This window comes from Sciurus carolinensis, chromosome 4 (genome assembly GCF_902686445.1).
Source record: "Sciurus carolinensis chromosome 4, mSciCar1.2, whole genome shotgun sequence".
NCBI lineage: Eukaryota > Metazoa > Chordata > Mammalia > Rodentia > Sciuridae > Sciurus > Sciurus carolinensis.
This window is the reverse complement of record NC_062216.1, coordinates 36901198-37189555: the sequence shown is the minus strand read 5'-3', so window position 1 is coordinate 37189555 and position 288358 is coordinate 36901198. Positions and strand designations below refer to the sequence as shown.

The window sequence follows — 288358 nt, the reverse complement described above, 5'->3', positions numbered from 1 at the left end:
ATGTGCTTACTTAATTTGACTCTCCATTACTGCTTTGTTCTGTAAAATGGAAATAAGAGTATTATGGTCTTTGTAGGATCATTGTAAGATTGAATAAGACCAAGTATGTAGAGTATTTAGCACAATACCTGGCAATATTAGGTACTATAATAAGTGAGGTCATTATTTTAGTAAAACCAGGAAAGGAATGTGCAGTGAACTTTTATTTGCTGTAATCTTCAACACCAAAAATACTCTGTCTTTCCTTACGGTCTTCAAAGACATACACACAAATGTTTCACGGAAGAATATGTTCCTATGTGGTGGATTCTTGGCTGTAGAAACTTTCTGAAAATCTTCTGTGGTTTGGCAAAAGATTTGAGTGACAAGCTGGTCACTCTCTGAATCAATATTGCTTTTATAACATCTCTGGAGAAATAAAAGGGATACCGTGTTGGTTTACTGACTATGAAGGAGCAGGTATGTGAGATGAAGATAAGTGAATCCTGCACGGATAATGACGTGAACACTTACAAGAATCCAAAACATCAGTCATGTCTCTGCGCTCATTCTACACACGGCTGAAGAGCAGTGGCTATGACCACAGATTATATGTTGTTGATATGCAGTTATATATGATGAACACTCACTCTTTGGCAAAGGCATTTTCTTCACATTTCCGGCACATGGGGGTTACTCTATCTAGGTGAATGTTCCATGCGAGCACTGAGTATTCTGAGAAGCCTTACTTGGGTAGGTTTTACCAGGGAGGGATTGATGGTCTAGATTTTGCCTTTTGTGAGCTGAGACTTTACTCCAGGAACTGGTGACCTGGAGGAAGGAGAATATATTTGAGAGTTACATTGACCTGGACTCAGATTCACCTTGAATGAGCTTACCAACCTTGCTGAGGCACCTCATTTAAACATGAAAATAATAATGTCTACCTTGCAGAGCTGATGTTATTATTATAAATTTTTAAAAATTATACTGTACTTGACACTGTGCCTAGCATAATAGGATAACAATAAATGGCGGTTTATATTGCCATTACTTAAAAACTAATCTAGATTTGCATAAAAGGAGAATGATGGGTCCATAGAGCAGGCCAATTCATTGTGTAAATGAACATTCTCTAAACGCACTTGCTTGTCCTCTGCATTGAATACAGACTTTATATCATAAGTAGCCATTCACAAGGGGAAAAGGACATGTTGAATTTATTACTAAGTGAAATTATAGCTAGGGCCTAGACCATAGCAAATTTTCCTGATGCCTGGTGCCAGCATCCCAAAGCTGCCCGAGGGGTGCTACTCATGTTAATGGGTCCATCTATCATTGAGAACTGAGGAACACAATTCTCTTACTTACATAAAGTCCTCTGGTGTTTGGTAGACCTCCTTGGGTAAATGAGCACTAGGGACACAAAGGGTCATAATGCTCCTGTACGGAGTGTGAGCCAGGCAGGCATAGCCTCATTCACCTTTTCCATATGCCCATGGAAGCACCATCTCCCAACTCCATAGAACTTCCCCAAACTAAATGCAATACAGACCAAGATAGCTATGTAGGGTCCTATGGATCTGGTGAGATTGGGTTTGATATGATAATTTATGGCACTATCCCAAAGCTGGGGTGGGCAAAGTTCAGCGTAAATGGTAAATGTGGCCACATGGGTTTATTATTCACCAAAGAATTCTGCTCCCCTTCTGTGTTGCTGGAAAGTGGTTGTTCAGCCAGGATGGCAGTGTCCAAAAACACTTGCATCTAATTTGGGCCATGTGGTTTAATTCTAGCTATTGGAAGGTGGGCAGAAGCCATGTACAACTCTTTTGGGCCTGTCCTATAAAACTTTGCCCATTTTGACCCGTGATCCTTTGCTTTCACCATCCTGTCCTTTTGCAGGGTGTCAGTGCCTTTGGTGGCTTTGGGAGTCATGCCTTTAGGGTGGCATCGCCTCTCTTAGCTGGGTCTTCACAAGATTGTGTGGAGTGGAACTTTTCCTCATCTTGTGCTGTTTGGACACCGCATGAATGGAAAATGTATTTCAATAGTGCTTTGTCTCTGAGGTTTGAGAGTTCATGTGCAAGAGCAGTTAATACTACCTTCATACAAGATTATTTGTAATTGATTTTTCCTAGTGTGTCAGCCAAGGTATGATGGAGATCCGGCTATATAGTGACCAGATAATTGAGGATGTCTGGTAGGTGACTACCCAAGTAAGACCTTCAACCAAGATCCATTATATGTTTACACGTTTCAGGATATGAAAAAGGGAGCGTGGTATTTTAAATGTAAGTAGATTTGAATGCTGAGTAGATTTTTTAATGCAGAATAAACTCTGTCCCTCAGAATGAAAATCTTTTTATTACATATTTTGAAAGTTTTTTCTTGGTGTTTCTTTATCCCAATGAACATTTTTGGTGTTAACTGCTCAGTAATTATTTATTGATGAATTAATTTAATTAGATAAGAAACACCAAGGACTCTATTTTCTCATAATAGTTTGTATAAAATTCTTGGGATATTTTAAGCAAAAGGAAAAAAAATTAGTCCAAAAAACAATAATCAAGTGGGTTCCTAAATGTCTTGTACAATGATCTAGAGACCCTCTTCACTGACGGATAATGCAACAAAATTGACCGAACTTTCTTTATCATTTTAACCCCTCCCCATACAAGGAAAGGCCCTTGATTGAGGACTTCTCTTCCACTTCCACTTCAGCAGCTTCGGTGGGGATTATTCTCCTTTCCTTTATCAGTCTGTCTCATAGATTTGGGAAGTTTGCCAAGTTCCTCACTTTTTTAACCACATAAAGCAGAACTCACCGGAAGCATGAACTTCCCTTTTTTTCCCAACAAGAATTACTTTACTCAGTCACCAGGAAGTCCTGTCCATGGTCAGCTGTGCAGATTCACAAGACTGACTGGAAGCCTCTCATCTCCCTGGTCAGTGTCCTACAGAGGCCACTCTTGCCAGAACTGGTGGTGGTCTTCCCTCAACTGGGGGCAGTTCACTCTGGGAGATGTGGCAAGCGGGTGTACACCTTTTCTCAGTGATCTCTAGGCACCAAAATACTGCTTGCTTTTCTCTTGTAGAAAAGTGATTTGCTCCCAGAGAATATTTTTTCTTGCTTATAGTGAAATAATGCTCTGAGAATTGGTTTTGTCATATTTCCTCTCATCCATCAGTGTATCTGAGACTCTGGAGAAGCCACTAATGGTCCTCTAGTCATCCCAGATGCTCATTTATCTGTTAACATAATGACTGTAGTCATAACTCTGATTAAAAAAAAAAAAACACGAAACTTCCCAGACAATAAATTCAGTGAAAATATGTATGCTGCTTATAAATAGAAGTTATAGGAGGCCTTTATTTGCGGACTAAGCTCTAGTACTAGATCCCAACAGACCAGACTAAAAATCAAAATGGAGTCACACACACTAAGTTCCATATCACCAACTGAAACTAACCTGTTTATTTGACCTTTCAAGGAATCAGGATTACAGAGATAACAGACAAACTTCCCAAACAGTACAGTTTCAATTGGCATGATAATAAACTTCCCTCTGCCCTAATCCTCACACACAAGAAAGATAACCTGAAGTAACCTGATATTAACAAACCAGTTATTTAATTTATTTTTATTGTTTCATCTTCCATTCTCCACCTTACAAGGGAGTAACTTGGAGTGACAAATCCTAGTTCATAAATGTGTACAATTGTTATATGTCAATTTAAAAAACAAAAAAGAAAGAAATGATCCATCCACATTTTTTTGTTTGTTTGATTTTTGTTTTCTTCAGTCCTTTTCTCACTATAAAACCAATCCCCTCTGTTCTGTGTGGTGGAACATTTACTGTAAAGAATCCCACGGAAACCACGCTGAACACGGGAAATCACATAAGGGAGTTTATTAAGCAAACAAAGTGTCTCCCTGCAGGGTAAGAGAGAAAATGAGAGGAAAAGAAAGGAAACGAGAAAGGGCATGCGCTAGAGAGAGTGGAAAAGTGAGGAGGATAGAGAAAGTGAGGAGGAGAGAGAGAAGCTTGAGAAAAGATGGTGGGGTAGCTACAGTGAAGCAGTTGAATTCTGCCGGGCTAACAGGGGACCAATAACGGAGAAGAATACTTGCAAGCTGACTGATGAACCAATAGCTAGCTAGGATGTTCACAGATTGACAAGTGGTTGCGAGGCGGGAAAAATGGCTGCACCGGAAAGGGCGGGGCTGCAGAGCTTTGTACATTACACTTACTCTATTTTATGAATGACATTTTGCCAGATTCTACAATTAAAAAAAAAACCAATTAAGATGATTAAACTAAACTGTTGTTGTTTTGTTCTTTGGTACTGCTCATACCTGGTGCCTCAGTTACTATTGCTGCATAAGAAGTCACTGCTAAATTTAGAGGCTTAAAGCAACAATCTCATTTATGCTTACGGAATTTGTGGATTTAAAATTTGGACTTTAGGAATGACTTGCTTTGTTCCATACCTGTGCCCTTGTTTTATTTATTTGTTTTTATGTGGTGCTGAGGCTCGAACCCAGTGCCTCACAAGCGCTAGGCAAGCACTCTACCACTGAGCTACAACCTCAACCCCATACCTGTGACCTTGATAGCTGGAAGTAACAGCATTTGGGATATATTATCATTTAAAGACTCCTTCACTCGTGTATCTGGTGCCTGACTGGTCCATTGGATGATGAGGGCTGATGACAGGAGCACCTATCCAGAGCCTCTCCATGTGGTGTGATTTCCTCACAGCATGGTGGCTTCAGGGCACCTGGACTTTTAACATGGAAGCTTAGGGCTCCAAGTTCAAGTGCTCCAGCAAACAGAAAAGTGTGATGGCCTTTTATAAACTAGAAGTTCTATAATGTCCTCTCTAGAATCTTCAAATTATGTTACTTTATATCACAAAAGGAATATTGTCGATGTGATTAAGCTAAAATTGGAAATGAGGAGATGATTCTAGAGGATCTGGGTGGTTCTGATGTAACCCAAGGATCTATATAAGTGAAAAAGTTAGGCAGGAGAGTCCAAATGATGTAATGCAAAAAGACCTGACCAACTGTTGTTGAATCTGAAAGATGGAAGGGAACCAAGGAACTAAAACAGTCACTAGAAGTTGGAAAAGGTAAGAAGGAACAAAACCTATCTACACCTTGGTTTTAGTCCAGAAGGAATGATTGTGGGTTTCTGCTGTTCAGTCTAAGAAAACAAATTTGTGTTGTTTTAAGCCACTAAGTTTGTGGCAATTTGTTACAGCAACATTAGAAAACTAATACAAAAAATAAATGCTACAAGAGCCCAGAAAAAAGTGTCAGAGGTCAATAAGGCAGAAATTGCCAAATACTGGAGTTTCTACTGTCATTCCATATATTTATCCGCTCCATCACCCACACCCCATGTTTCACTTCTGCAAAATCAACTATGAAAAATAATTGAAATGATGTGAAAATTAGGGCTGAGGAATAGCAGTCAAAACTTAAGGAATTTATAACCAGAGCACTAACAAAAACAACAATGCTGGTAAGAATATCAGTATAGTTAACTCTACATTGGCATTCCATCTCCATCAGTTGATCCATTCTTTGAAGTTTTATACTCTCGTCTCATCCTGTCTCCTTGATAATGGAGTGTTGTTGGGGATAATAGTTTTTTATAGTGACCTGCTTCATTAAAATTAAAAATGCAATCCCTAAGGTAGTCTGCTTGGTCTATCATTTCTTTTTATATACCAGGAGCTGCATCTTTGCATATCCTTCACTTTCACTTGCAACTTCTGCACATACAGTGGAAAGTCCATCTTCCTGAAGTCATGAAATCAGCTTCTACTTACATTAATGGAAGATACTTTGACCAGCTGGCCAGAATGTTTTTTTTTTTTTTTTTTTTTTTTTTAATTAAAAAATGGTCATACAATGCCAAAGCTTTCTATTTAACTTTGAAGTCTAATTTTTCATTATTTCAAAATATTAGTCTGCTTGGAAAAATTGAGTAAGAGCAAAATATAATTGGTAGAAGCAATGAGAACTGTGAGTTCAAACAAGGGTGAATGTGTTGAATTCAAGAACAAAAAAGAAAAAGAAAAAAAGAATGGATAAAGCTGTGGAGGAATACCTTCAAGATGGAGAGAAGAAAACATGGAAACTCATCTAATATGGTGGGCTGTGGTCTTTGGTGGGCAGGTGATTTGTGTTTGGCACTGGCTGGTGCAATCATGAGGACCCAAGAACATACATGGCTGCCATTCTCATGGTTTTGGACTCTGGGTATTTAAAATCTTCTCCCATATGTAATACAAAGCTGCTCCCCTGCTTTTCCGTTGCATCACAACCTAGCTTGTCAGTCTGAAAGCTGCTCTCCCCGCCCTTTCCAGTGTAGTCATTTTCCCCACCTCCCAACTATTTGTCAGTCTGTGAACATCTTAGCTAGCTATTGGTTCATCAGTCAGCTTGCAAGTATCCTTCTCCGTTATTGGTCCCCTGTTAGCCCAGCAGAATCCAACTGCTTAACGGTAGCTACCCCACCATCTTTTCTCTTGCTTTTCTCTCCTACACACTTGCTACTTTCTCCTCCTGGCTTTTCACACTCTTTCTTGAGCGGCCCTTTCTCGTTCCCTTTCTTTTCCTCTCATTTTCTCTCTCACCCTGCAGGGAGACACTCTGTTTGCTTAATAAACCCTCTTATGTGATTTCCCGTGTCTGGCATGGTTTTCGTGGGACCCCTTACACCATACCTGCACATACTGCTGCTTCCTCACTTAGCCTTCCAGCTGCCTCATTCCTGTAATTTCCCCCTTTAAAGCATCCTCCTGCACTTTTGTGGCATTGGCACTCCTGGATGAAATAAAAGCAGAAAAGATAGTTCCAGAGATGCATCCCTAAACAATTTTAATGTTCAGCCTATCACAGGACACTGAGCGAAAAAAGGCCTCATTAACATAGCACCGATAAGTAGATCTTCCCATACATACCCTGGCCCTATAAATATGGAGCCTTCTCTACATTAATGTGGGCAATGAATTTATACCTGTTTCTCAATCTCAGATTTACTCTTTTTGGGGATGGGGGGTACTAGGGATTGAACTCAGGGGCACTCAACCACTGAGCCACATCCCCAGCCCTCTTTTGTATTTTATTTAGAGACAGGGTCTCATTGAGTTGCTTAGCATCTCGCTTTTGCTGAGGCTGGCTTTGAACTCTTGAGCCTCCTGCCTGCATCTCCTGAGCCACTGGGATTTCAGGCAACCATCTCTTTTCCTCATCACCAACAGCCAAGTTGTCTCCAGTGCAGTGCATTTTATTTTTCTCCCACCTCTTTTCCTCCCTTTCTCTTCCCCCTAACCTTCCCCTGTCTCTTTCTTTCCTCTCCCTTTAAATGCACCCTCTACATATGACGCTGACACTCCTGGAGAGGAGGAACTTGTGTGTACACTGGCTGCAGTGGCAAAGCCCTGCCTGGTCCCCCAGCTCCTCCCGGCTGTGCATGCTGTGTGCTGTGCTTCTGTCCTTGCCATTTGCTACACCTCTCCTCACACTCTTACTCCTGGACTCAAGGATGACCTTGGACCCTTGTTCCAGAAGCACCACACATAAATCACTGTATTTTCAGGTTTTCTCATGCTACTTGCTGTTCACTTCGGAATAAACCCTGTGATCAGTTGTGCCCAGGCTAGACCATCTCCAGCACAGCAGGCCATGTTGTTGTAAAAACAAATCTTCATGAGGGTGAAAGGACAGCCACAAAGACAATCAAGACAACTGAGGCCCCACAACCTAAAAAAAGAGGGCCAGGGCCTGGAAGACCTGTAAGTGTTGTCTTTACACAGACAACAGGGAGCCCTTTCACTTCTGCTTAACAAGAAAGATACTGACAGTGTGTTGGTGTTCACTGAAATTTGCCTAAGAAGAAAGAGCTAGGTGGGACTAAACGGAAATAAAAGCTTTGGCGTACTCTATCGCCATTACAAAAAGATTCAGGAAGAGATTTGGGAATCAGACACGCCTGTGCAAGCTTTTTCACTCCCTCATTTAAGAAATAATAATGAAAAATGAGTTACATGCTATGGATTAGTAAGTGCTGATCAAATTCAATATATAAGTGAATTGGATTTAAATTACTCATTAAGGAGCTCTACCAAGGGCAATTATGAGTTCTTTGAAAGGCTTTACAAAGAGGAGCAATTAAACTTGCTTTTAATGGGGAGTTTGTTCAAGGCAAGAGGAACGAGGAATTGAGAAGGTAACTTCTCTTTCTCCTTCAGCTCCAGCTTTATGAAGCAGCACCGGCAGGTGCAAATATTTACCTGCTAGTTGGTTCAGCAAATCATTGTGCTGCCCCACCCAACCTGCTTCCAAGGTATCAGATTTTATGCTGGTGTGGTAAGAAGGATATTGGCCTTTGTGTTTTAAAGGAGTGGCATGAATTACAGTGGACCTTGACCTTCAATTAACACCATGATCTCCATAATCCACTGAACTCCAATCATCCCGCAGGATTAGCAACCCTATCGGGCTGTGTTTTTCTATGTGCCATATATTTAAGGACAATCCTTTAGAGAAAAACCTGGGAAGCTGACATAATACAATATAATATGGTAGGTGGGCAGTGGAGAGAAAGGAAAAGGACATACATACATTTTTTAATTGCTGCCAAAAGATAAGGTTGTTTATGCAACTTTGCAACTTCTAACATGAAGAGAGGGAAGAATTACAGTCAGCAAACAAATACATAATTCATTGTGGCCAGGGGGTGGGGAGATCAGCTAGGAAGGGATTGAGGACATGAGTGTGCATAAAGTAAAAATGGGGGGCATTACTTATCTAGGACTAGATGTCTGATTTTATTTTTTTGTATGGAGTGATTATTTATAGTCTATATTCAGAAAAACAGTTTATCCAGTGAAGCACAGGACTACCAATAGAAGTCGTTTAATAGACTTCCCACCTCCTGGGTGCCAGATGGCTCCAATCTTGGCCCCACATTGATGTCTGGGTCACAGGACCTTGTCTCTGGGTAAAAGGCTTTGGGAAGCAGTGAGGTCAGTTGGAGAATTAGGAAAAAAGTCAGTCAGGCTACTACCAGGAAATGATCTAAAAAATACAAATCAATATGCATATCAGAAGTTGAAACAAACCTCCTTCTGAAGGGTAGTCTGGAGAAGTTCATTCACTGGTGTTCAAATGCATTTTCTCTCTGTGAAGTAACAGTAATACCTTTTCCAGGCTGCTCTGAGTTCTAAGTGATACCAGATCACACTCTGGGACTTCCGTCAGGTGAGGCAGGCTCCAGAAAAGGAAGCTATTGCTTTGATAATTTTGTGGAAACAGACTTTGATGAGAGGTTCTTTGACCCAGAGATCAGCCCTTTTACCTACAATTAATGTGCAGGAGGCAAGCAGCACTGGAGGAGATTCAAGGACACTAGCAACACTGTTGGGGTTTTCCTGAGGATTTTATCATAGGTAAATGAACATAGCAGCAACATAAAGGACTGGAGGTGTGGGACTCAAACCCAGCCAGGGGCAGCATATTTCCCAGCAGAAGACACCACTGACTTTGCTGGGTTAGCTGTCCTAGGAAGATTCTAGCTCTGATGGTCTGAGGTATCTGAATATTCATGTAATTGTTAATGACATTGGGTATAGTGCAACAGGAGACACTCTGGGATTTCAGATTATTAAGATTTAGATGTTGGTCAAATGTTTGTCTGTGAATTGAACATTTAAGTTATGAATTCCTTTTGCATAGTGCAGAAGATGCACAAGATAGAGGAGAAGAGTTGGTATTGCTCTCTAGGAGATGTTTCCCAGGTTTCTAGGTGGATTCTTGAGTAACAGAAATATGGAACCACAGAGAAATAAAGAGGGTTCTCAGACCCAGAGAGAGAAGATCATACTCTTCTTGCCACCCATCACAACCCATTTGGAGTTGAAGACTCCAAAACTGTGGGAAAATCTATTTCTGCAGCAGCATTTGCTGTTCTACAGCTGAGAGAGGAGCTAACCTTGAAGGCAGGAAAGCAGTATTTTTAAAATGTCTATGGAGTTCATTCAGAGTTACAATCAATCCATTTCTAAAGTTTCCTCAGAAATTGTCACCGAAATCTATTATTTCAAGCTTTTTTTTTTTTTTTGGTGCTGGGGATTGAACCCAGAGCCTTCCGGCATGCAAGGCAAGCACTCTACCAACTGAACTATATCCCCAGTCCTATTTCAAGATTCTTGAATGATCTCTAGACATCTGTTGTAAAATGGATGGATTGCAGAGCATCATTGTTACTGTTTTTCTTTTCACTTGCTAAAAAAGTAAATTAATTTTGAAATACTTAAAACTAGCACTAAATTCCTCACCAAGAGGAAATTCCTTGGTTTTACCTGCTTCCTGTAATGGTTTTTCACAAAATGGTATTTAAAAACAGTTTTCTATAGGTGATATGCACCTGGAATAGCTTTTCTATGACCTTAGATCTTTTCTCCCTTTCTCTCTCTATATACTGCCCCCTTTTCTGAGTTCTTTTGATTTAAATGTGTAAAGTTTTGACCATCGAGCTCTTTCACAGAAGTAGTTTAGGAGGACAAAATGTTGAGATAGGAGGAATTTTTAGCTAGCAATTTCCCAATAATACAAGATTTCCCTTCTTTTCTACCCCCTTCTCCTCCTCCTCTTCTTTTTCCTCCTTCCTTTACAGAGGAGGAGGAGGCAGGCAGGGCTTGGAGCATAAGGATATAACTACAAGATGAAGGCAGAAAATACTGTCTGATGGCACCAAATTTAAAAAATCTAAGATTTTAGAAAATGGCAATATTTATTGTTTACTTTTATTTTGTTCCATGTCCCTGACTTCTCAATGTTTTGTAGTTGCTCAAAACGTAGCTCACATATCCTAATGTGAACCCATGAAATTGTCCTCAGTGCTCAGACTTTTCCGAAAACACTGGAAATTTGTTTTTAAAAAGGTTAATATGTTTTTTCAGTTGGCTAGGGGCTATTTATAGAACATTCCCTGCGTACACAGTGATGTAGTTGGTCTCTAGGAATACTAGCTAAAGAGCAGGCTTGGGTTCTGCTTAACTATACTTATAACCTCTTAGAAAGGAAAGTCTTGTGTATGATGAAAGGATCTTTTTCAGTGGAGTTAATCTTACAAATTACGGTGCATGCAGGGAAAAATGGCAGCAAGAGGGTCCACATGGGGGAATCAGTAGGAAATTAGGCTGGGACCAAATATTCAAACTTATGTTGCCTTCTGGGAAAAAAATGGAAGTAACTCAGTCCTCTCTCTTATTTCTGAGATATGGCAGTGAAGAGGCCACAAAGTGTAAAACAACTGGGACAAGTGCATTGTCTTCCCAGTTCCCAGAGCTCTCCTCTCTGCTTCTACACACTGTGTCCAAATTAATTGCCTAACTTGCCCTATTTTAACCGGCACTCCTCCTGATCTTAGATACTTAACATCCTAATTCCAAGAATGGATGAGGAGACTTTCACAGAAAGAAAGTGACCGTGGAGTAAATCAAACCTGGGTTCAAATTCTCTCTGTCCCTATGAATTTATAGCATTAGATTTTATGTTTCTACACTGCAAAATGGGAATTACTATTCGGGGTGCTCAGGAAGAAGAAAATAGGTAATTGGTGTCAAACACACAGCACAATGCCTGACACACAACAGTCGATCAATGAAGTCTAACCTGTCTCCACTGCTTACCCCAGGAGGAGCCAGTCACAGTGAATCACCCATACTGGCATCCATGAGTAGTAGACAAGGCACTGGATCCTGCTATGTTGCTTCCTGGGTATAAGATACCATGTCTCCCTGTTCTTAAAAAGGAGTTAATGTCATAAAATTGTTGTCAAGATTAAAATGAGGAAGTGATAGAGCATGCCTGTCACTCTCCTGGATCATGTGCCATACATGCCTCTGCTTACATGTCCCCTTTGTGTGAGATGGCCAGATATGGAGACAAACTTGAGACTCCATGGCAAATTTGCAGATTGTCACTTCTAAAACAAGCCTCCCTTTACTTTCCCTCTTTCCAACCACCATTGCTGTTCAGGATAATCTGCTTTTACCTGGTAAACCAATTTTAAGATAGAGATAGAACTTTCCCCAGATCTCTGTCCATGCCTCATTTGTCAGAGTGACTCTGAGCTATTATAGCCTCCATTTCCCCTCTTCCTACGGCTTACCTTTCAGATGACAGCATGATTTGAACCTATAAAGGAAAATTCATTCAATAAATCTAGAGAAAATCTAAGAATAATCTAATGATCTCAGTGCTCAGTTCTTAAGAGGAAATGACCTTGTTTCATAAGGGACAGTCATTGCTAGTTTAGTAGAATAATGTTTTTTATTATCAGGGGTCTAGCTGACCTCATGTGTAATCATTGATCAAGAATGATGGACAATTTTGAAGAGATACTGGGAGCATCTTTTGAGACCATTTAAGGGACGACAAGGAATTTATATATATATATAAATTTATATTTATATATATTTAATATATTATATATTTATTATATATATTATATATGTATATATAAACTTATATTTATACATATATAAATTTATATATGTATGTGTATATATATATTTAATATATTATATTTAATGAAGCACTTTCAAGTAGACAGGCAGGAGACAAGAAAGAGGCAGAAGACTAGAAAGATCCCACTAATATTTTGTGAGGTAGAGTGTGAAATACAAGTTTTTTGCCAGAATTTATATATCACATGCCAAAACCAATGAGGAAAAGAGTAAATGGCCAGAAGGAAAAGGGGTTTGATCATCGGATGGTTAAATGTGGTGTGATAGTGTTCTATTAGAAGTTTTGAAACATTCAACACATGTTCACTTCACTTCAAACACACCCAAATGGAAAACATCTGGAGACATACACACACAGCGGTACTATGGGAAACATCTGTATAGAAGTCACACAGTATGCTGATTTTGTCTGCTGGCTTGCAGGGTCTACTCCCACTCTCCATGCCCTTCTCGAGAAGGGTTAGAAGTCTGCAAACTACATTTCCCAGAATTCCCAGCTGGTTGGCTTCCAACTAGGCTCTACCAATGGGAGACACTGGTGAGAGATAAAAAGAAGATGGAGGGGTGAAGCCTATTTTTAATTCTTCATCTATTGAAGTCTTGGGCAGTGGCTGCAGGAGCAGCAACAGCAGCAGCAGTGAGTGAACGTGAGTTTCTGCTCAGGTAGGAGAATTTTCATAGCCATGGAGGCAGGGGTGCTACTGCAGCCTCCACCACACAGCATTCCCTGGCTCTAGCTCTGGCTGCATCAGCATCTGTAACAGCCAACTGTTGATAGAGGTTTAGCTTCCAGGATTCCTGAAAGTTTCCAACACAGCAGTGGGTCAGTGGGTATCCCAGCAACCTCAGCAATCATGGATTCTGGATAACAGCATTTCTTCTTTTGTTCTGTCAGCCTTAGGCTGGTAGTAGCTTCCTGCAGTTACTAATCTCTCAGGGATCTCAGCTTCCCCCTTTATTCTCCTTCAGCCCTTTAACACATTTGTAGCCAATTTCCTATGTTAACTTTCCTCTACTGAAATTTCTAGAGAATTTCTGTTTTTCTGACTGGACACTGGCCAATGCATACACATAAACCAGACAAAAAGAAGTGAAGGAAATTCAAATGAAATATTTTGGTGTGTTTAGTCTCTTACCCTATTTGTATTTAGGGGTTTATAGAAAGGAGGGGATAAGCAACTCTTTACCCCACAAGTTCTACAAAAAACTCAGTTCCTTGTCACATACTCTGTAGCCTCCTCAGAGGAAAAGAGGTCAACACTGCAAGAATTCTAGACAAGAGACTATCCTTTGAGATATCCCTGTTCATAACCATAGTCTATAATGACATTTTTAAAAAGGACTTTTCACCAAGTATCTTTTATATGTTAGGCACCTAAAATATTATTTTATTTAATCCATAATAATCCTTGAAATAGTATATTATCACTCCCATTTCATATATGAGGGAAATATTTTGATAGTATTGTATTTCATTTGGTGGTGTCAAAGAACAAAATTTCAACATCCAATTTTAATTGAATTGTAAGGAACTCATTGACTTTTATTAACGATTCATGAACCTGGCATCATCTGGTCTATAAAATAGATAGGAGCTCTGTGATGGTGGCATAAGAGTCAGATTTTGTGAGGTAGTTTGAGCAGGAACAAGGAAACAGCATTATACAAAAGTAGATTCGTTAACATCAGGGTACTCCAGGTTAATTCCCTTGTATGGGTTCAAGCAGAGGGACCCTCTTTATCATGTCAGCTCAGTTGGACTGAGTTCCTTTTGATTGGTTGGTTGCTGTGAATTTCCTTTTTTTAAAAAACTGGCCTCTTTGGGGATTTTTTTTTTCTGTTTTAAAGTTTCAGTTTGATTATGTGACACTTAACACAAGTGACTCCAGTTTGGTTTGGTTCATTGGGGCCTAGCATAGGAGCGCAAAGTAATGGCTACATATCCCTCTCTGAGCATGCATCCCTTTGCAGCGTGACTTGGCCATTCCTCCTAGGCAGTGGTATAGTCTATACTCTCTAGAATTTAAGATGAATTTACTCTGGTCTATAAAATGTGCTGGAAGAGACATGTGAATTCTACTGGTCAAACTCAAAAGGTCTGGTAGGTTTTGCCTACCTCACGTGGAACATTGCTGCAATGTCCCTGAATGTAGCATGTCTAGCCTGTTGGAGGATAAGAGGCCATGTGGAAAAGACACAGGATGCCTCAGCCAGCTGCCAATACCAACCTCTAGGGGTTAGAGTGTGGCTATCTTTAACCTTCTAGTCCAACAGCCTTTCACTGAAAGCAACTGCATTAGCAGGCCAGGCAAAACTGGAAGAGGAACCACCCAGCTAATCCACAGAATTATGCAAGATAGTAAGTCATTGTCTTAAGCCACTAAGTCTGTTGTGCAGCGGTATATAGTTGATAAAGTGGTCATTCGTTGGGGATTTTTTTTTTTTTGCATTAATATTCATTCCACTTTTGGTTGTCAATAGCTTCCCAAATTCCTTTTATTGTATTTGCTAATAACATGCTCATCTTCCCTAGTCAAGAAGCAGGCACAGGACTCAAACTAGTCCAACTCAGTGCTCTGTCTCTGGAATTTGATTTATGATCAGAGGAGGGAGAATTCTAGGTGAGAGTATAGGTTGACCATCCCTTAGCTGAAATACTTGGGCTTTGGGAAGTGTTCCAGATGTTAGATTATTTTCAGATCCTGGAATATTTGTATACATATAATGAGATATCTTGGGAATAGGACCCAAATCTAAAAGTTAAATTCACTTATGTTTCATATGTACCATATACACATAGCCTGAAGATAATTTAATATAGTATTTTAAATGAGTTTGCACATGAAAACAAAGTTCATGGTGTGGAATTTTCCACTTGTGATGTCATGTCAGTGGTGAAAAATATTTCAGATTTTTTAGCATTTTGGATTTTCAGATTAGGATTGCTCAATCTGCATCAAGACCTGGTGTCTGCTATTGAGATTCATTGGAGAGACTGGTTCTCATTATGTTACAAATCTCATCCTGTGGCCCTCCTTTTGGTCCTGTTAGCTGACTTTTTCTATTTTTCTTTTCTTTTTTGGTTCAAGTTAGCTTGTATCAGTTTCTGGTGCTTTTGATCAAATACCCTTATGTAACGTATTATGAGAGGTTATGAAGCTTGCTCAGTCATAGCTGTAAGTAGCAGCACTACATCTTGAACCCATCTGTCCCACCCACATTCTATCCATCCCTGTTCCTTCCCTAATTCTGTTTAATCTAGTTTCTGTACTCATTTTAGCATCTCAAAGATGTCTGACCTTTCTTAATAGGCACTCAGAAAAGCCTGTAATGAAGCTGTGAGCTGCAACTTGGTATCAATACTGGGTGAGTTAATTAGGTTTTTGTGCTGTGACCAAAAATGCCTGGCAAGAACAGCTTAGAGGTGGAAAAGTTTATTTTGGGCTCAAGGTTTCAGTAGTTCAATCCATGGTGGATGACTCCATTGCTCTGGGCCCCAGATGAGGCAAAATATTATGGACAAAACTTGAGGCAGAGGAAAGCTACTCAGCTCATGGCCACAGTGAAGCAGAGAGAGGGAGGAGGTGGAGGCTCCAGGGAGATGAACTAACTCAGGGCACAGTGACCCACCTCCTTTAACCACACCTCATATACCTGCAGCTCCCACCCAGTCAAAATAGGCTGGACTAATTAGGTATAGCTCTCGTAATCTAATCACTTCACCTCTGAATATTTTTGCATTAACACAAGAGTTTTTGGAGGATATCTCTTATCCAAACCATATCGCTGGTTCTCTCATTCAATAGTCAGGTTGGCATAACCAGGCAAGGAAGGTTTCAAACTGGAGAAAAGATATATTGAGCACAAAGTGGTGAATTTTTTGAGGTTTATTGACAATCAAATGTACAATATTTAAGTGAACATATTTCAAAAGTACAATTTGACAAGTTTTCTCACGAACACCCATGAAAACACTACCACAAATAAGATACAGAGCACCTCTATGACACCCAGAGTTTTCCTTATGAACTGTTAGGGTTTGGTTCTTAAATAAACTCCAAAGGCTCATGTGCAGAAGGCTTGTTTTCCAGCCTATGTCACTACTGGAAGGTTGTGGAACTGGTAAGGGGTGGGGCCTAGTGGAAGAAAGTGAGGCCACTGGGTGTATCATTGAGGGGGATATTGGGACCCTGGCCCATTTCTTTCTCTTTGCTTCATAGCCACCGTGAATTGAGCAATTTTGCTTTTCTGTGCACTTCTTGTCATGATTCACACTGTGTTTCCACAGGCCAAAATCAATGTGATCAAGCAACCCTGGACTAAACTCTGAAACCATGAGTTAAAATAAATCTTTTACCTCCTTTAACATTTACCTCAGATATCTGTGACAGAGACAGTAATCTGAATAAAGTTTACCTCAGATATCTGTGACAGAGACAGTAATCTGACTAAAACATGACCCTTTGTAATTTCTCCCTCTCTCTTGCTATACTTCTCTTTTTCCCAGGCAGCCTACCTCCTTTCTACCACAACAGATTAGTTTATATTTTCTAGAATTTTATATAAATGAAAAACTTCATTAAAAACTCTAACCTATTTCACTTAGCATAATTATTTTGAGACTCATCCATGTGGTTGTGTATATCAATATTTCACTCCTTTCTATTCCCGAGTAGTAGTCCTTTGTACATGTACACTACAGTTTATTTATTCAGTCACCCACTAAAGGACATTTGGGTTGTTCTTTGTTCTGGGATATTACGAATAAAGTTATAAGCATTCATGCAGAAGCCTTTACATGACTATGTTTCCATTTCTCTTGGCTTATTATCTAGGAGAATGACTAGATCATAAAATAAATCTAATGTATCTAAATGCTTAAGAAATGCCCAAACTGTTTTACAAGACAGTTATACTATTACATTCTTTTTTCCACCTTTTTTTATTGGTACATTATAGTTTTACATAATGGTGGGATTCATTGTTACATATTTGTGCATGCACACAATAAAACAGTATAATTTGGCCAATATCATTCCCTGGTATTTCCCTGTACGCTCTCCTCCTCCCTCTCTCTGGTTTCTTTCCTCTACTCTGTAGAACTCCCTTTGATTTTCATGAGACCCCGCACATTTCTTTTCCTTTTTCCTTTCTAGCTTCCACATATGAGAGAAAACATACAGTTCTTGATTTTATAAGTTTGGCTTATTTCACTTAACACAAGTTTCTCAAGTTCCATCCATTTTCCTACCACTGACGTAATTTCATTTTTATTTATGACTTAATAAAACTCCATTGTTTATGTATACCACATTTGCTTTATTTATTCTTCTGTCAATGGAAACCTAGGCTGGCTTCATAGTTTGGCTATTGTGAATTTATATTTGTATTATACATGTATCTATCTATATATAGAAAGATAAATAGATACAAATAAAGATATATATTCTTTAATCCTATAAGGAATATTTATATTCCTTAATTCTTTAGGATAAATATTGAGGAGTGGTATAGCTGGGTCATTCCTAATTTTTTGAGAAAACTCCATACTGATTTCCATAGTGGTTGTTCTAATTACAATCCCACCAGCATTGTAAAAGCGTTTCTTTTTTTTTCATATGCTCACCAGCACTTATTATGTTTTGTATTTTTGATGGCTGCAATTCTAAATGGAGTGAGATGAAATCTCAAGTGTAGTTTTGGTTTGCCTTTCCCCAACTGCCAACAATGTTAAACATTTTTCATATATTTGTTAACCATTTGTATTTCTTCTTTTGAGAAGTGTCTGCTTAGTTTTTGCCATTTATTACCTGGGTTATTTGTTTCATTTTTGAGTTCTTGATTTATTCTGGATATTAGTCTTCTGTCAGAAGAGTAGATAGCAAAGTTTTCTCCCATTCTGTGGGTTCTCTTTACATTCTTATTTCCTTTACTTTGCAGAAGTTTTTAAATTTGATGCTATCCCATTTTAACTCCTGGCATTATTTCCTGAGCTTTAGAGGTCCTATTGAGAAAGCTGTTGCCTGAGTCTGTATATTAGAGTGTTGACTCTATGTTTTGTTCTGGGAGTTGCATAGTTTCTGGTCTATTTCCTAGGTTTTCATCCATTTTGAGTTGACTTTTGTGTGGGAGCTAAGGATCTCATCATGTTCTTCCATATATGTATAACCAGTTTTCCCAGCACCATTTGTTAAAAAGGCTATCTTTTCTCCAATGTGTGTTTTTAGCACCTTTGTCAAGGATCAGAAGACTGTATCTGTGTGGGTTTGTCTCTGTGTCTTCTATTCTATACCACTGCTCTATGTGTCTGTATGCCAGTACCATGCAGTTTTTGTTTCTATAGCTCTGCAGTATAATTTGACGTCAGGTATTATGATAACTCCAGCTTTGCTTTTTTGACTAAAAATTGCTTTGACTATTCTGGGTCTTTTATTTTTCCAAATGCATTTTAGGACCATTTTTCCTAGAAAATCATTGGTATTTTGATAGGTGTCACATTGAATCTGTATATTGCTATTGGTAGTATGACCATTTTAATGATATTATGTTCTGCCTTTCCATGAACATCAGAGGCCTTTCCATTTTCTTATGTCTCCTTCAAGATCTTTCTTCAGTCTTCTGTAGTTTTCATTGTAGAGATCTTTCACCTCCTTTGTTAGATTTATTCTTAGGATTTTTTTTCTTTCCTTTATTTTACTTTTTTTTTTTTTTTTTTTTTTTGAGGCTATTGTGAAAGGATTTCCTGTATTCTTCTTAGCAGATTCTTTATTGGTATATAGGAAAGGTACTGATTTCTGTATGTTGGTTTTATAACCTGCTATTTTGCTGAATTTTGTTTATTTGCTCTAAGAGTCTTCTGGTTTAGCTTTTGGATCTTTTAAGTATAGGATCACATCATCTGCAAACAGTGATGATTTGTCTTCTTTCTTTCCCATTTTTGTCCCTTTTAAATTTTCTTCTGTCGCCTAATTGATCTGGTTAGAATTTCTAGCACTACATTGAGTAGGATAATGAAAGTGGACACCCTTGTTTCGTTACAGATTTTAAAGGAAATGCTTTCAGTTTTTCCCCATTCACTATGATGTCGGCTTTGGGTTTGTTGTATATAGTCTTTATGATGTTGAGGTTCCTTCTATCCCTGGTTTCTTCAGGGTTTTATCATGAATGGTTTCTGTATTTTGTCTAAGGTTTTCTCTGTGTCTATTGAAATAACTATGAGATTTTTCTCCTTAATCCTATTAATGTGGTAGATTACACTTATGATTTGTGTATGACAAACCATCCTAGCATCCCTGAGCTAAAACAACTTGGTCATGATGGACAACCTTAATATATTGTTGAATATGGTTTGCTAATTTTTTTATTAAGGATTTTTGCATCTAATCTCATCAGGGATGTTGGTCTCTAGTTTTCTTCCTGTGTTTTATCTGGATTTGGTATGAGAGTGATACTGGCTTCATAGGGTACTGGGTCTATCTGAGTCTTTATTTCAAGTAGTGTCAGTCTCATGTAGTTAGCTGAACCAAACTTTGGGGCATAAATATTTGCTATTGTTATATCTTCTTGTTGGATTTTACCCTTTGTCTTCTTGATGTGACTATCTTTGTTTCTTCTAATTAATTTTAGCTTGAAGTTTGCTTTTTTGGATATGAGAGTAGTGACTTCTGCTTGTCTTCAAGCTCTACTTGCATTGGTGTATTGATTTTCTCTTTCGGTCTGTGGCTATCTGCCTTTAAGGTGAGTCTCTTGCCAGTGACATGTATTTGGGTCTTGTTTTTTAATCCATTTTGTCAGCCTGTATGTTTTACTTGGAGAGTTGAAACCATTTAATTCAATGTTATTGTAGAGAAATGTTTACTCATTCCTGTCATTTCGATTTATTTGTAATGTTTAATTTCTCATTTTCTAAGGTACTCTTCAAATGCGATTTGTCCATTTGTGAGCCCTGGGATTTGTTTTGATTTCTTCTGTGGGAGGTATTTCTTGAAGTATTTTCTGCAGTGCTGGCATAGTAGTCCCAAATTCTTGGTTTCTTCTTATCTTGATTTCTTTTTCAATTCTGAAGGATAGTTTTGCTGGATTTAGCAATCTTGGTTGATAGTTATTTTCTTTTAGGGCTTGGAACACATTGTTCCAAAGCCTCCTGGATTTTAGAATTCATGCTGAGAAATCGTAAGTAATTCTGATTGGCTTGCCTCTAAATGTGACCTGATGTTTTTCTCTTGAGGCTTTAAAAATTCTATACTTATTCTGCATGTGCCCTAATGTTCCTCTTTCCTTTTCTCTCTTGGCTAGGCAGAGAGAGAGGGGGGTGGGGGGAGAAAGAGAGAAACAGAGAGTGTGTTGGGGGTTGTTAATCTTTTACTCTTTTTAGGTTGCTCACCAAATTGTCACCTGGAGAGATGGCACATTCTTTCCCCACACATGAATATCCTGCAGTGAGTCCTTCAGGTGTGTTGGGTAATGTCCTTGGTCTCTAAACACTCTGTCCCCACTCAGGCCTCCCAAAAAATGGTGGTTCCATTAATTACCTTATCCCTCTACTGTGCTCATGGAGGGCCTGCTCTGACTGGAGCTTCTGGTCCAGCTGTGGCAGTGGTGGTGCCATTGGGGATTTTTTTCCTTATTTTATTATATCCAACCTCCTGTGTCCCCAGTCTGCTCTGAATGTTCAGTTTTAGTTTCCACTAAACCCACCCCTACCTTTTGTTTGTTCGGCCACCTTGTGGAGAAGCTGCCTATCTGCTTTCTTAGTTTCATGCCACGGAGCAACCAGGAACATGAACTCCTCTATTCTGCCATTTTGCATGAGTCTTAATTAAAAAAAAAAAAAAAAGTCCATTTAAAAAATAAGTTGCAGTGGCAGAGCAGCAAGGGTCATATTCAAAGCATAAAGTGGACCACTGTGACAGAAGCAAATTCCTGACTTGCCTGTAGGCCTGGGAACTCTGTAAGTCAGGTATGAGACTGCTTTTCCCTAGGGGGCTTTAATAACATTGCTCCATAGAATTAACCTTACTTCCTTAGTGCTGTCTGTTTATATCTGATTTTATACATCATTCTCAGATATGACATTCCGGTCAAAGCCTTAGTTACAAAACCAATTTTTCCAATTATGTCCTGTTTCAAAGAAGACAGATTCTTATTGAACTCCTGTAACTAATTATGTTGCCATGAAAATAAGAATATCCAAGAATGGTTTTTGAATTCTGGAAGTGTTAGTGAGGAAAAGATAAGGGTTTCACTTTTGCCTCTAAAAGTATAATCTATTAAATTGTTACATATTATAGATAAGAGGCATGGGAAAGGTGTTCCTTATATCCATAACACAGAACATTAAAGAACCAGCAATGTTCTAAACAAAAAGTCATAAAAGTTATAAATATTTGATTCCTTTAGTTGTATATGAGGGATTCTTTTGGGTTAGCAGTTTCTTGAACCTCTAGTTTCTCAACTAGAGTTCTGAAAATCTGTACTTAGTCCAGCAGTACAGGACTGAGTTACTAATGTTGTTTGTTCCAAGAACCCTCTGGAAATTCCCAACATCAGCTCAAGATCCAAAAGATTTCATTTAGGATTTGACTTTGGGAAAGCAAAAAAAATTTTTTTTTTTCATTTTAATTGCTGTTTTAATTGTTTAGCTTCTCTCTGAACTGGGAGTTCAGTGAGAATTCTAACCAGTGACTGGCACAAGGTGCTCTATTCATACATGTTGACTAAATGAATAAGAACTCTCCAGTGGTGTTTTCAAGCTTTACAGATGGGAAAACTAAAACCCAGGGTAGGAATGGGACTGCATCAACCTCACTGTTGCTGAGTCTAAGCAACAACCAGCTCTATACCTCTCCTATCCCAGGATGGGACAACAAACCTAAGGGGCCTGCGCTTTAGGCAAAAGTGTGGCTGCTCTCAGGTTATGCAGCTTCTGCCAAAGACCAACCATGGGTGTGTGGGCAAAGACAGGAAGAGCAGAGGCCAGTGCAGGGGGTGGAAGCAGGGTCAGGTGAGTTCTCGGACTTGATGCACAAGGTCTGAAACCTAGCATGTATGTGTCTGTATGTATGTAATGAAGATGGGATAGGAACAATTGATACCTTCCAGGTATGTCCTGCCCCTCCACTGTTACCTCCCAGCCCCGGGGAGTAGAGCACAAAAGTATTGAACAAACACATGACCAGTGAAAGAGGCAAAATGCTGGAAAGCAAAACCCAGCCCAGCTGGGTCTGTACTACCAGAACCCCTGCCCTTTGAGCCTGTATGAAAGCCAGGAACTCATGCTCAGGCAATCACCCCAGGAGAAGGGATCCCAACCTCTACCAGGACCCAGTAAGAGGTAGACAGCAGGAATGCTGAAGGAACACCAAGGGGGCAAGATGGGGGAAGGGACAGACTGGAGTACTGAACACCCAAGCATCTCATGCTTGGGTTTCTCCTCTCAAACCACCCCACGTCCCCATTAACACTCAGTTCCCTTCCTGTCCTCAGGCCTCACCTCCCTCAACAATTTGTCTGACATGCTGCTGCTGGTCCACAGGAACCAGGAAGACTAGCAAGGGACAAAAACCCCTGATGCTACTGTCTGTCCTTCCAGAATGCTCCTGGCATCCCAAGGCCCCCTGAAAACACCCTGGTTGTGGAAGTACAGAGCAATCAGCTTCATTTTCTGGGGGTTGATCTGGAGTATTCTGTCTAGGACTTCTGCTAACAGCCCTCAATCGACACCAGTCAGGCAATAGGTGGCCCAGTTCTGCTTCATCCAGGCGGTTGGTTGCCATGATATGCTCCAGCTGCTGCTGGTAGCGGTCCAAGTCCTGCATGAAGTGGGGCACTCGGTTATTATCCAGCACCCCATAGGACCGCAGGTGGTCCACTTCCTCACAGGAGACCCTGCCCAGCGAGGTCAGCAGTGGGAAACTGATGGTTTGGCGGTGCTGCAGAATACCCATGATGTGGTCCCGATACACCTGTCGTTACTGAAGCAGCCAAGCTCGGAGGTGTCGGTCTGGCCACGCTTGGCGCGCACGCAGTACTCCCACCCAACATTGGCGTCCTGCACCGAGTGCGCCAGGTCCTGGAAGAGCTGGCGGAAGGACATGCATGCGGAGCGATGGGTGGTGTAGTAGAGCAGGGCCACGTGCCACAAGAATGGCTACTTTCGAAGCAGCAAGCTGTACAGGCTGGCCGGGCCCTCCTCCAGGGGGTTGGCTGGCCGAAGCCCATACTGCAACCGGCCCTCAGCGCTGTGCTATGGTTGCTGTGCATTGTTCACGCCCCGCAGGTAGAGAGTGCCCAGCTCATGGCTCAGCATGCCCTCCAACCAGTATTGGCGAGCCCCAGTCAGGTCGATGGCCAGTGTAGGTCGGCTGTTCTCCACCATCATCACTGCCTGAGACAGCAGGTCCTCACTCAGCTGCACCACAACCTCTCCCACGCAGCCCTCTTTCTGCATGTATTTGCCCACAATGGACCAAATCCAGCACTTAGTCAGAAACTGGCCCCTGGTGGCAGCCTCAAAGTGTTCATAGGTGCCAAACTTCTCCAGGACAGCCTCAATGATGCCAATTGCCTGATGGATGAACTGTCCAGTGGTCTCACAGTACTTCTCCAGCACAGTTGTGGGCATGGGCTCCTCGAACTGTGGGTTGTAGGTGTGATGGGACTGGAAGGACTTATCCCTCTCACGGTCCATGTTGGTTGGCCGCAGTGCCACCAACGTACAGGGGATCTTGTTGGTACCACTACCTGCATCCCTTGAGTCTTAGCAATGTGAGGCAGGGAGGCCGCAGACCGCAGGGTGCCCCTACCTGCACCCCGCCCCTGTCCAAGTGGGGCCTGTCCCCGAGTGCCACGCCCTCGCCAGCCAGCACTGTTTACTGTGTAGGTGCTCTCACTCTGACGCACGTGGCCGCGGTGGCCCAAATGCAGTTTTGAGAAGGGCTGTCAGTCAGACTGGGACTGTAGCCCTGAGGGGACTTCCAGAGCCAGGGGCACGGGCGGGATACAGGGGTGGCCCATCTCTGTCTGGGTGATTTAGACTATGGTGCAGGGACTGGGGACTGTCAGGTAGGCTGCGGGGTGCCTGCTCATACACCAGAGCCCCCGAGTCCAGCACCATCGTGTCCTGGAGGTCACATCCAGCTGTGTCTCTCCAACTTCCCACAGTGTTGACCGCTCCTTCGGGAAGCCTTCCCGGCGTCTACAGGGTCCCTCCCAAGTGCTGGATGACTTCTTTACCGCCCTAGGCCGTCACTGTTGGAGCCTACGTCCCTGCCCCGCTACCATCCCTTGAACTCCCAGGAGGTAGGGACCGGTCCAATTCACCCTCACGTCTCAAGCACCCAACACCAGAAGCAGCATGGGAAAGTGACATTTTTAAAAATGTCAAAAGGCTTGAACACTTGAATAAATAAGATCCTAGATCACTATGAAATGTTACTTAACTGAATATTTGACCAAAGTGACAATAAATCATTTCAAAAGTAATTATATGAGGTAATATCATTATAAAACACATCTCAGTACTTTAAAAAGTGAGAAAACTATCAATCAAGTTAAGTACAAGAAATTACTAATAAAACAGAAACTTTATTTCTTTGGTGGATGACTTAAAATGTAAATAAAGTCCTTCTGTAATCTCTTATTAAGAGCAGACTAATAATCCAACAAAAATTGTCATTTTAACAGGACATTAAACTAGTTTTTTACCAGTGTACCTTTTTAATTCCAAATTGAGGAGGGGAGTACCAGGGATTGAACCTCGGAGTGCTTAACCACTGAGCCACATCCGCAGCCCTTTTAAATGTATTATTTAAAGTCAGGGTCTTGGGCTGGGGAGATAGCTCAGCTGGTAGAGTGCTTGCCTCGCAAGCACAAGGCCCTGAGTTCAATCCCCAATACCACACACACACAAAAAAATAAAGTCAGGGTCTTGCTGAGTTGCTTAGGGCCTCACTAAGTTCCTGAGGTTGGTCTGGAAATTTGGTGATCTTCGTGCCTCAGCCTTCCAAGCCACTGGGATTACAGGCATGGGCTGAGGTGCCCAATTCAAATTTGTAAAACCTTGAAGGTGAATTCAATCAGCATTGGCCATACAAGAGAAAATTCCTTTTCCAAGATTCCTTTTTGTAGGCCTTCTGCAATTTCTTGTGTCCTTTCAGCATTTGTCCTAAGCTTTTCTTCTTTATCTCTGTGGAACAATCGGTCCTCTTACTTTAGAGCGAAATTATTCCCTTTTCCCTTAACAAGAACACATTTACATTCCTTGAATTCTTTTCCTGTGAAATTGTTTCCCTTCACCGTGATTATGTCTTCTGCATTTCTTTTCCTTTTCCTTTCTTTCTTTTTTTTTTTTTTTGTTACTGGGGATTGAACCCAGGGGCACTTAACCACTGAGCTATATCACCCACCCTTTTTTATTTTATTTTTTTATATTTTTTGAGACAGGGTCTTGATAAATTGCTTAGGGTCTTGCTAACTTGGTAAAGCTGGCTTTGAGCTTGAGATCCTCCTGCCTCAGCCTTCCAAGTTGTTGGGATTACAGGCCTGCGTCACCACACCGGGTTCTCCCGAATTTCTTTTTGTTTAATTATTATAATTTTTACCATAGTGATCCTCCACAGAAGGATTTTGCTGTCACAAGAATTATAGTATGCCCATTTAGCAAGAATCTCCAACCTGTGACAACTGATCACTCTGTTATAAGTTTTCAACACATGTAAGTAGGAGGCAAATAATTGTGAATTGTCTGTCACAGGCTAGCATTCTGTAACTGATTAGCAACTTCTATGAATATACCAACTCATAGTTTTATAGGTATATGCTTCCTCCTAGTACAGTTTTTCAACATGACAAAAAGGAAAACATTTATTAACAGACTCAAATGTATTTAACCTTTCTGTACTGTATACAATTAGGAAGCCAAAGGTTTATAAACTTAAGCTTATGCTCAATTTTAAAAGCATGAAATAAACTATGCTTAATGACATAGCCATTTCTCTTACCTATAAATCATTAATGAATAGCTATTATTTAACATATCTGTATAACCTGAAGTTTTTAAGTTACCAAAGAGAGTTTGGAAACTAGTTTTTGTACAATTATTCTTAGATTGAATTTCTAATTTTTATAATCTTAAGCATCTAGTAGATATAATATTACCTATACATTAATTTTGCATTCTACTTTATATTTTTTTTATTTATTTGAATTTTGTTTCTGGCAGATGAAATAATTTCAGGTTTACCTGCTCAATATTACGGCTAATGTTTTTCACCAATATTTGTGGTGAGATTTTCTTTTGCCCTGCTATGTAGTTGCTTTGGAGGCTTCTTGAGTCCCTTGAGAACCCCCATTGGAGGACAGAGAGCCTAAAAATTCAACTCACAGTAGAAGCAAGGGACTGCGGTAGGAAGAGAAAAGCCTAGAGGGGTGGACAGAGGAATGGAGCAAAAGGGACATAGCAAGGATGACAGGCACTGAAAGAAGAAAAAGGTGATTAAAGGAAGAGGAACAGAAGTGTTGAGAAAGGAGAAGATTAGAGGATCTGGTTCATCACTGAAATCCCAAATTGTCCTTGATAAGATCAAGTCAACAGGAAGGGAAGCAGACAGGTTTAGCATCACAGTGGTGGAACATCTAGCAATAGAGATTAGGGTTGGTGGTGTTTCCCAGCCAGTTAGTGTTCTCATGGGAGAAACAAGATCAAGGAGGGAGAAAAAAGAGCTCATAAAAATCCAGGAAAAAATTGCTAGCTCATGAGTCATGGAACTTGAAACAAGGACCCAGGAAGGACACCCAAGAGTTACCTTTCGAACAAGGAAACCTGAAGTTTCGTACTCCGAATCTGGAGATGTCAACCTGGGGAGTTTTCAAGATGGCGGACTAGAGGGCGGCTGCATTTCATGTTGCTCCAGGACACAGGATTCAAAAAAGGAGATAGTGAGAGACTTGGGACCAACTCAAAGCCGCCGGGTGAGTCTCTCCCGTTGGGGAGGCGTCCTGGATGGGGCGGTACCCTGGAACGCAGGGAACTTTGTGAAGTAGAGTTGCCCCGCGAGACGCCCCTCCCCCCACTGGAGCGGTAAACACGGACAACTGGGAGCATCGTAGAGGAGGTGGCTCAGCACAGCGCTTGGACTCGGAGCAACCACTGGGGCTCCAGGCGGCTGCCTGAGGAGGAGCTGCGTGGTGAGCTGTTTGAACTCAGAACGACCGCTTCTGAACACCGGGGGGTTGCCCGGAGGAAGAGGAGAAGCGTGACGGGTCGCTTGGTCTAGGAGTGACTGCATCAGAGCCACAGGCGGTTGCCAGAGGAGGAGGCGAGTGGTGAGTTGTTTGGACTCAAAGCGACCGCTCCTAAACACCGGTGGCCTGCCTGGAGGAGGAGTGCGGTGGGTTGCTTGGTCTCAGAGCCACCGCTCCTGAACACCCGGGGGGCTACCCTGAGGAGGAGGAGGAGGAACAGGGCGGTTCACTTGGACTCGGAGTGACTGCCTAGGGCTACGGGTGATTGGCGGGAGGAGGAGAGGCGAAATGAGTTGCTTGGACTCCTAGTGACTGCGTCGGAACACCGGGTGCTGTCCGGAGGAGGAGGTGTGTGGCGGGTCTCTGGGTATCGGAGCTATTGTACGGGGCTCCAGGTGGGGGCTCAGAGGAGGGGCCGCATAGCCAGGCGATTAGGTGCAGAGCAGGGTCCCAGGACCTAGGCGGCTTCTTGCTCGAAGAGCCACACAGAGACATGCCTAGGGGCGGAGCGAAGTTTCCAGGACTGTGGGCAGATTCTCTGAGGAGAGGCAGGCTAAGGAGACTTGTCTGCGAAGGGTGAGGCTCCCAGGCCCAGGAGGTAGGTCCAGGCCCCTGGGAACGTTGCAGAGGAAGACAGCCCAGCCCAGGTGGTAGTTGTAGATTGAGGGGAACCTCTAGGAGGGGAACTGACCAGCGAGACCTCCCCACCGGGTGACTCTTCCCTGCCGGGTGAGGTTTTCCCACAAGGACGGTAAAACCAGAGACACGGGCTCCAACAGGCCTTGCCTCAGCCCGCAGCCTAGTTCCCCTTTGGATGACCATTGGTCAACAAGTGGAGACACCTCTGCCCACTAGCAGGGAATATACCCCACCTGAGGGTCACCACCCCTAGAGAGGCAGCTTCCTTGTGGAGCACCTCATTATCAACTTCCTCCAAGACTGCAGGCTACTGAAGGATAAGAGGGGATATACTAGCAATCTTCAGGGACATTATAAGTCAATAGAGGAAATCTGCAATATCTTCATGACCCACTGATTCCTGAACAATATGAGAAAACAAGGGAAGAAAATGCCTCAAACAGATCTAGATGTTACATCAATAAAATCCAACAACAGCATGGCAGAAGAAATGACAGAAAGGGAGTTCAGAATGTACATAATTAAAATGATCAGAGAAGCAAACGATGAGATGAAAGAGCAAATGCAGGCATTGAATGATGAGATGAAAGAGCAAATGCAGGCATTGAATGATCGCACCAATCAACAGTTAAAAGAGCAAATACCGGAAGCAAAAGATCATTTCAATAAAGAGTTAGAGATATTGAAAAAAAAAAAACAAACAGAAATCCTTGAAATGAAGGAAACAATAAACCAAATTAAGAACTCCATAGAAAGCATAATAGGATAGAACACCTGGAAGACAGAACCTCAGATATTGAAGACAAAATATTTAACATTGAAAATGAAGTTGAACAAACAGAGAAGATGGTAAGAAATCATGAACAGAATCTCCAAGAACTATGGGATATCATGAAAAGGCCTAATTTGAGAATTATTGGGATTGAGGAAGGCCTAGAGAAACAAACCAAAGGAATGAACAATCTATTCAATGAAATAATATCAGAAAATTTCCCAAATCTGAAGAATGAAATGGAAGATCAAGTTCAAGAGGCTTATAGGACTCCAAATACACAAAATTACAACAGACCCACACCAAGGCACATTATAATGAAAATACCTAACATACAAAATAAAGACAGAATTTTAAAGGCTGTGAGAGAAAAGAACCAAATTATATTCAGGGGGAAACCAATACAGATATCAGCAGATTTTTCAATCCAGACCCTAAAAGCTAGAAGGGCCTGGAACAACATTTTTCAAGCTCTGAAAGAAAATGGATGCCAACCAAGAATCTTTTACCCAGCAAAACTTACCTTCAAATTTGACGATGAAATAAAATCATTCCATGATAAACAAAAGCTAAAAGAATTTACAAAAAGAAAGCCAGCATTATAGAACATTCTCAGAAAAATATTCCATGAGGAAGAGATAAAAAACAAAGAAGCAAATCAGTAAAGGGAGGAATTATCCTAAAGGAACTGTCAAATAAAGGAGGAACCAAGTCGTGTCAAAAAATAAATAAATAAATAAAATTTTAAAAATGAACCAAATGACCAGGAATACAAATCATATCTCAATAATAACCCTGAATATTAATGGCCTGAATTCATCAATCAAAAGACATAGACTGGCAGATGGGATTAAAAAGAAAGCTCCAACAATATGTTGCCTGCAAGAGACTCACCTCATAGAAAGAGATACCTATAGACTAAAGGTGAAAGGATGGGGAAAAACATACCATGCACATGGACTCAGCAAAAAAGCTGGAGTATCCATCTTCATTTCAGATAATGTGGACTTCAAGCCAAAGTTAGTCAGAAGGGATAAAGAAGAACATTTCATACTGCTTAAGGGAAGCATAAATCAGCAAGATAAAACAATCATAAACATCTATGCCCCAAACAGTGGCTCATCCATGTATGTCAAACAAATTCTTCTCAATTTTAGAAACCAAATAGACCATAACACAATAATACTAGGTGATCTTAACACGCCTCTCTCACCACTGGACAGATCTTCCAAACAAAAATTGAACAAAGAAACCATAGATCTCAATAACACAATCAATAATTTAGACTTAACAGACATTTATAGAATATACCATCCAACCAAGAGCGAATACACTTTCTTCTCAGCAGCACATGGATCCTTCTCTAAAATAGACCATATATTATGCCACAATGCTAATGTTAGCAAATACAAGAAGATAGAGACACTACCTTGTATTCTATCAGATCATAATGGATTGAAGTTAGAAATAAATGAAAGAGTAAAAAACAGAAACTACTCCAACACCTGGAGATTAAACATATGCTATTATATGATGAATGGATAACAGAAGATATTAGGAAGGAAATTAAAAAATTCTTAGAGGTAAATGAGAACAAAGAAACATCATATCAAAATCTCTGGGACACTATGAAAACAGTACTTAGAGGAAAATTTATCTCATGGAGCGCATTTAATAAAAGAAATAAAACTCAACAAATAAACGACCTAACACTACAGCTCAAAGCCCTAGAAAAAGAAGAACAGATCAACACCAAAACTAGTAGAAGACAGGAAATAGTTAAACTGAGAGCTGAAATCAACGAAATTGAAACAAAAGAAACATTACAAAAAATTGACAAAATAAATAGTTGGTTCTTCGAAAAAATAAACAAAATTGATAAACCTTTAGCCACACTAACAAAGATGAGAGAAAACGCAAATCACTAAAATTCAGAATGAACAAGGAAATATCACAACAGACACGATTGAAATACAAAACATAATTAGAAGCTATTTTGAAAATCTATACTCCAACAAAATAGAAAATTTCTAAGACATCAACAGGTTTCTAGAGACATATGAATTGCCTAAACTGAACAAGGAGGACATACACAATTTAAATAGACCAATTTCAAGTAATGAAATAGAAGAAGTCATCAAAAGCCTACCAACAAAGAAAAGTCCAGGACCAGATGGGTTCTCAGCCGAGTTCTACAAAACCTTTAAAGAAAAGCTCATTCCAATACTTCTCAAAGTATTCCAGAAAATAGAAGAGGAGGGAACCCTCCCAAACTCATTCTATGAAGCCAATATTACCCTGATACCTAAACCAGACAGAGACACATTGAGGAAAGAAAATTTCAGACCAGTATCCTTAATGAACATCGACACAAAAATTCTCAACAAAATTTTAGCAAATCGCATCCAAAAACATATTAAAAAGATAGTGCACCATGATCAAGTGGGTTTCATCCCAGGGATGCAAGGTTGGTTCAACATCAGGAAATCAATAAATGTAATTCACCATATCAATAGACTTAAAGTCAAGAATCATATGATTATTTCAATAGATGCAGAAAAAGCATTTGATAAAATACAGCACCCCTTCATGCTCAAAGCACTAGAAAAAATAGGGATAGTGGGAACATTCCTTAACATTGTAAAGGCCATCTACGCTAAGCCCATGGCTAATATCATTCTAAATGGTGAAAAACTGAAAGCATTCCCCCTACAAACTGGAACAAGGCAGGGATGCCCTCTTTCACCACTTCTTTTCAATATCGTTCTTGAAACTCTAGCCAGAGCAATTAGACAGACCAAAGAAATTAAAGGGATACGAATAGGAAAAGAAGAACTCAAACTATCCCTATTTGCTGATGATATGATTATATACTTAGAGGAACCAGGAATTTCCACCAGAAAACTTTTAGATCTCATAAGTGAATTCAGTAAAGTAGCGGGATATAAGATCAATGCACATAAATCTAAGGCATTTTTATACATAAGTGATGAATCTTCAGAAAGAGAAATTAGGGAAAACTACCCCATTCACAATAGCATCGAAAAAAAATAAAATACTTGGGAATCAATCTCACAAAAGAGGTGAAAGACCTCTACAATGAGAACTACAGAACACTAAAGAAAGAAATTAAAGAAACCTCAGAAGATGGAAAGATCTCCCATGTTCTTGGATAGGAAGAATTAATATTGTCAAAATGGCCATACTACCAAAAGTGCTATACAGATTCAATGCAATTCCAATTAAAATCCCAATGATGTACCTTACAGAAATAGAGCAAGCAATTATGAAATTCATCTGGAAGAATAAAAAACCCAGAATAGCTAAAGCAATCCTTGGCAGAAGGAGTGAAGCAGAGGGTATCGCAATACCAGATCTTCAACTCTACTACAAAGCAATAGTAACAAAAACGGCATGGTATTGGTACCAAAATAGAAAGGTGGATCAATGGTACAGAATAGAGGACACGGACACAAACCCAAAAAAATACAATTTTCTCATACTAGACAAAGGGGCCAAAAATATGCAATGGAAAAAAGATAGCCTCTTCAACAAATGGTGCTGGGAGAATTGGAAATCCATATGCAACAGAATGAAACTAAACCCATATCTCTCACCATGCAAAAACTAAACTCAAAATGGATTAAGGACCTCAGAATCAGACCAGAGACCTTGCATCTTATAGAAGAAAAAGTAGGTCCAGAGCTTCAACATGTCGGCTTAGGACCAGACTTCCTCAACAGGACTCCCATAGCACAAGAAATAAAAGCAAGAATCAATAACTGGGATAGATTCAAACTAAAAAGCTTTCTCTCAGCAAAGGAAACTATCAGCAATGCGAAGAAAGAGCCTACAGAGTGGGAGAAAGTCTTTGCCAATCATACTTCAGATAGAGCACTAATCTCCAGAATCTATAAAGAACTCAAAAAACTTTACACCAAGAATGCAAATAATCCATTCGACAAATGGGCTAAAGAAATGAATAGACACTTCACAGAAGAAGATCTACAAGCAATCAACAAACATGGAGAAATGTTCAACATCTCTAGTAATAAGAGAAATGCAAATCAAAACCACCCTAAGATTCCATCTCACCCCAATTAGAATGGCGATTATCAAGAATACAAGCAACAACAGGTGTTGGGAGGATGTGGGGAGAAAGGTACACTCATACATTGCTGGTGGAGCTGCAAATTAGTGCAGCCACTCTGGAAAGCAGTGTGGAGACTCCTTAGAAAACTCGGAATGGAACCACCATTTGACCCAGCTATCCCATTCCTTGGCCTGTATCCAAAGGACTTAAAATCAGCATATTACAGAGATACAGCCACATCAATGTTCATAGCTGCTCAGTTCACAATAGCCAGATTGTGGAACCAACCTAGATGTCCTTCCATTGATGAATGGATAAAGAAACTGTGGTATATATATACAATGGAATATTACTCAGCCATAAAGAATGTTAAAATTATGGCATTTGCAGGCAAATAGATGAAATTGGAGAATATCATGCTAAGTGAGATAAGCCAATCTCAAAAAACCAAAGGACAAATGATATCGCTAATAAGTGGATGATGATACATAATGGGGGGGTGTGAGGGGTTAGTGTTAGGGTTAGAGTTAGGGTTAGGGAGGGGGGCAAGAATGGAGGAAGGAAGGACTGTATAGAGGGAAAAGAGGGGTGGGAGGGGTGGGGGGGGAAGGGAAAACATAACAGAATGAATCAATCAGCATTATCCTATGTAAATTTATGATTACACAAATGGTATGCCTTTACGCCATGTACGAACAGAGAAATACATGTATCCCATTTGTTTATTAAAAAAAAAATAAGAGTTGTCAACCTGTCCTTGGTGTGCTTTGTGGTCTGTTCTCAGAGCAGTGGCTCTTTTTTTGGGCTCACCAATGGACCCCCAGTTAATCAGGCATGAGGGTTCCTTTGAGAGGCTTGTGGTTCAAGTTGGTGAGTTGAATGAATAATTGAACCTATCCAAGTTGTGGTACCATATTGTTAAAGAAGAAATTATTCTGATGGTTGTTAAAAGAATAAGGAAGATTTAATTCAGGACTATTTTGAAAGGTGTCAAAACTATTGCATTGGAGGAATGAGATGGACTCAACTCCAAATACAATAGCAAAGACACTGGGAATTTATGACTAGGGAACACCAGGGGGATTTGGTGACATCTGTGGGGGGAAATTTTTAAGAAGAGTCATTACTAAAAAAATAATCCAGTGGAAGGTGATTCATATTAAACTGACATAGGATTTATGCTGAAGGCAGACTGTAGTGATCAGATGTCACAGGTGGGGAGATTCTTGTTAAATGGACATAGCAAAATTCTCTGACAACAGATTAGATAGGCTGAGCCCCAAGGATAAGGCCTGGTTGAAAAGAGGACTCAGAGGGGCCAGTCTAAAGTTCAGTCAATGAGACAGACTTTGACAAAGCCCCCTGTCCCCCTATATGATGTTTATGATGGTATTTTGGCTGATAGTTATAAAGATAATATTGTATTCCTTTCATAGCACACTAAAAAGCTTAGCATTTAAAAGTCATGGAGAGAAAATTTTGGAATTAGAATTGCTGCTTGAGATAAAAAATATATATATGCTATGGTCTGAAAGTGCCAGACCACAAAAGTTGATGTATTGAAAACTTAATCCTCAAATTCACATGTTGATGGTACTTAGAGGTAAGGCCTTTGGGAAATAATTAGCATTGGATGAGGTCATAAGGGTGGGTCGCCCAATAGCCTTGGTGGCTTCATAAGAAGAGGAAGAGAGCTGAGCTACCATGCTTGCTTAGACCTGCTATGCAATGCTCTCCACCATGTTATGATGCAGCAAGTAGGCCCTCACAAGATGCCCCAGATGCCAGCACCACGTTCTTGGACTTTCCTTCCTCCAGATCTAGAAGCTAATAAATTCTGTATAAATTACCCAGGCTGTGGTATTTAGGTATGGCAACAGAAGATAAACAAAAACACTTTCCTAACTTCCTTTTATGAGCCTGTGAAGTAACTCTAGTTATTATCATCTGATTAATAGAGTTGATCCAATGCATAGGCATAGTGGTCTGACAGTGGGTAGATTCTGACCAAGACTCTAGATGTGGGAAAGGAAAGAAAGAGGACTTTCTTAGGTCTGAAACCCAATTGTAGACTTGATTCCCAGTCTGAACTCTGGGTAGAAACAATAAAAAGTCATAACAAAAATATTATAATGTCTGCTATTAACTTTAAAAAACTTCTTTGGCATTGAGTGTGTGATATCTATCTCAGGATTTTTAACTGACACCTGGGGGCATTTAATTAATATTGTAAAACAAGATGTTGCTTAGGAGTGAGTCCTTTTTCCCTGTCTTTATCCCCAATAAACACCAACAGCTTTATTATTTAGCATACAGGATTCTAGAAGTAATTTTCATTGGTGAAATAAGACACATTCAAAAATATGCAAATTCATAGGAAGTACTGCCTTTGCATAAACAAGATATTATGATCTAGGAAGCTAATTGATAATGTAGGCCCTTTCAACTGTCCCTGGTTTAGGATTTGCAACAGGACCTGTATCTGCAACTTGCTGGAGGGTTCTTGCACCTGACTCTGACTGGGCATTCTGCTAATTCTTGCTGTTAGAATATATTCACATCTGCCTTAAGCAACTCTGTTATGCAAGGCATTTGTCAGAGTGCCAACAGAAAAGGGAACCATTCCTTCACTGAGTTTACAGAACTGGTTGAACAACTTTGTTGTGCCTACTGGCTTCTAAATGTTTTTTTTATGATCAGTTCAGTCTGAGAATTGCTTTCATTGTAACATACCATCTGGTAATGAAGGAGAGGAATGCTGGCTCACAAAGGCCACCTATGAGTGTTTGTGTCTCTCTATTTAGTAGGATTTTCATGATCCCTGAGCCTTGATAAAGCATGAGGCCAATGTTAAGGACATTGTAATAGCAGAAGTATTCTTTACTATCTTTATATGATAGTAAAGATGATTTACTATCTTTTATATGAAGTACATTGGTACTTCACCATTAATACCAACCAAGTTACCTCGTTCTTTCCTGAGAAGGACTTACAGCACTAGCTATATGGTATTGAGGTAGGGATCAATTAAAAGAAAGTGTTCTGACACTCTAGGAGCCATTTTTAAAAAATGTGTGTTCTTGTTTTGGGGTTAATATGTGTGGGTTTCATTTCAAAAGACACAGAACACTTTCTCCACTTCAACTTCATTTTGTCCTGAGATTGTTATTTTATTTCTTTATTCTTTTAATATCTTTATATGCCACCACACTGTGCGATATACAGCTGCTCTCTGCTCCCAATCTCATTTCTGTGCACCATGCACACAACCCAGATCCACTCTGAACTCCTGTGTTGGTCAACATTTATTTTGCCAAGTAAGAAAATGCTTAGTTCTTACTGTTTGCACTATGACATTCTGTTTGGGAATCCCACAAATAAAAAAAAAAAAATACATTTAGAAGTTATTTGATTCAGTTAAATTCCAGATCTCTCAAAACAGTATTTCCTAATTTTATTGTAACACAATGAACATCTGAGAGTCAACACATTATTATGGGATCAGTGGTTTTGGACATTTCTCTAGCACTCTAAATTCCTCCCTTCAGTCCTGTCCTTATAACCTCACTACTGAGGGGGCTTCCTTAATTGAGTCATCAGGGTAACCTCTAGGCTATTTCCAGAGGCAGAAGGAAGTTAGGGAGTATCACCATTATATATTTCAAGTGTACATTAAAAAAGCAGTGGCATTCACTGGGCAAAAATTTAATACATGCCAATTCCTAGAATTATTACTGTTGACTTTTTAAAAATGTAAGATAACACAAAGTCACGCTCTCAAGAATTTTACAACCTTTTCGGGAATTCAAATGTAAAAGTTAAATAAGAGTTGTGCATGGAGCACACTTATATTATTTATTTTAAAATAAGATTGAGAGCACTAATGTGTATCTACTATGTTCTGCCATTTACTTCCCTGATTAAACAGTCATGTGACATGATAATTCCTACCTACATTTAACAAAGGAAGACTCTCGTCTTGGAAGGATTCAATAATGATAAAGTTTGAGGACATGCTTCCTCAAAATGTGGCCAATTGGCATATCCAATACTTTAAGTTTGATGTTTAGTTTCAAGTCTCTATGTAAACTGGTCAATGTGAAACTTCTGCTTTTCTCATACATACTCCTAAACACCATATAAACGTGAGGTATGAGTAATGGGTAAGTGCACACCCTAAAATGGTAGAAAATACTGGAGGTGCCTTGCAGCTATAATGAAACGTTGTTTTGAAAAATAAAAAATAAAAAACTAATATCAGTTTAACTTTTTTCCACTTTTGACCTTGAACTTAGCTTTGTGACCACTTTGTGGAAACAAAATCAACATAAAAATACCATCACAAAATTTTCCCACGTCAAATGATTCCACAGAGGTGTTACTTGGCCATGCCGTTTTTAGACAGGGCCTTTGCTCTTTGTTACTGACAAAATAAAAGTTTCCAAGCAGGGCGGCTACCTCTTCTTGAAAGCTGGAGGATGGCTTGGGGCGTGGGAGTGACTGTCATTGTGTCTGAAGCCAGTGGATCATCGATGAGTTGAACATAAAAGTCTTTATACTTGCCCAGCTCAGAGTGGTGCTGTTCAGGAAAGCCAAGGAGATTTGGGGGATGCATCCAACTAGAGTGATGATTTTTTCATACAAACTTGTCAATAATTATTTTTAGGTTTGCTGTGGTCAAAAGATTCCTGGATTTTGAGTCAAACTGGGTGAGAAGCCCCTTATCTAGTTACTAGAGGAGAGGGAAAATATGTTTTCCTAACCCATTCTAGGTTCATGACTGAAGCTACTGTAATAAAAGACAGATTAACAAGAGGAGGACATACAAATTTATTGAACACAAGTTTTATAAGATCTGAGGTTTTCATAAGGAAATAAAAATCCAAAGAAACAGTTACATCTGTTTTTTTTTTAATCATAGATTTCGATGAAGAGTGGACAGTTATGGAAGAATATCATAAACACAGATGTAGGATCTAATGGTAATAAACTGGGCAGAGAAGTAGCAAGCCTGCGGGCTCAGATTCTGCTCTGTGATTCTTTATCTTCAGAGATAAAGATGTTCCCTTCTTCTGGATATGAGGAGGTCATTTCTTAAATGAGGGTTTTATGAGTTGCTTCAGGAGAAGGTCAGAGGATTTGTTATGGGTTTTATGACTTGCTTCATGGTGGAAAGGCAGGAAAAGGCCAGAGAGAACTTCCTGAACATGCTGTCTCTCAAATTGCTTCAGCTTAAGATATTGAATATGCCAAGTGGCCACACATCAAGCTTAAAGTATTGGATATGCCAATTGGCCACATTTTGAGGAAGCATGTCCTCAAACTTTATCATTATTGAACCCTTCCAAGACTAGAGTTTTCCTATTTTGAGGAGGCATGTCCTGAACTTTATTATTTTTGAGTCATTCCTAGACTAGAGCTTTCCTTTGTTAAATGTAGGTAGGAGTCTTCATGTCACATGACAGTTTAATCAGGGAAGTAAATGGAAGTGCCTATGCTAGTTCTTGGAACATAGTAGATGCTCAATACATGTTAATGCTCTCAATTTCATTTAAAAATAACTAATATCGATGTGCTCCATGTACAGCTGTTATTTAACTTTTACATTTGAATTCCCAAAAAGGTTGTAAAATTTTTGAGAGTAGAGACCTCATGTTATCTTAATGTTTTTAAAAAGTCAACAGTAATAATTCTAGGAATTGGTATGTATTAAATTTTTGTCCAGTGAATGTCACTGCTTTCTTAAAAGTACATTAGTACATTAGAAATATCACAATGGTGATATTTGCTAACTTCCTTCTGCCTCTGGAGATAGCCTGGAGGTTACCCTGATGACTCACTTACGGAAGCCCCCTCAGTCGTGAGGGTGTGAGGCCTGGGCTGACTTGAGGAAGTTGGAGAGCAACAGAGAAATGTTTAGAGGCTTTGTAGAATCCCCTCTCTGTACTCTAAGACCCAAGTCAGAACACACATATTGCTTTTGTTTATCACCTAATCAGGACTCAGGCTGTGACTTCATTCTCTGTCTGAACACCCTGGCAGGTGATCAGGAAGAGAAGAATATGAACACACATTCTTCAGGCTTTTGTGATCCCTTCGGTGATTATAACAGTGGGAACCCAGAGTCTGGAAAATCCCCGTGGCCATGCGTGCAGAGGCTTGCACACAGAGGACTTCTTCTTGGCAATGGCTGGAACAACAAGCAACGGTTATACGTTCTGAGGTCCACAGGACTGCACTTGATCCTGACAGAACGTCCTGTCCCTGGAACCATCTTAAGGTTAAGACAGCAAGGTTCTGTCTTCAAGGGCATCCTTTCTGCTTTGCTTGGATCAACTGGTCACCTGGAGTGTTGTGCAATCTGGTTTATTCCGGATGAGAGAGAGAAGTGTTGTTTTTGTCTCTTAATCTTTTCAGTATAGCTTCCTTCCTTCACTAAACACGAGGTTGGGACAATATGGAGGCTTAAATACTTCAACAAGGTCAAGCTCTCACAGTCAGAAAGCTCTTAATATTTCTGAAGCTTTTTCCACTCTTCTCCATTTATCCCGTCATTCTTTAAAACATAGTTCTCTGTCAGTTTCATTGTTTTTGTTTTTGTTTTGGATCTGCTAAGCCTGGGTCTGGACAACAATTTTCAATTCTACGACTGTCAACCATTCATTTATCCACTTATTCAATGACACCAGCATCTGCTGTGTTCCTGTTATGTGCCAGTAACTGGATTTTATAGACGAGCACACTGAAGCTCCAAGAATAAATAACGTCTCCAATGCCAATAGCTTCTAAGAAGTGGAACTGGTATTTGAAAGAAGCTCCTCGGAATGTGAGCCTCTTTCTTTTTATTAATACATCTAACTTCCACATGTAGTAAAAACATAAAAGTGGTGATAATCCATCTATAATTATAACTCATTTCACTTTTCACTAGACTTTTCTAGCTCTTCCAGTGACTGCTAGTGTTGCTATATTCAATATCTCTGTCTTTTCAAGGTCAATATATCATAAGTTCAGGAGGAACTGGGGATTGAACCCAGGGGTACTACACCACTGAGCTACATCTATAGCCCTTTTGATAATCTTTATTTTGAGAAAGGGTCTCAACGAATTTGCTGAAGGTCTCAATAGTTGCCAAGGCTGACATCAAACTTATGATCCTTCTGTCTCAGCCTCCTGAGCCACTGGGATTACAGGAGTACGCCACCACGCCTAGCTCAGGAATATTGGTTTAGAATGGGCCATGCCTTAATTCTAACATCTCCATTTATTTATTTTTTTAAAAATGTTACCTGTACTGAGGCTCAGAAAAAATACCCGCAAGACTGGCACTTTGACTTGCTGAGAGACCTTATATACTGTCTTAAAATTAAAAGTTCCCTTTAAACTTGTCTTGTTTTCTTCCATAAGCACAAGAAGGGCTTCCTTGGAATTACCTTTATCTGCCTTAAGACTGGACCTGCTAAGGACAGCACAGTTGCCTTCTGTCCTATCCCTGAAATCTCATCTCTATCACAGAAGAAAAGACTACAGAATATAATACACCTGCCTTGTCACAAGATAATATCTGTCTCTCTGTTTCATTCAAATTCCAAAGAGAATAATTTGCAAGTTAATTTGGTCTCCAAGGTCCATTCATTCTCCCTAATAATCATTTATTATCCTTCTAAAATTGTCCATGCCCCTTCCCCAGGAAGAAGGTATACAAGTCTCATCTGGTTATTCCTGGAGACCCGTACTTGTATATGACTCTGGTGTTCATGCGCTTTAATGAAAGCATCTGTCTTTTTCTCTTATTAATTTGTCTATTGTTCATTTCAGCAAACCTTCACAGGGTGGTGGTGGGGAATTTCCTTTTTCCCCTACTCTTGTAAAGGAGGAAGAACTGTTTACCTCCACCCTCTCCTAGTTCAGTGGTTGGGCACCCTGCTAACCAAACTGACCAAAACAATTGACAAGAGGGCAACAAAATGAAACAAACAGATGTAATTATGTACATAAGTACTGAAATTCACAAAGAAATGTGAGTCAAAGTGGTGTTAGAAACCAGGGTTTATCAACCATGGTAGGTCATACAAAGGAAAGGGGGTTTTGAACTTCTGGAGGGGAGGTGAGAAGAATAAATAAGGGCTGTTGACTCAGGCTCCATATACAGATAAGTATCATCTCAGGTGTTGAAAGTAGTCTCTGGAATATTTCTCCTCCAGTACAGCAGAGGGAAATACCCTCACAAAGGGAAATTTATCTCCTATTTTTAGACACATACAGGGAGGACCAAGAGCTAACTTCCTTCAGCTCAAAACAGCCCTGATGCTGGAGTGGCATATTTGAGGTAGCAAGTTCCAGTATCCTTCTTATCCAAGAAGCTTGAGCTATAGAGTTGTTTTTTGGATAGTAATGTACATCACCTCCTTTGCTTTTTTTTTTTTTTTTTTTTTTTTTTTAATGAATGTAAGCTATTTAAGGGGAGAAGTAGACTTTGAGTTTTCCTTAGCACCTATGCTATCCCATGTACTTTACATGCATTCGCCCCAGAATACATCAAGGTAATATTAAAATCTTGGTTTCATAGATGAAGAATTGAGGCTCAGAGATGTTAATCAATTTACCAGAATCATTCTGGAAATATGTCGCAAAGGACCCAGCATCTGTCCCTAGGTCTCCCTAGATCTGTGGGCTCTCCATTCAAGGTTCTTCAGACAAACAGGACCAATAGGGTGTGTGTGTGTGTGTGTGTGTGTGTGTGTGTGTGTGTGTGTGTGTGTTTTGTGTGTGTATGTGTGTGTGTGTGTGAGAGAGAGGGAGAGAGATATTAATTTAAAGAGATTGGTCCTCATGATTATGGCGGATGGCAGTGTCACTGTACCTGGGTCCAAGGAGGCTTCCAGGAGCGGAGGGGATCTCTACTCAGACTTTCCAGGTTTTTGAACACATTGCGGAAAAGAATTTAAGGATGCATTGGGTATAAGCAGCAGAGCAAGAGATTTATTAAGAAGGGAAAGTACATGCTTCAGAATGGGAATGCATGTGATCTGAGAGAGAAAGAGAGCCAGAGTCACCTCATCTTTGGGGTTTTAATATATAGAGAGAGGGTCAGTTGCTAGGGAGGTAGGGGGCTGAACGGAGGCAGAGTCAGGGCAGGTGTTACGCAGTTTCATGCCCGTTTTCCTCGTGCTTCCACATCACCCTTGCAAGGTCTAATCAAGCTACTGTGTGTATCACATGTCTCAGTAACATCTTACATATCCACCCAGGAGTATGAATCTTTCTATGATAATGAGTCTAGTGTCATTTCTCAGTCACCAAAATCTAATGTGCAGGATCCCTAAAGGACCAGTTCCTCCAGCTGCCTTGTGGTTTTCTTGCAATTTTGTTGCTTTTTCACCAGCCAATCAGCAAGCTGCAGCTGAGGAGTTGGGCCTAATGACATGGGCATGGACTGGATTGCTCACAGGTTGTTCTTCATTCCAACAGTGTATGGACATTTCTCTTTTGAGACCCGGTGTTCTCTCTGTATCTCTAAACATATCTATTTCAGCAGGTCCAAAATCTGTAGGGTGAACCAGCAGGCTGGAGACCCTGAGAAGGAGGCAATGCAGCAGTTCAAGTCTGAAGACGATCTTCTGTGGAATTCCCTCTTTCTCAGGGGAAGTCAGTCCTTTTTTTTTTTTTTTTTTCCCCTTTCTTTCTATTCAGGCTTCCTTTGAACGGGTAGGGGCCACCCACACGCTGGAGGGCAATCTGCTTTCCCTAAAGTCCACCAATTTAAATGTTAATCTCATCCAAAATCACTCCTAAGGACACATCCAGAATGATCTTTGACTATATATCTGGGCACCATAGCCCAGTCAAGTTGACATCTATTAACCATCACCATGAGTGAGTAGCAGAATTTACCTTCCCTTCCTTTTCATCACATCAAGGTTCTTCTTAACATAGGTTAATTGGTGAACTTGAGTCCATTTCAAACTATGCACAAGAATCTAGGAAAAAGCCTCCTCATCTTACTTGAAATGTATAATCAATGCTGCTTAAAGATCTTTGCCTACAAAGAAAATCTTTCAGGATTTTCCATCTCCTAAGATTTAAAATGCAAAGCTGATATGAATAGATATAAAGAACACAGACATTCTCTAAGCATCCTAACTTCAGATGGCTTTAGGAACTTTTTGGTCAGTTTTGGAAGACAATTTAATACAAGGAAGTAGGTGAGATGAGAAAAGAGGTTGAGTTTTTACATTTAAGCAAAGTCACTTTATCCTTACTTTATGAAGTGAGAGAAAATGAATATAAAATTAGATTGATGATGGAGTAGGAATGGAGACCATGTGTAATGAGTAAATTTGCAGTTCTGTTTTGACTCAATAAGATTTAATGTTTTTGATTAAAGCCAAAAGTGAGGGGATGGAGGCATAGCTCAGTGGAAGAGCACTTGCCTAACATGCAAAAGGCCATGAGTTTGACCCCTTACACCACAAATGCAAAAACAACAAAAACAATCATCCTCCAAACAAAAACTTATTTTCTCATAATTTATTTCCCTGACTTGGGGACCTCTTCTTGGCTTGGATGGGATCAAAAGCAAAGTGTAAGGTTGAGAAAATGATCAAGGACAGTGATCCAACCCAAGGAGAAGAATCTGCAAGTGATCTGTGATGGAAAAGTCTTGAGACTATGACCCAGTCTATTCTTTCAGCAAAAGATGCACAGGTGAGCTCAGTGTGCTGGCACCTGAGTATAACCCCAGCAACTCAGGAGGCTGAGGCAGGAGGGTTGCAAGTTGAAAGCCAGTCTGGGCAACTTAGTGGGCTTCTGTCTCAAAATAAAATAAAAAAGGTTGAGGGTGGTGTATAGAGCTGTGGTAGAGCACTTGTCTCGTATGCTTGAGACCCTGGGTTTGATCCCTAGAACAAAAGAAAAGAAAAGATACCATCTAAGTGGGCTTTATGCCCCAAGGCATCCCAAGTTTTTATTTATATTTATTTTTATACTTTTTATCGTGGTAAATTAGGCAAAACCCATAAAATTACCACTTAAATCTTTTCAGATGTATAATTGAGTAGTAGCATTGATTATATTCACAATGCTGTATAAACATCACTATGATGTATTTCCAGAACATGTTCATCATCCCAAACAGAAACTCTGCATCTGTTAGGGATGACTTTGTGTCCCCTCACTCTTGTTAACCTTCATGCTACTTTCTGTCTCTACAAATTTGCCAATTCTAGACAATGCCTGTAAGTAGAATCAGATAGCACTTGTCCTTTGCGTCTGGTCTCTTTCACTCATCAGGGTTCATCCATATTGTAGCATGTGTTACAATTCCATTCCTTTTTATGAATGAGTAATGTTCCATTGCATGGGTACACCATGCTGTTTTTGTGCACTTGTCTTTCTTTCTTTTTTTTTTTTGGTGGTGCTGGTGATTGAACTCAGGGCCCTGTGCATACAAGGCAAGCACTCTACTAACTGAGCTATATCTCCAGCCCTTGTGCACTCTTTATCTGATTTTTGGGGGTGGGTAGTGGGAATTGAACTCAGGGGTACTTGACCACTGAGCCATATCCCTAACTCTATTTCATATTTTATTTAGAGACCGGTTCTCACTGAGTTGCTTAGTGTCTCGCTGTTGCTAAAGCTGATTTTGAACTTGTGATCCTCCTGTCCCAGCCTCCTGAGTCACTGGGATTATAGGAGTCAGTCATCACACCCAACTGATTTGACTTTTTATTTGAGAAAATTGTCACTGAATGCAAAAAGAGGTTTCTCCCACTGGATGATAAAATAGATATTCCTTTCTATTGAATAAGATGCGGTTGGTAGGTATTAGTGTGAGATTGTTAACTAAGAACACATGGGTGCATTCCTTTGGCACGGAAACTAATAAAAATCATTCTGTACCCTGGATTTCCAGATTAAGTTAATTTCCCTTGTGTCTCAATCTGGGGAAAGCATACTCTCTATGTCCTAAATTTTGTGAGGTGAGAAATTTTTCATATGGTGAAATGTTTGCAACTGATTTCATTTTGGGGTATTGGACTTTTTTTTTAATAAAAAATCTACACAAAATGCTTTCTTTAAAAATCAGGTAGTGAGTTGGAATTTTAATACAACTGTGAGACAACATGATGTGGAAGAGATTGTATACTATTTTCTAATTCTGGAACATGTATTATAGTTTTGACAGAAGCAGAGATCTGTCCTTGTCAGCTTTTCTGGTTTTGTTACATATTTTGCTATAGTATCCATTAAACCTCTTCATCATTTATGCATTAATCAATATGGCAAATAATAATAATAATTATCATTAATAAGTTAACAAGTATATTGCAAATTATTTATAATAAAATAAATATCAATATTTCGTAGTTTATTATAGGTAATTATTTAATGACTAATAATGAAAGAAGTTGATTCATTTTAGTCATAACTATTCGTGATTATCTAAAAGGCCTCCCACCAGATATTATTGATTCACCCACTGGCCTTGTTCTCTTGGCAGCCTAAGAAACCAGCCTCTTAATCCTGGAAACATTGATTAGTGTTCTAGCCATGCTACAAAGGTACAGGATGAATGTTCCAGAAGGATGTTTATGTTCAACTACTGTTGTGAGTAATCACTGTTAGTCATCTCACAGAAACTTTCTGCATTCTCAGCACCAGTTAATAACTAACTTTGTGTGAGAATTAGGATCGGGTGTTTTCACCACTGTTAGGTCATTTTATCTTCCCATGGACTAGGTAGCTCAGACAAGGGAGGAAAGTGAGCCACAGAGAATTTAAGCTGCAGACAGGGAGCTTTGAACCCAAATCTTCACTCCATAAATCCTGCCTCTTTCCTTCTGCTCTAAGTAGTCCACTGAAGTCGGAAGTATTATTTTGCAAAGGAGCAGGGGATGGGGCTTTGCAAAATGTCACTGAATTAGGTGATGAAAGTTCTTCAGAAGGCAGTAGTCAATTCAGACCTTCGATTCAAGTGAAAGCACAGACACACTCCTTTACGTGGGCAGAATGGACACCTCTAACTACATGGTGCTTTGGCTTCACACATCTGCATCCCCAGTACAAATTGCTGCATTCTGTTCCTAGAAATGATTATCTTGTTGTAGGCTGGATATTAAGGTCATGGCCCATATGTGCCGGCTGAGACGTCTTTGTCACGCATGGACTTTCCGGAATTATACCAAGTGGCAAGTCCTCAGTCAGGACACCAGAAGTCAGAAGGTGTACCACAGGCAGACTGAAGAAGGGACCCTGGGGTTTCTTCTGAGCTTTATTTCCTGAGTGTCAAGTTTGAGAAGCCGAACAATGCTTAAAAGGATTCTAGGTGGTAAGAGTTAAGTAATACCCCAGGGTCTTGGAGGAAGTCTAAGAATCCTACACTCTCCATACATAAAGGTTCTGTGTTGGGAACAACACAAATAACAGTTACAATCTGGGGCAAGGGAACACACATAGTGAGGTGTGGCCTTTGGTATGTCTAAGGAACAGAGGGGAGGTTGGGGTTCTAGTGGGGGAGAGAGAAAAAACTCCCTAAGGTTGTTTTTTTTTTTTTGTTTTTTTTTTGTTTTTTTTTTTTTCAGTGCTGGGGATTTAACCCAAGGCCTTGTGTTAAAGCAAGGCCACAGGTCTGTGGGTAAGGGATGGGGACTTCCCCAAAAGGAGTGGATATTCCCAACGTGAATACTGCTGAGATGTGGCCAGTCCTGAAATAGGCAATTAGGAACCAAGAGGCAGGGTTTCCAGCCTCTGAAGGGAAACGCTTTCTTTCTTTGAGTCTCTGGCAGGTGGCCTGGACTGTGGGGTGTCTTCTGCCCAGAACTCCCCATGAGGTAGGCCTGGGATGCCCCTTCCTTAGGAAGTTTTGAAAGAAAGCTGGTGTGGTGTAATGCAAACCCAGGGAGCTGACTGGTCAGTGGGCACAGCTATTAGGTAAAAGTAGTCTTAAAGTCATAGTCAGGCTGTTTTGTTGAACTGGGCTTGTGAGATAGTGTGTCAGGCAAAAATTCTTAAGTGGTTATCTGCCCGGGCGCTGTTTGCTGTTCTCTTAATAGTTCCGTTATCAGCCAAATCATGTATGAGAGCCCTCCTTTCTCTGGCTCCATTGGTTGGGTTTTGATACAAGTGACTCTAGTTTGAATCTGAAAACTTTCACATCTAAGACAGAAAATTCAGAGTTCCCTGTGTGCTCATGTCACTGTCCCATAACATTAGGAATGTTTCTGTTAAATGGTTCAGTGCTGTGTCAGCTGTGGGAACGTGGGCTGGATGGGGCAACAGGGAGAGGAGAATATGAGAAAATGGGTCATATGTTCACCATCAGGCCAAAATGTTTTAAATGAGATAGGGGTGTCTCTCCCTACTACCCAAGCAAGTCCCACTAGACCTCAGGGGTCAGGAATCTATGATAGAATCCACGTGCCCCTCTTAACATTGGAGGGAACATGGAACTTCCTTCCCAAAGTGGGAGCCTGTTTGTGGTTCTTTGAATATTTCAAGGTCAATTGTGTACCTATGCAAAAAGAACTTGAATATCTGCTGCCTTATTTGAGTCCAGAATGTGACAGAGGTTCTAGTCTTATGGAAATTCCCTACCCCTCCCACTACCACTTAGTCTAGGATTATGTGGATCTGAAGTTTTACTCTTTATCTGTTCTCATGTTCCAACTTGAAGTCAATCCAAACACCAGAACAGGTGACATGATGTCATCAGGTGCCCAAATCTTAAATTGTGTTTAAAAAAAAATTTATTGGACAATTTCTAGAAAATTGACTACTAAAAACTTCAAGCAGAAGTTTTCTAAAAGAGATTAGACTTAGATTTTTCTTTGGGGCAGACTGTTCCCACTTGCCTGGGTCTTTACCATTAACCAGATGTTAATTATGTGCGCTCGTGATGGGTCTTGTTTTTGCCACTTTTGATGGCACTGATAGTAGGTGGCACAGAAGGGAATAGATGATTCCTAGCTCCATAGGGATTCAGAGTGAGTAGTACTACATCCTACTGTACAGTCTGGACCTCTCCTGCTGGTTACTCTTGCGATGGTATTTTGTTCCTTGAGCATTGTCTAGAAGAGCTGGCATTCTGTAGGAAGGCCAAATGGGATTGTCACCTCATGCTGGAGGAGGGAATGTCACCAGAACAGGCTTAGACTCAGTTCTCTCTATGAATTACCCTTCTAGGGTCCACTGAATAAGTATGATTCCACCAATTCCTATAGCTGCAGGGGCCATGCAAGTAATATAGGTGATTAAAAGAGACTGGGTAGGATTCTGGCAAACATCAGAACATGGGTTCCATTTAGAGGAAAGACCACCTGCTTCTAAGCTTGAACTGATGACTGACATAGAGTCATAGGCTGAATGTTGTTGTGCTGTCCTACTTTTCAGGGGAAAATGGAGATCTTGCATTTTTATGTGAAATATATCAAGTGGAATATAGGTAACAATTCATGTTTTTTAAAACCACATGACCCAAATGGAACGTGTCTGTGTGCATGGTATGCAACCTTTGGACAACTGTGTTCAGACAGAATTACATACCTGAGGCTAGGAAGCAAGGCCACAGGTCTGTGGGTAAGGGATGGGGACTTCCCCAAAAGGAGTGGATATTCCCAACGTGAATACTGCTGAGATGTGGCCAGTCCTAAAATAGGCAATTAGGAACCAAGAGGCAGCTTTTCCAGCCTGTGAAGGGAAACGCTTTCTTTCTTTGAGTCTCTGGCAGGTGGCCTGGACAGTGGGGTGTCTTATGCCCAGAACTCCCCATGAGGTAGGCCTGGGATGCCCCTGCTCCAGGAGCAGACCAGGAGCCTGGCTTTAGCAACTCCACACGGTCTCTGCCACCCTCTCTTTGAGCTGCCTTTCTCAAACTTCAGCCTTGCCTTGTTAAAAGTCATAGCCTAGTGTCAGCAGTAGCCCAGAAGGGGAATGAAGTGGGGCAAAGTGGAAGGAGCAGAGCATATGGCCTTATCTCAGGGCCCAAGTGGAGCATGGTGTAATGGAGCCAGAACAACGGCCACCTCAGGAGTGCCAGCAGCTGGGTCACAGTCGTGCAGCTGAGGGGAAAGGATGAAGAATCCAATACTCCAGATTCACGAGAAAACTATTCCTGAACACATGTGAGACCCCCAGAGATACCTGAAAAGTACTTTGAGAGGTTTAATTTCCTGTGTGAGCAGATGGGCAATGTTTATGCTTGCAGTTTGAGCACTGATGGGAACTTGACCCTTTGCTGGAGCCACAGATGGTGGAAGCTGGGTCCTTTGGTGAAAGAGACAACAACGGATATTTGTCTGGAGCTTTAGAGTTTACAGAGTGATCCACTAATGTCAATTCATGGAATCTTCGTAATAACCTTGAGGTGAAGGTGTTGTAGGTATTACAATCCTCATAGACAGAAATGGACTCTATGGCTCAGAGTTTAGGCAACTTGGCCAAGATCACACAGCTCATAAGACAACCAGGATACAAACCCAGGTCTAAGGAAGGTCAATCCAAGGCCTTTCTCTCTAGCACCCAGGGATGAGGCAGGAGATGGGCCACCCTAGCCCCTGGTTAATAAGTTCAGTTGTGTCCCTTCCAAAAGATATGTTGGAGTACCTATGATTGTGACCTTGTTTGGAAATAGGATCTTTGGAGATGTAATCAAGTTAAAATGAGGTCACTAAAGGGGGCCTTTAATCCAATAAGTCCTGTAAGAACAGAGAAATTTGGATTCAGACACATGCAGAGAGAAGAACACTATGGAGACACAGATAAGATAGAGATGTGAAGATAGACTGGAGGGTGCAGCTGTAGGCCAAGGAATGCCTGGGGCTACCGGAAGCTGGAATTGGTGAGGACAGATCCTCCGCTCAAGGCTTTGGAGGGAGAATAACACTGCCAACACTTTGATTTTAGACTTCTGGTTTCCAGAACTTTGACAGAATACATTTTTGTTGCTTAAAACCCTCTAAGTAGTGGTACTTTGTATGGCAGCACTGAGAGACACATTCCTACAAATGTAGGCAGAAATAGAGATGCCAGGGGGTAGCAGGTTCAGGAACTTGCTGTGAGCATGCTCAGTCTTCAGCCTTGGGCTTCTCCTTTGATGTCTTGCTTTGGAGTGATTGACACAGGGAGGGACTACACAGCATACTATGTGACGGTAACTAGTCTTATTAATGCTTAACCCTAATTCTCACTCCACCTGGTTCATGACTTCCATTCTGCAGGCTGTGCCAGGTCAAGGTCACTGGGAAGTGTGTCAAATCTCCCTCTCCTAGTTCTGCCAAGTACTGCTATGGAGTTGTGATTTCACTGGGCTTTGAATCCTAGCATTTCCCCTTTCTACTGAAGCTTAAACATCAATTCAGTTAAACCACATCTACATTGATTTTGTACTTTCCTCTATTTTTTTTTATAATTTTTTTATTTGTTCTGATTAGTTACACATGACAGTAGAATGCATTTATGCACTTTGTATCATACATAAATGGGGTTAGTGGTTATTAAGTTTATGAAATGGATTATGTGTATTATTTCCCCTTCTTCGAATGCCTTTTTTGTTTTTTAAAGAACAGTTTTAGGTTTGCCACAAAATTGAGGAGAAAGTACAGGGAATTCCCATACAGCTCCTGCTCCTATACACATGGCCTCCCCCACTATCAACATCTGGCACCACAGGAATCCTTTTGTTATAAGAGATGAACCTACATTGGCACATCATTGTCATCCAAAGTTCCTGGTCCTCTCTAGGGTTCACTCGATGTTGTACCAGACTCCTTTTTTTGGGTGTGCGGGGAGTGCAGGGGATTGAACCAGGGCCCTCATGCACCATAGGTGAGGGCTCTACCATGGAGCTCGATCCCCAATTCCCATGTTCCTTTGTACAGCATGATTTTGCACACCTGTTTTTCTCTTAAACCTCCTGAAGCCCTGTGATCTTGGCAAGATGTATGGTCCCTCTTCAGCCCATGAAGAAACTCAAGGAAATAGCTAATAAGAAGTAAGACGAGGACTGAAACCCAGTTCTTTTGTTTTTTAATTTGTTTTAGTTGTAGAGAGACACAATACCTTTATTTAATTTTTAAAAAAATTTTTTGTGGTGCTGGGGATCGAACCCAGTGCCTCACATGTGCTAGGCAAGTGCTCTACCACTGAGCTACAACCCCAGCTCCTGAAACCTGGTTCTTATAATTCTAAATCCAGTGGTGGTGCTTTGTTTTGTTTTTATTTTCCAATGAAGATTCTGCCTTTAAACTTGTGTTCTGTACCTGCCACCAACACACACACACACACACACACACACACACACACACACACATCCCTGGGGTGGCTGCAGGCAACTGTTGTTAGATATCCTGTAAAACTCTGACCCATAGTGAGGGCTTACTAGCTATTTATTCCATTGAAGGCAAATGTTCTGGCCAACACCCTGTACTCCTGTCTGTCTCAAAAATTTATCTCAGGTAATATTCACCAAATTTTCCCATAAAGCCCCAACTCACCCTCTCTCCAGTCCTTCCTGTGCCCTTGAATAGATGGCTTGCTTAATTCCCTCAAATGTCGTAGTAGATGGGCAGAAATGAAACTTCAACAGTTTCTGCAGCAAAGCAGACAGCCAGGGCCTGCTGGGTTGGCTGGGTGGGCCACTGCCCACACTTGTCCTGCCTTTGTTCCTGAGAAGTGCCCCTCGACGTATGGGGCAAGCCCCTCCCATTGCTGACATGCAGCCTCTACTGGAGTGAAATAGAATTCTGGGTGCCTATCGCATTAGCAGTAACACTGCCCAAAGGTCTAAGAGAGGAAGTAAAAGACCAGCCCATCAAAGGCCACCCAGAACAGCAGGGAAATTCCATGCTCTCAGTTTCTAGTTCTTCTCAAATTGGTGGGTAGCCTGCTCTGTAGTGAGCCAGCAGCTCTGCAGCTGTCCTGCTGTGCCCCTGAAGGATGACCCATAGAGACCTGTGCTGGTGCCGATGCAAATGTCAACACCAGCCCCTATCATCAGCTAAAGGTCAACAAATGAGTCCTCTGACATTTGGGGTCTGCAGGGGCAAATGAGTCCTGTAAGCACCTGTGGTGCCATGACACACCCATCTAATTGGCTTCCGCAGGGCCAAGTGGAGATTCCAGAACAGTGTTTCAGGATGCAGAAGCTCCCCTGATGGATGCAGAGGCAGCTGGGCATTTTGCTGGCCTGGCATGGACGCTCTCATTCTCTCTCCTGCAGACTGAGTTATGGTCGCCTGTCCTGCAGGATGAATTATGTTTGCCTGCTTTTCCTTCCTTTATAGAGTACAGCATCCAGGGCAACCGCACATCCTCTGAAAGGCAATTAAAAAAAAATGAGACCAAGAGGTCTGGGCCAAAACATATCGTTACTTTGAGCAGACTCAAAAATGTGTTTCACGCAGAGGTGGGAACACCTGGGATGGAGGAGCCCCTCCTCAGTCTCCCGTCCCCTCTGGGATAGCATCTGACTCCTGGGATCCTGTCTGCCCTCAGATTCTCCCTAGATCTTATAGCTTTGGACTATTTTGCTTTAACAGAGCAGAGAAATATGAATGGGGACAGAAACAGATGTCCTTGGCATTTCCCCCAGTGTCGCAGAACTACATGCTTCAAGCTGGTGGTTTTGAGGAATGATGACAAACATGTGGTTTTCCCCAACTTCCAAGAATTAGAGGCAGATTCTAGGAGGGTGGGAATGGCCTGGACTTAAAAATAGCAGGGCTGCACATCTGCTGAAGAGATATCACTGCCCATCAAAAGGACAAAACAGGGGCTGGTCTGTGGGCACTTCCTCTATTCTATGAAAAGGCTTTACCCAGCAAGAGCCAACTCTGGGGCTACTTGCCATCCTTGAGGTCACGGGCTGGTAAGGAAAGATTTCTCTCAACTTCTAAAGTCCACAGAGATCCTGGCAATGACTCATACCCCTCATGCCAACCTAGCCTCACTTTGCCAGGTAGAAATTTCTAGAACTCAAGCCTACCATCCATGTCACCACCCTCCCCATAAATTCATTCGCTGGTTCCCAGACTCAACAGGTCGTATGAGACCCCTCTTGCCTGGGGTCCAGCTTATCTCTACACCAAATTACTCACCACTCCATAAACAATCCTTCGGGCTTTGTTACTCTATTTGTTCCAGTTCTCTTTTCTGCTTGACTAACTTGTACTTCAAGATTCAAGCTTTGGGAGATTTCTGGATAGCTGCCCAGACTCCCCACTGCATCTGAGTTAGGGACTTGGAACTACAGTGGCCTGATCTTCCAGCTCTGTGACCTGGCATTAATTTTCTTCTTTATGTTCTCATTATACTATGAGCACCCAAGTGCAGGAACCAGGTCTCCTGGAGTATGAATTTTTCTTTTAGGGAATATCCATTGAACTTGTATTATATCCCAGTTACTATGCTAAGCCTTGTGGATGTGGTAGCAAAGAATAAAGAAATAAAGATAATCATTGCCTTTCTTCCTTCCTTTCTCCCTCTCTCCTCCCTCCTTCCCTCCATTCTCTCTCTCTTTCTCTCTTTCTTCCTTTCCTGCCTGTATTAGCTTAAATGACAGGCCTACTATTTGGGAGACTGGGAGTCCCAGATCGACATGATATCAGGGTTGGTTCCTCGTGAAGGCTGGGAGGAAGAATATGCTCCATCCCTCCCCTTTAGCTTCTGGTGGTTGTGGCAATCTCTGACATTCCTTGTCCTATAGAAGCATTGCCTCATCACTGGGTGTCTGTGTCTATACCCCTTTGTAGAAGGGCACCTGTTAGGTTGGACAAGAGCCCACCCCAATGATCTCATTTTAACTCAATTAGCTCTGTAAAACCTCTTATCTCCAAATAAGGTTACATTCTGGGGGACAGGATTTCAACTCACGAGTTTAGGGGGACATGGTTGAATTTATGACCTCACCAGGAGGAAGCTTGTGATTTCATTGGGGTTGGAACTCCTGCGGAACGGAGGCAGCCGGGCACACTGTGGCTCACCTCGGAGGAATGCTTCTCCTAGATGTGGTGGTCAGCAAACTGACTTCTGACACGGGAGGGACAAGTCAGAATTCCTCACGGGATGGAGAGGGAAGGGGAGGGAAAGTATGTTTGCAGCCCAGGGAACAGCCTGAGAGGAAGTCCTGGGGCAGGAGAAGCTTAAAGAACTGGAAAATGGTCAGAGCACAGAGCAAGAGTGGGGGGCTTCTCAGGAGACGTGAGGCTGAAAGGACAGGAAGACAGTTTTCAAGGGGGCTCCTTTTGTGCCACCATGAGGAAAATTGGACTTGTCCTGGAGGCAGAATCACTGAAGGGTTTTAAGCAGTGGAGTAACATAATAAGTATCAGCCTTCAAGAAACTCACAGTCTTGCAAGAAAAACAGGTCTGGGAACAATTAAACAGTACTGAACAGCGACAGCCATGATTGACATGCATGGGGTACAGAGGAGACACAAAGCTCCGAGTGACTCATGTCCTTAGCAAAATGGAAGCAAGCCTGCTGAGGGCAGCCAGTCAGGAAACGCTGGTGAGTGGTCTTGGTTTAAGTTCTTCTGCAGAGGGGGACAGCAGGCTGCTCCTGAGACTCCCTCTCAGAAGGGCTGGAGGCCTTGTGTAAACATGGAGGTGATGTTTTTGTTTGTTGTTATTGTTGTTGCCATTGCTGACAGGATATGGAAGTGAACTGGGCCACAGTGCTTGGTCTTATTGTCACCCAGGATAGCCATGATGTTGTCTTGCAGAGTTTCCCTACAAATGGAAAATGGGAAAGGGCATTTGTTTCCCAAAAACCAGGTTATAAAGTCATCATGCGAGGAGAAATAATGGTCAGCAGGGTAGGAGGAAGGAGAGGATGCTGGGCCAATAGCCAGAGGAAGCCAGTGCTGGGGTTCAGTGGTGGATGACCCCTCTCTGGAGCCCCCAGGACTGGAGGGAGTGTGGCTAGCTGAGGCAGGAGGCGTGTCTGGGGTGAGACATTGAATTGATTACACAACCCTAAGAATGAGTGCCTCCTTGTGGCCTGGGGACAGGCAGGCTGGATTTGCCAGTCACCAGGCCAGACCCAGGTGCCTCCTGGAGAAGGCAATAGTGCAGGCTGGCTTGCCCATGCCCAGCCATGAAGACCGTTCAAAGCCCTGTGGGATAGGTTTTCACAGCTATTGGGTCAGCTCAGCCTCTTATCAGCCTAGGAGAGAGGTGCGGCAAGGATTAGTGAGAAAACAGATGGGCGAGGCTGGGTGAGGCTCCAATGGTGGCAGAGCTGCCTGACACAGTGCTGAACTCTCCATGACCTCCACCTTTCTTCTGGGGGGAATCATCGTCATGCCCCATTCCTGTCAAAAGGAAGGGGATGAGGGGCTTCATCTTTTTTCAAATCATGAAAATGAGATTGATGAAACTGATGAATTACTATCAGTCGTACTTGAAAAACATAAAGTGGGCAGAGTAGATGGATAAAATAGGAGGAGATCCCTGATGGAGTACTTAGGAACAATGGACAGATGTGCACATAGCACATTTTCAAAATGTAGTATGAAGCCAGGTGCTGTGGGGCATGCCTGTAATCCCAGCTACTAGGGAGGCTGAAGAAGGAGGATCACTTATTGGAGACCAGCCTCGGCAACACAGACCCTGTCTCAAAATTTAAAAAAATAAATAAAAGGGATGGGGCTGTAGCTCAGTGGTAGAGCACCCCTGGGTTCAGGCCCTAAGGCCACACACACACACACACACACACACACACACAAAATGAAGTGTGAAGATAAGAAACAGGGGATCTATGACACAATATTCTTTAGGTAAATTAGAAATACGTGCATTAAACCACAATATTTTCAAAGAATTGACACAACTAAGAATGCACAATTAAACCCATACCGGTGGTTACCAATGGGGAGGTGAGAAGGATAAGTGCTAATAAATAAATAAGCCAGCAAATGCCCATGTGGCCAGTAATAATAATATGACTCCTGTCTTCAACCCTGGCAGCCAGAGGTACAAAAACCCTAAACAAATCAACAAACAAAAACCAAGACCACCCTCCTCAAAAATACCACGGCAGTGTATGAACTGTGCACTGTGTGTCTTTAGCTTGGTTGACAAAGAGCAGAGGCTAACCTGGTACTTTTTCTTTTGTCTATTCCCTTCAGAGTCATTGTCCCTGCTGTTTCTTTCATTAAGATTTACAACATGCATCCATTCATGCATCCATGCATCCATCCATCAATCCATCCATCTATCCATCCATGCATCTATCTATTCATGCTTCCATTCATGCATCCATCCATCCATTTATCTACCCATGCATTCATGCATCTATCCATCCTTGCATCCATTCATGCATTCATCCATCCATCCATTCATCCATCCATGCATGCAACCATTCATCCACAAACTTTCCTCAAGTGTTCTCAAATGCAAGGCCCTCTCCTAGGTCAGGAGGGGACACAGAAGACACTACCTCCTCCACCTCCTCCCTGACATTCCTAATTCATTTAAGGATGAGGTGTCAAGAGCTTCATCAGCTTGTCTTTTAGAGCTTTACTATATATATGGTGTACCAAGCAACATTAAGAATGCCATTCTTAACATCTTTTTTAGCCACAATGGGGAAGAGGGCAAGAGAAGTAATAATTGGAATTAGATAAGCCACAAAATTTTATTTGATGAGTTAAACCTCAAAATAACCAAGAAATGTCCACAACTAAATAATAATAGCAAAACCCCACCTTTTTTAGTATTTTATATATTGGTCATTTGTATCATCATTTTTTTCCCCCACTCCTGGTGAATTTCATTGATGTTTTCTAAAGAACCAGATTTTGATCTTGATTGATTTTATTTTTCTTTTCCCTAGTTTATTGGTTTTTCACTCTAATTTTTATTATGTTTTTTCTTCTGCATTAGGTTTCATTTGCTTTTTGTTCTGTTCATTTCATTCCTTTATTTAGGTGGATTTGATACCTTTCTTCTATTGTATAATAAGACTTAAGTGCTAAAATTTTCCTCTAAATATTGCCTTTGTACATCCCACACACCTAAATATGTTGTATTTTCATTCCATTTGGTTCAAAATACTGTTTAAAATTATTCTAATTTCCCTTTGATTTCTTCCTTGAATCCTAGGTTATTTAGAAATATATTATGTAGTTTCTAACAATTTGGAGATATTCTTAATATCTTTCTAATGTTGACCTCTAATTAAGTTACATTTTGTTTAGTTCAGTGAGCATAGCATATAATTTTAATACTTTGAGTATTTGTATTGAGATTTTTATTATGTGCAGAACATGATCTATCATGGTTTAAGTTCAGCATTTTCATAAAAGAATGTGTATTTTGTTGCTGGATAAAGTGATCAAAATTGTCATTTAGATTCAGTTGGTTGATATTGTTCAAGTCTTTTCTATTCTTACTTGTTTTCATGCTTCTTATCCTATCAATTGTTGATGGAGAGTTGTAGGTATCTCTGACAATAGTTGTGGTTTTGTTTATCTTTGCTGTTCTCTCCATTTTGTTTTATGTATCTTAAAGCTCTGATGGTAGGTGCATAAAAGTTTAGTATTCTTATGGCCTCTTGATTAATTGATCTCTTAATCATTGTAAAATGACCTTATTTATGTCTCAAAGTAATCCTTGTTCTGAAATTTGCTCTGTGATATTAAATTATTTACTTTCTTTTAATTAGTGTTATCATTGTATATTATTTTTCACATTTTAAACTTAATTATTTCTTTATGTTTAAATGTTCTTATGGATATATATATATATAGTTGGCTCTTACTTTTTATGCAATCTGATAATCTCTGACTTTTATTATGGTATTTAAACCATTTACATTTAATTTTATTTTTTATATCATCGGTTTTAAATCTACTACATTCTTATTTACTATCTGTTTTAGATATTACTTTTTTGCCCTTTTTAATTAGTGTTTTCTCTACATAATTTATATATCTAACAAATAACTACCTATCTTAGACTACTGTTCTGTGACTTCATAAATATTATAACGTCAGCTTGGGGTGTATTGATCTTCTTGGATCTGTAGTTTCATAGTTTTCTTCAAATTTCAAAAATTCTGGGCCATTATTTTAAAAAATATTTTTCCTGTTTTACTACATCCTTTAGAGACTCTGCTAAAACACATATTAGGCTGTTAAAAGCAGTCCCACAACTCACAGCTGCTCTGTTCATTTCTGTTAGTTCTTCCTGTGTCTTATTTTGTATAGTTTACATGACTATGTTTTAAAATTCATAAACATTTCCCCCTTCAATGCCCAAGCTTCTATTAATCTAATTCACTCTATTTTCCATTTCAAACATTGTAAAGTTCACTCTCAAATTCATTCATTTCTTATTTTTACTTTTCCTCCATTACTGGGATCTTGCACTTACTGGACAACTTCATGCCAATGAGTTACATCTCCATCCTTTTAAAAATATATATTCATTTTGAGACAGGGTCTCACTAAGTTTCCCAGGCTGGTCTGTTTGGATCCTCCTGCCTCAGCCTCCCAAGGAACTAGAATTACAGTGTACACCACCATGGCTGGCTCAAATTCAGTCCTTTTAATTTCTTCCATGTCTCTCTTTAATACGTTCATTCTTTCCTCTGCCTTCTTATATGTAATGTAATTAGAGTAACTGCTAATATTCTTCACTATTAACTGTATTATTCATATTATTTCCATGTGTTTTTGATAACTCTTCTCCTTATTATGCAGTATATCCTCTTGCTTCTTTAACAACTGGTAATCTTTTTGAGATACCAGGCATTTTGGATTTGACTTAGGTGCTGAATATATTTACATTTTTCTAAATATTCTTGAGCTTTGTTCTGGGATGCAATTAAGTTACTTGGAAACAGTTTGATTTTTTTTGGCTTAATTTTAAGTTTTTTTTCACGGAGAACAGAATAGCCTTTAATACAGGACTAATTCTTCCTTTCAGTCCAGGACTAATTCTGAGAACTCTATGAATTATAAGGTTTCCCACCCCTGGCTGGATACAATACCAACTCTGACCCCGTTGAACCCCAGGGTTCCTAATGTTCCTTTTGGGCAGTTTTACCAGCCTTGGGTATTACTTGGGAGCATGCTCTGTCAGCAGTCAGTCCGTCTCAGGGGTGACCCTCTGTGTACCTGTGTCCTCTCTAGCATCCTGTCCTGCAAGCTTTAACTCCTTCCATTGCTCAATTCCCAGAGCCTGTTGGGCTCAGCTGGGGTTCCTCCTCCCTGTGCCATGCCTTGGACATACGCTCCTGGCAGTAAGTTGGCTCAGTCTTGAGATTCGTCTCAGTCTGGGAGCACTAGTCTAATATGCTTGATAGTCAATGTCTGGGAAAGCCACCCTTGTATATATTTTGTGCAGTGTTTTAGTGGTTATAGGCAGAGGGGTATATCTGGGTCCTGTTCGTAAGTGGGCATAAGTCATTTCCCAATATGATCCTGGATGCCATCTCTAGGTGCTCTAACCTCTCAGTCCTTGCATATATGAAAATATCTTTTCTTGTAACAGAAATGATATCTTGGCTGCATTACAATTCTTGGGTTGCAGTCCTTTTAGCATTCTATAACGCTTCCTAGTTTTCCTTGTGATAGTGTGATGGAAAGGAAGTCAAATGTCAGCTACTTTTTCTCTTAGTGTATCAATATGTTCTAAATGTCAAGATGTTCTTAATACATATAAATAGGTATATGTTGCCCTTGAAATTCAGAATTTTTAAAAATTAGGATATGATTGCTCCTGACTGAAATGTATTAAATTTTTTCAAACTACAGATTCAGGTCTTCTTCAGGCAAGGTTTAATTTCCTTCTTCTTCTTTAATCATTACCTCTCTTACATGTACACCCTTTCCTTCTAGAAATCCTAATACAGGCTCACAGTCGCTTATTTGAAGTTTCTCTTTGTGTGTGTGTATGTTTGTTTTCTGTGTTTTTTAAAAAATAAATTTCCAACAAATACATTCAGTGGAAAAGCATAAGCTGAGCTGATATGAAGCTATTTTTAGTCATTAAAAATGTTAGTGTGAATATTCATGTTTTGCTGCTGAAAAACTAGAATGTTGATTTCAAGATATTTCCTAATATACTCCCAGGGATATTATATAGCATGTAATATGTACAATAATTATACGATTGTATGTATAATTTATAAAAGCTGAAAAATCCAGATTCCAAAACTCTTCTTACTCTACTGGTTTCAGATAAGAGATTCAAAACTTGTAATCTGATATTTATTTCCCTGGATCTATCCTCAGAGTTTAACTTTTCCCTCAGTACAGTTCAACCTTTGAATTTTTCCTCTAAACTTTCATATTTATCTCTACTTGATCTTCCTAACTGCACAAGGTCTCAATTTTTATCATCATTGAATTTCCAAAATGGTTTCCACAGCCTGCATATTATTGTGCTTGGTAGTAAAAACAACCACAATTCGTTGAAAGTTGTACTTTTTTCCTATTGCAACTATAGAAAATTACCACAAACTTTGTGGCATAAAGCAACACAAATGAATCATCTTATAGTTCTGGAGATTGGAGGATTGGAAATGAGTCTTATGGGGCTAAAGTTAAGGTATTGGCAGGGTAGATTTCTTCTGGTGGTTCCAAGGGACATTCCTTGCTTCTCCAGATTCTAGAGCTATGAGCATTCCTTGGCTTGTGGCTGCTTCACACCAGTTTCTGCTATGGGGTCCTTATTCCTCATTCTGGTCTCCTGCCTCCCTCTAAAAATTCTCTTGATTACAGCAGTCTCACCTGGATATACTACCTCCCTCGTCTGAAGATTCATGATTTCCTCACACCTGCAAAGTCCCTTTTGTCATACAAGGTAACATTCACAGGTTCCAGAGATTATGATATATGTTGTAAAGTGTAGGTGTCGTAGACTCTGTCCTCCCACGTTCCACACTGAAGTCCTAACCCACAGGAATCCCCAGTGGTAAAGTGCTTGCCTGGCAGGCAAGAGGCCTCAGCACTGGGGGTGACAGTGGCAGGGCATTCCTAACCCCCAATGTGAGGGTATTTGGAGATGGAACCTTAGAGAGGTCAGAACCCTCATGAATGGGATTAGTGTCCTCTTTACTTTAGTCATGTGAGGACACAGAGAGATGTTTCTCCATGAGCCAGAAAGAGGGCTCTCACTAGACACTAAATCTACCATCCCTTGAATTTGGACTCTGAAACCTCCAGTACTGTGAGAAATAAGAGTTGTTTAAGCTACCCACTCTATGGTATTTTGTTACAGCTGTCAAAATGGACTAAGGTGGTAGATTTTATTATTATTCAGGTTTGGCAGGATGTGATTGCTATCCAAAATATTATTTGTCACAGTTCCCAAGAGGAGGGTTCCCACCATACTGTGCAGGGCCACATTGAGGAAGTACCAGGATTGGTCAGGAGGCAGAGGGAGTGAGAAGAAAACACAGAAAGAGGTTTCATCTCTGTGGGAATGGTAAGGCAGGGTAAACAATTTCAGTGGGGTGCCGGACATGGCGATGCATGTCTGTAATCCCAGGCAACAGGAGGCTGAAAAGGAGAATTGTAATTCAGAGACCAGCCTGGGCAACTTAGAAAGACCCTGACTCAAAATAGAAAAAAGAGCTGGGGATTTACCTCAGTGGCAGAAGAACTACCTAGCCTGTGAGAGGCCCTTGGATCAATCCCCAGTAGAATCTAAGGAAAAAAACAACAAAAACAAAAAGATTTCAATGGGCTCTGGGGCATTAGGGCCATCTATATTGTTCTGTATCTGGCTCTGGGGGACTTAGGGTAGGGGATGACCGATCTCCATGTCAGAGCTAGACAAAGGTGGTGGTTGGGAGATAGCCTTTAAATTGAATATTTTGCATATAAAAAGCACACTTGTAGGGGAGTACTTTCTCTAGGAATTAGCAGTCCTGGGAAGGGTAGTCCTTTCAGAATTAGTAAAGGTTTCAAAATGTCAAGACACTAGAAAATAAAAAAAGGTGTAATTAGAATAACACGGACATCTTTGCGAGGGTTTTATTCAGGCTGCCACAAAACCAGCTGGATTCTGTACACCATGCTCACTATTTTATAAATGCTATCTCATACCCTCACAACAATCCTATGTGGATGGTATCCAATATGTATTATATTCAGTTTACAGAAGAGAAGTTTGAGGTTCGGAGATATTAAATAGGTGTCATACAATATCTATAATGTAGAGATAGAATATAAAGTCAAGTTTGCCCAATGAAGGCTCATTCTCCTTAAATAAGTATTGATATTGCCATTTTATAGATTGTAACCATCTATCAATCAATGAAGACATCCCTATTCAGGTTAAGGAGGCATCAGTGACTTAATGAATTCTTCCCCCATCTCCACCAGTCTTGCAGTTAATTTGGAAATCTGGGCCCATGTGAATTATCACTTTCACTTTGTGAAAAAAATTAAAAAGGCCATCTCTACAGTGCTGAGAATATAAACATAAGCTTAGAATATGGTAAAACTTGTGGCAGGACATCACCTACTATATTGAAGAAAGGAGACCTTTGCTATATTTCTTCATGGGGAAAATACTGAGATCATTATGGCTTCTCTCTGGGTGCCGAGGTACCTCTTTGATTTCTTTGGAAAGGGGATGGTTGTGTTTTTCTACTCATTTTGCAATCATTTCTGTCATAGTCTGAAATTACCCAAGAAAAGTCACTAGTTAGCTGCAGAAACTATTGACACATTATCTTAAACAAACACTCCTGGGAGACTTGTCTTCTACCTCCTCCTTGAAGCCATGGTAACTGTTGTTGGGGAATCCATGGTTGCCAGACTTTTCAACTGGAGGGAGATTTTTCTTTTTAAAAAAACCTGATATCATATCCAGAAAAAACAAGAAAACTTTTGTGAACTTTACTGGACTCCTTTATAACTATAGTGTTTCAGAAAAAATTTATATGACCTAATGTGACCTTCCCTTTTCTTTGGAAAGTCTAACACACACACAGATCTATCTCTATTCTGAGAAATAGGTGGAGAAATACAGATCAGAGATATTATGGATAAAATGCTTGTTCCAGGATTCATAGTTGGGCGAATTCAGTTAATTTTCATAACTACCTTATAAGTAGGTGTAAAGATGATATTTTACAAATGAGAGAGTTGAAATTTAGTAAATTGAGTCTGATGTTAAAGTTGCATAGCAATAAGGGTGGAGCTGGGTTTGGGCCTCTGTGATTCCAGGTTACAGGTATTGTTGCAAATGTCCCTTACTAGCTCACCTGGAGTTTAATACACACATTCCCCACTGTGTGTGCTTATTTCTTACCAACCACCTGTCTAGTTTTAGAGGTCAAACCCCAAAACATAGGTTCTTTTCCTTCTTAGTGAGTGAGCTTTTACTTAGAAAATACAGATTCTCAAGAAACTAAGAGAACTAAGGCAGATTTTCTCTAAAGGGAAGAAAGGGAAGATTCCTGGCCAAAACAAGAAGTAAAAGTCTGTGGTTACCCCTCCAGAGGAATGTGTACAGCCCTAATTCCTGCAAGCCAGATAGCAGAGACAGTGGTGGGCCTTTCGTGCCAGGTTCTGGTATTTTCTCTGAGCTGGGTGTAATCCTGAACTCTATGGAGGATGGCCAGACATTCAGAACCCAATGACCTGAAATGTTTTACCTACTGATCCTTAACAACAAACAGCTGGATACTCATACTCAGACGTTTAAAATCTGCTACTTTATCATGCTGCTTTATCAGGCACCTTTATAAATTAGAAGTCAATAGCTATGGTTTGGATCTTAAATGTCCTCTGAAGGGCACGTGTTTTAAAGGTTTGGTCCTCAGATTGGTAGGTGGTGAAACCTTTAGGAGGGGGGACCTAGTGGAAGGAGTTAGGTCATTGGGGACACGCCCTTTAATGGGACATTGAGACCTCAGCCCTTTCCTCTTTTTCTTTTTTTTCTTCATGGTGGCCATGAGATGAACAGAGTTTCTCTACCACAAGCTCTTCACCATGATGTTTGCCTTGCCACAGACCCAGAAGCAATGGAGCCGACCAACCATGGACTGAAACTTCTGAGTCCATGAGCCAAAATAAAACTTTCCTCCTTTAGATTGATTTCCCCAGGTATTTTGTCACAGCAACAGAAAGTTGACTAACACCGAGACCACAGCAGGACAGACATCTTATAAAGTCATATTTGTTTGAAAGGCTGCAATCCCGAAAGTGGATTTTCCCAGAGGCTCCTTCATGGCAGTACATAGTGAGTAATTATTCAATGAACTATTTTGACCTTACTGAACTCTCCAATGTAGGAAATGCAAACAAACACAAGATACCGTCTTTAATCAGAGTGTAAAGTTTAAAAGCGTGGTCATATAAAGTGTGGGAGAGGTTGTGGTGATAAATGTATTCTTGCTTGCTCTCTGGTGAGAGTATTGTTGTGGTCATGTTGGTAGGCAATTTGGCAATATACAATTCTGTTTCTCTGAGTCTCCCCAGACAAACGGTACCTGTATATGAAGAGAAGATCTAAGGCATCACAGTTTGTGTTAGCAAAACACTAAAAACATCTCAAGTACCCAGCAACAGGAAACAGCTCAACAAACTGAGCTTTTTCCTTATTGTGAAATCCTGTGTAGTAATTACTGCGAAGGATGCAGATCTTCATGTGCTAGCTTGGAAACTCCTCCCAGATTGGAAACACCTCCTGCCAAGTGCAGTATATCATCTTAACATCTGTGAAGTGCTTCTAGCCTTGTAGATAAAAACTATTCAGCATGTATATTTTATTTAGATACTGAAAATATATGCACACACATTTAAAAAGGATATACATTCAACAATAATGGTAGCTTGCTCTCTGGTAGTGACAGCAACTAGATTGCAGATGGTTACTGAGAAATTTAGTCTCATCTGTTACATCTGAATTAAGTATTTTCATGAACCACACATGATCATTTATAACACATGTAATTGAAAAATATTTAAAAGAATGATTGCAAGGGTTTTGCTACACTAATACTTATCAAGGCATTATTTGATTTAGTGAGATTTGGAAATAACCCAATTTTCCAAAAATAAGAATAAGCAAATCAATTATAAGAGATCTCCTGATGGATTACAATACAATTATTTAAATAATACATAGAAGTCTACTAAATTACAAAGAGGAAATGTTCACAACAATTCTCAATGGAGACAAGCAGATTATTGGACAATGTGTACATTATTAAATACACATCAACCTATGGGATGGCAAGTCCCCAAATCCAAGCTTTCTAGCTAAAAGTCTCTTTAAAGGTTCAGAATCGAAGTCAACAATATTGATGATAATGATCCCACTGAGACGATGGGATAGCTGAGGGCCAGAAGAACTGTGGAAGAGGGAAGTCTCATCTGGTAGCTGGGTCAAAAACAGGTGCTGTGGCTCACAAAATGATACCCTACCACCTACTGCTTTGGACTCCAAGTAAAAGCCCTGGCAAGCAGCAGATGTGGTGGGGGGTCTCTCTCTGAAGTTCCCCTACCTGCCTAAAGATGGGCTACACCAAAGAACACCTTTGCCTTCAATCTTACTGAAAGTTCATTAACTAAGGAAAGGAAGATTGAATATATCAGAGCTGAAGAGACTGAAAGTCAAGGAGTCTAGAGGAACTTTGTCCCATACCTCGAGTCTAGAGGAACTCCGTTCCAGGCCATTATTCTGCAGGTTCATTCTTTCTCCCGGCAAAATAATGATAATAAAAAAATTATCTCCTATCCCTCTAAAATTGCCCATAGCTTTCCCCTAGTTCCCTTTCCCTTATGAAGAGGATATTATAATTAACCATTGGGCTTCTCCTTTGAGTTTTATTATATAGATTAATAAATTTGTTATGCTGCTCTCTTGTTAACCTTCCCTTTATGATGGGCAGGAAAGGAACTACTCCATTTTTCTACCCTGTTAGGATTTGAATCTTAAGTAGACACTTAAGAGGGTCATGTGCAAAATGTTGGTCCCCAGTCTGTGGCACTATTGGGAGGTGGTAGAAGCTTTAGGAGGAGGGGCCTGGTAGAAGGATGCTAGGTCATTGGAGGAACGACATTACCGGGGAAGTTGGGACCCTAGTCCCTTCATCTCTCTCTCTCTGTCTCTATGTTTCTTGACCACCTTATGATGAAGGGACTCTTCTGCCATATGCTTCTACAATGATGTACTGCCTTCCATAGACCAAAGCAACAATGGACTGAAACCTCTAAAACCATGAACCAAAATAAACTTTTCCTTCTTTAAATTGATTTATCTCAAGTATTTTATTACAGCAATGGAAAGCTGACTAACACATACCTCTGTAGTAGCCAAGTATAAATGATGCTGCTGACAGTGAATCCTGTCTTTACCTCTCCTTGTTCTGGATCCTTCTGGAGTTATAAGCACAGGTTCAAACCAGAGTTGGCTCAGTTCTCCCCAGGGAGTCTGATCCACTTCACTAACTGTTGTTAGTCTAGAGGAAGTCTGGTCCCCTCCCTCTAATGGCTTGAGCAGAGACCTGAACAGGAAAAGAACAGTGGCTTCCTATCTCTTTCCAGACTAGAGAGTGGAACCCGCACTTGTACAGGACACCTTTACTTTGTGGGGTAGTCACATGCATCTTAGTCTCAACTCTTCGTTTCCTCTGTGGAAGCAAAACCCCATACCACCTTTTGAGAACAAGCCTAGCAGTTGTTAATACCCTTCCCTTGGACTTTTTGAAACTGGTTCATAGTCATTGAATTGTAAATAATGTCATACTACATGGCAGTGTCCCCTTGAAAGTCAAGAGTGAATGTTAGAAAATTAAGTGGTAGAATTAGTCAAAAAGAAAACTTTTAATGGAGTATATTTAATATTATGGAAAAGAAACAGAGAAAGTAGAGAGAGCAGAAAAAGGGAGTGGGTGGGAAAAAAGGGGTGGAGAGCTTTCCAGAGAGATTTCTGTGTTTACAAATGACAATGTTTTTTTCTTTCAAACTGCAGTCAATGTTATTTTCCACCTCCAATAGCACTGGAACTTGAGTGAATTTATGCCCTTCCATGTGGTAGAGTTTAGGAATGGGCAGGGAAAGAGTGCAATTTGAAAGCCCAGGTGAAAAATGATTGGAGTCCTGAGCATTAGGCTGTTATGGTTTTAAAAATTAAAATAATAAGCTGGGTGTAGAGGCTCATGTTTGTAATTCTAGTGACTCGAAGAGAGGCTGAGGCAGGAGGATCTCAAGTTCAAAGCCAGCCTCAGCAACTTAGTGAGAACCTAAGCAACTTAGCAAGATGCTGTCTCCAAAAAAAAAAAAAAAAAAAAAAAAGGGAGGGGGCAACTGGGGATGTGGCTCAGTAGTAAAGTGTCACGGGTTCAAATCTCTGGTACCAAAAAAAAAAGAAGTAAGCAAGCAACCAACAAATCCAAATGAGTTTGAGGTTAGAAAATAGAGAAGAAGAATTTAAAAAGGGAGGAGAGACTTCTGATGCTGGAGGCCAAAATCAAGTGCCTGGAGCAATTCTAGAACCCAGGTGTCTATGAATTTAACTCTCTTCCTCTGTCATTAATATTCCCTAAATTATGTTTCAATATCTTTCCCCCACCTGCTTTTATAACTGCATGAAATCTTACTCGTCAGAGCAGGGGACCCCCATTGCAAAGTCCCTTGTTTGTTTCACCACACAGAGGCCCTTGTGTGGCTGAAGAGGAAGCTGGGACTGGGCAGGTGATGCTGCCAGGCAGCTCCTTTCCCAGTGTGCCTGCTAGATCTACAGGCACACCCAGCTCAGGGGGGAAACCTGGGCAAACCTGTACACCAGCTTCAGAGAACTGACTAACATTTCGCTTTGCTTATGTGGTCAGGCCTGCAGACATGTTTGAAAGCTTTTCTGGGTGATTTGTCAATGGATTTACTTAATTGACAGCCTGATCCTCAGACCGTGTCTGTGTTTTTGAGCAATGCTGACCTCAAGTGTTTGACTCCATAGGACTGAAAATAAGATCACAGAGGGAGGAGGAAGAGGAGAGCCCACATGGAACAGCTGTCCTGGTTGAGGACCTGTTGGTCTATGTTACCGAAGACATACTCTACAGGCTAAGTATCCGCAAGTTTACATGATGATGAGGTAGGCTCTCCTCTCTTGGTGTACTCGAAATTGAGTGTGTATTTTGGGCAGGTTTGTTCATGTAGATAAGAATATTCAGGAACTATTCAATTTTACAAATTAACATTCAACTAATTGAAGTCTTAAAATTAAAAAAAAAACTAATTCTTCAAGTTTTTAAGTCTAACTTGTAAATTCTATGATTTAATTTATTAGAAAATACATTCTCAGCAGGCAAATGGATGAAATTGGAGAATATCATGCTAAGTGAGATAAACCAATTTCAAAAAACCAAAGGACGAATGATCTTGCTGATAAGTGGATGATGACACATAGTGGGGGGTGGGAGGGGGCAAGAATGGAGGAAGGAGGGACTGTATAGAGGGACAAGAGGGGTGAGAGGGGTGGGCAGGAAGGAAAAAATAACAGAATGAATCAAACACTATTATCCTATGTAAATGTATGACTATGCAAATGGTATGCCTTTACTTCATGTACAAACAGAAAAACAGTATGTATCCCATTTGTGTACAATAAAAATAAATTTAAAAAAAGAAAATACATTCTCAGCAATCATTTAAAAACAAAGAAACAAACAAAAAACCTGTATATTATAAAATGGACTAGCCAGGGGTGGTGGTGCAGATCTGTAATCCCATCGACTTGGGAAGCTGAGGAGGAGAATATTCAAAGCCAGCCTGGGCAACTTAGTGAGACCCTGTCTCAAAATAAAAAATTTGAAAAGGGGTTAGGGATGAAGGCCCATGGTAAAGCACTCTTAGGTTCAATTCCCAGTACTGCAAGAAGGAAACACGTCAGATATTTCAGTGAGCTAATCGTTTATTATAGTATCCCTTCAAATACTGAATTCTATTTATAAATTTATTATATTCAGGTTTCCTATTAAGCATATATGATTAAAAAACCTGCCAAAACACTGAGATAACTTTTAACATTATATAAAATAAACATATAAATGAAGCAGTTTAAATTGCTGAAATAATCTGATTTTTTTCAAAGTGAAAAAAGAAAAAAGCACCCATTACTTCAGATTTAATATTCTAAGTGGAAATAACTCCTTGGAACAAGTTATTTTCAACAATATAAATATATTACATTCTAGATAAGCACAGATTATTCTGAAATTATACACACTAACAATAATAATGTGAGCTTAATTTACATATTAACCCAAATATTTCTGGTATTAAAAGATGCTTATTGTATTAAAAAACTCTTAGGTCAACCCAACCCAAGTTGGCTCTATTTCCTATCTTGATCTTTGAAGGTTACTCAGTTCATCGGGAGCATGGACTGATCTTTGCCTGTGCCCCTTGCCTGTGATACTTATGAGACTCATTTGTAGTCACCGTCACAGCAATTCCATGTTTTCCAAATGGTCTTGTTTAGTAGTCCACATCTCTGAGTTTAAAATATTTGATTATTTTAAAATTTCTCAACCTAGACCAAGATTATCATTAACTTACTCTTTGTTTTTCCTGGTTTTGCATTTCTTTGATTTGCTTGTATATTACTCCCAAATAAATTATAATACAATGATTTCCAATCACTTTGAATTTTTATTTTAAACTTGCCGAACCTTCTCTATTGGATTTAATTATAATTTAAATTATATAATAATTTTTTGTGCAAACCTAAAGAAAAAATAAATGTAAAATAAATTGACTAAGGCATTTCTAAAACTTCTTCATATTCAGAGTCTAACTCTTTTGAACTGCTTTTCCACTTAGATTTTGAGGTATATGCTTTTCAAAAAGTTAGAATATAAGGCAAAGCCAGGAGGAACATGTGCCAAAGTTTAATGAGAGAACCAACACAAGTGTAAAGCTGGTATGGGCAATGAAAAAATATGTTGGAATGGGAAATGAAAAAATATGTTGAAATAAGAGACATGGGCAATGAAAAAATATGTTGAATAGGATTAGGTTAGAAACAAAACTGGTTAATGTCCTGCAGGGCAAGAAAACATAGCTTTGGGGTTATCTTTTCTGTTACACAAAAATCATTAGCATTTACCAGACAAAAATCTCTAAGTTAACATGTAACTTCACAAAATGTGAACCTTCACCCAGAAGCAGATAGCTAATCAAACAAACATACATTCCATTAGACGATTCAGTGGTTTTTATGACATTAAAAGGATATGCTGCCCTCCCTTTGCCTTATTTCCAAATTTTAGACCTTTTCTTAACATTGTTATCAAAAACATCAGGGATGTAGCTCTTCCAAAATAGTCCACCGGAGAACCCAAATCATTGGTTCTAGCCTCTCAAGTTGGCTTTGTCCCTCATATAAAAAATCAGCTGTCTTTGGTCTCCTTCTTCAGGAATGCTATGGAACACGTCTGCCACACCACCTCTCTCACCTCCCCTCACAACCTCCTCTGGCTTAAAGGTGTCTTATACTATTACTTCTAGAAATTTCTTCCAAGTCATTGTAAAGGCTGCCAGCAGTTTTATTTAGCATTTTTGGGCAATGACAACTGTGTCATAACTACTTCTTGGAATCATGTGTATCATGATTAAATAATGATTGTAACAGGCTGCTGATTTTAAGGTGCCCTCAATTTGAGTGATGTCAGATTGTGGGGGGAAAATATGTGTCCTGAAATTGATAAAACATGGCACCTCACAGAATGGATGCAAGATCAATTGCAATATATATTTTTGTTCTCCATAAAGTTTAATTCCCCTTCCTTTATCTCTATACTAAAATTTAAGTGACTTATCACAAGCACATCTACCTCCTGCAAAGAGAAATGTGGAGCCCTGGAAAAGAATCAGTTATTGCAAGGGCTCCCCAATTGCCAACTTCTTCCACCATTATTATTATTATTATTATTATTATTATTTTATTATTATGTGAGCCATTGTCTGACAGGACCAAAGAGATTCTAAGGGCTCCCTGCTGCCATAACAATGTGAATCAGAATGCTCTTGGATTTGGGTACAATTGTGTGTCCATTAACACCCTAAGGTTCAAGGTTACCTTCAACTGACCTCTTTAGCTGCAAAATGCTTCCCTACCTTTTTCATGTCTTGGCACACATAGAAAATGACAAATTTATCTGATCACTGGGTCGATGGAGAAGTTCCTCAAGATTGCCCAGATTTTCCTTCCTAGGCTGCAAAGAGGTTACCTCTTGGAATGCACATTCCCTCTCTCTCAGGGCAGACAAGAAACTGGTGGTGGTTTTTGGAGCCACGGGAATGACTAGATCAAGTGAAGTCCGTTTTCTAGAAGAAGGACTGGGTAAACTTTGGTACAGGGTGGGTGAGGGAAAGCTGCAGGTTGATATGGCCAGGCACCTGGGCCTTCCCTGTGTGGCTTACAGGGACCTGGAGAACCTTGAGAAACTAACGAGGGGAGACTTGCCCTGGACCAATTTGATGGCAAAGAGGAGATGAAGAATTATTACCAGGACATTGCTATTTGCATGACCAGTATGAGGCTGCTCTGTTATTTTGAGACCTCCTCTCCTACTTCCTGCCTCAGAAAATCCCAACTACTTGCTGAGCATGGGTGACATCCCCATAAATGGCATGGATGTGACAGATTGGGGGCTCCTGGTGTTCAGCCTGCTTGAGATGCAGAAGAATGTGCTGTCCCAAACACGGGACTCAGAACCTGGAGGAACACTGCAGAAGAGTGTGCTGCCCTTGGGTCGACACACACGGCAAGGCCAGGCAAGATGCTGAGACGACTTCAGAAGCCTACAAAAAGCTTCACTCCCCTGTGCCCTAAGACCTAGAAGACACATTCTGTGGTGTGCCCTGAAACCTGACAGCAACATTAAGTTGACCCCAATACTCAATCCCAAGGCCAGGACACCGGGCCGGTGGCTATAGCAGCACAGCTGAGACTTGCCCAACTGTGATCGTGCCTGTCTTGCAACTCTCTGGGAAGATGGGAGGCACAGCGTGGTCACCCCGATCCTGTCTTGTCACATATATAATTTTTTGAAAGCAAAAGGCATTGTTTTTACAAAACGATTTTAAAGATCTCACGGCCCAGGAGGCCGCAGCCATACAAACCTACCTGACCTGTCAAACCAGAAGGGACAGGATCCCTCCCCCAGAACCCTCTGCAATATCGTGCTGCTGAGCTGTTTTCTCATTGGTTGGACACCTCTGTCATTGGTTATAGGCCTGAGTGTGGAGCAAAAGTGAAACATTAAAATGAGAAACAAAGCAGATCATGCTCTGGCAAAAGAACAGTTTAAATTCTATCTATTGGAAGAAATGAGTAACCAATCTTTCGAAATCAGTAGTCAGAATTCAACTGCAGCATGGTCACAAAACAACCCATACTCTACCCAAATGGGCGCGGAGAGTGTTTACTTTGCTTCTCTCTCACTGTTCTGATTTCCCTCATGAGTATCCACCCACTGGGTAATAGGAAAAACAAACTAAACTATGTTTAGTAATGAGCTGGTAAAATTGGTCTGTTTGCAATAATATAAACTGTTCCAGGTTAGGATGAGTACTCAGTCCCGCAGCAGTAATACACAAGCTCTCAAATTTCATTGTCTGCCTGCTCTTCCTCAAGACTGCCTGTATTCTGGATAAAGTGGCCATTGTAATTCATCCTCCCAAACAGAGACTTCGATTTTTCAATTTTAAAAACACGTGCCTGAAATAACAAGTAATACATATAAAAATAATACACACAATCCCTCCCTATCCCCCATCCACACCTAGGTACTACTCCTGCTAGCAATATCCTTCCAACATGTTCTCTGAAGATGTACCAACATAAAGGAACTTTAAACACAGGTGCCTTCTTTCTAATTGTTGCAGGGAACCACAATATGCATTTTATTCTATAATTTTTTAAATTTTATTTTACTATTTTATTTTTGAGACAGTCTCACTCTGTTGCCCAGGTTGGCCTCAAACTCCTAGGCTTAAGCAACTCTGCTTCAGTCTCTGGAGTACCTGAGATCACAGGCACACACCACCATACCTGGATTCTGTCATATTTGTTTTTTAACTACTCCAGGACGTGTGTGAGAGAGAAAGGGAGTGCTACTAATAATTGTGCTAGGAAAACAGGCATGAATTGGTGGTGGTGTTCACCCCAGCTATGGAGAAGAGGTGTGGCTTAGGCAACCTCACATGGCAGAAGCGATGATTAGGTCCGTTTTGTGTCTTCTATTTACACTCCAGTCTGTGCAATAAAGTGGCTGAGCTGGGCTGCTTCCTGTCCTCTGAGGCACTTCTGGCTTCACTGGACCTTTAGGGGTGATGTGCTGCAGCCCCTGCTGGAGACTGGGGAGACATCTTTTTCCTTTTGGTTTAAATCTTGATGTCTAGATTCACCATGGCATTCTTTGAAGCCTTGTGAACTCTCTGCTGGCTGATGGCATGCTCGGCATGGCTGTGTTCTCTTTTTGTGGCAAAAGAGCACTGTGGGGATTCTAGCATGCCACACATAGGCCCTGGGCATCCAATAGCATTGCTTCATTCATCAGCCACCCATTTGCCCTTAGCACCTCTGAGTCATTACTTTGCGCCATCTTGAATATGGTGCTGAGCTGATGGTTGGTGTTCCCAGGAGACCTGGAATTTCCCCTTCCTCAGACAGCCGACTCTGAGGTTCCCACGTTTCCTTCATTGATCTGGGTGTTTCCAAAGCTCTTACTTTCTGCTCAGAAGCTGGGGTGGGGGGCGTGTGAGAAAGGGGGAGAGAGAGAGAGAGAGAGAGAGAGAGAGAGAGAGAGAGAGAGAGAGAGAAAGAGAAAAAGAGAGAGAGAGGGAAGGAGGAGGAGGAGGAGGAATAAAATCCCTGGTTTTTGTCTCTATAGTCTGACTTTCCTTTCCTCCTGCCACCTCTCTGTTCCTGAAGGGACTGGCTACAGGCTTCCTATTTTCTCCATGTCCCAGCATCCTTCTCCTTAAAGATTACAGTCTACTGACTCAGTTGTCATTGAGAGACCCAGGGATTTGCTCTCTATGTGATTTGGGTCCGTTTGATGTGGGTCCCTGACTTGGGTCATCTAATTGGTTTTTTATCCTACAAATTTTTTTGTGTGTGTGTGTGAAAAAACTCTCCAAAGAAACCCACTTTCAAGCTCACCCATTACTGCTGACTCATACAAATATCCAGCTCAATGGTCCATGTTACGCAAAGACAACACGGTGGTGGCAGATGCCTGCTTTTCTTCTGAGGCACTCAAACACATGTTATAAAATGGCAGGAGGCTTCGGTAGCTACTACACATAGCAGCACAAGCCCAGGTGTTTACTCTGGCTGATTTTTTTTTTTTTTTTTTTTTTTTTTTGCCCTTGAGCTCAGGACAAGGTCAGAGGAAAAGAAAAGTGAGAAAGGGGGCTCCCGCCACCCACATCACTGCTACTGTTTCAGCTCATCAAAACAAGAGTTTAAAACAGTTGCTGGAAAGTACCTTCATAGAAACAGCAGCAGAGAGAAAAACCTGCAGTGAGTGTTGACACCAGGCAGAGTCTCTCCTTACTGGTCTTGCCCTTGTCTTCTCTCTCTCTTGCTACTCCCACTAGCTGGGGGTCGAATCCCATTTCCCCTGAATTCTCCTTCTTTCCCCAGTGTTTTAGGGAACCAAGTCCTGTCCCAGACCCTCTGGTTAGTGCTCCTGGGATCCTCAATAGGAAACAACAGGGTGGTAGGCCAGGGAGTGGGGTGAGGAGCACAGCATTTCAGAGAAAACAGGCCTGGGTCTGAATTGCAGTTCAGTCAATGTTGTGACCTGTGGCAATTTAATTATTCTGAGGCTTCGTTTCCCCATCTGTCAATTTCTCATCATCTTAATGGACTGTTCATGACTCATGCCCTCTGCCCTTGGAGTTGGTTTGATGTTTCTTTTGGATACAAAATTACATATAGATGGGTCATAAAGGGGAAGAAAAAGCCCCAGACATCCCCAGGACTCAGTTCACTTCTTAGGCAACCTCTGTTTGCCTGGCATAGTGCTAGGAAAATATAAAAATATGAAATGATGAAATATTATTTTAGAGCATAAGAATATGTTGGATGTCATAACTCCAATAATCACACATTACAAAGCAACCTCCTTTAGTTTAATGACTAAAGAGCACTCTAGAAAACATCCTTGTCCAAATTCACAAGGAAGAACTCGGCTCAGATGCTAAGCTCATGTCCTCAACAGTTTCCACCAACTCAAATAACAACATAACAAAACCTAAGATACTTGACTTTTGTTGTGACACCTTTAAAGCATTCGACATAGCAGGTATTGTACACAGCTTGGGAAGAAACTCTAAGCGCTCTGGAAATTTCCCATCTCTCATGGAAACTCCCAGTTGACGCTTTGTACACTACAGATACATGAAGTGATTCTGAAGAGCAGGCAGCAAAGACTGGAGCAAAGAAGCAAGTCCTGAAAAATTCCTCCTGTGGTCCTGCGTGGTGGTGCCTGCCTATAATACCAGGGACTCAGGAGACTGAAGCAGGAGGATCTCAAGTTTAAGGCCAGCCTCAGCAACTTAGCAAGACCCTGTCTCAAAATCAGAAATAAAAAGGGCAGGGGATGCAGCTCAGTGGTAGAGTGCTACTGGGTTCATTCCCCAGTACCATAAAACAAAATAAGATAAAATAAAATCAAACAAAATCCCTCCTCCATAAGGAAGACCAAGAGCCAAGAGTTCAGCAACTCTGCTTCCTTCATGACTGGAGGCCTCTTCTCCAGTGGTGAGCGCTGACCTCTACAGCAACTGTGTCCAAGTGCTGTGATTTGGAGCATAGGGCACAGGACACAGTGGCCAGAGTTCCCAGGATCATTGCCTTTTTTCTGTGGTCTCCTGTTTTCAGGCTCTGAAAAGTGTGTTTCTTTTTCCAATCCCTTAATAAACTCTTCTGTGAGATCGGAAGCATGGGCTATTACAGTGACCCGAACATCCATCTGCTCCAAATGCTTTTGTAGTTCCTGCCTCAGCCCAACTCAGGCCACTCTTTTACTCTTGGAAACAGGAAATGGGAAAAATCAGGTTATAGAAGAAGTAGAGGCCAGGAGGGTGGGGGTAAGCGGAGGCAAGATACAGTGGTTGCTGGAACAAGTGTTGGTTGGGTCAGTGAGGGTACCAGAAAAGTGGGGGTGGGCAGTGGAGTAGAGTGACAGTCACTGAGGGGCAGCTCTGCCTACCCAAGTGACTAGTGTCAAAAAAAAAAAAAAAAAAGGCAAACAAAAACCCAAAACCAAAGCCAGTGGAGGGAGGAAAACTCAAACATCAAAGTGCTAAGAAGAGATTTTAATCAATAACATACTGATGCAATAGGGAATAGAGTCTGCCCACGTGAACTCAACTCAACTTTGATTTGCACAGGGGTGACTGAGTATTCTAAAGGGAGGAGGAGGGAGTATGGAGGAGGGTGAGCAAGGGCAAAGCAGAGTCAAAAAATGACACGTTACAAAAAGCAAGAAAAGGGGTGTTGGTGCAAGAAACCCATCTGGGTTTGTTAACTGATAGTTATTGAAGCTAGGCTCCTGCCTTCCCGCAGAGGCTGGGTGACAGGTGTTAGTTGGTACAAACAGAAAATGATTTTGGCAGACCTGCGTTTTCTTAGGCAGGTATTTTAAGAGGGATAGGATTGTCTTAGGAATGTGGCCTTGAATTGTTAGAAACCATGTTAGGGTTTGTTCACGTCTTTATAGGCCAAGATTGAGACCTAGTTGAGAAGAGGGCTCAGAGAAGCCTGACTAGAGTTGGGTCAAGAAGAGAGTCTTTGTCACAGGCCTGAGGTGGCCTGTCCCCACCAAGTATCATCAGCAGTGACCTTTCATGTGAAACTCCCTTTGATTCTGGGACCAGATTCACTAAGCATGCACTCTGCTGTTGCACAGGTTGCACTGTGCTGGGCCACCTACCCACATGATTAGCTCTCCTTGCCAGGGAAGAACTTGGGAGGAGAGTGGTGGGATAATTTGAACCCTACCCTGGGTGCTCAGGGAGGGGAGGTGCCAGCCAATGCAGCTGTGGAAACAGCCAGGCTTGGAGTGGAATTTGGTCCACATCATGGTTCTGTCCCTCGCTGTGGACAGGTGATTCTCTCCTCCATTTCCTCATCTATAAAACCAGGGAAGGGCCTTTCTCCTTGGACTGGTGAATGAGAGAAGTGAACAGCACTTAATAAGTGTCTCATAAATGTTTCTTTCCTTCTTCTTTGGAGCAAAGTTCAGGAAGTGCCTGATTTCATAAACTGGTCAAAGACCAAAATTCCCCTTGTACCGTTAGTTGTTTGTAACTTAGAAATATATTTAGATTCCCTAGACCACTCACACTCATTTCTGTTAAAGGTAGAGGGTTCACTATGTGCAAAAAGCAGAGAAGCAAAACATATATTTGCCTGCTCATTTCAACATTCAAGATTTCTGCCAGCGAGAGAGGTCTGTTTCTCTGAAGGGGCCCATGGGGACAACTCTTCTGAGACTGCAAAACCCAAGCTCCTGTGCTCTGCCCTTGTCCCCCACACCTGCAGTGGTCTCTGAATATGAAGGCAACAAATTCATGTCAGGCAGACTTAAGTTCCTGTATAAACAGACATCCTCCACTTAGGAATTTTGTGGTGTGGGGCAAGGTGCTTAATCTACCTAGGCCTCAGTTCCCTGGACTGTGAAATGGACCAATAGCAGTACATTACCCAGAGAGTTATTGCAGGGAGTAAATGAGAAATGCCTGGAAAGTGCTTGATGGAGCTTCTGGTTGGATTCTAGACCAGGGTGTCCATCTCCACAGCCCGTGTTCAGGAACCATTTGGAAAACTGATGGTCTCACATGTAACGGTGATGGTTCAGCTGCCTCTTGTCCACTTGGCCCCTGGCCCTTCCACAAGGTACCCAGTTCAGAAACAAGAGGTGGGGGGGGCCGTCACACCCCAACCGCCCCACAGTTACAGACTAGGGCTGAATGGTGGTGTTTCTGCAGTTTATACAGACAGAACAGTTGTGGAACCAGAAGAAACTGAACTCCAGAAATCCTGACCTTCCTGGCCATATGCAAATTCTCTTTGGAAATTTTCCAAGAAACTGCATTGGGCCCCAAGTTCTCTTTGGATCTGGAAGGCGACTACCCCTGACTGAGAAGTGAAGAGTACCCAAAACATGGATTCACAAAACAAACTCATTTCATCACAGTGAAGCTTATTGTTGGAGGAGAGTGAGATTCTAGAAAATGATTACTTATTGTTGCTATCCCTGTGAGATCAGGAGATCCTTTAGATTTTGACCTGTAACCCTAGGTAGGCATTAGAAATGCTTTGATAGCGCCCTTGATGGCGCTGGGGATGGTGACACATGCCTGTAATCCCAGCCACTCTGGTCTCTGGCTAGGATGATCACAAGTTCTAGGCCAATCTCAGCAACTTAGTGAGATCCTGCCTAAAAATAAAAAGGACATGGATGAAGTTCAGTGAAAAGCACCCCAAGGGGGCCAAAAAAAAAGAAAAAAGAAAAAAGAAATGTGACTATGTACCCAGCAGTTAGCCTCCTTGTTCATTCATTGATTCACCAAACACCCTCCCATCCTACTTGGCACAGCAGGGAACAAAACAGAAAGACCCTTGCTTGCCTCATATGACTGACCTTCAGGGGACATAGACATGCACCTATCTTTCAGAAGTAATTCCAGAGTATGGGATTATTTCTGAGTCAAGAAAAAGTGAAAGTAGGTAAGGAAAATAAAAGAAGTAGGAGAGCAGAAAGAGAAGAGTAAGTAGAGGTGGTAATGCTCACATCAGAGCCCAGAGGAATATGCCATGTCTTCAGGATGCTGCTGGTTGTTACCATGGTTACTGGCCCTTGATAGTCAGCCACCCCTGAAGTTGAAAGCCTATCTTGTTATTTTTGTGTCATTCATTTGTGACAGTCCCAAGCCTCTGTGTGTGTTGACTAAAATTCACTAGTGCACATCAAATACTGAGGAAATGACCCAGAAATCCTCACATTTGATTCTCATGCCAAGACCAGGCATAGTTACACAAAATTCACATATTTAACCCAAAAGATTGTAGGGACTTCATTGGATACTGAGGTGTACTTATCAGAATATGGTTGCAAATCTAGAAAGCAAGCCATGTTCGTGGAAAATGAGGAAATCAGAGGTAGGGTGAGGGTTGAGGGACATGAAAAGTCTGAAACATGAACACTGCTAGGAGAAAACTAAGTGAGATGCCCCAGTAAGAAGTCCAGGTTGACAAGAAGCCTTGAACGTGTGGGTATTGGGTATCCAATAGTTCCAAGCAAAGCATGGGTGTTTGTGATAAAAATTAACTTACCCCCTTTTCCATCTTCCTAAGGGTCATCTGTAGCTACCTGACCTCCAAAACAACTCTCTGTGATATGCACAGAACACCAAGTAGACACCTTCATCTCTCCCAACATGTGCATTGTTTCCTGGACTTCTGGTGGATGATGGCAAGGACTTCCTCCTTCCATTGTAGGAAAGCCAAGCTGGATGGGAAGGAGCTCAACTCCAGTGGCTCCCCTTGCAGGTGTCCTTCCGAGCCTCTTTGCCTGCCCACCCCTGTATTTCACACTTCCCACCTGGCTGTGCCCCATGTTCTCCCCAATCCAGCAGCCACCATGTTTGGTTTCGCTGAGTGCTGGCATCATCTAAGCTATCTCAGCACAAATATGGAAAAAAGAAAAGTATCTTTTCCTGCTGATTTCAGCCACAATTGGGACTTTTTAGTAAAGATTGTTTAATAAACAAGAAGGAAAAATAAAACAAAATTCAAACGCATCCATGTGAACATCTCTCTGATAAGCATCTAAATCTTTACGGACTGACTTGGGCATAAGGCATGAGCCCCAGGCTATAGAAACTGGACTCAGCTCTTCACCTCTTACAGTAAATTTAGCTGGCACTGTTTATTCTTCCTGTCAGAACCTGATTGGAAATGGAAGGGATGGGGATGGTGGTTTCCAGGTCATCCTTACTACTTTCATCTTGCACCATAGTTTGGATCCCTCTGCTCTGGTTCTGCGCACTGGTTGGAAGACAAACCCATCTCACCTAACCTGCTATCTTCCCCAACCCTACACAGAATGATAGGTAGGTAGGGAGGTAGATAATGAATGGACGGATGGATGGATGGTGGATGGATGGATGGATGAATAGATATATGGACATCTGTCATGGTTTGGATATAAGGTGTCCCCCAAGAGCTCCTATGTTAAGGAAGGAATATTCAGAAGTGAAATTGTTTGATTATAAGAGTTGTAACCTAATCAGTCCAGCTGGGTGGTAATTGTATGGTAGGGGGAAGGCTGGAGGAGGTGTGTCACTGGCAGTATACCCTGGAAGTTTTTCCCCCGCAGTCCCTTTCCCTTTCTCTCTGCTTCCTGGATACTATAATCAGAATAGTGCTCCTCTACCACGTCTTTCCACCATGTTTTTCTACCTCACCTTGGGCTTAGATCAATGGAGACAACACACCATGGACTGAACCTCTGAAACTAAGAATCAAAATAAACTTTTCCACTTCTAAGTTGTTCTCCTTGGGTCTTTTGATCACAGCAACAGAAAGATGACTAATACAATAGATGGGAAAAGGATAGCTGTTTGAATGTTCATAATAATACTTCAGTAGAGACTATGGAGAGAGAATGAGGAATTCTGGTGTGACATCCTTAAGCAGGTAAGAGGCCATGGGGTTTAGTGCACAAGTGAAGCAGTAGCTTAGGTAGGAGAATGTACAGAAGAGAGGGATAAGGATAGGCTGATTGACATATTGGTGGAAGATTTATTCCCATAATTTCCAATTTTATGGTGAAGTAATAAACCACATAAGGGGCTAGGATCCATGGTGGAGGAGGTACTGCTGGTTTGGGAAGAAAGAAAGTATGAAAAGGGTGTGCAATTGACTCACTTTAGAAAATGGTACAAAATTTCCTACTTGAGATTTAAGGTCATGAATTAAAGTGAGGCCACCAGTGTTCCTTGGGATTTTCCCTAAGTTCACTGCATTGCAGAATGGGCAGTTGGAATGAGCCAGAGCTAGAGTTTTGCCTGGGGAGTGGCAAAGCAAGAGGCACAAGGGAGTTGAAGCTTTATGCAAAGAGGGGATTATAATGACCTCCTGGGAGATGAAGGGCAGTGGAGGAATGGAAGGACATCATAGAGATGGTATGATCAATGGATGGAAGGACTTGACTGGGTCAAAGAATTGAGTCAGGGTTTTAGAGGAAGAGAATGGGAAAGAAAAAGAGTGGTGGTCCAAGAGTGGGGCAGATGTCATGAGGTTACAAAGTGAGGGCAGTTATTGGTCATGGTGTGATCATGGCTCAGCCTGTGATCATGATCATGAAATGGCTAAGGCAGGGGACAGAGTGTGATTATTAGATAAACAAGTGCCACACACTGAGAAGATAGACTGGGAGAATTGTTAAAATCAGAGATCAGCAAACTCTAGTCCACTGGCCAAACCCAGCCTTCCACCTGCTACCAAAAAAGTTTTATTGGAACAGATGTGCCCATACATTTATGTTTTCTGTGCTTGTTTTCATGCTATAATGGCCATGTTGAAAGCAGAACATACCTAACATCTGGCCCTTGACAGAAAAAGTTTTCTCTCCTCTGACATAAGTGGATCTTGCATATTGTTTATAGTTTTAAGTGAACAAACCATGTTCTATGTCAACAACAACAAAATGAAAAGTGAAATAATTTCTATAACACATATTCATGGTGCAACAGCTATACACCCTTAAAACAACAAAAACAAATTTTTAGTACAGAACAGTCTGTTCAGCTTTATGGTGACAAGATATAGAATAAACATCAATTTAATTTGAATTATATGCTAACAGTTTCATAAATATTCACAAAGTGTCATTCTATTTTTATCATAAGATATGAGTGCTGCTTGCTCTCTCTTCTGAAACTACCAATGTATCGGCAAAGGCTGAATTAGAAATAACATGTTTTTAAATTCCCACTTCTGTATTGGTGAAGTCCCAGTTGTGTGATGTCATTCCAATTCAGTCAACTCTGGACATAATTAAATTTTCTATGATCAACCTACAGATGTTTTATCCTTTCAGAGATTCCACTCACAAAGACAGGAAACTAATTTTTTAAGAGACATTCCCAAGTTTCTTTGTCTAAATTGGGTCTTTCTATTCCCTAACCCTTCAACCTGCTCAATTATACAATTGAGAAAAATAAGTCAGACTATTTTCACATACTAACAAAATTTTCACTCATATTTACAATTTTTGTAGATTTCAGAATTTATATATAATTTTTATTAGTAGTATTCTTTCAGTGTATAACTTTTCTTTCAAGTACTGTGGACATTCATTTGTTTCTTTTTTTTTTTTTTTTTCAAAATGTGGGTATTGTTTACTTTAAGCAACAGTCGAGGATTGGGAGTACAACACACATTTTAAAGATGAGACTTTCGTTTCATGGTCAAGCACCGGCATCATGCACACAGCATCAAGCTATTCAGTAAGAACAGTGCCCCCGTGGGACCCGCTCCTGGATGGGGACCACCTTGGTGGCTCGCCTCCCTGGCTTCTTCACCGCTTTGAATCCCAGCGGCTTGACTGCATCGGAAGCCTTCCTCCTACTCCTCGGCCAGCCGGTCGTGTTAGTACCTGGCTCACTTCTTAAGGTTAAAAGAAAAGGCAGCTTCTTTGCTTTCAGGCAGCGAGTTGCGAGGCACAGGCCTCCTCCATGTGGCATAGGAAGATGCTTTAGCTAAGGGCACTGATACGCAGGGCATCGCCAGGGAGCTCTGCATACAGACCACCCGGCGTGGTGGGGCTGCGGGGGTGGTGCCTGTGGACTGCGGAAGGTCTGTCCCATCATGGTAAACCCAAGAACAGTGCGTCAAAACCCTCAGTTCAAAAGAGCCTCTAACACATCAGGAACCAAATGACTTGTTCTTAAAAAACGGTACTGTGTCACAAAGCTTTCCCTTCAATCTATTACTAGAAAACACTCATGCCATGACCCACAGACCCAGGAGTCAGAGAAAGAGAAACCTGTTCTTCAAAAGGAAAAAGGAGGAAGAAGAAAACGAACAAACAAAAAAAGACAGCAGTACATAAAGTGCTTCTTTTTAATGAAACAAATTCAAAAGATATAGAGTCAGGCTCGAGTTGTGCAGTTCACAAGCATGAAGAAAACAAACGAACAGAGTTCCAGATAGTCAGTTAACCCAAGACCAGGCTGGACTTGCCGCCGGGAGGGTTTCTTCTGGATGGTGCAGGTGCTGCGGCCATGGGGCTGGGCACAGGTGCAGCAGGCACAGGCTTCTCCTCACTCTGGCCCAGGCTGCCTTGCAGGTCTGTGTCCACGTTTTCACGAATATCACCTTCTCCCTTCAGATCAAAGAAGTCTCCAGAGCTTGCTTCAGAAGAGTTCCTTCTCTGTGGTCCAGATGACTCCAACTCTTCTCTGCCTCCACTAGATTTGGCACCTGCCGACTTGGCCCAAGAAGGGGGATTTTCTTCAGGTGTTCCAAAGATGCTAGAGGCCATTTTATTCTTCCTTACGGGTTGTTCTGTTGGTTCATCGAAGCCTAATGAGAAATTGGATCCACCACCTGGAGGCCGCAAAACCCGGGAGCTATTCCTGCTGTTGGGGTCGACACCCTTGAAGGTGGTGGTGGTGGTCATGGTGCCGAGAAGCGAGGTAGGCTGGCTCGGAAGCAGAACGCCGCAAGTGTCGGTCGCGAGTGGCGCAGAGGTGCTCCAGACCCACAACCGGTCACCGCTGCAGGAGCCTCCACCACCCATTCATTTGTTTCTTATTTTGAAATTATGTTAAAGCAACTTTTAAATTGACATCTATAATTAAATTCTTACTGACTCCTTTTGATCCTGACTTGTCCATTCTTGACTCATTTCTTGTAAGATAGGAGTCCAGTAATATTTTTGTGGGTAAGGATATGTGAATAGTACATTTTCTTAGGTCTTGCAAATGCTATACCTTTTCATTGTTTTCTCTTATGAATAATATTGGCCTACAGAAGAATTTTTGAGTTATACTTTTTATGCTTCAAAACTCTAGAGTTCCAGTGTCTTTTTATAATTATTGAATTACTGATGAGCAAAATTCTAAGGTCACACTGATTATGCGTTTTTCTCTAAGCAGTTTCAAATTTTTTTGATTGTTCAAAGGGACATCAGCAAAGTAGAGAAAAGGGACCAGTGGGTGGGAGGAAGAGTGGGAGGGGAGAAGGGTTGGGAATGGATATTGGGAAAAATCAAATTATATTGTTGTATCATGTGCATGTATAAATAGGTAACAACAGATCCCACCATTATATTCATCTTTAATGCACCAACAAAAAATGTGAAATGTGGAAGAAAGAAAAAGAAATCAGTGTTTCTGGAGAAGTGACTCATGGTTCATTCTAGGTCTGAAGTTGGAATAAATCACATGGTAAACTTAAGACCTGTGGAGCCAGTTGTGTTGGCATACACCTGTAATCCCAGCTACTCAGGAGGTTGAGGCAGGAGGATTCCAAATTCAAGAGCAGCCATGAATAACTTAGTGAGACCCAGTCTCAAAAAATAAAAAGGGACTGGGGATATAACTCAGTGGCAGAGGGCCTCTGGGTTCAATACCCAGTACCAGAAAACCACTTCATGGAAAACCACTTCATGGAGTTTAGAAACTTGGAGGCAATCACAAAGGCCCAATATCTGCATACAAGATAATACCTACATACCCATAGACATCTACAGATTTAGATATAATGACATTTATCATATTTAGAACCTTTTTAATAAGGGAAATTTTATCACGTTCAAAATTTTTTTCTTATTTACTATGAAAATTTAAGCATTTTTAAAAATTAACAGTCATATTTTGAACTCTAATTAATTTCCCTTGATAGAGTGTATTTGAACCCTTAGACTTTGGTATTTTCCATATCAGGAAATAGTTCTCATATCTCTGACTATTGTTTTTATTCAGTTGCTCTGCTTTCTTCTTCAGAAACGACAATCTTATAAACAAGGTAGTTCTGTTTTCTCTGTCATCTTCTTTCTCCTCACTTGCATCTTTGTTCCCATTCCTTCATGTTCTGTGAGAGTCTCTCAACTTGCTGTGGACATCACACATTCTATTTTTGCTTCCTCAGTTCTGTCCTTCACTACCTCCAACAGGGTCTTGGTTTTGCTATTGTATTTTCAGATTTTCATACTATACTTTCATAGCAATCTGCTGTTATTCAAACCAGAAACCCCAATTTATCTGGTTCCTTACATGCTTCTCTAGTTCATCAATAGAGTTGTTTCAAACTCCAAAATATTTCTCCAAAGTATCCATTTGTCCCTATCACTTCAAGGTGCCACCATTTTCTCCTTCTGTTCCTTCCTCTACTGTTTCTTCTAGTATGTTCTCTATATGGTCATTGGAGTAATTAATATGCGTATATACTAAAATATATGTACATGTTTGTAATAAGTGTGTATAAGTATAGATGCATACACACATGTGCACACACTCCCACACATATGGGTACTTGATTTCTTTTTTTTTTTTTTGGCGGTACTGGGGATCGAACTCAGGGCCTTAGTGCTTTTGAAGCAAGCGCTCTACCAGCTGAGCTATCTCCCCAGCCCCATACTTGATTTCTTTTGTATTTAAAACCCAAAGTCCTGCCAGGTGCCATGGTGCATGCCTGTAATGCCAGCAATTTGGGAGGCTGAGGCAGGAGGATTGCAAGTTTAAGGGCAGGCTCAGCAATTTAGTGAGGCCCTAAGTAACTAGGTGAGAGCTTGTCTCAAAATATGAATTAAAAAGGACTTGGGATGTAACTCAGTGGTAAAGCACCCCTGGGTTCAATTCACACTACAAAAAAAAAAAAAAAAAAAAAAAAAAAAAAGTCCAAAGTACTTTGCCTGACTGTAAAGTTCTACATGAACTGACCATTGCCATTTACCAGGTATGGTGACTCTTTTCCAGTTCTCCTAATATGCAGACCTCTTCTCACCTTAAAGACATGCTACTTTCTCTGCCAGTGATATTCTTTACTTGTTCTTTCCATAGCTGGTTTAAAGTAGTAAGATCTCTTACAGAAGCCTTCTCTTACTACATTTTCTAATACACTTGGTCCACATTATCTGTGGGATACTCATCCAGATTTGGCCAACTATGGATAAAAATATTGGAAAAAAATTGTATCTGTACTCAACACGTGCAAACTTTTTTCTTGTCATTATTCCCTAAACAATACAGTATAATAAGTGTTTACATAGCACTTTCATTTCATATCATAAGCAATCTAGAGACGATTTAAAGAATTCAGAAGGATATGTAGAGGTTATGTATAAATACCATACCAGTTTATAAAGGACTTGGGCATTTGCAGATTTGGGTGACTTTTTTTGTTTGTTTAGCTTTGTTTGTTTTCTAAGTTTCTCTCTCTCAGAATAAATGCAGATTAAAAGGGGAATGGAAGATGGGTGGACAGCACAGAAAGGAACCATAAACTCAAAGTATTTCCGTGTGACTTTCTGGTTGATTCAGAGTTCAGATCCTGTGTCCTGCAATGAGAGAGAAAATTAGAGGTTGCAAGAATTTTCTCCAATCTTTTTTTAGGTGATCTCAGTTTCCTGAAATGAAACCTGTACAAACTAGGCATGGTGCCACATACCTGTAATGCCAGCTACTCTGGATGCTGAGACAGGTGAATCACAAATTGAAGGCCAGCCTGGGCAACATAGCAAGAAATAAAAAATGAAAAGATCTGGAGATCTAGCTCAGTGGTAAAGTTTCTCTGGGTTCAAGAAAAAGAAAAGAAAAAAAAAAAAAAAAAGAAACTTGAATAAGACCGTTGGCCTTTTTCTGTGTTTTTCATTTAGTTATTCATCAATCTAGTTTTGGTGATGATGAGAATTTTGATTTCTGTTTTCTTTTTTTTCTGGTGGCTGAGAAAAGAAAGTTGCATTTAGGGGTTGCTATTCAGATCTCATTAAAAAAACAAAACAAAAAAAACCAAAGTTTATTTTTGACATTAGACACAGAGATGATTTTCCTGAAACAGCATAAATAATAATCATTAAATATATGCATTTTCCTTCATCAACTGTAAATTAGAAGTTAGCACTCAAAGAAATTAGAAGAGCATTTCTACTTAAAGTATTTCTTCCTCTTAGCTATAATAGATTCTTATTTTACTCTATATTTTTAATCCTATTAAAGTAGGAAAAAGCCAGGTGCAGTGGCACATGCCTGTAATCCTGGCAGCTTGGGAGGCTGAAGCAGGAGGATCATAAGTTCAAACCCAGCCTAAGGTGCTAAGCAACTCAGTGAGACCCTATCTTTAAATAAGACATAAAATAGGGCTGGGGATGTGGCTCAGTGGTCAAGTGCCCCTGAGTTCAATCCTGGTTACCCGCCCCCCCCGCCCCGGCAAAAAAAAAGTAGGAAAAATAGCTACTGCCTATTTCTCTTTAAATTTAATCCCTCTCCTTTCTTTTCTATTATCAACTATGTATGAATAGGAATGGGTTAGAGAAACAGAAAAGGAGTCCCTGGAATGCCCCAAAAGAGGATATTCATTCTTATACAGGGTTTTCGAGCATTATTATGGGTAAAATAAGAACCAAAGAAGTTACACAGATGTATATATCACTCAGTAACACAGAGAACTTTAAATATAAATTTAAGAAATATTTTAATATATAAATTACATATTTATGTATAAACATATAATATGTACGGTTATATAATACAAAAATGTAACATTTCAATATTAACCTGTATTTATGTATACAATTACATATAAACATATTAAATGTACTTTCCTATTGACTATATTTTAATTATATAAAGAACATTTAAATATATTTAAACTTCACCCTGTTGATGAAATATATGTTTTGAGACTCTTGTGGTTTTATTTTAAATCCCCCCCACACACACACACACATACACCGCGACGCCATCCTATTTACTTTTAAGACAATAATCTAGGGATCAAAACTGAAAGCTTTAGCTCATCGTGGCACTACAAGCTGTCGACTGTAGATTGACACAAAATCTGGACGGGAGCCAGTGCAGTTGGTGAGCAAATCCTTGAATAAACCCTTTGATATTTTAAAGCTAAAGCCATTTCAGCTGAAAGCAGGTTCAGGGAGAAGGATGAAGACTCTATTTTGGAAGCAGAGTCCCACCTAGTGGCCATTCATTCACTTGCTGGCTTGCAAAATTGAGTTCTAAGAACCCTTCAGTTTCAGGGGGAACATCTCTCCTTTTTTTATATTTTCCCCCTGCTTTTATTTTGTAGACAGGTGCCTGGATTATATTTCAGCCTCCACCATGCCCTCGGTCAGGAACACTTGCATATGGTTATCAAGTATCCACGTGTGATCAGATAGAAGGGTCAGGACTCACCCTTGCTATTTGATGGTTATAATAGGCAGCTGGAGATTCTGTAGAACTAGAGTGTGAGGGAAGAGGGAGACTGGCTAGTTTGCACCCATCATTTTCCAAGGGTCCTTATTCCACAAGCCTGGCTTGCTGGGAGGTCAAATCACGTGATGGGCCTGGGACAAAGTAAGAAGAAAATCCAAGCACAAATCTGCTTGGACAGCTTCAACATCAATTTAGTGATGGGGTGCTACGTCCTCTCCACAGGGCTGAGAGGGTGGCAGATGTTACTGGTGGAAGGGTCCCTGGAAGAAATTCCCAAGCGGGAGGAAACTCGATCTATAAAATGCACTTGTTAGGGCTGGGGATATGGCTCAGTGGGTAGAGTGTTTGCCTTGCAAGCACAAGGCCCTGGGTTCAAATCCCCAGCACCGCAAAAAAAAAAAAAAAAAAAAAAAACAGAGTAAATCACACATGAGCACTTGACAGGAACAACAGAGGAACCCAAGATAAATGTAGACAAAATGCACTTGTTGTGCAAGAACCATGAAGGACTACTTTTAGAATCCATCAAATGAACAAAGATTCTCTGAGACTCATGCTCCACACCTGCACAGGTATTTGTGAGATGGGCATGCTGATAGGGGGCAAACAGGTTGATTTTTATGTGGGTAATGTGGCAACATCAAGAACTTTGAAAATGATCATTACTCTTAGAATTTCATTAGAAAGACAGAAATGTGAACAAAGATAACTATACAAGGATACTCACTCAAGGTTCCATTCTGTTAGATAAAAACTGAACATAACCTAAATGTTTAGCTTTAGGAAAGGGGTTTAATACTGTGGTATGCTATAGTTTGAATATGTGTCTCCCAAAGGCCTGGGTGCTAAAGGCTTGATACCAGCCTATGGTACTATGGGTAGTGGTGGAATCTTTAAGAGGCAGGGCCTAGTAAAAGGAAGTTGGTATATTGGGGACATGCCCTTGAAGCCGATATTGGGACCCTACATTTTCCTCTTTCTGTTTGTTTTCTGGCAGCCACGGGGTAAGCAGTTTGCTTTTCCACACACTCTCTGCCATGATGATCTGCCTTGTCACAGGCCCAAAAGCAATAAGCTGAAAGATCTGGACTGAAACCTCTAAACTGTGAGCCAAAATAAACCTTTCCTCCCTATGAAGTTGATTATCTCAGGTATGTTGTCACAGTGGTGGAAAGCTGAGTAACATAGTCTTAGTCTGCTTTCTGTTTGTTGTTATATCTGAATACCACAGACTGAGAATAGAGGTTTACTTAGCTCATGGTTATAGAGACTGGGAAGTCCAATGTCAAGATGCTGGCATCTGGTGAGAGCTGTCTTGCTTTATCATAATATGGCAGAGAGTATCAATGGCAAGACAAAGCAAAAACTTTAGCTTAGGTCTCTCTTCTTCTTCTAAAACCACTATTGACATCATTGGGAGCACCACCATCATGCCCTTATTCAACCCTAATTTCTTCCCCAAAGGTTCCAATGCCACATATTATTAATATACAAGGTTAGATATTAATTACCAACACATGAACTTTTGGGGGATATATTCATTCCACAGCAGTGACTATGTTTGGAGCCTGGATCTGAGCTCCTAGGAATCCATGTAAATGACAGATTGAATATGCTTCTTTGCTTTGAAAGAGACGCATAGTGTCTACTGTGGGGAACACGCCCTGCCCTCAAGTTCATGGCAGGCATTGGCAGTCCATCAATGTGGGACTTGAGCACATCCTCAGAATCCTTCTCATCACAGGTCTATCAGCATTCCCTCTTCTGGCACACTTGGTCCTTCTTGGAGAATTCACCAGTTGTCTTTAAGTTGAGTGGGTCTCCATGTCTAGAGTCCAGATCCTTAACAATGCCTGTTTTGGATTAGGCTCTGTGTGAGTTTTCTGCATGTGGGTAGTCTGCATTCAACAAAGCTATTCAGCTCCTGCCAGTCAAAGGTTAATACCCTGGAAGGTGAAAATCTACTTTAAAATTGCTAGTGAAAGGTGGGCTGGGTAGTAGGAATATAGAATTGGCTTATGTAGCAGCCTGGGTTTCCATGGAAACAAGATGCAGTTGAATCAAACCCATGAGTAAAGTTTTCCACACTGGTTTCAAGACTGGAATGAGGCTGGAAAGGGGTATTTAACAACCAAGCAGACAGAGTGAGAATTTCAACAGCAAAACCCTCCAAGACAGCCAAAGCAAATGGAAGTTATTCTCCCCTCCCCCCCAAAAAAGTGTGGGAGCCCCAGCTCCTGATGCATGTGTCCCACCAAGGTGGTATATCTGCAAAATAGTCCAGTGTGTGGAATAAAAGTTATCGTAAGTCATTCTGGAAACACCGCCCTTAAGAAATCCTTAATGAGCTTGGTGGTTGTAATTTGGGGGTCTTTGGGGTTTAATGAAATACAGTATCACACTTTGCAGGCCCAACGCCTCCCATTTACTGGTGACCCAGTTAAGAATGCCAGAGGTGTGAAGTTGTCCCAGTGGGAAGGAAGGCTTGGTGTAGCCTTCTGTGAGCAGTACCGTGGAGCTGCAGGCCCTGAATTAGCGCCTTTGTTCTCCAAAGCCCATCTGGGGTGTGGGGGCCCTTCTATTCTCCCATCCCTTCAGCAGCACACTATAAATGTGGGAGCCTGGGATGGCTGCCCTCCTTGTGAAGCAGGAGAAGCTGAAAGGAAGCTTGGCCTGAAGGGTGGGCTGGAGGTAGTTGGGGACCACACTTCCCATCCCCCCACACTCCCTACTCCTCATAGTGGTGAGGACTGGGCTCTCTCCTGCCGAGTGACTGGATTGGCTTCCTGCCTGGAGCAGCAGATCTTGGCTAGTTTCTTGTTTTAAATGTATTGGTTATTTAGCTGGACTCTTTGCAAGAAATTTAGAACCACAATTTCTGAGGATAAACTCTGTTTTAGTCAGCTTTTTTGCTGCTGTGACTATAGGATCTGACCAGCACAATTATAAAGGAGGAAAGGTTTATTTGAGGGCTCACAGTTTTAGAGGTCTTAGTCCATAGAAGGCCAGCTCCATTCCTCAGGGTTCCAGGTGAGGCAGAACATCATGGTGGAAAAGCATGGCAGAGGGAAGCAGCTCACATCATCAGGAAGGAGAGCGAGAAAGAGAAAGAAAGAGAGAAAGAGAAAGAAAGAGAGAGAAAGAGAGAAAGAGAGAGAGAGAGAGAGAGAGAGAGAGAGAGAGTCCACTTTCCAGATATGAAATATATACCCCATAGCCATGCCTCCGACGAACCACTCCCTCCAGCCACACGCTACCTGTCTCCAGCTACCACTCAGTTAATCCCTCTCAGGGGATTAATTCACTGATTGGGTTAAGACTCCCACAACCCAATCATTTCTCCCCTGAACCTTCATTGTCTCACATGTGAGCTTTTGGGGGACACCTCACATCCAAACCATAACAAACTCTATTTGTGAAAGAGGACACAGCTGGCAGGTAGCCCTAGAGTGGAGAATCAGCTTTGATTTGGGGCAAATCGTAGTTCACAGCTTTCTGATGGCTATGGTTGGAATGTCTGTCCCCTCCAAAACTCATGTGGAGGTTTAACTGCCGTTGCAATAGTATTAGAGGTGGCACCTTAAAGAGGTGGTCAGGCCTCCAGGGCTCCGCGTTCATGGGTGGGATAGGTGTCATCATAAAAAAGTGAACTCAGTGTCCTCTACCTTCTACCATGTGATGACACAGCAAGAAGGACTTTGCCAGATGCCAGGACCTTGACATTGGACTTCCCAGGCTCCAGATCCAAGAACCAACACATTTTTGTTCCTTCTATAGTCCAGTTTCAGGTATCCGTGACAGTAGCACAAAAGGGACTGGACACTGGTCAATCTGCATGGCTCCACCAACTCCTATTTCTTTCTCTGGGTTGACGGCTTCACCTTCCTAGTATCCAGACTTATGCAGTTTCTTGAATTTGGAATTGGTGAGATGTTAGAGGATTTTTACACCCTGGATATCAATTTTGGTGGAGGCAATGATGACAGATTTCTGGTGCTGCGATGGGCTGACAGATCTGACTCCATGAGAATGTTATAGACCAGACTCTAAGGGAAATGACTAAACAGACTCCATTTTGCTCTGCGGTCCCACGTTTTGTAGGAAATAAGTTTCTCCCACGGGAATACCCCGCCTCTGTACCCATCATCAGTTACTTAGCATGACATGTTTAGCAATACAAAATGACAATTATTATGTAATGAAAAAATGCTCTCTTTTGAATCCTATTGCTCCTAACCAATGTACCATGTAAACGGTAATTGTGTGGTTGTTAGTAACCATTCTCTAGGTAAGGGTCATTTTGACCCACTTCTCCCTCTGTTGATGATCTCATGATGTTAGTTTGTAATTTCAAATCATAGCAACAGACACTTATAATTGATGTGATTTTTTGGTATAAGAACACAACCCTATGGTCGGGGCTGTTCTCCCAATAGCCATTTTTTGGGGCATTGTGTGGGACAGTCAGCCAACCAACTTAATAAAGACTCTCAAATTTGGACTTCTCGGTGGTGATCGGTCTGTTCTTAAGTCATGCCCCATAACACTGCGTTCTCTACTTACAATTCAACAGAGGACGAGGGGATCAGTCACTGCTCAGCTGCTTCAGGAAAACTAGCCTCTCACCTTGGTGGTACCCAGTGAGTATCATCAGAAATGGTTCCTGGAGGGATGCTAGCTCACAGTTTTGTCATGCACTGACCAAAGGTACCCCCATCCCCATGGTTCAACACCTTTCAAGATGCATCCTCAGTAGGCCAAAAAATAGGTAGGCATTTTGTGTAGCTTCTCTTGTGCTCATACGCAGGGTAAGGGCATGGAATCAAGACCCAGACTCCGGGAGTTGGGTGAAAGTTGGGTGGCAGTAGCACAAAAGGGACTGGACACTGGTCAATCTGCATGGCTCCATCAACTCCTATTTCTTTCTCTGGGTTAACAACTTCACCTTCCTAGTAACCAGACTTATGCAGCTTCTTGAATTTGGCATTGGTGAGATGTTAGAGGATTTTTACACCCTGGATATCACCACCAAGGTGAGAGGCTAGTTTTCCTGAAGCAGCTGAGCAGTGACTGACCCACTCGTCTTCTTGTCACCACCTACTGATTTCATGACAGATAAGCAAGAACCTTCTCCTTGCCTTTCAGTCTGGTTTGGCTTCTGGGCACTTGCCCTGGTACAAGGCCTTTCTGGACTACAAGTAAGTCAGGAATGTCCACAGTTCCTCTGGCAGGGCTGGATTTTAGCTATAGAGGAAGGTCCCCTTCTTGGCCTTTTGGCTTTAAGGTGACCTTTTTAACCCTCACTACCAGTATCAGCTTTCTTGGCTCCAGTTTTCTTCTCAATGTCAGCTTCTCAGCTTACCAGCCTGTGTTGTAAGATGGAGAAGAGTTGGGTCTTGTGTTGATGAAGCCCATTGTGGAATAGGTGTGGATGCAGATGCAAAAGTACCACCATTGCTTTGTCAGTTGCTTGAAAGGTTAAGAATACACAGACTCATAGAAGGTGAAGTTGGAAGGGATCAATGAAATTTTTAAAACCAACCCCCTTATTCCATCAGAGAAGAAAGGCCTTGCAGAGAGCAGCAGGATCTGCCCTCATAGCATGGAAAGCAGTACTGAGGAAATGCACATGGTAGGGGTCCATGTATTAAATCTGAATCGTGGTCAGATCTGAATCTTCTGAGTTCATGAAATGAGCAAGGGCTTGCTGGTAGGTCATTTGCGATGAGCAAGAAGAAATTCAAGTCCTGTTGAAATTCACATTTTTTTCCAGGTTATCAATTAAGACATACAATAGTTTCCTATTGCTGTTCTAACAAATTACTATCAAGGGAGTGACTTACAGCAACACAAATTTTTTATTTCACACATGAAGATGTCAGAAGTCTGAAATGGGTGCCCAGCAGAGAGGATGATGGTCCAAGTCCTTCACTGAGGTTGGCGCTGGATGTGTTGGCAGGACTGCATACATTTCTGGGGTTCCAGAGGAGAATCCGTTTCCTCAAGCCTGCCTGCCTCACAGTCCTCTTCCTCCTGCTGCAAACCAGCAACTGCAGTTCAAGTTCTTCCACTTTGTATGATGCATTACCATGTGTGGGGAGGAATCCTAGTTCTTGACTGGCAGCAGTGAACGTCTCAAGTGTGTAAACCTGCGGGGAGGAGCTTTCCTCTTCGACCACCTAGAAAAGTATACAACTGCTCCAGATTGACTCAGTGTTACCAAGGGAACCCGTATAGGAACCTGGTGGTCTGATCCCCATGGCACATTGTGATTGGACAAGAAACCTATAAAATGTATGGCTGTTCCCGCAATAAACGAGTTTGCAGGCTGCTGGCCACAAGCCTGCTTCCACCCAACTCCCAGATTCTGGGTCTTGACTCCACGCTCTTACCCTGCGTATGAGCTAGCCCAGCACAAGAGAAGCTACAACTCTGATCTCCTCTTCTGCTTCCATCTTCCACATCTTAGGACTCTTGTGATTTCAACTGGGCACCATCAATCCAGAATAATCTCCCTGGTAAATTTAATTCTACCTGCTTCTTTAATTGTGCTTGGGCATGTAATCTACCTCAAACACAGGTTCCAGGGATTAGGATAAGGACCTTTTTTGCTACCACAGAGCATCTTGCTTGTCAGGAGTAGTCTGTACGTGTCTGACATTTTTATCCTTAACTTTTTTTTGTTTTGTTTTAAAAAGCTTTTACTGCTATATGTTGCTCTTATTATTCTATTTTATCAGTTATTGTTTTTATCCTTCATCTTTGAAGATTCAAAGACTCTTGTTTTCTTTGTAGTGGTGTTTTTTTGTGGTAGTGTATACCAGCAACTTGGGAAGCTGAGACAGGAGGATCACAAGTTCGAGGCCAGCCTCAGCAACTTAGCAACACCCTGTCTCAAAATAAAATAAAAAGGGCTGGGAATGCAGATCAGTGGTAGAGGCCCTCTGGGTTTAATCCCCAGTATTATACAAATTGTTATGGTGCACAACTAAGAACAGACCGATCACCAACTGAGATATTCAAATTTGAGAGTCTTTATTAAGCCAGCCAGTTGACTATCTCACACAATGCCCCAAAAAATGGCTATTGGGAGAACAGCCCCGACCACAGGGTTGTAGGAATTCTTATACCAAAAATTACATTAGTCATAAGTGTCTGTTGCTATGATTCAAAATTCAAACTAACATCATGAGATCATCAACAGAAGGGGAAGTAGGTCAAAATGACCCTTACCTAGGTACAAACTAAAGAATGGTTACTAATATCCACACAATCACTGTTCACATGGTACATTGTTTAGGAGCAACAGGAATTAGAAGAGAGCAATTTTTCTTTACATAGGAATTGTCATTCTGTATTGTTAAACATGTCACACTAAGTAACTGATGATGGGCACAGAGGCGGGGTGTTCCTATGGAAGAAGTTTATTTCCTACATAACATGGAGACTAAGAGCAAAATGGAGTCTGTTTAGTCATTTCCCTTAGAGTCTGGCCTATAACTTTCTCATGGAGTCAGATCTGTCAGCCCATCACACAAATGAAAGAAAAGATTCTTGGTTTCACTATTTGGTAGTGATAAAGAGGGTCCATGACCTACTATCGTTTGCCATTTTACTTCAATATGATGGTGCCAAACCCAGTAACTTCCTAGCGTGTGAGCCTATCTGGCCTCAGAGGTGAGACTTGTCAACACTCCTTGGTTGGTCTTATTTAATGATACTCAGATTCGTTCTCGTTGTAACCCCTTGATAAATAACTCTCAGATTTATATTTAGGAAACATAAAATTGGATTCTGGAATTACATTCCCATGTTCAAGGATTATTTATATATTCCCCCCACACAAAAAGTAAAGATTTAAGTCCTTAGTGATCCAGGTTCCCTTGCATGCCTCTGTCCTTTGGCCACTAGAGGGAGACAACTCTGAAGAATGGAGGCCAGTTGAATGTTTGCTTTTGGATGTAGATGGTCAGAGTACTGCTTATGTTTAAAAACCATACCCAGGGCTGACCTTATAGGCTAACAGGGAAGGGGAAAACTCTGTCCTCATGTCCAATGCCAACCTCAGTGAACGACTCTGCCCATCATTCCCTCTGCTCACTACTCCATAGTAACTCTTGCCATTCAAAGTCAGTTTTTTTGAAAACAGCCATCAGCTGGCACCATAATATTTTAAAAACTTCTCTGACTTTTCTCCTTGAAGGTTAACTTTGTGGAAATAAAACCAGAAAATTAAGGCATGGGGGTGGTGCCTGCCTATAATCTCAGTGATTTGGGAGGCTGAGGCAGGAGGATTGCAAAGTTTGAGGTCATCCTTAGCAACTTACTGAGACCCGGTCTCAAAACAAAAAATAAAAAATTCTAACCAAATGGTCAGAGCTGATACTATATGAAAACATGGAATCCCAAAGATTTTACAAGTGCTCTCAGGGACGCTCTAAATCAAAGGCAGCGACTTAGCCAGATCAAACCTGTATATCATCCATACATTATCCAACCATACCTCATCCAACCAACACAGCTCTGAAATGGGAACAAGGAGCATTCTCTCTATTAGAGGTTTCTGGGTTCCCTGACACAAGATTTCCTCCCAACATCTTATAATTTAAAATGTGCAACTTCTGCTGGGTGTGGTGGCACATGTCTGTAATCCCAGCAACTCGGGAGGCTGAGGCAGGAGGATGGCAAGTTTAAAGCCAGCTTCAGCAAAAGCGAGACACTAAGCAACTCAGAGTGACCCTGTCTCTAAATAAAATACAAAATAGGGTTGGGGATGTGACTCAGTGTTTGAGTGCCCCTGAGTTCAATCCCTGGTATCTCCCCAAAATAAAACAAAATAAAATGTGCAACTTCTGTAGTAAGGAGGTTACTTTCCACACATTAAAAGGTTTAATATGACAATCACGTTAGCTCAACTGAGGCGCTATGGAGAGAAGTCAGTCACAGACACCTAAGAGCCAACTTAGGAACACAGTGATTATGGACAGGGTTTGGTAAGAATTAAGTGAAGAGACTTCAGTGGAATGATTCATATGACATATTTTCAGCACAAAGGGGTTTAGAGGATAAAACACATGCCCTCATTTGCCTCCCTCTTTAACATTTATGTGAAGAGTCTGATTCATCCGTGGAATCACTGCCACAAAACCAGTTGCTAATGTGGATGTGCCATATTGTTTATGTGTGTTGAGGAGGTCAAAGGATCTCAAAGTATGATAGAAATTTCATAAGACATCTTAGACAAACTAGTCCTGTTATTAATATTTGGGGATACTAGGGATTGATCTCAGGGGCACTCCACCACTGAGCCACATCCCCAGCCCTATTTCGTATTTTATTTAGAGACAGGGTCTCACTGAGTTGCTTAGCACCTTGTCATTGCTGAGGCTGGCTTTGAACTTGAGATCCTCTTGCTTTAGCCTCCTGAGCCACTGGGATTACAGGCATGCACCACCACAACTGGCAGGCTTGTTATTTTTAATCATGCATTTGGAAGTAGAAAACAGGATAGATAAATGTAAAAATGAGTGGAGATCGGGGTTGGAGTTGTGGCTCAGTGGTAGAGTGCTTGCATGGCATGTGTGAGGTCCTGGGTTTGATACTCAGCACTGCATATTAATAAATAAAATTAAACAAAAGATTCATTGGCAACTAATATATATATATATATATATATTTATAAAATGAGTGGGGATCAAAGTATCATCTCAAATTTTAAAATGTGCATCCTGTGGGTAGATATATGGAAATAAAACCTTTGTGCTAGGCATACTTCTCTGTCATTCTAAAGAGAGGTCAATGTAAAGTGGCTTTGTCTTAGTTCACCTTCTGCTGCTATAACTGAATACCACAGACTGGGTAGTTTATAAGGAAAAAAGGTTTATTTGGCTGAGGTTCTGAAGGCTAGGGAGTTAAAAATCAAGTAGCCTTCTGGGGAGGTCCTTATACCTCACTCAAGGCAGTATAGGGCATCGACAGCAGGAAAGTGCATGCAAGAGACAAAGCATAACAGGCTTTCTATAAACAGAACCACCCTGAGAAAACCCGCTAACCCATGAACCTATTAATCCACAATTGGATTAAGTCATTTGCCAAGCCAGAGCCCTTACAACCTAATCACCTTTTAAAGCTCTCACTTGGTTTCACCTGTGAATACTTCAGACTAGTGATTGAATTTCACAGGTTTTGGTCAGCATATTCAAACCATAGCAGGCTTAAATAAACTCTATTATTTTTCTTTCTCTTATGCAAACTTTCAAAAGTAAGGACTGGTTTGGGAATGGCCAGATTGACCTTGCTTCCCAAAACACATTCAGGCATCCAGGCTGGTAGATTCCTGCCACATGGCTTCCATCTCTGGATCCTGATCTTGTTCCCATTTCCCATCCTACAGAAAGGAGGGAAAAGGAATCACAAAGAAAAGAGTTCTGCCTCCTCTCCCAAATACAGTCACACAGCCTCTCTTGCCTGCAAGGAAGGTTGAGACATAAGGTCTCAAGCTTAGAAGCAATATGTTCAGCTAAAACTCAGGAGTAGAGGGACAGTTGAAAATCCCTGCTATAGTCAATCTGGCCACAAATTTATGCACACTCTTCTTCACATGGAGAATAAATAATTCTCTCTCCAAGGGAAAGAGTCACAATCCCAACTAGAGTTTGTGTGATCATTTCAACAGGTCCAGTTGGGATTCCTTGTGGCCCCACAACCTATCAATCAAAAGATGAATGTGTCCCTCCCTGCCCACCTCCTTCCACCATACCATGATCCAGTAGGAATAAGATCACTAGAGGGAAAACTTCCATTCAGGAAATGGGAGAAGGAGAAACATCCAGCAGCTACTTACCACAGCAATTATCAGGTGTAATCTTGTCCTGGATGCAGCAGGTTTTGTGAGCATTTCCAGCTATCCTCTGGCAGAAGTTTCTGGCAGTTGTGTTCATTCTCTGACCCTTGATTCTTCCCTCTGGAATGTCCTTTCTTGCCCATTCTCCTCTTTGTGAAGCCCCTGTGATAAGCGTGCCCTTTGTACAGGGCTCTGTCCACTTCCTGTTGGTGCAGGTTCAAGGGCCTGGGGATGCCTTATGGGTTGGAATGGTCATAGGATTTTGCAGACCAGTCTTAGGATTTCCGTGTCAAATTAATTCTCTTAAAAACAAAAATATTTCCATCTCTTTCATTCTTTCAATTTTCTGAGCAAAGTCAAGGATCTTAACCTACGTATAGTCATTTTACCTTCAGATTCCAATCTTTTAATGATTGTCCTCAGAGTTCCCAAATGGCATATACCTTGAGGCCCTCACAAGCAATGAGCTTCAGCTGGGAGAAAAACGCCTTGTTTTATTTTTTCCCAGCAAGCTTATTGCTACTGAGGTGACATTGCCTTTATTCCATAAGGATTTTGATTGACATTTCCTAGCTAATTTTTATAAACATGGATTTTTACTTAACATCGTTTGTTTGATTATAGTAACTCTGTTTAGTCTGGCCTCTAATTCTTAATTTCTAGCACTATTAGACCCTAGTATTTCTTTTCTTTCTTTCTTTTTTTTTTTGCTACTGGGGATTCAATCCAGGGGCACCCTACCACTGAGCCACACTCCCAGCCTTTTTCCAAATTTTGAGACAGGATCTTACCAGGTTGCCCAGGCTGGCCTTGAACTTTTGATCCTCCTGCCTCAGCCTCCAGAGTCTCTGGGATTACAGGTGTATGCCACTGTACCTGGCTAGGACCTAGTATTCTTGAGTTAACCTTTGCAGGGCATGTTTTCTACAAATTTGGCAGTTTCTTTTCCTTTTTTTTTTTTTTTTTTTTAACTTTTTTTTAGTTGTAGATGGACAGACTGCTTTTATTTTATTTGTTTATTTTCATGTGGTGCTAAGGATCAAACCCAGTACCTAATACATGCTAGGCAAGTACTCCACCACTGAGCTATATAGCTCCAGCCCTGGAAGCTTCTTGTTTTCAATTTTTTTGTCATTAAGTTTTTTTGATCAGATAGGATCTTCATTCTATCATCATTTATTTGTGAATATGCTTTTTCTCTCATTTTCATTGAACTTGCCAACTTTTGACTTTGTCAATATTCTGTTTCATATTCACTTTCTACTTCTAAAATTTTACCTTTCATTTCAATTTATCTGGTGTTACTTTTACTGGGTTTATGGTGTTGCTCTAGTTTTAATTTCTCAAGTTGACTACTTAGCTGTATTTCAGTTTTCTTACTTTATAATATAAATATGTACTTGAAGCTATAAATGTCCCTCTAAATGCAACTTTGTCTGTACCTCAAGGTTTTATCATGTGTTATTAATAGTACCATTCTACTATAAATGTTTTCTAATTCTTATTATGATTTCCTTTTTATCTATGAATTAACTAATGCTTTTGTAATTGTCAAACATATGTGATAAACACACACACACACACACACACACGTTTTGCTCTTACAATTGTTTAACTTTTTCTATTTTTTCTTTTACATTATTTTAGATTACTTTTTTCTCACTCAGCCTTCTCCCCTACCACTTTTAAAGTTATACACATAAAATACATACTTATAAAATTTAATTTAAAGTTTTCAGTTTGAAAACTTCTTTATTTTATTTGAAATTGTTGCAGTATATTTATTTATTTTATTTTATTTTAGTATTTCGTGGTACTGGAGATTAAACCCTGGTGTATGCTCTCCCTCTGAGCTATACCCCCAATCTCTTTTATTTTATGTTTGACACTGGATCTCGCTAAGGCTGACCTCTGTTTTAGTCAGATTTTTCTCTGCTGCAACTAAATGATCTGACCAGAACAATTTTAAAGAAGGTTTCAGAGGTCTCAATCCATAAATAGCAAGCTCCATTCCTTGGGGCTTGAGGTGAAGCAGGGCATCATGGCAGAAGAGTGTGGCAGAGGGAAGCAGCTCACATCATGATCAGAAAGGAGAGAGAGAGTCTCCACCTCAATTCTAATCTCCTCCAGCCTCACCCTACTACTTCAGTTACCGCTCAGTTAATCCCCAGGGATTAATTCACTGATTGGGTTAAGACTCTTGCAACCCAATCATTTCTCCTCTGAACCTTCTTGCATTGTCTCACATGTGAGCTTTTGGGGGACACCTCACATCCAAACCATAACTGTAAGGAATCCAGCCTCCCAACCACCTGTCAATCTGCATTACGCCCGCCTCTCCCTTTACAGGAATTTCCAGCTTACGTTGCCGTAATCTTCCTGCCTCCCACATTACGTTCTAATATGTCATTGGTCCATCAGTCAGTCTGTAATAATTCTCCTCTGCGATTGGTTCCGCCCAGCCCGTGAAATTCCGATATCTGAGGAGAAACCAGGCGCCATGTTCTTCTTTTCTTCTTCCCTTTTCCCCCCGAGCGGATGTGAATCGTCTGCATAAAATAAAAGTTCCTTGTGTGAGACCTGTGTCTGTGGAGCATTTTTCTGGGAGTTATCGACGAACCGTAACTGCCCCTAACAATAACAACCTCCCAGTTGCCATTCTCCTGTCTGGGGATCCCAAGTTGCTGGGATTTGAGGCATACAACACCAAGTTCAGTTTTATTTCCATTTTTAATCCCCTGAAATCTTATTATCTATATTGTTTCAGGTGATATTTCTTTTGCTTTAGTCACATATTCACTATTTTCTGTTTCTCTTTCTGTCAGGGGAGGGCTCTGAGGGCCCCAGAGCCGCACCGTGGCCTGATCTCTAAGATGGCGCCTGGCAGCTTGCCAGACATAGCTGCACTCATATACAAGTTTTAGGAAGTAACTCTGATTGGCTGTTGTACATGAGGCAATCCTGGTATCTGCCTGGAGACTGTTCCTTGATAGGCTGACTTTCCTGGTAGTCTACTCTCTGATAGGTTGATGTTCTCGATATAAGTCTGAGACTTACGGAATAAACAGCTTTTGGTTCCTGTGATCAAGAAGAGCGTACGTGTTGTGATTGTCCCCGCGGGCGGTGGGCGATCATATCTTTCCTTCTCATATCTCAGAACTTCTAACTGGGCTAATCTGTCTATGCCCAAAACATGTCCGTTAGAATTTCCATTGATGAGAGTTGTGAGAGAAACTCCCTGTATTCACTTGTCTGAAATACTTTTGTCTTTTTTTTGGTACTGGGGATTGAACTCAGGGGCACTAAACCACTGAGTCACATCCCCAGCCCTATTTTGTATTTTACTTAGAGACAGGATCTCGCTGAGTTGCTTAGTGCCTCACTAAATTGCAGAGGCTGGCTTTGAACTTGTGATCCTCCTGCCTCAGCCTCCTAAGCTGCTGGGATTGCAGGTGCGCACTCCTGCACCCAGCCTGACTTTATTCTTGAATGTTATTTTCCCTGAACACACAGCTCTAGGTTGATCATTACTTTTGGTCTAGTACATTGGAGGTATTGCTTCTGCCTTCTTTGGTTGCTGTTGAGAAATAATTTGTTCTTCAGAGTTTTTGTTCCTGTTGAGTAATCTCTTATTTCACTTGATCTGCATTTTAACATTTTTTTTCTTTTTGTCTTTGTTGTTCTGCAGTTTCACTATGATCTGCCTGGATGAGTATTACCTTTTATTTATCCAGTTTGGAATTTACTGGGCTTCCTAAATAAGAGGGTTCTTCTTCATCTCTTCTGGAAAATTCTCAACTACTATGTCTTCACTTTGTCCCATTTTCTCCTCTACCTTACGAATCATGCTTAAACGTTTGTTAGATGTTATCACTAGTCCCCCAAGTTTCCTGAATTTCTTTCATGTTTTCTTTCTCTTTGTCTTTTTGTACTGTATTCAGCATATTTTTTTCAGATATATACACTAGTTCATTATGCTTCGTTCACATTGTCTGGGTTAAACCCAGAGGTGCTTTAACCACTAGGCTACATCCCTAGCCTTTTTATTTTTAATTTTTTAAACATTTTTATTCTGAGTCAGGGTCTCACTAAGTTGCTTGGGGCCTTGCTAAGTCGCTGAGACTGGCCTTGAACTTGTAATCCTTCTGCCTAGCCTCCTGAGTCATTGGGATTACAGGCATGCACCACTGTTTCCAGCTTATCTAATCTTTTATTAAAAATCACTCTAAGATTCAGATTGTGCTCATTTTGCTTTTCAATTCTAGAATTTCTATTTGGTTCTTTTTCATACGTGCTTCTGTTTTACAGAATATCCCACTCCCTACCCATATTTCTAATCCCCTCTTTTTTTTCTGTAAGCAGGTCAAACATATTTGTTTCATGGTGTGTAATTGGTAGTTCCAGCATCTGAACCTCCTGTCTGTTATCTCTGCAGTTCTTCCCCTTCAGCAGCAACCATGACATGGTAACTTTTTTGCCAAGCCATGTGTAGTTTACAGGCTACTACATTTCCTTTCTATTTCACATTTTAAATGTTAACTTGAACATATTCCTCTGACAAATTATTTTCCCCAGTGTTCTGAAAAAAAATAACAGTGAGCAGTTTCTTTTGGTTTCAAAAGAATTTTCACATTTTAACTGTTTTATAATTATTAAATAATCAACATGTATATGATGGTTTCTATTCATGCAGCAAAGACATGAAGAACATTCGGTCATTTGTACAAGAGAACGGGAGTCACGCTTCAGAACTGCTTATTCTTGACAGTCGTGCTGAAATTGCTTCCTTAGTTGTATTTTGAAGATAACATTCCTTTGTTACCTTGGATCATGGTTTGAATTAGGTTAACTTCCCTTCTTTCTCTGATTTATATGATGAGATGATTGCTTAAAGATGGCAGTTCTCCTACTGTCCCCATCTTGACAAAAGGCACCCTTCTGTCATTCCTGGCAGAATCCCGGGAGTCTCCCAGACCCTTCCCTCTCCCATACCACGCACAAGTTCCATGAATCACCATAGCCTGCTAACTTTTTAGAAAGTCATAACATGTTTCTGTTCTACAGAAAATCAGAAAGCATAATGCAAATAACATCCATAAACTAACCCTAGGGTTGTGGAACTGTAACATTTTGTCTCATATAGCCACTTTGGGTATTTTATGTTGTTTAAACAAGTAGAACATTATCTACAAGGTTGAAGCCCCCTGTCTTGATTTTGGTATTTATAATTTCCATGGTGTTGTAAGTATTATTATAGGGAGTCTTAAGCTACATGTTTATATGTTCATTTTTTGTACTGTATATATTCATCTGTAATTTGCTTATCTCATTCAGCATTTTTTAAATTATTTTTTTTTATTTTTACAGATTGCATTTTGATTCATTGTTCACAAATGGGGTACATCTTTTCGTTTCTATGGTTGTGCATGATGTAGATTCATACCATTTGTGTTGAGATCTGTTCAAAACCGGTTATTTCTATCTAATTCCTTATTTTAAATAGTTATATTCCATTTTATGACTATTAATGACATTTATTGACTGTTGATACTCTTGCTAATTGACATTTAGGTTGTTTCTAATGTTTTGCTATTATCAACAGCTGCTGCCATAAGTATCCATGTACCTGTGTCTTTGTACAAGCAAACATACAAGAGCTTCTCTAGGGCACAGTGGACCATGGTATACTGGAGTCCTGCAAATAGGTACAGGTGTGCACGGTTTTTATCTCCTCTACTGTTGGGTGGGACTTGAGACATCAGGAACATCTAGGCTCCAGGCTGGAGCAGCCTTCTCCACTTAGCTAGTGAGTAGGGGTGACCATTTATATAGTCTCTCCTATGGTGTCAGAAACCATATGTAAAGGTGCTTGCTTTCTAGAAATTAACCTGTTCCATAATCAGGTAACCCCAGGGGCAAGGTACTATTATTATCCCTATTTTACAGACAAGGAAGCTGAAGCGTAGAAAGCAGTCAAGTAACTTGATCAGGGTGAACCAGGAGCAAGTGGCAAAAGCAGTGATGGATTCCTCTGCTGCCCAGGGAAGACTTCAGTACTTCCTAGGTAAGGCCTGGGAGTGGAAGTACCCGGTTCAGGGGCAGGCGTACCTTTAGGTTTACTAGATAACGCTGCATTGTTCTTCAGAAGGTCTACCTTCATTTACACTCCCACCAGACGGGTGAGAAAATGCCACGTCTTTGTTATATTTCATTTTCCTTCATTTACTGTGAGATTGGACATTTTTCATAAGTTTTCAAGCTATTCACGTCTTCGTCCTTTGTTCCTTGACTGTTCATATCACTCACCTTTTCTCTTCTTATTTTTTTCTTCCTTTCTGATTTCTGGGATTCCATTATGTACTCTGGATATCAATTCTCTGTTTTGTTATTTGTATGTATCTCCTCTTGGTTGTCAAGAAGAACTGAACTATATGGCTCAAACAAAATGGCAGGGCATTTTAATTTTAAATTTACCTTTTTTAGTAAGAAGAAATGCCTGTAAACCATATTCTATTTCTAAGAAGATTGATGCAGATCAATTGATTGATCGATTGATTGGGGGTACCAGGATTGAACCTAGGGACACTACCACTGAGCTACATCCCCAATCTTTTTTATTTTTTATTTTTTAAATTTTGTGATAGGGTCTCACTAAAATGTCTAGGTTGGCTTCAAACATGTGATCCCCCTGCCTCAATCTCTGGGTTGCTGGATTTATAGCCATGCACCACCACACCCAACTCTGCAGCTTTATTATACTGAGTACATCAGAAAATCAGTGCCAGACATCAAGGTTAACAATTCATCTTCCCAAGGTGGGTGAATGTAGCTACAACCAAACTCCCAGGAAAATCTTGGATATCTTCAAGTGAGTAGCTTTCTACACAGCCTCCACAGTGTCCTTTAACAAACTTGGGTGGGTTGGTTGGTTTTTGGTTAAAGATTGTAAGGTATTTGTCATTGGAACAACAAAGACAAACATTTTCATTTTACCAGAAGTCTCTGCCTGTTTAAGTAAGGACACTTAGAAACTTTACCATGACAAGATGCAAAGTAAGTGTAGATTTAATTCTTTAGGTAGTGGGATACATATATTTGAAATAACCTTCTCTCCTACCTTTCAAACAAGGGGTAGTTGTTACTCCATTGTTTTGTGTTCTCAAAAAGGCTTCTATCTTCTCAAGCTTCTTGTTACTGAAGACCAGACTTGTGGTTTTGTTTTGTTTTGTTTTTAACTTTTGATTTTGAAAACATTTTAGACTGACTCAAAAGATGCAAAACTCATGCAGAATGCTTCCATAACCCTCAACTCAGCTTTCCCTAATGTTAACATGGTACGTAACTACAGTCTGGTTATCAAAACTAAGAAATCGGTGCAGTTCCAGTAACGGAGCTACAGACTTTATTTGATTTGCAAATTTTTCCTTAATGCCTGGTTTTGTTCCAGGGTCTCTTCCAGGATCTTGCATTACATTTCATTGTCTTGTCACCAGAGTTGTCTTGGTTTGTGGTCGTTTCTTGCTTTCCCTTGTTTTCTGTGACATTGACAGTTTTAAGGAATACATGCCACGTATATTCTGTCTCTGGGTTTGTCTGATGTTTTTCCATGAGTAGACTAGGGATGGTTGGAGGACCCTGGAGTCGTGTACCCTTCTCCTCTCATTATGTCCATGTGACATCCCAGTCCCTATAAACCTTCATCCCTTGGTGAATGTCATATTTTCCAGGTTTCTCCACTGCAAAGTAGCTGTTGTTTACTTTTGTACTCCAGTCTTTTTTTGTGGAGAGGGGTGGTACCAGGGATTGAACTCAGGGGCACTTAACCACTGAGCCACATCCCCAGCCTATTTTGTATTTTATTAGAGACAGGGACTCACTGAGTTGCTTAGTGTCTCACCATTGCTGAGGCTGGTTTTGAACTTGTGATCCTCCTGCCTCAGTCTCTTGAGTTGCTGGAATTACATGTGTGCACCACGGCGCCTGACTTCTACTCCATTCTTTAGCAGCAAGTCCCTCCTGGATGTGAAGGATTTAAGTTCCTGCTTCTAGGGGAGACATACCTACTTAACTTGTTTGGAATTTTGGGGGGAAGATTTGTTATTTGTCTCCTATTTGCAAACGCATTCGTTCATTCTGCTATTTATTTATTTATACCAGCATGGACTTGCTCATTTATTTGACATGTTAGGTTCTATTCCAATATCACAGTATTTATTTTGTGTTCCTAATTGCTCCACTCTTAGTCATTGAGAACTCTTTCTGGTTGGTTCCCCTGTCCCTTTGGCGTGTCTTTTTTTTTTTTTTTTTTTTTTTTAACATATCCTTTCTTTCTGGTTGTCCCAAGGATTTTAGCACCTATTATAAAAGATACTGAAACAGTTTTTTCTGTAGAGTTCTAATGGCGATGTTTCTACTTCTCCCCCTCAATTCAGTCAAGATAAATGAAAGATACTTAGGGTGTGTTATTTTTTCTTTGGCACAGGATGTGATTCTTCTTCCAAAGTTTAAAAATTGAGTGGACAGCCTCAAACATAAAGTTGTCAAAGAGGCCTGGGTTTGTATTTCAGCTCTAGTACTTCAAAACCTTATTTGTTTTTAGGATTTTCTGAACCTTCATGTCCTTTGTGTCCAAGATGTATAAAAACCTACCTAAAAATGCAAACTTAAAACTGTTTCCATACTCACAACACTCGACACAAGATGTGTGTTTTTTTCCCTTTCTCCATACCAAGCAATCCCCCAGTTCACTGTGGACAGCAATTCAGTGTCCTACAGTTTATCACTTTGACACTGACTACCCAGAGTCAGCACAGATCCCATAGGTTAAGGCTTAGTCCCACAGGCCTGGCCACACTTGAAAGTCCCAGGTTCCCTTGCATTGTTATGACCGACTGGCTATCAAGGATTCCTTCTGAGATAGATGGGCTCCTGGAGGGAGAGAAAAAGAGGTACTCAGCTCATGGCAGGTTAACATCAAGGTTAACAATTCATCTTCCCAAGGTGGGTGAATGTAGCTACAACCAACCTCCCAGGAAAATCTTGGATATCTTCAAGTGAGTAGCTTTCTACCACCAACAATGTACGAGTGTGCCTCTTCCCTACATCCTCGACAACACCTATTATTCCTTGTGTTCTTGATAATAGCCATTCTAATTGGAATGAGATGAAATTTGGGTGATTTTGATTTGCATTTCTCTAATTACTAGAAATGAACACTTTTTCATATATTTGTTGATTGCCTGTATATCTTCTTCTGTGAAGTGTCTGCCCAGTTCCTTAGCTACGGTGGGTCCGTTCCAAGTTTTCTGAGGAATCTCCATACTGTTACCTACCTCCTCCACCCATGCCCCACCTGCCTGCAGTCACCACCCCGTCAGTCCATTCAAATTAAGGTGGACTGATTTGGTTACAGCTCTCATAATCGAAACATCTCACCTCTGAGTAATCCTGCATATGGGGGGACATCTCATACCCAAACCAAAAGCGTTTCCATCCGGGGTCACCTCACTATACCAACTTAGGTTTGGTTGAAAGGAGTTTATTATGAATGACAAAAGAAACTTCTCATACCACGGTCACTTTGGAAATTCCAAAGGTTTTAGAAGCCCTGTGCCAGGGACTGGGGACGAAGATCAAATGTGGATTTCTTATTAGATCACAATATTGTACTACCCTACAAAATCATGAAAAGCTCTAGCTGAACTATGGCATGTGCAGTTCTTTGTATTAAAGGTAGATGTTGTTTTTCTTGCTTCTACCAGCACTGTTATTGCCTCTACATCTCTTCCAGAGCCTATTTTCTAAAATGCAATTCTGAAGGGTTGTGTGTGTGTGTGTGTGTGTGTGTGTGTGTATTTATCTCTATCCAATATTACTCGAGGACTATTGTCTCAAATTTTGGTGGGATAGGTCTCAGATCTTGTCTGTACAGATGATCTGGTGATCTCTGACTTACAATGGTTCAATCTTCGACTTTCTGAGGCGCAAAAGTGATATGCATCATTGGAAGCTGAACTTTGAATTTTGGTCTTTTCCCAGGTTAGTGATATGCTGCATAATACTCAGAGCTGGCAGCAGCCATGAGCTAACGCTCCCACTCAGCCATACACTCATAAGAGCAAATAACAATACTCTATAGTCGACTGGCTGGTTACTAAGGTATGATTTATCTCATGAAGTTAGGTGTATTAAATGTGGGGTTTTTGTTTTGTTTTGTTTTTCTTATACTAGGGATTGAACCCAGGGGCACTTAACCACTGAGCCACATCCCCAGATCTTTTTTGTATTTTACCAGAGACAGGGTCTCTCTGAGTTGCTTAGGGCCTTGCTAAGTTGCTGAGGCTGGCTTTGAACTTGCAATCTTCCTGCCTCAGTTGTTGAGCCTCTGAGATTACAGGTGTGTGCTACAACACCTGGCCTCTTAAATGCATTTATGCTTATTTTTACAGACTGCATTTTGATTCATTGTACATAAATGGGATACAACTTTTCATTTCTATATTTGTATGTGATGTAGATTCACGTACATTCATTATGTTTGTCTCATTCCACTATCTTTCCTTCTCTCATCCCCACCCCTCCTTTCATTTTCCTCTACACAACCCAAAGTTCCTCCATTCTTCCCTTACCCCCTACCCCGATGTTATATATCAGCATCCATTTATCAGAGAAAACATTTGGCCTTTGATTTTTTTGAGATTGACTTATTTCACTTAACATGATATTCTCCAACTCCATCCATTTACCAGCAAATGCCAGAATTTTATTCTTCTTTATGACTGAGTAATATTCTATTGTGTATATATACCACAGTTTCTTTATCCATTCATTTATTGAAGGGCATCTACGTTGGTTCCATAGATTAGCTATTGTGAATTGAGCTGCTATAAACATTGATGTGGCTGTACAGTGTGGATGTCACTGTAGTATGCTGATTTTAAGTCCTTTGAGTATAAACCAAGGAGTGAGTGGGATAACTGGGTCAATTGGTGGGTCCGTTCCAAGTTTTCTGAGGAATCTCCATACTGCTTTTCAGGGTGGCTGCACCAATTTGCAATCCCACCAGCAATGTACGAGTGTGCCTCTTCCCCACATCCTCGACAACACCTATTATTTCTTGTGTTCTTGATAATCGCCATTCTAATTGGAATGAGATGAAACTTAGGGTGATTTTGATTTGCATTTCTCTAATTACTAGAAATGAACACTTTTTCATATATTTGTTGATTGCCTGTATATCTTCTTCTGTGAAGTGTCTGCCCAGTTCCTTAGCTCATTTATTGATTGGGTTCTTTGTGTTTTTGGTGTAAAGTTTTTTAAGTTCTTTATAAATTTTGGAGATTAGTGCTTTATCTGAAGTGTGTGTGGAATAGATTTTCTCCCACTCTGTAGACTCTTTTCACATTATTGACTGTTTCCTTTGCTGAGAAAAAGTTTTTTTAGTTTGAATCCACCCCATTTATTGATTCTTGCTTTCGTTTCTTGCACTGTTAGTCTTGTTAAGAAAGTCTGGTCCTAAGCCAACATGATGAAGATTTGGGTTTTGCCAAGTTGCTTAGGGCCTCGCTAAGTTGCTGAGGATGGCTTTGAACTTGCGATCCTCCTGCCTCAGCTGTCAAGCCACTGAGATTACAGGTGTGTGCTACCACACCTGGCCTCTTAAATGCATTTTTTTTTGAAAAAATTTTTTCTTTTAGTTGCTGATGGACCTTTGATTTTTGTTTATTTATTTATATGTGATGCTAAGGATTAAACCCAGTTCCTCACACATTCTAGGCAAGTGCTTTACCACTAAGCCTCTAGCCCCTTTAAATTCATTAATTTTTTTTTAAATTTAATTGTTCTCATTAGTTGTACATGGCAGTAGAATGCATTTATACATTTTGATAGATCATACATAAATAGACTGTAATCTCTCATTTTTCTGATTATACATATTGCAGGATCATATTGGTCATGCAGTCATACATGTACATGAGGTAATAATGTCTGTTTCACTCTTCTATCATTTCTTCTCCCATACCCCTTCCACTCCCTTCACTGTCCTCTACCTAATATAAAGTAACTCTGTTCTTCCCTCTCCATCCCGCTTATTGTGGATTAGCTTATGCATATCAGGGAAAACATTCGGAACTTCGTTTTTTGTTTTGGGTTTGGCTTATGTTTTAGTCAGCTTTTTCTCTGCTGTGACTAAATGATCTGACCAGCACAATTATAGAGGAGGAAAGGTTTATTTGAGGACTCACAGTCTCTGAAGTCTTAGTCCACAGAAGGCTGGCTCCATTCTTCAGGGCTCGAGGTGAGGCAGAACATCATGGCAGAAAAGTATGGCAGAGGGAAGCAGCTCACAACATCAGGAAGGGGAGAGAGAGAGAGAGAGAGAGAGAGAGAGAGAGAGAGAAATTACACTCTCTAGATACAAAATATATACCCCAAAGTCACACCCCAATTTTAGTCTCCTCCAGCTACACCCTACCACTTCAATTAATCCCATCAGGAATAATTCACTGATTGGGTTAATACCCTTACAACCCAATCATTTCTACTCTGAACCTTTCTGAATCATCTCACAGGTGAGCTTTTCGGGGACACCTCACATCCAAACCAGTTTATTTCACTTAGCATGATATTCTCCAACTCCATTCATTTACCAGTAAATGCCAGAATATCATTCTTTTTTAAAAATTGAATAATATTTAAATGCATTTTTGACTGAATGATATTTTAGATTTTTTGTGAACTAGGATGTTTGATTAGAATATTTTAGTTTAGTTTTGTATTGTTTCATTTTCATTTTAATTTTTACTTTATGTATTTTTTTCTTCTACTTGATTCCCTTGATTCTCTTATCTTCTAACAATCAATCTCTATTGTTCTCTCTCACTCTTCCTTCAACTTTTTACTTCTTATCCCTCCTCTCTCTTAATAATCACATCCTATATGACTTTCGTTCTCTCCTGTCCACCATTTGAAATTATAAATACTTTTGCAAACTTGCTGTTTTTATTATAGGCAATAACTGACCATATCATTTCTGTTTACTGTGATAATTAACACTGTAGACATCATAGTAGGAACGATTTGTTTTAGTGCTGTATATTGTTTGCATTAGTTGTTATTATTTGTCTCCCCCTAAACAGTTAAGTATTGGAAAACTTCAGGGACACTCTAAGTCCACAGGGTAGAAACTTTACTGCCTCAGATCCATACTGTTAGTTGGGTGGACACACAAACAACATGAAAAAGTAAGGGAACAAATCACCCCAAATAAACCAAGGTACTCCACTAACAGAATCCATCCACACCACAGTGGAAGAAATGTCAGACAAGGAGTTTACAATGTACATAGTTGAACTGATCTGTGAAGTAAATGATGATGTAACAGAACAAATATAGGTAGCAAAAGATCACTTCAATAAAGAGAGATTCTGAAAAAAACAAACAGAAATCCTTGAAATGAAAGAAACAATAAACCAAATTAAAAATTTAATAGAAAGCATCACGAAGACTAGACCTCTTGGAAGACAGAACCTCAGGCAATGAAGATAAAATATACAATATCTTTTTTATTGTAAACAAATGGGTTACATGTTGTTTCTCTGTTTGTATGTGGCATAAAGGCATACCATTTGTGTAATCATAAATTTACATAGGGTAATGTTGTTTGATTCATTCTGTTATTTTTTCCCTTCCCTCCCACCCCTCCCACCCTTCTTTTCCCTCTGTACAGTCCTTCCTTCCTCCATTCTTGCCCCCCTTCCTAACCCTAACCCTAACTCTAACCCTAACACTAACCCCTCCCACCCCCATTTTGTGTCATCATCCAATTATTAGCGATATCATTCTTCCTTTGGTTTTTTGAGATCGGCTTATCTCACTTAGCATGATATTCTCCAGTTTCATCCATTTGCCTGCAAATGCCATAATTTTATCATTCTTTATGGCTGAGTAATATTCCATTGTATATATATATGCCACAGTTTCTTTATCCATTCATCAATTGAAGGACATCTAGTTTGGTTCCACAATCTGGCTATTGTGAACTGAGCAGCTATGAACATTGATGTGGCTATATCTCTGTAATATGCTGATTTTAAGTCCTTTGGGTATAGGACATGGAGTGGGATAGCTGGGTCAAATGGTGGTTCCATTCCAAGTTTTCTAAGGAATCTCCACACTACTTTCCAGAGGGGCTGCACTAGTTTGCAGCCCCACCAGCAATGTATGAGTGTACCTTTCTCCCCACATCCTCTCCAACACCTGTTGTTGCTTGTATTCTTGATAATTGCCATTCTAATTGGGGTGAGATGGAATCTTAGGGTGGTTTTGATTTGCATTTCTCTTATTACTAGAGATGTTGAACATTTTTCCATATGTTTGTTGATTGCTTGTAGATCTTCTTCTGTGAAGTGTCTATTCATTTCTTTAGCCCATTTGTCGATTGGATTATTTGCAATCTTGGTGTAGAGTTTTTTGAGTTCTTTATAGATTCTGGAGATTAGTGCTCTATCTGAAGTATGATTGGCAAAGATTTTCTCCCACTCTGTAGGCTCTTTCTTCGCATTGCTGATAGTTTCCTTTGCTGAGAGAAAGCTTTTTAGTTTGAATCTATCCCAGTTATTGATTCTTGCTTTTATTTCTTGTGCTATGGGAGTCCTGTTGAGAAAGAATGGTCCTAAGCCGACATGTTGAAACTCTTGACCTACTTTTTTTTCTATAAGATGCAAGGTCTCTGGTCTGATTCCGAGGTCCTTAATCCATTTTGAGTTTAGTTTCGTGCATGGTGAGAGATATGGGTTTAGTTTCATTCTGTTGCATATGGATTTCCAATTCTCCCAGCACCATTTGTTGAAGAGGCTATCTTTTCTCCATTGCATATTTTTGGCCCCTTTGTCTAGTATGAGAATATTGTATTTATTTGGGTTTGTGTCCGTGTCCTTTATTCTGTACTATTGATCCACCTTTCTATTTTGGTACCAATACCATGCCGTTTTTGTTGCTATTGCTTTGTAGTAGAGTTGAAGATCTGGTATTGCGATACCCTCTGCTTCACTCTTTCTGCCAAGGATTGCTTTAGCTATTCTGGGTTTTTTATTCTTCCAGATGAATTTCATGATTGCTTGCTCTATTTCTGTAAGGTACATCAATGGGATTTTAATTGGAATTGCATTGAATCTGTATAGCACTTTTGGTAGTATGATCATTTTGACAATATTAATTCTTCCTATCCAAGAACATGGGAGATCTTTCCATCTTCTAAGGTTTTCTTTAATTTCTTTCTTTAGTGTTCTGTAGTTCTCATTGTAGAGGTCTTTCACCTCTTTTGTGAGATTGATTCCAAAGTATTTTATTTTTTTCGATGCTATTGTGAATGGGGTAGTTTTCCTAATTTCTCTTTCTGAAGATTCATCACTTACGTATAAAAATGCCTTAGATTTATGTGCATTGATCTTGTATCCTGCTACTTTACTGAATTCACTTATGAGATCTAAAAGTTTTCTGGTGGAATTTCCTGGTTCCTCTAAGTATACCATCATATCATCAGCAAATAGGGATAGTTTGAGTTCTTCTTTTCCTATTCGTATCCCTTTAATTTCTTTGGTCTGTCTAATTGCTCTGGCTAGAGTTTCAAGGACAATATTGAAAAGAAGTAGTGAAAGAGGGCATCCCTGCCTTGTTCCAGTTTGTAGGGGGAATGCTTTCAGTTTTTCACCATTTAGAATGATATTAGCCATGGGCTTAGCATAGATGGCCTTTATAATGTTAAGGAATGTTCCCACTATACCTACTTTTTCTAGTGTTTTGAGCATGAAGGGGTGCTGTATTTTATCAAATGCTTTTTCTGCATCTATTGAAATAATCATGTGATTCTTGACTTTAAGTCTATTGATATGGTGAATTACATTTATTGATTTCCTGATGTTGAACCAACCTTGCATCCCTGGGATGAAACCCACTTGATCATGGTGCACTATCTTTTTAATATGTTTTTGGATGCGATTTGCTAAAATTTTGTTGAGAATTTTTGCGTCGATGTTCATTAAGGATATTGGTCTGAAATTTTCTTTCCTCTATGTGTCTCTGTCTGGTTTAGGTATCAGGGTAATATTGGCTTCATAGAATGAGTTTGGGAGGGTTCCCTCCTCTTCTATTTTATGGAATACTTTGAGAAGTATTGGAATGAGCTCTTATTTAAAGGTTTTGTAGAACTTGGCTGAGAATCCATCAGGTCCTGGACTTTTCTTTGTTGGTAGGCTTTTGATGACTTCTTCTATTTCATTACTTGAAATTGGTCTATTTAAATTGTGTATGTCCTCCTGGTTCAGTTTAGGCAATTCATATGTCTCTAGAAACCTGTTGATGTCTTCGAAATTTTCTATTTTGTTGGAGTATAGATTTTCAAAATAGCTTCTAATTATGTTTTGTATTTCAGTCATGTATGTTGTGATATTTCCTTGTTCATTCCGAATTTTAGTGATTTGGGTTTTCTCTTGTCTTCTCTTTGTTAGTGTGGCTAAAGTTTTATCAATTTTGTTTATTTTTTCAAAGAACCAACTATTTATTTTGTCAATTTTTTGTATTGTTTCTTTTGTTTCAATTTCGTTGATTTCAGCTCTGAGTTTAACCATTTCCTGTCTTCTACTACTTTTGGTGTTGGTCTGTTCTTCTTTTTCTAGGGCTTTGAGCTGTAGTGTTAGGTCGTTTATTTGTTGAGTTTTACTTCTTTTATGAAATGCGCTCCATGAAATAAATTTTCCTCTAAATACTGCTTTCATAGTGTCCCAGAGATTTTGATATGATGTTTCTTTGTTCTCATTTACCTCTAAGAATTTTTTAATTTCCTTCCTAATATCTTCTCTTATCCATTCATCATATAATAGCATATTGTTTAATCTCCAGGTGTTGGAGTAGTTTCTGTTTTTTACTCTTTCATTTATTTCTAACTTCAATCCATTATGATCTGATAGAACACAAGGTAGTGTCTCTATCTTCTTGTATTTGCTAACATTAGCTTTGTGGCATAATGTATGGTCTATTTTAGAGAAGGATCCATGTGCTGCTGAGAAGAAAGTGTATTTGCTCTTGGTTGGATGGTATATTCTATAAATGTCTGTTAAGTCTAAATTATTGATTGTGTTATTGAGATCTATGGTTTCTTTGTTCAATTTTTGTTTGGAAGATCTGTCCAGTGGTGAGAGAGGCATGTTAAAACCACCTAGTATTATTGTGTTAAGGTCTATTTGGTTTCTAAAATTGAGAAGGATTTGTTTGACATACATGGATGAGCCACTGTTTGGGGCATAGATGTTTATGATTGTTATATCTTGCTGATTTATGCTTCCCTTAAGCAGTATGAAATGTCCTTCTTTATCCCTTCTGACTAACTTTGGCTTGAAGTCCACATTATCTGAAATGAGGATGGATACCCCAGCTTTTTTGCTGAGTCCATGTGCATGGTATGTTTTCCCCCATCCTTTCACCTTTAGTCTATGGGTATCTCTTTCTATGAGGTGAGTGTCTTGCAGGCAACATATTGTTGGATCTTTCTTTTTAATCCAATCTGCCAGTCTATGTCTTTTTTTAATTTTTTTATTTATTTATTTTTTTTATTGTATAGAAATGGGATACACGTTGTTTCTCTATTTGTACATAGAGTGAAGGCATACCATTTGTGTAATCATACATTTACATAGGGCAATGATGTTTATTTTTTTTTCCTTCCCCCCCACCCCCAGTCTATGTCTTTTGATTGATAAATTCAGGCCATTAATATTCAGGGTTATTATTGAGATATGATTTGTATTCCCGTTCATTTGACTCATTTTATTCATTTATTTGTTTATTTTTGACACGACTTGGTTCCTCTTTATTTGAGACTTCCTTTAGGATAGCTCCTCCCTTTGCTGATTTGCTTCTTTGTTTTTCATCTCTTCCTCATGGAATATTTTGCTGAGAATGTTCTGTAATGCTGGCTTTCTTTTTGTATATTCTTTAAGCTTTTGTTTATCATGGAAGGATTTTATTTCATCGTCAAATCTGAAGGTAAGTTTTGCTGGGTATAAGATTCTTGGCTGGCATCCATTTTCTTTCAGGGCTTGAAAAATGTTATTCCAGGCCCTTCTAGCTTTTAAGGTCTGGATTGAAAAATCTGCTGATATCCGTATTAGTTTCCCCCTGAATGTAATTTGGTTCTTTTCTCTCACAGCCTTTAAAATTCTGTCTTTATTTTGTATGTTAGGTATTTTCATTATAATGTGCCTTGGTGTGGGTCTGTTGTAATTTTGTGTATTTGGAGTCCTATAAGCCTCTTGAACTTGATCTTTCATTTCATTCTTCAGATTTGGGAAATTTTCTGATATTATTTCATTGAATAGATTGTTCATTCCTTTGGTTTGTTTCTCTAAGCCTTCCTGAATCCCAATAATTCTCAAATTTGGCCTTTTCATGATATCCCATAATTCTTGTAGATTCTGTTCATGATTTCTTACCATCTTCTCTGTTTGTTCAACTTTATTTTCAATGTTAAATATTTTGTCTTCAATATCTGAGGTTCTGTCTTCCAGGTGTTCTATCCTATTGGTTATGCTTTCTATGGAGTTCTTAATTTGGTTTATTGTTTCCTTCATTTCAAGGATTTCTGTTTGGTTTTTTTTCAATATCTCTAACTCTTTATTGAAATGATCTTTTGCTTCCTGTATTTGCTCTTTTAACTGTCGATTGGTGCGATCATTCAATGCCTGCATTTGCTCTTTCATCTCATTGTTTGCTTTCCTGATCATTTTAATTATATACATTCTGAACTCCCTTTCTGTCATTTCTTCTGCCATGCTGTTGTTGGATTTTATTGATGTAACATCTAGATTTGTTTGGGGCATTTTCTTCCCTTGTTTTCTCATATTTTTCAGGTATCAGTGGACCGCTGAGATGTTGCAGATTTCTTCTATTGACTTATAATGTCCCTGAAGATTGCTAGTATATCCCCTCTTATCCTTCAGTAGCCTTCAGTCTTGGAGGAAGTTGATAATGCGGTGCTCCACAAGGAAGATGCCTCTCTAGGGTTGGTGACCCTCAGGTGGGATATATTCCCTGATAGTGGGCAGAGGTGCCTCCAGTTGTTGACCAATGGTCATCCAAAGGGGAACTAGGCTGCGGGCTGAGGCAAGGCCTGTTGGAGCCTGTGTCTCTGGTTTTACTGTCCTTGTGGGAAAACCTCGCCCGGCAGGGAAGACTCACCCGGTGGGGAGGTCTCGCTGGTCAGTTCCCCTCCTAGAGGTTTCCCTCAATCTACAACTACTGCCTGGGCTGGGCTGTCTTCCTCTGCAACGTTCCCAGGGGCCCGGACCTACCTCCTGGGCCTGGGAGCCTCACCCTTTGCAGACAAGTCTCCTTAGGCTGCCTCTCCTCAGAGAATCTGCCCACAGTCCTGGAAACTTCGCTCCGCCCCTAGGCGTGTCTCTGTGTGGCTCTTCGAGCAAGAAGCCGCCTAGGTCCTGGGACCCTCCTCTGCACCTAATCGCCTGGCTATGCGGCCCCTCCTCTGAACCCCCACCTGGAGCCCCATACAATAGCTCCGATACCCAGAGACCCGCCACACACCTCCTCCTCCGGACAGCACCCGGTGTTCCGACGCAGTCACTAGGCGTCCAAGCAACTCACTTCGCGTCTCTCCTCCCGCCAACCGCCCGTAGCCCTAGGCAGTCACTCCAAGTCCAAGTGACCCGCCCTGTTCCTCCTCCTCCTTGGGCGGTACCCCCCGGGTGTTCAGGAGCGATGGCTCGGAGACCAAGCGACCCACCGCGTTCCTCCTCCAGGCAGGCCACCGGTGTTCAGGAGCGGTTGCTTTGAGTCCAAACAACTCACCACTCACCTCCTCCTCTGGCAACCACCTGTGGCTCTGATGCAGTCACTCCTAGATCAAGCGACCCGCCGCGCTCCTCCTTTTCCTCCGGGCAACCCCCTGGTGTTCAGAAGCGGTTGTTCTGAGTCCAAACAGCTCACCACGCAGCTCCTCCTCAGGCAGCCGCCCAGAGCCCCAGTGGTTGCTCTGAGTCCAAGCGCTGTGCTGAGCCGCCTCCTCTACGATGATCCCAGTTGTCCGTGTTTACCGCTCCAGCGGTGGGAGGGGCGTCTTGCCGAGCGACTCTACTTCACAAAGTTCCCTGCGTTCCGGGGCTACCACCCCATCCGGGATGCCTCCCCAACGGGAGGGACTCACCCGGCGGCTTTGAGTTGGTCCCAAGTCTCTCACTATCTTCTCTTTTGAATCCTGCGTCCTGGAGCAACCTATATAATCTTGAAAATAGAGTTGAACATGGAGAGAAGACATTAAGAAACCATGTACAGAACTTCCAAGAATTATGGTATAACATGAAAAGACCAAATTTATCAGGATAGATGAAGATGTGGAGATATAAACCAAAGGAATGTACAATCTTTTCAATGAAATAATATCAGAAAGTTCCCCAAACCTAAAGAGTGAAATGGAAAATCAAATACAAGAGGTTTATAGGACCCTAAATGTACAAAATTACAACAGACCCACACCAAGGCACATTATAATGAAAATGCCTAACAGACTAAGGATAGAATTTTAAAGACTGTGAGAGAAAAATATCAGATTACGTATGGCGGGGAGGGAACAAATTCAGATCTCAGCTGATTTCTCAACCCAGACCCCCAAAGCTAGGAGTTCCTGAAATAACATATACCAAACTCTGAAAGAAAATGGATGCTAACCAAGAATCCTATAACCAGGGCTGGGGTTGTGGCTCAGTGGAAGAGCACTTGCCTGTCATGTGTGAGGCAATGGTTTGGATTCTCAGCACCACATTTAAAAATATATATATATTGTGTCCTTCTACAGCTAAAAAAAAAAAAAAAAAAAAGAAAGAAAGAAAAGAGAAAAAGAAAAAAGAATACTATATCCAGGAAAATTAAGCTTCAGATTTGAAAATGAAATAAACCTTTCATGATAAACAAAAGTTAAAAGAATTTGCAACTAGGAAGCCAACATTACAGAACACTCTCAACAAAATATTCCATGAAGATGAAATGAAAAAAAAAAAAGTGAAAACCAGAAAAGGGAGGAATTACACTAAGGGAATAGTCAATCAAAGGAGAAACTAATTCAAATTAAAGACTAGAAAACCAAAATGATTGGGAACACAAATCATATCTCAAGAATAACCTGGAACATTAATGGTCTAAACTCATCAATCAAAAGACACAGACTGGCAAACTGAATTAAAAAACAAGACCTAACAATATGCTGTTTCCAAGAGACTCACCTTATAGGCAAAGACATCCACAGACTGAAGGTGAAAGGATGGGAAAAAACATATTCTTCACATGGATCATGTAAACAGGCAGGGGTTTCTATCTTCAGATAAAGAGGACTTTAAACCAAAGTTAATCAGAAGGGACAAAGAATGCCATTTCATACTGCTTAAAGGAATTATATATCAACAAGACATAACAATTGTAAATATTTATGCCTCAAACAATGGAGCATCTGTATATATCCAACACACCCTTCCCAATTTCAAGAATCAAATAGACCACAACACAATAATACTGGGTAAATTTAACATGCCTCTGTTACCACTGGACAGATCCTCCAAACAAAAACTAAATAAAGAAGGTATAGAAGTAAAAAATACAACGGACAATTTAGACTTAAGAGATATATATATATATCTATATATTATACATATATAATACATATACAGATATATATATATCTATCTATACATATATTATACATATATAATACATATATATATAAAATATGTATTATATATGTATTATATATTATACATATATAATATTTCATTCAGCAATGACTGAATACACTTTCTGTTCAGCAGCACTGGGATCCTTCTCTAATATAGTCCATGTTGTGTAAGCTATCACATATGTTGACATACAATTGTAATATTACCTTGATATATTTTTAGCATATTTAGGGTTATTTTGATAATTCCCTTTCCATTAATAGCAATTTTTGTGTTTTCTTTTATCTTCATTAGACTTGTTTGATTTTTATCAAATTTCAGCTGTATTAGTTCTTCTCTATTTCATATATTTCTGCTCCTACTCTTATTTTTTCCTTCCTACTACATAATTTGAAAACAATTTGATTGTTATTGTAGCTTATTTCTGACACAAGTACTTTAAGTTATAAATGTTCATTTGAGTAGTTTCATTCCAGAGATCCTGATATGTTAAGTTTTTATTAACACTTAGTTCAAAGTACTTTTTATTTACTTTTCTTGTGCTTTCTTCCTTGACCTCTGAGATATTTATAAGTGTGCCATTTAATTTTGAAAGAGTTGACATGTGGGGGTGGGGTTCTATATATCTTAAGGTGATTGATTTCTCATGTAATAAATCATGCACGAAAGAGTCTGCATGATTTTAAATACAAAAAGTAATGAAAATACTTTTTATATTGATTGTATTGGTTACATACATGTCAAAACTGATCAAAATGAATATTTTAAATATGTGCATTTTATTGTACTTCAATTTTACCTCAATAAAGTTATGGCAAAAAAAATAAAAGGAGTTCTCAATGAGTTGGAAACTCTAAAGTAAGACCATATTTTAGAAGTTAATTCTTTATTACCATTTACGTGACCCTGATGTTGTTCTATCTTAAATTATTTTGTAATTAAGTATTAAAAATTTGTATTTAATATTTCCTTTAAGGAAAGATACATCTGCCAAAGTTATTGCTTTTGACTTCTTTTTTATTTTTATTTTTTATTTATCTTTTAATTTTTTTACAGACTGCATTTTGATTTATTGTACACAAGTGGGGTACATCATTTTGTTTCTGTTTGTACACAATGTAGATTCACACCATTCATGTAATCATACATGTACACAGGGTAATGATGTCTGTCTCATTCCACCATTTTTCATACCCCCTCCCTCTCATTTCCTTCTACATAATCTAAAGTTCCCCCATTCTTCTCTCACTCCCCACCCTGCCACCCCCATTATATATCATTCTCCACTTATCAGGGAAAACATTTGACCTTTGGTTTTTGGGGCTGTGCTTATTTCACTTAGCATGATATTCTCCAATTCCATCCATTTATTTGCAAATGCCATTTTGACTTCTAAAAATGAAATTTAAATTTGCAAAAATCAGGTAGTATTACTCTGTGGTCAAATTCAGTGTAGCAAAATCATATGCAAAGCCTTTATTTATTGTTATTTTTAACTAAATTTTATTTTAACATTCACTTATCTGTCAAAAATGTGAAGAATCAATAAAGATGTGATTGTCAGTTGTACCTGAAAAAATAAAAAGAAATTGAATGACTATTTCACTTATGCAGAGATGGCCTTATGGTGACATCAAACAGAGCTCATTCAAGCAGACATCTTGATTTATATTAATTTCTCCATCTAAGCACCTGGAAACTTTTTTTGGGTGGGAACAGCATTGGGATTGAACCCAAGGAGTGCTTTACCACTGAACTACATCCAGCCATTTTTATTTTATTATTATTTTATTTTAATTTTGAGATGGGGGCCTCACTAAGTTGTTGAGGCTGTTCTTGAACTTTTGATCTTCCTGTCTCAGTGTACCACGTCGCTGGGATTATAGGTGTGCACCACTGCACCCAGCAGCACCTTGAAACTTGATAGGCAAGTAGAACATGCTGAACACCTGTTGAAAATTTACACCACCCTTAACCAGAAATGAAAATTTGCTGAAGAATTCTTTTTCTTTTACTTTTGATAAAATGGAATTAAAGCAGTTTTACAAATAAGGTTATAACTTCACTATTCTACTTCCATCTTTCAAAGTTGTTGCCTCGTCTTTTTTTTTTTTTTTTCAAATTGTTCCTTTCATTTGTACAACCATTGCCCTGCCCCAGGCCCTTGTTATTTTTATTGAAACCACATCCTAAGGTTGTGCCTGTTTTGTGCCTTTAAATCACACACTTATGGAAGTGATTTACTTAGAACAAAACACTTGGATAGAACCAGAGCCTGGGTTTGGGCTCTGTATGTGAAGGAAGTTTATAAACCTCAAAACTGACATATTCTTTACAATGTGGAGATTGGATTTTGTGGGAGAGTTGGATAGAGCTTTAGGTATCCAGGTATCTTGTATGGGAGGAATACCTTTTGTTTCCTTCTTTTACCTTTTTTTAAATGCCAATGTTTATACCTGTTTCAAAAGAAAATTAATATATGGTAAAATTCATTGACTTGAAATATATAATTTTTATTGGCACAATCATTTTGTCTATAAATAGTTTTCTTTTCTTTTTTCTGTTGCTTATACTTTGTATTTCTTTTTCTTGCCTTTTTTGCGTTGGCTGGGACATCTAGTACAGTGTTGAATAAAATGGCTGAAGTGAACATCATTGCTTCATCTTTTTGAACATCTTTTGCTTATGGAAAAATTCAATGTTTCACAATTTCCTATGATGCTACCTGACTTAGTCTCGTTGTGGATCTTGAAACAGCCCTGTACATTTGACTTTAGACCTTCTCAACTTCTTTCCAAGAGCACTCCTTCTCATCCAGGAAACCACTGGAAAGCAGAGCAGCCCGTGACCCTAGAAAGAGACCTGAAGGTCTCAGTTTTATCTGGAGATCCTGAAGTAATCTCAAATCTCAGTTCCCCATTCCCCATGATCCATTCCCCATATGAGCAAAAGGCACTGGGATCTAATTCATATATATAAATACATATATATCCTTATATAATATGCATATATATCCTCATATAATCATACATATATACATATTCTTATATAATCATTCATTTGTATATTCATATATTCATATTCATGTACATATTCATGTATATTTATATTCGTATACATATTAATGTGCATGTGCATGTATATATTGATATTCACATTAATATATATTCACATTCATGTACATAGTCATTCACACACATATTTATATTTACATACATATACATTTATATTCATATTCATATACACACTTATAAACATATTCATATTCATGTACATGTACACACATTCATATTCCTATTCATATACATGTACATATTCATACATATGTTCATATTCATATTTGTGCACATATATTTATTTTCATGTACCTATGCATACACACATTCATATTCATATTCATATAATATTCATATATACACATTCATATATTCAAATTTGTATTCACATACATATTCAAATTCATATTCATACTTATGACACATCACTGTGCATATTCATATAATATTCATGCAGAATTTATATTCATATTAATGTACATATTCATTTTCATACAAATATTCATAAACATTCATATACATATTAAAGTCTTCTGCAATTCACATACGAAGGGTAGAACTGATAGAATCTGAAATGGGAAATCATCAGAAGGACTGTTCAGAGATTGACTCCCCTCATCAGGTGGATTATACATGGATCTGCCCCCCTCACTATGTGGAGGGCATGGGGTCTGCACCCCCAAGGTGTGAAGGACATGGATACCTATTCCCCTCAAAGTGGTACTACTCTGCTCATGTGTTGGAGAGTGTGGATCTACTCCCAGTCAAGGGGAGGGCATGATGTTACATTCCCCATCCTGAGCTGGAGGCACTTAGATATATTTCATCATCTAGAGAATCATCTAGAGATTCATCTAGAGATTCATCTATAGTTGTGAATATGCTGTTGAATATGCAGATGAATATGCTTTAAAAATGTATGTGAATTTTAATATGAATATTCAAGTAAATCCATGAATATGTGAATATATTCATATGAATATATGCATTTATATGAATATATGTATATATTAGAAACCAGTGCTTTCAACTCAGTATGGGGAATGGACCACCATGACCTCTGTTGGAATAGGGGAGTTGATCTCCTTGCCCTCCACCCCATGAGGGAAGTTCCCAAATAGGGTGGTATATCCTGTGTCCTTCACCTGGTGATGGGAGTGATCCACATGCCCTTTACCTGGTGATGGGAGTAGAAACATATATGCCCTAATTGATCAGGAGAGTTGATTCCTGTAACCTCTATCTGATAATCACCCATTACAGTTCAGTCACTGAAGTACAAAACCAGAGAAGATATTATGACTTTATATATGAGTATATATGAATATACATACGAATATGCATGTGATATGAATATGTATATGTGTGTACATGAATATGTGTATTAATATACTTAGGAATGTGTGAATATGACATGAATATGTATATGAATATCAATGAGTATGGATAAGAATTTTACTATATATGTGAACATATCATAAATATAAATGTGTATATTTACATGAATACGAATATGTACATGAAAAGTATTTAAACATACATATGAATTATTTCCCAGTGCCTTCCTTTTAGTATGAGGAATGGATCACCATGCCGTCTGATGGATTAGAGCAGAAGACCTCCATACCCTCCACTCATAATGAAATCAGGTTCCTGTGAGGGCACATGTCCCCTTGGCCTTCATGATATGAGGAGAGTAGATTTCCACGTCCTCCACCTGGTAAGTGTAGTGGAACCATGTTTCCTCTAAATGATCAGGGGACTTTACCCCAGTACCCTCCATCTGATGAGTTCTCATTCCAGGATATTCCAGTTCAGCCACCATAGTACAAAACTGGAGAAGACATTATATACATGAATATATTTATGAATATATGTATGGATATATATAAATATAAGAGTATACCTATGAATTTATGAGTTTATATATGAATATATAAATGAATATATATGAATATGTGTGTGAAATTATATGTGAAAATATATTGGAATATATGCTTGAAATAAATAAAATATATATGTGAATATATGAGTGTATATCAATATATAAATATCCATGAAAATACATGAATAAATATATGAATGTATAAATGAACATAGATAGATAGGTATATGAGTAGACATATGAAATAAATCCCAGTGCCTTCCATTCAGTATAAGGAATGGATCACCATGCCCTTTGTTAGATGAAGGAGTAGATTTCCACGACCTCTGCCCTGTGAGAGGAGTAATTCCCCTTGTGGGGAGTAGGTCTCCGTGTCCCTCACCCCTTGAGGAGGGTAGATCCCCATGCCCTCCACCTTTTGAGTGTAGTTGAACCATGTATCCTCCAGCTGTTTGGGGGAGTTAATCCCTGTACCCTTCATCTGATGAGTTTTCATTCCAGAACATTCTAGTTAAATCCCTGAAGTATAAAACTGGAGAAGACACACACACACACACACACACACACACACACACACACATATATGTGAAAGTATATATGAATACTTAAATACATATATGAATGTATGGATATATAAATATATGGATATAAATAAACATGAATTTGTGTATGAATATATGTATATGAATATGTATGTTGTATGATATGACTATACATGCCTATGTATATTAATATGAATATATACAGGAATATGAATATATATACAAATATGAATGTGGGTATGAACACATATATTATACATATATGAATATATAAATGAATCAAATTCCAGTGCCTTCTGCTCACTATGGGGAATGGATCACTATGCCCTCTGCTAGATAAGGGGATTAGATCGCCCTACCTTCTGTCCCCTTTGTGGGGAGTAGGTCCTTTGTGTCCTTCACCATGTGAGGGGAGCAGATTCCCATGTCCTCCACCTGGTGAGTATAATAGAACAATGTATCCTTCATTTGATAAGGGAAGTTTATCTCTATACCCTCCATCTGATGTGGAATATTCATTCCAGAATATTCCAGTTCAAACTCCAAAGTATGAAACTAGAGAAGACATATATGCACATACACACATATATGAATAGGAAGATGAATATGAATATATAAATATATTCACATATCTGAATGAATATATGAATATATTTAATACATATGTAAATACACATACAATATATATGAATGATTATAGTAATATATATGAATATGTACAAAAACATGAATACAAATATGAATATAAATATCTATATATGTGAACATTAATGAATATATATATGAATGCATGTACATATAAGTGAATATATATGAATACATATACAAATATATATGTTAAATATATCCCAATGCCTTTGGCTCATAATGGGGAATAGATCATGGGGCTCTCCACTGGATGTGGGAATAGATTTCCATTCCCTCTGTACCTTGAGGGAAGTAGAATCATGTGGGGGGGAGAAGGATCCCATGTCTTTCACCACATATGGGTAGTAGAGCCATGTATCCTCCACCCGATCGGGAGTGTTAATCCCTGTAACCTCCATCTGATGACTACTCTTCCAGAATATTCCAGTTGAACCCCATTTACAATACTGGAGAAGACAAATATATATATATGAATATATAGGATTATATATATGAATATATAGGCTTATATATAAACATGCATGTATTTACATATGAATATGAATATGTATATGACTATTAATATATACAAATATGAACATGAATATGTACATAAATATAAACAGGAAGATGAATATATGTATAAATATGAATGTATATGAATATACATGAATATGAATGTGTATGATATGAATATATAAAAACTAATATGAATATGAATATCAATATATTAATACACATATAAATAAATATATGGATATGTATGTATATATATTTTTTTCCAATTCCCTCTGCTCAGTATGGGGAATGGATCATCTGGCTCTCCTCTAGATGGGGATGTAGATCTCTATGACCTCTGCCCCTTTGTGGGAGTAGGTCCCCATTGTGGTAGTAGGTACCTATGTCCTTCACTCTCTGAGGGGAGTAGGTCCCAGCCCTCCACCTGGTGAGATGTCTAGAACGATGCGTCCTATACCCACTCAGGGAAGTTAATCCCTGTACCCTCCATCTGATGAGTTCCCATTCCAGCAATTCAAGTTCAACACCTGAAGTATGAAACTGGAGAAGACATACGTATGTGGATATATATGAATACATAGACCCCAGTGCCTTCTGCTCAGTATGGGGATTGGATGACCTTGCCCTCTGCTAGATTTGAGTAGTAGATCTCCACACCTTCTGCCCCATGATGGTGTGCCCTGTGCCCTCCAGCTGGCATGGGGAGTAGAACAATATGTTCTCCACCTGATCAAGGGGTTAATCCCTATACCTTCCATTTCACCATTCCCATTCCAGAATATTCCTGTTCAACTCCCAAAGTACAAAAAACTAGAAGATCTATCTATCTATCTATCTATATATGTTCATATATATATGACTATATATATATGAACATACAGGCCTCCGACTTGCAGTGTGGAACTTCTAAGCTTCTGTAATCCGATGAGCCAATTTCTCTAGTAAGTCTCTTCATGTACATGTATCTATCTATTTCTATCATATTGGTTCTGTCTCAGGAGAAGCTTAAATTAAACACACACTCCCATATCAGGATTTGCATCAGCACATTCCTGAGAGATTATGCATGTCCCCAACAAGACCTGGAATAGTTTTCAGGACAAAGGTGATTCTAATTATAAGAGGATATTGTTTCATTTGCACTGAGTGAAACCCCTGTGGTCATTGACTTTAACAGTATTATCTACTCTTGAAAATTATTGAGCAATAAGCACTCAAAATAATAGATGTTAATAAACGGTTTCAAGTGAGGACCTCAAAATTATTGACATGAAGATTTTAGACCATAAGACCTTGGGCAATTAATATTAAAGAGTTCGTCTGATCAATTGCTTTAACCTATTGCTTTTTAAATTTCAGTTCTAACCTCTTCTAAATCGGAAGGTACAAATCAGGTGTCTGATTATAAGCAATACTGGAATTTACATGGTTTGAATTCCATTCCACATTTGTCCTGCTATATGTATGTACATTAAAGATGCTTATTTAGCATAATTTGTTGATCTAAAACTTTAGAGAAATGGTCTGACTATGATTATAAAACAAATCGATCATAAATATCAACATAAAACAATATAGCTCACATAAGCAATGCTCTTACCTCAATACATTGCAGCAATATCAATGGGGCCTTGGGAACCTCTTGGATGGGGGTGGTCTGTGGCCATTCTAAATTGAAACATGTTTGTTCAGTCTTCATCTTCAATACTGGATGGAGCATTCTGGAAGTCATATTTTGTATGTACTCCTGCTAGTGTCAGAGCAAAGAGAACAGTCCCTTTGTTACTGGAGTTCTAAGCCAGAGACCTGACTTTGAAGATTCAAAATCAGATCCAGCTACTCATCTCAAAAAACAAACAGAAAGGATAATGGTGAAAAGCATGAAAGGAACTTTAATCAGTGTAACCACGCTGGGAAGACAAGGGGAACCACTTCCTTAGCTCTGTCTTTGAGGTGCTGACCCTGATTTTGAATTTTCATAGGAAGGAGGATGAAGGCGAGGGTTGGGGGTTGGAATGGCTGAAGACTTTTCACAGCTACCAGAGCAGGTGATCTTGATTGGGTGTGGTCTGCCCATCATTATCTCAGGATTGGCCAGACTGGGCCTTGTGGGCAATAAAAAAGTTGCTGTTGCTGGTGTGGAGGAGGAGGAGGGGTAGCTTCCACTCTGTGTAAGATGTTTATCCATCAGACTTACTAGTGGAATCCAAGGAGATTCTGAGGAAAGGAGACAAATGTGAAATGGAGGCAGAGATACCATGTCTTTCATTCTGCTTTTAGTCACCCCTAGACATTTACAGGTAAAGGTGAGGAGTCTAAGCCCTCGTTAAACTTTTAGGTTCATCTTTAAAATTTGGAGCACATATCCTCTCCTGAAGTGAGCCTAAGAGTTGGTCCTAGAGCAAACCATCTGAACTTGCAATGTGATTATAGCTCTTGGTTCAGGTTCCAGAAAATTCCTGAACTGCTCAGAACTGGTGGAGTATGTGTAGCTGGGTCTGTGCCTCCTTGGGCCTCACTCACCATGGGAAGAAATTATTCTTTTAATTCTTTTTCTTTTTCTTTTTAATTTTTCTGTATTGGGGGTTGAACCCAGGGACCCTCTACCACTAAACAATATCCCCAGCCCTTTTAATTAATTAATTAATTAGTTAATTAGTTTTATTTTGAGACAGAGTCTCACAAAGTTGCTCAGGTTGATCTCAAACTTGTGATCCTTCTGCCTCACCTCCTGATTATAGGCATGCACAAACGCTCCCAGCTGAAATGCTCCTTTTAATGTATGTGAGGCTTGGTGCCTAGACAGCTTATCAGTTCGTTAGTACATCTTTCCTTTCCTTCTTTTTCTTGATAGAACAACAATAATATCCTCAAGTTCAAGTAAATAGCATATTTTCAAACTAATAAACTCTTTTTTTTTTTCTTTTTTGTTGATACTTGGAATGAACCCAGAGGTGCTTTACCACTGAGCTAACTCCCCAGCCATTTTTATGTTTATTTTGGGACAGGGTCTCTCTCAGTTGCCCAGGCTGGCCTTGAACTTGTGAGCCTTCTGTCTCAGCCTCCCCAGTTGCTAGGATTACAGGCATGTACCACCATCTCTGATTTTATTTTTTTAATAAGGAAAATTTTTAAAAAAATTTTAAATTATAAAAGCATTAACTTTTATTGGAAAAATGAAGTCTGCTTTTATCCAAGTCCCCTGAGATGGAAATGGTAATTTGGCTCCTGTGTTTGCTTTTTGCAGCATGACTTAGAAAGTGACATGGTGCCACATAAGACTCAACTTTAAACGCAACAAAACAAGAGGAGGAGGAAAGGCACAGGCGGAGGGCAGAGGTGGAAGAGGCACTTCAGAACTGGTCAGAATGAAAGTGGCAGGTGTCTGATTGTCTTGAGTCCTTGTAAAACTTTGCCTGGACCCTGACACATTTCACTAGGGTCCAAGCAACATTTTAACACTAATAATGTTTCTAACATATATGGAGTCCTTATTATGGCCATACCTGTTTTATCGGTCTATACAGGAATTTTTGCATTTAATTTTACACCAGGCAAAGGAACACTCTAGGAACCCCCAAAATCTGGGTTCTAGCACTAACTCTGTGCTCTTGTCCACTTGGGCCTGACTTCCTTGGCTGGGACCCATTTCCTCCTCTGCCTTGTATTCCTATCCTGAAGCCTGCTGGGTTATTTCTGAGTTTTCCATTTCAAACTCATGTCCTTCAGCTTGTTATATCATTTTTAACCTCTTAGGACAATGCTGCCTAGACTATCCTGCCAGGAATGAACTCCTATTGTCCAGCTCTATAACCTTCTCTTGCTCTACTGCTCTTGTGTGAAACAGCTCCTTCTACAAATGGGTTCAGGCCCCAGCAGTTTATTTGTATTTGAAAAAAAAAATAATAATGACGCTGCCTATAGATGTATATGAAGAGAAAATAAGTGGTTGAGACCTTAACAAATAATTTGGTTTTTAATGCTACAGCTGTGGTAACAATGCTGGAAAGTTCACAAATAGGTCCACCTAAATTTATTGTCTCTTGTTTACATACTACGTTAAGGGGTTTGGGTTCCTAAATTGTAAGTGAAGCAGACAGAACGTTTAAATCAGGCAAAGATGTGGGAGGACAGCAAATTAAAAGATTGTCCTTTCCCTGGCTCCTCCCTTTGGTTAGCATAACTGAAAACTTAGGGTTTACTTTGTCATCTTCTAAAATTCCTCCTCTCTGTGCCTGTTTGTATTTCTGGAACATTCACCCAAAACAATAAGCTTGCATTCCTTCTTCTGGTGCTAATTTTGGGTTGTTTGGGAACCCAGCTTATCTGATGGGAGTTGGTCTCCAGACTTTGTTGGGTGAGCAGAGATGTTTTTAAAAGGGGTTGCTGTCCCTTTAAATTCTGAAAGTGAACTTGGCTCAGGAAGGCCAGCAGCTCAAGGTCCAGCCCCTACAAGAGAGAATAGCTACAGATTCTCCATCCTTAGTCTTTGCAAGGGGACGGCTGTGCCGGGCTCTGGCAGGCTCCTGGCAGCATGGCAGGGAAGCTGGGATCCTTCCTGCTGGTCCTTGTGCTCAGCCTGGCTCAGCCAGTCTCCACCCGCCGGAAGCTTCTGGTGTTTCTACTGGATGGTTTTCGCTGGGACTACATCAGTGATGAGGCTCTGGAATCATTGCCTGGTTTCAAAGAGATTGTGAGCAGGGGAGTCAAAGTGGATTACCTGACTCCTGACTTTCCCACCCTCTCGTATCCCAATTACTACACCCTAATGACTGGTGAGTAGTGTGTGGCCCTCTTGGAGGGAGGGGAGGTCTAGAATCAAGCCGGACACCAAAGATAGTCAAGAATCTGTTCTCCGTTAAGATTTTTTCCCCCATGGTTGTGTTTTCCCCCAAAACTTCTCCCAAGGACCTGTTTTGGATCCTCAGTGTGGAAAAGAGAGAACTAAAGCAATAGATGATATTAAGTGATTTAAAAAGTGATTATTTGTTATACAAATTAAAGTTCTAGCTAGCCCTGTGTTTCTAAGTTCAAGTGTAAAAAACGGGCAGGTCTCTATGTGCCAGTGCCAAATCCTTCTGTTCCTTGTTCTGTGTCTGTCATCCTTGGGTTATGTTGGCTGCTTTACCAATGGGCTAGACTGTGAAAATGACCCAGGGGACGCTTCAGAGGAGAGTCCTAGAGTTCCCGGACTACTTGGAGGGGTTTTTAGGTCACACCCTTCAGTGTGTGAATGCCGCTTCTTCCTCTTTTGCCTTTTTGGGTCAGGTGAAATGCCATGGAGATGAGAAGAATTATGTAGTTGAGATTCCTCACTTTTAACCTCCAGCATCTATAAAAAGCAAGCAAGCAAGCAAACACAACCTTGAGAAAACAAACAAAACTCCAGCTAACCCAGACTGCCTGGGCTGGGGAAGGTGGATTTTCCTTGGGTCATGTTTAGGTGGCCTCCGTCTGGAATTGCCAGAGTTTCAAATGTGTCCATGAACTGATCATCTATCTGTGCAAAAGTATGTGTCGCCCTCTTTCTGCTCCTGAAGTGGGGACCCAGCTTCTGGTTTGTTTTTCAGCTAACCTTTTTAAGGGCCAGCAAGAGGTTCTCAGAAGAAATTTAGCAAACTATCTAGGGAGGTTCTTAAGAATGCACTGTTATTACTGGTTATGCAGGACTTAACTATGTGCTTGGAACCCAGGGAGAACTTTGTAAATTATATTAACAGAAAGGGCATGAGAAGGCTGAAATCTCATTATAGCTTTCAACAGAACACCACAGCCAAAGGAGTCTGAAAATACGGATTGATATCCTGAGCTAGGTACTCTGAACATAAGGAAAGCCTAAGAAATGATGTTAGCAGAAGAGGGAAAGGCAATTCTGGAATCTCTGACTTTGCATGTGGGTATTACATGCACGTATACATAAAAAAATGTTATACACTGATGCTCAAAATTAAAGGGAAGCAATACGAAGGAGAATTGGAAATGAAGACATGGAGAAAGACAAAAAAATCAGACTGCACACAAGGAAAGAATTTATTTATTTATTTATTTATTTTTTTTAAATTTCCCCCAATAGACAAACAACGAGTCTCTAAGATAAACAGAATTAACAAAAGCCTCTCTGGTCCTCACTTGGCATGCTTCTCCCCTTGTGGGGAAGCAGTTTGCAGGCTGCTGGGTCACACATAGATGGTATTGTGTGTCCCAACCCGACTTCAGTTCTGTGCAGGGAGTTTCACACACCCAGACTGTACACTCCAGTCGTCTTTCAGAGACTTGCTGGGAGGCGGGATTCATAAACTGCCACGTGCAGCTTTCTCAACTGCAGTGGAAAATGAACAGAATGCATTTTAGAAAGTCAGACCCCAGTAAGAAAGAAAGGACCATTACAAGCTCCTCAGAGAAACCAAGCCCGTGACACGACCTTTTGTGCTTAGATCCACATTCCTGATATTGGCCCAAGGAATAATTTGCACGAAGTCTCTGTCACACTGAGACACCTTCTTCTCAGGCTTTGGATGTTTGCCCTGGTCTATTCAGGAGAGAAGAGCCCTTTTCGTTGATGGGACAGTTTCCATGAGTGTCTGACAAAGATCTCATCCTCGTTTTCAAACCGAGTCTGGCCTGAGGAGGCCCCCAGCTCTCCAGACATGTTATGTCTACATATTTGCAAATGGAAAATATATATTATCTGATTTGAAAGTCTGCTTGGTATATAAATGGACTTTTCCACTTTTTGTAGAAGCACTACTATACACAGATTTGTCTAGCAGGCTTGTGTTTATTATGTACAAATGTCTTGGGGTGCGATTTGTCTTGGACCTGCTGAGCAAATCACAGTCTGGGTGCAGAATCTGCAAGTGAGAAGATGGCAGGCCCTAAAACTAAAATCATTTCTACTGTCCTGGAACAGACTTGGGGATACATTTAAACTCTTTTCCTCAAAAACCATACTTATTTTTCTACCTGATGTTGAAAAACTCCTTTCACACACACACACACACACACACACACACACACACACACACACATATATCCCCTTTGGGAATTGTGCTTAAACATATGGTTTGAGCATTTGAGCATTTTATGAACCAACAAAATTGTTATACTACATCTTTTTGGTACCAAAAGATATGCTGTTTTAGGGTTCTTCAGAATTCACAGGAGAGGTTATGATCACACTTCATTACATGAATCACTGTGCAAAAGACAGAAAACCCTCTCTTTGCTGCATGATGAGGAGCGATGGGTTACTGGAGGGAAAAATGCTGGCCTTGGAGCTAGGAGAGCTTGCTTGGAGTCTTTGCGGGGAAAGACTTTGGTAGGACATTAGACTGCCCTGGGCCTCTGTTCCCCAGCTGTAAAATAAAATGAGATGAACAACCAGGTTCTAATCAGGCCAGGAGTCCAGATGCTACTGGATGCAGACACTAAAGTAAGCAATGCATAGGGAATTTTCAAAAGTTAGGGCTGAGCCCTTTCTACAGTTTGGATGTGGTTTATTTTCCAAGGGTTCATGTGTTGGAGGCTTAGTCCTTTGTGTGGTGATGCTGGGAAATTGTGTGGAACCTTTAAGAAGGAGGGCCCTGTGGGAGGTCTCTAGGATATTGGGAGACCTGCCCTCAGAAGGAAGGAAGGAAGTTCTGTTAGGATCTGTGAGTTCTGTTGAGAGCAAGTTAATACAAAAACCTGAACCTGACTCCTGACTTTTCTCTGGCTTCCTGTTTGGAGATGTGATTTCCTCCTCCCACATGGTGCCACGATGCCATTGCCATTAGGCCCTCACTAGAGACCAAACCAATAGAGCCACCCAATCTGGGACTTGTAGCCTCTAGAACTGTGAGGTAAATAAACTTCTTTTCCTTATAAAATTATCCAGCCTCGGGTGTTTTGCTATAGTAACAACAGTGACAACAAACACACTAATACACCTCTTTTGGGAGGACTTTATGTAGAAATTTAGCAAATGACTGAAACTTCCTAGAGAGGAAGAATTTTATAGGGAAGTCATGTGGATGGCGAAGGAAAATCAGCAATCATACTTCTAAGGAAACTTGGAAATCATCTTCCTCAGTCACTGACATGAAACCATTAATGTTTTCCTCAAATCATGTTCACTAATGTGAACTAAATTCCAATGGTGATCAAGAAAATCAACCAAACAATTGATTACTGGGGACACTGAATCTTCAAACAAGGCCTTCCACCCAGGGAGCTGACATTCAAATTGAGGAAGGAAAAGAAATGGATATCTACCAAGATTCTAAATAGAATGACAAGGTGAAAAAATCAATTTCTGTTGTTAAAACCACTCAGTCTATGGAACTTTGCTATGGCAACCTGAGCAAACTTGAGCATAAAGGATCAAGCAGTAGTTTCCAAAAATGCTGTAGAGCACAGAGAAGAGGAGAACGTCTTCAATGTTGAAGTAGCATGAGGAAGCATTTTGGGCGTGGGATCTGAGCTGGGATAAACAGGCACAGTATGATGTAAATCATTAGGTCTTAATTTTATGCGTAAGGTCTCTTTCTCAAGAGCTGTGTGTGAACCAACTTAGTTTTAGTAAAAATAAAACCACAGTTTAACCGGGTGCAGTGGTGCATACCTGTATCCCAGCAGCTCGGGAGGCTGAGGCAGGAGGATTGTGAGTTGAAAGCCAGCCTCAGCACTCAGCAACTGAGCAAGGCCCTAAGCAACTCAGTGAGACAGTCTCTAAAAAAAAAAAAAAAAAAAAAAAAAAAGATCTGGGAGTGTTGCTCAGTGGTTAAGCACCCTGGGTTCAATCTTTGGTAGGAAAAAAAAGAAACCAGAGTTTATAGGTCATTGGAATGTTTTCTGTTTTAACTGCAGATTTTTTGGTAAAGTTATTCTCTCTTTGGGGGTAAATTCACATTTGATTTAGTGAAGTTTAACATAAAATCAGTGGAGGATACAGTCATGGGGAAGAGAAAAGGCTGCATATATTTAGAGGCAGTACGACTTAGCATTGTTTTGCTGATGCAGCATTTGTTTGTAATTCTGGAACACTTGTGGTGAAGATGTAGGAGAAAGTGGTCCACAAGTGTCCCGAGTAGCAGGACAAGACTAGAAATTTATCTTTACTGCAAACAATCCACAGAGACATGAACATAGGCTGAAATCAATTTGGTAAAAAATATATTTTCATTTAAACATTTAAAAACTAGTAAATAAAGGGCAGGGAGGTTGGATGTCTTGAGACACCACAGAATGTCAGTTCAAAACTGAGATCAGAGGGTAGGGATCAGAGGCCTGGTTCTCCTGCAGGCTTTGAGCAGTGACCCACGCCTGAGTCCTGGAGTGGCCAGAACATTGTGCCTGTGACCTGAGACCCAGGACCAGTCCAAGAGGTAGCAAGAACCTGAATAATGATGCTTTCTGTTTTTCTTTCTTCCTTTTTTGACCGTGCTGGGAATCACACCCAGGGCCTAGTGCATCCTAGGTGAGCGCCTTACACTGAGCCACACCACCAGCCAGAATAATGGGCATCAAAGCAAAAACCAGGATGTTAACGACTTGGAATTAATATTTGTGCGAGTGCAATTCCTATCTCGCTCCTAGAAATTACTTGTGATGCAAAATCTTAGCAGATACCACAGACCCAACATTCTGGAGTAAGAGATTCCAAGGGACAGTGTGCTTTTCCCCACCACTTTTAAGAAAATATCTGATTTAAATGAAAACCAGTCATCACTTGGACCAAAGGAAATTCATGCAGAAAGTACTGGAACAATCACGTTTTGAAAGAAGCCTACATCCCCAGCTTTCTGCAGAATTCAGGCTGGGGGAGAGGGGCCCGTAAACCCATCCACAGCACCAAGGGGTGTGGAAATGGCTTCCCTGACCTTCTTTCCTCTCCAAACCCAAGGTCAACTTTGATACAGGGACCTTCACCATTGCATGTTAGCTTCTTTAGATTTAGATACCTCCTCAGATAAACGATCTATATTTGATGTGTCCATAAAGTTGTGCCCTCTTCCTTTCTTCCCCTCTCTTTTGTACCAAAGCCAGCCAGGCTTCTGTTTTTCCTGGTGACCTCCTAGTAGGACAGGGTCCATCTTGGATTTGATTTTCTTACCAGGACCAGCATTTGGCACAGCACATGCTCCTCTTTCCTGAGAGCCCAGCTGGGTTTCAGTACCATCTCCTCTCTCTTCATTTCTTCTTAATTCATTGATTCCTCCTTGGTCGGATCTGTGGGTTCCACCGCATCTTCCTGACCTTTCTTTCTCTTACAGCCTTAGTCAAGGTCAATCCCAAAGCCTCGACTTCTCCCACCTTCACTGCTAGCACCTGTTTAAAACCTCCCCAGGAGCATGGAGCTTCTTGGCTCTTCTACCTTCTGTATTCTATAGTCTGTTCCCCATGGAAGTACCAGAGCAATCTTATAAAACCTGTGTCTATTCATGTCCTTCCTCTGTTCAAATCCTCCAGGAGATTCTGTCCTCACTCCATGAAAAACCTAATCTTTACAGAACTCTCCCCATGCACTCAACCAGCTCCTTTCTGACCTCATTCTTGACCACTCTTCCCATGGCTGCCTCACTTTAGACAATTTGGTGTCCTGCTGGGCCAAGCAGTGTCCCCACCTCAGGACATTTGAACTCTCTGCTTCCTCTGGCTGCAATGCTTTTCCCCCAGAAATATCCAAGATGTGCTTTTCTGACCACACTAACTAAAATATCCTCTCATCACTCCATTATTCTTTATTTATCTTACTTTCCTTATTTTTCATTATAATACCAATTTGTTTGCTTATTTCTATCTTTTCCAAATAAAACTTATTGTAGTAAGCCAAGCATAAGGGGGCATGTTTCTCATCTCTGCTACTTGGGGAACTGAGGCAGGAAGATCACAAGCTCGAGGTCAGTCTGGACAATCTAGCAAGACCCTGTCTCGAAATAAAAAATAAAAAGGGCTGGGGATGTGGCTCAGTGGTAGAGCAAACCCTGCGTTCAATCCCCAGGACTGCAAAAAACAAAAAAAAAACCCAAATCTTATTGTTGTAAAGAAGCATTATAATAATGACTCAAGTATTCAGAATTCCAGAGAAGTGGTTATCACTTTGATTTTAGATACTTCTAAACTAATAAAAAGGAGAAAAAAAGTTAAAATTATGCTTTGCTCATGTGAGAGCATTAGGTAAAGCAATTGCCTTTGATGTTGAATAATCTTATATATCTCAAAATGTCTTTCAGTTTTGTTTTGTTCAGATTATAAGATTGGGGGCAGCAAGAGGTCTCGCTCACGTCCTGCATGGGCACGTTCCTGTCGGAGGGATGGGCTGGCTGTGAAATAAAAGCTATGGAATTTATATATCAGAAAATAAGACAAAAGGCAAGAATATCTTTAAGAGCAGGGGTGAGACCGGTTGAGCCGTCCAGAAGGGTTTGGCTCTAACAAAGGAAGGAGCCCACACTTGCTTTATTTATATAGGTACAGATCAAAATTGACCAGTAGAAACTTCTTCGAGAAAAACAGGATAGGTGTGGGGGTAAGCAGGCCATTTGGCCCTAGCGGGTCACTCCCATCTCTGGTGCTCGTACTCAAACCTGAGGGGTGAGCTAATGCAGCATACCACATGACTCAGGTGTTCTCGAACAGTGGGTTCCTGAGGCCAGGCATTCCTGGTTAGTGGCCTGAACTTTACCACCCAGTTCTCATACCAGTCATGGATGGTTTCCCACAAGGAGGGTTGGAGGAAACTTCCCGTGAAGAGGGCAGTGTCCAAGAGGATTGGATGTAGGGAGAACATTTAACCAGAACACTGGTCGTCAGCGTGGCCCAAGGGAGAACCTAACTGTAGGCCAGATTGCCTCAGCCAAGAGAGCAGACAACAGCAGAGCAAGGAACATGGCAAATAATTCAGAACCAATGCAGAGAACTTTGAGAGGGGAGCAAAGGCCTAGTTTTCTGTGGTCCCGGCTGTCAGATGGAGGCATGGGACTGACTACCTACAGGGCCTGTAGAGCCATCCTGTGCTCTCAGCCTCCATCCCGGGTTGCCTACGTGGCAGTCTGTGCATGCAGGCATGGTGAGAAGCTCCCCAGACCTTTGAAAACATGAGGTGCTGTTATGGCTTGACTTGCACGTCTGAAATTCCTGTCAGCATGCTAACCCTAATATTTCAGAATGTGACTGTATTGGGAGACAGGGTCTTTAATGAAGGTAAAATGAGGTCATTTGGGTGGACTGTAACGTAATATCATTGGCATCTTTATAAGAAGAGGAGATTGGACACAGATCATGTGACACTAGGCTGCCCGTGGAAGAATGAGGGGTTTTAGATGGTCATTTACATCCCCAAGCAGACTTACCTCGAGTTCCTGGTGATTTCTGCCCTGAAATCCAGGCAGTCATGGTATTTTAGTTTCCCAAGGCTGCCATGACGAATGACTACAGATTGGGTGGCTTATGACAACAGAAATTTATGCTGCTTGTTTAGGCTGTAAGTCTGAAATCAGGGTGTCAGAGCACCACACTCTCTTGGAAGGCTCTAGGGCGAATGTGGTTCATGCCTTTCTCTTAGCTTCTAGATTGCTGCCGATCTTTGAATTTCCTTGGCTTGTAGAAGTATCACTCCAATCTCTGCTAAGATTGTCACCTGGCTTTCTTCCTGTGTGCCTCTATCTGCATGTCTTCTCCTCTTCATTGAGGACTCCAGCCTGATTGACTAGGCTCCACTCTAATGACTCATCTTAATTAAGTTTGCAAAGACCCTGTTTCTGAATGGGGTCACATTGGTAGCACTGAGGACTAGAACTTGAACATACCTTTTGAAACAATACAGTTCAATCCAGAACACATGGCATAGTGGAGTTATGAATTCGTGTGAGGCACTGGGTTCAATCCTCAGAACCACATAAAAATAAATAAATAAAATAAAGATATTGTGTCCATCGGCAACTAAAAAATATTATTTTAAAAAAGTTCATTAAAATTATCATTCATAGAACTATGCATATTACATGTTATCAGGAAGATTAGATAAAGCAACTCTAAACTATATCTGAGACTTAGAATAATTTAGTTCTCCCTCACATACACGATCTTTGGTGATTAACTCTGTACCATTTCCTCTTTGTTCTGGGACCTAGGCTGACAACAAGTAACTTCAAATGAGACACAGCTCACCTGGAAGAAGCACAAGGGGAAATGGCAGAATCTTATAATAGGTTTAAAAACTTCTGCTCACAGCTGGTTCAAATCACACCTGCTCACATTTCATTGGCCAAAGCAAATCGCTTTGCCAAGCTTGATGCCAAAAATTCAGGGATGTATAATTGTTCCAGAAGGAGGGGCAGGGTTTATTTTTTTAAACTATATTGATACTAAATTGATATGAGTTGCATTTTTTAAGAGACTTGTAGGTCTTATTGTCCTCAAAAAACTTGGGTGGGAAAAAGATTTTCAAAACCCTTGAAATATCAAATAACCATTTAAGCATGAAGTGATCATACGTCATATTAAGAGAAAAGATGTTTCAAAGCTGGATATTATATACCTTAAATGGATAACACAGAGAGAATCTGCAGTTGAGAGAGGAGGTATGTATGGGCGTTATAAGGGTATTGACCATTTCAATGGAGAAAGTGGATCTAGAATTAAATCTCGTAAATGAGTGAAAAGGTTTTTAGTAGATGCATTTTGACTCAGATGTTAAAAGAAAAAAAACATCAGTACAGACTGATGATATTGGGGACAGACAAAATAAGAGAAGTGTATATCAGCAAGACTGAAGAGATGTTAACCCTGTTCACCATTTGGTTGTGGGTTGGAGGGCTACAGAGAGATGAGTTAATAAAACAGCAACCACAATCAGCAACCACAATAACAATAGCAATGAAATGAATTTGAAAAAACACAAAAATACATGATGGAAGACTTTGAATGCTAAACCGAGGACCTTTCTAGTTCCTCCTTTCCTCCTCTTCCACTTGGAACATTCCAGCATGTTTTTAGGGGGAAGGGGAAGAGTTGAATTTGAAAAGCACCCTTGACGTAGGACTTGCCAATTGACTGAGGAGTGACTATGAAAGAATTAAAAGGAAGGGAGCTTGAAACCTTTCCAAGACTGTAAGATACCCAGAAGCTTGAAGAAAGGGGCTCCTATTAGCAGAAATGGGAAAGTTTGAAGGGTTATTTGTTTCAGTGAGATTTATTTGGGAAAATAAATTCTCATCAGAATATATTTCAAGGTGAGTAAGATAGTCATCAGGAGTTAGCCCTTTTGGGGAATAGAGACAACCTCTAAAAGGAGAATTCCAAAACATGTAGAATAACCATGGCAGAAAAGGAAAGAAATTGATCCTCAGGTCCCAATGGACCACAGTCAATGTACTTCCTACCTCTCTGCTCATCACACAACTGGTAGAGAATATTTCTCACAGATACACAATTAAAATGTGTCTTCTCATCTGCATGAACTTTTGTCTAAATTTTTACACTTACTTCCCAGAGACACCTAGACAGCCTTCCATTTTCCCACTGAAAACCACAGTCTCTATAATGAGCCCTGAATTAGCTGCCTGAAAAAGGCTGAGGAAGGAAGGTGTCCAGGAACAGAAGCCATAAAGAGCTCTAACCAGCTCATGCCCTGAGAAAAAGATGTGTCGTAAGTATTTACAAAAATAATGTCTCCTGGCACGTCATTATTTCAGCTTCCATCAACAGACCTCTCTACACTGAAGTGTCACTTTTCAAAAAGTGTGTTTCTCTTGGACTCCAGGGTGATGAGAGGAAGTTCTTATTATATGGCATTCAGCTTCTAGAAGCTCACTCCCTGAAGTGAGGAGTGGCTAGGGTAGTGGGTAAGGCTTTAACATGTGGTGAAAATTTTTGATTATAATAGCAGCAAACCCTTTTTCAGAAGCTCCATCCACCGGGGGTCTTTGTGGCTTACAAACCATGGCCAATATCTCCCAACCCAACTGCTGATGGATCGGACCACAGGCCTCCTTCCAAAGCCTCTGGGAGTTGGGTTGAACCATGTTGTCTCAGGACTGCTTCATCATGTATGCTGAATCCGAATGGATTAAAGCCATTTAAAATTAATTCGGAGGGAGCCTGACTCAGCATGTTAACGTTTCTTTCAGAGACTTTTTAAGCAACACCTACTCGGGTTTCAGAGTCTCCTTCAGTGAATGGGGCCATTGTGTTCACAGCCTCACCAGAGGAGGACCTGGTGCAGGTCTGGGGCTCCTGCAGGTCCTGCGTGTAGCATTTGGCTCTTGGTGGACACTTGGCTTGCTCTCCAGTCCTTTTGCTAACAAGGAGTAAAGATGCAACAGACAGGTCTTGAAGTGATTTGTGGGCAGACTTATTGAGACAAAGAGCTGAAATCATAAATGCACCTTTGTTTTGGAATGTTGCAGATACTTCTGAGGAAAGTAACTTCCCCCTGGTAGCTTCGAGAGTCAGTGCTTCATGGCTGCTCCTCGGAGGCAGGATCAGTGGGGTCATTGTGAGAGTGTATATCAATGTCTGCAGCAGAGTGCCCCAGCCTGTGTGCTGGCCATGAGTGGGTTGGGCCAGTCACCTTCCGTCGTGAGCAAATTTGTCCATTCATCCCATGGTGCTCAACCAAAGCGTCTGGTGAAGCCACTTGGGAAGCAATGGTAAAGCAGAAAGGATCTGGAAATGGGAGTCAAAGGACTAGGTTGCTTCTCCCAACTCTGCTGCAGTCAGCGGGGCCTGTGGATAAGTCACACCATCTTCCCAGTCTGGAGATCTTGTTGCTTTATAATGAGACTAATGGGCAGGTGAAGCCCTGGAGATAACTGTGCATTCGTGAGTGCCAGATGTGTGCTGGGAATGTTCTAGGTGTTGAGAATATAGTAGAGAGGTTCCAAGGAGATTCTTGGGGGCCACAGTGGGAGCAGAGGGAAGGGATGTCTGGAAGGGGCTCTCTGTGAGACCCTCAAGTCTTTGCCACTTGTGTGATCACGGCAACTCCACTTTGACCTGTTTTATACATAAGAGGACTGTTGTCTGCAGCTAACCCCACTGGATTTGATGGTCTATGACAAGGTCTCTAGCCTGAGGAAGGTTGGGGGGCAGCAACTGGAAGTCCTCATGTCTGTAGGTACAGTGAACTTGACACCCACAGAGTTTGCCTAAGGAACCTCTGTGCCTTAGTCTCTTCTTCCAGATTCGGCACACAAATCAAACAAATTAGCCTGCTGGCTCTGCAGCCTGTCTGACTTTCCCTGAAAAATTATCTGATGTATAAAGATTTGGTTTTCACAGGTGAACTTGAGAAAACATTCTGCTTTAATGGTTGAGGAGGGGAAAAAAAACTTAAACAAACATAGGTTTTGAGGAGAAAACCTCAAATACTATACTCTTCAGTCACTCACTAGCAGACCACAGGCCTACTCCGGAACATTCTCCCCAGGCCCCTTCCACCTCCACCTTGTAACCCAGACTAATGAAAACATCAGGTTCACCCTGCCCTGACTTTGTGACCTTGAGCACCATCCTTCCCTCTCCAGGCACCATTTTCTCTTTTGTAAAGTCAATGGCCTATAAGACATTCTATCACTGGGCCTGCCAGAGAGGGGCAGCCTCTTGGTGGAGGTTGCCAATCCCTGACATTGGGGCTGGAGCATGCAAAGTCATGAGAGCCTCAGTGAATAAACCAAGGTCTACGCCCTTGACCCCTGGAAAAGGCTGCCACATCACTTGGCCTGAGATGGCCCAAGCAGTGTGTTCTATGAGTACATGCTCAGTCATTATAAAAACTTTTCACACGTATCCTTTGGTCTCTGGTCACAAATGCTCCATGGTGGGGAGGCAGCCTCTCTCCCTCCCTCTGTCCAGCCAGTCTCCTCCAGGAGGCAGGAGGCAGTGAGCAGTTCCTGACACCACTGCTCAGGAGCATCAGGGCCTCCAAAAGATTTTTGCCAGTTGGAGGGAAACACATATCTTGAAAGAAGCAGCAGTTATGGTTACCTATTGAGGTGGCAATTGCACAGGTGAGAGACAAAGGTGGGACAGAGATGTCAGGTTATCTTTTTGAACCCTATGAATTATTTATTTGAAATAGTACATTGAAAATGTATCTGTCTCCAGTGGAACTTGCTCATCTCTAGTGAAGCAGGTATTTTTATTCAACATTGATTTAGCACCCCCACTTGTGGCTTAGGGGAAATGTATTCCCATGGGAAGTCTTCCAAGAGATGCTTCCCAGCTTAGTGGACATAAGGCAGAGGTTTGTGGTTTGGTTTGTTTTTTTTTTTTTTCTCAGTCTGTAGTGCAGGCTTAAGAGACCATGGCGAAGGCTGCCATCATTATCCTTCTTTGAACATCACCACCACACCTCTGCCCCTCTGAAGAGCAGGACCAAAGACAACCAAAGAGACCCCACCTTGTGTGCAGCCTCTGAAGGGCTTCCATCTCCCAGGTGGGTCCCTTGAGCCAGACTGGCTGGTCCACACAGCAATCTCCCTTGCTGTTGGTCTGCGCTCCCTCAAGGGCATCAGTAGAGGGCAGGCAATCTCCACATCTGAACCCAGCGCTTGCTCAGAAGAGACTCTTGATTCACGTTTGTTGGACTTTCCTGGCTTAGATCCAGTAATTGGACATCTGTCCAGCCCCAAGGTGGAAGGTTAGGCTGGCTTGTGGAGTTTTGTTGCTGAGCCCCATCGGTTGACTGAAGTTCCACTCTTTTCCAGAATACTACCTAGTGCATCCATAGACCTAATTTGGTCTCTGGATCCTAATCCTCAGGCCTCTAGGCTTCCTCTCCTCTTCTTCACACTGGGCATCCTTCTTTCGCCTGGGGCCAAAAGTAACACCATTGCCAAGTTCAACCTGTTATCCTGGACTTCTCAGCACCTGGACTAGCCCTGACTTTTGCGGACTCTGTGGGTAGATCTAATTTGAGCTTCTAGTTACTCCCAGACTGGACCATTCCCCTGCAGTGGAGCCAGCTGGTCTTTCCCCAAACCACGAAACCATTCTCTGCACATTTCTGAGTAGGACTTTCATAGTCCATTTTAGCATGCCTTCGTGTATGTAAAATATAACATGAAAACTATGTGAATGAGCTTGGGAATATGTAACGAAATCCACTCTATCCCAGTCCAAAGTTTCCCAAAAGGCACTGAGAATTAACAAAATGTAAAAAGCAGAAGATGCCTGAGAAATACCACCAGTGCCTGTGTTTTATTGTGTAGAACAAGACATCGGAGCCTAAGATTCCAGTCCAAGAGCTAGCTAAGAGTAGGACCACACCAGTGCAGTTCTGTAGGTTGGGGCCAGCGTTTGGCTGGCTGCCCTCCGTGATTGGGGTTGAAAGCCCAGGCACCCTTCCCAGTGCCTACAACCTGCTTTCCCAGACTGACCTCTTTGCTTAAGCTTTCAACTTTGTTCTGAGCACTCTGCTTTTTTGTGACTGGGCTTCTCTGGGTTGCTCTTGTCTCTTTTCTTATCCCCATTAATGCAGACCAAAATGCACAAGCCAAAATGGAAGTGTGATTCCAAGCACTCTCTGTGTGTGTGTGTGCAGATTTCATTAAAAAATCTGATCAAGGAGCCGTATGGGGTTTGGACTCAGCCATCCTCCCTACTTCCTTGTGCCATGGATGGCAACGGAAGGCTGGCTGCAGTTCCTTCAGCTCCTTACATAATAGCACCACGTTCTGATGCAATAGATAAGACAATCACATTCCAGAGAATTCACTCTCGGTCTGGGTTGAGATGTGTTATAACAGCTAGCTGAAAGCTAAAAGAGTCAAACGAAAACAAGAGAGATCGAAGTTACCTGATTCTCAACCACCTGTTTGTTCTTTCGAACTCATTAACTAGTTGTGTAGGCATCTTGGAAATTCACTCCAGATTCCCTCAGTGGACGTTAGATTAATGCCTAACCTTCCAACAAGGGGATCACCAGGGTTCTGATAGTCAGTTGTGAATTCCCCCGGGGGATTGGGACCTTGAAGCATGACCTCTCCCCTCTCCATTGGACTCCCCTGATTCTGTTGGAAGCCTCGCTGGAACTCTGAGTCCTTTCCTTGGCTGACACTACCTCTCCCCTCTATAAGGATCTCCTACCATCCTCTCCCAAACCCAAGCCCCAGATTTCCTCCACCTAACTTTCTCTTTTAAGCCTAAGTAAGATCCTTCCTCCACAAGGCTTTTGACATTTCAGAGTTGGATGGGGTCTTGAAATATTATTTTCATCCATTGACTAACTCCTTTTCTACTTTCTGACTGAACCACAGATTTTGGTAACTGTATCACCATATAGTGTTCACGTATGTTCATATGGTACCTTCATGTAGGAATATTACCCATTTAAGAATATATTGACCATTTACTATGTAAGAAGTGCTGTTCTCAAAATGGCCTCTGTTCTTGGACAAGTTTGTAATTAAGTTGGAGCAATTAATATGTGTTTTAATAAAACATAATCATAAGAGACTAGAACAGACGTAAGGGAAATAGATGCTGTTAATGAGCGTGTGGTGAAGAGGGAAGGTATCTGAGGCTATAGTTATTTGAGTAAAGCTGAAGGATTTAGGTAGGTTGAGACCTAGAGGAAAGTCAAAGGGTAAAACCCAAGTCAAAGGGTAGAGATGGGAAGGATTGGGAGTACTTGGGGACCAGAGGTGGACTGTGAGATGACTACTCAGACATTTCTGAGCAGTGTGGGTTTGAGGCTCAAGGAAGGCCACTCCAGTCTAGCATGAGACTGATAGTCTGGGAGTCCAGTTTTCAGGGTCAGAATTCAATGTGAGGTCAAGAACTTAACAGGCCCTATAGAGAGGGATCTAGAAGGGCAGATTGGATTGGGACAATTAGAAAATCATCTCAGAATCAGATAAGAATTCAAGATAGCCTTAGGGTAAGATGATGAATCTGTACGTGAAGTGATCCAAGTTCACAAACTTGGGTCTATAAGAAATATTGCATTTCTCTATCTTTTAAAATTAAACCTAAATCTCTGAATGGTTCTTGAAAGCTTTTAAAACTTCAACAACAAATACTGTGTGACTCTACTTACAGGAAATTACTGAGAATAGTCAAATTCACCAAAAACAAAAGAAAAGGGGTGGTTACTAGGGACTGGGTGGGGGCAGAGATGGAGAGTTAGCATTCACTGGGTCCAAAGTTTTTAGTTTGGGATGAAAAAAAGTTCTGGATGTAGACAGTGGTGATGGTCATACAAAAATGTGCATATGCAGATGCCACTGAAGTGTACATTTAAAGTAGTACAATGGTGTATTTTATGTTTATATATATTTGCCACAATAAAAAATAAATAAACCTAACGCTGCCTGACCCCCATCCCAATGGGTTTAGTGGAAATTTAGTTTTAGTTTCTTTTGGGTTATGTAGAGGGGCTTCTCTTCTTCCCTGAGGGTTATGCAAAGGTCCTTGGGACACATGTTGTTCCAAATACTGAGGAGAATAGCTCTGGTCATTGGTTCACCTTAGTGGTCATGTGGTCCCTCAAAAGGGCTCTATTGCTTTGAGCTAGAAAACCCTGTGTCTCCCAATTTTCTCTCTTTATGTGAGCCTCATTGTAAAGGCCACAGCAAGGGAAGAGAAAGAGGTCAATATGGAACCATAGGGAACTTGCTGACATTTAGGAGCACTTTGTGGAAGAGGAGACAAGGAAGAAGTAAAGACCTATCAAAGACCATTCTAAAATGAAAATTAGCATTCAAGCAGTGTCAAAGTGGTCAAGAAAAATAAAGTTTCCAATAGATGGTCACTATGATCCAAAAGAAAAATCAAAGAAAATAAGAAATGAAAAAAGAGTCATTGGGTTAGGGACTTTGTACTTAGCAGCAGAGCTTGTGAGATCACTAGGGAGCTAGAAAGGAGAGACAGTGCTTTGGTGGTAACGTCTGCATTAGTCCTCCTCATGGAGTCCTTCCACCAAGCAATACAGCATTTCCCACTCTCCCTGTACTGACTAGCTCTTTCTTTTCTTTCACTGATCTGGGAAGGAAACTTTCCACCAGGGTCAGCATTCATGGGTGTGTGACCCATGCAGGGACACAGGGTCCTGTGCTTACAAGGAAACTGTGCTTGGTTTAATGCTCCACTGCAACCACTTTTAAAAATTCGTTCTAATTAGTTATACACGACAGTAGAATGCATTTTGACACATCATACCTAAATGGAGTATAACTTCTCATTCATCTGGTTGCACATGATGTACAGTTACACCGATTATGTAATCATAAACGCACATAGGGTAATAATGTCAGATTCATTCTACTCTCACTCCCACCTCCATGCCTCTTCCCCTCCTTTAACTTCCCTCTGTCTAGTCCAAATTACTTCTATTCTCCCCCTACTAATTACAAATTAGCATCCCCATATCAGAGAAAACATTTGACCTTTGGTTCTTTGGGATTGGCTTATTTCATTTAGCATAATATTCTCCAGTTCCATCCATTTACTGGCTAATGCCATAATTTCATTTTTCTCTAAGGCTGAGTAACTCCATTGTGTATATATGCCACATTTTCTTTATTCATTCATCTGTTGAAGGGCACCTAGTTTAGCTATTGTGAGTTGAGCTGCTATAAACATTGATGTGACTGCATCACTATAGCATGCTGATTTTAAGTTCTTTGGGTATAAACCTAGGAGTGGAATAGCTGGGTTAAATGGTGGTTCTGAACATTCCAAGTTTTCTGAGGAATCTCTGTACTGCTTTCACTAGTGGTTGCACCAATTTGCAGTCCCACCAGCAATGTAGGAGTGTACCTTTTCCCCCATGTCCTCGCCAATGTTTATTGTTGCTTGTATTCTTGATAATTGTCATTCTGACTGGAGTGAGATGGAATCTCAGTGTAGTTTTGATTTGCATTTCTCTAATTGCTAGAGGTGTTGAGCATTTTTCATACATTTGTTGATCAATTGTATTTCTTCACACTTTGAAGTTTTTAATAGACAATAATCCCACATTTTCATTTTGTACCAAGTCCTGAAAATTATGTAGCCTGTCTTTCCTTCCTCCTTTCCTGGTTTCTCTCAAAGGCATATACCTTTCTCCCCTCTCCTTAAGAAAAACCACCCCAATGTGCTCAAATGAGCTCAGAAGGAAGACGTCCAACAAACATCAGTTAATGTTTGAGAAATGATAACTTCTCCAAAGACCAAAGAACTGGATACCTGTCTGACCCATGACCAAGGGGAATATACAGGAAGAAAACATGCTTTCTAATATTTCAATAAAATAATTCAACATAGCACCTAAATCAGTAGTTCATATTCTTGTACCTTGCATGCATTCAGATGGTGATTTCTTTATCAGTCATAAAGTATTAAAGATCAATTTAGGAGTCATCCTCTAGAGGTGGGAAGTTAAGTGAGCCTCATTGTAAAGACTACAGCAAGAGAAGAGAAAGAGGTCAATATGGAACCATAGGGATCTTGCTGACATTTAGGAGCACTGTGGAAGAGGAAACAAGGAAGAAATAAAGACCTATCAAAGACCTTCTACCAAAGACCTAAAATGAAAATTAGCATTCAAGCAGTGTCAAAGTGGTCAGGAAAAATAAAGTTTCTAATAGATGGTCACTATGATCCAAAAGAAAAATCAAAGAAAATAAGAAATGAAGAAAGAGTCATTGGGTTAGGGACTTTGTGCTTTAGCAGCAGGGTTTGTGAGATCACTAGGGAGCTACAAAGGAGAGACAGTGCTTTGGTGGTAAATTCTGCATTAGGAGGATTTGGGGGTTGCTATTTGCCTGTATACCTGAGAATCTGGTGGATCTTAGTTATCAATATGCAAATTAGATCCTATATATGGATCTATATACTTGTGAACTCAATTGAACCTTAAAAATTGAGTAATAGCTTTATTGAGGTGCAGTGTACATAAGATTCATCCATTTAAGTGCATAATTCAATGCTTTTAGTATATTCACAGAGCTGTGCAACCATCCTCAGAATATAAGCTTAAAATATTTCCATCTTCCAAAAAGGAAACCTTATATCCGACAGTTGCTTGCCGTTCCCGCTTCCAGCCGTGGGCAGCAACTAATTCTACTGTTGTAGATTTGCCTTTGCTGGATATTTCCTAAAAGTGGAATCCTTTCTTTTTCTTTCTTTCTCTCTTTCTCTCTTTCTCTCTTTCTCTCTCTCTCTCTTTCTTTCTTTCTTTCTTTCTTTCTATCTACCTAGCTATCTATCTATCATCTATTGTTTTGTGTCTGGTTTCTTTTCACTAAGCACAATACTTTTGCGATTCATCCAAGTCGTATCAGTATGTCATTCTGTTTTATTGCCAAGAAGTACCCCGTTGTGGGAGTAGACCACATTTTATCCACACACCAGTTGTTAAACATTTGAGTCACTTCTACTTTTTGGCTATTGATAATAATGCTGGGTGGTGCATATTTGCATACAGGTCTTTGTGTGGACATATATTGTCATTTCACCTGGGTAGAAACATAAAGGTGAACTACCAGGGTCATATGGTAACTCTCTGTTTAGCATTTTGAGAAATTGCCAAACTGTATCAAAATGGCCACCATTTTACATTCTTGCCAGCCATGTGTGAGGGTTCTGATTTTTTTCCACATTCACACCAACACTTACTTTATTTTTTATTATAACTACTCTGGTGGGGTATCAAGTGTGGGTTTCATTGTGGTTTTAATTTTAATTTCCCTAATGACTAATAATGTTGAGCATGTTTTCCTGTGATATTTGATAACTTCTTTGGAGAAATGTGTCTTCAAATCTTTTTAATCATGTGTAAAAGTGGGTTGTTCTTATTTTTAGCAGTAAGAGTTCTTTATATATTCTGGATATAAATTCTTTATGAGATATATGATTTGCAACCCAGGCTGTGGGCTTCCTTTTCACTTTCTTGATGGAGTGCCTGAAGGACAAAAGCATTTAATGTTAATGAAGTCTTATTTATCAATTTTTCTATTACAACTTACAGTTTTTCTGTCATATCTAAGAAATAATTGCCTAAGCCACCACCACAAAGATTTATACCTATGCTTTCTTCTAAGAGTTTTATAATTTTATACTTTTAGCTATGTTTAGGTTTATGACTCATTTTGAGTTATATTTTGTGTATATTGTGAGGTATTTGCCCCAGTACCATTTATTGAAAAGACTATTCTTACCTCACTGAATTTTTTCAAATCTTTGGGGTTTTCAGTGTTATTTCATTGAGATATGTGTATATATATGTACACACATATAAGTATATGTACATATATATATACACATATGCATATATATATAATCCATCCTTATGTAGGGATCACATTGCCATGCATACTATAGGTTTGCAGTAAGTTTTGAAATTGGGAGGTATAAATCTCCTAAATTCGTTCTTTTTGAAGATTGTTCTGGCTATTTTGAGTCATTTGTCCCTTCTTATGAAATTTAGGACAAGTTTGCCAATTTATGCAGGAAAGTCAGCTGGGATTTTGATAGGGATTGTATTGAACCTATAAATCAATTGGGAGAGTATTAGCATTTTAATAATATTGTCTTTTGATTCATGAACATAGGCTATCTTTCCATTTATTTTTATTCCAATTTATATCAACAATGCTTTCTAGTTTCCATGTCTTGCACATTTTTGTTAAATATTTCTAAGTATTTTTTCTTTTCGAAGTTGTGAATGGAATTATTGTCTTAATATTTATTTATTTATTTATTATTTTCTTAGTGGGTATTGAATACAGGCTGGTATACCACTGAGCTAAATCCCTCATCCTTTGAAAAATATTTTTAAAAAATTTTAGACAGGGTCTTGCTAAGTTGCTGAGGCTGGCCTTAAACTTGAGATCCTTCTGCCTCAGCCACCAGTCCCTGGGATTATAGATACGCACCACTGTCACTGGCCCTGATTTCATTTTTATAGCATATAAAATACAAGTCTTAAAAATTATGTGTTTTCTATCCTGCTACCTTGCTGAATTTTTTAATTTAATTAAAATCTAATAGCTAATTCTAATAGTTTAATTCTAATCATTTTTGTGGGTTTCTTAGGATTTTCCGCATACAAGAATATACAAGATCATATTTTCTGCAGATGAATGCAGTTACTTTTCCATTCTGATCCTAAAGGCTCCAACTGATCTTTATACTCATCTTGGGAGTTAGGTAAGGACATGATACAGATTAGAGAATTTAACTCTAGAGAGGTTAACTTCCTTGTCTGAAATCACTTAGCCAAGAAACGAGTACTCAGGACCAGAGCAGAGGACTCTGCCTCCCCCTCTCCCACTCTGCCTGTTTACCATGCTGTCTCCACGTGGGAGAGGCAGAATCTAGAAGACAATGGAAGGCCTATATCCCTGCAGTACTCCTATTGTCTTCCTTGGTTACAGGAAGCCAGACTCCGTCAAGCGGAGAGCGGAATGTACATTTCCCAAACATCTGCTGTGTTTTCATGCCCTGCTCAGTGCTACACACCTTCAAATGTCATCCTCATCAAACCTGTAAAGTACTCACAAATATCCTCACTTTACAGATGAGAAATTAAATTGCTTGTTCACGATCCCAGGACCCATAAAGGGAAGAACTGAGTATAAAATCCTGTGCTCCTTCATGACATCGTGCTGCCTTTTCCTGCTTCCAAGGAAGCAATACTCAGGGCAGCGCTGTCCTGGGTAGCCATCCGAGCCTCCGACGGTGGGGATCCTGCAGCTGGATCACGCACAGTGCGTGAGTCCCGGCCTCTCCAGGCTTCCTCCAGATGGAGCCATCTCATGGCTATTTTTTAAACCCTCCTTTGTGTGTCTCAATGGACAATGTGAACAATAAGCGCTACTGGAGTTGAATATAAAAGAGAGGATTCAACCTCAGACACTTAGCTACTTATCTCTCATCGCCAAGGCTGCACAGTTGTGAGAGATGGTTTGAACAGGCCTCTTTTGAGAAGCAACATCTGGGTTACCGACCCAGACCACCGAGAGGCAACTCTGTAGCTGCTGCTGATTGCACTTGGTTATGGGGACCAGGATGTGATGGTGGTCACTACATCCCTCCCAACTTGCCTCTTGTTCCCCAACTGTTGTAGGAATTCAGTGTCTCTTTGCTTTTGCTTTAAAGTTACTTGTAAATGCTTTATCCTAAATGGTTAAACTTGTCCTTCCCCATCCCCTTCCCACCTCCTAAGAGAAAGAAAATTCCTGCTGCCAATCCGTCAAGGGTGATGATTTTAGTCTTAACAGCAGATGAAAAATCCAAATGAAAGTGACAAAGTTACCTCAGACGTGTCTGTACGGTTCCTTTCACCCTCTTCTCCCCAGTGCCAGTCCCAGGATAGGTTCTAAGGTTCCAAATCAGGAATGGATGTCATTAAATATTTTACAAATGCTATCAAATATTGTAAGAGGCAAGTAGACACCGAACAAATTCTTGCAGTTCGCCTTTCCAGGAAACTCCAGATTGGTGGGTAGTCCAGCACTCTGAAGGCTTAAAACAACTCCTTCTGTATTACCCAAGAGATTTTAGGTTTGGGAGTTTAAGCCAATTATAACTGAGAGTCTGGAAAAGTCCTCAGAAAGAGCAGTTCCCTCAGGCGACTTGGTGTGAGGCAGAAGGAATCCTATTTTAGCTGAGCGACTTCCAGGTGGTTTCGTGGTCAGCAGGAGAATATGAATTTTTTAATAACATGAAATAAAAAGGCAAGACTTCGGCCAAAACAAGATTACCTTGTATTTTACTTAGCCATGTTTTATACTCTCTGAGTTCATTGCCAAATCCAACCATTCATCCCTCATGAGCTGCCTTCCTGTCGACATTCACGTGCCGATAGATCCTGGGCTGGTCACCTCTTCTGTCTCTTGAAGATCTTCCTGTGAGGAAAGCCATGACAGACAGATGCAGGAGGCTCTGGAACTGGGCTGGGTTAAACAGATAGCTGAATTTTGTCTCCTCAGGAAAAAGTCATTTTGAACTCAAGCTTCTTTTCTAAAATAATGTGGGAACTGAGAACTCCAAGGAGTGAATTCCAGTGTTACCGCAGAGTTCTCATTTTTAGTTCTACTCTTTGGATCACTCCTGCCTGTTTCCACCTGCCTCCTTCTGTCTGACCTTTGCTCCTGTCGACAGAAAGGCAGGACTTCTGTGTGACCCTGTGCCCTTCTCCAGCCATTGAACTGAACCAGAACTCAACTCAGGGTAGGAAAAACAACAACAACAACAACAAAACCCCCCTGTGTTTGTACATTTACTTTTTAAAGCATGAACACAGTTCTCCTAGTTAAGACTCAAAGTTATGATTTAAAAAAGAGGGAAAATGACGTGGCTTGAGGTAGGATTTGCGGGGGAGGGGTGTTAGAAACCTAGTCCAGAAATTTCTGTTTAGAATCACATCCTTCACTATCAGTTTCCCTGAGGAATAAAGTTTAATTCTTTTTGGGAAATATTTAATGGACTCCATCCCCCTCCGGTTCACAAAAAAAGTAACCCCCACCTAGAGTCATGGCAGCCAAGGAGAGCTGTTGAGAGAAGAAATCCCCTGGTGTAAACATGAGGAACTATTTATTATATCCACTCCAATCTACTTCTCCAGCCCTGGCCCGCTCTCTGCTCTCTCGGCACACAGAGCTGCTCAGTTCTACGGCTCAACCCTGACACAGACTGACAGACCAGGTTCAGGGGCCACCCTGGTGGGTCATGAATGGGAAGTTCAGGAAATTAAATTTTAAAAGAATGGCAAATGCATTTGCTTGCTTAATGACCTTTCCTGTCATTTTGCCTCCTAACCATCTTTTTAGATCCATGTAGGCTCAAGTCTAAGTGCTAATGAGGCCAGAGTTTGACTTCTACCTGGAAACTGGTACTTCTTCTGTCACATAACAACAAGTGAAATGCAAAAAGAGCTGTATCTATGGACCCAGGGAATTGACAATGAATCTCATGTTTGTGGGTTTATGAGGTCTCAATTTGAAATAATCTTCCCCTGTTTTAATGGTGATACATGGATCTGATTTTCTTCTCATAGGAACTTCTCCTTCAAACTAAATAGATCCTAAGAACTCGGGGGCAATTTGGCATTAGCTTTCACGTGTGGCTTCTTCTAAACTCGCTTTACCTCTTCCATGAGACATTCGTCTGCGGACCCATGGGGCTTTTCCTAGCAACCACTGGCTAACAGAGTTGTAACATGGAACCTTCCAGTCAGGTGCCCACCCATCACAGGGCTCCCAGAACTTTAGATAATATGGGGGAGGTGTTGTGAAATGGCAGTTGGTGAAGAAATTACCTTCTTTGCTTGAAACACAAACCTAGGACAATGTTTGGTTTTGATAAATAGAGTTGGTTTGGTATTTTAAGAAAATGTTTGCTTTCTAAGTCTTGGAATTTACCCCACAGAAGCAAATCTCAGGTAATATTTTCATAAGGAGACACCACTAGAAAAGACTTTAGACACAATGTAAACCAAGGCTTGACTTCTACAATTGAAACAGAAACATAAGGATAAGAGCAAAAGACCCCTGGGTTTGTTCAACTGATGGTCACGTCACATTCTTTCCTGGGTTAGTCTTCTAGAAAAGTATGTTCCTTTAAAGTTAGCATAAAGGGACTTGTAACAATATACTTTTACCTCCATAAATGATCTATTATGACTCTAGAATCCAATAATCAATCTTATTTTCATTAAAGGACAAATGCTCAATGAGAGGAGGGACTTTGTATTGTTCCAAGCTGTATCCCAGCTCCTGGATGAGTCCTGGCTTGTGCATTTGTTCATTAAACAATATTTTCAGAGCGTTTTTCTGTGTGGACATAATAGGCATATAGGTGTTCATTCATTGACTAAAAAAAAAAAATCTATTGTCTTCTAAACTCTGGAGGTTCAAATGAACAAAGCAGAGGAAAGTTTTTACTCTCATGAAACTTAATTCTTATGCAATGCTATAGACAAATAAGTACAGATAATTAATATCAGGTGGGTAATACATCCTCCTACCTTCTTTTCTGTTTTGCTGTACTTGGGAGTTGAACCCAGGGACCCAGTTATGCTAGGCAACACTCTACCACTGAGCTACCTTCCCATTCTTTATTTTTTTTATTTTAAAAGGTCTTGCTAGGTTGTTCAGGTTGGCCTTGAACTTACAATCCTCCTGCCTCAGCCTCCCAAGTAGCTAGATAATAGCATGAGCCACCAGGCTCAGCTTAGGTGAAAATATATTCTATAGAAAAATTTAGAGAAAGTAAAGAGCATAAAGAGTGATCAGAAGGTGCCCTTTTATTGTAAGATGGTCTGGAGTGTCGTTCTGATAAGATGCACTTTGAACAGAGACCTAAGGAGAGTAAATATCTGAGAACAAAGCATGCCACACAGAGGGAACAAAAAGGGTCAAGTCACATGCTTGGGATGCTGGAAGAACAGCCACGAGCCAGCTAGCTACAGCAGAAAGGAGTGCTGGGGACAGGGGCAGAGTGGTGGCCATGACAAAGAGCTGCCCAGATCTCTTGCTGCAGGGAAGAGAGTTAAGGGACAGTCCCATCTGCTGCCCGGCCGAGTCCATCACGTTGGTGCTAGGGTGTCACTTCTCCCAGGCTTAAATGACCAGTGACTGAAGAACGTAGGGGTTCAAGTGCAGACCTGCTCCTCCAACGAGTGACTTTGGCTTGAGGATCTCCATCAGTCAGACTGAAATTTCCTTAGAATTGCAGAGGCCCTTTCTAGCCGTTCTCTTCCTTCCCCAACTCCTTTAGCAAATGTCAGATCTTCACAAATGAGCTTTTCCTGCCTACTCCTGCTTCCTCCCCTTTATCTGCAGCAGGTGCAATAAATGCCCTGCATGTATCTCACCTTGGTGTCTGGTTTGCAAAGGTCTTGAGCTAAGGACAGGCCACACCGTAGGTTCCTGTAGGTTATGGTGCAGCCTTTGAATCTTGTTCTGAATGCAGGGAACAGTTTGGAGGGTCTGGAGTGGAGCAGCAGTCTGCTTTAACTTTCATTTTAGAAAGGTGTCAATCAAAATGGTCTTGGGCAAACTCCACCCATGATCCAGTAATTCTACTCCCACAATGTTGTCACAATGGCTTGGTATGAATTCAGTACAATTTAACCTGCTTTTAAATTTTTTAATTCTAATTTTTAAAAAAGTTTTGAGATAAGGTCTAAGTTGCCAAGGCTGGCCACATGCTTGCCATCCTCCTGCCTCAGCCTCCTGAGTTGCTAGGATTACAGGTATGGGCCACCTGCTTTCTTTAATCACTATATTAATTATCTAATGTGTCAAGTTCAGATGCTCCTGGACTTACAGTGCAGTTATGCCCTGATAAAACCGTGATAAGTTGAAAATATTACAAGTTGAAATGCATTTGGCACGCTTCACCTGTCAAACAACATAGCTTAGCAACAGCTCACTGAAGAATATCGGTTGTTTAGCCTCGTGATCTTGTGTCCCTCCCACTCCCAGCATCTCAAGAGAGTATGGACCTGCATGTTGCTAACCTGAGAAAAGATCAAAATTCAAAATTTAAAGAACAGTTTCTAGGGGCTGAGGTTGTGGTTCAGTGGTGGAGCGCTTGCCTAGCATGTGAGAGGCCCTGGGATCGATTCTCAGCACCATATATAAAACAAGTGAATAAAGGTCCATCAACAGCTAAAAAAAATTTTTTTTTTAAAAAAGAATGATTTCTCATGAATGCTCCTTTGCAAAGTTGAAAAATCATAAACCAATCCATTATAAACTGGGAACTGTCTACATTTTAATCAGTTTGGAAAACTCTCAGCCATCATCTCTTAAAGGATTGTCCTTCCTCCGTTCCCTCTATTTTTCTTTCTGGTCTGTCATTAGATGTAACACAGATCTCCTAATGCTATTTTTAGTTTCTTTTTTCTTTTTTCTTAATTCTACCTGACTATTTTTGATAAGCTCTTGTTCCTAGCTAATTTGGATTCTTTTATTTTTTAAAACATAGCATAAAACATATTTTGTGTTCTAAGTAGAATCATTCCAAACTGCAAAGCCCTTGGATAGTATCTATACTTATAATATTCAAGTTTAATGTATTCCATTGGTCAAAGTTGACAATTTAAAATTAAAAGCTAATTGCCAACTATGTTGAGTATTCTACAAACTCAGCATTGGCCTAATACAATCAGCTATTCTATTTATTTTTCATTAGTCTGGCAACCTGGTTTAGAACTAGTAAGAAGCAAAAGTCCCTCAGTATAGCAGTGTAATCAATATGGTGTACACATAGTACCTTTGAACATTGCACTAGAGTGCTGTAGCACATTTTTCCTCAAAGAACTCTCAAATATCTTCAAGTTTATTAACTCATTCATCCTTTGGATTTCATAATCTGTTGCGAAGAAGTAAAAGTCCCATTTTAGAGATGAGAAATTGAGCCTCAGAAGGTTGTAGCTGAATACAGCATCTCATCGGGCGAGAGCCTGGATCCTTCCTCTTACACTCTTGCTTCTCCTGTGGTGACGACTTTTAGGACTTGGGCAGAAAAGAGGATGTGTTGATGTTTTCATAGGCCAGTGCTAATTCTCATGACTAAAAATTCTCATTAAGTCACTTTGAAAAAGTTTCAGTGAACTCTAGCAGTTTTTTTCTACAGACCCCACCAACCTGAAAATGAGTACCCAGGGTAATGACACTCATTACACCTAGCTCAGTGGCCCTGTCCTGTAGGTACTTAGAGCCCTGACACTTGGCAAAGTCCTTTGCCTTCTGCAGCTCAGTGCAGAGGGAGGTGTGATCTCTGTGGCTCCATGGACAGGCTGCATGCCACATGGCTTAAGAGGCCTACCCCACATCAGTCCTGCTCCCCTGAGGACCTCGAGCAGATTCTTTAACTTCTCTGGGCTTCCATTTGCTTACCCATAAAAAATAAGGGTAAATGATGTACTTATCATATACTATGAGAGAATTCAACAAATGATGCTGAGAACACACTTTACATTCTACTTGGTATAGACTTAGTGTTTGAAACCTGTTCACTGTGCTGATGAAGATGATGCTCAGGATGGCCTTGGTCTGTTGGCCAAGGTTGCTACTTTAGAGTCAGATTCCTAGCCCCACCACTTACTAACTGCGTGACCTTGGGATAGATTCTAGCTTTGCATTCTCTGTTCAGTGGAGATGATAACGGTATGTGACTTCATAAGACTATTTTGTACGGACTGGTTTTGCCCAATACCTTTCTCCTCCTTCATCTCTTCCCCCGCTCCTGCATATACACCTGTCTCTTTTGGGGACATCTGATTCTGTGTCACTGTGGAAAAAGATGACAAGATGTTAGCATGGTGTAATGGGGACAGCAGATTTGGCTCAGGTCTTCCAATCCCAGACTCTTTTATCATTTGCTACACTGCTTCCTTCCACCTTTTAGGGTGGGAATGAAGACCATCCTTGTTATAAGAGGGATTGGTACTTCCCAACACTCCAGCACAAGAGCTCATCTCCAGTGGTTAGTGGGGTTCCCATTTAGAGAGAATGTCTGATTTTTGACCCCCATATTGACAAATTACAGATTCCCATCCTAGTGATGACTTTGCTTTTTCTCAGTGATGTGATAAATTGCCCTTCTCTGCAATGGTGGCCCCCAAAGAAGGTTTTTCTGCCATTTGACAGAACAACTGACATCAACTCAATAGAGCTTTAGAAGAGAAACTCTTCTAAAAGAAGGGAAGCAGGGAAGGTGTGAGTTCTCCATTAATGGAAATGATAGCTTCCAGTTTCCTTCAGTTCACTAATTATTATGCAATTCATTTACATGGATCATCTCTCTGATCATCCCTGTCAAAGGGAAAAATTGCATGTGATGTGTTTTCCTCACTGATTTTCTACAAATTTATTTTTATTGTAAACAAATGAGATACATGTTGTTTCTCTATTTGTACATGAAGTACAGGCATACAATTTGTGTAATCATATATTTACATAGGGTAATGGTGTTTGATTCATTCTGTTGTTTTCCTTCCCCGCACCCCTTCCACCCCTCTTTTCCTTCTATACAGTCCCTCCTTCCTCCATTCTTGCCCCCCTCCCACTGCCCATTATGTGTCATTATCTGCTTATCAGCGAGATCATTCATCCTTTGGTTTTTTTGAGATTGGCTTATCTCACTTAGCATGATATTCTCCAATTTCATCCATTTGCCTGTAAATGCCATAATTTTATTATTCTTTATGGTTGAGTAATATTACATTGTATATATGTACCACAGTTTCTTTATCCATTCATCAATTGAAGGGCATCTAGTTTGGTTCCACAATCTGGCTATTGTGAACTGAGCAGCTATGAACATTGATGTGGCTGTATCTCTGTAATATGCTGATTTTAAGTCCTTTGGGTATAGGCCAAGGAGTGGGATAGCTGGGTCAAATGGTGGTTCCATTCCAAGTTTTCTAAGGAATCTCCACACTGCTTTCCAGAGTGGCTGCACTAATTTGCAACCCCACCAGCAATGTATAAGTGTACCTTTTTCCCCGCATCCTCGCCAACACCTATTGTTGCTTGTATTCTTGATAATCACCATTCTAATTGGGGTGAGATGGAATCTTAGGGTAGTTTTGATTTGCATTTCTCTTATTACTAAAGATGTTGAACATTTTTTTCATATATCTGTTGATTGCTTGTAGATCTTCTGTGAAGTGTCTGTTCATTTCCTCAGACCATTTGTTAATTGGGTTATTTGTATTTTTGGTGTAGAGTTTTTTGAGTTCTTTATAGATTCTGGAAATGAGTGCTCTATCTGAAGTGTGAGTGGCAAAGATTTTTCTCCCACTCTGTAGGGTCTCTCTTCACATTGCTGATAGTTTCCTTTGCTGACAGAAAGCTTTTTAGTTTGAATCTATCCCAGTTAATTGATTCTTGCTTTTATTTCTTGTGCTATGGAAGTCCTGCTAAGGAAGTCTGATCCTAAGCCGACATGTTAAAGATTTGGACCTACTTTTTCTTCTATAATCTGCAGGGTCTCTGGTCTGATTCCAAGGTCCTTGATCCATTTTGAGTTGATTTTTGTGTAGGGTGAGAGATAGGGGTTTAGTTTCATTCTGCTGCATATGGATTTCCAGTTTTCCCAGCATCATTGGTTGAAGAGGCTATCTTTTCTCCATTGCATATTTTTGGCACCTTTTTCTAGTATGAGAAAATTGTATTTTTTTGGGTTTGTGTCCAGGTCCTCTATTCTGTACCATCGATCTATCTGTCTATTTTGGTACCAATACTATGCCGTTGTCATTACTATTGCTTTGTAATATAGTTGAAGTACTGGTATTGCAATACCCCCTGCTTCACTCTTCCTGCTAAGGATTGCTTTAGCTATTCTGGGTTTCTTATTCTTCCAGATGAATTTCATGATTGCTTGCTCTATTTCTATAAGGTACATCATTGGGATTTTAATTGGAATTGCATTGAATCTGTATAACACTTTTGGTAGTATGATCATTTTGACAATATTAATTCTTCCTATCCAAGAACATGGGAGATCTTTCCATCTTCTAAGGTTTTCTTGAATTTCTTTCTTTAGTGTTCTGTAGTTCTCATTGTAGAGGTCTTTCACCTCTTTCGTTAGATTGATTCCCAAGTATTTTATTTTTTTCAAGGTTATTGTGAATGGGGTAGTTTTACTAACTTCTCTTTCTGAAGATTCATCACTTATGTATAAAAATGCATTAGATTTATGAGCATTGATCTTATAACCTGCTACTTTACCAAAGTCACTTATGAGTTCTAACAGTTTTTTGGTGGAATTTCCTGGTTCCTCTAAGTATATAATCATCTCATCAGCAAATAGGGATAGTTTGAGTTCTTCTTTTCCTATTCATATCCCTTTAATTTCATTGGTCTGTCTAATTGCTCTGGCTAGAGTTTCAAGGACAATGTTGAATAGAAGTGGTGAAAGAGGACATCCCTGCCTTGTTCCAGTTTCTAGGAGGAATGCTTTCAGTTTTTCACCATTTAGAATGATATTGGCCATGGGCTTAGCATAGATGGCCTTTACAATATTAAGGATGGTCCCACTATCCCTATTTTTTCTAGTGTTTTGAGCAAGAAGGGATGCTGTATTTTATCAAATGTTTTTTCTGCATCTATTGAAATAATCATGTGATTCTTGACTTAAAGTCTGTTGATATGGTGAATTACATTTATTGATTTTTGGATATTGAACCAACCTTGCCTTCCTGGGATAAAACCCACTTGATCGTGGTGCACTATCTTTTTAATATGTTTTTGTATGCAATTTGCTAAAATTTTGTTGAGAATTTTTGCGTCGATGTTCATTAAGGATATTGGTCTGAAATTTTCTTTCCTCGATGTGTCTCTGTCTGGTTTAGGTATCAGGGTAATATTGTCTTCATAGAATGAGTTTGGGAGAGTTCCCTCCTCTTCTATTTAATGGAATACTTTGAGAAGTATTGGAATGAGCTCTTGTTTAAAGGTTTTTTAGAACTCGGCTGAGAACCCATCAGGTCCTGGACTTTTCTTTGTTGGTAGGCTTTTGATGACTTCTTCTATTTCATTACTTGAAATTGGTCTATTTAAATTGTGTATGTCCTCCTCGTTTAGTTTAGGCAATTCATATGTCTCTAGAAACTTGTTGATATCTTCAAAATTTTCTATTTTGTTGGAGTATAGATTTTCAAAATAGCTTCTAATTATGTTTTGTATTTCAATCGTGTCTGTTGTGATATTTCCTTGTTCATTACAAATTTTGGTGATTTGGGTTTTCTCTTGTCTTCTCTTTGTTAGTGTGGCCAAGGGTTTATCGATTTTGTTTATTTTTTCGAAGAACCAACTATTTATTTGGTCAATTTTTTGTATTGTTTCAATTTCGTTGATTTCAGCTCTGAGTTTAACTATTTCCTGTCTTCTACTACTTTTGGTGTTGGTCTGTTCTTCTTTTTCTAGGACTTTGAACTGTAGTGTTAGGTCGTTTATTTGTTGAGTTTTACTTCTGTTATTGAATGCGCTCCATGAAATAAATTTTCCTCTAAGTACTGCTTTCATAGTGTCCCAGAGATTTTGATATGATGTTTCTTTGTTCTCATTTACCTCTAAGAATTTTTTAATTTCCTTCCTAATATCTTCTCTTATCCATTCATCATATAATAGCATATTGTTTAATCTCCAGGTGTTGGAGTAATTTCTGTTTTTTACTCTTTCATTTATTTCTAATTTCAACCCATTATGATTTGATAGAATACAAGGTAGTGTCTCTATCTTCTTGTATTTGCTAACATTAACTTTGTGGCATAATGTATGGTCTATTTTAGAGAAGGATCCATGTGCTACTGAGAAGAAAGTGTCTTCGCTCTTGGTTGGATGGTATATTCTATAAATGTCTGTTAAGTCTAAATTATTGATTGTGTTATTGAGATCTATGGTTTCTTTGTTCAATTTTGGTTTGGAAGATCTGTCCAGTGGTGAGAGAGGCGTGTTAAAATCCCCTAGTATTATTGTATTATGGTCTATTTGGTTTCTGAGATTGAGAAGGATTTGTTTGACATACATGGATGAGCCACTGTTTGGGGCATAGATATTTATGATTGTTATGTCTTGCTGATTTATGGTTCCCTTAAGCAGTATGAAATGTCCTTCTTTATCCCTTCTGACTAACTTTGGCTTGAAGTCCACATTATCTGAAATGAGGATGGATACCCCAGCTTTATTGCTGAGTCCATGTGCATGGTATGTTTTTCCCCATCCTTTCACCTTTAGTCTATGGGTATCTCTTTCTATGAGGTGAGTCTCTTGCAGGCAACATATTGTTGGATCTTTCTTTTTAATCCAATCTGCCAGTCTATGTCTTTTGATTGATGAATTCAGGCCATTAACATTCAGGGTTATTATTGAGATATGATTTGTATTCCCGGTCATTTGACTCATTTTATTTATTTATTTGTTTATTTTTGACACAACTTGGTTCCTCTTTATTTGAGAGTTCCTTTAGGATAGCTCCTCCCTTTGCTGATTTGCTTCTTTGTTTTTCATCTCTTCCTCATGGAATATTTTGCTGAGAATGTTCTGTAATGCTGGCTTTCTTTTTGTATATTCTTTTAGCTTTTGTTTATCATGGAAGGATTTTATTTCATCGTCAAATCTGAAGGTAAGTTTTGCTGGGTATAAGATTCTTGGTTGGCATCCATTTTCTTTCAGGGCTTGAAAAATGTTGTTCCAGGCCCTTCTAGCTTTTAAGGTCTGGATTGAAAAATCTGCTGATATCCGTATTGGTTTCCCCCCTGAATGTAATTTGGTTCTTTTCTCTCACAGCCTTTAAAATTCTGTCTTTATTTTGTATGTTAGGTGTTTTCATTATAATGTGTCTTGGTGTGGGTCTGTTATAATTTTGTATATTTGGAGTTCTATAAACCTCTTGAACTTGATTTTCCATTTCATTCTTAAGATTTGGGAAATTTTCTGAAATTATTTCATTGAATGGATTGTTCATTCCTTTGGTTTGTTTCTCTAAGCCTTCCTGAATCCCAATAATTCTCAAATTTGGCCTTTTCATGATATCCCATAGTTCTTGGAGATTCTGTTCATGATTTCTTACCATCTTCTCTGTTTGTTCAACTTTGTTTTCGAGGTTAAATATTTTGTCTTCAATATCTGAGGTTCTGTCTTCCAGGTGTTCTATCCTATTTGTTGTGCTTTCTATGGAGTTCTTAATTTGGTTTATTGTTTCCTTCATTTCAAGGATTTCTGTTTGGTTTTTTTTCAATATCTCTAACTCTTTATTGAAATGATCTTTTGCTTCCTGAATTTGCTCTGTTAACTGTCGATTGGTGCGATCATTCAATGCCTGCATTTGCTCTTTCATTTCATCGTTTGCTTCCCTTATCATGTTAATTATGTGCATTCTGAACTCCCTTTCTGACATTTCTTCTTCCATGCTGTCATTGGATTTTATTGATGTAACATCTAGATTTGTTTGAGGCATTTTCTTCCCTTGTTTTCTCATATCATTCAGGTATCAGTGGACCGCTGAGATGTTGCAGATTTCCTCTATTGACTTATAATGTCCTTGAAGATTGCTAGTATATCCCCTCTTAGCCTTCAGTAGCCTAAAGTATTGGAGGAAGTTGATAATGCGGTGCTCCCCAAGGAAGCTGCCTCTCTAGGGGTGGTGGTCTTCAGGTGGGGTATATTCCCTGCTAGTGGGCAGAGGTGCCTCCACTTGTTGACCAATTGTCAACCAAAGGGGAACTAGGCTGCAGGCTAAGGCAAGGCCTGTTTGTGCCTGTGTCTCTGGTTTTACCGTCCTTGTGGGAAAACCTCACCCGGCGGGGAAGACTCACCCGGTGGGGAGGTCTCACTCTTCAGTTCCCCTCCTAGAGGTTCCCCTCAGTCCACAACTACCGCCTGGGCAAGGCAACCTTCCCAGGCAACGTTCCCAGGGGCCCAGACCTACCTCCTGGGCCTGGGAGCCTTGCCTTTCGCAGACGAGTCTCCTTAGGCTGCCTCTCCTCAGACAATCTGCCCGCAGTCCTGGAACCTTCACTCCGCCCCTCAGCTTGTCTCTGCAGCTCTTCCAGCGAGAAGCCACCTACGTCCTGGGACCCTGCTCTGCACCTAATCGCCTGCCTATGTGGCCCCTCCTCTGGGCAGCTGCCGAAGCCCGGCGGGTTACTCTGAAACCAAGCGCTTTGCTGAGCAGCTTCCTCTGCAAAGTTCCCAGTGGTCCGTGTTTACTGCTCCAGCGGGGGGAGGGGCGTAACGCCGGGCAACTCTACTTCACAAAGTTCCCTGCGTTCCGGGGCTACCGCCCCATCCGGGACGCCTCCCCAATGGGAGAGACTCGCCTGGCGGCTTTGAGTTGGTCCCAAGTCTCTCACTATCTCCTCTTTTGAATCCTGCGTCCTGGAGCAACATGAAATGCAGCCACCCTCTAGTCCGCCATCTTGAAACCCCTCACCTTTGTTTTTAAGATTAAATATTTTGTCTTCAATGTCTGAGGTTCTGTCTTCCAGGTGTTCTATCCTATTGGTTATGCTTTCTATGGAGTTTTTAATTTGGTTTATTGTTTCCTTCATTTCAAGGATCTCGGTTTGTTGTGTTTTTTTTTTTCAGTATCTCTAACTCTTTATTGAAATGATCTTTTGCTTCCCGCATTTGCTCTTTTAACTGTTGAGTGGTGCGATCATTCAAAGCTTGCATTTGCTCTTTCATCTCATCATTTGCTTCTCTGATCATTTTAATTATGTACATTGTGAACTCCCTTTCTGACATTTCTTCTGCCATGTTGTCATTGGATTTTACTGATGTAGCATCTAGATTTGTTTGGGACATTTTCTTCCCTTGTTTTCTCATATTGCTCAGGTATCTTCCCCTCTAGTAGTGAAACTCTGAGATATTACAGATTTCCCCTGTTGACTTATAGTGTCCTTGTAGATTTTCAATAACTCACCTCTGAACCTTCAGTAGCCTGAAGTCTTGGAGGAACTTGATAATGCAGTGATCCACAAGGAAGCTGCCCCTCTAGGGGTGGTGGCCTTCAGGTGAGGTATATTGCCTGCTAGTGGGCAGAGGTGCCTCCACTTGTTGACTGAGGGTCAGTCAAAGGGGGACTAGACTGCGGACTGGGGCACAACTGGTCTGGGCCTAGGTGTCTGGTTCTACCACCCCGGTGGGAAAGCCTCACCCAGCGGGAAAACTCACCCAGTGGGGAAGTCTCACTGGTCAGCTCTCCTCCTAGAAGTTCCCTTCAGTCCAGAACTACCACCTGGTCCAGGGAGCCTCACCTTATGAGTGAGTCTCTCGCTTGACAGCCCTCCTCTGAGACGTTCCCCGTGGTCCAGAACTACCTCCTGGGCTGGGAGCCTGGCCCTGCTCCAAGAAGCTGCCTGCGGTCCGGGCCTACTGCCCAGTCCGGGGTAGCCTCGCCCAGTGGGAGAGATTCACCTGGCAGCTCTGAGTTGGTCCCATGTCTCTTAATACCTCCTCTTCTTGAATCCTGAGTTCTAGAATGACATGAGATGAAGTCACTCTCTAGTCCACCATCATGGGTCTCCCCTCCTCACTGATTTTTAAGCGGGTGTGGATTCTAGTTTGCTAAGGCAGGGAGATGGGTGTGGGTTTGCAGTTTTGGAAAGGGGGACTGGGACTTTGCACTGAAGTCCTCTGCTAATGAAAAGAGAAGCTGAGAGACCTTGGGGCATGGGGGACTTGGGCATGAATCTAGAGAGGAGGGAGACAGCAACCACAGATGAACATTGTGGGGCAGGGCGCCCTGGGAACCACAAGGCCAAGAGAAGATACTGGGAAACTATGTGTAATGGGGGGATTTAGAGTAAGTGCTGCTCCCAGTGAGTTCTTAGGAAACCTTCAGTATAGTGGATGTTGCTCACTGATGTTTTTGTGTGAGTCAGTCATTTCCAGTCAGTGTACAGAAGTGATGCTTTGTGCTTCAAAGTCATCATGGGGAGGGGGGGACAAGATACAGCAAGCAGAGTGAGCAAATGCATGGATTATGATGAAGAAACTGGGAGTCCCTCAAGGCGATTGGTGGCACTGGGGTTCAATATGGGCCTCCATTGATTCAAGGCCTATGCATTTATATACTTTGCTAAATGGTCCAAAGTACATTGTGATCCACAACATTTCCATTTGGACGTTCCCTGTTTATATCTCAGAACACATACAACAGTAAACTCAAGCACATAGTCTCTATTTTTAAAATAATATTTTAGGGATGAGGATTTAACTCAGTGGTAGAGCACTTGCCTAGAATGTGAAAGACCCTGGCTTCAATTCAGGGTCTATTATTCAGCAGAATAAGATATTGTTGGGGTGTAAATTAAACATAAATTGACTCTAATCTAATCAATTACTGTTAGGGGAAACTTAGAAAACTTACTTCACCTGAGCCTTGGTTCTCTAATATGTAAAATGTCTGCTATAAAAGGCTAGTGATGTGAGCATATAATGAGGTCATTCTGGATCTCTCTCAACACAGCACTTGGCACATAAAAGTTGCTGTTGTAAAAGTTACTGTTCTTACATGGTTATTATTAGGTATGCAAATATCTTGCATATTTCATTAGCTTGGCATAGAATTAAAGCATGAAGATCCAATCGGTTTTGGAGTTGATCAGTTGGTTGGTTGATTGATACCCTTATTTATTTAAAAAAAGAAACCGATTAGGCCCTCTTCTGTGAGTTTCTACTTTTACTGCTCAGTAGAGCTGGTTCTTTAGATCTTTGCCTTTCTTGCCTAACTCATCCTAATTTCTAACTCAGTTAAATTTCACCAGAGTCTGAATGCTCTCATCTCTCTTCTTCAGAGTTATGATGATTATAATCTGCAGGGTCCTAGACTCAATCCACTAAGTGTCCTCCCTGAGTGAATCACCAATCAGGCCATCACTCCTTTGTCCTGTCCTTCTGGAATTTTCCACATATAGCCTGGGTGACATTTCTCATACTTGTCTTATGCCCTCATGACACAACAAGAGCCTAGAAAGCTGGGATCACTCCCTCCTAACCTTAGCCCTGTGCCTTGACAATAATAGACTCTCCAGAAATGGGTGAGCATTTAAACCAGAGCCTCTCCAAAGCCCTTTTCAACTTCAACTCTGTGATTTGAGAACAAGATTCCAACAATGAACTGCCAACACCTAAGCAAGAAAACGACCTTCTATTTCCTTAGACATTCTCAGACTCTTCAGATTAAGCCCCTCCTTTGGGAGAATGGTAGAATCCTAGCAACGATGCTAAGCCCCAGCTAGGCACAGATAGAAAACGCCTCATGAAGACAGCGCCTCCGGCCGTCCCATCATCTAATTCACCCTTCCACCCCAAGTACCTGTGCCCCAGCTACCTCAGAAAGCTTGGAGATGGAAGCCTGAATCTCTAAATAGTCTAAACGCACAGGATAGCGGTGACATCCCCAGCCCCACCTACCTCTCCAACATCAGCTCCCATTTCCCGCCTCTGCCAGACCACCTTCCTTCCTGTGCCACAAAAGTGCCAAGTTCTTTGCCGCTTCTGTCTCCCAAGAATACTCTTGTCCTACCAGGGTGCAGCGTGACTGCCTCATTGTCATGGTCTGTGCTGAAGCTTAAGTGTCATTTCCCTTCTCTGAGCAGCCTTCCCAGGTCCCCAGAGCCAATGCAACACCTCAGGCATGTACCCTCCAGGACTCTGTTTCACCCTCTATACACCACTCCCTACATTTCTACTAGCTTCCATGTTTATTAATTGTCTTCTCCCGTCAGCAACCAAGCTGCTCCAGGGCAAGAATTCTATGTGTCTTGCTCACTGCTCCATCCCGGTACCTAACACTGTGCCTGATACATGGAAGGTCTAAAAAAAATTTTGATATTTCTTAACAAGTTATATGAACATGCAAGTCTTCAAATGACCCACTGTATCAATATGTCTATTTATTTTACCAAGGCAAGACGGATAGTTCAGGTACTCGGAATTTCTTCTTTTTAAAATGACTTAGATGAAACTATGATAAATGCACATCAATGGTACTATAACACTCCCTATGGTTTATAACACTGGTTTATAACCCTCCCTAATGAATCCATTTTCTCATCACTGTAGATGATATTTTCCAAAGAGAGATGCCATAACAAACCCCACCTTCTACAGTGTACCACCGATGCTCACCCATCAAGTGGCATGCCCCCTTTACAACGCAGATGACCTTTATGATGACAGATACAGTAAAAGTGATGCTCTGCGACTTTTGGATCTAGATCATAGAGATGCCAGGTATTTTCTCCTTGTTCTCTTGGGATGCTTAACCTTGGAAGCTGGCTTCCATGCTGTGAAGAAGCCAAGCAGCCAAGCAGAGAGGCCACAGGTAGGTGTAGCAGCTGATGGCTCAGCTAAGGCCCCCTCCTGCTGTGAGGGCAATGGCCTGTGGACACCTGCAGCCCTCAGTCACTCCCAGCCTTTGAGCTGCCCCTATTGGTGCCCTATTAGCAGAGAAGAGCTTCACCTTCTAATCCTTGCCCACATCACAGATTTGTGAGCTCAGGAAAGGATTGTTGTTGTTTAAGCCATTAAGGTTTGAGGCTATTACACAGCAGTAGACCGTGGAGGCACCCACTTAATTCAGCACGGGGGACACACATGCCATAGAAATCCCCAAAGGAACTTGCCTATTTCCGGAGAAGAACTTCACTTAGAAGGAAGGGATTTTGCGACCCTTTTAGAAGGATCAGATGTAGGCAATGATCTCCAGTGGATTATAAAACCATGGGGTAAAAGCTGGTGAGAAACTTTCTATGGAAGGATTAGGCCGACACCACTGGAACTCACTGACCTATCTTACTGTTTTTGTTGTTGTTGTTGTTTTGCTGTTTTGTTTTGTTTGGTACTAGGGATTGAACCCAGGGACACTTAACCACTGAGCAACATCCCCAGCCCATTTGTTATTTTTCATTTTGAGACAGGGTCTCACTCAGTTGCTTAAGAGCCTCACTAAATTGCTAAGGCTGGCTTTGAACTTTCGATCATCCCACCTCAACTTTCTGAGCCGTTATTGGGCATTTTTGAAAGAACAAGGAGGCAGTGAGCATGGACCAGTATCAGATGATATTAAGGAAAGATGGTGCATCTTGTGAAATGTGATAACAATAGACTGTATTTTTGTGAAAAGGCCCCCAGTGTTGGAGATAAGCACAGAAGTATTTGTGATTTAAGATAGGTCTGGGATTTGCTTTAAAAAACTTCCAGTGTGGGAGAAGGATATATGAACATTTCCTAGAAGGACAAAGGGTGCCAGGTTATTGATATTTATCCTTCTATTTTTGTATACTTGAACATTTCCATTAATAAAGAATTTTAAAGCTGCATCTAAGCTCTTTCGGAGAGTTAGATTGATAGCACTTTTAACACAAATTGAAGTGTGAGATTTGCCTGGGGTGAGTGGGCTTTGGAGGAAGGAACAAAGCCAGACCTCCCAGGTCTGGAGCTCAGCGCTGTTCACAGGTGAGGGCCAGGTCCTGGGTCTCCAGTGGGTTTAAATGGCCCCTCAACAGAATCCAGGCCAGGTGCTGTGAGCTCAGAAGGAAGAAGCAAAATTACCAGAAATGGTCACTGAGTCTTTGTGATAGCTGCAGGCAGATGAGGCCAGAAAAATTAAATGAAGCAAGGGACTGGAATCCAACATGCGCTGCTTTGGGATAGGAGAAGACTGGTGGCTCTTGCCAGTGGAATCCAAGATGCAGCTGGCTAAGGAGGAACAGAACTGAGGACTTCACATCCAGGACTCCCCTCTGCACCTCCTGACTCTGCTGCTTCCTTCCTGTTGTCTCCGTACTGCCGAGGTTCCCTCTCCAGGGAGCATGCCTTTATGCTGGGGGTGCTTCTTCCCAAGCTTGACCACAAGAAGGATGGATCCTTCCAGCATAAGGAGAACAATAGCGGAGCTCGAACCTACACTGGCGGGATCCTGGAGCAACCATCACGGAAGCCAGGGTGAGGAACTTCCTTGGCCCATGCTTTGGCCCCTTACTACAGCCAGAGAAGTCCGGTCATATAAGTTGCTGAGTGGGCCGGTTGTAGGGTGGAAGGGGAATTTCCAAGGAACAGCAGTAGCTAGCTCCTCTTGAAGGGCAAAAGTCTGCTAGAAGTTAAATGTCCACTGCAGCGAATCATTACAAATGGGCTTAAAAAAAATCATTGGTCTTAACCGAAAGAGAAATGAAGGCGGGAGCGAAGGGACGCGATAATAAAATACCAAATAAGAATGGGATACAGGCTGGGCGCGGGGCGCACACCTGTAATCCCAGCTGCTTGGGAGACTCAGGAGGACCCAGCGTTCGAAACCAGTCTCAGCAAAAGCGAGGCGCTAAGCAACTCAATGAGACTCCGTCTCTAAATAAAATACAAAATAGGACTGGGGATGTGGCTCAGAGGTCGAGTGTCCCTGAGTTCAATACCCGGTACCAAAAAATAAATAAAATAAAATATAATATAATATAAAAATAAAAGTGGGAAACAAAACAAGGATTAGGATTGGGGACGGAGTATGAAAATGACGTGCAAGCTCAACACGACACACTCAAAACGAATACAGTCCAGACAAGACCACGGATCCCCATTTCGCAGGAGGAGGGGTTCCATTTGCTGCTGTGACAAAAGGGGGCTACCCTGATGTCTTGGCTGCCCGGCCCTGGCCCCGCCACTGTCTTTATTCTTGACATGTTTAGCATATTCACAAGCACCTCTAAGAATTCTGTGAACCCTGTGGGATCTTCAAACCCTGAATATGCAGCCTGGACGCAAGGTTGATCCAGCCCTGCGCCTGGGAGAGGCGGAGAGAGGTGGAGATTATTTTAATCGCCAGTAGAGGGCAGTGCAGGGCCAGGCATTTTCCAGGCGCCGGGAGGGTGATTTCCAGGCGGTCCTAAACCTTAGGGTCAATTTCTTCTAGACTAGCATGCACCACTTTGCAATCTTCCTTGCTTCTTTGTCCCTGACGAAGGCAAATATGTAGTAATGCTTCTTTGCTTTTCCTACAAGGGAATTAGGGAATTTGCCTTAGGAGATAGTGGTAAATAGCATGTGAGAAATACACTGACCAGCCTCATCCCTCCCTAGAAGACATTGAAAAGTGCATTCTATTTAATAAGTTTGTCCTTTAAAGGGAATAGAGATGTTGGTGTGTATTTTCAAGGACCAGTGATGCCCCCGGACACCATACTCGGGTTTCACCTACCTGAAATCATTTAATTCCACCGCAAGTTATGGTGATAGTCATTTTTCAACTGGAGAAATAGTGCTGGAGGTGTAGCTCAGTGGTAGAGTGCTTGCCTAGCACCTGTGAGCCTGGGGTTGCATCCCCAGCACCCTAAAAAACAGGAAAAATCCTTTTCAAATGAAGAAACTGAGACTAAAGTTTGGAGAATTCACACTGGTGAATGGCAAGGATAAAATTCCAATGCCCATATATTGGGCTCCAAAATTTGTTCTGCTGGGGCGTGTGCTTCTCACAGGTCCTGAAAACCTGTCAGTTCTTATCCTACCTGATGCTTCTATTTTTTAACTCAAAAAGCTTCCATTTTCCAGTGGTGTCTCCTGCTTCGACTGGAAAACTATCGATACATCAGAAAGATACTTCTCACACCTAGCAAAGTGAGGAATTGCTCGTTTGGGTTACTCTTTCATCCCTGAGGCAAGTTATCTTTCAACACATTTTATATATGCTGAGAGCCCCCAAGGAGAATGATATACACAAATCACGGAATCCACTCCAAGTACATCTGTTTATGGGCTGATCACTACTGATCATTGATGGGGGCGTGTGGGTGTGGCCCCAGTGAGGAGTTATCTACAGTGAAGTTATTAACTCTTGTGCCTTGGGAGGCTGGTCTCACCTTCTGGGTACCTCTGTCACTTGACTGTGAACTCAGGCCAGCATCATACCCACCCACATCACTCTTTCTAGCAAACAGACCCAATCACATTGAAAAATAGGAGTTTTCTTTAAAAACATATAGGATGTAGCAGTAATTGGAGCAACGATTAAATGTGTATTTTAGAAAAATATTGAAAACTAAATTATCTATAGATTTTCAATTATGAAGAAGATTTGGCTGAAAGTTCCCAGATTTACCCTTTCAACTGAAGAACAAGCAACAAAAATGGCCCAAAATATATGAATGGTGTCTCCCCTGATTTGCCGGATCGAAAAGCTTCCAGATTCACAGCGAATCGGGCAGTGTCATGCCTCTGTAGTGACGATTTGCTAACCAAGACTAGGCAACACTCTGATCATGACAATCTGGATACTAATGGCAAATAAGCACACAAAAGGGAGGGTGCACTCAATCTCACAGTGGGATTTTGGGGTGCTTAATAATAATTTTAAAAAGGCATTAAATGTTGACAAGTGCTATGGTCTGAATATTTATATCTCTCCAAAATGTTCACCTCCCAGTTGATAATGTTAGGAGGTGAAGACTTTTGGGGAGGAGATGAAGTCTGGAGGGCAAAGCCCTCATAAATGGGGTTAGAGTCCTTATTAAAAAAAAAAAAAAAACTGGAGAGAGACCTCTCATCCCTTCCCCTGTACAAAGTTGCTGGCAAGATCACAAACCCTCATCAGATGGTGAATCTGCTGTCCCTTGACTTTGGACTTCCCAGCCTTCTTAACAGTGAGAAATGAAGTTCTGTCATTTATAGGTCAAAAGAGAAAAGAAGGAGAAGGAGAAAAGTAAAAAGAGAGTGGGGAGGGGTAGCTTTCTTCCACTTGCTTCTTATCAAAAAGAGGAGAGGGTTTTGGTCCATTGGTTGGTTCACACTGGATGGAGCCACTGAAGTTACTGTTTCTCTACACTTCTACACTGCTGGGGTTTATCATTCTCTATTAGTTTCTAGCATTCGTGGTAAGTCAGTAATAATTTGGCATTTGGCCCCTTTTTGTTAGAGATCACCCATTGCCATTCCAGATTCTACAGCAGTTGAGAAGCTCGATTGGAGAATGCGGCTGGGATCCAAGACCTAACTGCACCTCCTTTCTACAGAATTAAACTCCCTATCCTTACTCACCTCCTGCCCTGGTTGCAGGTAGGAGGACTTTCTGCCCTTGGCTCGTGGAGAATTCCAGTCCTGCAGTTGGACAGTTCTGAAGGGGCTGGAGCCTGGCTGTTTGTTTGTTTGTTTTTTGCCATTCGCCAACTACATTAGCGGGAGGACCACAGCCAACCTGATGTCCCCGGGCGAAAGGTGTGGAAGCAGGTGGGGAAGATGGACGTTTCATCACAGCAGGAAGATGAGGTGCTTCTGGTGCTGGTTAAATTCCATGTATGGACATAGAAATGTTCAAATAAGAAATTTCTCCCTCCAAACATCTACCATCCTTTAAAAAAAAACCCCTAAAAGATCTCAATAAAATGGGAGTTTGTCTCCAAAGAAATTTCATTTTACGTGTACGAATTAACTCTTTTCTAACTTCACACAGAGGTGAGGATGGACTAGATGATCTGGAAACTTCTTTAAGCTTTGATAGAATTGAGCTTTCCTGAAGTAAAATATCTCAATTCAAAACTCCAAAACTTACATTTTTATCCTTATTCAGGAAAGTAATTTTTGTTTCTTTTCCTGTATTCTAGGTGTTAAGGAATTGCACCAAGCTAGTGAGTGCTGTAGAAAAATAAAACAGTGCATTTTATTTCTTAAGTCCAGTGACCTCAAAATTAGGAGCATTAATGTCTCTAATCGAAAATCTGTCCCCTTTTAACATTTTGGGGTTATTTTTGCTGCATTCCCTCCACTTCACACTATAATCAAAGCCTGTTATCTCGGTCTTGCAATATTTGTGACTCAGAGTCTAATCATGACTGCGTCTGGCACATACATCAGTAGTTGCTTTTAAAGATGTGCAAATTGTGAGCTTTTTCTTTCAACTTAATCTTGCATATTTCATTTGAAACCACTTCAACACACCAAAATCTATGTTTCAACAAGTTAAGAAAATAAAAGAAATATAAGAAAATAAAATGTATTTCTCAAAAGAGTTCATCTGCAAAGCAAATTTCAGCAATGCTTTGTTAATTCTTTCACATCTCTTGAGTAAAAAGTAATTGTTTGGAAGTTCACTTATCAAAACAGGGGCTAAACTAATCCTCAGATGCTCCAAATGCTCAAGGGAAAGTACTGAGTCGTCAAAGTCTGACTCGTTTAACATTCTCAGGCTGCCTGACTCTGTTTTGGGGTATCAAGATACTTCTTGGAGTCATGTCAATATGAGTTGATGTACATATGTTTGGTCTCTAAAATGCACCCATTAACTTGAGATCACAAGTTTCAGAATCCTTGGAGCCTCTCTTTCAAGAGCTGAACTCTTTCCAGAGGGAGAGGTAGCTTCATGTTACCATTGTCTGACTACCGTCTCTCCTATAGAGATACCTGCGGTCATGTTCATGTGTGATAGCTGTTTGCGAGAACTAAGAGTATGGCTGGTATTCTGGAGATCTGTGCACCTCCAAGGGGTCACTTTGCTAAGAGTCTCAGAATCAGGCCTGACTTATGAGGTGATTGCTACTAAAATGACCAAGGCCTGGGGAACTGGTGAGACTAATGGGAGCAGGTGCTGTTGAGGCAAGGGCATGGAGGCTGAGTCAGAGAGACCCAGCTCAGCCCTGGGGCTCTGCCCTCTACTAGCTTCATGGCCCTGGCCTCCTCACTCAGCCACTTGGACCCTTACTACTTCTGCCTACAAAGAAGACAATCCCTCGTGTTATGTTGAAGGCTGATGCAGATGGTTCAGGTACCCAGACTGATGACTCTTCTTTCATCCCTCTGGGGTCTAATTCAATCTCTGATCCATGCATGGATTGCCCAAGGTGCTTCCTGAGTAGGTCCCTCCCTTGGGATCTACCTTGTCCCCTGATTCCTCCTGTCCTTGGGAGTAGCCGCTCTGCACACACAGCAACCATGACAGCTCCTCTTTTTCATGAACTTATTATGTGCTGAGAATTATCCTTGGAGGATATGTTCCAAGACCCCAGTGGACACCCATAATCATGAGCAGTACTAAACCCTATACAGAATGTTTTTTCCTGAATAAATATTTTGATAAAGTTTCATTTATAAACTAGGTACAATGAGAGATAAAGTATAATAATGAATAATAATAATAATATATTGTGACAATATAGTATGATAAAAGTTATATGAGGCTGTCCCTCAAAATACTTTCTGACACTATTCTCACCCTTCTTCTTGTGATGATGTGAGGTGATACGATGCCTACGTGATGAGATGAACTGAAGTGAATGGCGCAGGCATGGTGATGTAGAATCAGGCCACCATAGACCATTGCCACTGGTCCCTGCGTGAGAGTTGAGAAATATATATATTATATATTATATATATGCATATATATAATTTGATTTGGAGTTCTTTGCATATATTATATTGTATTATATTATAATAATATAAAGGTAGAGGATTAAACCAAGAGACCCCCTGGGGTATCTTCCATTTCTGAGCTGTATGTGGTACCATAGTAGTTTACAAGTCCCCATTCAGGGGACACTCACTCACATGTTCTCTGATATAAATATCAGAGGATCCCTGCCCAGATCCATGTGATTTTCTCAAAGAGTCCATGTCTGGGATTTTCTTTGGCTGTCATGCTAGGCATCCTCTGTCTGCTGGCGTGCCTTCCCCCACCTTCCGCAGCCTGCCTAGAACTTGGGAAGTGGACCCTGATGGGTGGAGAAGGTCCCTGCTGGCCACACTCCTCCCCTTGCGATAGGGAGTGGTGGGTGGTACTGGCTGCCGTCAGCCCTGCTTACACATTGGTAAATAACCCCTTAATTAAACCAGCCCATCTGTTCATTGCCAGGACCTCGGCAGAGTCAAACTAGGACTCATGAGTTGTGCCAGGGCACCACAGTATTAAGAGCATCCCTAATGAAAGGTGAAACTGTATTTTGCCTACATAAGAAATATCCACCCTCTTGTCCCCTGTCCCTTTGCATGTGCCATCACCTCTGTCTGTAGTACTTAGAAAACCTCACTTACCTGTCAAGTTCCAGTTCCTTTGGGAAGTCATCCCTTACCTCCCGGACAGTCTCAACTGCTCCTGATTCTACATCCCCTATACCTTATCTACTGCTCCTTGTGCCACTTCTCAAGTTCTGCTGTTACTGTGAACTAGGAAAAATTAAAGGATAATTTTCATGGCAACAATTGGGGTAAAATATAAGACACCCAATTAAATTTTAAGTTCAGGTTAGCAACAAATAGTTTTTAGCATAAGTATATCCCATGGGATATTTGGGGTATACTTATGGTTTTAAAATTCATTGATTATATGAAATACCAATTTGACTGGGAATTCCATGTATTTTTCTTAACCCTTTCTTTTCCTTTTATTTGTTTTTCCCCTAAAAATAAATCTGGCAACACTAACTACCGTGGCCTTCTAAGATGAATGTCTCCTGTTCAAAGAAACACCACATGCTCTTTCTTTTTCTCCTTCCTCTTCTGTTTTTTTGGTTCAGCATTCTATAAGCTATGTGAACTTAGGAGTTAAGTAGGAATTCTGGAAAGCTGAATGGCTTTTGAGAAATCTTTGAAGTTTGGAGAACTATTTGGATGTCAGGGCTGTGGAGGAGAGGATGGAGAAGAGATGAATGAGACCCACAAAGTTGGGCCAACTTAGAATGAGGGACCTAGAGAAATTCCTGCTGGGGTGACTGAAATAACTGGAATATCTGTTATTCAATTTGAAGTTCTTTGCATTGCTCTCAATCTTCCCCTCCTCACCCTACTGATTAGTAAACTCCACTGCAAGCTCCTTGATCCATCAATAACTATATAATAGAAAAAGTGCATTGTGATCAGTGACCAGCTCCATCCCTTCTTTCAAAGTTGGCTGGTGATTGATTGTTGCTCATGCACAGACAGTAAAGCATGTAGTTGTGTTGCCTCCTTTTTTCCCAGTGATAAAACCACATAATTTCACTTGTAATGCATTATTATTGTTGGATTACACACCTGGTCACCATGATTCCATTGGGCACTTGAAAGAATATGTGAAAATCTGCTTTTTACTATAAAAAAAATTTTAATCATCAAGCAAATGGGCCAAGAAATTATCTTAACTTTCAGAGCTGATTGTTTTAGATGTCCTTTTGGACAGGGCAATGATCCTACAATGGGAGGTTATGAAATTTTTTTAATTGAACTTTGGCAGAAAGTAATAGCAAGTGCTATGTGTGCAGGATGGCAGAAACTTTACTTCACTGGAAAATAACTTTGCATTTGAATTAAAATGTAAATGGAATCATGGAACAAATAGTTGGCTATGTGAACGTTGACATTGGCATCCTTGGAGAAACTTTCAACATCCAGCCAGAGGAACCTTGTGAAGGTGAACTTACTGATGTAAATGAATGTCTTAGTCCATTTTGTGTGGCTATAACAAAGTATTGGAGGCTGGATAACTTGTAAAGTAAAGAGGTGTATTTAGTTCCTGACTCTGGTGACTGGAGGGTCCAAACAGCATGGTTCTGGTGGGCTCCCTGGCTGCATCACAATATGGTAGAGAGGTGGAAAGGGAAATAAATAACTGCATGTAAAAGGGACCAAGGCATGGAATGACCTTGTTTTCGTAACAACTTGCTCTTTATTTTTAAAAAATATTTTTAGCAGCAGATGGACATAGTACCTTTATTTTACTTATTTTTTTATGTGGTGCTGAGGATTGAGCCCAGGTCCTTACATGTGCTAGGCAAGCGCTTTACCAATGAGCTACAACCCCAGTCTAATAAATTCCTCTTATGAGAACTAATCTAGTCACAGGAGAGCTGACCCACTTCCATGGGAGCCTCAGTCCCTTCATGAGGGTGGAGCCCCTGACCTGATCACCCTGCACAGAGGCCCCACCACCTAATGATTCCACCTCCTGCATATCTCTACTCTGGGGATCAAAAATCTAGCACAGGGACCTTAGGAGTACAAGCCATATCCAAATCCCAAGGAGGAAAGTCGTGGTAACTTGAAGGATGGAGATGTCCCTGAGGAAGTGACACTAGCAAAAGTTTCACATTAAAGGAACTCTTGGGACTATATCATGACATGGAAAACACAAAGGATAAAAAGTTGGAAGCTGATATAAATTCAGAAAGGGCATGACAACTCACCAAAGTATAAGAGAAAAGTCCACTTAAGTTGACCCTCTACAAGGAGAGGCAAGCACTGCTCAAATCGTCTCTGGTAAGAAAACTCACTAATTCTCAATGTTTTAAATTATAATATACTAGTACATGATCATGTTATTATTTTCTTCATTTCCCTATACAGTTGTAACTGACAGTAAGAAATTTTAAATAGTCTTATAAAATTTTTAATGGTCATGGAACAATTGTCATTTCCCCGACTGATTGCATGGTATGCAGGGTCATTTTTATGGCCCCACAGAAAGACGCAAGGGAAGACTACTTACCTATAGATTTCACAATAACTCTTTTCATGCCCATTACTCGGATAAGGAAATCGAAGATTTAGAGAGTCCACCTACTTGATCAAGATCAAGCAGATAGTAAATAGAATGGCTTTTATCTGAACATATGCAGTCCAACTCCAAAATCTGTTCCCTTAGCCACTGTGCCATACCATCATCCCTACCAGGCTACAAGCCAGTGGAAGACAAAGATGAAATCTTTTGATCTTTCTCTGCCTAGCATGTGAATATGACTCAATAAATTCATTATGTTAGTCCATTTGTGTTGCAATAACAAAACACCCAAGGCTGGATAACCTATAAATAGGTGTATTGGGCTCATGATTCTGGTGCTGCAAGGTCCCATGGCACCAGCATCCTGACCAGAGGCCCCTGACTGCATCACAGCATGGCGGAGAAGCAGAAAGGGAAAGGGCCATATGCAGAAGGCACCAATCATGTGGGGTGGCCTTGCTTTTATAACAACCTGCCTTCTCAAGAATAACTAGTCCTGGGAGAACCACACTATTCCCCTCCAAGGGTGGTGCCCTATGGTCTAATTACTTCCCACTGACTCCACTTTTTAAAGGTTCTGCCACCTCCCAATGCCTCCACACTGGGGACCAAGCTCCAAGCACATAAACACTGGGGGTCACATCCTATCCGAGCCATAGCATGCATGTTGAATGAAATTTAAAAATAAATAAAATAAACCAAGAAAGACACTAAGAAAGGAATGAACACACTAAGTGGAAAATCATGAGAAAAACTAAAAGACATGAAAAGTAAATAATAGCAACCTTACAGATGTTCATTGTTAAAGGAAAATTATTTACGATTCTTGTTAAAGATGGGAAGGTGGACTATACTCAAGGAGAAATCATTGTGATAGTTCTAGGGATCCACTGCAATAGGATCTTGTGGTGGGAAGCGAAATTAGACTTGATTCCAAAACAAAAACAAGGATGAGTGGGGATGTATAGTCAGTCAGTGTGATGGGGGTAGGGGCAAAAGATGGAAAATTGCAAGAGGAAGCTTCAGGGCTAAAGGGAATTCTAACTAGGCTGACTCAAAGGCTTCTTGCTGAAGAGAGGTGGGCAAAAATATTGAAGGTGGTCTAAAACCAATTGTGGGAGATTTTCCCTAAGCTGACTTTTCAGGATTCTTGTTCATCCTGGACTCAAAAGGTCAGAGAGGGAAGCCTAAAGTCAGGTCTAGTCAAGCAGGGGGCTCAAAGGAGTCTGATTCATCTGAGGGAAGTCTTTATGATCATTGGTTATAGATACAATGGACAGATCTTCTGCTTCTCATGGGATGTGAAGGACACCCATTTCTAGTGCTTTAGAAATACAACATGGTGTAGAGGGTTACTCACACTTGCTAAAAAATTTTCTGGTGTTGGGCATTACATCAGAACACACTTGAGTAAGACTTTAGGGAATAAAAAATGAACGCATCCTTTCCTGCTTCTTTCCTATAGCTGTTCTAGGTGTGGGAGTTACTCCATGAGCTCTCTTGGTGAAAGGCAGGCACAGATATTAAAGGCCTCCAGGGTTGTCTTTGGAGGAAGAAGAACAGAAACAGACCTTCCTTACATCATACCTGAAAACCCACCTGAAATTTGTGCTTTGTGAGGAAGTCAGGAAAAGTTTCTGCTAAAGCCTTGAGCCGAGGGTCCAAATAAACAAACCATAGCAAAGCTCTGTTTGGAAAGCACACACCACAGAAAATTCAAGAGTTGCAGTTGTATAAAAATAGATATGGGTCAGGCAGGAATATGGAGATGAGCGTTGGTGGGTTGCAGAAGCGAGTACATTGTGTTTTGTTTTGTTCTGTTCTGTTCTCTCAGTCATCACTTCTACCCAGGCAGTAAAAGTGTGTGTGTGTGTGTGTGTGTGTGTGTGTGTGTGTGAGAGAGAGAGAGAGAGAGAGGAAACCAGTCTGCATAAGAGCAGAATTAGATTGTTACAAGCACAAACTGCCAACCTCACTATATTCATGGAAGGAAGGTCAGTTCAGCTGGAAGAGACGATTGGGGACAGATGGGATGAGGGGCATGAAGCTTCCTACTGGCTTCCAGAACAAAGGGATACCTCTGGGACAGGAACAGCATCTGTGCTTCTGCCTTTGAAGGATGCACCCTCCTGTTTCAACTCAAGGCCAATCCACAAGAAGAAACCAACTCTCAAAGGAGTCTGAGGTGACTTTCTTGTTGAACGGCTCCACCCTAGCAAAATTAACTGGGAGAATGTCCCCTCTCTCTCTCTTTATCTCTCTCCCTCTCTCATTCACATGCCCATGTAGTCTATTTATAACTAGTTCTATGATCCACAGGAAGTTCCTCATTTCTTCCTAAAGAACAAAGAGAATTAGGATACTTTGGGGTTCAGAGTGCTGGGTATGAGCATTGAAAAGAAGAGGAACCTTTTCCCAAATGATATTGTGGGGTTTTGGAGATCTGTAAGTACTTTAACAATTATTTTTGGTTGGTTTCTTCTTCTTTGACTGCAAGACCTTGTGAAAACGACATTACATGAGGCCCCTGCTTATATTTGGGTTCCATTTATGTCACCTAAAATGGTCCAAACAGTTCAAACTCGAAAGCAGAGATGCCTACACCCTTTGCATTGGTTCTGTCTCCCTATTATTACCGCGTCTGACATCCTTGCCCTTCTGGTCTTCTTCTGATTGTATTTAGTGACTCTGCTTTGGTCACTGACCTCTGTTCTGTTTTTCTCACCCACTTCCAACTTTGCACCCTTGAAGTTTCTGTGCACAACATCTCCAGGTGAGATACCTTCCCTGCACTCGGGAAGGCGATAGCACCTACAGGGAAAGACGAAAGGAGACACTCTCCAGTGGATAGTGTCGTGGTTCTCTTGCCCTGTGAAAGGATGAGGAAGCATTCTTAGGATGATAAAAGTTTTTGACATGGAAGGTGATATTCCGAATAAAAGACATCAGTAAGAACCTTTATCCATGAGAGGGGCTTCCTTAACATTATTAGACTTTCAAATATTAAAAATGATAATAGAGCTGAACCAATAGGAAGTATGTCTCTACTTAATGACTTAGTTAGAACATACTAGAAGTTATCTTCAGCAACATGGGTGAGGAAGGCCCTGAGTCTCAGGTTGAGGCTCCAACTTGGTCTGCTTCCCAGTCTCAGGAGGTCTATCTCTTATGCAGAGGACTCTCTCTCTCTCTTTTGTTATTATTTGTCCTCATTAGTTATACATGACAGCAGAATGCATTTCTACTCATTGGACACAAACGGAGCACAACTTTTAATTTCTCTGTTAAACACAATGAAGAGTCACTCCATTCCTGTAATCATACATGTATATAGGGTATTAATGTCCATCTCATTGTACCATCGTTCCCATCCCCATACTTCCCCCCTCCCTCCCCCACTCTGCCCAATCCTAAATTCCTCCATTCTTCTCTTGCCCACCCCCCATTATGGATCAGCATTTGCTTATCAGAAAAAAAAAAAAAAAACATTTGGCCTTTTGTTTGGGGGATTGGCTTATTGTACTTAGCATGATATTCTCCAACTCCATCCACTTACCTGAAAATGCCATAATTTCATTTTCTTTAAGACTGAATAATATTCCATCTAGGTTGGTTCCACAATCTAGCTATTGTGTTTATAGCTGCTATAAACATTGATGTGGCTGCATCACTATAGTATGCTGATTTTAAGTCCTTTGGGTATAAACCAAAGAGTGGGTCAAATGGTGGGTCCATTCCAAGTTTTCTAAGGAATCTCCATACTGCTTTCCAGAGTAACTGCATCATTTTGAATTTCCACCAGCAATGAAGGAGTGTACCTTTTTCCCCACATCTGCACCAACATTTATTGTTACTTGTATTCTTGATAATCGCCATTCTGGCTGGAGTGAGATGAAATCTTAGAGTAGTTTTGATTTGCATTTCTCTAATTGCTAGAGATGTTAAACATTTTTTCGTGTATCTGTTGATCAATTGTATATCAGAAGACTGTCTTGAGCATTAAACTATAAGCCACTTGAGAATAGGAACCATTTATTCAAATTTGAATCTTTACCTATTACAGCTTACAACACATAGGAGTGTATGTTTAAGAGCATTTAATAAGTATAAGTTGAAACGCCTTAATCCTTGGGGAAATTGCTCAATGTTTTAATTTAATTTTAAAAATTTATTAGTTTGCATGCAAATTCTTTAATCAAAATACAAAATAATCCTACAATTTTGGGTAAAAACCATTTTGTTTAGATCTTTGGGCTTTAAATTCAAACCATGGTTTGTGGAAATGACTTGCTTTCTGTGATGAAATAAAATGTTTTTCCTTCATGTTATTTTTGGCGTACAGATTGTATTTTATGGTTTCTCTTTTTCTAAAAAAATAAAATAACGGGGGAGGGGGCAAGAAGAAACAACAACAGCAAACAAACAAAAAAAGCCACTTTGATTAAGCATAGTTAGGGAACTCGGGGAAGCGTGTTTCATCCTGATGCCAAATGACGCGCACTAAAATTGCAGCAATTTTTGATGCACTTGCCAATGTTTGTGTTATTTTTACTTTAAAGATGTAACAGATTGCTCCAAAATAAATAATTTAAGCCTAACGTTTCAAAAGAGTCCAAGCGCTTGCGTCTTTCACTTCTGGCTTCTCTTCTGTGCCCAGCAAAACCAACCCTCGTTTCTATAGAACACGCCATTTGGAGGGCTGTTTTCTTGCTTTGTTTTTCAAAGTCGAACCTATTTTTTACCCTTCTGTTCCAGATGTCATAGGTTGTATGATGGTTTAGCACTGAAGAAATAAGTCCTCTTATCCAAGGAAGGAGAAAGATCACTGATCTTGCGGGAGGGGGTGGAAAGAATGCCATACTTATTTAGATTTAGACCTCAAGTCATGAACAGAAGGCCGGACTCAGCACACACTGTCCTCAGTGTGACTTCGAACAGCTCAGACTTCACAGGTTAGCTTCACTCAAAGTGACCCCACCCCCAATCAGTTAGTGGAAATGTCACCGGATTGTTTGCCTTTATGTCTAAGAAGAAGTCTCTATAATTAAAAAAAAAAAATCAAAGCCAATTATTATGCTGTTCTGAATTTTCTCAACAAACAGGAGTAACCTTTATAATGAGAAACAAAGATAAAAATGAAAAGAACCAGGACAATAAACTGACAGCTTTGTTTTCTCATTAATGTAGGGCGCCATTGTGAGGTCCATCAGATGACTGGAAACTACATGTGGGATCCCCAAACCAACAAGTCTTTTGACATTGGTGTCAACAGAGACAGCCTGATGCCTCTCTGGTGGAATGGATCAGAACCTCTGTGGGTCACTCTGATTAAAGCCAAAAGGAAGGTCTACATGTACTACTGGCCAGGTGAGTGTGTTGACCTTCAGGTCTTGTCAAGCTTCCAAATCTCAAAACACCATGGAGTCTCTGAGGGAAAGCAATGCAGAGTTCCTGTTTGAGAACAAAACCGTGGTTTGAAAAATGAGATCTGATGAAATATGTCTTAAAGGCACAATTTGTTAAGTTTCATTTTTGTACTCTCAAACATCAGACCAGATACAATGTCATTTTCTGATTCCCTTGGCTCAGTAGTACTGCTTCAATATGTTGTGCTTATCTTTCACTTGCAAAATTTTGGATATGTTGAAGAGATTGATTATGGTCTCATTGACCTTAACAATATAATCTGGTGTACCATTTCTCTAGATTTTTGAGGTCCCCTCCAGCATGGGAAAGAGAATTCAAAGCACTCACAACTTTATGGTAGTGCAGTAAATGAAGTCCCTTTGTGTTAAGACTCCTCCTGCACATCCTAAATCATTAAGAGACTAAGTTATTCTAAATTATTTTACTGCACTGAGGTAAGTGGTCATGCAAACTGCCTTGGCTGTTGAGAAGTCCTTAGGATTCTCTCATCCTTCAACTTTTATTAAGGATGAGAGGATTTAGAGCTAACAAAATCATCAACTCTTTGTCTCCCCAGTGGTGGGATTCACTCTTTTGGTAAGTGATTAGTAATTGCACTTTTCCATGCACATGGCTGTGGACACTTTTTCCTTAATTCTTAGTGCTGTTATACTTTTATTATGGGCAAAGTTATCAAGGAAGGCCTAGAAATTTTAAGGGATAAATAAAAAGCAGCCCGGTAGGAGACGGGGAGAAGTAGCTGGGGGGAATCTCACTAGCTTGGGTCGGAGGGCAGCATCAGCTAAAAGAATTGTGGGAGTGTGATGGATTATGGGGGAGGGTGGATTGTGATGGATTAAGGGGGAGGGTAGCTGGCAGGGATAGGAAAGATTGGTAAGAGAAATGAGTAAGCACAGGCTGAATCACAGATGGCCCACACTAAGGGTGTGGGCCTTCAGCAGGTGTGCAGAGGATGCTGTCTGGAGGTGGTCGCAGGAGAACTGCTCAGGCCACTCCAGAGGAGCACAGAACACAGACAGATGGAGACCACAGAAAGCAGCCCCACCCCCAGGCTGTGGTGGGAATCTTGAAAGCTGCCGCAGAGCAGTGACAGGCATCCATGGGTGTGCTCATGAAGCTAGAGCTGGCTGTGGTAAGCCAAAAGTGGGCAGAAGAACAAACACAGGCTTGCTTTGCCCGTGAAGATGGTTTCTGAGGGACACCTGGGATTCTATCCATAGCAGTCACCTAGGCTGACATAAGAAGTTTTGAACAAGGACAAGATTTAGGAGGACTCTCTTATCCCAAATGGAGACTCCATTTTTCAAGGAGTTGGATGTTAGATTAAGGAAGTTAATAAGTGCATGGGTCAAGTCTTATGAGACTTAAGCAGAGGAAACAAGTTCATGGTCAAGCCTACTGTGATGAGGTCTGAAACCAAAAGATTTTGCTGCACTGTGAGGTCACTCTCAGAGGCATGATCACTCACAAATACAAGAGGTCACAAACATAGGCATAGGAGAGAGAATAGACTGGACATATTGCCTTAGAGACCACCTTAAAACCAATGGAAGAACATCAAGATGAATATCTTTGTAAAACCATAAGGGCCACCTTCCAAATCTGGTTAGTTTCACTTTACCTTGAAACTTAAGTTCTTCATGTTCTGAAGATCCCTTCTCCCACAACCCCTCTCCACCAACACTCCACGTGCCTCATCCACATGCGATCTGCTGCTGGTAGACTTTTGCAAAGCCACAGGTGCCAATTCTATGGCAAGATGGTGCAAAATATTAAAGAGGGGCAGTTACCATATCCCGAACTTCTCTCTGCAATACTACAGAGCATTATGCTTTCTCTGGTCTTGGAGAATCTGAATGTATATATCACGAGTAGCTAATACATCTCAAAGCTAATTTGCATGTAAAATATCTCATTGCTTCTTCAAAACAGCTCCTTAAGGGCAAGAAGGTGTCAACCACTTCCTTTGATTCACAGTTCAACAGCCAATGTGATGTGACAAAAATGCCTTAAGATCAGTTGTAGAGTTAAACAATCAAGAGGAAAGAAGCTAAAAAGATAGCCTCCTAGACTTTCCTTGGTGACCTAAATGAAGACTCACTAAAGATCTAGCCATGTTGAAGTCTCGACAAAAATTGGACAAAGAGTCTCTTGTTTCTTAGATATGGTCTAGGCCCTCGAACTGGATACCAAAGTATAAGGCTCTCTGAGAGTGGACTGTCTCTGCGGCCCAGTTCAGCCAGCATTGCCCTGGTACCTTTCATTCTTACTGGTTATTGGCTGATGGATCCATGGTCACTGCTGTCCTTTCTCTCTCAGCCTTGGTCCCCTCCAGCCTGGTGAGTGTTCCCATTTGTCCCTGAAAGATTAAGTGAAGAACAGTGGCATCCTTTCTAAACAGGACTTGGTTTCTTTTTCTTTTTCAATCCTCCCCTTCCTTCTCTACTCCCCACAGGACATTGTACAGACCTCTAGATGAGGCCTGGCAAATCTTCACTGCTCCAGTGAGCTGTGTTATGACACTGAGTCTCGCCATTGAGTCAATATTTAGAAGTGCAATTTAGAAATGGCAGTAGTTCAAGTCGTCCTGTCAGGTAGATAAAGCAGCAGACTGAAAAATTAATCAGTTGTGAAGAGTTCAGCCTACCCCGCCTCAAATCTTGAGACATTTAATATTGTCAACAGATCTTTCAAAACCCCACCCAATGGTACCATTGAACTACACAGGGAGAAATGTGCCTCGGGAAATGATCCCAGGTCCTAAACCAGACAGAAACTACCTAACTGGGACCTGGTAGTATTCTGCAAAGGATAAGACCTAAGTATGTGTTGTTCACTGACTTTATTCCTCAATGCTTTGACATCCTTCCAGTTTGATGTCAAAGGAATTTTTCATGGGGCAAAAGGAAAAGCTTCAAATATCTAGTTCTTACTGGAGAGCAACTTAAAGCAGAGGAAATGCCCTTGCGGAAGGAGGAGCTATCAGAGAATAGGTGAATTACCTGATAAGCTGAGGAAAGAGTTTGAGCTCTGTGGACCATCAGTGTTGGCAGTTTTTAAGTGTATTCTCTCACCTCTCATAAAGTACAAAAAAGGGTGGGGATTAAAAAATACCCAACTTTTAAGAGTCTGTGGTTAAAATTCTTTGGCATTCCAATTCTACATCTTTCATCATGCATTTTGGAGTGTTAACTCCTTACAGACAAGTAGTTAGGAAGACTTGGATGCGAACACTCATACATCCTATGGAAGGTGTTGAGTGTGGGTCTGAGCTCTTTCCCTGGCCTCTTCCTGTCCTATGCAGGTGTTTAGACCAGTAAGATGCCCTCTGTGGAGAGAAACACATATTGCCATCTGACTTCCATTCCATACTTTCCGGAATGGGCTGGGTGGGAGGTTAACAGGTGGGAATCCAACTCATTTCCTATCAAGCTTAAGTTGTTAATAATCAAGGAGATTTATCTGGAAAAACAAGAGACACATGTTAGCTATTATTCAAGAATTATGGATCATCTATAGCTTCTTCCTCTTTCCTGCAATAGTGGATCCTTTATACCCTTCCATCAGGCTGACCTTAGGTTCATATACTTAGGCACAGGGAAACTTAGCCCAAAAGCCATTACAAAGGTATGAGTCAACATTATAGCTAAGTCTTTGACTCTGTGAACACAACACTAAACCTTTGAACTGGATTTTTTAAAGCAGATATTTGGCAATGCAAATAAAAAAGATCTTAATTGTCACCAAATCATCAGTTTGGCATTAGACTTTGAGATCTCTGTAAGAACTGGAAGGAAACTTACTGTATATTTGGTTGGTTCCAACATTTGTGAATCAAAAACTCCTTTAGGGAAATCTCAGAGCTGGGGGTGTAGTTCAGTGGTAGAGCACTTGTTTAACATGTGTAAGGCCCTGTGTTAGATCCCCAGCACCTCAGAAAGAAAACCTACAGATCTCCATTCCAGAAAATATATCCACATGCAAGACACTATCATGATTTGGATTGCCAAGCAAGTTTATATACAGTAGCACACATATACCTATGCTATCTGATTAATTTTGTTTTTGTATGATGTAAACATGCTTTAAAAATCATCAAACTATCAAATGAAACCTAAGCTGCTGTAATTAATGTTGTCTGGCAAGGGTAGGCTTGGGTCAAAATTCTGTAAGATTCTTGAGGTTGAAATCCCACTGCATCATTTGCTTTGGCAGTAACTTTGGCAAGTTCTGCATCACTGATGCTATCTGTCTGTGTCAGCAAGAAAAAGATTATGAATTCACATTGCAAGTGTGAGATTGTCTTAAAAAAAAAAACAAAAAAAGATCTTCAAAAGCCTTCTGCAGGATTTCTAGGCGTCAACCATTTCTGCTGCAGAGAAATTGAGGAGGTGTTGCCACCCTGGACTGCTGGCAGCAGAAGCAATTCTTCCAGCACTTTGAAGTTTTCATAGCTGTCCAATCACATCCAGTCTCCTCTCGCAAAACAGTGTCTTGGTCAAAAGAGCTCATAGTCTTTCAGTAGTGTCCATTATGTTGATTAGAAAGTCTTGCAGAGAAATCCAGGGATGAACTTCTGTTCTTCCTAAATCATGACAAATCTACTCTCAAAACATCTTTAAAGGGTGTGACTCAAGACCACGGAATGGGCTCTCAGAAGATAACCCTGAGCTAAACCAGATACACTGCACCCCCCCTCCTGAGAACTTACCATCCAGAGATGGAGACAGATAATAATCTAATACTTACCCAAATAAAAGTAAAAGCACAATTATGGAAAGGATAATAGTCAAAAGTATATTATGGAAAGTATAATAGTCAAAAGTATATTATGGAAAGGATAATAGTCAAAAGTATATTACATTGTGACATCATATAATAAGGGGTCTGGTTTCATCTGAGAAGTTAGGTTTCCCTGGAAAATGATGTGAGTTAACATCTGAGAGGGTGGTGAGGAATGGGGATAAGGGAAGGAACAGGCATCTGAGTGCTGGTCTTCTAGGACCAGCATGTGTTAAGGTCCTAGCAGAGATGAGGAGAAGCATGGAAGTTTCAAGGAACGTAAAGAGAAGAGTCTGGGTGATGAGGCAGAGAGCCTGAGGACAGGGGAGGCGCTCTGAGCCACGCTGAAGAATGTGTTCTTATGCTGAGAGAAATGAGAAGTCACTGGGAAGTTTTAAGGAAATGACAGAAGTACACTCCATCTCAAAAAGTACTCTGGCTGCCATGTGGAGAATGGAATGCTGGCATCAGAATAGATAGATGAGGGGTGACTGGCCAGGCAGGAGGTTACCACGTGAACCTAGGGGAGAGATGAGCACAGCTCAGACTATAGTAATAGAGGTGGTGAGAAATGGCTGGATTGGAGACATATTTAGGAATTAATTTGTCAGGATTTGGTAATGGATTGGTTTTGGGAGTGAGGGATTGGACAGGGATAGGTAGGACACTTGATTTCTGGTTTACAGAACTATATGGATGATAGTTCTGTATTGAAATTGGGAAAATTGAAAGAGGATCAATTTGGAAGCAGAAGAACATTGACTCTGAGTTGACCTTGAGGTGTTGAGTCAGCAGATCTGGGGCTCAGAGAGAAGAGCTGCAGGTATAAGGCTGTGATTTGTTGGAGAGTTGAGGTCAGGTAAGCTGGATGTGGGTGTGTCCCCGGGGAGGAGTAGTTATGAAAAGGTGCCCTGACACAACCTTGAAGAAATCTAATTTTTAATAACTAGATGAAGGAGGATAATCCTGTAAAGGAAACCAATTCCTGCAAAGGAATCTGCTTCTTCTGAGAAGCAGGAGAGAAAAACAGGAGAGTTATGAAAAGTATAGTGAAAGAAAACATGTCTGATGTCACCCCACAAGGTGGTATCACTCTCATCCGTGTCATGGAGAAAGTGACACCAGGTGAAATCTGTTGACACTCACTTATTACAGAGACCAAAAGAATATGATTTCAAGAGGAGAGTGGTCATCATCAGAGTTTAACCTCACTGACCATTACGCAGACTGCAAAGAGAGGACGGAATTTATTAACTGAGATGTCACTGGCAAACTCCGAATGTCGTAGCTGTTGAATTTCTCTACCATCTTCCAAATTAGATGAAAGAAACACCCATAATCATAACCTCAGGATATCCTTCAATTTCTACCTGTTGCAATGGAGTCCTGTCTTCAATCATGATCATGATGATTGTGTATCAGCTACTACTGGTTTTAAAGAAAGCATTATAAAAAATAAAATTTGCATGATTTCTTTCTACAATCTTCAATTAAACAGGAAAAATTATGAAAAAGTATCTCTTTTCATTCTAGTTAGTGAATCTTTTAGGAGTTTTTAGGCACATTTCCTCAGGAAGAAGTAGTGAGTAACCACACAACAAGGTAGATGATGTGGTTTTAATAGACATGAGAATAGATTAGATTAGATTCTATATATTATAAATTACAGATGTAATATTCACATACAAATGCATTTTATATATAAATGTAAGTATATAATAATAAAAATAAATATAATTATAAATAGTATAATAAATATAAATAAATTATAACAAATATAATGAACCTGTATTCCTTATGTATTATAATACATATATGTATATCTATGTTACTATACACAATATATAATTCATATGTTATATCAATTATATTATGATAGATTTTAGTAGGGTATTCAGTGTACACATAGAACAGATTCCTAGGGACATTTAGAATAGAAGAAAAAATCATGTGTTAAGGTTCAAAGACAAGTCAAGTAAGGGCGCATCACATTGTGGAACTACAAAGAGTAAATAAAGTTGCAGCAGATTGAGGCAGGAGTGAAGTGTTATAAAACTAGAAACATCCAGATTTTTAAGCATCTCATATACTACATAAAGGGATTTGGGCTCAAGGGACAGTGTGTATTAGTAATGCAATCATCAATTGAGAAAACAAACCCTCAAACCTCAGTGACTTAGTCCAACCAAAATTTATATTTTACCCACAAAGAGTCCAAAATGGATATTTCTGATCTGTGGTTGACTTTCCTTCAAATAATGATCCAAACACCCAGGCTCAGTCCATCTTGTAACTTCACCGCCATTAATTTATGGTTTTGAAGGTCACACAGAGGATGAAAGAACATAAAGGATCACATGTAGAGGTTTTTTTTGAAACATACCTGAGGCACATCTTTTCTGCTCTCATTCTGTTGGCTAGAATGCTATCCCATGGCTGCATTAACTGCAAGGGAGGCTGGGAAACCTGTGTGTCCACGTCAAATGAAACACATTTGGCAATAGGTTTGCAGTCTTGGGTGCCATAGATGGTTTACTGAGATGTATGATGATATGCTTACATATATTGTGACCAGTAATCCAACACTGTGAAGAGAATTATTCTATTTTTAAGTAAAATAGTAATATTTTATTACTATATATTGAGGTGTATATTGATGTGATAAAAAATATTTGCCACTGGTGGAATTATAAAGGTTTATGTATTTTTTGCTTGTCTTTATTTTTCTAAAATTTTTTGTAGCATTGGTTTTATGGTAAGAAAAGCAACTCAGGTAGTTACAATTAATTTCCAAACATTCTAAATGTTTTTAGACATCACTAGTCAACCCCTAGGAACATGTACATTTACATTATATTAGGTATTATGAGTAATCTAAAGATCATTTACAGTGAGTATAGGTTATATGCAAATACTATGCCATTTTACATGAGAGTCTCAAGCATGTGTTTATCCTCTGGGGAACCTGGGAACCAATTCCTTGAAGATACCCAGGGTTGACTGTATATAAAGAAACAAAACTCTTTTGATCAAATTGGTGTGTTAATTCAATTCTTTTCAGTCAAATTTATTTCAACTCAACTGCATATTACTCCATATATTCTTGGGTGAGTAATTTGTTTTCCATGGGTCTACATAGAAGAATAGCCTGACATTCACTGGAGAACTTCTACAGGAGGTTTTCAATTCGTATTCAACTCCCCTTAGCTTCTCAGTCATGCCTCAGGGGCTCTTGCGTTGGAGAGATGGGATGACCAGGCCCCCTTTGGCAAAGGAGTTTCCTCTGAAAAAGAAATTTGGAAATCAACTGGCCATATTGTTCATTGATTGTTTTATTCCATGACCATTTTCTTGGATGGCTTGTATTCCAGATACATGGGATACAGATTCAATTTGTCATACACCAGCCAAGAGAATTCTGGGATAGGCCATGAGGGCCAGTAAGGATAGGAAATGAGATTCTCAGGGAAGAGATGGACAGAGGGAGACAGGTACCAGGTCCATAGAGAAGGGGAGGAGAACACAGCTGGACTGATGTCTCAGGGTTTGGGGGGCAGAAACCAATGGCCAAAGTGAACCACACCCAAAACCAATGCAGAGGTGGAACTTCTTGACCCCAATAGCACAACCACTAAAGTGGCTAGTCCAGCAGAGCTGACTTTCAGGTTATTTACTCAAGGATTGCAGAGAGATGGCTTTCAGGGCCACAGGCACAGCACTCTCTTCCTGTTCCAGCTGTTCCTAGGAGTAGCTCAGAACCACTTGAGAAGCCAGGGAGACCAGGAGACCCCATCAGGCATGGCGATGAGGGCATTTGTAAGGACTAGGAGATTACAGGCCCAAATGGGAGGGGTGGCAAGGAGTTCCTCCATAGGGGCTTGAATTCCAACAACCCAAAGGAACTCTGAAGTACAGGGATTGTTGGTGTTTTGCATCCTGAGGAGTTCAAGTCTGCTGTGATGCAAATAGCAAGAACCCACCTCTCCAAGAAGAGAAGCTTTGGTCAGGAATACCATGTAGTACAGAAAGTCAAGATGGCGCCCTTTGTGGGGAGCACAGAGTCACTGTAATAATTTTGCCCTCAAGATTTATGTGATCTTTGGGAATGATATATAATGGGGGTGGGGGGTAGGGAGTGAGAGAAGAATAGAGGAACATTGGATTATGTAGAAGGAAGTGAGAGGGAGTGGGGTATGAAAAATGGTGGAATGAGACAGACATCATTACCCTATTACGTGTATGATTACATAAATAGTATGAATCTACATCGTGTACAACCATGGAAACGAAATGATGGACCCCATTTGTATACAATGAATCAAAATGCAGTCTGTAAAAAATTTAAAAGTAAATAAGTTTTAAAGAAGAAAGAAATTGGTATCACAGGAAAAAAAAAAAAGTTTATGTGATCTTGTAGCCTGTGCTTTAGCCATGAAAACGCTGCTGCAAGCTTATGTCAAGGGGCACCCAGGAGCCGTTAGCAGTAGTGTTCATTCATTCCTCACCCAGTCTCATGGGAGGAGTCTAGTCCCTGACCCTGGGCCAGATATTTTTCCTGATTTCAAATTAACTATAAAATACAGAGATTAAAACCTACCTTTGGCCTCATTAAGCAGAGACCCAGCCTGGGGGAAGCACACTTACCCTCTCGCCTTGGTTTTCTTTTAGTCTCTTTATGCCCAGTGGGTCATTTTTGGTTGTGTTTTCAGAATCTACTCTAATGGATGAGCTTCCTCTTATCCAATTTGTCTTCTGCAGCTTGCTCTCACCTCTGTACATAAGGTCAGTCTTCAGGGGTATCCTGTGCCCCCACTAACACACCTCCCTCCTCCAGAAGAGAGCTTCTGCTATATTGCCATAGGTCTCCTTTCCCCAGGGGGCCAGGCCAACCCTGGGGAAAGGGTCTCAGAGATCAAAGGCCATGCTTTCCCCCAAGGACTTGTTCCCACAAGCTCCTGCTCCTTAGATGTATTTTCCTGGAAAAGGTTACGTGTTTCTATGAGAGTTAATTGGCTTAGCTGTTTTAATAAGCTCTCCTGAGACATGTATTCAACAGTTGCACACCTGTCTCACATCACATAAAATGCAGCTCACAGGAGTTATTGTTACAAGATGTGTCAAAGTTGGCAAGCGAGAGTTACACTTGGAAGGCGAGACCTGTGCTCTAGGAAGTTCAGAGAAATGTGATTTTTATGGGCTCAACTTGGTGGTCCTTGGAGAGTGTCGCCAGAAAGCAAGGCACATTCAGGAAAAGAGTATGCACCGTGTGAAAGTACCAGAGCCAGCAGATCTGATGGCTGATGGACAGGGAGACCTTGGGACATTCACTTCTCCTGTCCGAGGCTTTTGTTATCTCTGACGTAAAACAATGTGGTTTGAGGTAGGCGGCTGGGTATGGCTGTGAAGCTGTTAATTGCACAAGGATGCCACACATATGGGGCACTGTGCACACCATAGACATCATAGATTTGCATATTTGTTTGGGCAATTTGGGGGTCAACGGCAGTTCATTGTTGTTGTGAAAAACTAAGTCTATTGAAATAATTTTCTGATGGATAGAAGTTAAGTGCTTTGAAGAAAAAATGCCTCCAAAAATTATTTTTTGCACAAAGGTGCATGGGCATAAGGGTGGCCCTTGTTGGTTGTCCTTTGAATTCCCTCAAACTCTCTATTTCCTGCTCAGGATCTATTTACCAGGTTGTAAGAGAAGCAGGAGGTGAGAATACCCAGCAGGAAGGTAGACTAAATGAAGACAAGAGTAGGTCCCAAAAAATGAATGTAACACAATTCCATTCGAATTTTCTTAAGAATGATGAGGAAACAAAATGAAGTTTAGGAAGAACACATCCTCAAAGGTGTCCTAAAGCCAAAATATGATTGCCTGGTCACCGCTGTTGCTGATCATGTCCTCACAACCCTAAGACAGAGATTCAGAAACCTGTGTTTTCCTAAGTCATGCTGGGGTGACCTGTAATCACCTCAGTGGACCAAATTCCACACTCTGTAAAGTCATGAAAATGACTGAAGTCAGCAGCCTAGAGGCTGAGCAGTCCTCGCCCATGTTGGCAGATTGAGACTGTGGTAGGTCCAGGAAAGGGGCCCACAGGCTCCTGATAAGAGAACTGCCTCATGGATCCACATGATCCTTGCAGTTAGCTAATTTCTATCAGAAAAACTAAAGAAAACAAAACAAAGTATCCACTCAGATTTACTAGGAATAATTAATTTTGCTCTAAAACTGCCAATTCAACTTGCTCCACATTCTAGTACACTGTCACTGTCCTTTCTTGCTGGCTTTCCTTTGCCATTTATTCATTCTGAATTTTAATATTAGCAATAAGGTGAAATGCTTTTCCATTTGAGATTTCATCGAGGAGAGATCATTCTAGACAGACAGAGCAGAAGGATGCACTTTATCCCAGTCTTTCTCTAATTGGGTACTGATCCAGTTCCTTCCTGGGGGTGCAGGGAGATTCATAATTTCCATCCAAATTAATGGTGTCTGTAGGATTTGCATTTGGACAATATCTGATGGGTTGAGATACTATCTTCTCACCCCATTGTCTGGTACTCTGAATAGAGAGTAAGCTATATGTCCAATTGGTTGTGCTGTGAAGGTTCTTTCTCTCTCTGCTCTGCTTGCAGAACTTCAGTTGTGAGATGACCCCAAGAAGTCAGTCACATCTCATTTGTCACATCCAATTCCCAACAACAACTTATACTCTGTTGCTTTTTGGATATTATAGTTTCTGTAGAATAGAGATACTACTCTCTCCTTTTCTGCTTCAGAGGTCTTCAAAGTGAATTCACAAGAATTTCTAGGAGCAAAAATAATTAAAAGGGAATAGTTTTAAGACCTCCAACTTTCATGTTTATTGCTAAAATTACTCTAACTGAAAACATGTCCTTTTCCTATTTTACATAAGAAAGAATATCTTTCACCCCTCAAGAATCTCATAAAGGTGCATTTCTGCCACTGTTGATGTTATGGTTTGGATGTGAGATGTCCCCCAAAAGCTCACATGTGAGACAATGTAGGAAGGTTCAGAGGAGAAATGATTGGGCTGTAAGAGTCTTAACCCAATCAGTGAATTAATCCTTGATGGGATTAATTGATTTGGTAGTGTGTGGCTGGAGGAGATTGGAATTTGGTCGTGGCTTTGGGGCATATGTTTTGTATCTAGAAACTCTTTCTCTCTCTCTGCTTCTTGATGATGTGAGCTGCTTCCCTCTGCCACGCTCTTCCACCATGATGTCTGCCTCACCAGGAGCCCCAAGAAATGGAACTGGCCTTCTATGAACTAAGATCTCTGAAACTGTGTGCCCTCAAATAAACCTTTCCTCCTCTATAATTGTGCTGGTCAGATAATTTAGTTACAGCAGCAAAATAGCTGACTAATACAATTGATATAAAAAATATAGAAACCTCCAGCACCGAGATAGACCATTCAAAATATTGGTGTAAATGTTTCAAAAGTGAATTAATCTAGTGACAAAATAACAACTCTTTAAAAAGAACAGGTAGTTTCTAATGTTTGCTCTTAAATTATTTAATAAAAACTTAGTTTTCATCTGAAATATTATTTTACAACTTATGATAGATCACTGTGTGAATTTTGGCAAAAAAGCAGTTCAAAGAACTGTATGACATTGGCACAAATTACTTCTATTTCCATCTACTTATTTATGTGAGCAACTTTCCTAGCATTTACATTTAACAAATAGAAATAGAATTGATTCTGAACTTGTCTCATTCAAGAGTTGGTCATTTTTCCATGGATGTATGAATAAATTTTTAGTAGCATCTCTGCTCCTTTCTTTAACCGACAACTTCTTATAAAATTTTTTTTATATATTTTATTATTTGTTAACACTTGGGATTCTACTTGGGACAGTGACAGGCTAAGTTGCTGTGGAACAATTTGTCTCTCCATGAACCAGAAAAGCTTCAGGACTGTGTGTATGCATGTACATGTGTGATGGATGACAGATGTATGATAACCTAAAGAAAGAGTTATATTTGGAAATTAGTACCTTGTCTCTACTACAGTAAAATGCTGATATCAAAAGCAGCAATTGAGAGCTAAGACCATGCTTTCAGCAGTCGTAGGATGGGGAAAGAACAAAAATTTGGGTTCAGTCCCACCAAGGAGAAGAGATCAAGTAAACATCCCATATTTTCAGCTGGAACAATAAAGGACAACATCCTAAGAGTTAGAATGAGCAAGAAGTAGATGAGTGGGAAAGCCTTCATAAAGACAAAGCTGAGTTTTGAATCCTCTTAACCTCTGATTAAATCCACTCTGGCTGGAGGTTACCTGCCTATATCCTAAGTGCTCATCATAAGCAAAAGCAAGTTTTCTAGAAGACAGCAATATGTGGAGTATGAAATAACATTCATACTTTTTCATATATGATATGCAATATTCAATAAAAAATAACCAGAATGTAGGAAAATAAGGCCTTATTAAAAGCACCAAGAAAAATTAAGCAGACAATAGACTCAAATGGCCCAGATATCAGACATGCACTTTAACAGAACTATGTAAAAAAGAACTCCAGGGTGAAATGGAGACTTGCACTAGTAAATTAAAATCCCTTTTTTAAAAAAGGAATTCTAGGACTGAAGACTGCTATTCAGCTTAAATGTGGAGAGGCAAAAGGATAAAAAAAAGGCAAAAAAGAATGTAAGAGATGTATGAGAGACAGTGTAAAGATCACAGGAGAGGAGAGAGAGAATGGGACAGAGTAATATTTGAGAAAGTAAAAAAGAAGAATTTCCCAAAACTAACCAATGTTATCAAATCATAGATTGAAGCAGTGCTAGGAAACCCAGGAAAAAATGTCATGAATTTCACAACTGCTGAAAAATAAAGACAATGAGAAAAACTTAAAAGCAGTCAGAGGAAATTGTTCTGAGGGCAATAATGAGGAAGACAACTGACTTTCCAGCTGATATATTGGAATCCAGGAGGACAATGGAATAATATCCTCAAAGCAATAAAAGAAAAAAATTATTAAACTAAAATTTATATCCAATGAAAATATCTTTCAAAAGTGAAGGTATAATAAAGACGTTTTCTAGGGATAGAAAACTGAGGATTTATTGCCTGCATATCTGAATCAATGGAAAACCTAAATTCTTCAGGCCACAGGAAAATGGTCACAGGTGGAAGCAAAGAGATGGAGAAAGGAATGAAGACCAACATAAAAGGTAAATATGTAGGTAAATATACACTAATAATAAGGATGATAAAGTTTCTTGTATCAAAATACATGGCAACAGAATCACAGAAGATGGGAGAAATGCAAAATTCATTCAGAAGTTAAATTGCTCAATCATCCTTCCACTGTCTGGAAAGTAATGGAAGTGGAAATTTATGTGAGATTTTAATAGACCAATGTTTCAACTTTTTATCTTCTCTAGGGCACTTTGCAAAAAAAGAAATCAATCAAATGTGTAAATAGCAAGTTCATGGAAGAAGAAAAATGATACAAGAATAATAATAATATTTAATTTAATAGGAATCAAGAAAAGAGAAGGGTTATTAAATATGTGACATATAAGACATAACTAAATGGTTGATTTAAATATAAAGGTATAAGTTAGTATATTAAATGTAAAATTTTACTAATATTTTTATTAAGTATTCCAATTAATCTGAGTGATTACATTTACATAAAATTCAAAAGCAGGTAGTACTAATGCACAATGCTAGCCTTTACACTTGGGAGAATCATGAGTAGAAGGGAGCTCAAGAGGTTACCTATGTGTGATGGTAACTTTCTGTTTCTTGATCTTACTGCTGAATTCATCAGACTTATGATTTATTCATTTTTTTACTCTGTTTTAAACTTTAATGGAATTTACATTAAAAACAACTATCAACACACTGGATAAAAACAAAATTTAATACAAGCTGCTCCTAAAAGATAAACATTAAATCTAACTACACACAAAGTAATAGCATTTTTTAAAGATACCCCACACGAACACCAAGTAAAGAAGAGCTGCTACAGCTATATAGTAATATCAGGTAATACAGACACTAAGTCTAGAAGAGTTTTAAGTTAACGATATTTTATGTTGATATAAAGTTCAATCCACTAAGAAGATGTAACAAATCCAAATTGTAAAATTCTTAAACACACTCTAAAAACAAATAGAGCCCAAACTGGCCAAACTAAAAGGAGATAAAAATAAACCCACAACGCTAATAGAGGATGATTTTAACCCATTTTTAAACTGGTAGAATAAGAGAACACAAACTGGAGAACAGAGAATTTTTACAACATAATTAACAAGCTTACCTAATTGATATAACTAGATCACTACAGCCAGCAATTGCAGAATACACATTATTTTCAAAAGTGCATGATCATTTATCAAAAATGACCATATACTAACCAGAGAAGTCTGATATCATACAGAATGTGTTCTCTGATTATAGTGCAATTAACTATAATCAATAATAAAAATAATTTTAAGTCTTCATGTATCTTGAAAATAACCAGAAACTTCTAAATAACCCATGGTTCAAAGAAGAACTATGGAAACTGAGAAATCTTGAGCTAAGGGATAGGGAAAATACTACATATAATATAGTAGGATAAGTGGAATAAAACTGAAGTCATGCTTACTAGGGGATTAGTAGTTATAGATGCATGTATTAGATAAGAAGCCTGAAAAAGTGACCTGAGCCTCCATCTCAAAGCAAATTAAATTCCCCAAAAAGAGAAAGAAGGAAATAATAAAGATATGAGCTGAAATGAATAAAATAGAAACAAAAAAAGAGAATTGAAAAGTCATATTTACACTTTTTGTTTTATTTTCTTTCATTTTTGTACTAAGGATAGACCCCAGGGTCACTCTACTATTGAGCTACATCCCCAGCCCTTTTTTATTTGGGGACAGGGTCTCCCTAAATTGCTGAGGTTGACCTGGAACTTGTGATCCTCCTGCGTCAGCCTCCATAATCGCTGGGATTGTAAGGTTGGTGCCACTGTACCAGGGTCACCTTTATTCTTTAAAAAATAAAGTAAAATGAATAACACCTTGAGAAAACTTATCATCAAGAAATAGAGAAGTCACAAATAAGCAATAGTAATATGGAAAAGGGGTGACATCAATACATTGTGTCAATGTATTTCAAAATGTAAATAAAATAGACAACTTTCTATGAAGAAGTGTCATCTAATCCATTGAGGGTCTGACCAGAACAAAATGCAGAGGAAAGTGGAACTTCCTCTTTCTGCCTGGTTGCTTCAGCAGGACATGACCTTCTTCTATCAGAACTCCTGGTTCTCAGACCTTTGAACTGGGACTAAATGATGGCCATCAGCTTTCTTGGTGGTCTAGCTTACAAAAGGCAGATGGAGAGATTCTTAAGTTTCCATAATTGTAAAAGCCGATTCCTCATAATAAGTATCTTCCAATGCACAGGTCTCCTATTGGTTCTGTTTCTCCAGATCTCTAACTACACACACTAACATGGAAAACAACTAATTTAAAAAATGAGGGCTGGGGAGATAGTTCAGTTGGTAGAGTGCTTGCCTTGCATGCACAAGGCCCTGGGTTCAATCCCCAACACCACCAAAAAAAAAAGAACAAATCCAAATGTTGATAATGGTGGAGCATAAATGGCTTGTGGGAACAAAGTAATATAACAACTTAAAATCTCTTTGGCATTATCCAATAAAGTTCAACATATATATACCCCAAATCTAGCAAGTCTACTCATACATACATCCCAACAGAAATGTGTACCTAAATGCTCCAAAGAACATACACAAAAGTGTTTATGTCAGCATTATCTGTACCACTTAAAAACTGGCAACAACCCATATGTCCAACAACTGTAGAACAGACAGGTAGTAATATATTCATACAGCAGAACTTTTGTGTCCTAATTGATATATTAGAAGGAAGTTGGAAAGTTCTCATTAAAAATAAGTTTTTGGTTTCTTGTTACAAAAGTAATTTAATTATTTTAGAAAAGTGTAGTTAATTTGGATAAGAATGATAAAAATAGAAAAAGTCAACTATGATCACTTTGTGTGAGCGAAGAATCACTTGTTGCAAATAATAGAGAATGTGCTGAGTGGAATTTATTTGTATTATATAAGATGTAGATTATGTGATTCAGTTGCTTAACAACATTATTTTTAAAAACAAGAGTCTTTCTATCTTGCTACTTTGTTTAAGCATGAAGCTAAATGTCTGTGGCCTCATAGTTCCAAGATGGCTGCTGCAGGTCTGGGGATCAAGGGAAGTTCAGCAACACTTCAGTTTACCACCTGCGCCCCAAAAGAGGCTAACAAATCAGTCACCCAAATTTTGTCCTTTCTTACATTTTGTCGTTTATTTCCTCTCTTTTTTAAATATGTACACATGCTTTAAGTGTTACCAAAAGAAATTCATCCTTCACATACTATTTTTAGTCTCTTTTCCATTTAAAATATTATGTCAATAAATACAAATGACATTTTTTTTAAAAAAATGCCTGCACGTTAGGTATTTCTTCACATAGATAGATGTACCATAATTTAAACACACTTCTCTTTCCAAAGTTTAAATTGTTTCTCAATTTTATAAATGACATTGTAATAAAGATGCTTGTTTATGCAACTTCATTTTCTTAGCATATGTTCCTAGAAGTGGTCTTAGTATTTTTGCTAGGCAAAGCATGTATATGATAAAATTCTTTTGAATATTGCCTAACAACTTTATTCACAATGCAGAGTGACCCAAGGTGTATGTCTCAAAGAGGAAACCCACTTATTCACAGTTGAGTGACCTGTGATTGGCTTCAGTCTGAAAATATTAAATGGAAAATTCTAGAAATCAACAATATGTACCATTCTGAACAGTGTGATAAAATCTCACGTTGTCCTGTTCTGTCCGGCCCAGGATGTGAATCATCCCTTTGTCTAGTGTATCCACCCTGTGTATACTACCTGTCAGTGAGTCATTTAGAAGCTGCCTTGGTTATCAGACCCACTATCATGGCATCACAATGCTTGTGTTCAAGTAACTCTTATTTTGCTTAATAATGATCCCAAAGTTTGAGAATAGTGATATTGTCAATTTCAGACATGCCAAAAGAGAAACCATAAAGTGCTTTCTTTAAATGATGCAAATACAGTATTTTGAGAGACAGAAAGACCACATTCATATAACTTTTACTGTAGTAGATTGTTAACATTTTTCTATTATTAGTTATTGTTAATGTCTTATTGAGCCTAATTTATAAATTAAACTTTTTCATAGGCATGCATGTATGGGAGAAAACATAGCACAACCATTCACAGATTAATAACAGGGTTAAGTCCTGAGAAATGTGTTGTTAGTTCAATTCTTCATTGTTTGGACATAACAGAGTGTATTGACACAGACTAAGATGGTCACAACATCACTAGACAGTATAATCTTATGGGACCACCATCATATATGCTGTCTGTTGTGCACCAACGTGGTGTAAGATTATATAAAGGGTTCCATGTTATCCCTGGTTTCTGGCATCCACTGGAGGTCCATGAATATATCCCCAGTGGATTGGAAGGTACTAATGTTTTGGTGTTTTTCAAACACACGTCTTGATCCATCAACAACAGTAAAATAAATTTATGGATCACTAATCATTTTTTTTTTAGAAAAATGCTCATATGACAGACTAAAATAGAATAAGAAAGTATTATAGCAGATTGGTCATAGTTTGCTGAAACTTTTCTTTCTATGGCATGTGTGTTTCTGTACTGTGTCATGGAGCAGTATCAGTATTTTGCTGCGGGTCATAGAAAAAAATTAAAAATGCTCCCACAGAAGAAATCTCATACATGCCTCCTGACTTTCAGAATTTATTTCTTATTTGATAAAAAAATTGTGTAATAGTAATAAATTACAGTGATGAGGGTGACATTCCTGACTTCCTTCTGACCTAAATATAAATGCATCCCTTGAAGTTTCGAAATGTAGAATTTTCACTGTTGTTAATAACTAACCTGTTGATGACATTTATAGTTCCTTTTACAGCACTTTACATAAAAGTTTTCTTTTTAATTTACAAGTTGTTGGACTTCTTTTTATTAAATTGTTATGATGAAGTTTCAGATGGTCAGATAATATGCATTGTAGCCTCTAAAATTTCTGCTTTTGAGAAATTGAAATTTTTATTTATGGACCAGAATATTATCAGTAAAAAGAAAAAGCAGTCTATACTAATGAGATAAAAGTTTCCTTATCTATTGAATGCAGCCTATCAATACTAATATCCGAATCTTCTTGTTTTCAATTATTCTTTATATATTTTTTATTCTATTTGTTCTAATTAATTGTACATGACAGTGAATATATTTATACATTTTGATATATCATACATAAATGGAGTGTAATCTCTCCTTTTCTGATTATACGTAGAATTGTCATTGAAGTCTTCCACCAAGATTGCAATCTTGCACATGACACCTTAGATATAAAGATATCTTTGGGGATTTGTGTTATATAGACAATTGTGTACATTCAGAGCTGTTAATATGAACTGTAACTGTTTTCAGGCTTTTGATACACTTTGGTTATCTTAAAACTAATATATTTGGTTTCTTTTTTTATGCTTTCAGTATTAGTGCTTTCTGAATGTTTCCTTTTTATTTATTTATTTAGTTTTGCTTTTATTTACCTTGATATTCAATCAATTTTATGCTTTACTTTTTTCTTTCAGTGATTTAACTGTTGTGTATATGACTTTTCTTCTGTATATTCAAATCTTTAAAATCAATGTCTAGAATGAGATGTTATATATTGGTCATTCCTTTCCTTCATCAACAATTAAAATGCTTATCCTCCTTACCTGGCACTCTTTCTTCCAATATTTGGAACTTTAGACTTAGATTGTTATGTTTACAATGTTAAATATGCACCTTATTTTTAATGAAATATTTTAAAACAGCTAATTTAATATTTTCTGCTTGGAATTAACTATAGTTTATTTCATTGTGTACAGTCATTTATCTCAAAGTCTCACCTTATTCATTCTTGGGGTTTTGAATTGTGATTTATTTCTTGGTCATCTGAGTAAGTCTTAGTGTTATGGGAAAGCATGATTCTTCTGCATGTCTGAAGTTCGAGGCGCTATTTTACAACAATATCTATAGCTTTGGAGTCAGACAAAAGTGGATTCAAGTCTTGGCTTTTTCTGGTGCTTGCTTTATGACAATAAACAAAATCATCTCCCCTCTCTGACTCAGTTCCTTAGATGTAAATGAAGGTAATATCAACTACACTATAGATTATACCAAGGAAAGTATGTAAACACCCGCGTTTTGTCTGGTACATTGTACCCAGTCAATAACAGATCATTATTATTATTAATCTTTGTATACTACCATCTTGGTTCAATAATTATACATATATACACAATGTATACATATAATTATACATATATACACAATAATTATACATATAATACAATATTATACACATTATAGGTACTCAATTACTTTTAAAAATTTCAGATATGACTTACAATAAAATGGACAATCTGTATGAATATAGTCTGGTACACTTCAGAAATTGCATGCACCTGCATAACTACTATCCAAATCAAATTACAGAACTTTTCTTTAATCATTCCTCCTTCTAATCAATCACTATGGATCCCCAGAGGCAAATACTTTCTGTTTTTTCTTGTCAGAGATTAGGTTTGTTCTTTCTCAGGCTTCATAGACAACTGCGTACATTCATAATGTGTATGGAACAATACTATAGATACTCTTTTGTGTCTGTTCAGTGTAATGTTTTTTTTGAGATACACCATTTTGTGGCATGTAACAGATTTTTTTAAGTGTTGAGTAGTAGTTCAAGGCATGAATATATAAAAATTTGTCTTTTCATTCTCCTACTTAAGGATATTTGTGCTATTTTTAGTTTGAAGCTATTTTAAGTATTTATTTATTTATCAGGACTGGAGATTGAATTCAGGGGTGCCTCTACCACTAAGCTATGTTCCCAGCCAGCCCCGCTCCTTTTTTTTGAGACTGGGTCTCACTAAGTTTCTCTAAGTTGACCAGGCTGGCCTCCAACTGTGATCCTCCTGCTTCAGTCTCCTTACTTGCTAAAATTACATTTTGAGCACCATTATGACCAAAGTTACTATGAGCATTCTTGTATAAATCTTTTTGTAGAACATGCTTTCATTTCTCTTGTGTAAATACTAAGTGTTGAAATTCATGACTTAAAAAGCAGATGTATATTTGACTTTGTTAAGAAACCATTGAACAGTTTTACAAAGTGGCCATATCAGTTTTCTGTCCCATCAACAATTATAAAAATTATAAAAATTGCTCATCTTCACTTTGTCTGATATATAACCACATTAACTTGTTTGTACTTAGTATTCATGTCCCCTTTAAAAATCAGACTATATACTTATATTTAAATTTTTTTTCTCTTGTAGATAGCATATATTTGGGTCTTGTTTTTTTATCCAGTTTGACAATTTCTGCCTTTTAAATTGTGTTTAGTCTATTTGCATTTGATGTAATTATTGATGTGGTTAGATTTAAGTCTATCAACTTTGTATTATTTTTTGTCTTAACTGTTTTTATTCCTCTGTTTCTTCTTTCCTGTCTTATTTTCCACTAATTGAGCACTTTTAGAATAGTATTATATTATCTGTTGAATTTAGATTTTGAAGGTTTTTTTCCTTAATAGTTACTGTAGATACTCCAACATACATTCTTAGATTATTCAACTTCTACCTTGAAAATATATTACTTTATAAATAATGTTAGAGTTTCAAACTTTTAGTGTATTTTGTACACATATATTCTTTATTTCTCCTATTATCATGTTTTATTTATACATATTTTAAATCCTTTACTATATTATTATTAATTCTGCTATAAAGAATCATTTAAAAATTTATTTTATGTTTGACTTTTCTGCCCCATATTTGTGTCATCTGTGTGTCTGATTCTGTTGACTATTTTTTCCTCTTAATTATGGGGTACATTTTACTGCTTCTTAGCATATCTCACAATTTTTAAAAATTTTTTGCTGGACATCATGTGAAAAAGAACAGTAGAGTATAGTAAATGATATTTTCCTCAGAAAATTGCATATCTTTCCCTATGTCACCACTCTAGGGTGGCATCTAAGTCAACCTAATCTGTAGTTGAGGTGGGCCTGGGTCTTTATAAACTTTTAGTTATATTCACTTTGCCATTAGCTTCATGTGTGAGGAAAGATAAGAATTATCACTAGAGCAGGTCTTAGAATTATCCCCGTGGAGAAAGCTATGCTTTACCTGGAGAAGTTATGCTGCCAATATTTTGGGTCACTGAGGAGTTCTTTTTCTCCCCAGAATTATCTACAACATGCTACAAGTTTAACGATCTCTCACAATCCTGAAGTTCTGTCCTTAGTCTTTGCTGAGCTGTTGCCTTGCATTCAATGAAGAGTTCATGAATCGGGGGGTAATTTCTTCAGATTCCCCTATCCTACCTTCAGCCTTTAGCAGGATGCTGTTAAATAAATTAAAATCAATTGCAGATACCTCGTTTATTGTGCTTCACCTTATTGCACTTTGCAGATACTGTGTTCTCTATCAAGGTGTGTGGTAACCCTGCATTGAGCTAGTGTATTGGCACTATTCTTCCAACAGCTCAAGTGGTTGTTACCATTTTTTAACTGAGAACAATTTTTAAATTAAGGTATGTAGTTTTTTCAGACATATGCTATATTGCACATGTTGTAGTCTACAGTATAGTATAACATAACTTTTATATGCACCAGGAAGTCAAACAATTCTCATGACTTGCCTTATTGTGATGGCTGCTTTATTGCAGTGGTCTGGAACCAGATTTGTAATATCTCTAAAGTATACCTGTATGATTTTTAAAATTAGAGAACTGCATAACAGTGTAACAACATCTCTACTTTGCCATGTATTGTTTCTACATTTATTACAGAATTCTACTTACAGTTAATCAATTTTAAAACCAGTTTTTATCCTACTTTAACCAAAGGGAAGAATAAATTTCTCAGATAAACTTTATTACTAGGCTATCGTTAAGTCCAGATTCATTTTCATCAAATAAAAGGAATAAGAGAACATGTTTGATAATATTAACTAAAATACTTGTTATTAATTATACAAAAACATTTCTGATTTAGTATCAATGTGCAAATACCAAAAAAAGCAGGCTGTTTCCTTTTCTATCAAATCAAAATTCCACTACTTAAAAACTCCCATGCCCGTATATCAGACATGCCAGAAGCAGACACCTGGTCACCCGGTCACAATGAATGAGGCTCTTAAACCATGAAAGAATATGCAACGTCTTATTGGATTCCTGGCACCAAGCACAAGGTGGACACAGAATAAATAACTTTGAGAGAGCAGTCAAAATTTACAAATAACCTTTGACAGATAAAACACAGGCATCTAAAATAATATAATTAGTCAAGATTCCACTGGCATTTCTTAAAATAAGAACTATTTTCCCAGAAGTCATGAGCTGGATTCATTCCTGGGTCATATGGTCTCTCTGTCCCATTCATACTATGTCTTGGAAAAGGGAGCATCCTACCTTCGGTTCTCTATTAGGTGTCCTAAAAGGTCCTTGCCATCCCTGAACTCAAGATATCAGGCAGAGAGGGATGGAGTCTGGTCTTGCATGTCATGAAGGGATTCTTTGGGAGGTTGCCCCGCCATCTTTTAAATCAGCTGGAACAGCTGCAGGTGTACCCAGGAGTGGGGTCAGCATGTTTCCTATCAGACTCCTTCCTCCATACGACCTGCTTGTCCCACTTTTACTTAACTTGATCTTAGAAGTCATTTTTCCCACAGCTGCAAGAAAGGGCAACGTCATGTCTCCTGGCACCCCTCACCTGGCATTGCATGGTCCTTGCGGTTCTCCACACACACTTTATTGTTTAAAGGCTCTCTGGACCTTGGCTCATGTTGTTCTCCTTATCTGCCTTTCCCCTCCCAACCCCACTTCCAGTCACCATGGTCTTGGTCCACAAGGGGTGTGAGGAAGGCTTCCAAGAGGAGCAATACCTGAAGTAAATGCCCTTCACCTGAGTTCCCACATGACCCAGAAAGTTTGCATCTCGCTTTAGACCTCACGTGCTGCCCCATTTTCCTGTCTGCCTTCTCCCACAAGATTAGACTGTGGATGTTCCAGGAAGGAGACGCTGACTGATTCCCTTTTGTCTCCACTATGTCTGAACATAGTTTCTAGCTCATAGTGGGGCAAAATAAATATCTAGTCAACTAATGTAAACTGCAACTGGCTTGCCCCTTTCCTGCTCTGTGTTCCCATGATAAGACTGGGAATCTCTCCCACAGGACAACTACTACTACCCATCCAAGAGTCTGGGGCAGAAAAGCTGACCACTCTCACAGCTCAATGCCTTTGGGTCCTGGGAGAGTCAAGGTCATGACTCAGAATCCCTGCTTGAACTCTTAGTTTTTGTTTGCTAATCTAGTGGAGAGCCTCTCAGTCCACTCAGAGAGTCTTTGTATAAAACCCTAAGACAGTAATATCAATATTTTACAAATCTCTGACTAATCAGATACAACCCAACACTTGGTTCTGCAATAGAAAAATGTACACCAGAAGATCTCATAGTCATAAAAGTAATCTATAAGAATAAAGTTTTAATTGAGGGAATTTTGTACATTAATTAATTTTTGCTTTATTTCCATTATCCAATTTTTACCAGTCCCTGTTGTGGGACATCAGTGTTGCATGGGAATGACATTTAAGGACCTCTGCTCCAGTTAAGTAAAATCATAATTAAATACTTCACTTGTCAGAAAATAAGTTATTTTAGTTCATAAAAATATATAAAAATTTTATTTTGACTAATGATGTTTGCTTCCTGAAAAAGCACGTACTCTTACTTTAGTTATTGAGAGTAACATTTGCCATCTCTTTCCTTCTTAGGCTGTGAGGTTGAGATTCTTGGTGTCAGACCTACTTACTGCCTAGAATATAAAAATGTCCCAACGGATATCAATTTTGCCAATGCAGTCAGTGATGCTCTTGACTCATTCAAGTAAGTATCCCAAATTCTTAGTTATACCATTTTCTTTTTTTTTCCTAAGGCCAATAATAGATCCCAAAGTGAATGCAGAGGGCCAGGCACAGGTGAAATAATGTCTCACAGAGTTGGTGAACCTTTGACATGGTGACTCTTAACTGCTAGCAGGGTATAATTGTGAACTAGTAATTTCAGGCAGGAAATTTGGAAACTTTTTGGAAACTCTTTGGAAATGTTGGATTCAGAGCGAGAAAATTCCCCGAGGTTTGAGACACTTTAATGTTGTTAGATAATAGAGGAGCAATATAAATGTCAGCACTTTCCTAATCATGATTTAGTACAATTAGTAACAATTGTATTTCAAAGATGTCAATAAATAATTGGCAAAAAGGGAGCATATGTGGTCCAATAAGTTTGGGAAAATTGCCTTTTGTACCCCCTTCTTGAAATGTACAAAGTACATTACCATATTTAAGTCCAGAACCTTTAACCCCCCACCCACGTGGAACAATGACACAGGGTTTTGCACACGAGTCTACCAGGGGAACTGATCAACAACACAGGTCAGGACAAAGTCTCAAGTGAATAAGAAGTCACTGGAAGTGGTCATCAAGATGGGAGGCCAGCTGGCAGTCTGAATTAGAAATCAGCAACCAACCAAGAGGCTAAGGATGTCTGCAGCTGGAGTCGAGGTCACATAGGCTGCTGGGTGGGTTTCCTGAGCGGGGTCAAGTAGAACTCACAGCAATCAGAGTGCAGAGAACAGGACAGGACCTTTATCCCCTCAAAAGAAAGAACATGCCTTGCAATGGGGCACACCAGGAGAGCTAACGTACCCTGAGTGTGGTACATAGTCACTAGCACTAACCACATGCATTGACCATAACTTAAGATGGCCTCAGATACAAGGTCCCCCATTGTGGATCCCTTCCTTTCACTCTCCTTTCTGCCCTGTGAGTAGTAGTTAGTGAGTAGTAGTTACCCCCACAAAGCTATCAAAGGAGGAAACAAGACCCCTGCTTTCGCTGATTCTTAGATATTCCACTTCCATGAAACCTATCAAGAGGGGCCTCCAGGGCCCGAAAAGTTTCATGCTCTGATTGACAGGATGGAGAGGAAACAGTTTTAAAATACTGAAAAGTTGAAAAGTAGCACATTTAAAAGGTTTAAAATTTTTTTCTAGGGGGAAGAGAAAGAGGTAGAGTCTGGGGAAAGTAACCTTTAAATGAATGTTCTTCGCATGGTTTACAAATCACATGTGTTATATGATCCTGACTCTTACCTGCTCCACTTTCTTTTTCTTGCCTACAAGGGCTGAAAAAAAATCACACACACAATGAGCTGGAATATTGTGCTGCAGCCCAGTTTGTGCAAGTATGCACAGCAGATGAGCAGAGTTGAGACTTTGGAATAGCTCTACGTCTAACCAGTGCTGTTTCCAACATATCCAAAATGCTAGCCATCTCTACAGCCTATTGCCATGCCAAAGATGAAAATTTGGATCATAGCTGTCATAGAAATCCCTCCAAATAACAGTCTGTCTCTTCCACATTCATCTTAGTTTTGCAGCTGAATGACTCTCTGTGTTTACAGCCCAGGGGTTCACAGGTAGGAGAGAACGAAATGCACATCCATGAGAATCCCGGGTCAGCTGACAAGCTGGTCAATCTAAGGAGACCTCTGTCTTCAGGAACAAGGAAGGAATGAGTGGAGGAATAACTTCCGGGCTCTAGTTCCTCTAATGAAGTGTTGTCTTTAATTTTGTTTTGGGTTTTTTCCTTTTCAAGCAATGTGGCAAAGTTCTAGAATGCTGGGGAATTGCATCTTTACCTTGGAAGCGGGGAGGATTTTGCTTTTTATGTCATTGGTGGTGGTGCTGGTGCTTGTGTGTGAGTGTGTTTATGTGTATTGGGCAGAGTTACTGGGATCCCCCACAGAGGAAAAGCTACAAAGAACTGGAGGTGCAGGGAGGTTGTTCCAGACTAGGCCTCCACCTGGGATAGCCTGGTGCTACTACATAGCTCAGCTCTATAGCATTAATATTGTAGTCTCCATGCACAACTTTGGGCTCCATGGAATGCCATTCACATAGCCTACAACTGAAATGATGCCCCTGGACAGTGAAGGTCTTGGCGGGATTGAACTAGACCAGTGCGATTGTTTTATAGTGTCTTCATCCTGCCAAGGTTTACACGGTCATCAGAAACAGCCCCTCTGAATAGTAGATGGAAAGATGGGTACCCGTCATCTCTAAAATTAGATCATACTTGAAATGAGTGAGAAAAGAAAAAAAAAAATAGTAGGCCAGATGATGCTGTCTATGGAAGGCAGGAAGGTGATGGAGACTCTCCTCCAGAGAGAGAGGGGGCACTTTCCTCAACCAATCCTATGCAACAGAACATTTCTCATTGCCTTCTTGCTAAGTAGACTGAAGCACCGACAGTCATGGGTCAATGTTTTTCTTTCAAAAAAAAAAAAATCTAATCTCTTCTCTCAGGAGTGAAGTAGGTGATAGCTCCATATAGTCTAGGATGGTTGAGAACAATCAAGACCATTCTGCATGTAGCAGCTTGTGCATGCAATAAGGTGGCTCAAAGGAATTATTAATTTCCATAATAGGTAGAGTGGTATAATTATTTATTGTTTTAGTCAGATATTTCACCCGCTGTAATGAAAGGACCCGACCAGAACAATCGTAGAGGAGGAAAAGTTTATTTAGGGGCTCACGGTTTCAGAGGTCTCAGTTCATAGAAGGCTGGCTCCATTCCTCTGGGCTCAAGGTGAGGCTGAACATCATGGTGGAAGTGTGGCAGAGGGAAGCAGCTTACATGATGATCAGGAAGCTGAAAGACAGACTTCACTTGCCAGATACAAATAGATACCCCAAAGCCACGCCCCCAGTGCCCCACCTCCTCCAGCCACACCCCACCTGCCTTCAGTTACCACTCAATTAGTCCCATCAGGTGATTAATTCACTGATTGGGTGAAGGCTCTTGTACCCCAATCATTTCCTGTTTGAATCTTCTTGGATTGTCTCACATGTGAGGTTTTAGGGGACACTGCACATCCATTCCATAACATTTATCTTTCCATCAGAGAGCCCTGAGTGGAGAAGCCCGCCTAAAACGCCACAGCTCACCTCTTGGTTTCTGTTCAGCTCTATCTCGAATTCTTAACTGTAATCTAGAAAATACTAGGGAGTTTTCACACCTGAGTTTCCAAACCTACCTATACATTACTCCAGGTCAGTCCTGATTGTAAAGTGTCTTTCTGCAGAAAGAATAGGACACAGGATAGATAGGCTTTGAGAGAAAGAAGGAAAAGCTGTTAAGACCTTGAATATGGAGTCCTACCCAGGACCATTTCAGCAAAGGGTCCAGGTAGGTCAAGAAGCTGCTCATGTCTGTGCAGGAAGCTGTAACTCATCACCCATGTTTTTTTCCCATGCTCAGAAAATTTTGTTGACCCCAGTAGTATCCTTGCAAGATGCTACATTTGAACTTAGATAACTTTTTAGCACAGAGATAGGGAGAAGGGGAATGAGAATAGATGTTTTTAATACCCATTTGCTAACATCAAATCTAGGGCTTTACTTCCGTTACCCAGTTTTTTCTCATCGCCATATTACATAGGTGCTGCTCTCCCCCTCTTACAAAAGAGACCCCCACTCAGAAGATTGAACACCTTGCCTTGGATCTATCATGCCTCAGGGTGTGGGAGTTAGTACACGACTCTTTCCACAGGGCTTAGGGCTGTCTCCCAGGGCCTCTCCCTCCATCCTCCAACCCTGTCTACACCCGGATCTTTAAAATGCCCTGAAGCAGAATCAAGCAGGGAGAGAAGTTGAGAATCACCTCTTTGCCTCGTTGGGGCCATCTTGGGCCTGGGGCCCTTGCAAGGCTGAGGTGGAGCAGGGCCTTTTGCAGTCTGCTTAGCACTTTGTATTCAGCAGCGTGCAGCCTTGGTGACTGGTGCCCTGCTACCCCACATGGGGACTCGGCATGCAGCACCCCTGCACATACAGCCACCTCGCCTGCCAAAAAAAGAAAGCAGTTTGTGATCCGCATCACTTAATCCATCCTCCTGGAAGTTCTGTTGGCAGGATATGCGTGGTTCAGTTGGCAGAAAAAGGTACATGGAGCTAAAGTCAAAATGAGCCCTCAGTAGCTCATGGAGCGGGTTGAGGAGTGCAGGGGAGACAGGCCCAGGGAGCTTGGCTGCATGGAGGGGCCAGGCGGCCACTTCCTGGCTGGTCCTGGCACACTGAGCGCACAGCCTCTCCAGAGGGTTGGTCAAGAAACGACTGAGCTACAGGAATGGTGGCCATAGCTGACGTCTCTGCCTAGCTCCAGCTTATTGCAAACTAGGATCCCGGAACCTCAGTGACTGCTGGCGTGACTAAAAGAATAGATGAATGATAAGAGAGTGCATCCCAGTGTCCACAAGGAAGCTGGCTCAAGTGTCTTGACCTGGGACTATTCTCTCTGGACTGAGGACAAAGGAGCAGGAACGCAGGTGGAGGCCCAGACCGGACAGAGGCTGGGTTCTCCTCCCTGTTTAGCCCACATATTCAGGAAAAAGGGGCTGAGACATCTAGAAGGAAGAGAAATGGGAGGCACTGCTTTCCCCTTCCCTCCCTTTTGCTGTGGGTTGACCAGTTGATGAACATCAGCTCGTTTAATACCCAGCAGGGGTAATGGGTAGGCTTCTCAGATGGGGAAACTGAGGCTAGCGATGTTTTGCCATTCACCTGAGAACTTCTAGTTAGTGAAAAGAAAAGCACTCTTATTTGTTCTGGTCAGGTCCTTTAGTCACAGCAGAGAGAAAGCTGACTAAAACAGATATGATTATTGTTAGAAGCAGAAATGCTTAATAACACAGAAGATAATCAAACTATAATTTGGGGGACTGATTTCTATATCAGACCAAAATCATTTTTATCTGATCATTTTCCTACCAGTTAGCAGCTGAGTTTACACAATCTGAATGCTAATCAGGAGTTAAATCTGATTTTTAAGCAAGTTTATTGGTAGTGCCCTAACATGATACCAAAGAGACAGGAGGCCATTTTGGAAATCTGATTTTCAAATTTTGAATCATTTTTATTAACAGTTCTTAAACTAAATATTTCTGTAAATTGCTTCCACTTCTCTCTCCTTAATTTTTTTACTTTCTAACCAACTTCAGTAAGGAAGATGGATGTGATATTTGAACTTTTTACGTAGCAAAGACATTTGGACAGAATCCCAAGGTGATGGGAAACATAGGTGTCCCTGAAACCCCAGGACTAAGGGCCCCTTGTGGCTTTCAGGGAACTGGGCTGATGGCCACATGTCCTTCTGGCATGGTTCCTGGACCTTAGAGCTGTAAATGGCCAAGAGCAAATCTGCAGGCATTTCCACCCATCTCTCCTCACCCAACCAATCTGTTACAAACGAGCTGACCTGTGATGGAGACCAGACCCATGTGGAAAACAGCTGGCTACTAAGAATTTATCTGCTAAACTCCAAACAGGCAAGAACTCTCCGCCCTTGGAGACTTAGGTCCCTAATGAATCAATGAAACTTTAACATAGAAACCTTTCACATGTGTAATCCCTGAATTGCAAGCATCCCAAATCAAGTGTTCCTGGCATCTGGGGTTGACAGCTTTCTGACACAGAGCCATCAGGTAAATTGTGATACTTACTAGCTTTCTGATGGCATGGAGATTTATGAATATGGTAAATAGCCTCTGAGAAGCCAGCCCAGGAATGGCTGCAGTAAGGCAAGGTGTTAAAATGAAGAGACCTAGAAGTTCTGCACTGAACCTTAATGCCACAGTAAAAAGTTCCTTATTGTAGTAAGTTCTGCAAAAGTTCCTTATTGTAGTAAGTCACCACTGTATTAAATATGATATTCCTCATGTATAAAGCCCAAGTTGGAAGTGTGGACACCCAACAGATGATGCACTGTGTGAATCAGCACATGTGGAATACTTGACATGCAAATGCATAAAGCAAGTAAATGCTGACGCTTATCTGCAGAGCAGATTTTATGGAAGCCCCCTTTCCATTCGAATTGGGGTGGGGGAAGGGCCGTCAGCCCTATCAGTCAAATGAACATGGGCCTCAAACAAGTTTTAGCATATGCATGAAAATACCATTACCCAGTACAAACTTTTACCCACATGCTGGTGGGCCCTACAGTGACTTTTTGTTCTCGACTGTGTACAGATGCAGAGGGAGTTTGGATTAGTCATTCACACATTGGTGAGTATGCATAATGAGAATATCATTTGCAAGAAACACCCAAATAATAACCTAACCCCATGCACACCGTGGAGGAGGGTGGTAACGGGGTTTATTAATGAGGGGTCCATTTGTTTTGTTCTAAAAAGAGAAAAGAACATTTCACCAGGCATTGTACTGAACATGAAAGCAGTACCTCCTCAAAACCTTTAAGGAAGTACACCCCAGAGTACCCAGCAGAACATCACAGCAACATGAAAGAGTGAGTGATCCTCTCGGAGGAAGACGCCAGGCAGGACGTACTCTGGAATTTGCTCACTGGATCAGAGGATGGAGCAGATGTGGACGTTCAAAGGCCCAGTTTGGTAGAATTAAAAGTGTTCTAACTTTGGAGGTAGAAGATTTGCATTTCCTGTTCTAGAGGCATCTTAGAGATCCGTGAGGCCTTTGGTAACTTCTAGAACCCACTTGGCCCATTTCTTCATCTGTACAATCTATAAGTGCCCTTCTGTGAGGATATATTCTGGGCTTTGGAGGTAAAGTCAACCCACAGACACAGAGTGCTGGGCATTGAGAAACCGAGTGATTCAATTTCACGGTGAGGCCTTGTCCCATCTCACACCAAGTTTTCTAGGGTCGGAGGGATTCATGTAAGAGAGCGACAGCCATTTCCAAAAGACCACATGGGCTTTCCCCACTGGGGTGGGAGGTTGAGTTCTTTCTGAGCATTCTGCAGTTGTATTCTGGGGATCATCAGTTTGAATCCTGGCTCCATCTCTTACCAGCTTTGTGAGGCAGGTGACTGTAAAGCCTCCAAACCCATTTAGGTTTGTTCCGAGGATTCCATAAGACAAAGTATGTCCAGAACCACAACATAGTGCCTGACCCAGAGTTGCTACCGTTTATGAAGCACTTACTGTTATGCGTTTGGATGACAGTTACAGAGTTTTTAGTGTTTGCCAAATGCTAGGCAAGAGGTGGGAATGAGTCATCATGCTTTGAGTGAATGAACTTCACAATTTAGAGAGAGAAGAGGACACATAAATGGGCAAGTATAGCCCAGAAGGGAATGGAGGGTACCTTGGGAGCACCCGGGATGGGCCACCCAAGCTAGCCTCAGGGCCCTAGAGGAAGCTCTCTGGAGGAGGCCATGTCTCCCCTAGGCCTGAAGGAGGAGCAGTGCTGTTTGGCTCTGGTCAGGCAAACTTGAACTTCTGTGAGGTGGTTTCCCTCCCTGTGAATGGCAAAGTCCAAGGCCCAGCAGGCTCTGAGGACACCTCCTCTCCCTCCGTATGTTCCGAGTGTTGGAGAAGCCACATCAGGGAAAGCATGACACGTGTGTGTGTTTGAAAGCTTTCCAAGAAGTGAGCCAAGAGAATTCATTATTACCTCTGGTAAATCACAAGCAGAGAACTCAGCTCTAATTTCTTTCCCACAGCTTCGTCTTCTGTCAGTTCTTGCTACCATCAGCATCACCATCATCGCCATCATCATGATTGATCTGATCTATTTCAAGTGGTTCACTGGGGTCAGGGGTCAGGGCAAAACCAGAGCAGGGTCAGGAGTCCCAGTGGAAAGCCCCGTGTGAGGGAGACAGCGTCTCTCCCGTGGTCTTCCTCTTCCCTGCCTCGTTCCCCTACCTCCCACTTCCATTTATATCCCTAGCTTCCAGTCCTTCTTGGCCCACTCTTGACTCAGGGTTCACCATCTTGGATTTTAACCATCGGTGCTCTGGCCAAAAGGGAAAAGATTCTGGGGGACCATGGAAACGTGGTTACTGCTAGAAACCGTGTCCACCTTGGAGCTGACCTTTTCATGTGTCCCCATAGAACGAGCATCCTGGGGGTACCTGCTGATGCCAGACCCTGAGCACTCACCTGTCTGCATCCCCCAAGGCTGCTGTGGTGATGTGGCTCTTACTCCTGCCCGTCAATTAGACCCACAAGCAAGGGTTTTATTTGGAGACTTCCTTATTTTGCAATAGTGCAATAAGTGGTTTGCAATAATTGAACAGTGGTTATTTAAACTATCGTTTCCAGTGATAGCAGATGGTGAGGGTAGAACTGTAAGAACTGTTTTCTGCCTGCTACCTCCTCATCTTCCAACTCTTGTGGACACGACGAGCCATGTCATATGCCCAGGACATGAGGTGACCAATAGACGTGCTCTCTGACTTTTGTTACCAAGGCCTCAAGACTGTCGATCTTGGTTTGGTCTTCTTCTGCCCTGCTCATTTTGAGGTCTGGGCTTTGCCTGACTCACAGGGTAGGGTTTTGGAGGTGCCCCATATTCACAGAGGGACAGTGGGTTATGAGGGAGGCAGATGGCAGTGCCCACCCTCACCTGTGCCCCTCTTGCCCTCTTCTCTCCAGGAGTGGCCGAGCTGACCTGGCAGCCATATACCATGAGCGTATCGATGTGGAAGGTCACCACTATGGTCCCTCATCACCTCAGAGGAGAGATGCCCTCAAGGCCGTGGACATTGTCCTGAAGTACATGATCCAGTGGATCCAGGTGACTTAAAGCAAGGACAACTGATCTGGCATTCTCTCCTGTCACTTTCTAGTTTTTGTGGCTCTCACTCTGCCCCAGGCTCTCCCTTCTTCGTGCCGCACCCCCGGGGCACCCTTCCTCAGTGAGGTCAATGGGATTAAAATGACCTTGATGCACATGTGACCTGGCTTAGCCAGAGAGCTGGCCCCGTTCTTTAGAACCTGAATAAGTGTGGTAACCAGCCTGGCATGGACTCGGGAGCCACATCTGGGTTCTGGCTGAATGACTTCAAGCAAATGTCTTGTTTTTATTTTTGTTTTTCTTTCCTGTTTCATTTTTTACATCTGTAATGTGAGCAGGTGATTATTCTCATATTACCACACAAGTTTGTTGAATGGGTGAGTGAAAATAAAAACAGAGCGTGTATACCTTAAAAAGCTGAAAGTCTGTTCTTATTTTTCAGCATGTATTGGGATGGGGGCTGTGCTCTCATATCCCCTCCCCCCAAAGTGTTCCGCCATGATTTTGAACTTTGTCTCATCAGGATAAACCAACAGATGGTTACATTTGGAATTGAGGAAATATTCCTTTTCCTACAAATTGTAGTTTGTTTGTTTGTTTAGTTTTTTGGTACTGGAGATTGAACAGAAACTGTCTATCACTGAGCTACATCCTCAGCCCTTTTAATTTTTAATTTTTGAGATAGGGTCTCACTAAGTTGCAGAGGCTGGCCTCAAACTTGTGATCCTCCTACCTCAGCCTCCTAAGTGGCTGGGGTTACAGGCATGTGGCACTGTGCCCAGCTAACTTGTAGCTTAAATGCCTCTACATGAGACTTCTGTGTGTAAAGGCCTCTCTTGGTGCTGTGGTGACTGCCTTTGCCCACCCCACAGGAGCGGGGCCTGCAGGACGACCTGAATGTCATCATTTTCTCAGATCATGGAATGACGGACATCTTCTGGATGGACAAAGTCATTGAGCTGAGCGAGTATATCAGCCTGAATGACCTGCAGCAAGTGAAGGACCGAGGGCCCGTCGTGAGCCTGTGGCCGGCCCCTGGGAAGCACTCTGAGGTAAGAAGCTCCATGATGCGGGGAGGGGGTGGCAAACACATCCTCTTTGCCCCCGGTTGGTACTTCGTCTTTTCCTGGAGTTTTAAAGTTGAATTAAATTTTAGCATTAGGTGCTTGGACTGTGAAGGCAGGTGACCTAGTTTGCCACTCACTCACCAAGTGGCCTCTGACAAGTGGCTCATCTTCCCTGGTTCTCTAACGGTGCCTACCCCAATGGTATCTCTATAGTGATATCTACTTAATGAAAATCAAATAAGAACCAGGACATACAGAACCCAGCAGTGACCAGCACAGGTAAGCCGGCCCTGATTATAGCTGTTTTATTCTTGGCTAAAAAGCCTTATTTCTTAGGTACATAAGGGAATTCTCCGAGGCAGGTGGAATACTCTTTCTCTGGAAGGAAGCTGTTCTCACCAGGGAACGGGAGATATGGAGGTGCTGGACGAGGGATAGAGGCTGCCTGTGCAGAGCCACAGCCCTGGGGGTCCAAGCCCCAGCTCTGCCGTCCCTGGCTGCTGAGAGTGCACAGAGCCCACAGGAGTGTGCTGGGCCCTCCGCAAAGATGATGCCTGGGTCCCTTCTTATGAAGATCGTTGTCTAAGGGCAATGTCCCCAAGAGGGTCGTTGAGGCCCCAAGTGTGCTGACGGGGTATGAAGCTGCGCCACTACCTTCCAGGAACACCCTGAGATGATTAGACCTCTATGACCGTTTTCTCAAAACAAGAATTAGAGTTGGAAGTAGGTGGTAAACCCATTCAGAGAACAATGGAGAGGAACAAGTGGCCTCGTTGACTTTCTGCTTGACTCTCAAGCTGCTGGTCATCTCCCAGTGCAGGCTAGTGAACTGCTTCTGCCCAGGCCCAGGTAAAACTGATCAGGACCAGGAAGCAGCTGTCTTTCTCAGGAAGTGAGGTGCTGCTGGTTGAATAGCCAACCACAGGGGAGTCGGAAGAGGTCCTGGGGCCGCTGGCTCCATCCACCCTCAGGACAATACGCTATTGGTGCTGAATACTTGCTATCAGTGGAGTCCTGCTGAGGCCAGAGTCCTTCTCTTTGGCCTAGAAAGATACCCTCCTCCCAACCCTCCTGCTCTCACCTAAGATCTATTTGGGGGTGGAGGGAGACAGTCGCCTATAATGCCAGGGCTCCCCAGAGTCCTGCCATTTCCCTGAGGGATGCTCCTCTCTTCTCAGGCTCTGTGGTCAGGGAGTGAAGGCGCTAGATATGTTTACTCAATGTCCCCATGAATTCTCTAAAGAGGCAATCAGAAAGCTTCTTGAGAAGGAGTTCTGTTTTCCTGGCGAGGAAAATCATCTTTGTCTCCAATTGGTCCTTCAGAGCAGGTCGTCTCCAGAATGCTTGGTACCAGCAGCCCACAGGTTGGGAAGAACTCTTCCCAACGTGATTTTGAAGTCAAGTGATCTTCAGCCCTGCAAGCAGCCTCTAGCAGTTCATAGATTGCTCAAAAGTGGGGTTTGTGGTTGGGTGACGGTTTGTCAGATGATGGGCGCAAGAATTGGCAAGACCTCTGTGTGCCTCCAGAGTTTTCACTTACCCCAAATCCTTCTGCAGGTGCTCCCTACTTGACTGAAGAACTCTGCATTCTCTTAAGTAGTATAGTTTAACTTGAGGGCTCTTCACAAACTCCCTACTATACTGGCTAAAGAGTAATTCTTTTTCACATAATAAACTCAATTTTATATTCAGCAATACACAGGAATATATGCCCCATTTGGCGAAAGACCAGCAAGTCAACATCAGCCAGTTGATTTTAAAGTTAAACACAAACATTTAAGCTGCTGCTAAATATTATAAAGATGTACCAAGTTTACATCTTCATTATGAAATCAGTACTGTTATTAATAACAATTACTAGTACTTTTAAGATTCACATGTAAGTAGGACATGCTTTCTCTGTCAACTTAAAGAGCACATCTTTAGGGTATTTAACATCAAACAGGGTAATTTCTCATTTGTCTTTTAATTTTATTCTACAAATTTTAAATCAATAAATTTTTGTTAAGTGTTCATTAGTTGTTGAGTGTATACAAAAGAAGTATTATAAAGTGTGCAACATCAAAGGATGATGTTGTAACAGTTCCCTTACATTCATTGAATATTTAAGAAGTAGGACATTGCCATTATCTGCGACATCACTCATGTCCTTCACCCATCACCTTTTCTGTCGTCTCAGAAGAAATCACTTTCCTAAATTTTAAGTTATAATTTTTGCGATTCTCTTTTTAGTTTTGCCATACATATTGCTTCCTTTTGTAGTTACTTGAACTTTATATAATAAGAATGGTCTGGTCTGTATTTTTCTGCAACTTGCATAATTTTCCTCAGACTGAGATCTCTTTGTCTTTGTAGATGTACTCCATTCATCTTCATTGCTGCATAGTATTCCATCACAAACCTCAGAAGTCTTCTCTTATCCCTTCTATTGTGGCTGGGCATCTGGGCTCCTCTGTAGGTTTACAGGGACATGCACATGAGGAATTTTATATTCCTGGAGATGAACTTCCTAGGTGAGAGGGGACATAGATCTTTAGCCTTACTAGATAAGGTCAGGCTATTTTTGAAACTATATAAAAACTTCTCATTTTTACATACTCAAATCTACCAGATGTTTGGTAATGTCTCTGGTCTTAAAGAGTCCCCCATTCCACAGATTCAATATATTGCAGAAAGAGAATGCAAAGCTGGTTGTTCTTTGTTTTCTTTGCAGATATATGACAAACTGAGCCAAGTGGAACACATGACTGTGTATGAGAAAGAAGCCATACCAAGCAGGTTCTATTACAAGAAAGGGAAATTTGTCTCTCCTTTGACTCTAGTGGCCGATGAAGGGTGGTTCATAGCAGAGGTAATTGTAAAACACACAACACTTTGTTCATTCTACAAATTCTATCAACAGTCCAGGGATACACAACAGCCATTCAGCTATGACACACAAGAGATGTCTTCACCTAGGTTCTCGTTCCTGCCATGATTTCCTTCTTCAGGGAATCAAAGGCTTGATCAGGTGACTGTAGACACAAACTGCAGACGTGAACCCAGGGTCACGGTTTAGACTTCGTGGCTCCAGCCTCGCTGGGTTTTAACAAACAGGCCTTAACTCAATTATGCAGCTTACAACGTGACCTGTTCTGTTTAAAGCGGAACAATTACTGTGAACCAAAGCAATCGCTTTGGGGCAGGGGAAAGCGGGAGAAGCTCGTTGCTTTCACCTTTCGGAGAAATGCTGGCAGGTCCCCCCAGATACCAGCTTGATTTTACAGAGGTGATCTTGTGTTTTGGGCTCCAACCCTAACCGCTTGGTGCCTGAGTGACTCCAACAGCCTCTTCCCAGCCTGCCTGGCTCCAAACTCACCGGGGTCTCCTGTCAGCTTATGCTGTGGGGACCTGACCTCACGCCATGCTTAGGATCCCTTCCTGAAAAGGACGTGGGTTATTCTAGATATGAATCTGAAGCCGGGTTGCATTTAGATCAGTCTGCAATGTGAAAACGTCCACGTGAGAGGTTGTCGAGACCCATGACGAGGAGACCTGGGACTGTAAATAAGCCAGCAGGGAGGAGACCGAGCAGGGGATGAGCAGCAGGAAGACTGACCGGGTCAGTGAGTTGGAGTCTAGAGACCTGGGCATGGAAAAATGGGGGATCTGGGACATGAACTTCAGTTATTCAGGTCTTGTGTGCCCGCAGCCAAAGAGGAGCCCACAGTCATGGAGGAACTGAGAACAAGCAGATCTGGTTAGAAACTTTGGCCCCACAGTGCAGAAGCCAACAGTGCCCCAGAGTGTCCCTTCCTATGCCAGGTGATTTAGAAGGTCTCCAAAAGGGTTCCTGTGTCCAGTGACACTGTCTCCCGAAGAACCAGAGCAGTTCCCTTCACTTTGTCACACTTAGAAGTTCTCCTGAAGTGAACTACTGAGACTCCAGCCTTGTCCCGTATGGTGGTTTCTAGGACTTTGCATTAAACACGCGTGCAGCGGGCCACCTGGGTAGATGCCGGTCTGACTTGATGGGTAAACAAGAGCTGACTTTTGCAACTTCTTTTATTTTATAAAATTCCAGTGGAGTTGCTTTGAATTTTAAAAGTAAATTAACTACGAGGATCAATCCACAGTTTGCTTCCACTCATGTCTTAACCTGACTATGTGATTCTATTGTTTACTTTCTCCTGTTTTGCTGAAATCAAACGCCTTGAAAGTTTATGGTAGAGAGGGAGACTGGAAGAAAGCAGGGGATTTGGGGCAGTTTTGTAGAAAACAGGACTAGGTAGGGGAGTGCAAACCCAGAGGTTGCCATGGAGATGCTGGACGGCCAGCGAAGCGCACTTCCACTTCCATGGAAACAGCTCTGTATCCCTCTAGTCACAGTGGAGAAGGGTTGGTGGGCTGCTCTAGCTAGGACTGGAAGTCCAGTGACCTGGTCATGGGAGAAAGGGAGACTCCTTCCAGGTTGGCAAAGATTCGCTTTAGAGACTAAACATGGTGTATCAGCAGCAGATCCTGCAAGAAGATGTAGCTCTTTCCAACGAGTGACTAAAACACCACAATGGGAAACCCAGGGATTTCAGTTAAGATGCTCTTGGTTATAAGTCATAGGCCATTTGAATAATTACTTGAGTAACAAAGATTTACTCTTTCGCTTAACCCAAAGTCTGGAGGTAGGCCTTTCCAGAGTTGTTGATTTGGTCCCTAAGTCAAATCTATGGCAGTTCTTCTGATTTTCCTTTCAAGATCACAAAAAGGCTGCTGCAGCTCCAAACATCACACTCCGTCAGAACACTGCACAGCAGAAAAGAAAGGGTGTAGCTTCTCTTTGCATGTCTCCTACTTTTATCAGGGAGCAAAATATATACTCCAGAACCAGTGGTAGAAGCAGGTTTTGTGGGTCTTTGAAAAATTTGGAATTTGTGTGAGGAGCACTTGCTCTTTAAGAAAAGAATATATTATTTATAGCTAAAATGAGCTCATTATAAGAAAAAAGAAAAAGTATACATAGTTACAAAGACAAAATTACGTACAGGAACTTAGAAGAAGCTCACACACCTGAAGGACTCTAATGCTTAAATTTCTTTAACTGCGCTGCGAATCTCCTGTTCAGAAACCACAGCGACTTCCCTTTGATCTTATTGACAGTTGACAGTGTGGTTAGGAAATGTCTACCTTGGGCCAGCTTTGGTTGAGATCTGGGACTGTGCTGTATTGCAGACCAGCTGGTCACACTGGCTGGATAAGAGAGATGCAGAGGCTGGAAATTAGGCAGCCAGGGCCCCCAGAACAAAGAAGAGCAAAGAGGTGAGAGAACAGCAAGGAGAAACTGAGCTGACCACAGCCTCTCAGGAAGCTCCACTTGCAGGACTCTCATCCCATATCCTGCTGAGAGTTTGCTCCCTGCAGGAAATGCAGATTAGCATCCTCTGGGAGTGAGGCCATGTGGTCATCTCACATATTACATATTACTTTTGTGTGTGTTGCACACACACATATATCCATTTGAGTAAACAAAAACTAAGTCAGTTGGCAGGGAGTCCCCAGTGTTCCATTGCATGGCTTAAGAAGGGGAAACTTCACAGCACAGACAGGAACCTCTGCCAATGACCCGAGCCGCTTTTAAAAGATCATTATTGCGAAAGGGAGATTGGAGGTAATTGCAAAGATATGTGAAATAGAAAGTTAAAAAGAAGAAGAAAGAAATCAGAAGTAAGATAAGTAGGCTATGAGAAAATAAGATTCACTCAGAGATTATTGTCAACTCACTAATACAGAAACTCTCCATGGCACGCACACACTTTTAATTGGCAATGATGAGTACCCACGTGCCTGGGTCAGTAGACTCTTCAGATGGCCCTGCCTGCAAAGTTTCAGTGACCTGCACATGACGCTATTTTACATTTTGCAGGTAATAATAGAGATCACGGAATTGTTTTGTTTTAAACTTTGGCCAGTAATAACAAGAATGATGATCGTAATCTTCTTCTTTTTCAGTACCAAGGATTGAACCCAGGGGTGATTAACCACTGAACCACATCCCCAGCCCATTTTATTTTTTATTTTGAAACAGGGTCTCAGTAGGTTGCTTACTGCCTCACTAAGTTGCTGAGGTTGACTTTGAACTCGTGATCCTCCTGCCCCAGCCTTCCGCTGGGATTACAGGCATGCGCCACTGCTCCTGGCTTGTGATAATTGCTATATTGAATTCGGTAACTCCTTGTTGCTGTTTAACCTTTTTTTTTTTTTTTTTTTTTCTTTGAGGTGCTGGGAATTGAACCCAGGGCTTTGTGCGTGCCCCAGGAAAGTACTTTACCACTGAGCCACGTCATACCCCCTCCTGGCTACTTGCTATTATTCTCTTAGTGACTCTGCATTGTGAATATTACTAGTTATGAAAATAATATATCACAATATAACATAAAATGGGATGCAAACAGGGCTCAGTGCTTCCTAGCAGCAAAGAGGAAAGTACAACCAATGTCATTAACGTAACTTACAATGTTTGTAACGGGAACACAGATGTTTCTCTGCAAAACCATGATTGCCCCTGAATCCTAAGGGAAATGCAGGACTCTTTTGGTCATTCCTTTTTGTATGTTCGTTTCCTAGACTGAAGTCTTAATCATTTAACTTCTCTTCTGAAATGTATGCCTTTATATTTTTAAGACATCTTATGCAAAGATTACAATTTCTGATTCTATTTTAATATGGCATTGGGGACATATTTATTTGTTTTCTGAAAATTCTTAAAAGCAAATACCCAGCTGGATGCAGTGGCGCACACCTGTAATCCCAGCAGCTGGGGAGGCTGAGACAGGAGGCTTGTGAGTTCAAATCCAAACTCAGCAATTTAGCAAGGCCCTAAGCAATTTAGCGAGACCCTGTCTTTAAATAAAATATTAAAAAGGCTGGAGAGGTAGCTCAGTGGTTAAGCATGCCTGGGTTCAATTCCTAGTACCAAAAAAAAAAAAAAAAAAAAGCCAAGTGCCATGGCTTGGACTTTGCTTCTATACAGTTCTATTGTTTATTTTGCACTCTCCACTACAGTGAATTGAAAACTCTATTCTGTGTCTTGCTGTGTGCCAGGACTACTAGTTGCTCATGTTCCTATTTGCAAAATTTTTCCCTGAATTGTATAAAATGTTGTGTTTTGCTCTGCAACCTGCACCCCAGTTCACAATGCACTTGATGATGCTCTTGTTCTGGATTCTTCTTTACATTTGCAGGAGGGAGCCATTCTCAGCCCTGCAAGCAATCTCGCTAGGTCTGAGCTTGGAGGGCAGAATCTGTTTTCAACATGATTCAGAAAACAGCTGAGTCAGGACAAATTGATACTGGGTGGGAGCCGATTCCATCCCCCTCTTTCTTTCCTCCTACAGCCGCCATCCCATAAACATGTAAGAGTTGGCTTCTTTGGTAAAAGGACCAATCCCATATAAACACCAACTTTCTGCCACCGATTTAAGTTTGGCAGACTCTCAGGGAGTCAAACAGAGAGATGTGACCAAGTTCATTTCTTCCAATGGGTACTTCAAGAGCTGTCACTTAAATAAATAAATAAATAAAAACAGGGGAGGCAGATTCAATTCGTCACCTGAAATTGTACCAGTATCCAATGTGGCTGCCGATGCTGCCCTAGAAAAGCACATCCCCTGCCCAGCAGCTGCCCAACTGGCTTCTGTGCCTGCGTGTTTTAGTACGCAGACTGGATTGCTGGCTGCTGTCAGTCCTTTCTCTGGTCTCCCTTCCTGAAAGGACAGAAATCTGAGGGTGTCCATGTTCCCGGGGAACTAAACATGGAGAAGCAGATGACAGGCCCTCTGAGGAAGTCAAGCCCAAGACTGCCCCACCAGTCAGGCCCTTTCCTTCAAGGATAGGAAACAAGGCTCCTAACTCCTGCTCCACCTCCTCTCCCTCGCTAAGACCTAGCCAGCCACTGTCCCTTGGAAAGCCTTTCCCTTGCTTCTTCCTTCCAGGGAATGGAGGTCACCTCTTCCCAGGAGCACGGGTTCCACTGTCACCCACTCATGCTTCACTGGGGTATTCAGGCAGCCACCTTGCCACTTCTTCCCCCAGGAGGTCCTTGGAAATGCGTTGGGCAGAGTGAGTTGTCATAATATCTATGGTTCTGCAAGGACACTTAAGAGGCAGGTCCAGCGAGGACCAAATTCCCTTGACATAGGGGATAATCAGGGACAGCATAGCAAAAGGCAAAGTGGAGGAATACCGTGGTAGTTTCCCCAAACTCAAGGATCCTCTCCCATCCTCCTTCATGGAGGCCATGTGCCTAAACCTCATTTGTCTATCAGACTTGACAAATATGGGTTAAGTGTCCACTGCGTGGAATGCACTGTGCAAAGGTGCAGCTCAACCCTGGGAATCTCATGGGAGTCCCTGCCCACCTGATACAGCTTAGCAAAGGATCCAAATATTAAATAAGCATGTATGCCATACCATACATAAGTGTGCAATTACAAAATGTGTTGCGTGCTCCAGGGGCTATAAGATCACATGAAGGAGCATTTGAGAGAAGAGAGAACCTAATTATACTCCCGGATGTTGTAAAATAATCTTTCATTGTCATGCCTGGATCATTAGAAACTTGAAGGCACCTCCAACTACCTTCAAAAAGTTTTCGATGACTTCTGCATCAAGTTATTTTGCATTTTGCAGATAGTAAATATATCAAAAAAGTTTAGTTTCAACAATTCTGTCAACAACAGTGATAGCAGTAACCACTATCTTGAATCAAGCACATCCTAGTCACTATCTATGCATTTGTGGGCATGGTTAATGGAGGCTCAGAGACCAGATTCCCCACCTGAAATTATATGTCTAGAAGTGACAAGCCAGAATTTGAATCCAGATGTGAGTACTCAGTTTGTCCAGTTCTCCAGAGATCCTCCAAACATTTCACCAAAATGGCCCATGTATTTCTGATCTCATGCTGCAGCAGACTCCCTCTGCTGGCTCCCTGTGGAGTCTAGAGGTACATCTCAGCTCTTTCACACCATCAGAAACTGAAGTTCCAACACCATCCTTTATTTATTTATTCTGTTCAAGTCACACTGCAGAAACCTTTGAAGTTGTTTGACAGCTCACTTTGCTTCCTCTTTCTCTTCCTGGTCCTAGGCTTCTCCTTTCTTATCACCAGCATGGGTAATTTGCACACAGTTGAATCAACATTCTCATGTTTGTGAAAATAATTTTTCCCAGGCAAGACTTAAGTGTTGAGAGTCGAATGGTCAAGAAGGGTGATTCTGCTCTGCCACTCACCTTGGACTATTCAGTCAGCCCAACAAGTAGTCAATAGCAACCCTGGGATGCCCTCTCCCTAGCTCTGACCTGTCCTTCAAGGTCCAACTCAGATACCATCTCTTCCTCCAAATGTTCAATGAGTCCCTAATGCCGTCTATCTTGGAATTTTCCTACAACTCTGAATTGTTCTACCTGGTGCTAGACTTATGGGGTAGAAGTTCCTTGAGGACATATCCTTGGATATGACCTTGACTTCTCCTCATGGAATCTCATGTACGGTAGAGTCTCTGTATACGTTGGCAGATTGAATACATTAATGAATATCAAAACAGTTAATTTTGAGTTACTTATTGACAGGTTGTTCACTTCGTAGGTTTATAAATCAGTTACCAAGTACAAAGAGAAGAAAACTAAGCCAAGTCTTCAACTTTAGTTATTAGTAACCCTGGAAGAGATTTCAACCGGGAAAAGGTGTTGAAACCACCAGTGGCAATTCTTCTAGCTTCAGATGACCTGATGCTGCAGCCTAAGAGCAGGACACATCAGTTCTCCTCCGTTCTCTAGCAGATTTCAAGAGCTGATCCTTTTTTTTTTTTAATTGGCACATTAGAATTATACACAATAGTAGGATTTATTGTGCCATATTTGTACATGCATATAACATCATTTGATCAACCTCATTCCCCAGAACCTTCCTCAAGGGCTAATTCTTGTGTGACCTCTCCTGGGTAGTGTCCATCTCATGCCACTGAGCTCATAAACATAGGATGGGACCAAAGCCTGGTGGGAGATCATGAAACAGGGTGCTTCGCTGTTGATCTTCTGGATTCCTATCTCGGTTAAAAGAAATGCAGCAAGTTGAGGCCCCAGCTTCTACAGGAGGCCAATAAATTTCTCTGGAGGAAAGATTTATTTTGAAAACTGGCAAAGGATATGAAATGCCAGGCTCAATTCTAAAGCCTGTGGTTGAATTGCAGTTAGGCCTGGGCCCAAAATATTTGGGGAAATCAAGACAATCTGGAAAACATGGCTTCTAAGCTTTAGTGGCAGTCAGAGTGGTATTGTCCAGGCCCAACTAACTGAGTGTCAGGACGTCAGATGGCGAGAGCTGGAGGCAGCTTGCTCTCTGGTGGTGATTAGGGTCACCTACGAAAGCTGTCTGGGAGCTCATGCGTGCCCTCTTCCCCCTTGGCACACTTCAATAAATGCATCCTGGAAAAAAAAAAAAGAAGAAAGAACCCCCACATCCACTTACTGCTTTCCTCCAGTACTTTGCTCTACTCTAATGACTTCTACTGCTTTTGGTCCCCGCTGATTTTGCTGTCTGATATTTTCCATGTCAAGGATCAAGCTGTTTGTGGTAAGGGGATCTCCAGGGTCAATCCAGGGGCCTGCAGCTGACAATTAAATTCAGTTTTAGAAAGACAGAGACCCGAACACTGTTAGCGGGACATCTCTTGGTAGTGGCATGCAGCACTAAGGTTCATAACCATTACTGCCAAGGGAGTCCAAAAGTTCCCACAACAGGAAGCCCCTCTGGAGGTTAATTTAAAACAGGACTGCTGCAAAATCTTTTAGTTCATTGATCAGTTTTACAATCAACTTTGAAAATTCTTTGTCTGGGATTTCATCTACTTCAGTATCTGTGTGTTGGGTTACTGGGGTTATAAGCATATGAAAGTGTCTTGTTTGCTTCTTTCCTCATGGTTGCTGAGACCCTATTTTATGCATCTATTGAGATGGCTACCTCTTCCTCTTTTACATGGTCGGGTCCTCTAATGAGTAGCTTTGCCTTATAATAAATTCTGGATTGGGGGAATATCTTAGCTTCAACACATACGACAGCATAATCAGTGTCAAGTTCAACCACCAGTACCAATTTGAAAAGAGAGTAACTGTCAGTAACAGTTGTAGTTTAAGAGCACACCATATATCAACATATGCTGTAAAAGTTATCACTAATGATTTTTACAACTTTATTAACTAAAGAGAAAAGCAGGTGAGAAATAGTATAGAATAGGTTGAAAAGTTTAAGTATTAATGATAGTCAACTAAATTAAATTGGTAGAAAATATTTAAAAACAAAGAAAACTAGTTAAAACAGACATTATTACCCTACATACATGTATGATTACACTACTGGTGTGTCTCAGCACCATGCACAGCCAGAGGAATGAGAAGTTATGCTCTGTTTGTGTACAATGTGTCAAAATGCATTCTGCTGTCATGTATAACCAATTAGAATCAAGTTTTTAAAAAATTTTTATAAGTAAAAATAAATATATTTTAAAAAGAGAGAGAGGAAAAAAGAAAGGGCAAGAGAGGAAAGGGAGACAGGAGATAAAATGAAGAAAAGAAAAGATGAAAGAGAGGGGAACAGGCTGTAGATAGGAGAGAGGAAAAGAGCTCTCGAGAAGGGTTCTGATTAATTGACAAAATTCGTAAAATTAGAGAACTCTGGCAAAACTCAAAGTTTGGAGGGACTTTGGGAATCGGTTTATATCAGACAGCTAAAGCAATGACTGTCACACAGATTCAGCTTTCTTCTTGGTAGGTTTTTGAAATGGTCACCTGGCTTTCTGGCATTTCAATTTTAGAATCTCCCAACTATTAGGAGGTTCATGTGACACAAATATTGTGCTGTGTGTTTGTTCTCAGCTCTGACCCAGATCAGCAGAACTTGTTAGGGGCATCTGTCTGGGGAGCTCACTGCTTCCTTGCCTCTGTGACTGGGCTGTGGTCTAGCTCAGTGCAGACGTCACCTGCAGAATGGCTTCCTTATTGTGACTAGGGGTGGAACGCAAGTCTGCTGGGCGGCCCTCCTGCCTGTGCCACCAAATTGATCTGGATTGTGTCACATCCCACATTCCAGGAGCCTCAGTCTGTGTGCCAGGGGGAGGTAAGCAGGATGCATCGCATCTTCCAGGCCTTTCCAGGGGAGGAGAGGTGGTGTGGGGCCCGTGGGAGGGTGTTTTCACCTGACCCTGATCCATCCCAGTTCCACCTCCTGTCGGTCATGTTCTTAATCCCAGAGACCAAACTGCCAATTTGAAATGAAAGCACGCTTCTCTCTCCTCTGCTCTGCAGACTGCTAGATCTGCAGCCATGACTCGGGTGACCGACCAACCTGGGCTTCTCCCCCGTCTGTGTTACAGCCTCACCCCTATACCTACACTGATGGACAGCGTGGGTCTCCCCTCATCCAGTAAAGCCCACATGGCTGTTTGGTCTCTGGTATTCAAGAAGCAAACCATACCAAGAAGAGAGAAAGAAAAATTTAAAAATTAGGAAAAGTAAAATATGAAAAACAAAGGAAAACGGCGGGGTTTTCTAGGTTCCCTCTCGGGAAGTTCAAACAAAGAGTCTTTTTAAGCTGTCAGGGCTTCCCCCACTTTCACTGCCCGCCCCACCCCCAGCTCTGGCTCAGATTGCCATGTCTGAGTTTATTTTCTGCTCAGATTGCAAATTTGTTGGACAGCAGCATCTGTTTATCTTAAACTTGGTGGGAGAATTTCTTTCGACTTGTTGGAAGGGAGCTTCCCCTCTCCCGCTGAGCCACTGCCCGCCCATTGCTGATGACATCTAGTCCTTTTTTAATCTCTTTCTATGCTAGAGACTAATATTTTTGGTTTTCACCTGGTTGATAGCTCTCCAAGTTGCCAATCAGCATTCTCCCCAGTCTTCTGCCTCAATGGCTGCTGCTGACCTGGTGTTTTAGTTCAATCTCAGGGAGCTGCTCTGGTGTCCTGGGTTCCTCCTCCTTTCCTTCACCTACTTGTTTTCCTTTAACACTAAAGATAATTGAAACAAAGAGCTAGTAGAGAAACCATAACTCGTATCTCATAATTATCCCTCTCCCATCCCAAATTAAAGCAAGCTTATGATAGGCTTTATCATGGTGCTCGGATAATGGAGAGAAGGCATCAGGACAAAGTGCAAAACATAACGACTCCACCATCTCTCACAAGGTTTTCTCATGGGAGCTTTCTATTTCTGGTTCCTTCCCATTCAAACAGATTAAGTAGTTAAGTGGCTCACCGAGGAGGGTCCTGGCATTGCCACACCATGTGTGGGGAGGGATCCTGAGAGGCACAGAGGAGTGCTGAACAGATCAACCGGGTGAGGGCTCTTTTTAAATTCCTAAGAGAGGCTTCATGCAGAGTCATGAGCTTGTTCTGGCTTGCCTGGGTCTGTCCCAGCTTTAAAAGTGAAGGTCTTGTATCCCTGAAGCCCCTCAGTGCAAACTGGGACAGCTGGTCACCCTCCTGGATGAGCACCCTCAGGTAGACACTGAGAGCAGAAAACCCCATTGCTCTTCCTTCAGAGGTCTCACTGCTGTCTGCTTTTGTCTGCTCCTCTTTTCCCATGTGCAGCTATTCAAGGTCCCCTCACTTCTGAGGACCTCCTCAGGGACAGGCCTTCCCCTAACAGAGCTCCCAAGGGGTCTGTCACTATGGAGCCTTAGGATATCCCTACCCTGTTGATGAGCACCTCATGTGTGTCCTCCTCCTGGGGCCCTTCCCATCCCTCCCCCCGACTCAGCACACATACGTGCAGGCACACACATACACACTCACATATACTCATACACCACTCATGCACACAAATACCTGTTCCATTCACTCATGTTCACACACATCCATACACTCTCATGCACATACACACTCAGACACATTTGTACTCATACAAAAACACATGTATGTGCTCACACAAACACATACACACAGTCTCACATGCTCACACACATAAGCAGAACGCCATCCCACTGGGTGATTCTCCCCACAGGGCTGCTTCTGCTTCCACCCCGCTGAAGGCCTCCTGAGTCCCTGAACCTGCCTCATTGTCTCTAGTGCAGGACACCGATTTCTGGTCTTGTCCTGGCTGGCTCAGGAATCAAAACCAAGTGCAAGCCCCATCCCCCCTTGCCAGTGATGAACTCCTTGGGGTGAAAAGTTGCTACCCTCCCGCTTGCACCCTGCCTGCCTCCACCCCACACAGTCTAGCAGAGCGCCTGGCACAGAGCCAGAGCTCAGAGCAAGTCTGCAGAATGGAATCAACCAGCCCTGCAACCACTGGCTTCTTCTGGAAAGAGCATCCCACCTTGCTCGAGGCACTTAGCACTAGGGACACACCATTCCTTCCTCCCCCAGCAGTTTATTAGTGGGGCACCACCGCCTTCCAGGACAAGCTGTTAGGAGGAGAGGTGTTTTCCCTAACTCTGGAAATTAGCTGTCCCCATGACCATAGCCTGACTGCCTGAGTGATCCCACTTGATTACACTCACCTCCTGGCATCCCCTCTACACACACACACACACACACACACACACACACCCCTTTGCCCAGATCTGGACGGTCTGGGCACTTCCTCTGGAAGTCACTAGGTGGCACCAGGTGGCAGTCCACCGGTCTGGACTCCCAGGATAGGGGTTCCCACTCTGGAGGCTGAGAGGTGTGTGACACACACTTGCTCACTGGCATGGCACCATATGTATGCCTTGAAAAGATAACGTGGGAAACGACGCAAAGATGCCAAAAGCCATTTGGAGAAGGAAGGAAATCATCAGGGCACTATTTTGAATATAATGTAACATATATGTACATACGCATGTAATATACTCCATTCAGCCACTTAAATGAAATAGTTATTTCTCAATTTCTCATGTAAACAGTTTATTATCATTTTCTAAATCATGAAGAGAAGTCATATTACTGGGGTAACTTGTCACTTTAGTAAAATCTTATGGATTTGCCTCTGATAGACAGATCCCCAATCACCTTCAGGGCTGAGGTTTTCATTATTGCTTTGCCTTTATTTGTGGAATGAATAACTGCCATTTTTAAGGCTGTAATCTTTTTTTTTTTTTTTTTCCAGTGCCAGGAATGGAACCCAGGGGCACTTAACCACTGAGCCAGTGTGTGTATATATATATATATATATGTATATGAGAGACAAGTTCTGAGTTGCTCAGTACCTCACTAAGTTGCTGAGGCTGTCCTTGAACTCTCAGTCCTCCTGCCTCAGCCTCCTAGGCCACTGGGATTACAGGAGTGGGCCACAGCACCCAGCTAGGCTGCAATCTTTTAATCAGGCAAACAATTCTCATACCCTCCTGTCTTGTGGGATATATACCTACCATGGGGTTCATAATTAGTAAGGTCATTAATAACAAAAATGTTGTACTTAGTGCTTCCCGAGTCACCGCCTTGGCCTGGTGGGCTGTGAGGAGGGACCCAACACATTAAATTAGCTGACAAAGCTAAATTGGGATGTGTGGTGATCTTTCCCACAGATAGATAAAGAACAAGAAGCAGCATAAAAAGCTGGAAATGCAGTAAGTTCATAAAGCATGTCCATGGAAAAATACAAGCTACAGCTGGAGAAGGAGGGACGAGGGATGATGAAAATTCAGGAAATGGAGAGTCAATGAAATAGTGCAATTTGGAAAGCAGAAATGCTCAGGAGCGATTTATGGGGTGAGACCGGATGGGTGTGCAATGTGATATGACAGCTAAATAAGCAAGCGAGAGTTCAGCTTTCACAACCAGAGCACCTCACCACAGCCAATGGCATCTGGTGACCATATTGCTGCCATTCATTGAGCACCTACTGTGTGTCAGGAACTTAGCACACGGTCATGTCCAGAATCCTTCAAAACCCCAATAAAGTGGGAATTGTCATCCCTATATCTAGCAAGGAAACTGAAGTTCAGGGAAGTTAGGTCACTTGTCAGGAGCACAGAACTGGAGAGTAACAAACTGGTCTTGACCCCCACAACCAATCCAATTCCAAGATCTCATCTCTGTACTTTGAACCCTGGTCACACCCAGTGGACAAATCCACAGAGCATAGGGGGACACTTCATCTCACTGTCCAATTCCAAAAAGAGCAGGGCAGTGGCCTCTAGCTATAAACTCTAGATTGTGGAAGACACACAAAGACTGGGAGACAAACCTGAGTTCAAACCCAGCACTACCTCTTACTAGCTGCGTGACTCTAAGCATGTCACTTAACCTCTCTGTGCCATAGTTCTTTCAACTGCAAATGGGGATAATACTATCATATACCCGAGAGATTGTGATACATGAGGGTGGGCTTTAGGTGAACTGTATGGCTCACTAGATACCTGACACTCTACTAATCTTGTAAGTCAGTCTAGAAATTGCTAGTGGTCTCATAGTTTTGATTCGACTTAGTCCTCAAAACTAACCAATTCAATCTCCTGCATTTGAAGTATTCATAATATTAAACCCTGCTCAGAGGAAGATGATTGGAAAATCAGGAATGAATAATTACTCTGCAAAAAATGACTAGGATTGTGTTCAACAGGCTGCAGCCCCTCAGGATTCACAGTAAGCACCTGTGGTCTAAGACAACTGAGTTCTTAAGGTGACAGGAGGTGATGGCTCTGGAACCCATCCCAAATGAAGAATGGCTGAGGGAAGGGACACAGGCCTGCATCACAGGACTCTGGGCGTCACCTCCAGATGCTTGAATAAGTGTAGGAGAGGAAGCTCTGTGCTTTTCCTGAGGTGGAGCCAGAAGGAAAGATGGATGGGGTGGTATTCCTGGGGGAAGGGGCACTGGGACAGTCGTGAGCGAACCCCTGTGGGGTTTGGTTGCTTTGCTAGCAACGTGTACACTGCTTTCCAACAACGCTTTAACCTCACCTGGGTATCTTACCATGCAATTCAGTTCTGACACGAATACCCAGAGTCACAGTAAAGAAGAGGCTCAGTCCCACAGGGCTTCAGACACCATGTGCAGGTCCTGGCTCCCCGGCTGCCAGCACTTGAGTCTGATTTGGCTAGAAATTCAAGGATTCTATTGAGCCATAAAGAAGAATGACATTGTGTCATTTGCAGGAAAATGGATAGAACCTGAAAGCATGATGTTAAATGAAATAAACCACACTCGGAAAGTCCAAGGGCATATGTTTTCTCTCGTTTGTGGAAGATGGAGGGAAAGGTGGGGGAGAGCTCATGAAGAGAAGGGAGACCAGTAGAGTAGAGGAAAGGGACCAAAGGGAGGAAGTCGGGGGAGGAAGGGGAGATACTGGGGAGACAGTGACCACATTCTACCATTACACGTGCTCATGCATGAATATGTAAAGATGAATCCCACTATTATGTACAATCATAATACAGCAATAAAAAAGTTTAAAAAAAAACAAATTCGAGGGTTCTTGCGACCCTACTTATCAGGTTCAGTAATTCACTAGAATAAATTATGGGACTCAGGATAGTGCTACACTTGTAATTACAGTTTTATTATAAAGGATACAACTCAGGAACAGTCAGATGGAGGAGATGCCTATAACAAAGCATTGAAAGTGGGGGTCACAGAGCTGCTATTCCCTGCAGCTGCCTGAACTATGTAATCCCAGGGGTTTTTTTTATGGCATCATTGATCACATGATTAAATTCAATGCCCAGCACCTTTACCCTCCCCAGTGAGAGGGCACAAGGCTGAGAGTTCTGACCTTCTAATCACAAGGTTCATTCCTCTGGTGACCAGTCCTCATCCCAAAGTGATGTAGCAACCCTCAACCCCAGGACTCACATTATTAGTATAGACTCTGATACAGGAGGAAGGATTTCATGATGAAGAACACACTTATCATTCAGGAAATTCCAAGGGTTTTAGGAGCTCTGTGTCAGGAACCTGGGACAAAGACCAAATCTATATTTTATTATGCCACAGACACACTTGAACTTCCCTTCTGTCCCTAACATGCTAGATTTAGTAGTTCTAAAACTGATTACGAGATGCAGTTCAGGTCCATGTAAGAAAATACCTTCCTAGTTTAAAGCTCTTCAGCAGTTTAAGAGGCTGCAGCCAAAGGTGTGAGCTACCTGGAGCAGAGGGTGATGCATATGATGCACTTGAGGCTGCTGACCCAAGGAGGGAATGTCCACACTGCCAGGCAGTCTGGACCCAATGCCCACTCATCACAATCATGGTGACACAGTGTAATGTCATTTCCTTGCTCGATTTCAGAGTCGAGAGATGCTTCCGTTTTGGATGAACAGTACAGGCAAGCGGGAAGGCTGGCAGCGTGGATGGCATGGATATGACAACGAGCTCATGGACATGAGGGGCATCTTCCTGGCCTTTGGACCTGGTAGGCAAGGACACGACCCAATCCTCTTAGCTGTTCCCAGGGAAGTGCCTCTAATAGGGGCTCTTCACGGAGTGATCTCTTTATGGACCCTCTTTATGAGCCAAGCTGAGCAAACCCAGCCGGTCTCCATGAAACATCTTTTGCTGGCTTCCTTTCAAATGCTTCTTGGGTTTGGCAATTGTGGCCAAATACTTTTCCTTGTAAATTTTAAATCCTGAGTGCAATGAACAAAATGTATTCCACATGTTTGTGATTCATTTTTTACTTAATTCATCAAAACGTTGTTTCACAGTTATCTGAAGTCCAGGAAAGCTTACGGAATACCATGCTGCTGACAGCTGTGAGTTTCAAAGTTGATGCAATTGCTTCATGTGCTCTGACCTTTACATAGTCCCTCCCTGTCTAGAGCACCCACCCCTGTGGGTTAATTTAGTGTAGGGCCCAACCAGAAGCTGGGATGTGTGCAAGGGCAGGCTCAGAAATGACCTTGGGATTGACTCTGAGAATGAGCCAGAATGACTAAGGATGTCTTGCATGGAAGCAAATTTGCTGAGTCTTCTTTGATCAGATTGTATTCCAAAGTGCTGGAAGAAAGGGGAGATGGAGAGGGCCTATTTGTTCATTTTATTTAATTGGTAGGACACTGTAAATTCACACTTTGGGAAAGTTTCCCAAATGCTAATTAAACATTACTATTGAACACTCCATTCTTTCAAAATAAAAAAGGTAAAAACACACAACAGTCATCAACCATCAGTTGACTAGTTCATAAACTACTCTTCTTCCTCACAACTGTCCATCCTTCCTTTACTAAATCTAATTACCCTAATGTCTATATCCCAATTGACTTTTTTTTTTTTTTTGGTACCTGGGAATGAACCCAGGGATGCCTAAGCCACATTCCCAGCCCATATACCACATTCCCAGCCCATATACATATATATATTTTATATATATATATAACTTTTATATATATATATAATATATATGTATATATAATATATATATATTTTTCCTTTTTTAATTTAGAAACAAGGATTTCTCTAAGTTTCTTAGGATCTTGCTAAGTTGCTGATGCTGGTTTTGAACTTGTGATCCACCTGCCTTGGCCTCCCAAGCCACTGGGATTACAGGCATGTGTCACCATACCTGGCCCCAAATGCCTTTTTCTAGATGTTGGTCAAAATATTTCAGCCCAAGAAAGTCCACACTTTCCTCTCCAATCATAGGTTGAACATCTATCTCGTCTACACACTCTGTTCTTCTCTTTACTTGTAATAAAACCAAGGACAAGTCAACTTTCTCATCTCATTTGGTCTACCTTGATTCACTCTACTAACCACAAAATGTCTCTCAAGAACCATGAGGTGTCAGTTTCTTCAACCTCCAGGACAGCCTCTGAGAGTCTGAGTCTGGGGGATACATTGGTTCAAACTCTTTCCCTCATGTGATTCAAGTTCCCAAGTCCCAAAGTGGGCATCAGAACCAGCCGCAGCAAATGAATATAGATCATCCATGGTGTTGGCCTGAGAATTCACAGGACATCTGAGCACGTTGCCATTGACCAGTGAAAGTTATCAAATGCTTCCTGTTAACCAAACCCCAGGTCATCATGCCGAGCTCTGAAGCTAGAGAAATTAAGAATGGAGCCTTGAAGACTGGGGTCAGCTATAGATCCTCAGGAGATGGTTCAGGATTTGGACTTCATATGGGAAAACACCAGTCAGCCGGGCTTTTGATCAATAGCATCGCTTCCTCCTTCCCTAGAAGAGAGAAGTAAGATCATGAATGCAAAATACTTGCCCATTGAAGGAGTGTATGTGAGCAAGAGTCTCAGGCATATTTTAAAGCAGAACCAAATCTAGCCCCAAACCAAAATTTCTAAATGAAGTACCCAAAGTTGCATTAAATTAGAGTTAAATTCAGTGGGGAGATTTTGTCCATTAACCAAGACCTCCATCATATGCTCCTTTAAAACTAAAAGCCCTCGATCTTACCGACAGAAAGACGACCCCCGATGGAAATGGACTGGGCTAATTGCAAAAGGCTTCCAGGCAGATACAGCCTTGAGAGCCTCCCACAAACCATCACGTTTCTGGCTCCAAGTCTCATGAAAGATTAAACAGCTTTGCACATGGACTGTTTACTCGGAAGAAAATTTAAGAGTGAGGCCTTTAATAGCTATCTAGCTGCACTCGCAGATAAAGGTGCATCCCTCCTGATTAATTGTCTGTGCTTCTTGCTTAGGGAGGGGGCTGGGCATCACTGCGGCTGCCCAGATAACCAGCCTTAGAAGTGAGTAAGTCTGGTCCAGCAAAGAGAAAGGGAAATAATTCTGAAGATAGCCTCTCTGGTTAATCCTGGTTTCTAATTTGAACAGCCTAATCTTGCCCTAGAGAACTCTGCATTCGAGATAAGGCAGCCGGAGCGCAATTCAGAGAGCTGTCATGAGCAGCAAGCCTGGCTCAAGGTGGCCAGGCACGGCATAAGCTTGCAGATCCTTCTCTCCTCGGGAGACACATTTTATATCCAGAAGTATGTAAACCCATGGGAATAACAGGGAGGCCCATTCCAGGTTCAGAATGCCATCTTGAGCTAGTGGAGTTTATAAGGGTTCTCCCAAATTGGACTGGACATTGCTTGGCTGTTGGAGAATTTTCTAGAAACTTTCATTCTAGCCTGGATCATCTCTGCATTTGGGTCCCAAAGTCCCATCCCTGAAGAACACGGAAACCACAAACTAGATGGGAAAGAAAACCCAATTCTCTTTCCCGCTTATGTGCTCAGGATTTAATTTTGTACTTTGAAGGCAAAATAGAAAAGATGATCTTTCCTAACACTTTTGTCAGAAGAGCCTGATCTTGATTTTTTTTTCTGTGAAGTGTTAAAAATAAAGTGGATTTTTGAAAGGCTGGGGAAGGACAGCTCTCATGCCCTCCCGCCCACATGTGACAAGGACACACCACGTGTGGTGGGGAGTGTGATTGTCACATCCAGATCACATGAAGTCAGGAGAGAGAAGAGTGGCTTCCACTGGGACAGGCATTCCGTTGATTTCTCATGGTGTGGTGGATTCTTCTGATGGGGAAGTGCAATCACAACCTTGTCTATCAAAAGAGGATGCTGGCATCCTCCTTCAGGCAGGTTCTGAATTTTTTTGAAACTAGTTTTGACTTTAAGGTGGTGCTGACCCTTATCCTTCCTGCTCCAAAAGAAAACTGAACCCTCCAAATAATTTTTTTTTATACCAGTGATTGAACCCAGGAATTCTCAACCACTGAGCCACAGTCCTTTTTATTTTAAGATTCTTTTTTTGAGGCAGGGTCTTGCTAAGTTGCCCAGGGCCTCACTAAATTGCTGAGGCTGGCTTTGAACTCGCCATCCTCTTGCTTCAACCTCCCAAGCTGCTGGGATTACAGGCATGTGCTACCATGCCTGACCTTCTAAATAATTAGTAAGGCAAACATTTTCAATCCAAAGTTTTCCCTTGCTGGACATTTATTATACATGGCTGTCATTTATTAAGCTCCTGAAGTGTGTTGAGAACTAGGATCGAACCACTTGCTATTGAGTCCATGCACTTTTTACACTAAATTCAACCTTAATTCTCCAAAGTAAGCAAAACCCATCACTTCAGAAGTTGCCCTGGATCTGACACACCACGCAGCAGAGTTTTCTGTGTAAGACTGTCTTTCGTGTTTTTAATTCCAGGAACAGAGGATGGTGTTGGTACTTCTAGAATATGTTGCTCTTGTTGTTTTCTTGCTTTTTAAGTAGCCTATGTGATTATTTTAGCAAAGTAATTATGAAGGTTGTTTTCTGATATAGAAACTTGACTTTGTAGTCCCCCAAACAATCCATTTCCTTTAAAAACCTTGAACTGAAAACACCAGCTTGTATTAATGGATCAAATCTCCCTGAATTTAACCCTAATGTACCTTTGGGTATTTTGCTGGGGACCTAAAAACAAAGTTGCTTGTTATTACTATACTCTTATATTCACTCTTCAAATGAACAAGAGCTTTGTGTTTTTTTTTTTAATTTTTTAATCTGTTCTTTTTAGATACACAAGACAGTAGAATATATTTTGACATATTATACATACATGGAGTATAAGTTATTCTAATTAGGATCCCATTCTTGTGGTTGTACATGATATGGAGTGTCACTGGTCGTGTATTCATATACGAACATGGGAAAGTTATGTCCAGTTCATTCTAACTGTCTTTCTTATTCCCATCCCCCCTCCCTTCCCTTCTTCCTCTTTGATGAACAAGTGCTTTGTATTCAGCATCTCATTCACCTCCCATGGAGAAGGAGGATGTGATCTCGATTAAAATCCCTTCAACAACTTCAGATTACAGGGTCACCTTCTGTGCGTCTTAGTGACCATGCTGTGAATGGCCAGTCTTGCCCTTTACACTCTTGTATTACAGCCCAAGTTTGGGACAGGCTCTGGGTAGAGACATGATGCTCTTCTGCATTAGATCTCTGAACCTTCCTTTAGCTTCCTGACTCCTATACCAGTCTGCCTATTTTTCTCACAGCTAAGTTATTTTATCTGTCACTGAAAGGCTCCCAGGTAATATCCAATTGACCTTCCAAACATACTTGGAAAACTCTTGCCATTCCTGGTGAGCTGGCAACACCAACGACATGATACAGCTTTGTATTTCATCAAGACCTGGGACCTTAACGTGGCAGAAAAATGGAGAAACAATCTTGAGTTGCTATGCAGCAGATACAGACACCTTGGCTCTCAGTCCACCCAAATAGATGTTCCAGAACATATGTATACAATTTAAGGGGAGCCAGGAAGACAATCTATCTTCTCTAACCACAGTGGCTCTCCAGTGCTCTGTAGAAATAGCGTAGCTTCAGCTGGGACTTCTGACCCTGCAGGAAAGATCTGTTGTCACAAAGGGAGCACAGTTAGGCATAAAGAAAGTCTGTTTGTTGACTTGTCTTTTAAAGAGAGAGACTCATCTATGAGCCATCGAAAGCTATTTCTTTTCATGACCTAGAACTTACCACATTCACAGTCATTTGGCCACACCCGTTGATGGAGAGGATTTTGCAAGTCTCCAAGTTGCCTGGAGTCTGAGTGGATTTCTTCCATATTTGATTCAACTTCTCTGTGCTAGTTTACCAACCATGACGATCTATTGTTTTCCTTTTCTTTTCAGATTTCAAATCCAACTTCAGAGCTGCTCCAATCAGATCCGTGGATGTCTACAATGTCATGTGCAACATGGCAGGCATCTCCCCACTGCCCAATAACGGGTCCTGGTCCAGGGTGGTATGCATGCTGAAGGACCCGGCCAGCTCAGTTCCCTCTGTCCAGCCGAGCAACTGTGCGTTGGCCTTCATTCTCCTCCTCCTGTTCGCACATTGATCATATTGTTTGTCCCCAAAATGGTGTTGGCAAAGTGTGCCTCCAATGTGGAATGTTTCTCAATTTCTGTGTGAATAATAGCTTCATTAACACAATCAAGGCCATATACATTTTCAATATATTGTTCTATGATACTTCTACACATAAAAGTCCAATACTTTTTTTTTTAATGTTCCAAATTTTGTTTTTCCTGAAAGTAGGTAAATCCTATGTTCTCATTTGTCTAATTTTACACAGTTTTCTCCTTTCTTTTCAAATAGTTGCTCAAGATAAGCTATTTGAGCAGTGGCCTGCCCTGAAGCAGCCAAACTTGGAGCAAATAGTCTGTGGTCATCCTGGCCCCTCTCTGTCCTGCCTTGCACAAAATAGCTTCTCAGACCAGGCCCTTTATTTGTTCCCTGTCCACACTCAGGAGCCATCCTTGAGGTCTGTGACCACATCCTGTACTGATCCTTCCATTCCAAAAAGGAGGAGGTCTACACGAAAGTAATATCTTCTGTTTCTAACCCAGCTTATGGAGTTCCAGGAAGGACATATCGTAGCAGGGATCATCCATCAACCAACAAAAAACACTGAGGGTTGTAGAACTCATAGAACAAGGTGACAGACCTGGGTCCCCTCCCAAAGTCTTAGTGCACAATACTTTCTCCCTCCTCTTGAAGAGAAGAAAAGCTAGAAGAGATGTGGGTTTCCATGAGATTTATCACACAGAACATCATGGTATGAAGCCTTGGGAATAGCAGACCCTCAAGTTAAAGGAGTGATGGAATGCCTGCCCACCCCCTGCCCTATCTGCCCATAGGACAACTTCTTCAAATACCACCACTCTTTGGCTCCTGATTTGGGGCATTGAGCATAGTCAATATCTGGCATGCCAATATGGAGCGGGCAAAGAGATGGGTGGGTGCCTCACTGACGAGAATGTGAACATGCTTGCAGAAATCTTACTTCATTTCTTGGACTGGTGACACATTAAACATAAGCTTCATGCACAAGTAACCCTGAAGCAATACTTGCTTGACAGCCACAAAGGAAATCCTTGAATGACACAGAATTCCAAAGAAAATGGTGGGGTGCAGGAATGGGGAGAGCCTCATGGAGCCAGATCCCAGTCACTGACCAACTAGCCATTTGATTAGGAAACAAATGTCAAAGTGGAGGTCAAGGTGCCACCTCAGAGATCCAAGTTTTGTTGAAATGCCTGAGACCAGTCCCTGAGCCTGAGTTAATATATATTTTAGTGTAGTCACCTAAGTTTGCTGTAGGAGATCTTCAAACGATTCCTGTATTTTTAAATGATTAGACTCTCGTATATATAGATAGCCCCCATACATGATGGTTCGACTTAATGACTTTTGACTTTACGATGATGTGAAAGCAGTACATATTTAGGAGAAATCATCCTTGGGATATTGAACTTGAATCTTTTCCCAGGCTAGTAAGATGATGCTGAGTGGCAGCTTCCAGGCAGCCACGTGGTCATGGGGGTAAACAACTGATACCACGAGGTTCAGCAGGTTTGGTGTATTAAATGTTTTTTTTTTTTTAAACTCACTGATGTATTTAACTTATGATGAGTTTATCAGAATGAGACCCACCTTAAGTCAAGGAGAATCTGTATATAATTTCTAGTATTGCTTTTAAAATAAGTTTCCATTAAGATGAAGTACACCTGCACGTGAGACTCTGTCAGGAGGACAATACCTCACATCTGCTCAGGACAAGGAAGTTCTTATAAGGTAATTATCTTGAGAAATGAATGTCAAGCCTCGCCTGATTCAGGAAGATGGGGAGGCTTCTCCGTGCTCATGAAAGCAAAGGATTGCTACTTCAAAATACTGAATTTTTCTGCACAAAAGATTTCTAAGGATTTTTGGAATATGTTTTTAAAACTCCAGCAAACATTGACTCAATCGGAAAGGAGGCAAATCAGCCTTTGTGGTGTGGCTGAAAACAAATAGTACTTTCAGAACATCGGTGCTGGTTGTGGAGACAGACATCTGTTGTTCGAAATTTGCTCTCTCCTTAAAGGAAGATGCTCTGCTGAATTCTATGGAGCCCACTTCCTGCGCTGTGAAGAAGGATCTCTAAGAGGTATCCAAGCAATTAAATTAAAAGCACATCCTCAAAATCAAGAGGGGATAAGCATGTACACAGTATTGTGCCTCCCTTTCTGGTTCTGTTCTTCCCTTTCTCCCCTGTACTCACCCTTAAAAGCTTCAAATCACATAACAAAATTTCAGCTATTTTTCTGACAAGGTGTAATTTCTCAATAAATAATGTTGCATAAATGAAAGAAAATAAGACACCAAAGGAATCGTGAGTACTGGTAAATAATAAAAAAAAAAAAAATTCAGACTCTGAATGGGAAAAAAAAAATTATTTGTCAAATAATCCATCCAGTTTAGTGGCTTAATTACTGGCTCAAATTTATTTCCTTTATTTTTGTTTTAAAGATGCATTATTTTCCCCAGAAAAATTCCACTTTTCTAAGTACGTTTTGTTCCATAGGTGTAAAATCTGTTAGGAACAGGTATACACATTTCCCTCCTTGGATTATTTTCTGAATTTTCTGCTAATTCCAGGAGGAAGAAAGCTGTCTTGACCTCCAAGGATAAATGAAAGGAATGTTCTGTAAACTGAAGATGAGATGAAGGGTAACTTTATCCACACAGGTACCTAATCTCCAGACTCAATTCCGTTAAGGCCTGAAGACCTAAGCATAAACTAGAAGAGGCCCAGGGAATTCTTTTTAGCATAGGAGTCACTTTTAAAAGGCCCTCAGAAATCCAAATCAGGTCTGAGTTCTGTCACAGACAATACTTGGCAAAATTTCTGGCCTGTCAAGCACCATCTGACCCACCACAGCAGTTGGAGGTTCAGAAGACCTGGGATAGGACTCAGACAACATTTTTAATCACACTGATCCAAGGTTTGGGTTTTCTCTGGGGAGAGATGAGTTCTAACTTGAACCTAAGGACCTGAGTCCCCCAAAAACTATTTCATAATTTGTGAGTTTCTCCAGAGTCACTGGGCTGACATTGGCTACCTATCCCAGTTGATCTGGCGTCTAGCCCTCCCAAACCAAAGTAGATGTGTAAACCCTAATGATCGAGGGAAGAACCAAAAAGGCCCACTCCTTGTGGCTCTAAGATTCCTGATGGTGCTATCAAACAAGTTTGGACACTATTCAAGACACACAGCTATTTGATGGATTTTTCCAACAAAGTTTTTTGCATTTATGTAAATATCAAGAGATTCCAAATGTGATTGTGTGTTTTATCTCTTTAAGCAATTTGTGAAAGACCAAAGTCAGCTTTTGTAAACTACCTGCTAGAAAAAAGGGAGGCAATAGCCTTAACAGACTGGTTTTAAAACATTTGAAACTCATCTCAGGTATATGCTATAGAAAATAGACCATGTTGCTTTGAAATCATGAAGCAGCACCTACTATAGTGCCATAAATGTTTAACAAATTCCCATAAATGTGTGTTGAATGAAAATAATAATAAATGTCATTAGGGAGACTTGTTGCATCATCAGATATCCTCTCTCTTTTTATGTTCCTCTAATTAAATGAATTTTCCACCTTTTCCTTGCTATCTTTTCTTGTTATCCAACGGACAATACAATTTTACCTTAATTCATGGACTAAACATATTTTATCCCAGGCTTATAAGTTAGATGGATGGACAAAAGGGGGGATTTGATATCAAGCATCTTGATTCTTCAAAAATGTAATAGCTCTGAGACTGAAATTATACACTGTACAATGCATCCATTTAAAGTGGGCAATTCAATGGATTTTCACATGTTCATGGTTATGCAACCATCACACAATAACTTTTAGAAACTTTTTCTCACCCCAACTCTAAAACCATTAATACACAGCAGTCACTCCCCACCCTCTTCATAAACAAGCACTAAACTACCTTCTGTCTCAGCAGATTTGCCTATTCTGAATATTTCATAAAAAAATGGAATACCATAATATGACTTCTTTCACTCAGCATAATCTTTTCAAGATGATAACTTGAATCCCTACTTCAGTTCTTTTATTTATAAATAGTATTCCATTGTATGGATATGCCACAATTTATTTAACTATGCATCCGTGGATGAACGTTTTTATTTTTTCTGACTTTTTAGATATTATAAATAGCACTTCTCTGAACACTCATGTACATGTGTTTAGGTCACGTTTTTTTTTTTCATTTCTCTTGGTAATCCACCTAGGAGTAGAATTTCTGAGTCATGGCAACTTCACGTTGATCTTCTGAGTAATTGCTATTTTCCAAATTGGCTTCCCATTTTCATCCCCACCAACAATATCTCTACATCCTTATCAGCACTTGCGATTATCTTTTCTTTTTGATTACAGCCATCCTAATAAGTATGAAATGGTATCTTGCTGTGGTTTTCTTCATATGTGTTTCTCTGATGATGAATCATGTTGAACATTTTTTCATGTGCATGTTGGTCATCGGTACATTTTCACTGGAGAAATGTTTAGTCATATCCTTTGCCCATTTTATTATTGGGTTACTCGCCTTTTTATGATTGAGCTGTGTGTCAATCAATTTCTTGTCACTAATACAAATACTGACGAAAACAACTTAAAAGAGGAAAGATTTATTTTGACTCGGGGTTTCAAAGGTTTTAGCCTACGATTGGCTGACCCATTGCTTTGGGCCTGTGGTAAGGTCAAGTATCATGGCAGAGAGGGCAGGGTGGAACAAATCTGTTCACCTTATGGAGGTCAGGAAACAGAGAGGGGGCAGCGGAGAAGAGAGCAGGGACAAGACATAGTCCCAAAGAACACACATGCAAAAATACATTCTTTCGAGTAGGTGCTACCTCCTACAGTTTCCACCACCTCTAATAATGCCCTCAAATTATTAATCCAGGGGCTGGGAGATAGCTCAGTTGGTAGAGTGCTTGCCTCACAAACACAAGGCCCTGGGTTCAATCTCCAGCACCGCAAAAAAATAAAAATAAAAAATAAAAAATTACTAATCCACTCATGAGGTCAGAGCCCTCGTGATCCAGTTACTTCCCAAATCCACACCTCTGAACATTGCTGTTTTGGAGACCAAGCTGTAAGCATACTTTGTATATTCTATAAACACATCCCTTGTCGGGTATATGATTTGCAAATTTTTTTTCCCATTCTGCTGGTTTTCTTTTCACTTTCTTGAAGACATCCTCTGGGAGACAAAAGTTTTTAATTTTTGATAAAGTCCAACTTCTTTTTTTTCTTTTGTCACTGGTGTTTTTTTTTTCTTTTTTTTCTTTTTTTTATCATACCTAAGAAGTTTTGCCTAATTCAAGACTGTAAAGATTTCTTCCTCTAGTTCTTCTAAGAGAGCTTTAATTTTTAACTCTCACATTTCAATCTTTGGTACACTTAGAGTTAATTTTTGCGTATGGTGTGAGGAACCAACTTTTTTCTTTTCTTTGTGGATATCTAGTCTCCTGACATTATTTGTTGTAAAGCATATTTATTTCTTAGAGAAATGTTAAAATGATTCTATTGAACTGATACACTTACTTTTTTAAAAGATCCAAATCACTTCAGATGTTCGAATGTTTGTACTTCCGATTATACAACACTGGTAATGCAACTCTTAAATAAATGTCCCATAAATTCAAAGAGAAATATCTTCTATAGAAGGTGGACATCAATGTTGTTCTTGAAAACAGCTCACACCATCTGGAAGCATCTACAAATAACCTACCAGAAGGAGCCTGAGCCATCTTCCAGCTGAGCCTGGATCAGAGACCCCATTTCAGCCATGATTTCTGGGATTTCCAGAGACCAGTCTCTAGCCAACTTCACCTCTCAAACTTACCCAGTCTCTCCCCGAGCACCCTATGGTTTCACCAGAGAAATCCATGCTAGGCCCATGTGTCTCTTCTCCACAGTACTCGGCCAGAGACCTGCCTTACTGTTACATAATGGCATTCCATCACATTTCCCAGAGATCCTCTAGGCTCACTTTCCTTTCTTCCACCTGCAGGACTTTCTGAAATGCAAGTCAGATGGGCCATTCCCCTGCTCTAAACCCTTCAGTGACCATCCATTGTTCTAACACTTGCAGCATGACGGGCCAGGCCTGGCATGGTTCCTCTGAAGAGGGAGTGCACGTCTATGCAACTTTCATTTTATTGCATTTTCCTTGAAATTTATCCACCCCTCCACCTCGCCCCCATCTCCACTTTTTAAAGTCTCTGTCTCACCATTTTAATCTAATCTCCAGCGTTCTCATCTAACCCCATTTTTTCTTAATCACTTCACTTTTGTTTCCCTTTAGTACTGAAAAATGTCATACCTCACAATTATCTTTATGTTCTATTTCTTTGTATTCATAAACATTTTATTTTGCATGGGGTTTTTTTGGCATGCTAAATATGCAAACGATTACATTTTTCTTCTCTGTTTCACTAAATTAGAGTTTCCTTGGAGAAGCAGAAAGCATTCTCTCTCACTCTCTTTTCTTTTTAGAAGGTTGAGATTGAAGGACTCTAAAAAGTTGATATCCCTTTACCCTAAATAATTTTGAAACTCATTGAGGTAGACACAGGATTTACCAGATGAGAAGTGAAATATCACTTTTATTTCAATATGGTTGATAAATGTTGGAAAATATGGATCATAACTCCACACTGCTGAATTGCACAGGCTTACCCAAGGCCCTGCACCTGTAAGACTCAGAGCACAGAGGAGCAAAGCTTTGGGTGCACAGGCAGTCCCTCAAAGAGAAGGAAAAAGGAAGGGGCTCTTACTGAACACACCAATCAGGTAAATTGCTTCTTTCCTAGGGAGACAAAGGTATGGACAGTGTTGGAAGTGTAGCAAGTGGCCCTGAAAATAAAAGATAGAGCATCTTTAGCCTAGGAATATGTCCGCTGTACACATACTGAGAGAGCTTAAAGGTACATGATCAAGAAGTACCTTCTGTGGCTGTGAGACATGGAATGGAAAGTTTAGCAACAGTAAGGTCTAGGCTAGGCTAGAGAGGGACAGAAAGCTGATGGATGTGGGACAAGCTAGGAGTTTACCACAGGATCACTGTGGAGAACAATAGTACAGCCATAATGCTCTCAGGCTGTCATAGCATAGGTTTTACTGAGCAAAAGTTTCAACTGGGCATGTAGGATCATAGGGGGCAGGGGGTCTGGACTTGATCAATGAAATGTGGTCTTTCATTTCTGCATTCACTGTGTACCACCCCTTCTTACACCACGGGATTGAAGGTAAGAGTAAACCATCTCATGAGAATTTTCAGTCCCTTCACACATATCTTGTCTCTTTAGTTCAGCCTGGTGAGATGTATACAGTGGCCACGTGTAGAACTTTGCCCTAAGTCCTGAACTTCAATGCCCTGGCCCTGCGTTTCTTTAATTGTCTCTCAAGTCTTAGAATTAAGGATTTACAAAACAGTAGGAAAATGAATGTAAGTCTCATACAGAGAGACACAAGATCATATGAAATCACTTTTGATGACTTTGGGGGAAATGTAGTCATTTTTTAAGGTTGTTGCATGTGTGGAACCTCAGACCAGGAATTATTAAAGGGAGATGGAGAGTCCATTCATTGCACAAGTAGAAAACACCAGCTTGTAGTACACTGGAAAATAGCCAGAGATGATAGGTGCGTATGGTTTGGAATACCAAACTTTACCATCAGGTTATTATGTCTCAAAATCCTGAGATGTGATGGAGTGACAGTGGAGAAACTGGATGAGATTTTTTTTTTTATTGTATCCACAGCATTAGCAATGGTGCTTGTGATTTGTAAATTAAAGCATGATTCTCAAGAATCCCTCCTTAGTTGTGATACATGATTCAAGTGAAAAGCCACAGAAGGATGTGGAGTGACTCCCAGTTATTTAGGAATTATACCAGGCAACCATCTTCCTGCTTCATGTAGAATATGTCCATCCAGGAGAGAGTCAAACTGGTAGAAACAAAAGAACACCAGACAATACCTTCCTTATGGGTTGAAAACTATATCCATCAAAAAAATTTTTCCTTTCTACCTGTGAATGTGAGTTTACTTGGAGATAGGGTTTTTATAGAGGTATCAAGTTAAAGATGGTCATACTGGATTAGGGTGGGCCCTCATTCAGTGACAGGTATAATTGTAACAAGGGGAGAATTTCATCTCAGAGTCACAAAGAAGAAGACAGGAAGGTGCGAGAGAGATTGGAGTGAGGCAAACATAAGCCCAGGAAAGCTGTGAACTGATAGCACCGCCACCAGATGTTATGGAGAGAAGAAAAGAGGAAGAATTCTTCCCTAGAGACACCAAAGGGATCATGGACCTTCCATCAATTTGATTTCAGACTTTTGGCCTCAGAATCATAAGAAGATAAATTCTAGTGTGCTGAGCTATCCAGTTTGTGGTAATTGGTCACAGAAGCTAGAGGAAATTAACAGTCTTCCAATTGCTTTTTGAGTTACTCCAGCTCCTTAGAGCTTCTCAAGCTTCTCCTTCCTACCAGGTACCATGCTATGTTCTGGGGATACACAGACAGGGGAAAACATGCCTACTGTCCCTATAGAACTTACACTGGGACCAATGAATTCTTCCATTTCTGGGTAGAATTGAATTCTCATTTCTGTGAAATTAATGTTCTATTTGCTAAAAGAAATGCATTCAGAGAACCTGAGAGAAAGCAAAAGGAACACAATGTAAGAAAGCAGCACTTGACAGTCCAGGGGTTGGAGGTCGGAAGCTTAGCCCCATCCTCTGCTTCCTTTGCTGACTGTTTTGCCCTCTCCAACCTGCTCTTTGCCTTGCCTGGATAGTTCTGTCTCTGCAAAGGCAAACTTGATCATGTTGCTCACTTACTGAAAAACAACCCTTGCCTCTTTCAATTCTGGAGAATTCAATTCCAAATTCTGCCTTCGATCCATTTCTATGGTGTGATCGCTCCCCATGTGTCTTCATGCTCCATATCCCACTTCACAGCTCACCCCATCCCCGCTGCCCTGTGTGCCATTCTCGACCCACTTCCATCGTCCTTAGGTCTGGGGTGTTCCTTCCCACTTTCTGTCCAGCAAACTTTTACCCATCCTTCCTACCCTCGATTCTCTCTGAAGTTGTTGTGCTTTCTTATTCTTCTCATTGTGGTGTTTATTACAAAGCAAGTCACACTGTTGTATATTCGTTGATTTTCTCCAGTTAGGCTATGTGCTAAACAGAATGCTTGAGGAGTGTCATTTCATTTTATTCTTGTAGGAGTGAAGAGTAGAATGGAGGTTACCAGAAGCTGGTGAGAGTAGGGGCAAGGAAGATGGGGTAAGGCTGATCAATGGGTACTAAGTTACAGTTGGATAGCACAAAAAATTCTGGTGTGCTATTGCATAATAGGGTGATTATAGATGTCAAAAAAGTACTGTACATTTCAAAAAGCTAGAAGAAAGGAGTTTGAGAGTTTTCACCATAAAGAAATGATAAACAAGGAGAAAGATACGTTTAAACTGATTTAAACATTATGCAGCTTGTACCTGTATTGAAACATTACATGATATCCCATTAATATGTACAATTTGTATGTTTTATGTAAAAATAAATAATAAAAAGAGTTGGTAATTCTCCACTGAGTAAACAATGAGTGATTGAATAGAGTGAAAAGGTCGGATTGCTCTGGTCAGAAGATGATCTGAGTTTGGACAGAGTTTCCTCATACTAGCAATGGGTTGCAAGAACCAGATGCAGAAAATGTTTTGAAGAAAGTAACAGGATTTGAGAAATGACTATGTGTGACACAGAATCCATGGGGCAGGGGTTTCTTTTCCGGTGTTTCAGCAGCGCCCCTCATTATTCATGTAAAAGGAAGTGGAGCAATGAAGAGAAAGGAAGAAATGACAAACGATCTCTGTCTTCACCATATTTAATTCAACTTTTCAACAAGACTCTGGTACAAGCTTGTACTGTCATTTCCCTTATTCCTGAGAAGAGTCAATGGAAAGGAGCCCAGAGTCCTGCACATCCAAGCCTTAGCATAGGGAGGGGGAGAATGGAGATCACAGCCTCCTTCCTTCCCAGGCCCAGGGGTGGACTTGCCTTGGATGTCTTTCAGCAGCAAGAGGGAGCAGGGGCGTTTTGTCTGCACCTCTCCTGTCTCCCCTGTCACTCTGCTGACCAGATAAGTCTGGTCCCAGGGTGATGTCAGCAAGAAGAGAAGGGAGCTGAGCTTCCATCCTATGGCTGAGGGAGGAGATTCTCAGAGCTTTTCTTTCTCTCCCACAGTTGGAGACAATGGGTGGGAGGCAGAGGGGCCCAGGAAAAAGGGTCCAGGAAAAAGGAGAAAAGAAAGTCATTCTTCTGTCCTAAAGGATAAAAGGAAGTCTGGAAACTCATCATAATGTAACCTATTACCCCCAAGAAAAACGAATTTAGGGGCAAAGCTCCACTGAATCATAAGCAGCATTTCCCAAAAGACCTCAGAATTCGCATGGAGTGGTGGATGGTTTGTGAAAGATTTGGGCATTCCAGGATCTGGGCTGCTCTGAAATGCTAAAAATAGGAACTATCTGGAGCCTGGTGTTATGAAATGCACTCTACACACAGTTTCCCCTGCTCACCATGGACAGCAGAGGAGCCTAGAGAGTGAACAATTCACCTAAGGTTGCACAGTCAGGAAAGAGACCTGGGTCAGTGCTGGCTCTGGATGTGGGGGGCAGCATGGCGGCACCTCCCTAACCCGCCACAGCCCCACCACCCTCCACCAACACTCCCTCTAGTTGCTTCCCAAATACACAAAAGAAGTGCTGCTGTCTGAATGGTGGTCCCCCCCAGCACCAATTTTTATGTTGGAACCTAATACTTAACCTGATAAAGAAGTGGAGCCCTCAGAAAGTGGTCCAGTGTTAGACACTCTCCCGTACCCCTTTTAAAGGAGGTGCCATCTCTAAAGAATAGCTTCTCACCAGGCACCAAATCTCTGCACCCTGATCCTGAATTTCCCAGCCTCCAGAACTCTGTGCATAAATTTCTATTGTTTCTATTGTTTATAAATTATCCAGCCCAATGGACCAAAACAAGAAGTCAAGGCAGAGGACTGACTTTGCAGAAATCTTCAGACTCAGCATACTGCACCCCAAATTCTGTCACTCCATGGATCTCCATGTTATTCTGGGGTACCTCAAAGCCCCCATCACATGACTTCTGTATAAGCCCCTAAAGAGGAGTACTGTGGCATTGTGTAAAAAAGAGTTATCTATGGCCTTGTGTAATAATCTTAACTAATTTAATTTTCTCCTTTTTTTGTATTTAGTATGCAGTGCTGGGGATCAAACCAAAGGCCTTGCACGTGTCACTGGCTGTCCAAAATTAACTGAGGAAATTATTTAAAACTACTGATGCCCTGGCCCCATCTGGAGATATGACTCAAAGTCTGGAGGGGGCCCAGATGTTGATATTTTCCCCAAATCTCCCCAGGTGGTTCTAATGGCCAACTAGGAGCAAAAACACTCGAGAGAAAGAAAAACTAATAAAAGAAGAAAAATAGTAGTAGAAGTTAGGCCCTTCTAAGAATCCTAGGGGAGTCTTTATGGTTTATGTAATTTTAATATTAGAATTTGTGTATATTACAATATTCATTGTATTGTGTGTTGCAAAAAATCATTTCATATGGTAGCTGGAAATTCTTTAGAGTTTATAATACCAAAGTAACAAAAATCAGCTAGGACATGGCTCACATTTTGTAAGAGTGAAGATAACAGTCTCCCTAGAGTGAAGCATGGTCACTTCAAGATCCTTCTATGGATTGCTAAACTTAATCAGAAATATCTATTAGACAAGCAGGAAACTGCTCCAGGGTTGCAGCCAGAAAGAAATATTTGGGACAATAGATCTAGAAAGTCAACAGACCTTGTTCTAAGCCACAAGGGGTGAAGCTTTATGGGAATTGAAATTTGTCTTTGAGAAAAAGTATCTTACCTAGTTCACTCATCAGTTTGAACAAAGAAAATGAAATCTAGGAGCTGGGGGTGTAGTTCGGTAGTGCTGAGCATGCATGAGATCCTAGGTCCAATTCCCCAGCCCCACCCCACAAAATACTAGAATTAGATTAACATTGCTTAGAATTAGTTCTCTGGGAACCAGACAACATGATGTTGAGAGAGCTACTGAGAGTCAATAAAATTTATCTAGCAAATTCTAGATAAAGACTCAGATCTTGAAGGCTCAGACCCACACTTGGTAAGAAGCTGCTCTCAGGGCCCACTCTGCACTGATAGTGCATAAGGGAGCCACCATTGCTGGGTTTCTCCAGAGGCTGAGAGGGTTTTCGCAGTAATGCCTGCAGACTTATGTGACAGAGTCAGGGAGACCCTTCCACCCATCATTTTTAGAGGCTTTTGAACTCAATCACACAATCATCTGCCTGCTGTGGTAGGATGTAAGCATTATCTATTTCTTTCCCTGTAAATATAGAAGGTCTTTATCATAGCAAAAGGCAGTCACCCAAATCAAGAATAGTAATGAAAAGTTATTCATCAAATCTTCAGACTTTGGTAGGAAGGAGAAGATGAATTCTTAAAGTTTGAGAACAATGATGGAAACCATAATGGGAAGCATACAAAGTTTGAACTTGGTGCTGGGGATTGAACCCAGGGTCTCGTGCTTGTGAGGCAAGCATTCTACCAACTGAGCTATATCCCCAGCCCCAAGTCTGAACTTTTGTGTGTGAAAAAAAATTAAACAACATTGCTATACTGTTTCCTAAACAACAACAAAATTGAAAAAATAAATTACAGTAAATATGATAAATGGTGAATTTCCTTAATTTTAAAAAAATTCATATGAAACAAAATAGAAAATCATAAAAGATCCCAGTAAATAAATGGATAAAGGACATAGGTTACTATATAAAAATATTTAATAAACAGATTTTTAAAATAATATAAACTCACCAGTAATTAAAATTGTAAATAAGCAAGATACTACTCTGTCTATAAAATTGGCAAAGGTTTTTTTTTTTTTTCAGCAGTCATAGCAAGAGAAGCCAGAGTTGTTGTTCTAGTGGAAATCCAACCTGGAAGACTCATCAGAAGATATGTGATTCTGAAAATATTAAATTAGCATGTCCTTTCTGAAAACAATTTGGCACTCTACAGAAGAAAAGTTATACAACTTTTTATTCAGCACAGCTTTGAAAACATTTGCCCCCAATTATTAACAAAGAAATTGTGCATATGCACATTTAAAAAGTGAAACAACAAAAGGGTTATGATACAAAATAGCAATCCTATGTTCCATTTCTTTCAGTTCTCTGGGCTTAATCTTCTATTTTTTTTTTTCTGATATTTCTCTCCAAATTCTGTCCATACTTCAAATGCTTATGACACTATTTCTTACATTTTTAGAATCTATCAATTTCTCTGCCCACTGCATCAGTCTTTTCCTTTCACTATGATTATTTCACAAGTTTTAGTAGAGTGATAATCAGTGCTTGAAATACTATGATTGTATCAATATTGTTCACTTTACTATGATTATTTCCTCTCTCAACAGCGATGTTTGCCTAAATTAACAATTATCCTTTTTATTCATTCTCACAGTTTTCTATATATTGATCCTTAGTTATTTCCAAGTGCTCTTTCACATGCTTCATACATGAATATGTGCAGTTATTTCTATAATAATCTGAGATATGCTTTATGGAAAGTCTTATATTCAGTATAGCTGTACACTATGATATCACAGGGTTTATGGAAAAATAAGATTGAAGCAGAATTCTCAAAACTGATACAATTTTGTAATCAAAGCAATAACAAAAATAATGATTGGTACCTTCAGAGATTAAGTGGATAACACCAGTGGGTAGCTCAGTATGGGTGGAGTTTGCTTTAAGGATATGAAAATGAAATGGTGGCTTGTGAATAGGCACTGAGATCATTTAGGTGGAAGTGGAGTTCAGAGACCAGGAGGAAGAGCAACTGGCCATAAACCGAGAGATGTGCAAGGCTAGGGATGTGCCTGGTTGGGAGGGAGTCTCTCAATTAATTTTTTCTTAAAATACAGTTTTTAAAGATTCAGAGAGGACTGGGAATATAGCTCAGTGATGGAGCACTTGCTTAGCATGTGCTGGGCTTGATTCCTAGCACTACAAAAAATTTTTTAAAAAAAGAGAAAAGAGATCTTGGGAAGGCGAGATGATGGAAGGAGATTTTTTTTAAAAAAATTATTATTATTATCTCTGAATCCTACCTTAAAAATAATGGTCAGCAAAATCAACAAAACATGAACAACTTTACAATAAAACTAATATCCTCAAGCACCTCAAGATACAAGTGGAATTCTTTGACTACTGGGACAAAGTACCAATAGCCATAAGGCCTGCATTATGCAGGTATCTGTGAGGGAAGAGGCAGACAAAAGCAAGGGGGCATTTGATGGACCTAGGGACAAATGAATCTCAAAACATGTGTTCACCGGGAAGCAGAAACAATGTATTCAAAGATAACAGCTGAAACTGAGGGGACTTTGGTCAAACCAATAGAGTGAATGCCTGGGGCTCACAGTTATTTCTGAAGGACTGGAACAGTCTAGCTGTTCAGAACTCTTGAAACTGGCCAGCCATGGCTCATTTCTAGGGCAAGGCCCCCAATTTAGAAGAGTTTGCCAGTAGGTAAATCAAAATGCAACAAGAGAATAATAACAGAGATGAAGGAAGGAGAAAGTCCAGAGAGTAGAATCAGAAAAGAGAACTTGAAATTCTTAGAAGCAAGCTACCATGTTTTTAAACACCACATGAAAACAAGAGGAGGTACTTTATAAAATTAGAAACACTGTTCTGGACTACATCTTCTAAATTTAGAAAAGCTAACTTTAAATACATATGTAAAGAGCATCAGAAATCAAATCATCTTACCATCCTAAGGTAAGTTAAAATGAAACAGAACAGTGAACAGTCCTACAATGAAAGCATGCCAGAAAGACCTGCTCATAAAATGGATTAAACTCTCACCTACCTTTCAAGAAGAGACAAAATACATAAGAAATCAATATTGTACAAGATGTCAAAGAACAACACATGTCAGATTATGGAAACTCAGAAAGGGTTGAACTCAAGAAAGAAATAAAAGCTAAAGAAAAATAATTGCATAAATGAGGCCTACACTAGATAGAAAATGAAAATCAATAATCACAAAAGATAATGCTTTAGTAGAAATAAAAGGGGTGTGGGGGAAGACAATTTGAAAAATCAAAAATAAATTCAGAGGTAAGAAGAGTCAAGAGAAAACGATGCATTCAGAAGATAAGTAAAGAACATCTACATACAGATACTAGAAATATAAGAAGAAAACCAAAGAAAATAATAGAGCAAATAGTAAATTATTTTGATCAATAGCTAATAAATTATTTTTTAATGTTTTAACTGTTTTTCAAGTGCTACTTTGATTTTTTAGCACTTTATGCAGTACTTTGAATACTCAATCTTTGAGAACCTCCATGAAGGTTGAGAATTTCGTCCAAATGCACAAAATCAATTTGCCACTTTTATTTACATTTTAATTAGTGCATTATAGTTTTACATAGTCATGGGATTCACTTTGACATATTCACGAATGCATATATCACAATTTGCTCCAATTCCCAGTACTAACCTCTTTACAACTCTTTTGGCAATCTTATTTTAGTAACCTGTTTTATGCCATTGTCATTTTTCCAACCATTATAATAATTTACATAGAAATATTTTTAAGTGCTTAAGAATAATGATGATTTTCTGGGATATTTACAGCTGACCTAACAAGGTATTTATAGGTGTTATACACTATTGCACAAATTTCATCTCTAGATGAAACAGTACCCACTGGGACAGGAACAAGTATCTTTCAGAAAGTGATTTTAATCAGTGGTTCTAGCAAGCCTAGGTATATTCACATCCCCCATTCTTCATGAAGAAGCATGCCAATTTTTTCCTGATGACTGTGTAAGTTCATGATAGACAATGGTGTCTGGCAAGTTGTTAACTAGAGTGACCAGCAATAGTCCAGTGAAATTATTGGCATCATAGGCTGCTTTATTTTCCCCACTTATCCAGTGGATATGATCAAATATTGCTAGCACAAGAAAATGTGCTAGAAAGTCAATAAAGCAATGAAACTTTCCTAAAATTAGGGGAAAAGAAAAACCCTGAGATGATATATTGAAAGAACACCCCATGTATCTGAGAATATCAACCCAAACAACTAATACCAAGACCAAAATATACTGGATTTTAAGACTAAGGAAAAAACAATCCTCTGGGCATCTAAGCAAAAAGAGAAAGTAATTTGTAAGAAAAAAGACTTTTCAAAAATAATACTTTATCGTGGAAGAAAACAGAGTAACATATTTGAAATAGAAATGGAAAGAAAATGTGAACCAAGGATTTTATATCCAGCAAAAGTGACTTTCTCAAATATAAAAGGTACAAACTGCTATCAGCATGAAAGACTTTAGATAATATTGTTCCCAGGAGATCTTCCTGATGAATCTATTAGAGAACAAGATTCAAACAACAAAAATGACCAGAGAAGCATTGACCTGAAGTCTTATAATGACTATAAAATATGCAATTACTATAGAACAAAGGAGAGAGTGTAGCATGCAATGTCTATGTGTTTGACAAAGTAGACTTAGTACAAATGTTTTAAAATGAGAAAAGGGTAAAAGGAGAGAGAATAGGCAATTAGAAAACTGTTTTCAGTAATCATATTGATTGCATGCATATTTGTACTGTAATCCTGAGACTGTTGTGTAAGTAATATAGAATAAAGCATGTGAGTTAATATGGAATATTCTCATTTTATCTTCCCTGTGTCATTAAGTAACAGAATTCTCAATATGAAAGAAAGGAGATGTGGATATAAAATAAAACCCGTATGTGCTGAATTTGAATTGGAAATATCAATGAAATCTCTTTGAGGTTTTACCTTTAAATATCTATTTTCTAGCTCTGCCTGCTAAAAAGATGCAGAAACAATTACATGTCCATTAGCATTCCTGGGGTTCAGGCTATGGCTTTTTAAATATCACTTCCCTCTAAATGAAACCAGGCCTTCTTGAAGAAAAAGCTGATTTCAAGTCATCAGATATTTCAAATATGTTTTTTTAAAAAGCAAGTCAAAAAGCTAAAGAAAATATACCAAAACTAGTGATTGTCTCTGGGGATGGTAGGATTGTAAGTGATTTAAATTTTCTTCTTTATGCTTAATTCTCTACAATGAATTTAAAATGGAAAAAAAAGAAACTTTAAAATTAAAAAACACAATAAAACTGTGTTATGAAAGCACAGATATAAAAAATAAAAAAAATATTAAGTTGGGTCCTTTGAAAGAGATCATCAGACAGTCAAAAGAGAGATCTGAATTCTTTTTTAAAGGAATTCTTCCCTGGGGTAACTATGTACATGTGTATCTCTTGGCAGGAAGATTCTACTTCAAGTCCGGCAGCAGAAAAGGCCTTGGGACTCAGTTAAGATATTACAGTCCAGCACTCCCTCCCCCATGAGACTCCAGTCCTCCCTGGGCCTGCTACAGCCTTGAGTGAATAGTGTCTATCAGCTCTGATGGAGAAAAGGGTTACAGAAAGGGAAGACACCAGCTTTCACTTCAAATATTTATTATTTGACTTCAGAGAATTGGGAACTATAGATAATTCCTTTCTAGAAGATGCAGTATTCATTTCAGAACATAGTCCAACGGAGCCATAGAATAATCTTCCTCTCACCTGAGGCAGGAGGTGGGCATGCTCAGTGTCTTCAGTAAATATTTTCACTGGAAGTACTTCCAAGTTGGTTTCAATGACAACAGACGTCGGTGGTTAGAGATGTGAGATCACAAGTCTGCCACCAGAAAGAGAAGCTATTTAACCCTTCACTTTAGACTCTTCGCATTTTCCTCACAGATCAGCTACCAGATGACTCAGTTTCCCTCCTGTAAAATGAAGGTAATCTTGCTTGTTACTTAGTTTTTCAGGGACACAATGAAGATTAATGAGAAGATGTTTATAAATATCCTAAAAGTCCCTGAGAGAAAAGTGGTTGTATAAGTGTGAGGTGTTGCACATGGAGAGCTATCTTGGCATACACAAAAATAGAGGGAAAGAGCTCAAAAGGAGAGTGTGAGTCTTAAAAATACAGCATGGAGTGGTTTCTCAGTTGTGGGTGTTATACAGGTCTCTGAGGCAATTATACAATGTGGGACAGGGATGATCACCCTTCTGAGAAGCTCCAGTGACTTGCATATTTGTAAAAGTGGGTTGTCTGTCCTGGAAACTGAACAAAGGCCCGAATGAGGAAAAACAGGAGTTCCTACAGAAACCACCATAAGTTGTCTGAGGGTCCCTGGAGTGTCCTCGAACTTCAGTGTGTGTGAGACCCCTACTTCAGGCCTCACCTCCAGAAACTATCTTTATTTGGAGTTCTGTCCAGGAATCTGCATTTTAATAAACCAATTCTTATTTGTACCAAACTCTGAGACTCCGTAGATTGCACTTCATAGTCTTAAGGTTTCATTCTCCAAAAGCAGAGAAAAACTAGGGCCCACCCTAGTTCTACCTTTTCTTTCAGAATGGATAATGGAGAAAAATATAATAACAGAGGGCGGGGAAAGCAAAATTTTCTGGACAGGCTCTGAACTCTTACTACATACAGTCACTTCCATACCCAAAATAACAAATGGAAACTATGTGAGGCTAAAGAGTTAGATGGAGCAATAAATTCTTGATTCTCGCTGTCTAATATGTTACCCACTAGCTGCATGTGGCTATAGAGCACTTAAAATAAGGCTAGTTTGGCCTTTGGTTTTTTTGGGATTGGCTTATTTCACTTAGCATAAGGGGGATAAGGAGTGAGAGAAGAATGGAGGAACTTTAGATTATGTAGAAGGAAATGAGAGGGAGTGGGGTATATGAAAAATCGTGGAATGAGACAGACATCATTACCCTATGTGCATGTATGATTACACGAATGGTATGAATCTACATCGTGTACAACCATAGAAACAAAATGATGTACCCCATTTGTGTACAATGAATCAAAATGCAGTCTGTAAAAAAGAAATAATAATTAAAAAAAATAAAAATATCTATCCCCCCCAAAAATATGGCTAGTTGAAATTGAGACTTAATGTAAGTATAAATGCACATTAAATTTCAAGGACTTGGGGCAATATGTGTCCATGTAATATTTCACTCATGTTTTTATATTGATTACATGTTGAAGTAATAATTCTTAAATGTACTGTGTTAAGTAAGATAAATTAAAGGAAACTTTATTTTTTCCTTTTTCCTTTTTCAGATGTGCCTACTAGAAAATTCAAAATTACTTATGTGATTCTCATTCTATATCTATTGGACAGTACTATTCTATACCAATACATGTTCTGGGTCTTAATGTAGAGAGTCCCTTGATCTCAAAGGGTGCTCCATCTGGATAATACTGGTATGCCAAGAACCCCTTCTTCATTGCAACTGAAAGATGAAGAGCAGACAGGCCTGGCCCAGCTCACTCACTACTCGAGAAAGATTGCCAAATATAAACACTCCTACAATAGAGAAACAAAGTCACAGGGTAGAAGTTAATTAAAAACTGAAAAGATCATAAAAACTCACTAGTGGGCTGGGGTTGTAGCTCAGTAGTAGAGCATTTGCCTAGCATGTGTGAGGCATTGGGTTCAATCCTGAGCACCACATAAAAACAAATAAATAAAGGTACTGCGTCCATCTACAACTAAAAAATATTCTTAAAAAGAACTCAACAGTGTCCAGATCTTGTGTTACTATACATATAGTAACCTCTATTTCCTGGTGTCCTTGACTGTTCCCAGTGGACAAGGCAAAAGTGGGGAGGGATACAGAGATAGAGCAAAGAAATTGGAACCTTGTATTCTAGATAGGGCAGGGACAAATTTGAGTCATATCATTTTCTCTTGGAAAAAAAACTGGTGCCTGATACAATATTATCTCATCCTATCTGCACTGACTTCAAAACACATTTCTGAAAAGTATTTCTTTAATATGTCATTACTTTATTATTCAGGTTCCTTTATCGCTGGCCCAGATAACAAGAAAGATACAATTAAAACATTAGCAAACTTCTTTTTAAATAACAGAACTAGGAGAGAGAAGTTTGTAGGTTATTTGGGAGCATGACAATTTTCACACCTAGAGAAAAGTGTAAGAAAAGAAGTTTCTCACCTTGTTAACTAAGCTAGAACTGAAAATAAAGATTCAGATGTGTTCTGACTTCTTGGCTGCTCTAGGTGCTATGGTGCCCTAAAATTCTAAAAAGACTCTAAAACACCAACCTTCATCTTCCTGGTATGCTCATTCTATCTCCTCTTATTGATGCCTTTATATAAAGAAGTTTCAGAGACACCCATGATGACCCCTAAATCAGTGGCCATGGCAAATTTGTTGAGGGACCCCAGTCGTAGCATCTTTTTTCACATGGGCAAGAGATTTGATTTATGGTGAAAAAAAAATCCCAGCTCTTTAAAACACAAAGTTCATAACATCTTATTCAGTCTTTGCTTCAAGTATGACCTCATTCATCCAACAGAAGGAACTGGATTAGTCCAGAAATTTATTAAATCATAAAGAAGGAAATTGTACTTGCTCAAATCATCTATCTCACAGGATAGCATCCAGGAAGATCCACAACATCTTACTCCACTGAAATGTTATCCTAAATTGAATGTGGCAATCTAGGTTAAGCAGAAATACTTGAGAAAAGTCATGGACATGCTTCCTAATCACATACTTTGTGTGGCATTGAGTTATTCCTCAGACACATGGGTCAGAGGTCAAAGAGTCTCCTCATTCCGCCATTTTTGTTTTACTTACTGTGGATTTTCTGACAGGAAATGGGAATTTGGTTGATAATTACCAGGCATACAGATAAGGTTTCCTCATTAAAGTCTCATAAAACCATGAAAATAAATCATTGCAAGTGGGAAGAGAAAGAAAATCTTCTGTTTAGACTTTTCCATGACCACTTAAGTCAATTATTTTTTTCTCTTCCAGCCAGCAATTTAATTTTCAGCTAGCATAGGGTCTGATAATCAGAGGAAAGAATTTAGAGACCTCACAGAACTTTCCTGATTTCAAGTTAATGGCTTGGTATGTCAAGGACATGCTGAGCCTGGCAGTATAAATTATGAAACTGCAGCTGAGGAAACACAGTAGAGGAAACCCATGTAATACATGTCTGCATATATGACATAAACAAAAATAAATAAGACAGTTTTGAGAAAATCGAAGGGGACCATTTGGCCTGTCCTAGAGATCAAAGCAATTTAGAAACAGTGATAGTCCCAAATATGACTCACCTAGAAACAGATGCCCCTCTTCAGTCTTCCTCCAAGGGGTTCCTTCCTTTTCTGAGCATCAACACCACACACAGGACTCTTGAAGATTCTGATTCTCCAAGAAAATCCAGGAATTTCTCAACTCAGGCACAGCTCAGGAGCTTTCCAATTTTTCTACCATATTTTTCTGGTGCCAAGTCCTATTTTTCCCAGCATTCTGGAAAATGGTGTTACTGCATCAGTAAATGTTAACAGTGACCTTCAAGATTTTACTTAGGGTTTCTGGAAAATGTCTGCTCATTGGTATGTTAAGCCCTTTCCCAATGAAACTGGTGCCTAGAGTACACCTTCTCATCAGACAGTCCTTCTAGAGCAGGAAAAGAAATGCACTTGAAAATCATTTCATAATTTCATACTACAATGAATCCAGATTATTCATAAAAGAGTCATTAAATGGAGATGGCCATACTGGGAGGAAAGGTTTGCCTACGACCTCCAGGAGGTGAGATTTTCAGTCCTAAAACTGGTAAAAAATGGACAAGTTGGCAGTCCTACCAGTAGACAAGAGATATTAAGTAAAACTCAAAAACAGTGATCATCTCTTTCCTAAGAGATTGAACTATTTTTAAGTGACTGCAAAGTACACAAACATAAGAAGGACTGGATTTATTTCTTTAAATAAATTTATTTCATGCAGAAAACAAGGCATGAATTTTGAGCTGGAAAACTCTGTCTACTCCAGATGTCTCTGAGACTGCAGGTTATGTCACTCAACCAAAAGGGACAGCCTGACTTAATTTTATGTTGAAGATTGGTTGAAAAAAATGGATACCCAGCCCTGGGTCAACCAAACACCCAGTACAAGGGGATCCTGCCATGATGACCACAGTGCTGATGATCAACCATCAGAATGTTCTCTGTCTTCCAAGGAAAACCCCCACTTTCTCTTTTGAACATAAGTATGTTTCCTAGTCAATGGCTGATTGACTTATGAAATCCTTAACCCATTCAATGAATTAATCCCTTGATGGAGATTAACTGAGTGGTAACTGAAGGTGTGTAGGGCATGACTGGAGGAAGTGGGCATTGGGGGCATGGCTTTGGGGTATATATTTTGTATCTGACAGGTGAAGTCTCTCTGCTTTCTGGTCATCATGTAAGTCACTTCCTTCTGCCATACTCTTCCACCATATTGTTCCGCCTTACATAGAGACTTGAGGAATGGAGCTAGCTATCTATGGACTGAGACCCCTGAAACCATGAGACTTCAAGTAGACTTTTCCTCCCCTAAAATTGTTCTGGTCAGGTCTTTTAGTCACAGCAGTGAAAAAGACTGACTAAAACAATGGCTTTTGTCTACTTCCTATCTCTTGTTACTAGTGCTTTGAAAGGAGCCCTAAAATATCCCTCCACAAACCCAGATTGCCCTCCAAATAAGCAGTTGCTGACATTCCTCTTTCCCCTCACCCTCTGCCCTCCCTTTCCTTTCTGTCTTCATGCTTGGTGCTCTTACTGGCAGGGTGGGAGAGAGAGAAAGGTTGGCACTCTGAAATCCAAAGAAAGGATCATACTTCCCTTTTGCTAACTACCAACATGTCCGGCTTCTCTAGCCTGAACTTTCAAAGCTCCCAGCCCAAGTTATTTTCCATATAATTGTGTTCAGTCCACCATTACCCAGCTAACTTCATTCAGTTTCGTCTGTCTTACTTGATAAGAAGGTTGCCTATTTTCCTGGGAAACATCTAAGCAAAAACTTATTTCTAAATCTAAGTGTTAAGAGCCTAGGGTTAGACCCTTGCTTACCTGAATTTTCATGGGAGCAACAGGGAAACCATTTTCATAGGTTTTGTAGCTACGTCTTCAAAACTTCCATTGTTTTCCATGTCTTACATAGATCTTCTCTGACTGTTAAGCCTCCTGAATGATACACAGAATAATCACCCATGTTCAATACAGAAGCTTTATTATTCAGACACCCTTGCAGAAGACTCCACCTATTAAGAAATGTTTGTTGAATGAATATATAGTGATGAAGATTTGATTCCACTACCTTCTTTTGCATTCATGCTCTTGTTCATGTGATTTCATGGTTGATAAAACTGAAAAGAGTTTTAAATAAGAATTCAAGCGGAGAAAACCTACTGTCTATGCATGGGAAAGTGTTTAACATTCCAGTGGAAACTTTAGTTCTATAAATTGTGGGTCCTGTAACCACCGCAGTGGCTGTGGAAGATTTTGAGTACATCAGCCTCTGGATACTTTGGCCTGTATTTGGATGGCTGCTTTCTCTGATGAACAGATGACAAGGCCATTTAGACTTTCAAGGTTGCTGGTACCTACACAAAGTATTCATAAACAATTCAACATAATCATAGGAACAAAATTTTATGAAATTTGAAAAAACCAAGATAAAATGATAAATTTGCAACAGAGAAAACCAAAAACACAAGAGTAGCTTTATAGTAGAGAAACCTGAACTCTACTTTAGCCAGAAGGTTGATCAGGCCAAAACCAATAGTCATAAATCATGTTGATTGTGAGCTCTTGAGATGCTATGGTGAAAAGCCATTTTTTATCTGTAAACTTTCTTTCAAAAACTCATGACTCCAGTCTAATTATGAGAAAAGCATTAAGTTCCAATAAATGCTACATGGTGTCCTGGATGGGATTCTAGAATAGAAGCACATTAGGCAAAAACTAAGGCAATTTGAACAAACTTTTGTTAATAATAATGTATCAGGACTGGCTTATTAATTATGACAAGTATATCATACCAGTATAAGGTATTAATAATAACAGAAATTGTGTGAAGGACATGAGGGCACTCTATAGGAACCCCTTGGATGATCTCCTTAGTTTTACTCTTCTAAAATAGTCTAACAACAAAGACAGTAACAATAAAACACCTACAAGGCAAAGGTCCCAGTTTTCCAAGGCAAAGGGAGATGCTAAGAATAAAGGAAGTGCCACCACACCCTTGGTCGTGGGAGCTAAGGAATAGAAGTTAAAACTCTCACTAAGCATATTGTTTTTCACTTTATTTACTTCTGAATACACAACTTTATTTACTTCTGAATACACGAAACAGTATTCTAACATAACACACAAAGAAGCCAGACACAAAAACCACACATCGTATGATTTCATTCTATGAAATACAAAAACAGGGATACCCATGGAGACAGAAAGAAGATTAGGGGCTGTAATTCAGTGGTACAGCACTCACCTAGCGTGCATGAGGCCCTGTGTTCAATCTCCATCACCCTCCCCCCAAAGAAAAAAATAAAAGAGTAGTGGTTGTCAGGGGTTGTGGGAGATCAGGGTGTGTAATTAATGGAGAGAGACCACTTGATAGGTTTGGTTCTCCTTTTGGGGTCATGAAAATGTTTTGGACCAGACAAAAGTTATAGTTGCACAACATTGTGAAAGTATTAAATGCCACTGAATTGTGCATTTCAGAATGGTTGACTTTATGCTATGCAAATTTTGCCTCAGTAAAATATAATTGACAATAAAATAATTTTATAATTTTTAAATAAAATATTTAATGATAATAAACATAGTAAAATACATGCGATTCTTTGGTTTATCTACTTTTTTTCTTTGTCAGAATTCTGGATGTTGATTTAGCATTTATTGTAGAACTATAAATGACTATATAAAATCAGTCATTTTCATTTGAAAAAAAAAAAGTCAGGAAGAAGTTATTAGTTTAAAAAAGGAGTTTGACAAGGACAACATATTTGAAACTGAACATCTGTCAGTGGGGCCGGTGATTGGACTGGAGTTCCCAGGACTCTGTCACTTAGTGATGTACGGCCTCCGATGAACAAGTGGAGTTTCTTGGTTGTTACTGTGTTTATTTATAAATTGAGAGGAGAGGGCCAGGTCAAGCATTAAGAGAACCTGACAGCAAGAAAATCCAAAGGTTCTGGAGCAAAACTTAAGCTAGACCATTGTGCTTGTGAGTGGACATGAGGAGAGAATGGACCTTGTACTATCATCTGTAATGGATGGTGATTTCAATTTCCTGGACTAAACTGTCCAGTCGTTCTGGTTTTGTAAACCCAGCAGGAGAGACGTGCAATGTGATGTGTGTTTAAGTGCAACACGGATCTGTTTCACTGGTTTCTTGAGACACTTAGGACATGACAACAGGGCCCTGGGATATGGCAGTTTTCAAATGGATGAGCTGAGAGTAAATTCAGTCTTGTGTTGGTTTGAGTAAATTGAATCTTTGTGCCTTCCCTTTCTAACAACCACTCCAGAGCTGCAGGCCTGTGTTGCGTTTCTGAGCCCAGTTCTTTCTTGGCCCAATCTTCCCTGCATCTTGTACCAACACTAAAGAAGACCTACAATACATAAAAGGCTTAACGGGAGACTGAGCATGCACTAGATCGTTCTCTTGCCTGTCTGCCCCCACAGCACCCTTTTCTGAATAGGCGATTCTGACTGATGGTAGATTAATGACCATACAAAGGTAATCTAAAGCCCAAATGAGTTCGTGATAAGTGCTGGCAGGAGGGAGCTCCAAGGAAGGCCACACAGGTAGTCACCTCCTCACCCAGAACCAGCCTAGGGCAAGGTGCCAATAATGAGACCCACTCCTTCCCAGATTCTTCTCCACTCAAGAAAGGTGGTAAAACCATGGGTATATGCCAAAATACATTACACTCTGCTACTGGAGCAACTTAAGCCTAAAATCTCAAATGTTTAATACAAACTAAATTACTTTTTATTTGTATTACACATCCAGCAGGGGTTCACAGAGGGCTCTATTCCACATGGTCACTCAGGGACCCAGGCTAATGAAGGCTTCACCACTTTGTAACTGTACTTTCTGAAATTGCTGCACATGAGACCTCTGAAGACGCAATGAAACACAAGGGAAAGACCAGAGAGGCACATAGAGGCTTTCATGGCCATGCCTGGAAGTGACAAACTCTATTTCTACCCATATCCCGTTAGTCAGAACTCAGACACCAAGGCTCAGCTGAAGAGTGAGTGAGCTGGAAAATGCACCTGCATTTTAGTGAACACTAGATGTCTCTGCCGCACCTGGACTGTAGCAGCAAGGGAAAATTGAACAGGTAAATAAGGGCAAGACTGCAAAGCATTTTGACTTCCAGGTTAAAGTGTTAGCACGCTACCCTTGAGGCATCAGAGCTACCAGAGAAGACTAATGTTAAACATACTACTTTAGAAAAAATAAACTAGATCCCGTATGAAGGCTGGATTAGGAGAAGGCACTAGAACCAGGGAGACCAGTTAAGAGGATATTGTCACAGGCTTGGCCTTTGGTAATAAGATCTGCATTAGTGAATGGAGAGTGAAAAGTAGAGATAGACATTAAATTTTTAGTAGAAGATTAATTACGAGGAATGCCAAGATTGGAAATCCAGATTTTGGAGTCAAGAGGCGATAACTGAAACCATGAGAGCCTGCCAGGGGAGGGAGGAGAGGGACGTACTCAGGGTTGGCTGCCTCTAGGCAAGTGGGCTGATGGAGAGCCGGAAGTCAGGTCCCCAAAGAGGCACCAGCTGGGAGGTGAGATTTAGTTCTGGACATTCTGTCTTTCTGAAAATTTCTTATTCACCCTTAGGATGAAAATTCAAGGGACTGAAAATAAAAGTCCAGATTTTGACTCATGTATAAGCGTGGGACTATCTGTATTTTTTATTTATCTAAATAAATATACATTACCTTTGTATTAATATTATAATGTTTTTCATTAGAAAATAAACACATCAAATTTAAAAAAAACAAACTTCCTTTTTCCAACAACTGTAAAACCAATGATTTCCCCCTTAACAAACAATCGAGACCTATGTCCCCTGTCCTCACACACATTTCCTAAGAATGCAACAGCCCGTGGAACTAGATATGATGGTTGTGTGGGTGAACACACCGTAGCGCTCCTCACACCAACATAACACACACAGCACTGTTATAGGCAACGCTCTGATGATTCTCTGCCAGTCTTCATCAAATCATTCTTTGACCCATAAGCTGATGAATTAGACTTACTGTTTGGGACAGAAAATATATTCTCTGGGTTGTATGAGAAAATTTTCTAAGTTTTTCTAAATCCCTTAGTCCACCCAGCTCCTATCTTATTTCATGAAGTCACTCCTAAAACCAGGCATTGCAAAATGTGAGTTACTGGGTGCAGGAAAAGGATGACCCCTTTACAATATAGATGAATAAGAAGAATCCTCCTACAACTGTTTTTAGAGAAAGCTCAACGTGTATGTTGTAGTGGCAGAATTAAGAGGCTTCTCCTGATGTAGAAAGGATGATACCCTATTAAAAACACAAAGTGTTTTGACTTCATGTTTGACAGCCTCAATCCATGGGTCACAGGAAGTAATCTCCTATATCAACACTGCGAAAAACATAAGTGATTAAAAAAAAAAAAGACCACTGAGTAGCACAGCAGAGTGGTTAACATCACTGGCTTTGGTTTTCATCAGATTCGGTGGCAGAAGACAGTTCAGTCACTACTCATGAGTGACTATGGGCACATTGATGAGCTCTCTGGGCCTGGTTCCTCTCCTGTGAAAGGCCAATAGTGACTGCCACCACAGGGGGCTACTGCAAGTACTGAAAGCATGTAAGTGCCCCGGCGTGTACGTCTCACAAGATAAGTGTTCCACAGATGAGAAGCCCTCCTCAGAAAACACACTTTATGGACAACAGAGTTAAACTCAGAGGCTGCTGCGTTAGGCAGGGAACTTGGCACAGGTAGAGTTACTGCCATACAGCCCGGGTCCCCTGAGGCTTCTGGTGCATGGTGGGAGATAAGCGCTCTGACTGAGGTTACCTCCATCTCTGAGGTTTGGGTGAGGATGATGGGGAGCCTGAACAGATTGGAGCACGGACAACAGTAGTGCAACCAGCCTTCACTGAGCCCTGGCGGAGAGGCCAGAGCAACAGCCATCGAGACATGCCATCTTGGGTGCCTAGGTGGAGTTCACCCCTTGATCCTACCACAGGGCTCTGTCATCTGGGCATTCTGCCAATCTGAAGCAACAGCTGGATAACCAACTCTTCCTCCTACCTCTACTTATCCAAGGACTACCTCCACTGCCTACAAGCTCTGCTTATGGCCTCTACTTTGCTTCATGGAACTCCTCAGAAAGGACTGTAGGCAGTCAGGCATCAGAGGCATTTGCATTAGTCAGCCTTATATTTCTATAATGAAATATTTGAAGCAATTAACTTATAAATGGAAAAGGTTCCATTCCAACATTGGGTGAGTCTGTCTCTTTAAGGCTCTGTCAAAGGCATCACATCATGGCCAGAATTTACATCATGATCCAGGAGGCAGAGAGAGAGAGGAAGCAACCCCAGGATCTGACAATCTCCATCAAAAGCATTCCCCCACTAACCTCATCAAAAGTTCATCATCTTCCAATATCACCACACCAAGGGCCAAACCTCTAACAAGTGGACCTTTGGGGACATCCATCCAAACCAAAGTAGCTCCTGTGTCTGTAAAGCACTCATACTGTGTGAGAATTGTAATAAGATGCATCTTTTTGTGATGATGGTTGTAAGGTGTCTGAAAGTGTTTCTGAGGCTATAGGACCCTAATGAAAGTCTGAAATATTCAGGTCCTTGTGCATTCTTCTACTTGAGAATATTAATGTAGAATAGGTAATATTTTGAAGTAGGCTATTTATTTCTCTTAACTCCTAGTAAAAACACTAAATGAGTTGATCAGAAAAGTAACAATCTATTTCAAATTCCACCCAAAGTGCACTATTCAAGGTTTTTGTTTGTTTGTTTGTTTTTGTTTTTGTTTTTACAGAAGGAAATGTGATGGAGTAGGAATTTTTGTGTAATAAAATATGATAGTAATTATATGATTCCAGGAAATGAACAATACCACTTGAGGATTTTGGAAATTGTTTTCTGTTCCACCAGTCTTCGTTGGGCTCTGTTCTCCTTTAGATATCAGCAAAATGAGGCATTTGACTTTTTTCCAGTTTCAAAGGTATGTACTTGCTATATAAACCATCATTCAATCAACCAACTTTGAAAGTGTCCCAGATCCAATTAAAATAAGGATGGGGACAATCCCAGGAAGTCAAAGACTAGTGAAGGATCAATTGTCTGGTACCTTGGTTGGAGAAAAGCTATATAGACCAGAGCTTGGCAGGTGGATGCTGAATACATATTTTCATGAGCATGACTTGGTAAATGGGTAAACCCACAGTCCAGAACTCAGAACAAAAGGGCAAATAACAGGGGATTGGCAAGATTGATGAGCATAAACCTTGTGGAGACATGGAATTGATGGACAGAGAATCTAGCCAATAGCAAGGCACAGGCTGCTGTCTGTAGGTGGAGCAGTGTCAACCCTTTTCCAGATTGCAGCCTCTCCTAAAACAATTCACTTCTCCATGCTCTGAAGTCTTTACTCACCAAGCAATCTACTGACTAGTTATTTCAATTCTCAGGCGAGATTCCAAATGGAAAAGGGGATGGCTTTACAAGCATTCTGATCCTTGCAAAGAGACATGTGTGTGACCAATGGTCACTGAAAAATCTTTACAGTGGAATATTTTCTGAATCATTGCACAGAAATCTGGATTTCCCCATTTTTATTTCTTTCCATACCACACCCAGAACTCCTATTGACTTTAAACCAGCAAGGAGCTTAGGGAAGCAATTTGTAGGAAGATCCCCAACAACAAAAATCTGACTCTAAGCTCTAAACTGTTCTTTATAAACATTTTGTGCATCTGATTTCCTCCATAGTATAATCTTCTTAATTCAATTTAAAATTATGGTTTCTGTTCACTTTTCAAAAATTTTTGTAAAATAAGCATTTCAGTCAACATGACTATATTAGCTTTGGCTCCTCTGCTTCTAAGTCAAAGAACTGCTTTATTGCTTTCTGCAGTGTGGTCTCCTAACCAAAGTACCCTTTGTGCTAGGTACCCCATCAGACAGACCCCAAGTAGGACACGCATGATTGTCCATACATGTGAAGCGTGCCATTTAGAAAGTCGCTGCTTTGGTCCTGCAGCAAGAGAGCAATATCAATTCCCTTGCTCCTGGCATAGAAAATGACTAAAATGACCTGCACAATGAGGACGTCAAACCGTCTTTTTTAATCTGACACCTGGCCTGAAAATGCTAGGAATCTATGACACTTACAATTAAATGCCTAAGATTACCAAACACAAGTTCAGACAGGGCTAATTTAGAAATTATTTTCAAGACTCACTGAGGAACACTCATCATTTGGGAGAGAAAAAAAGTGTTTAAAATGGCAAAAAGCCCCACAGAGGGACCAAGTATATGGTTTCTCCATTTAGAAATTGAACTGAAAGAGATTTGCTTTATTTAAAACAAAAGTCACAAAGATGAAAAGACATGTGTGAACAAGAGGAACCTTCAGCATCCAGCTGTTTCCAGAAAAAAAAAAAAAAAAAAAGCTGCTATTTCTGGAGGAAAAGGACAAAACTTTAAATTCTAGTTCTCTACTCCCCTTAGGTTTTTGTAAAGAACAAGGAATTCACCTCGGACTAACATCTGTTAAAGTTTTACTTGACACCCATGTTGGTATTTTTTCCCACACAGAATGAAATTGAGACAGGAAATGGTAAAAGATTAAAGTGCCAGACTAGAAGGAAACCAAGATCAATCCTAAGACATACGCAAACTCTCAAGAAGCCTCAAAGATATTCTAAGTCATCCTTTAAAAAAAAAGAAGAAGAAGAAGAAGAAGAAGAAGAAAAGCTTACAAATTATGGGAAGGTATTTTCTCCTCAATACCTTTTCTGGCCAACTGAAAATTCCCAACCCATTTCAAAGAGATCATCCATGTCTATTTGAAATGTTAGTATTCAGACGATGAATGACTAAGGTGCTTTTAAGCAAGGCATGTCTGATGTAAACCAAAGCTAAGGGAGTGAGAAGGAAGATTAATATAAGAACATTACATGCAAGCATAATGACAAACTAAAACAGGGCCAAAATCAGATAAATTTTCTTAGGGGAAAAAAAAAACTGCATACATTAAATCATGAAGTTGATTCAGTTCAGTAGCTCATGTTTGGACAATAGCAAGTTGGGGCCCATTATGAAGACGGGTGTGGCAAGGAAGGAAGAATTGGTGGAGGGGAGAGTAGGACAGGAACTTTGCCACCTGTGAGTCAGTGACAGCTTCATAAAAATGTCCCAAAACAAACAGATGAGAAGGGGGCAGCAGGGAGGCCGGATTGTTTTACCCCAAAACTCCCAACAAGAAAAGAAAGAGCTGAGCCCACCCACGGGCCCTCCGGAGAGGGCCCTTCCCTTCCAAGGAGGGGAAACCTCACACAAGGACATGAAGAGGGGGAGCCCTGGCAGCCCTGCTGGCTACTGTCCCACGGTAAACCATTAAAAGGGAGTTGCTACTTGTTTTCCAGATTCCTGTGACCACTTGAAAGACACAGATTCTCGGTTTTAGTCCTCAGATTACCAGCTCAAATATCATAAATGCAGAGGTGCCTGGGGCAGGATTGTAAAGCAGGTGACCTTAATTTCTTGGGTGGCCCCTGCTTTCTCTACCTGAGTTTTTCTTTTTTTTTTTAATGGTCTTTCTTTCCTCTCTACTTCCAAATGTACTGGGGTCTGTGGGTGATACCTGGAACCGTGCCAGACAATCCTGTGTGTGCACACGTGTGCATGCACCCCATGCACACCGCTGCTGTGATGCTACTCTCGGGTCAAGCGGTGTAGATGTGTACACCTTGTGCTGGGCTCAGAACCCCTTTCTGCATATAAGGGTAGAGGGATCATTTGAGAAGATCATTTGGGGGAGGTCAGTCATCAAGGTAAGGAGCCAACCTCTCAAATTTGAAAGGAGCATCTCAGATAGGACAGGAAAAAAGGCTTTGGTTCTCTGGTCCTTGGCCTTGATGGATGAGTATACCCTCTAAGGAGAAGCCAAGAGCTGGGGCTCAAGAAACTAGTTGAGGTCACCCTCTTTGTGTCAGGTCTTCAGTGCTGGATGGTAATTAGCTCGGCCTTTGCCAGCATGTCTGTTTTAAGCACAAGGTTACAATTGAATAAGAGAAATGAGTTTCGGCTTTCAATTATACAGTAGGGTGATTATAGTCAATAAAAATGCATTGTATATTTCAAAATAGCTGGAAGATTTTGAATGTTTCACCCCTAAAATCAGTAAATGATTGAGATGATGGATATGCTAAGTCCTGATTTGATCATTCCACATTGTCTCCATGTAGCAAAACATTACATTGTAGCCCATATATTTGTACTATTATTATGTGTCAATTAAAATAAAATCTAACTTGGTAAATGTAGGATAGTTTTAATCAAATATGTTATTTTGTTTTCCACCTGCTCCACCTTTGAGAACACTGTATGACAAGCTGTTCTAAAGGGACAGTGAGGATATTGGGGTCCAGGCTTCAAGCATGTACAACACAGCTCTGGGGCCAGGACAACCACAGAGCCCCATGAAGTAAGTGAGTGCCAAGAGAAGCTGGCATCTTCGAGAGTGGAGCTCAGCAGACACTCTCTACTTCTGAACCTGGATTCTAGGTTTGAGATTCTGATTCCTGATTCTGGATTTAGGAAAGTGGTGTTCCAAGGTTCATTCCCTACCCCTCCTCATGAACTGTGTGCTCCTAAAACCCAGGTTGCTGTATTCAGGAAATGTGTCCTTAAAAGCCAATAGGGCGTAAGCCTTCGGGGAATGCTCTGGGGTCTCACAGGTGCAGCAGGACTCCTGTTGGCCATGTTTCCCCTTCAATTATTTCCATTCCAAGCCTCATCTCTGACTGTAAAGAATAGTTTATCTTCCATTTAAGTTGATGCCATTGGCAGTTGAGGGTCAGCTTTCTGGGCCCCTCACATCTTTGCAGAGAAAATTTGAGGGCAGATCCCAGCTGACCTTAGTCCCTTTCATTGCTCTATAACACTGATCAAATGACGGGGTTTAGCACATTACCAGGTGGTTCCATCTGCTTATCTGCAAATAATTAATTGGCAGAAAGTGGCTACTCCCAACTGCCAGACCCTGTACTGGCTAAGTTACATCTCCTACCAACTACATTAGCAACATCTTACATAGGCGCAGAGACCAGGACAGATTCAGGGTAATAAACTGTATTAAATTAGAGACTTTCCTACCTTTGATAAGATAACGTGCTGCTAAAGCCTGATTTTGAAAAGAGTAGAGTTAAGAAGGAACTGTTTCCTGGTACTCCCTCTGAAAAGCAACACCCAGCCAGGAAGAAAAAGAGGCAAAACATGAAAATAGAGAAGATACAAAGGTGTCCTCACTAGATACACATGGAAAAGCAGGTCACCCATCCTCAGGTGACGGTGATGGTCACTGTCAGTGGCCATCCAGCCTTGGGTTTGGTGCCTGGGCTGGGTGCATTTCAGGGCTTACAAAATGCCAAGAAATTATCAGAATTTCTGGATGTTCCCACTAATGACCAAAAATCTACCCGATTGTAAATTAAATAAATAATTGGTAGACACATGTTCACAGATGCATTGTGCATTTTTAGGCCACACATTTCCTTCAAATTAACTTGTCTGCTCTGTTTGACACTCAGCTGTCTGACTGCCATCTGAACCTCAAGGGTACAACTCTTCAGAGTTGTTCCTCCTGTAACTCGGTCCTGCTTCCCTGATGACAGCACCCACAGTTGCCCAAGGTGAAAACTCTGGCATCCAATTCTGCATCCTTAGTTTTCTCACAACCCAAATCGGATGGGTTAGGAAATCTTTCTGGCTCCAACTTCAAAATGCTTTCAGATCTGAACACCACCACCCCTTCCATCCTCCATGAGATGAGTCACCCACCATTATCTCTTAGCTGACTGCTGCTCTGGTCTCCTACCAATCCCTCTGCTTCTCCGATCTTTGTCCTTCTACAGTCCATGCTCAATACAATGGCCATAGTGGTCTGTGTTAATGTCAGTTAGACCGTGTCAGACCCTGTAATGCTTTCCCATTTCATTCAGAAAAGAAGCCAAGGCCCCCAATGGAGTCTACAAGACCTTCCTTTCTCCCTCTCAGATTCACCTCTCACCCCTCATCCCTTGCCAGTCACATGGGCCTCATTAGTTTTTCTTTATGTGCAGCATGCTCCTGTGTTTTAGTCAGCTTTTTCACTGCTGTGACTAAAAAACCTGACAAGTACAATTTTAAAGGTGGAAAAGTTTATTTGGGGTGTTCACAGTTTCGGAGGTCTCAGTCCAAAGACAGCCAACTCCATTCCTCGGGACTCCAAGTGAGGCTGAACATCATGGCGGAAGGGTGCGGTGGAGGGTAGCAGCTGAAGACATCATATCAGGAAGCAGAGAGAGAGCTCTTCTCAACAAGGACGAAATATATATCCCAAAGGCACACCCTCAGGGACCCACTTCCTCCAGTCACACCTTACCTTCCTACAGTTCCCCTATTAGAGGATTAATGCACTGATTATGTTAAATCTCTTATAACCCAATCATTTCATCTCTAAATTTTCTTTGTCTCACACATGAGCTTTTGGGAGACCATAACATCCTGCCTTAGTGATTCCTTCTGCTGGAAGCATCCTTCCCTAGATATCTAAGCAAGGCTAACTCCCAGGCTTCCTTCAAGTCTTAGTTCAAATCTAACCTCTAATAGGCTGATATAGTCACCATTCTGGAAGCTGTAACATTCTTATCCCTTCTCTGGGCATTCCAAATCTACCTTACCCTGGTCTGCATTTCCCTCTCCCCTGGTGCCCACGACCTTCCAGTATGCTGCCTATTTATTATGTTTATTGTTCTTGTTTCCACACCCCTCCCTACTCCGGATAAGCTCCCTGGGGCACGAACATTGTACTTACTAGTGTATCTCCTTTGCCTAGACTGAAGTCTGTTGCACAGTTGAGATAGATATTTGTTGAAAGAAACTGTTGAATAAAAGTATAAAATTATTTTCAAAATGGTATTCCTCAAAAAGTGCTATTTAACTTACAAAGTGGATGAATTTTAATATACTAGGTGGTGAATGACACTTCTGGAAGTAAAACCCAGTCTCTGGATGTTCTACTCCTGTGGTTTCCTCTATCTAGTTTCTCCTATAAAATGTTACAAATCCTAATGAACTATTTTGTCATCTCTTGATTTCTAAGATGACCATTAGCCTCCTTCCTATTTTCCTACCTTAATAACTCCAACATTCATCTCATTTCTCTAGGATCAGATATTTCTTGGACAGTTTCTATGAGAAAACCACTTTCTGTAAAAAAATTCCATCATGCACCAGACAGTCTGGGTTGGTACCCTACTTCACTTTCCTCATCTGTACAATGAAGATAATAATAGTAACTATCCTGTAGGGTAGTATGGGAATTGAAGGAATTAATTAATACCAAGTCCCTAGAGTAGTGCCTTACATATATTAAGAACTTTCTAGGAGTTGACTGTTTTTATTCTCGATATTATTGTATCATGAAGAAATTTGTTTAATTTAGATTTATTCTGTATGTCTTTAATTTGGTTTTAAATGGTATTGATCAATATAGCCAAAAAAAATACCAAAGCAAAAATAAAAATTCTATCCATTTGCATTACACAAAAATATGTAGACAGGTTTTTACTAAATTTGGAGATGATCTGACTTAAATACCTATCAGTGGCATGGTCAAAATTCACTTTGGAAAAGTTTCAAAGGAAATGTCAAAATAAAGGACAGTTATTTTGTCCAGAACAGCAAAAACTTGAGTATAACAAAAGACTCAGAGAACTGAAAACTGAGGGAGACATGCTACAGATATTAAGATGCCACGCATGAGAAAATCAGAGTCATTTTGAACATGAACCCTGAGCTGCAAGTCTCGAGGACCCACACTCCTAGCTCCAGGTACCAAGTTGCTTTCACGTCACGTTTCAACCCTATGCAGGTTGACCCAGGTGAGAGAGGGAAGGATCTCTTTACTTAATAGCAGTTAATTCTCCTGTGGAGCTCTGGGGAGATCATATAGCAGGTAAAGATAAGTTGGAAACTTCACTCCCCAAAAAGGAAAAAAAAAAAAAGGTTAATTTATTCACTCAGATTAAGTCTGAGGAGACTTGCTGAAAACTAGTGAAGCATAGTCTTTCAGGATCTAAGGTCAACTTATGAGTAGAAGAGAGATTTAGAGCAGACTTAAAATTATAAGTAACCTTAGAAATGATAATTTTGCAGTTGAGAAAAAATAATAAATTAAGAGGTTAAGTCCATAGGAAAAAGAAAAAAAAAACCTCCCTTTTGAGATATTACTGTAATATAAGGATAATGAAAGATTAAAATATATATATTAACCTAAAGTGTCAAAGGGACTAGAGGGTAGCTATACGGTGATGAGCAATTCCAGCAAAATTCTTTAAGGCAGAAAACTAGTGCAAGTGATAGCTGAAATACCCAGGTGGAGGAAGAGTTTCTCCAGGAGAACTGGGATCAAAGGGACAGGTGACTGGCCCTGCAGGACTCCTCAGAGGCTTAAGAACCATATATTTTGGCATAGCAAAAGTACAAGTAAAACTTAAGGCTGAAAACAAATGGGTTCTTTAAAATAAGTAAACAATCAATGGCCCAGGTCTATGACATAGAATAGAATTTTTTCCTGGAGACTATATACTCTCAAAGCTGATGACTCACCTTATTTTTCTGAAAATTAAATATCCACCCTCCTCCCCACAAATATCCATATCCTGGGTTTGGGTGGACACTCAACATAAAAGCTGCCTACTTGTCTGATCCTCCCAAAACAAAACCCTGCCCAGTATACAAAGCTCCTGCTCTAATTTTAGAATGTTACCCTTCATATGAATGAATAACCTGGGATCAAAAAAATGTGAAGAAAAAAAATAGTTCATCATAAACAAGAAGGAAACACAATCCCAGAAGAAAGGGTTAATGCAGGAGACAGGAAAGACCTAAAATATTGTTTTAGTCAGTTTTTTCACTGCTGTGACTAAATGATCTGACCAGCACAATTATAGAGGAGTACAGGTTTTTTGGGGGGACTCACGGTTTCAAAGGTCTTAGTCCATAGAAGGCCGGCTCTATTCCTGGGGCTCGAGGTGAGGCGGAACATCATGGTGGAAGAGTGTGGCAGAGGGAAGCAGCTCACATCATCAGAGAGCAGAGAGAGAGACTCCACTCTCCAGATACAAAATATATACCCCAAAGCCAGGCCCTGATTCCTACCTCTTCCAGCCACACCCTACCACTTCAGTTACCACCCAGTTAATCCCTATCAGGGAATTAAATCATTGATTGGTTTAAGCATTTTACAACCAAATCATTTCCCCTCTGAATCTTCTTGCATTGTCTCACATGTGAGCTTCTGTAGGACACCTTATACCCAAACCATAATAAACATAAAGCTCTGGTATTCTCAAAAAAATTGAAGACATCACATTCATAAAATGAAAGCAGGATGTATTGATAAAGGAATGGGTAGAAAACAAGATAGGCTCTTACAAATTAAAAATATGAGAGCCAAAGACTCAGTGTAGAGTATGTGCCTGGCATGTGTGAGGCCCTGGGCTCAGTCCCCAGCACCACAGCCTCCCAGACATGAGAGCCAACATGAAAGAAATTCAGTAGGGTGCTTGGAAGGACAAGTAAAGGAAATGCCTAAAAATTAAACTGGAAGGACAAAGAGATGGTATAAGAAAAATAATAAGAAACCAAGTAAACTAACACAAGACCTATGGCAAACAAACAGTTTGAGTAAAAAAAGACTAGAGAAAATGGAGGAGTAAAAATTAGCAAATATTTAATATGAGAATCTTTCTGAGTTGAAGAATAAGTGTCCAAAAATAAAGAACTCACTTTAATCAATGAACCAATAAATGAATGGAAAACATTTTAAAATATCATCATAAAACTTCAGAATAATAACTTAATAACTTCTTGAGAGAAAAATCAAACAACATACAAAATATCAAAAATCAGAAACAGCACTGTGGCCTAGAAAACAGGGGAAGGAAACAGTATTTTCAACTGGCAAATAAATAAGTTTCCAGGATGAATTGTAGCCATTTCAAGACATAACAATCTGAAATTACTTGAAGATATGCTGAAGTGAAACAAGTAAACCAAATAAAAGGCAAGAAGCAATAGCTTTGATTAAAGTGCAGATGGAGTTAGTCAAGGAAATTTTCTTGTAGTAAGTCTTTATAAAATAATTATCCAGCTTAAAGTAGGAGAATCAGGACTTGAATAAGAGATTTCCTGGAAAACAAGAACACAATAGAAAATTTAATGTTATGTAATACTTGAAAACTTGAAGACATAATAAATGAATATTATATGAAAATTAATACCAATTAGGAACCCAGATAAGCATCAGCCAGTATACAAAAGGAAATGTCATATGTGACTTTTTAAAAATTGTGGTTAAAAATCAGGTGTGGTGATACTCACCTGTAATTCTAGCAACTCAAGAGGCTGAGGCAGGAGGATCACAAGTTCAAAACCAGTCTCGGCTACTTAGCTAGTGAGAACTTAAACAACTTAGCAAGAAGCTGTCTCAAAATAAAAAATACAAAAGGGCTGGGGATGTTGCTCAGTGGTTAAGCACCCCTGAGTTCAGTCCCTTGTACAAAAAAAAAAAAAAAAAAAAAGAAAGAAAAAAGGAAAAAAAGAGTCAAAATGCACATGAAATCTGCCATTTTAATGACTTAACATGTACAATACCATGCTGTTCCAATTACTGTAGCTTTGCATTGAGTTTTGAAATAAAAATGTGTGAGTCCTCTAAATGTTGTTTTTCAAAATTATTTTGCTATTCAGGATTCTTTGCAATTTAATACAAATTTAAAGATCAGGGGGTTTTTTCAAGATGGCAGACTAGAGGGTGGCTGCATTTCATGTTGCTCCAGGACGCAGGATTCAAAAGAGGAGACATTGAGAGACTTGGGACCAACTCAAAGCCGCGGGTTGAGTCTCTCCTGTTGGGGAGGCATCCCGGATGGGGCGGTAGCCCCGGAACGCAGGGAACTTTGTGAAGCAGAGTCGCCCAACGAGACACCCCTCCCCCCGCTGGAGCAGTGAACTCGGAAAACTGGGAGCATCGTAGAGGAGGCCACGCAGCACAACGCTTGGTTTCAGAGCAACCCGCCAGGCTTCGATGGCTGCCCAGAGGAAGAGCTGGGCGGCGAGCTGTTTGGACTCAGAGCAACCTCCTAAACAACGGGGGGCGGGCTGCCCTGAGGAGGAGGAGGTGCGCAGTGAGTTGCGTGGTCTCCAAGAGACCACATAGAACACCGGGTGGCTGCCTGGAGGAAGAGGCGTGGGGCGGGTCGGTGGGGCTCGGAGCATCTGCAAGAGGCTCCAGGTGGCTGCTCAGAGGAGGGGCCGCATAGCCAGGCGATTAGGTGCAAAGCACGATCCCAGGACCTAGGCAACTTCTCAGTGGAAGAGCTGCACAGAGACAAACTGAGGGGCGGAACGAAGGTTCCAGGACTGCGGGCAGCTTCTCTGAGGAGGGGCAGCCTAAGGAGACTCGTCTGCGAAAGGCAAGGCTCCCAGGCCCAGGAGGTAGGTCTGCGCCCCTGGGAATGTTGCCTGGGAAGGCTGCCCTGCCCAGGCGGTAGTTGTGGATTGAGGGGAACTGCCTGGAGGGGAACTGACCGGCGGGAACTCCCCACTGGGTGAGTCTTCCCCGCTGGGTGAGGTTTTCCCACAAGGACGGTAAAACTAGAGACACAGGCACAAACAGGCCTTGCCTCAGCCCGCAGCCTAGTTCCCCTTTGGTTGACCATTGGTCAACAAGTGGAGGCACCTCTGCCCACTATCAGGGAATATACCCCACCTGAAGGCCACCACCCCTAGAGAGGTAGCTTCCTTGGGGAGCACTGCATTATCAACTTCCTCCAAGACTTCAGGTTACTGAAGGCTAAGAGGGGATATACTAGCAATCTTCAGGGACATTATAAGTCAATAGAGGAAATCTGCAACATCTCAGCAGTCCACTGATACCTGAACAATACGAGAAAACAAGGGAAGAAAATGCCTCAAACAAATCTAGATGTTACATCAATAAAATCCAATAACAGCATGGCAGAAGAAATGTCAGAAAGGGAGTACAGAATGTACATAATTAACATGATAAGGGAAGCAAACGATGAGATGAAAGAGCAAATACAGGCATTGAATGATCGCACCAATCGACAGTTAAAAGAGCAAATACAGGAAGCAATAGACAATTTCAATAGAGTTAGAGATATTGAAAAAAAAAACCAAACAGAAATCCTTGAAATGAAGGAAACAATAAACCAAATTAAGAACTCCATAGAAAGCACAACCAATAGGGTAGAACACCTGGAAGACAGAACCTCAGATATTGAAGAAAAAATATTTAACCTTGAAAACAAAGTTGAACAAACAGAGAAGATGGTAAGAAATCATGAACAGAATCTGCAAGAACTATGGGATATCATGAAAAGGCCAAATTTGAGAATTAATGGGATTGAGGAAGGCTTAGAGAAACAAACCAAAGGAATGAACAATCCATTCAATGAAATAATTTCAGAAAATTTTCCAAATCTGAAGAATGAAATGGAAAATCAAGTTCAAGAGGCTTATAGGACTCCAAATACACAAAATTACAACAGACCCACACCAAGGCACATTATAATGAAAATACCTAACATACAAAATAAAGACAGAATTTTAAAGGCTGTGAGAGAAAAGAACCAAATTACATTCAGGGGGAAACCAATACGGATATCAGCAGATTTTTCAATTCAGACCTTAAAAGCTAGAAGAGCCTGGAACAACATTTTTCAAGCCCTGAAAGAAAAAGGATGCCAACCAAGAATCTTATACCCAGCAAAACTTACCTTCAAATTTGACGATGAAATAAAATCCTTCCATGATAAACAAAAGCTAAAAGAATATACAAAAAGAAAGCCAGAATTACAGAACATTCTCAGCAAAATATTCCATGAGGAAGAGATGAAAAACAAAGAAGCAAATCAGCAAAGGGAGGAGTTATCCTAAAGGAACTGTCAAATAAAGAGGAACCAAGTCATGTCAAAAATAAATAAATAAATAAATAAATAAATAAATAAAATGAGTCAAATGACCGGGAATACAAATCATATCTCAATAATAACCCTGAATATTAATGACCTGAATTTATCAATCAAAAGACATATACTGGCAGATTGGATCAAAAAGAAAGATCCAACAATATGTTGCCTACAAGAGACTCATCTCATAGAAAGAGATACCCATAGACTAAAGGTGAAAGGATGGGGAAAAACATACCATGCACATGGACTCAGCAAAAAATTTGGGGTATCCATCCTCAATACAGATAATGTGGACTTTGAGCCAAAGTTAGTCAGAAGGGATAAAGAAGGACATTTCATACTGCTTAAGGGAACCATAAATCAGCAAGACATAACAATCATAAATATCTATGCCCCAAATAGTGGCTCATCCATGTATGTCAAACAAATCCTTCTCAATTTTAGAAACCAAATAGACCATAACACAATAATACTAGGTGATTTTAACACGCCTCTCTCACCACTGGACAGATCTTCCAAACAAAAATTGAACAAAGAAACCATAGAACTCAATAACACAATCAATAATTTAGACTTAACAGACATTTATACAATATACCATCCAACCAAGAGCGAAGACACTTTCTTCTCAGTAGCACATGAATTCTTCTCTAAAATAGACCATATATTATGCCACAAAGTTAATGTTAGCAAATACAAGAAGATAGAGACACTACCTTGTATTCTATCAGATCATAATGGATTGAAGTTAGAAATAAATGAAAGAGTAAAAAACAGAAACTACTCCAACACCTGGAGATTAAACAATATGCTATTATATGATGAATGGATAACAGAAGATATTAGGAAGGAAATTAAAAAATTCTTAGAGGTAAATGAGAACAAAGACACATCATATCAAAATCTCTGGGACAATATGAAAGCAGTACTTACAGGAAAATTTATTTCATGGAGCGCATTTAAAAAAATAAGTAAAACTCAACAAATAAATGACCTAACACTACAGCTCAAAGCCCTATAAAAAGAAGAACAGACCAACACCAAAAGTAGTAGAAGACAGGAAATAGTTAAACTCAGAGCTGAAATCAATGAAATTGAAACAAAAGAAACAATACAAAAAGTTGACAAAATAAATAGTTGGTTCTTCGAAAAAATAAACAAAATTGATAAACCCTTGCCACACTAACAAAGAGAAGACGAGAGAAAACCCAAATCACCAAAATTCAGAATGAACAAGGAAATACCACAACAGACACGATTGAAATACAAAACATAATTAGAAGCTATTTTGAAAATCTATACTCCAACAAAATAGAAAATTTCAAAGACATCAACAAGTTTCTAGAGACATATGAATTGCCTAAACTAAACAAGGAGGACATACACAATTTAAATCGACCAATTTCAAGTAATGAAATAGAAGAAGTCATCAAAAGCCTACCAACAAAGAAAAGTCCAGGACCTGATGGCTTCTCAGCCAAGTTCTACAAAACCTTTGAAGAAGAGCTCATTCCAATACTTCTCAAAGTATTCCATGAAATAGAAGAGGAGGGAACCCTCCCAAACTCATTCTATGAAGCCAATATTACCCTGATACCTAAACCAGACAGAGACACATCGAGGAAAGAAAATTTCAGACCAATATCCTTAATGAACATCGACGCAAAAATTCTCAACAAAATTTTAGCAAATCACATACAAAAACATATTAAAAAGATAGTGCACCAAGATCAAGTGGGTTTCATCCCAGGGATGCAAGGTTGGTTCAACATTCGGAAATCAATAAATGTCATTCACCATATCAACAGACTTAAAGTTAAGAATCACATGATTATTTCAATAGATGCAGAAAAAGCATTTGATAAAATACAGCACCCCTTCATGCTCAAAACACTAGAAAAAATAGGGATAGTGGGAACTTTCCTTAACATTGTAAAGGCCATCTATGCTAAGCCCATGGCTAATATTATTCTAAATGGTGAAAAACTGAAAGCATTCCCCCTAAAACTGGAACAAGGCAGGGATGCCTTCTTTCACCATTCCTATTCAATATCGTCCTTGAAACTCTAGCCAGAGCAATTAGACAGACCAAAGAAATTAAAGGGATACGAATAGGAAAAGAAGAACTCAAACTATCCCTATTTGCTGATGATATGATTATATACTTAGAGGAACCAGGAAATTCCACCAGAAAACTTTTAGAACTCATAAGTGAATTCAGTAAAGTAGTGGGATATGAGATCAATGCTCATATATCTAATGCATTTTTATACATAAGTGATGAATCTTCAGAAAGAGAAATTAGGAAAACTACTCCATTCACAATAGCTTCAAAAAAATAAAATACTTGAGAATCAATCTCACAAAAG

General features: G+C 40.6%; 2 protein-coding genes, 1 long non-coding RNA gene and 1 pseudogene across 3 annotated transcripts; 2 read left to right on the top strand and 2 right to left on the bottom strand.

Annotated features, from left to right (window-relative positions):
• Window positions 1-23015: 23015 nt before the first annotated feature.
• On the bottom strand, window positions 23016-24649 carry LOC124982676 (uncharacterized protein KIAA0895-like; annotated as a pseudogene).
• Window positions 24650-54647: 29998 nt separating this feature from the next.
• Window positions 54648-80007, top strand: LOC124981985 (uncharacterized). Its single transcript, XR_007108152.1, has 3 exons — window positions 54648-54786; window positions 68205-68342; window positions 79629-80007. It is a non-coding gene; the product is annotated as an uncharacterized LOC124981985 (long non-coding RNA).
• A 3489-nt stretch (window positions 80008-83496) lies between these two features.
• On the bottom strand, window positions 83497-84046 carry LOC124983761 (jupiter microtubule associated homolog 1-like). The gene has a single exon (XM_047551306.1). It carries the CDS (start codon window positions 83959-83961, stop codon window positions 83497-83499), a length of 465 nt encoding a protein of 154 aa, XP_047407262.1. The 5' UTR covers window positions 83962-84046.
• Window positions 84047-132416: 48370 nt separating this feature from the next.
• Window positions 132417-249160, top strand: Enpp6 (ectonucleotide pyrophosphatase/phosphodiesterase 6). Its single transcript, XM_047547977.1, has 8 exons — window positions 132417-132695; window positions 185986-186165; window positions 210961-211072; window positions 219659-219800; window positions 220673-220852; window positions 223581-223718; window positions 239114-239237; window positions 244424-249160. The coding sequence occupies exons 1-8, from the start codon at window positions 132455-132457 to the stop codon at window positions 244630-244632; spliced, it is 1326 nt and encodes a 441-aa protein (XP_047403933.1). The 5' UTR covers window positions 132417-132454; the 3' UTR covers window positions 244633-249160.
• The last annotated feature ends 39198 nt before the right edge of the window (window positions 249161-288358 follow it).

Excerpts from the sequence above, each read along its gene's own strand:
- LOC124983761 (XM_047551306.1), bottom strand. The coding sequence starts at position 83,961 with ATGACCACCACCACCACCTTCAAGGGTGTCGACCCCAACAGCAGGAAT.
- Enpp6 (XM_047547977.1), top strand. The coding sequence starts at position 132,455 with ATGGCAGGGAAGCTGGGATCCTTCCTGCTGGTCCTTGTGCTCAGCCTG. Across the intron at positions 219,801-220,672 it reads ACATGATCCAGTGGATCCAG|GAGCGGGGCCTGCAGGACGA; the intron begins GTGACTTAAAGC and ends CCCACCCCACAG. Across the intron at positions 239,238-244,423 it reads CTTCCTGGCCTTTGGACCTG|ATTTCAAATCCAACTTCAGA; the intron begins GTAGGCAAGGAC and ends TTTTCTTTTCAG.